Source organism: Eretmochelys imbricata, chromosome 10 (assembly GCF_965152235.1).
Source record: "Eretmochelys imbricata isolate rEreImb1 chromosome 10, rEreImb1.hap1, whole genome shotgun sequence".
Classification (NCBI taxonomy): domain Eukaryota; kingdom Metazoa; phylum Chordata; order Testudines; family Cheloniidae; genus Eretmochelys; species Eretmochelys imbricata.
Genome location: NC_135581.1, coordinates 33,555,877 through 33,844,234, shown reverse-complemented (window position 1 = coordinate 33,844,234; position 288,358 = coordinate 33,555,877). Strand labels below are relative to the sequence as shown.

The 288,358-nt window shown below is 44.9% G+C and overlaps 2 protein-coding genes across 3 annotated transcripts; one reads left to right on the top strand and one right to left on the bottom strand.

The window, feature by feature from the left end:
- Positions 1 to 96,838: 96,838 nt before the first annotated feature.
- ZSCAN32 (zinc finger and SCAN domain containing 32) lies at positions 96,839 to 98,612 on the bottom strand. Its single transcript, XM_077828801.1, has 2 exons — positions 97,929 to 98,612; positions 96,839 to 97,353 (listed from the first exon to the last, which is right to left on the bottom strand). The coding sequence occupies exons 1-2, from the start codon at positions 98,509 to 98,511 to the stop codon at positions 96,839 to 96,841; spliced, it is 1,098 nt and encodes a 365-aa protein (XP_077684927.1). The 5' UTR covers positions 98,512 to 98,612.
- Positions 98,613 to 102,847: 4,235 nt separating this feature from the next.
- ADCY9 (adenylate cyclase 9) lies at positions 102,848 to 277,873 on the top strand. Of its 2 annotated transcripts, none has more exons than XM_077828819.1 (10): positions 102,848 to 105,221; positions 198,270 to 198,442; positions 208,557 to 208,661; positions 219,729 to 219,946; positions 228,104 to 228,206; positions 239,754 to 239,962; positions 262,227 to 262,386; positions 265,796 to 265,944; positions 269,735 to 269,776; positions 275,880 to 277,873. In XM_077828819.1, the coding sequence occupies exons 1-10, from the start codon at positions 103,520 to 103,522 to the stop codon at positions 277,066 to 277,068; spliced, it is 4,050 nt and encodes a 1,349-aa protein (XP_077684945.1). In that variant the 5' UTR covers positions 102,848 to 103,519; the 3' UTR covers positions 277,069 to 277,873. The 2 variants fall into 2 exon arrangements, with proteins under 2 accessions (XP_077684945.1, XP_077684944.1); XM_077828818.1 differs by having other exon boundaries at positions 219,726 to 219,946.
- Positions 277,874 to 288,358: the final 10,485 nt, after the last annotated feature.

Below are 288,358 nucleotides of genomic sequence, written 5' to 3'. Positions count from 1 at the left end.
GCAGCAAATGGACCAGGACACCGTTCCACTGCAATCCGCTCCTAATGCACCAGTGCTTTGCCCTGGCGTAGATGATTACATGGGCCATGAGACAGTAGAGAGCCAGGTCCAAGGAATACAAACACTTCGAAATACTCCACACCTTTCACACAACCTGGCGATTTAAGAGACAACACAAGAGAATTGGATCTAGACTGGGGGAAGTGTCCAGCATACACCAGTTTGCAAAGCTATCAAAATCAAACTAAGGGGAATGAGCTATCCTGGGAATAGCAGGTTAGAACCTGAGCCTTCGCTGGGGAGTCACTCATGATCCCCCTTAGTGATAATCCCTTCCAAAGATATGAATTGCAAGGGAAATCTTAGATAAGTCTTTACACAAGTCCCCAGTTCTTCACAGATTGCATTATTGTTTCAGAAGGTGCTCTCTGAGCAGTGCTGGGATTGTTTTCCCCCGAGCACTAGAAGGGGAAAGGTGGGTAGATGAACTGGGCATTCAGATTAACACCAAATCATGAAAAAAGGAGGCCTAGGTCCTGCTCCTGAAATGTGCAGCTCATGGGCAGAATGCAAACCTGGGCAGAACCCCATTGACTTCAGCAGCGCTTGGCATGGTCACAGCCACCCGCTCTCACGCTACATAGTACAGGATCGGGGCCCTAGATTTTCCCAGGAAGCTGGCAGAAAGCTGGTAAATTTCCAAATTGCACAGACCGCACGCTCCCGTCAGTCACAGGTGAGTTTCTGGGTGAAGAATGAAAAATTATCCGTCCCATGTTTTCTTTGGACCTACTCATGAAATCTGTCACATAAATTATTCAGCGTTTGTCACTGATTAGCTTCCACAATGAGGAGAATTTCCCCCCCCCGCCAACTCCCTTCCCCTCCCCTCACTTAGTGCTGCGCTGTCACATACGGAGCTACTGAGCGGCTGCTGGGGCCCAGATGTAACCAGAGCTGAGTCTCTGTGGCTTTTTTTGGCAAATCCAAAAGCCCTTTCTTTGCATGATGTGTGTGCGCTTCAGTTCAGGTTCTCAGGCTAGTGAGGAGCGTGAGAACAAGAGCTGCCCATGTGGTCAGTGATGGCCCTATTCCCAACAGGATGGGCTGGGAATATGTTTGGTCACAGAGCTGTTTGCAAACCATTCTTGAGCCTAGAGCCCAATCCTGCACTTGCTGCTTTCAGAAGGAGCTTTGCCACGGATGTTAATAGGAGCTGGATAGGGCCACTAATGCATCTATAGAGGTCAACATACCTACAAGGCCAGACAAACCCCCTGTGTGATACATCCTACTGCATACACTTTGAACACTAATATTCATATTGACATTAAATGGAGATATAGATATATAGCCCTATTCTGTTCCAAGCAGTTTGTCTTGTGCTACAGCCCTCTCCCCTAGGCTGATGATGTAGCCTTCAGGGTTATTATTATTACAGTAGCAGCTAGAGGCTCCAACCAAAAGCAGTGCCCCCATTATGCCAGGTGCTGTACAAACACATAGCAAGGGCCAGACCCTTTCCCAATGAGCTGACAGTCTAAATGGCAAGACAGACAAACGGTAGGGGAAAGGAAAGATTATTCTCCCCAGTCCCCATTTGAGAGATGGGGAAACTGAGGCCCAATGAGGTGAAGTGACTTGTCCGAGGTCACCCACGGATTCTGTGGCACAGCTGGGAGTTGAACCTGGGCGTGGCAAGCGGCAGGCCAGGGCCATCCAGCAGGCCCAGGTTGCCTCACCCAGTGTCCTCTGTCGTCAATATCAGCACTTTTCATTTTCACTTTTGGTTTGTAAAGCGTGGAAGTGGGAGGCATTTAACTCTTCTGCAGATAGATGGCTGGGTGGAGAGGCAGAGGGGATAGCTAGACTAAAACTGGGCGTTAGCACTATTGCTATTAAAGAGTTGTAGTTAGGGTCTGAACAGCTACAGGTGAAGACATATTGAAATCTTTCTGCCCATATCAGTGCCAGGCCAGGGACTGCTATCCAGCAAGCTGGCATGTGCAAGTTGATCAGCTGAACATATTGCTTAATGGTTTTCTTTATTATCAAGCATCCCTTTCAGATGAATATTTTGCATTCATAGTATTGATGTCAAGCGCTTATTTCTTAGTTTGCCCAGGGCCATGGTCATCATTGGACATTTTTATATCAAGATTGGATGGTTTTTAAAGATGTGCTGTAGTTCGGAGGGAGTTATTCTGGGAAAGTTCTATGGGCGCTTGTGATACAGACAAGATGATCAGAATGGTCCTTTCTGGCCTTGGAATCTATGAATCTGTGACTTTCCAAATTATGAGGAACATGCCAACAGCACAAAGTGGGTCAGTCGCAGGTTTCTCTCCAGAACCAAATAGAAAGATCACCACATTGCAAAGCCGTAATCACAATTGGCACCAACAGACACCTCTCTTGGGAGCCTCAGCAAAGTTTTGTGAGGGCGGGGGAGAAGTGTCTGCAATAAAAACAGAGTGGTGAGCCAAACCCATTAATGACTTAGCGGTTCAAAGATTCTTCCCTGGCCAGGGGGTTAAAAATGCTTCTCAGCCCCCGCTGTGGCCAGGGAGTCACTCACCATGTCATGCTGTGGTTTGCATGCTCTTCCTAGTCTTGATTTCAGACATGGCTAACATGCTGTTTTCCTTTTTCTCCAGAAGAGACAGAAGATGTTGGAGAGACTGCCAAGAGGGACCGTTCCCATATAGAGAGCACCCTTAAACTGAGTGAGGCTAAACCTGCAGATGACTACTCAGGTAGGAGTGTGGCAACGGGTGTGCGAAAAGGGGGCGGGGTAGGAAATACACTCAGGAAGCAAGTAGGTGGTTGGGTGCAATGGGGGACCCACTCTATTTCAGACATAGAGACTGGGATTTGGCGAGATTCTGTGGCTTCTGGGGCCAGGCCATGGGAGATGGCCATTTATTCAGTAGCCTCTAAGTGCAGACTTGTCTCCCACCTCCGAAAGACAGAATCATGTAGTTAAACAAAAAGCACAAGTGGCAATGTCTTATTTTTTAGTCTTAAATTTTGTTTCTTACAAAGCTAGTAACTTTTCACGTTCTCCTTCGGTTTCTTGCCTCGTAAATGCGTACCTTTCCCCTGGATTTCCATAGTTCCGATAGTTCTAAGACATACACGTGGTGTGCATAAGAGGGAAGTTCAGATAAGAGTCTGGAGAGCCACAAAAATAAGAACAGACATAAGCTCCCCTCAAAGCCAGCCCAATACAGCCCAGCCCTGAACATTTATTGAGGAGCAAAAAAGTTTTGAGCAGCTTTTAAAGAAGTTTTATTTTTCATTTTTGAAACGTATCGTTTGCTGCTGCTCTCCCCAGTGTCCGCTGGGACAAGATGAAGAAGCACCAAAATACTGCGGGAAGAGCTGTTCCTGCCACTCTTCTGGCCTGCAGAAATGAAGATGTACTGGGCATGTCATGAGAAAGCCTGTTCTCACTAGCACCCAGACACCACAATGAAGGGCCCTTTAGGAATTTGTGGATCAAATATTAAATAGTAATGAATCATGGGTTTTCTTACCCAATGTACTGATACGTGTGCAAGTTTGGAGAAGGTTGGGGAAAGCATCTGGAGTGAAATCCTGGCCATAATGATGCCAATGAGACTTTTGCCAAAGAGATTAATGGGGCCAGGATTTCACCCCTGAACTTTGGGGTACTTATTTGAACGAACCCTTTAAACCCAATGAATTTCTCCCATCACGAATGGAAAATTAGCGAAAGTTCTAAGGCTTGAGAGGGCCTTGGCAGAGGAGGAGATCTGTGAGGTGGGAGTGGAGTTCGTGCCAGAACCACAGGATTGCTTCCTCTGTGTCTTTTATGGGCGATTCCACAGAAACAAATCAAAACTGAACAATGGCTACAGCCAGGCAGCAGCTACATCCCAGTGAACAGAGGTTAATGCCACAGGAACAGCTCCTGGGACAGGCCTGGAATCTGCATCCCTTCTCTAACTACAGCGCTTAATCCAGAGCATCTCAAAGGGTTTTATTCTGTGGTACTTTATTTTCTAAAGATGGGAACATAGGATTGTAGGGCACCTCCCCGGTCATTGACTCAAGTCCGTTGCTATCATGAGATTTCATGCCCATTCTTAATATCTGTCCCGACCAGAAATCTCTACCCACAACAAGAGGCCTCCTATTCCAACAGCCAAATGGAGATTTGTTTGCTTGTTTATCTGCACTGCCTCTGTGTGCGTACACGAAAGAGAGCCAGGGAGGTAAAGAAGATGATCAGGACACCAGAGGCATCTGGGAATAGCTTTGAGTTTGATTTGTTCCTATTTTATCACCCCTTGAATCTGTAGCAACACTGCAGCGGTTGAGGAAGATCTACCACTCCTCCATCAAACCCCTGGAGCAGTCCTACAGATACAACGAGCTCAGGCAGCATGAGATCACAGGTAAAGCTGGGGGGCAGTAGGGATGCATCGGGCACAGTCAGAGTGTTCTGCTCTGCGTAGGTTCAGAGTACAGACACTGGATCCGTGGAAGACCTCAAATGTTAAGTCTTCCTTTGCAGCAGACAAAGAGATCCAGACAGTGTTGTTACCTGGGTCCCAATGGGTTTCAGTGTGTGGGAATTCAGTGTATGCACGTTGGCTTTTTAGGTCCTTGCATAACGTCACCTCAATCAGAAGGAAAAACTTCTCCTTTTCCCTGGCAGAGCGCGTCAGTGCACCGAGCTGAGGAGCCTCAAGGGCCTGGCTCTCCACTGCCGGCACCGTGTGCAGTCAGGGGCACCTGTGCGATGTGCATGTGAAACGCTGCCAGATTAGAACCCTCCACTCACCCCGACGGAGGTGCTTTCTGCCCAGGCCGCACGGGTGTGAATGACTGCACGAGGCCCAGAGAACCAGCCCTCAAGAAGGCATAAGACAGCTGGCTCACAAGGAGGCTTAGGAACCTACTGAGCTCCCTCATGGGTGTCTGAAGCCTCTAAGGAGTAATAGTTCTGTAACACTCCATCCTGTTAAGTACCAGACACGGATGGGTGAACTGCTTCTCCTGAGGTGGTCTTCTGGGTGCAAGATTTTGGCCTAACTTCTCTTTCCAGGGAGTGGATGACTCGGGGGTGTGACGGAACATGGAGCTTTTCAGCTCCAAGTCATTAGCAATGGGAATTCAGCCTAGGCCAGTCGTGATCAAAGATCGGTCCCTCGATGGCTGTGCCAGGGCCCGCTAGTAATTGCTAAGCCCTAATGATGCACTTGTTCCACTCCAAAGGAGGTAAGAATGGCCGCTGCTCCAAGGAGCTTGCAGACTACATGAGGCCCTTGCAATCTGCGTGACACGGCAGCCGCATGGCCTCGTTTCTAATGCATTAGTATCAACATCACAAAATCCTGTTGGCAGCCTCGGCAGAGCAGCCAAGGTCTGAGGTCCCAGTTCAACAGGAAAACTCAGGTGCTCAAAGTTAGACACGTGTACCTTGCTGAACTGGGGCCTGGATGGAACCACGGAGACGAAATGCTCCTCTCTGCTCTAGAGCCAGCCATACTAAACTGGGGTGAGGCACATCAGTCGGGGTGGGCCGGTGATGCTTGCCCTGCTGCTGCCCATGCTACACCTGCCCTCTGGGCTTTTTACTCATGCTACAGAAAAGATAATTAGCCCCTGGGAATGGGGGGGTTACTCCATAGTAGAGTCCTGGAGTTTATCCTTATTGCAAGGGGCTAATCTATAGCTTACACCCTCCCTGCCTTCCCATCTCTGCTCCCCACAGTTCCACTCATGCACACCCTCAATCCCACTCAAGATGCAAATTCCATTCACCACATTGCAGGTCCCCACATTACTATAGTACATCTGCCCCTCCTCCTGGTGCTACCCTCCCCTCACCTGGGTCAGCATTACTCTGTATCCCACACACATCTGCCATTGCAGCTGTTCTCAGTTGAGCTACTATAGCCCAGCAATTTAACTAGCCCATGATCCATATTTTGCCTTTAAAGATCCAATCAGACATGCCGGTTCCCTCAGAAGCTACAGCTTTACTGGCCTGGTAGGACTCTACACCAAGCTCAACACCTCATATCTGCAACATTATTTTTGTATAACTCTATTTTGCGAAGCGATGAAAAGGGTCATCATCCAGCAGGTCCTTCCGGAGCTCCTGCCTCCAAACGGGGCCATGTCTCCTGGTCAGGATCGTCCGTGGCTCACGTAGGTTCTGACTCCCATCCTATTTGTTTGGGTGGCTGGCTGGCTTGTAGGGGACTATGGCAAGCATTCAGTTCCCCATATTTAACCACACACATATACACACACCCTCGGCAGCATCTCCGTTTTATGCTCTCTGAGGTAGTCTCAGTTGGATCTTTGATATTTCAAAACCGCCAGTGCAAAACAGACCAACAACAAAACACTTCAGTGCATACTCAGTGCTCCGTGGGCTGTAGCAGAAAGACACACCCATCACATGCTAGGAACTCCCTGCATCCATGCCCCATTCCTCCTCCACTCCTACCCCTGAAGCATGGTGGCTCCATTTCAGCTCCTCCAAAGCTGCTTCCTTTTGCAAGTGCTGCATAAGCCAGTGCTTGTGCTCAGCTCTGATTAATATTTGGGCACTGCAGACGGTTTGCTCTGAGATCGCTTGAAGTTTAATAATTCCCAGCCTTTGTTCTCTGATTTTTCACCTCGCCTCTGTGTGCGTGCTTGTGAGTGCTGCGATCTTGTGCATGCCAGTCCTTAGATTCATAGATATCAAGGTCAGAAGGAACCATTATGATCATCTAGTCCGATCTCCTGCACAACGCAGGCCACAGAATCTCACCCACCCACTCCTGTGAAAAACCTCTCACCTATGTCTGAGCTATTGAAGTCCTCCAATTGTGGTTTAAAGACTTCAAGGAGCAGAGAATCCTCCAGCAAGTGACCCGTGCCCCATGCTACAGAGGAAGGCGAAAAACCTCCAGGGCCTCTGCCAATCTGCCCTAGAGGAAAATTCCTTCCCAACCCCAAATATGGCGATCAGCTAAACCCTGAGCATATGGGCAAGATTCACCAGCCAGACACCCAGGAAAGAATTTTCTGTAGTAACTCAGATCCCACCCCATCTAACATCCCATCACAGACCATTGGGCCTATTTACCATGAATATTTAGAGATCAGTTAATTGCCACAATCATGTTATCCCATCATACCATCTCCTCCAAGGTGTAGAAAGGCACACCGTACTGCAGGATGCTTGTGACAGCGATGTGATCCTCACTTTGGGATCGCCTGGAGCTGGGGTCCAGGGGAGCGGGAAATGGAATTCCAGTTTAGCAGGTAGAGGAACATGCTCGATTATGCATAGACAAGTCTCTTTGTTATTGACACTACCCAGCTTTCACTTCCAAGCCAGAGAATTTAACACAAATTCCAAAAGAGCCACAAGAACAGCAAAGGTGGGTGTTGTTCAGGGAATGTCTACACAGCTAAGTCGCTGGGCACTGTAGTGTAGACACATGGTGCAGCAACAGAGGGGATTTTTACACCCCCTTGAGACGCAGTAGTTACATCGACAGAAGCATTCTTCCGTCAACCTAGCTGCATCTACAGTGGCGCGGGGGGAAGGGTCACACAGGGTATGGAATTATTCACAGCCCTGAGTCACGTAGCTAGATCAACCTGCATTTTAGGCATAGACTAGGCCTCAGACTCGCCAAACAAGGATTTCGCCCTCCCCCGCCTCCCAAACACAAAGCTAATCCCTCCCCAGGCAGACCCATCGTGTGTGGGGTTCGGCAAGCGAGGGCACAGAAATCCAGCCCTGCCTCTTCTCCTCTCTCTTGCAAGGGGAGTGCTGAGCCCACCACCTGGCTGACCGCAATGCGCATTATCTGTACCAGGGCCTGACCCGGCTGGAGTGGATCGGGGGCTGGCCCCGGGAACATTACCATTTTCCATCCTGTGGGGTTGCTGTCCAGACTATGCCACTGGATAGCGTTCTGGTCTCATGTGCGTGAACCCATGGAATTGATATTGCCAAGGAGAACAGTGAAATGCCCACCCTGCACCTTTCACCAGTCTCTGCAGAGGCCTTTGCCCCCCAGCCATGCCAACACCATGGCAGTGACCCCTACGGCGGTTATTAGCCAGTGTGTGATAGTCCTAGCACGATGGAGCAATGGCACCCGCAGGCACTGACATGGAGGGTGGGGACAGGCGCCACATGGCTTCCCAGGAACCAGCCTGAATGCTCACCTTGGCATCAGGGCATCCCTTCAGGGACTTCTTTGTGGATGATGTAATGTCCTGGGGACAGCCCCTCCAAGTTCCTAGCCTGGACTATAGCACAGCTGAAATGACCAGACACCGCCCCAGGGTTTACACCGACCCCAGTGCATGCTGGGTCAGGGCTCTGGGAGTGTAGCCCATGCTTTTTAGATAGCCAGGCAGGGCAGACACGCTCTGTCAAGATCACAGTTTATCCACCTCACTCGTGGTTCTCGGTGCCGCACTTTCAGGCGCTCTTCCATGGCTAGCCTGGGCCGTAACAGATAGCTGGTGCCTTGTGCACACACTTCCCATTTTCAGGGGGGCTTGGAACTGAAGATGCAGCATCTCGGTGTTCCGTCTGGCACCACTGTCTCCCGAGTCACGTGTCCGTAGCCACACCCCGCTCCATTTGGAAACCAGCGTCTCCACCATTGCCTTTTCTACGGCACATGGTAAAGGGCCAATTCTGTAGCTGCTTTGCAGTCACTCCTGGGGGTCCAGTGCTGTCACCTGCTACCACTTCTCAGACCACTGGCCCTCTCCCACGTCTGACTCAGCAATGCCAGCACTTAAACCAATACACCTGATGCCAAATGCTCCTTCTGCCATGCACCTCCACGCTCCTGGACTGGGCAGAATGGGGGACATTTGCCTGGAATACCTGAAGCAAAGGCATCTCCCCTGCATGCCCACTGAGAGTAAATAGAGCAATCTGTAGTTAGAGGGGTGGTGATGACTGTGTAGCCTAGCAAGGAGTTTGCACCATGTGTCAGGGAGCCCCCGTGACTCAACAGCCCAGGTGAGCACACTGCAGTGTTGAGTGAGTGGTCACACCTGCCTCCCACTTCCTTTGGCTTCACTGCCAGAGTTTCTCTGCATGGCAAGCTGCTGCTGCTGTGGCTGTGGACAGTACAGGCTGCATTGACTGGTTCCATTTCCTTCTGCCACATTAATAAGCTGACGGTGACATCCCTGAGCAGGGAAGGTCTGAATGTGTCCCAGGTGTGTCCTGAATGCCATCACGGCTCTTCTCTAGAGAGGGGATGGGGAGGATATGTGAAGTTGTCTCTGACCCCCCTGGTGGCCGTTAGCTCAATAGCAGGCCCAGGCTGGGCCCCAGGCTGACAGGACTCATGATGGATCATACAAGTTAGGGAAAATGTGGAACAGGAGTGTCAAGAAACAGGGGTTATGTTCCAAGGGTCAAACCAATATTCCATGGTAAGTTCTCTTTCTGTTCCTAGCTATCCGCTTCTTTCCCTCTCCATTATACAGCAGCCCTCCGAGGGTTTTGTAACCATGGGACCAGTTCTGCCCTCAGTTACATGGCTGCAGCTTGCGCCCATCTACAGTGGTAGCAGAGCTGAGCAGCATTGCTGTGCCTAGCACCAGTGCTCGGGTAATTTGGGTATTGTAGGATTATTAGCGCTCTCTGCTGTAGCTCACCAGGATCCTAGATCACTCAGCAACTCCTGGCTGATCATCAGCAACATAGCAGATTTTATTTACAACTGGCCAGGCTTGGAGTCTCTTTCTAAAAAGTCTGGAGGCTGTGTTCAACTTCTCTGGAATGTGTTTGCAGATAGAAACCCTCTTTTTAAAGTGTGCTCATGTGTCAGTCTGAGCTGTGCCTTCTCTTTCCATGCTGGACACCTCTCTGGTGTGTACACTAAGACACTGTGTTTACACATCCCGTATAGAGGCGTGCAGGCTGCAGAGCAATGGATGTCTCCATGCATGTGAGTGTGTCTATGTCCATGGTATACGTATGCACTCTCTCTAAGTTAGGGGTGCCAGTTTTCTCTCTAGCATGCTGGGATTGTTCTCCTGGTTCCATCCTCAGAAGAACTTCTGCCTGGTTGGGGAATGTCCTGGTCCAACAACAGGGGCCTGAAGAGATGTCACACCAAATTGCGGTACATGCTGGCAACCCTAAACCATGTATGTGTACATGCAGACTAACATGCCTGCACCAGGGACTGCCTTGCTCCTAACCAAAGTATCTTCCACAATCTGCATCATAGGAGGGGAAACAGGTAACCATAGCCCGATGGAAAGGGTGTGGGACGTTGCGTTTGTGACTGTTCCTGCAGTTCAGCTGAACAGACCTAATTGTGGCTTGTTACAGACAATTCAGCCGACTCATTTGCTCTGTAGGAGCAAGCAATTCCTTAGTGTGAAGTTGTTACTATTCAATGGGGCTCCCAGCTGGCCCTCACTGGACCTGCTGCTGGAGCCGAATTCCAGTATCCTGGGGGCACAGAGGGTATCTCAGAAGGATGTCAGTGAAGGAGGAAACCTGTCCTTGGGCCACTCCCAAAAGACTGGTCAAGACCTCGCGTCCAATCCAGGTCCACAATCTCGGAGACCAACGAATGGGTTTTTTATTCTAATCCCAGTAATTATAACTCTCTTAGTGCATGTGCCCTCCGTTCCTGCAGGTCATTCATTATGTCATTCTTCCTGGAGTGTTTGCATTGCTCATTGGTTCTGCTCTCTGCCTAGGAGAAGGCTGAACCGACCATCAGCTCTCTCGCTCTCTCTGTGGGTCCTACCAGACCAATCACCTCCTTTCCTTCCTTCTACTCATGTTGCCTTTTCTCTCTCCCCCTGGCCTCTCCCTGCTAACAGCTTACCACGGACGTACCCTGGGCTCCTCAGCCACAGGTTGGTATTGCTGCCTGCAGCCTGCATGCTACTAGCAGCCAGGTAACCTCTTCACTGCCTCTCAACTGTCATTGGTCAAAGGCACTGTAAATCCCAGCCTTCTTCATCTTTCCAGATAGCCACTAGCCAGAACCATTTGACCAGTGCCCCCTGGGCACTAGCCAGAGCCACATGCCCAGTCCCCGCATGCACTAGCCACAGCCATACATCCAGTGCCCCCGTACACTAGTCAGAGCCATACGCCCAGTGCCCCTGTGCACTAGCCAGAGCCATACACTCAGGGCCCCTGGGCACTAGTCAGAGCCATACGCCCAGTGCCCCCCCATGCACTAGCCACAGCCATACGCCCAGTGCCTCCTGTGCACTAGCCAGAGCCTTAAACCCAATGCCCCCTGTGCACTAGCCACAGCCATATGCCCAGTGCCCCTGTGCACTAGCCAAAGTCATACACCCTATGCACCCCGTGCACTAGCCACAGCCATATGTCCAGTGCCCCTGTGCGGTAGCAAGAGCCATATGCCCAGTGCCCCCATACACTAGCTAGAGCCGTATGCCCAGTGCCCCCTCTGCTCTAGCCAGAGCCATATGCCCAATGCTCCCTGTGCACTAGCCCCAGCCATACGTCCAGTGCCCCCTATACACTAGCCACAGCCATGTGCCCAGTGCTCCCAGTGCACTAGCCAGAGCCACACACCCAGTGTCCCCTTTGCACTAACCACAGCCATACGCCCAGTGCCCATGTGCACTAGCCACAGCCATATGCCCAGGGCCCCCCGTGCACTAGCCAGTACTAGTTATATACATAGGTGTCTTTATTATTTTGCAGTGGCTGGCTTTGTCCAGCAGGCCACACATTCATGGCATCCTTAGATAAACACTAGTCTACGGGTACATCGTCACTGCAAGTGAAGGTGAGGCTGCAGCATGAGTAGGCATTTCTCTGCTGGGTTCAATCTAGCTAGGATCGGTAACAGCTACCACTCCATACCCAAGGTCCCCAGTTGGTTTGTACTCAGGCACTAGCCCAAGGACTAGCCTGGGCCACCACGTCGTCACTGCTGTTGGTACCTGTGCTAGGTTAGAGCTAGCCTACCCACACTACAATCACAGCACCACTTTGCAGCAAAGGCATAGCCTGTGTGACAAGAGAACTGGTCCCGGTCAGTGTCAGATGTCTGCAGTCCCCCACTCTGCACAGGCCTGCAGAGTGAACATTGCAAGCCTGCCCGCTTGGATGAAATCTGACAGTGCACCAGTGCATGTGACGGTAGCTACAATTCCACCCCCTTTGATGGGGACGGGTGGGTATTGTGCCCTCCAGTGCCCAGCAGCACCCTCCCAGGAACACAGCGTGCCCTTGGCCCCTTCAGGAGGCAGAACTGGCTCTAGCCCTAATGTAGTCTGCTTAGAATGGTATTGCCAGGGTATCTGTGTCACTCCCATGAGGACCATATTTGGGTGATGGGAGTTAAATTGAAATAGGGCCCCTCTAGGATGGTGCCCCAGGGAAAGGTAAGGAGGTGGCTACCCAGTACCGCACACTCCCAGTTGGGTTGGCAGGAAATCCTGGTGCTTGGAGGTTCCTGAGTCTCTCCCAGCCGGTCAGCCATATAGGTACAGCTGAGAGAGCCATACAGGTAACAGCAGTGGTGGCTGGGTTGGTGCCATTGGCAAGGACACAGCCACATGATCAGCCAGCAGAATGCTAAGAAATTGCCGCCATTCCTTTAAACCCATCCCTCGCAACACACTCAAAGCACGGGGCCTGCTGCTAGAAGAGCAGCCGTCCTTCCAGAGTTGCTGGTTCCTGACTGCGCAATGACATCATAGCGCCAGAGCGCTGAGCACCTCAACCCCCCCTTACACTAGCATGCCTGCCAGACACACTCTGGCTTTCCTACTGAATTTTATTTAACCCTCCAGAGACTTTGGAGATATCTGTATACATATGCAGATAGAGTTACCTATAGCTACATGTATCTATCTATAAATACAGCCCATATAGATATAGATATATACATACACATCTGTATAAATGTGTATGTTTACAGATCTAGGTCTATAAACATATGTATAAATTATGTATATATAACACAAATGTGTGTATGTATGCATATACAGTGCATATAGCTATAGATATGCAATGTATGTAATTATATAACAGCCTAAGGATTCATTTAGGTGGTGAATGAACAGGCCAGAACTCTAAGGGTTAAATGAGTTTGGCGCACCTGCAGTATGGAGACGATTGCATAATTCTCAGGATATGTATTTACCTGTTGTCCATGGCTGGTGTGTTGTAGGGTTGACAGTGGTAAAGCACTATAGACTTAAAGCTCAGTATTGCCCACAGCAGCGAACCTTCAGGATTGCCCAAGTGGGAGATTGGTTCATTCTGTGGTTCCTAGGGAGCAAGGCCCCCCTGCGAGAGATGACAGTGTCAGTGTGACAGGGTGGACAGATCCGGAGGTCCCCTTCTGGAGGCCTTGCAGCCATGCCACACCCCACCCCAGAAAAGGGCAATAAAGAGGTCCTCCAAGCTGCCTAGAGTGGCTGCATGGGAAGCAGCCAATTGGGGCCCAGCAGGCTAGTATAAGAAATGCTGCAGGGCTAGATAGAGTGAGATCAGTTTCTTGCTAGATCTGGAGGAGAGTGGATGGTGTGCCTGGCTGGCTGAGGGAGCTGCAGGACCTCACACAGGGCAGTGCTGCCAGAAGCCTGGGAGAGCAAGAAGGAGCTTCAGGCTGGCTGCTGGGACGTCACAAGGACAAGACCCTGAGGTGAGGGTGAAGAATGTGCTGGAGCACATGGGGAAGTGGCCCAGGGAATTAGAGCAGCAATGCAGCTTAGATAAAGGGATGTGGCATGGCTGCTATCTATAGGGTCTCTGGGCTGAGAGCTCAAGTAGAGGGTGTGGGTCTGGGTCCCCCCACCAGCCACTGGGAAAGTGGCTTGGACTTTGAGGCGTCCCAGAAGGGGAACTTACCTGTAGTGGCCCAGCTGGTGAGCTGTGGCCAGAAGGGCCCTGAGAGGGCAAAGACATTGCCCCCAGGGAGGGAGCCCTGGGGCATCACTTTATACCAGAGCAGGGACAGCTTGTGAGAGATACAGGGGGCCCTGAGAGAGGCCCCTGTTGGATTTATACCCTAAAGCGTTTGCTTTGTTTTTATTTCCCATACTGACTGTGTGTGACTCAGCCACAGGGCTGAGTCACCAGGACCCACCATGAACAGAGAGAGAGAACAGGCATATGCACTGAGACAGGGGTCACTTGCATGAGGTGAGTGCACCCCATTACAGTCAGTCTGTTAGCTGTGCTGTTACCCCCACTCCTTGGGTTGTAATATGTGTCTGGGAGACAGTCACCTCTTGAATTCAAACACGGAATGAAGAAATTCTTCTCTCAAATGAATGGAGACCAAGCGGCTCTTCTTCTGTAAACAGAGACCGGCTGTGGAGCAGGCCTGGCATGTACCATATACACCATGGACCTAACCACAAACCTCTCTACCCAATGGCTAGAGCGAGCTCCAGAAATAAGCAACCTCTAAGGATTGCTTTTCATTTAGAAGCAAAATGGCACCTCCCATGTTAACCCACTGCAACAAGGGCACCTCTCTGGGTGAGCATGCCCATTAATATACCCTTAGAATCCTGCCACATGGCAATGGTCCAGTTGCAGGCTGAGACCTTGTTTCCAAACTACAGCCTAAGTGTGCTCCACAGCGTGACAGCGTAAGATATTTTTCAGCTTGCTGCCCCTTTTGATGGGTGTATGTATAAGTCCCACAATGCAAACAAACGTACTTCGGGAGGCAGTGTGGCCTAGTGGTTAGGGCACTGAACTAGCACTCCGGAAACCTGGGGTCTATTCCCAGATCTGCTGTTGGCCTGCTGGATGACCTTGGGCAAGTTACTTCCCCTCTCTGTACCTCAGTTTCCTCATCTGTGAAATGAGCTTATACTGACTTCCTTTAAGTCCTTTGAGACCAACAAGCGCCCTATATAATCAAATTAGAATAAAACAACTGACCACTTCGCATTCAAAACTGCTAAAAGCAAATGGGGGAGGGGTCATACACGCACCCTGGGGAAAGGAGAGAGGAAGGCAATATGCACACAGCCAGCAGTACTCAGGATGGAAAACACCCGGGCAACTGTTTTCAAAGTGAGCAGAGATGAGACCCGATGGGTTGCTGGGTTGAGCCAGCCCCACAGCAGGATGGACTGCCTGGAAGGACCTAGGTACCCATCAGGATGAGGCTTGGGGAGGAGGTCTTAAATTGCCATAGTCTGCACACCCAAACCAAGATGCCCACCTACTACTGCTCCCTGCACAAGCGGCCAGTGACAGAGCTGCCTTGATGTGTAGATGACAGTGATGGTGCCTGATATGGACTGGTGGGACTAGGCCAGCATAGGGCAAGCAAGCTTGCATATGAGAGCACGTTTTCATACCACATAAATCTCTGGACCAAGAGAAGACAAAGTAGGAGAGAGACTCCTGATTTCCCAGGGTTGAGAACAGACAGTTCTGACCCATCTGCTGGCAGTGTCTCCCCAGCATCCCTGCATGGGGTGAGGCGGGAGCGTGCTGCTGCTTTAAATCTGTAGCAAGAAGCCAAGCCGGGGGGACCAGAAGAAGGTTCTAGCCAGACCTCTGCTCTGGGGATGGAGGGACTGTAGGACTAGCCCAGCTTCCCTGCCTAGAGAAAAGTCTCTGGAGTGGGGTTAGAAGAAAGTGACTCTCTCTGTGAGGTGCTGCCGCTGTCACATGGCCTTGGGTGTGGACACATTCTGAGCCCACAGAAATAAGAGGCAAAGAAAGTGCCAGAGTGCAGCCTTTCAGCTTGCTGAGGTGTGGGGGTGGCGAGTGGAAGGACCTCCTCCCCGGATGCTGAACAGCAATGAACCATCACACAGCCAGCCGCGAAGCACAGGTCAGCACAGTCCTGCAGTGGGAAGCAAAGCTGAAAACCTTTATAAATCATTTGCCTTTGCGGAGGAAGCAGATAACTGGGTGTCTGAGGAGTGTTTCAATGCAAACAGGGATGTAATGTGCATGGGCGTGCTGTTGCCAAAGGGCCACACTCCACCATCCTTATTCATGCTGTGTAGTGCCTTACCCCACACATGGGCTACACCAGAGTAAGGTACTGCTGGGTGATCGCTTCATCCCTGGAACACGAGGGGCAAGCACCACAGTGAGCCTATGAAAATGGAAATCACCCAGCAAGGAAGCTGGAGCAAGAACCAGTAAAGGAGTTCCCATGCAGAACCAGGACGCCCCATTAAAATCCCTCTTAGGAGCCTGGAGTTCTCTGGGCAGAAATGGGCCCTACTCATCTGCCACTACCAAATTCACGGTCCACTTTGGTCAATTTCATGGCCATAGGATTTTAAAAATAATAAATGTAATTATTTAAGCTATTTAAATCTGAAATTTCATGGTGTTGTAAATGTAGGGGGCCTGACCCAAATGGGAGCTGTGGGGTGGTTGCATGGTTAATGCAGGGGGGTTATGGTTCTGCTACCCTTACTTCTGTGCTGCTGCTGGCAATGGCGCTGCCTTCAGAGCTGGGCAGCCAGAGAGCGGCAGCTGCTGGCTGGGAACTCCGCTCTGAAGTCAGAGCCCCCACCAGCAGCTGCGCAGAAGTAAGGATGGGATGGTATGGTATTGCCATCCTTATTTCTCTGCTGCTGCCTGCAGAACTGGACCCTCAGTCAGCAGCCACCACTCTCCAGCCACCCAGATCTGAAGGCAGCGCAGAAGTAAGGATGGCAATACTGCAACACCCCAAAATAACCTTGTGGCCCCCCTGCAACTCCCTTTTGGGTCAGGACCCCCAATTTGAGAAACATTGGTCCCCTCTGTGAAATCTGTATAGTATAGGGTAAAAGCACACAAGACCTGATTTCACGGGAGGAGACAGGACTTCATGGTCCATGATGTGCTTTTTTTCATGGCCATGAATTTGGTAGGGTCCTACAGATGCAGCATAGGAGAACACAGGGCAGCTGAGGTCTGCTGGGTCTGGAAACCCATGCAGGAAATGTAAGGAGGAAGGATGTTGGGGGCAGGTCTGTGATAGCCCCAGGGCTCAAGGGAGAGCCAAGCAGTGTTAGCCACAACTGTGGGGTACTGATCTCAGCATTGGCAATACAGTCGGATTCAGACTGGGGTCAGAGGTGACTGCAGTTTGTAAAGAGGCTTTTAAGGAGACAAGCCCTCACCCGAAGCTAGAGAAGCCCAGGATAGTGCTCAGTAGCCCTGCAGGGCCAGGTAGATTACCTGGTGAATGCATAGCTTGCACTGGCTACAGAGGCAAGGACTGTGTGCATGGGGCCTCCTGGCTGGAGTCACAATCAGTGAGATGGGCCCTCCTGAAACACCCAAGGGAAGCAAAACAGCCTGGTTAATGAAGAACCAGTGAGGGTCCTGCTGCCCTTGGTGCTCAGTACCAGCCCCAAGGTGCCAGTCCTGCTGCTCCCCAGAGCGAGGTAAGAGCTAGACAGCAGAGAGACTGGAGTAGCAGAACATACTCTGGACCCAATGAGAAGGGCTCCCCTTGAAAACTGGGGGCAGTGACTGTCTGCAGAGACCCTGAAGCTGGGAGCAAGGAAATGCAAACTCTCCCCACTGTCACATGACACAGGTCAGAGACTGTAACTGGAGGTAAATATGGCCCTTGTCATACTGACAAAATTCCAAAGCGCTTTATGAACTCTAGATCTACATGGATCACTTTGGGCCCTATTATTAAATGGCCACTTCTGGAGAAGAACATGTTACTGTGCATTAATACACTGACACTACTCATTAGTTTAGGACACGTTTCAGAGTGGTAGCCGTGTTAGTCTGTATCAGCAAAAAGAACGAGGAGTCCTTGTGGCACCTTAGAGACTAACACATTTGTCTAAGTAAGCTTTCGTGGGCTAAAACCCACTTCATCAGGTGCATGTCTCCTGCTGATAATAGCTCACTTTAATTGATCACTCTCATTATAGTGTGTATGGCAACACCCATTTTTTTCATTTTCTGTGTGTGTATGTATGTATAATATATATATACACACACACCATCTCCTACTGTATTTTCCACAGCTTGCATCCGATGAAGTGGGTTTTAGCTCACGAAAGCTTATGCCCAAATAAATTTGTTGGCCTCTAAGGTGCCACAAGTACTCCTTGTTAGTTAGGACAGGAAGTGAAGAAGTAAATTATGGTCTATTGAAACCCCAGGGAGAATTTATGTAGGAAGGACGAAATTACTCTGAGGGCTTTAGGTGCTGCTATTTCAGTTAGAGCTGTCATCTTTGGGAAAGGCTCCTACTGGACAAGAGTCAGTCTTCATTGCACAGCAACTTGGAGACCTTGTCAGGTGGGGTCGTGATGATGCCTGGACATTCAGGCTGTTTGTTTACTAGTTGTGCAGGCCAGAAGAAGGACCCACAAAGTCAGAAGCAAGCCTGGAAAATTGGGTGGCAACCCTGTTCTCACCTTCCACCTAATGAGACTTCTCACTACTGGAAACTCAGGCCTTATCTTCAAGCTCAGAAAGCAGTTATGGTTAGAAAAGAGATTCTCTACCCTTCCGTGTTCATTGTCCCTCTTTAATGTCCAGATCTAATGCACTCAATGTTCAGATTTTTTTTTCTCAATTGCCAGCTCTGCAAGTGGGATCTGAGAGTCAAGCTGCTGATTCTTTCGCCACCCTCATCAATATTCTGGCCTCAAAACTATTGAGTATCTATATGTAGATTCAGTCAAATACTAAATAATTAGAAATAATATTAATACAAAGCCAGATTGAAAGTGAATAGAGAACTAGATGAAGCAGTTGTATGCAGAGCTGATCAAAAACCAGAACGTCTGTCCTGCAGGAAATACCAATGTTTCAATATTTGTTTTTATCCCAACTTGGGATTAAAGTCAAAATATCAAAACTTTTTATGGAACACAACTGGCTGGGCTACATCTTCTATTAGGCACTGTGGCAGGTCACCCACAAGGAGAGATTGTCAAATGCAGTTTAGGGCCCACAGGAGAGAATGGAGTTGTAGTTGGGGTTTCTCCACAATCCCCCATGAGGCATTATGGTGGCTCAGGCAGATGATGAAGAGAGCAATGTCAACCCCATTCAAAATGAAACATTTCATTTTTATTTTCTTGATGGAAAATACACCAAAATCCATATTTTCCCCTGGGAAATTTACACAACCATATTTTCCAATGGGAAAACGTTTTGTTTGAAATTTTCCAACCAACTCTATTTGCATGTAGTATATGTGATCATTTATTGCTATGAATAAGAACAAATACCCTTGGCTAAGCAAACTCTTAGCCCCACAAAACCAGAACATGTTAGAACAGAACACTCTTCAGATTATGTTTTAATAACTTGCTATTGTCATAACCCCTTGTAAAGTTACTATACAGGAATTCCAGCGCTGATCATTTTTAAAGGTGGAGATGTCTCTCTTTCTAGGAAGACATTTTAGCAATCTATCCTGGAAACAATTTTCTCTTATTTTCAAAAGAGATTTAATTTGTTTTAAATAAATGGGACTAATACACTTGTGACCAGTTAAAGACCTTACTGTGAATGCTTCTTGCTTATATTATTGAACTCTCTACCAAGTCAAAGTAATTGTTTTAAAAACATGGGGTCAGATCTGTGACTAGTGTAAATTGGCTAAGCTCCGTTTAAGTCAATGGGGCTGCAGAGTTATACCAGCAGAGGATTTGGCTGAGATTTCACAAGTGAGAAATGAGACAAATGGCTTCCCTTCACAATATAAACTAGCACGGTACAGAAATTTCTCACAAATTGCTTTTTGATGGAAATTTATTTTGACTCTATGAAGTCTTTTATGAGAAGTGTCTGCTTTCCATGGAAAATTTAAATTTTTCATTGAAAAAACTAAACACTTGAAAACCAAAATATTTTAATTTGGAAATGCTCCTGTGGTGGCTCATGGGATTTGTAGTTCAGTTACCTCCTGTCCCCATTCTCCTTTATGGGCCAATCTCCATGCCCAGACTACATCTCCCATGATGCTCTGCCTCCCCTCCCCAAGCAGAAAGTGTAGTGCATCATGAAGGAAATAATCAGACCAAGGAACATAGCCTGTAGAGGAGAATGGGAGCATGAGGTGCCCATACTGCAACTCCTATGAAACACTGCAGCATTTCCAAACTGGTGTGTGGTTTGTTTTGGTTTTTTTGTGGGTCAGTTTTGGCCAAAAAATTTTGAATTTCTGTCCAGTCACCCTTTTCCTGGGGGGGCGCTGGTGTGGTGGTTTTTTTTTTTTTGAACAAGCTCTACAGCCCTTCTCCCCAGCCTTCAAACCAGCATCCTGACAGGGTTTGAGTTCATGGCCAAGGAGGAGGGGATGGAAAGACCAGCAGAGACAGGCTCTGATATAATGAGAGGATAAGAAGCACTCAGTGCTGTAGGAAGCCACCAGAATGCAATGGAACCTCTTCAAACCCTCTGCTTCTCTCCTGTCTGCTGGTCCATTCTGAGCCATGATCAGCATAGGCCTTGAGGATGAGAAGGCTGCAAACTAGCCGTGCTGCAGGTGCCATCATGTGGGAGCTAGTCTCCTTCGAGCTATTTAGCTTCAAGCAGCAACTTAAACAACTATTTGGACAAACCCAAGTATAAGACTTGTGGCTGTAGTTCAGCACTAAATGTCTGTTCAAAGCCAAATTCTCAGCTGAAATTTTTGGCACCGAGCTTCTGATTCTGCTGATGATGCATGGGGCAGAGCAGAAGGGACTACACTTTACCGTCCCACAGCTTTTTTGGCTCTGCAGGGCTGGCAGGAATAAAATTGTATTTTTACCAGTAAGCTCAGTGAATACATCTCCTGGGCTGAGGGAAACAGCAGCAGGCACAGTATCCTCTTGCCACTTTTCAGATCATAACCACATGCTTAAATCCTTTGGAGACGCATCCTGAGATGCTAAGGGTGGAGAGGTTACCCTGGAGATGGCCAAACTCTTGTCACGTGATCTGTGTAGGTGAGAAGACGCTTACAGGACATGAATTTGGATCTCACCCAAGCTCCAGGGATGAACTAGCTACAGAGCTGAGTTACCTTTGGTGAGGGTTATTGTGGGTGTTTGGTCCTGTCTGTGGAAGGGAGCAGTTAGTGACAAATAGTGAACCTACCTCATTTGGGTGGAGTCATTGCAGATAGTTCCCTTAAAAACATCCACTCAATGTGCAGCAACAGTCAAAAAAAAAAAAAAAAAAAAGGCTAAGAATGTTAGCAAGCCTTAGGAAAGAGACAGATAATAAAACAGAAAATATTGTAACCCCTCTATATAAACCCCAGGCGTGCCCACACCTTGAATACTGCATGCAGTTCTGGTCACCCCATTTCAAAAAAAATATGAGAATTGGAAAAAGTACAGAGAAGGGAAACAAAAATGATGAGGGGGATGGAACATCTCTCCAGCTGAGGAGAGATTAAAAAGACGGGGACTGTTGGATTTAGAAAAGAGATGACTAAGGGAGAAGTGGGGGAGATTATGACAGAGGTCTGTGAAATCATGACTGGGGTGGAGAAAGTAAATAGGGAAGTGTTATTTACCCTTCACATAACACAAGAACTATAAGTCACCTGATTAATTTAATAGGCAGCAGGTTTAAAACAAACAAAAGGAAGTACTTGTTCACACAATACACCCTGTGGAACTCATTGGCAGGGGATATGGGCTCAAAAAATAATTAACTGAGTTCATGGTGGATAGATCCATCAATGGCTATTAGCCCAGATGGTCCGTGATGCAACCCTATGCTCTGGGTGTCCCTAAACCGCCAGTTGCTAGAAGCTGGGAGTGGACAACTAGGGACAATCACTCAAAATTGCCCCGTTCTATACGCTCCCCCTGAAGTTTCAGTCACTGGCCACTGTCAGAAGACAAGATACTGGGCTAGATGAACCCACTACAGCTGTGCTTATCTTCTTATGTGCCTCGTCTTTAAAATTCCCATTTCAAGGTTCTAATCCAAGGGCCAAATTCTGACCTCAGATGAGCATGTGGGAGGATCCTAGAACTTGGCCTGTGTATTTAAACACTTATCTCAGATGGACTGGGAGACCCTGTGGCCTAGACCCCGACTGTTAACCTGGATCTCTTAGGTAAGGAAAGACACCAAGCTAGGGAGGCTGTGAGGAAAGCAGTGAGCTGGACTATCTGGCTGCCATCCTACAATCATGTTCCCCTCCACTTGTATGATCTCTCCTTCCCACATCTTAGAACATCGCATAGAATGCTGCTGTTGAAGATGCTTCTGCAGCACTCGTTTCACCCCCTTCTCCATGCAAACATCACAGGTACTAAAACAACACACATCACACCATGCACTTGCTTGTCCCTTTAAGCCTCGGTCCACCCTGCCCCCTGGCAAGGTGTGAGGGCAGTGAACAGGTCTCTGGGCCTGTACTGTGCAGTTGCTCATGAATGCTGCTTCAGTCTGGAATGAACCTTTTCTCTCATAAGATGCAACATCCCTCTTGTTGGCAAAGACTCAGCCTCCAAAGTTCAGTGCCCACCAATCAGTCGCCCAGGCATGCAATATAGGTCATCTGTGGCCAGCCGGCCCTGCCCCCTCCCACGAATTGTTATCTGCTGGGAACCATAGCACTCCAATGTCTAAGCCATTGAGCTGAAGCTCCCATGGCACAAGCCAACACAGAGACTAGTTGGAGGGTCACACATTTACAGCACTGAGAACTAAATGAAACACCAGGAGACTCCTGATTGGTGATGCTGCACTTTTGAAAAGGATTTTCAGTTGAATTGAAAACTCTTATTGCTCTGCTGGGGAGAAAGAGGTAACTTTTGCTGTCTGCTTCCCTGCTGTTCCTGCTTCTGGCTGGATAGGATTAGTTTCTTTTGCTCGCTGACATCGGACCTGTAACTGGAGAGGCTCTGAATCCCACTGTTTGTATTCTTTAGGTTTAGTTATGCTAAATCTTGGCAAGAGAAGAGAAAATAGCAACGCTCTAGCACCCTGTTCATCTTGTGAAAAACTCTAGCTTTGGTAGGCCCACAGAACAAAAACATGGCAATAGAGAAGAAATGCCAGACCCCAAGCAATGGTCTGAACTCTAAATGGTGATCAGCAGAGAACCAGCTTGGGGGGCTTGTAAAATGAAAATGTTCTTTGTTTTACCAGCTGTGTTTAGTGAAGAGTAAAAATCCCCACGTTCTAGGACTTCACAGCATTCGAGTAGAGGATTCCGAATATTTGAGTGACACTGGCTGTTTCTCTCACTTCCTCATGTCTCCGCTGCAGGCAGGGTGTGAATGGCCACTCGTGCAGACATACCCGCACTAGCTGTGGTCTAGCTAGCTCACTAAACCTAGCAGTGACAAGGCAGCCGGGCGGGCTTCAGCATGGGTTTCACAAGCCCACCTGACCCTCCTGGTATGTTCTACAGCCAAGGCTGATGCTAGCACTGCAGTGTCCTCACTGTTCTTTGTCATGAGCTAGCTGGAGTGCAGGAATGTCTATATGAGCTGCAAATCACACCCCGGGCTGCAGTGTAGACATCCCCTGGGAAAGGGAAAGAGATCAGTGAGCGAGAGAGAGCGGGGGAAGGTGCTGAGCTAGGACATGGAGAAGGGAGTGAAGAAAGATAAGACAGGGAAGCAGGAGAGTTTTACTGCCTGATGTTCTGTGGCACCCATGCCTTCAGATGGAGCTGCGGGTACTCAGCACTTCTGAAAACCAAGCCTAAAGGTCTGTCCAGCTGCAATCCCCTGGTGCCATGGAAGGCCCAGGGGGGAACTGCTGTGCTAATTGCAGGTGGGTGGTAGCAGGTCCGGAGTGCCAGCTGAGCACTCCCACACGTGTCCTGGCTGGGCACCTTAGCACGAGAAATGTTGATTCCTGGTAACCCAGTGGCAATGGGTTAAGGACAAGATCCCTTCGTTGGTGCTAGAGCCCCAGATCTGCTGTTTATAGGTTCCTTGTTGTCACATGGGCATTGTCTGCACATCAGTCACTAAATGACTGGAGAATAGCTAATGTGATGCCAATTTTTAAAAAGGGCTCCAGAGGTGATCCCAGAAATTACAGGCCAGTAAGCCTGACTTCAGTACCGGGTAAACTTGTTGAAACAAAATTGTCAGACCCTTAGATGTTGAGGAAGAGCCAACATGGTTTTTGTAAAGGGAAATCCTGCCTCACCACTCTACTAGAATTCTTTGTGGGGGTCAAAAAGCATGTGGACAAAGGCGATCCGGTGGATATAGTGTACTTAGATTTTCAGAAAGCCTTTGACAAGGCCCCTCACTAAAGGTTCTTCAGCAAAGTAAGCTGTCATGGGATAAGAGGGAAGGTCCTCTCATGGACCGGTAACTGGTTAAAAGATAGAAAACAAAGGGTAGGAATAAATGGTCAGTTTTCAGAAGGAGAGAGGTAAATAGTGGTGTCCCCAGGGGTCTGCACTGGACCCAGTCCTATTCAATGTATTCATAAATGATCTGGAAAAAGGAGAAAAACAGTGAAGTGGCAAAATTTGCAGATAATACAAAATTGCTCAAGATAGTTAAGTCCTAGGAAGACTGCGAAGAGCTACAAAAGGATCTCTCAAAACTGGGTGATTGGGCAACAAAATGTGATGGGGGTCTAAATTAGCTGTTACCACTCAAGAAAGAGATCTTGGAGTCATTAAGGATAGTTCTCTGAAAACATTCACTCAATGTGCAGCAGCAGTCAAAAAAGCAAACAAAATGTTGGGAATCATTAAGGAAGGGATAGATAATAAGACGACATATCATATTGCCTCTATATAAATCCTTGGTACACCAATATCTTGAATACTGCATGCAGATGTGGTCTCCCCCATCTCAAAAAAGATATATTGGAACTGGAAAAGATTCAGAAATAGGCAACAAAAATGATTAGATGTATGGAACAGCTGCCATATGAGGAGAGAGTAATAAAACTAGGACTTTTCAGCTTGGAAAAGAGATGACTAAGGGGGATATGATAGAAGTCTATAAAATCATGACAGGTGTGGAGAAAGTAAATAAGGAAGTGTTATTTACTCATTCTCGTATCACAAAAACTAGGAATCATCAAATGAAATTAATAGGCAGCAAGTTTAAAACAAGCAAAAGGAAGTATTTTTTTCACACAACGCACAGTCAACCTGTGGAACTCCATGCCAGAGGATGTTGTGAAGGCCAAGACTATAACAGGATTTAAAAAAGAACTAATTAAGTTCATGGAGGATAGGTCCCGCAATGGCTGTTAGCCAGGATGGGCAGGGATGGTGTCCCTAGCCCAGCGGTCTCCAACCTTTTTTTACACCCAAGATCACTTTTTGAATTTAAGATCAACCCAGGATCTACCCTGTCCCTTCCCCGAGGCCCTGCTGCTTCCCTGGGGACCCTCCCCAATCACTCATGGGGCTGAGAGGAGCAAGGAATGGGCGGGAGGAGCCAGTGGGCTGGCAAAATCTCAAGGCGCAGTGCAAGCAGAGCAGGCCGGGGCCCCTTCTGAGCATGGGCCTGGCTCCATGGTGCCACTCGTGCCATTGTAAACCCAGTACTGGAGAATGGGGTGAGGGCTCTGGGAGGGAGTTTGGTTCAGGAGGTGGCTCTGGGCTGGTGCAGAGGACTAGGGTGCAGGAGGAGGTGAGGGGTCTGGGAGAAAGTTTGGGTGCAGGAGGTGGCTCTGGACTGGGGCAGGGGGTTGGGGTGTGGGAGGAGGGCGGGTGAACTGGAGGCTCCAACCAGGAGGTGCTTACCACAGGTGGTTCCCTGCCTGTCCTGGCCCCACGCTGCTCCTGGAAGCAGCTGGCTGCTGACATGTTTCTGTGTCCCCTGGGGAGAATGGGGGTACCAGTTGTCCATCTGCTGCCCACAAACGCTGCCCCCACAGCTCCCATGGGCCGGTTCCTGACCAATGGGAGCTGCAGGGATGGTGCTGGGGGTAGGGGCAGCATGCGGAGACACCTCACACACACACACACACCCCCAAGGGGCCGCAGAGATGTGCCAGCAGCCAGCTGCTACCGGGAGTGGTGTGGGGCCAGGGCAGGCAGGCAACCTGCCTGAGACCTGCTGTGTCGCTGGACTTTTAGCAGCCTGGAGATCGCGATCGACTGGCAGAGGCTCCAGGATCAGTCCAAGTTGGCGACCACTGCCCTAGCCTCTGTTTGCCAGAAGCTGGGAATGGGCGACAGGAGTGGATCACTTGAGGATTACCTGTTCTGTTCATTCCCTCTGGGGCACTTGGCATTGGCCACTGTTGGCAGACAGGATACTGGGCTCGATGGATCTTTGGTCTGACTCGGTATAGCCGTTCTTATGTTCTCTGTCACCAGCGCGGTTTTCTTCCCTCATTGACAACCCCAGGAGAGAAAAGCGCCACTCCAAATTAAAGCTCTTGTCTGAGCTTCCATGCAGGGAGAAGTGAGGGTTTGAGGTCAGAGAAGGAAGCCCAGGGACAAAGCTGAAGACTGACAGCTTGCCCCTGACGATTGGTGACAACATGCCATTTCTGACCTCTCACTCCCTGAGCTGGGACCACTGTGCAGGCAGAGAGCTCAGCCTCAGGGCTGGAGGGAGAGAACGGAGTTCCTCATTTCGCTCACCAGCATCCCTTCCACCTGACTTCAAGGAACACCGCTAGACTCAACATCACAGTCCTCGGTGAATGCTGCATGGGGGGTGCTAGGAATCTGAGCTCCATGGCTAAGTGTCTGAAGTTGCACCAATGACTAATTCACAGGTTGTGCAAAAGGGGGTGAAGGCCACGTAAGGTGAAATCCTGGCCCCACTGAAATCAAGGGCAAAGCTCCCATTGAATTCAGTGGGGCATGATTTCACCTCTGGAGTTCAGAAAAGGGTGAGCAGCTGGAAAGGGGGATGGGGTCAAAAGAGGAAATATCAGGGGGAAGTCTCTGAGGCAATTCAGGGGTGGTGCCCAGAGACAAAACGTGACTCTGGCAGGGATATGATGTAAAGCTGCCTCTCTCACCATGGCAGAAATCCCTGTGGCTCTTGGCAGCACACACAAAGCCCCCCCCAGACCCTCCTCCCCATTGCTGTCAAACACCATTTCCCCATGTAAAGTATGTTTGAAATATTACCCAATTGGCACCATTTTATACAATATTGAGCTAGCTTGTACAGACTGAAGCCATAGTAATTCTCTGCTCAGAGTGGGGGTAAGGCCAGGGGTTGGGAGCTGGTTGATCTGGATTGCCTTCCTGAATCTGCTTCAGAGTCTCTGGGTAACCTTGTGCCATTCTCGTACCCTCTGTGTACCTCAGTTTCCCCATCTATAACATTAGAAGAAGAATACTTCCCTACCTCACAAGGGTCCTACCCAGGAAATTACTGAAGCACCTGCTTAAATCCCACTAGCGCTGATCAGGAATTCCTTGGTAACTGTTTTCTTGTTGAAAATGTTGATTAATCAAAATCAAAACAGGAAAGGATAAGTTTGGCCAAAATTCTCAACTCAAAGAAATGTTGAAAAGCAAGTTTTGAAATTGTCAAAATGTCCCGTTTTGACATTTTTTTAAACCAAAAATTCTGGTTTCCCGGTTTGAAACAAATTTTAGTTTCAAAATTTGAGCTCATTATAGTAAAAAAAAACCCAATTTTAAAATTAAAAATTGAAATTAAAGCAAAATGTTTGTTGATCCAAACCATTTTTTTTTTAAATCTCAAATATCTTCCTAGAATGGGAAAATCACATCCTGCCCAGCTCTAAACCCCATTGATTAAGCAGATGTGTAAGTGGTGCCCTAAATTGGAGCCAGAGAGATTGCAGGGATTAATTCATTCTTATTTGTAAAGCATTTTGAGACCCAAGTGCAAAAGTATAACCCGTTTTGCATTATATATGGATAATACATTATTTGTAGATAGAATAATATATTATTTCCAGATGAACATATTGCCTGTATTATATATATTTGTACCAATTATACATTTTACTTTGTTTCTATAATGACATTATACAGCATATGATATAGGATTGAAGTTACTCAGTGTAAAGCGATAGGTATAATAAATTATTCAGAGTAAATGCGATAAAATACATGGCTGTTTTCAGCATATTCCCGCCCTTTCCCATCATATGCAATGGTTTCAGTTTTAGAACATGGAAACAGTTCTTTAAATGTTAGTGTTACATTGCACCCCTGAGCAGCTCATCAGGAGCCAGGACTGAACCTTTTTGGGTAGCTCTCAAAACATGAGCCTTTACTGCCCGAACTAATATAAGAACAGCCATATTGGGCCAGGCCAATGGTCCAACTAGTCCAGTCTCCTGTTTTCTGACAGTGGCGGTGCCAGATGCTTGAGAGAGAATGAACAGCACAGGGCAATCATCCAATGATCCATCTCCTTTTGTTCAGTCCCAGCTTCTGGCAGTCAAGACACAGCAATGAGGAACCAGGCTGTAGCAGGCTCATCAACCTTTGTGTTTCTGTGGCCCAGCCACTGTGCCACTGGAGGGTGACAGAGCACTGCACTGAGTGGGTTACACTGGCAGTGTGCCTGATCGCTTGTGCGGAAATGTTTCCCACACATCTTTCCCTCACAGTGGTTGTCCTGAGGCCTAGACTCTCCAGGTGTCTCTTCATGGGCTCTTTGTGCAGCATCCTCTGCAGCTGGGAGGGTTGCTTGTCTCTAAGTGCCAGGTGGATCAGGCCTGAATCCAGGGAATCCCAGGATTCAGGCCTGATCCACCTGGCACATGCTGAACAACAACTCCCTTGGCCTCTTGGTGATATCAGTTGTCCATGCTTCTCAGCAGATGGATCCAGGTTTGATCCTGCAGAACCTCACCTCAGTAATTTTTGCCATTGACTTCAGGAGGGCTAGTTACATGAGTAGCCTCACTTGAAGTATTCCTCACTTGAGTAAGGGGCTTCAGGATCAGGCCCTTATGCCCTGATCCCATGAAAGTCCACTGCAAAACTCCCGTTGATTGTAATGGTGCAAGATCAGGCCCTTGATGAGTTTCCTACTGGTCCCTACCAGCTGGGGCATGTAATGTTCCCCTGCTGCCAGCCCAATTGTGCCAGTCTGCCCAGTCTCTGAACCTGGCCTTGCACCTCTCAGCTTGCCCATGTATATCATGGGGATCATGGCAAAATCTCCAATTGATTTGTGTTCTAAAAGAAGTTGTAAAAGGGGAATCTGCAAAAATGCATGCACGTCTATTCCACATGCAAAAACTTGCCCATGTCCACACAAATTGCCACTTTGCTTGCACAAAAGCAAAAGAAATAACTGCAGTCACAATGGCCTGCTTGAAGTGCGTGAGGGCATGTTTTTGTGGAGGCATACACATTTTTGGGGAAACACTACTGCCTGTGAAAAGATGCCTGGAAAATCTAACTCAAAATTCACTAAGCAAATATGTCTTCAAAATGGAGTAGAAAAACATTCCTTTCAAGACCTTGCATAATTTGGGTAGGGTCAGTCTGAGGGGACTTTTATGTAATAATCCAAGATGACCAGGAAGGGTGGAATCAGTTAAATACTTATGGCTTTGTGGTGCTTTGAATATGAGGTACTAGGAGATCCTGGAATTACCCCGAATTTGTCCATCACCACTTAATAGAATTCTAAAGCACAATATCCACTGGGACATGTGTGGTCATCCGGGTGTGAAGCTCCCACAGAACCACTGTTCAGTGAGGTCTGCCCCAGCTCCTACTGTAGTCAATGGGCGTCTTTCTGTTGACTTCGGTGGAAGTTGGATCAGGACTTTAACCCTATTGTGCGCCACAAGCAATGCACATTTGGTGGGGTGGCCCACTGCACTATGTGGACAGAGGTCCAGCCATAGGGCCGTACATAATCAGGCAGCTAAAGGGTGAGGCTCGTTCCACTCTGGGTATAGTCAGGAGGGCGGCAATCAAGTACGTATAATTTCTTCCATCTCACAGATGATGATCCAACTGAGGGAGTCTCCTGCCTGTCTAGCACCAACTCAGACTTAGCTAACATTGGGCACCTGGGTCAGTCACAGACCGGACTGTTTTGTTCCACATATTCAGTACCAGGGGTTCTGAAGGCTAAGCACAACCCTAGCAGCATAAGTAGCATGTGTGCACCCGCATATCCATGACCCTGGCCCTGCGCGATTCTGTCGCTTTGCCCTGCTCTTGCAAACGGCTGAAGGAACGTTGGAAAGTTTCCCTGAGCTCGGAACATTTAGCTAATTGTGTGGGACAGGGCAGCTCTTGTTCACTCTTCAGCTGGGACATTAGTTACAGCGGGGAGCTCAAATTCTAGTGCTTGTTCACTTCCTTTTGTTATTTCCCCTCTCTGCAGATGGGGAGATTACGTCCAAGCCAATGGTGCTGTTCTTGGGACCGTGGAGTGTTGGCAAATCCACCATGATAAACTACCTCCTAGGGCTGGACGACACGCCCTACCAGCTGTACACAGGTAATGTGTGCTCCGGCTCGCCCATTGTTTCTGCTTAATGTGCTGTGCAAAGGGTACAAGCAGGCACTGTCACTCGTACATTCACTTCTCAAGTCAACTTCAGCCAGAGCTTGGCTGGTAAACATTGTCCCCAGCTGCTCTTTGAACCTCTTTTTTTACTCACTGCAACCTCCCAGGCTGTTAAGCCATCACTCTGGTCAGGGAGCACCTGAATCCTTGCAACCCTGCTCCTGTAAGAGTCAGAGGAATTGGTGCAGAGAAAGACAGATGAGATTCCTCTTCACCCCCCGGGATCAAGCTGTGCATCTGCCGAAGCAGCATTCCTACTTCCTGCAGTCCAGAGGCTCAGGACTGAGATCTTCCATCCTGATAGGGCATTGCACTGCAGGTCACTTTCCAGGCCAGCAGAGTAACAATCTTCTAACAAGGGGAACTTGCCCTTTTCCTTCTATCCTTCCCCTCCGTGCGTGGAGCCAATTAATTTACTTTAACAACAGGCATGACATTTCCCATCTCCTCTTCTCAGCTCCCACTCCCTTTTATCCCTGAACACCGCTGAGCGTAGCATTGCTGAATTAAAACCTGTACTGAGCTCTGGGCATAGGGAGAATCAAAGCACTAGAAAGCAGAGCAGGAGCTGGTCCTTTATTATGCTTTTCACACTCACGATATCTCAGTGTAGATTAACCACTGCAGGAAAAAACTGCACTCATGCATCCATGGAATAGCTACAACCTGGTCTACACTACAGAGTTTAGGTCGACATAGGCTGCCTTATGTCAACCTAACTCTGTAAGCGTCTACACTAAAATGTAGCTGCCACCGGTGTAATCCACCCACTACACCAATTTAACAACTCCACCTCCACGAGAGGCGTAGCCTGTAGGTTGATGTAGTTAGGTCAATGCAGTGTCAGTGTAGACACTATGTCACTTACATTGACACTTGCTGCCTTTTGGATGCAGTCCCACGATGCTCCACACTGACAGTCCTGGTGAGGACACGCACCGCTGACACAAGGAGTGTAGTGTGGACATGCAAAGCAATTTAATTACTGTGGTGGCTGTACAAATTAACTTAGGTTGACTTAATTTTATAGTATAGACTTGCCCTATGTTTCCTCAAGACATTCTACAAGGCATGAGGTACGTGATATTGCAAGATGCTCTCTGACCATACCTGTTGCTTTGAATCACCCTCTGTATATTCATGAGTAAGCAGTATCCTCCCCAGATAGTCTCAGACACCGAGTCTGACTCATTTCCAGCAGGAGAGCTTAGATTTTAGAGCTCACCTTCTCTGCTTCTCTTGTTACTGGACAGGGGCTGAACCCACCACCTCTGAGTTCACAGTCATCATGCACGGCCCGAAGCTGAAGACCATCGAGGGCATTGTGATGGCTGCTGACAGTGCACGCTCCTTCTCTCCCCTCGAAAAGTTTGGGCAGAACTTCCTGGAGAAGCTGATCGGGATAGAGGTGCCTCATAAGCTTTTAGAGCGGGTCACCTTTGTAGACACACCGGGCATCATTGAAAACCGCAAGCAACAGGAACGAGGTAGTAACCTGCTTTGTTCATTGTAAGAAAGACCAGAAAAGAAGGAGCAATATAAATGTGAGATAACAACAGTCCCTTGCTCTTCTACAATGCTGTTCATCAGTAGATCTCAAAGCGCTGTAGTATTTTCCCTGTTTTACAGGTGAGAGGAAAAAAGTGACAGTGGCTGATCCAGGAAGAGAACCAAGGTCTCCTGAGGCCCAGTTGAGGCTGTATTCATTAGGTCACACACAACAAAGGGCCAGTGAGGAGGTGTTGCTGGGCGTTTATTTTTAGATTGCAGAAGCATCAAAATTTTGCCCGCCTGTGTTTGTAATGGCCACCTGACACAGGCCTCAGGGACACACCCAATATTCATAAAATAGAGCAGATAGAGCATACTTCCTCTTTAATATGGAGGGGCAATGTTCAGAGACTTAAGCAAGAAGGGGGTGTTTGTGGCCTTTGGGCTGTATTTAGCCTATGGGCTGCACTTTGCCAATTATTTTCTATCATATTCTTAAACCTTTGATCCAGGCCCCTGCCAAAACCTCTGTGTTAGAGCAGGACACGATGGAATGCTGGAACACCACAATTTCCAGGATAACGTATCTCACAACTGGGGTAGCACTGCTGGGGTTTGTCACCCCATAGACTACATACATTAGGCAGCATTGGAGTGGCCAAAGCATGGCCTCAGAAAACAATCAGAGCACAGATAATCAACAGCAGGCTGCAGAGAAAAGGAAAGTTTGGAAGTGACTTGGAAGGAATTTAATTCCAGAAGAAGCAAAACACACCCCCAACCACTAGGAGGCAGCAGTGTGTACATCAGAGTGGGCCCAGAGGTGAAAGGCAGTACCACCATATTAATAAAATGTTTGAATGGTCTACTAAAATCTGTTATTTACCTATATGCTCATCAGTGCATTAATTACACGGCATCCCCACCTCCTTTCTCTCAATATCTACCTTAAATCCAGGGGGAAATCCTGTCCTAATGGCAAAACTCCCATTGACTTTACTGGGGCCAGAATTTTATCAGAGAATGCCAGCTAAGGCACCAGTGCTAAGTGAATATAGGCTGATTGTGGATATTGGCGCCAAGCTGTTCTGCAATGGTTTTAGTAGCTGAGAAACAAGATTTCCCACTGCATGAGGTCTAAGTCTGAAGGGGTCTGAGACATGGTAGGCCTGTGTCGTATCTATGCTGGTGACTGAATGGATTGGTCCTGTATTAGATGTGGGGAGCTGGACATTTCTGGTTGATTTTTCTCTCTCCTTTCCCAAAGGTTACCCATTCAATGACGTGTGCCAGTGGTTCATCGACAGAGCCGACCTCATCTTTGTCGTCTTTGACCCTACAAAGCTGGATGTGGGTCTGGAGCTGGAGATGCTGTTTCGTCAGCTGAAGGGCCGGGAGTCTCAGATAAGAATAATCTTGAACAAAGCGGACAGTCTCGCCACCCAGGAGCTTATGAGAGTCTATGGCGCCTTGTTCTGGAGCTTGGCTCCACTGATCAATGTCACTGAACCTCCCAGGGTCTATGTCAGTTCCTTCTGGCCCCCAGAATATCACCCTGAAACCCACAAGGATCTGTTCCTTAAAGAAGAGATCTCGCTCCTAGAAGACCTTAACCAGGTGATTGAAAACAGGCTGGAGAATAAGATTGCCTTCATCCGCCAACATGCCATCCGGGTTCGCATCCACGCCCTCCTGGTCGACCGCTATCTGCAAACCTACAAGGACAAAATGACCTTCTTCAGTGATGGGGAGCTGGTATTCAAGGACATTGTAGAAGACCCTGACAAGTTCTACATCTTCAAGTCTATCCTGGCAAAGACCAATGTCAGCAAGTTTGATCTCCCCAACCGCGAGGCTTATAAGGACTTCTTCGGCATCAATCCCATCAGCAGCTTCAAGCTGCTAGCTCAGCAGTGTTCCTACATGGGAGGATGTTACCTGGAGAAGATCGAAAGGGCCATTACTCATGAGCTTCCTGATCTCTTGGGGAGTATTGGCTTGGGGAAGAAGCCCAGTGTTCTCTCCTGTGACACAACTGGCTGTGGTGAAACCCCAAGGAACCGCTATAGGAAACCATAACATGCTATGTACTAACATAACTATTCATGTTTTCCTGTTGGTGAATGAGCTTATGTCTTATCTGTCCAAGAAGCCATGGTTTATTAACCCTTTGAGTGCCACACTGGCAAGAGCTACGGTACAACGAGGACTTTGAGTCATTGACATTAATGGCAGAGGAAGCGGGGTGGGCATAGAAAAGAGAATAAAGAACTGTGAATTCCTGACATTATCTTTGTTATTTTAAATAGAAAGCAATGTTTAAGCTGTAAGTAAAAGCAACAAATGGTGAACTAATGCTTTAGCTGCTTTTTCGCTGGTACTGAAGTTCATGAGTGTGGAACAAGAAGTTCAACCTTTGCATACACTAAGCAGACAGGGAGTAGGAAAGCAGACTCTGGAATGATAACCTGGAGGAAGGCTCCGACACCTTGACCTGGAGAACTGGAGAGGGTCATCGCTGGGGAGAGAGCGATCCAGCAGAGTAAATGTCAGCTTTTGGTGGCTGTATATAGGCATGAGGACCACAGAAATGCCTATACGTAAATAATCTGTTTATTTTCTTTCCAAGACTTGTAGGCCATCAAGTTCAGTTCTTTGTGAGCTCTGTTTGGATGACAGTTGAGCTATAACTCAATCTTTAGCATTCACCCAGGTATTAGCCCTCTCCTATCCCCGGGGTAGGGAAAGAAAGACCCCATGTCCATGTTTAGACTGGATTCAGTCCAATCTCTGGAAACATATGGCATTGTTAGCACCAAATGCATGTCCCACGTGGGATTTGGAAGTCTGGCTCAGAAGGAGAAATGGACTAGAGCTGAAAGAGCAATGGCACTTGAGTTACATTTGAAAGACAGTGGCTGTAACTCAAGAAAGTTCAGAAGAAAGCCTTTGAAAGCACCGGTCTGTCCCTGTGCCTGAGAAGAGGCAGAGAGCTTAGTGTATGCATTTGCCGTTAGCGTCATGCAGTTGTTGGCAAGTCAAGCACAAACCTTGGTAGGGCTCAGAGGGTTAATCGATTTGCATTTTGACCTTGTTTATGCCAGTGTTGCATGTTTTCTCCAAGTCAGATCCCTGTGTTGTTGTTCGGTTTGGAGGAAGACAGGTACACCCTCCGTTTCACAGCTGTTGCCTGTTTTCTCTTCCAAACTTTTTGCTGTAGGTTAGGCAGTCAAAGGTGTCTGGGCCCTATCTTATTTGGGCTGAGCCAAGCAGTCATATTTATTTGTTGGCGTTGCCATGTTGTTCACCTGCCCCAATACACCAACACCCAAAATTGTGAGTTGCAGGAAATGATGCTATCAGAACCAGTTCTAGCCTCTTTGTGGACATAGTTCATTGTAGATGGCAACTAAGGCACAGGGGAAGTGTGGGAGCCCTCTTCACCAAGCAGGTATTGTTTGGTTGCAATGACCCAGCATGGCTGGTGGTTGAGCTAAGCACTAACTGAAGAAAAAGGTGGATGTTGCCCTGAACGGTGAATGGTGTACGAGACCTGGTAAATAGCCTTTCCTCATTATTCTCCCTGTCAAATGGACCAGAGGCTGGTCTTCAGAGAACCTTCTGAGTGGAAGTACTCACTGTAACATGCCTATGGGCCTTATCTGCTCAGGGTCAAGAATGCAATGAAATGCCAAGCAAAGCAAGGCAAAGATAGAAAGACAATAGGAAAAAGAGCCATATGTTGGCTTTTTAAAGAAGAAACTTGAGCAGATGAGAAAGCGGAAGGTGCTGACCAGAGCCTGTTGGGAGCTTGGCATGGGGTCCGAAAGGCAGCACCTCTCTGATTCACATGTGAGAATAGAGATGGAGCTGTCGCTACAGGAGAACCAAACATATCTAGCACTGGTCTGGAATTCAGCTTCCTTGCTGCTGAAACCTTGAGTTTAAAAGAAATGGTCTTTTAAAGCAATCCAGGTGAGTTCTAGTGGACACTGTGCTTGACTTGATCCAAATGTGTCACCCTGGAGGACACATCCGATGGGTAATGCGTCCCCAAAGGCTGGGTGCTGGAGAAGAAACAAGCACATTGATGAGTACTGCAAGAGGGCAGGTTACATGCTGAGGGATTTTGTGCACAGCACTGAAAGGAACCGGGGCAGCTAATGAAGGCAAAAAGAGGCGTCAGAGAAACTGGCATCAAAAATAGCACAAAGAGAAGTGACATGTTGGTGAGTCAATATATAGTGAGGTCTCAGACTGCCTTGGAGCTGCTTCCTCCATTCACTTCTATTCTTCTTTTACTCACTTCCTTTTACGTTACCCCATTGCTCCTCCTCCTCCTTCTTTGTCTTGGTCACCCACTCTTTCTCACGTCTCATTGTTGTCCATTAAGCTTACCGGCTGCTCCTGTCACTTGGCCTAGTTTTGCATGGTTTTCTTAGGAGCGAATGAAAAAGAAACTGTCAAAACTGTGCTAATTTTGCCACTGCTTCTGCCATCACATTATGTTTTATTGTCACCATAAGCAAATAAGTCTGTTAAACTTTTCTAATTCTCTGTGCCTTATTCTTCCTGCTTGTTCTTTGCCTTTTTGTTTCTCTTTGCTGTGCTGTCATCTTCTTTTTGTCTTCCCCTTTTCTTCAGTCTTTCTCCTGCCGTTTCTTGCCATCCTCTTTTCACTATACCCAGGTCCTTCCTTCCTAGTTCCCTTTAGGTCACTAGCATCCTGCCGGTCATAAAGCTACTGCTCTCCTTTTGGGTGTTGGTGTAGGTGAGGATTATGGTGTGGCTGGTGTTACCAACACGATATAGACGGAGGAATGCTAGCAGCATTGAGGAGGATGTAAAGCATGGTTGTCTACAGGTACTGGGCCTGTTGGTTGACGTCCTGTTGGGTAAGCATTCATTGACAATGAAGATCTCTGCATATACTCAAAAAAATTTCCTATAATTGGATGAGTTCACCTTTTCACATGCGACTGACACAAGCACAGTACTGGCTCAAAAGCCCAGCATAGAGGCTCATGCACTGATCGTAACCACCTTCCCATCTGAAAATTTACACTAGGATTCTCTTCTTAAAAGCACTCCTGGCGCTCCAACTTTAACCCCCCTGTGGCCTGACATAAGGTGACCCTTAAGAAACAATGGACCTAAGAAGTTGAAGAGATATTTTTGTGCATTTGTTTGTTAACTGCACATCTAGCTGGGCCCACTCTCAGCTCTTGTTGGCTGCCACAGCCCTTGTTGGGAATCTGACACATTTCTGATGGCCTTTCTTCCCAAGCCCCTTGACACTTGAAATGACTTGCATGGCCACAGCAAGTGATAGTTAGTCTAAGGAGGTCTGTAGTTCAAAGCCCACCTCACCTGGCCCAGTCTGATTACAAAGCAGGCTCCTACCATCAATCTGACTGTCTCTGTTCTATGAAACAAAATTAACTTGATTAGAAACAAAATATAAAGCATGACATGAGTGATGTGTCTCTGAGTTACAGGAAATGCATCAGGAATGAAAACAGGGAGCCTGAAGACTTTTTTAAAATTTTGCTAAAAAACCCAACATCCCTAAACCCACTGTTGTGTGCTTCTTTTTTAACAGGAATCTGGACAGACACATTATAAGGAATTACATGCTGTAATATATTCCCAATTAGGTGTTCATGATAATGTGCATTTGGATAAAATTGTTGGTCCTGTAAATCATCCCGTTTAATAAAATCAGTATTTTTCAAACACATTCCACGGCTATATTTGCTTTCTTTGCTGTCCACAGAGGTGCTGGAACCATGGACTTGCTTCTGTTGAAGTCAATGGGAGTTTTATAATTGGCCTCAAAGGGAGCAGGATTGTGCCCCATGCAGTAGAGCGGTGCTTATACAAAACGAGGGGACGAAAGGACAGAATCCCAGATTGCGCCTCTGAGTTCCAAAGGGAAATGAAATGTTGCCCTCAGATGCACACAGGTGGCTCTGATTGATGTTCATGCTGCTAACAGAAAGCATAGAGCAGTACCCAAACTGGACGGGGAGACGATGGTGGAATAGGGAAGCATCAGAACACCCAGCTTTCAGCCTTTGCCATACCGCAATCCCATGTTACAAAAGAAGGATGTTTTGGGACCCACACCCTCTCAGTGAGCCATAGAGAAGGGGAGAGCTCTCTTCATAGCTCCCCACACATGGCATAGTGGATCATCTTAGCTTTAGGGGCGAGGCACTCCTCCAAACTCAGCTTCTACTGCCTCACCTCTCCTGCAACCATTTCAGGATGTGCTAAAAGGGGCACCTCACCTAACCACAATCCAGCTGGCACAGTGCTCCATGCTCACCAGAGGAGAGCTCCCCCATCATCTTCTTGCTCTCCCTCACCCAAGAACCCACTGCCAGGCCTCCTCTCCCTTTCGGGGCCTCACAGAAAAAATGGCTCTCATAGGACATGGCTCACCTGGTACCACTCCAGTACAGGAGCATCGGTTAGGAATAAGAGGCATTCTTTAAGGACACATTCAACCCACACTTTCCCAGTTAAGGTTTGCGCTGGACACTGCTGGGAGCTGTAGAGTCTTCAGAGGAAGGGCCATGGGCACCACTGGAGGCAGTTCAATGAAACTTCTGCTCAGCGTGCAGCTGCGATCAAAGCAGCTAACAGTATCAGGATGCATAAGGAATGGGATGGAAAATAACATAGAGAATGCCTTCAATCAGTGATGTGGCTTTGTGCAGCACTGGTCACCCTATCTCTCACACGACAGGGCAGAACTAAAGGGGTTCAGAGCAGGGTGATGAGAATGACCAGGGGCCTGGAAAAACTCTCATGAAGAGATACTGGAAAGGCTGGGATTATTACCTTAGTAAAGGGACAAATCATCATAAACATCTATGAAACAATGAATGGGCTAGACAAGGGCAATGAGGACTTCTGTTCTCCCTGTCCTCTAACATAAGAGCAAGGGGACAGTCAGGAGATTAAAAGGTGGGAAATTCAAACTCCAGAAAAGGAAACACTTTGCCCACACATGTGATTACACTGTAACACTCGCTGCCGCAGGAAGTCACTCAGACCAAGAATTTAACAAGATTGTAAAGGGGACTGGGTATTTATATGGAGACTATGAATATCCAGTTATTGTAATTAATGACGACAAATTCTGGAAGGGGTATTAAACCTCACAGCGCAGGGTTTAGGCCAATCGCTAACTAGCAGAGACCAGGTTGAGACACAGCTGGGGTAGGTCACAGATTATCTCACATCTACTACTGTGGGGCTCTTGCACCTTCTGATGCTGGCCGTGGTAGGAGAGAGGCTCCTGGTGTGGATGGCCCTCAGGTCTGATACAGCCTAGCTGGTCCTACATTGCTCTAAAGATTTAGCTGCCAAGTTGTCCTCTTGCTTATCCCAATTTTACGTGGATTCTTCCTAATCTACTCCAGCTACATCTACACTGGGCGCAAGGGGTGTGATTCCCATCTTGTATAGACATATTCACACTAGCTCACATTGAACTAGGGTGCTAAAAATAGTAGGTGTAGTCACGGTTGCATAGGCAGTAGTGAGTGGCAGTACAGGCTAGCTGCCTGCATATGTATTGTAGTGAAGCAGAGTGACCTCCCTCCGAGCCTGAGCCCAAGGGACCATTACACTCTCTTGGTGGGTGGAGCTGAGCCAGTCCGGCCCCCCGTGCCGGGAGCACAGGGGCAGGGCAGGAAGTATAAAGAGAGGGCCCTGCAACTCCGTTGAGCGGGAACCAGATGTCTCCATTGCTGCAGAACCCCGCCCCCAGAGGAGAACAACCCTGGAGAGGAGCTGCTGGGACTGCTGTCCACAGTGTACCCCAAGAAAAGGAGGACTCTTGGACTTCGGAACCCTCAGCCTGGACTGTGGTAGAAGGTAGCCCTTGGAAAGCAGACTTTAGTCCGATTTTGTTACCAGTGTGTTTTGGAGGGATCCCCACTGACCCAGTGGTGAAATCATCTGCCACTGTTAGAGCCCTGGGCTGGGACCCTACCTGCTGCCACCAACCCCACCTCGGGGGGGGGGGGGGCGGCCTATGACCCCTAGGGCAGAAGGCCTGTGCTTTGTTTGTGGCTTGCCCCAGCCAAGAGACTGTGGGCCCAGACTGTGTGTTTGTGGGCTGCCTTAGTCAGGAGGCTTAGGCCAAATCTGCTCCCTGCTCTGTCTGCCAGGGGGATAGACCGCTAATTGGCTGTTTGTTGCCTGACACTTTGACACACAGATTGGCCTCCATCTGAGCCTGAACCCCAGGAACCCTGCACTACCCACAGGGTTCAGATAGGTTTGTACTCAAAGCAGCTGCTGGCCCATACCACTGCTGTCTGTGCTACCACAGGTACACTAGTATTTTTAGCACATTAGCTCCATGAGAACTTGTGTGACTCTGTCTTTATGAGCTGGGACTCACCCCTGCCCCCACCTCCAACTGCAGACATACCCGCTGTGTAAGAGGAGGATCACGCCCTGCACGAAAAGGAGAGGCACCTAGTCTGTGAATACATCTGTGCCTCAAATCAGACTTGCCTGTGCCTCTGAGCTCTCTTGTAGGTTGCGGGGGCTGGAGGGGGGGAGGGGAGAAAGAGGTCTGACCATGCTTGGGGATGTGGTTAGCGCACAAAAAGCAGGCCACGCTGCAGTTGTTTTCCACTCACCGCTGTGATACTGAGCAGGTTCAGGTGCTCATCACAAGTAGAGTATGGGCTGCTGCAGACCCAGAAATCTGCCTTTGCAAAAAGGAAGGGCTGGTCCCCCATCCATTTGGTCCTAAAAGAGCACGCTAAGGTAATTGCAGGCATGCCGTGGCGACCCAGCAAGCCCCTTTGTCATGAGGACTGTGGCACTGGCCTGGACATAGGAAACGTGACACAGGGTGCATCTATCAGAGGCACCCTTTCTGCCTGACCAGGTGAGACTGGCCCCCACCGACATGTAGGTGAATGGCCCTTTGGCTCGTTACTACAGTCCGCCTTGTGAGAAATCTCAGGTAGTGATCCTAGAAAGGGCCTGCAATGGTCACACAGGTAGAGAAAGGTTAAGGGAGGCCTCAAAGGCCAATTAAACCCACTGGTTACACCCAAGCCTGGTGGAGGAGGAGAGAGGTGGTGCTATAGGAGTCTGGCACAGAAGGAGGTGGCAGGGAGAGGAAAGGACTCCGCTCTCGGTACTAGAGGGTGAAGTGTGAGGGAGGAAGCCCAGGGCAGAGTTGGCCTTGGGATCCTCACCTGGGTAGAGGAGTCTGGGGAGGAGGCCAGGAGAGACATGAAGCTGCTCCTAGGCTGGAGCAAGCTCAAGTGGTGAGGAGCCCTGATAAAAGGGCAGGGTCTGGACTTCCAGGGAGAGAGAGCCCGGTGTGGGGGAAAGGCGGAGGGCTCCACTGAGAAACCACGTGAGGCCCACCTCAGAGGGTGGAAGGTCAGCTCTAAAGAGGGCAGCAGAAGGGGACAGTTTGTACTTTCGATTTGGGATTGTGTTGGGGGCACCGGGGCAGGCAGCATATCCTGGCCCCGAAGGAAGGGTGAACGTAGAGAAACTGTGGGGAGAAGGCCTGAAAAAAAGGCTGTGGTGGGAAGAAGTCCAGGCAGGTAGCAGCAAGGTGTCTGACAGAGCAGACCATGGCTGCTGGCTGTAGAGTCCCTGGCCTGGCGCCTGACGTAGGGGGAGGGCCTGGGGTCCTTACAAGCCATGGGGGAAGAGGGCGTGAGGCCCTGAGAAGGGGACAAAGGTGACTGGAAGCCCTGAGACCAGAGGGTGCAGGGACACAGGGCCCAGAGTTGCGACCGAAGACCTGACGTAAAGCCGTGAGCAATTGCTGTGAGCCTAATAGTATCTCAGGGTCTAAGCAGGATTAGATGCATCACAGCTGTGACTCTTGGGCACATGTGCAGGATTAAACTGGTAACCAGATTAGGAGGCAGGAAGGATTCCCCCTTCCCCCAGGGCAGATTGTCAAACCTCCTGGGATTTCCCCCTCCCTTAGAGCAGGAATCCCTATCATGATGAGGGTGGGGGAATCTCAAAGACAAATGCCCCACAATTGCCCAGAGCCTAGGGCTTTGTGGACGTTGTTACTTCCCATCGTCTCCATTTCCATGTATGAGTGGATTTGCACTATTCTGTTCATGGATGGCAGAGCCATTCTGAGGACGGCAAGACCGGCTCACTGCTGCCATGGCGCACGGCTTTTGCAAGTGCCACCCGCACCAGTTCTGTCAGAAGTCACCATGGGAATGTAGGTTTCCATAGCACCTTTCAGCCCAAAAGGCAACCTTGGTATAGGTCCCTACGGTAGCACTTAAATCCAGCGTCATGGGGAACTTTTCTCTCCAAGCTCAGAAGCAATTTTTCTTGACAGAAACGCTACACACGCCCAAGTGCTGTCTAGGTCATTCAGTACAGTAGATGTCGGAGGAAAGCAGCCAGCCAGCCAGCCACACTTCTGGAGCCCTGCCTGGCTTTTGTCCAGTGCCACCAGCTTGCCGGCCTCTTCTCTAGCTTCCCAGCCATCCCTGCAGAGGCTCTGATGTTTGGCCAGCTGCCAGTGGGGGTGAGGCAGGTTGCTCACATTACTCCCACCTCCTTTTCTGCTAGCAAATCATGCTGGCTCCCTGCCCTCACTTCCTTCCCTCTCCACCAAAGAGACAACCAGCAGGGGAGGTGGAAAACTGAGGGGAAGGTAGAGGTGAGGGAACTGGTGCATTTGTGTAGGAATAATTACTAGATCTGGGGAGGAATGATGGTTGCATGGTATGGAGTTTGCTGTAAATTTTGTATGAAATTTGCTTATATAAATGTAATGCAAATTTTCCTTGGGCTTTTTGCTGGCCTGGTGGAAGCAGATCAGCCCTGCAGTTGTGCCTGGATCCTTAGAACAACAGCATCATTAGTTCAGTAACGCTAGGAACAATGCACGCACATCAGAATTCAGTTATCCGGCACTCCCCACTTCCAGCAGCATGCCAGCACGCTGTGACAGGAATAGACCACTTCACATGCCCCTCCCACCAAAATGCAGCTACCTCTGGGATGGAAGGCAACAACTCTTTAACAGTGCATGGGAACAGTACACAACCTTTTAGGACAGGAAGTTAAGAATACAGAATCCAATAGAAGCTACAGGGGAAATTTTAAGGAGGTAGAATGTAATTACCCATGCTAGAGTTTGGCTAGGACACGTGGGTTAACTTCCGACTCTTGCTAAAAGTATCCTGAGACCTAAAGTGCCCTCAAGCCACCAGGACTTCAGTTTTACATCTCTTCTGAAAGTCCTCCCCGTCAGTACTTCAGTACTGACTCAGCAGGAAGAGCACCACCTACGGAGATGCTAGCACCATTTCCTTCACCAGCTGAGTTTTCTCCCATCCAATACGGGGTGGGCAAGACCTTGCTTAGGGCGCAGTCTCACCCTTACTTAGCACAGGTAGCTGTATGAACACACATGCCTCAGTAATTCCCTGGAAGCCCAACAGAACCACAATATGTGGTAACAGTGACCAATGATAGCTAGTTCCCTGAGTGTCACAGCCTCAGTTGGGGCTGTTGATCACAAAGCCTGTCCAGATGCTAAACACAAGCCATAGGATATAAAGCTGGGAGCTTCCTTTACGAGCAGATGGGGAATGCAAGGTTTCTTGGATTCATTTCTAATCAAGTGGCCTCTTGGCTCCTTTCATTCTGCAGCCTCCACCTCTACCCAAGAGGGTGTGTTAGCTCTCTGGAGCAAGGCCTGCCTGTCTGGCCTGTGTTTGTACAGCACCTGGCACAATGAGGTCCAGGCCCATAACGAGGGCTCCAAGGCACTACAGTAACACAACAAAATAAAATTAAAAGTGGGAATCCATTCTGCAGAGTCACACAGTTCAGGCCTACCCCCAGCAGGGGGCAGCAGTTCTATGTACAGTACTTACTGTCAGGAAAAAATGCGTGGGAAGAAAAATCCCGCAGGAGCTGCCCAGCAAAATCCCTCCCAGGCATACCCAAGTCTCTAGGGCAGCAAGTCACTGTTTTCACTATTTACTTTAAGCCCATCTGGTGCATTAGTTAGGATACAGAGAGGATTCCCCTTCCCTAGACCGGGACAAGATGGCCAATGTTTGTATGGTGGGTTCTGCACTTTTCTGGAGGGGGCAAGACGCCACCCTTTGCCCCTGCTCTTGGGTGCCAAAGGCCCCGCTAGTAGCCTGGGAAGGTGGTAGAGGAGGGAAGCGGGGGAGGGGTCTGGGTTTGCTCCTCACTCTGAGTCCCAGCCCCTCTCAACCCCTGTAGGTTTTCTCCCCTCTTCCCCTTGGGTGGGGTTTACCCTCAGTCCTTAGACACAGGGGGTGTCTCCCTTACTTCAGTTCTCTGGTCTTTCAGCTCTCTCTCCTTTTCCCCTGACTGCCTGGAGCAGGGGATTTTATGAGGTTCCTAACAGGGCTTAATTGACTACAGGTGCTCCAATTAACCTGTAGTAACCCTCTGTAGTCTACAGGGAACCACGCCTTAATTAGCCTAGAGTTTATATATTTCCCCTGGACCACTCTATCACTGCTCCCTGGCCCTCCTGTATCACAAGAGAGAAAGATGAAGATGCTCCCTCTGGCCCTTGGGGGTTCCAGCACGAGCCATGGATGATTCAGATCCCCCCACCAAGGTAATACATTCCAGGGAAAAGCACAGGTGGTTGCTAATGTCAGCCAGACCCAGCCATCTCACTAGAGCTGAGTCATCGCTAGAGGCCCACAGATTCTTCTGCAGGAAGCACAACAGCCTGTCATGACTCAGAGTCTCTGCAGAGAGTGGCGGGGCTGGTTAGATCAATCAACAGCAGAATGGGATTTTGCTTTGGTTACCCAGATTGGGGCTGAGAGATTTGCTCTTTCCCTCCCTCCCCTCCCCCACTTTTAAATCTCCGTTTCTCCCGCCTCCTAATCAGACCTGGTGGCCTCAGTAGTCATTCAGCCAGTTTACCCTGTGCCATGTGCTCTGCTATGTGACCTCATGCAAGTGGCTTTGAACCAGATTGTACCTGGCCCTGCATCGCTGCTGAAGAGGGCAGCGGATGTGAGCGTTCTAGCCAGTGCATGCCTCCCATTAGCAGCTGGGCACGGTCTCGGACATCTCCCGAGTGCAGCGATGGTGCATTCTGACAGCCTGAGGGAGATGGGTGCCTCTGAAAAACAAGACCATTAGTGCCTCTGAGATGGGGCCAGAGGGGATGTGCACAGGGTAGGCCAACAGCCCCTCCCCTGTGCACTGGCTTTGCACAGAGAGAGGATGTGTGGCACCACTAGGGTGCCACCTGGCCAGTTTTCACCCAGACAGTCCAGATTTTGGCTTATGTGCCCAGGTGCCATTTGACAAGCCCTGATGTCTGTTTTTTTTAATCTGAGGGGGAAGAGGTAGAGCTGCCATAAGTACAGGGATGGGTAACCCCCTTTCTGTATACAGTGCTAAAAAATCCCTCCTGGCCAGAGGCAACATCCTGTTACCTGTAAAGGGTTAAGAAGCTCAGCTAACCTGGCTGGCACCTGACCCAAAGGACCAATAAGGGAACAAGATACTTTCAAATCTTGGCGGGGGGAAGGCTTTTGTTTGTGCTCTTTGTTTACGTGGTTGTTCTCTCTTGGGACTGAGAGAGGCCAGACAGAAATCCATCTTCTCCAATCCATCCTAATCCAAGTCTCCAATATTGCAACCAGTATAGGTAAGCCAGGCAAGGCGGATTAGTTTATCTTTTGTTTTATGTGAATTTTCCCTGTGTTAAGAGGGAGGTTTATTCCTGTTTTCTGTAACTTTAAGGTTTTGCCCAGAGGAGGATCCTCTGTGTGTTGAATCTGAATACCCTGTAAAGTATTTTCCATCCTGATTTTACAGAGGTGATTCTTTTACCTTTTCTTTAATTAAAATTCTTTCTTTTAAGAACCTGATTTTTCATTGTTCTTAAGAGTCAAGGGTTTGGGTCTGTGTTCACCTGTACAAATTGGTGAGGATTATTATCAAGCCTTCTTCAGGAAAGGGGGTATAGGGCTTGGGGGGATATTTTGGGGGAAGACATCTCCAAGTGGTCTCTTTCCCTGTTCTTTGTTTAAAATGCTTGGTGGTGGCAGCATACTGTTCAAGGACAAGGCAAAGTTTGTACCTTTGGGAAGTTTTTAACCTAAGCTGGTAAGAATAAGCTTAGGGGGTCTTTCATGCAGGTCCCCACATCTGTACCCTAGAGTTCAGAGTGGGGAAGGAACCCTGACAAGAGCAGAGATGAGATCTTAGGGGAAGAGGCAGAGCAGGGGGCAGGGCCTTGGGAAAAAGCGGTGGGGTATGGGGCAAGGCTTCAGGGGTCTGGTTACCAGCCATTAGAAGGATAGCAACTCTAGTGCAGCACTACCCTAAGGGAGAGGCCAGCAGATGCTGTTGTCCTGAGTGTCTGAAAGCTCTGGAAGGTTTCTGCAGCTCCACACCACCTCCAAGGCAGGGCTGGGCCTCTGGGGATATAACTGAGCACACCTCATGGGAAAGCTACATATTGGGCCTTAGCCAAGAACTTCTGGTGAGCACCCCACAGGCCAAGAGTTAGCACTGACCTCAATGGGTGAATGATTTCAAATATGAAATAAATTCAAGAAAACTGTGAACTGTTCAGGACAGAAGTATTGACTGCTCAGCTCTGTGTGTGATAACTGTCCTGGCAGCCTCCGCTGCCCAACCTATGCTGAGAGCTCATCATACCCCAAGCTCAGCAGCAGCAGACTTGGTCATTCCTTAGATGGGAAATCGCCATGGAAGACCTGGGTGGTACAAGCAATGGAGCTAGTAATTCAATAGGTCGCATTCATTCCTCTGAGTCATTACTGAACGAGTGCCCCCACTTAGTGACAATGGTGCTGTGCAGCTGAGAGTGCCATATTTCCGAAGAAACATGACACTGACGGGCTGACCCTTTGTGGTCATTAAAGATGCCCTGGCACTTTTCATTGGAGGTTAACAATGCTTGCGTCTTGGCCAGGTTCTAACTAGTTACAACCTTGAGATCGAGTGAGATCTCACCCTGAAGTATTATATAGCTGCGGATTAGAGAAGAGGAATAATTCCATGTTAGGTTTTATCCTCATGTTGCTCAACACTGGAAAGTCTCAGCTTTCTTCCACCCAGAGCAAAGGGGTTACAAATGCTGGTAACCCCGCTGGGCATGGAACAGACCGTTATGGCTGGTGGTGTTTCTAGCAGCACCTTCACTGCAGCAGGCACTTTCAAGCATAATAGCAGCCAGGGTCCTTGCCCCAAACAGTTTGCAGTCCTAAGTGGGAAGAAGTCTGTGGATTGCAGGAAATACCCCTTTATGGAATACATCCTGTGTTATGGGCTTTGTGTTGAACTGCTTTGCTGAGCCCTGATTCTAATATGCAATGAGGTTAGAGTCTCTTGTGAAACTGGGATAAGTAGGAGTTAGGGTTTCACCCAGTTAAAGACAAGCTGTTTTTATTACACCTGTTAAAATAGGTCATACCTGTAGCCTTACCCTTCTTGTCAATGTCTCTAATGTTTAGGGGCACAAATATCCCAGCAGCTCGTTTTGAAGCTCTACATAGAATTCCAACTCGGCTACGGGCTGCCAAGGAAGGTGCTGCAGGGCACAGGACGAGGAGGGAGAATGTGAAAGTGGATTATTAATTTTTTTTTTCTCACTGGAACATCAGGTTAATGTTTCCTGATGAAAGATACATTCTCTACCTCAAGTTATACTGGTATAAAAACCATGTGCTTTCATCAGTGAAAACAGCAGGTGAATAACATATGCATGTTGTTCATCGCAAAAGTGCCTACAACACTTTATAAATTAAACACTAGAGTCACTTCATTCACAGCAAAATCACAGCTTTTTTGGGGGTCAGCTGCAGAAGCCAATGTCCATGTGCAGCCACACTAAACAGAGACCTGATCCTGCAATATCTTCCCCAGGCAACAGATCCTAGGGAAGCCAGTAAAAAGAAAAGGAGTACTTGTGGCACCTTAGAGACTAACCAATTTAGCACAAAAACCCTCCAAAAACCACACACACAAACTCACTCTCCTGCTGGTAATAGCTTATCCAAAGTGACCACTCTCCCTACAATGTGCATGATAATCAAGGTGGGCCATTTCCAGCACAAATCCAGGTTTTCTCACCCCCACCCCCAAACTCACTCTCCTGCTGGTAATACTGCTGGTAATAATAATTGTGTGTGTGTGGGGGGGGTGAGAACCTGGATTTGTGCTGGAAATGGTCCACCTTGATTATCATGCACATTGTAGGGAGAGTGGTCACTTTGGATGAGCTATTACCAGCAGGAGAATGAGTTTGTGTGTGTATGGGGGTGGGGAGGTGAGAAAACCTGGATTTGTGCTGGAAATGGCCCACCTTGATTATCATACACATTGTAAGGAGAGTGATCACTTTAGATAAGCTATTACCAGCAGGAGAGTGGGATGGGAGGAGGTATTGTTTCATGGTCTCTGTGTACATAATGTCTTCTGCAGTTTCCACAGTATGCATCCGATGAAGTGAGCTGTACCTCACGAAAGCTTATGCTCAAATAAATTGGTTAGTCTCTAAGGTGCCACAAGTACTCCTTTTCTTTTTGCGAATACAGACTAACACGGCTGTTACTCTGAAACCTGTCATTAGGGAAGCCAGTGGAATTGTGCTAAAGAGGGCTGCTTGTTAAAGAGCTCATTTACATGAGCAATGACTGACAGCAGCAAGCCCCAAGTCAGGACAGGCAGCGATGGAAAATCCTAGAGCCAGTTGAAACAGGGGAAATGTAGGGAAGCAGATTAGCAAAGAAATGAGCCTGATACGTAAATTTGCCATTCATTTTCCAGGTTACACCTTAGAGTCTCTGCACTTCCTAGAACTATTTTGCAGGGCAAGCAAGAGGGAGAGACATGGAGAAAGTGGGAGGGACATAGGGAAGTCCCAGAGAGGTCAGAATGAGACCCCCCACTAAGTACCCCCAGGGAGAACTAACCATGCTAACACCCTGCAGGCTCTTCATTCCATTCTGGACCGATCAGGTCCTGCTGCCTTTATTTCATGCATGGAGCCAATGCTACAATGTAATGCAATCCACTGGCCTTTCACTTATGCTCTGTACACAACTGGGTATACAAAATAAAAATCCAAACCATATATGCCTAGATCCAGCCCTGGGGTAACTCCAGAGAGGGGCTGCAGAGTTACCCCACTTACACCAGGGCTTGATTTGGCCCATTGGGTATTTTAAAATCGTTTTCAGTTGTCCATATTACTCTAGTTTAAAACAATAACGCTATTTTCCTTTGTGGAATAACTCACAGGAGGTAGAGCAATTGCCACAGGATAACAGCAGGTTATCCCTTACATAACACTCTCCAAGGTGTGTTGTTTTCACATAATCCCAACACACCCCAAATGTGAGTTGAAAAGGGAAAGTGACAGAATTGTGTCACGTGAGCTGCAGCCTTTGCTGTGACTCATTAATTACATCCCAAATAACCTACAAGAGACCTAGTTATAGCACACCTTGCTGCCAAGCAGGAAAACCTGGGTTTGGTTCCTACTGTTGGCTGGTCACTCGTTCACAGCCTTGGCTGGAGCATGTGCTGGTGCAGTAGGTGTTTAATCCCAGGGGAGAGAAGGCATCATCGCTTCTTAAATATAGAGGTGGATGGGGGCAGAGGGAAACCTGGATGGAAAGCCCTGAGCAGAGTGGAGCTAGCAGAGGAGAGGAAGTGGGAGGCGGAGGAAGCTGGTGATACACCAGAGTGGGTGGGGAAGAGGGACAAAGAAAGGTACCCTATCCTCCGAGCCATCTTCAGTTGTGCCACCCCCAGGCATCCCAAGATCAGGAGACTGGCTTCAAAACTCCTAAGACTTAAACACATGTTGTGACTTCTAGTTTCCAAGCCTTTAGGTTACACTCAGGTCACTTTTCAGGCTATGCTCTACAACTACAAGGGCTGGCAATGGCTAAATACAGACTCAAGCATCTGACCATAGGCACCCATGTTTGGAAATATTGGCTCCATGCCTCTCCATCAGTAACTAGAGGTTGATAGTAATACTGTCTGGGTGCTGTACTTTGGGGGTGTTTGCATGCCATGATGGAAATGCAATATTTTTGATTATTGAATATTGTAATTAATCATATGTACCATCAACCCGAGACACATTCCTTTGCCTCTTATTCCCTCCTGGGGTGCACTTTCTCCATTTCTTTGGGATTTATTTCTTGTGTTCATTGCATTTCCTGAGCAGTGGGCAGCCTGCTTTCTCTGCCAGAGGGTGGCATTCCTCCTTATGCAGAAAGCCAGCACAAGTCTTGTGTCTCACTTAAGAGACCTTGTGCCAGCCCCCTGCACAGTGCGGGATTTCATGAAAAGCACATTACTTCATCACAAGGATTATCAATATGGGTCTGGAAGGGTCAGTCTGAAACACGGAATGGCAGGGGCAGGCAGGGCTGCCCTGATGGAGGCTTTTTTTACAATATACTCTGGACGCAAACATGATAGGCTCACTGTTTATAATTGAAAGGTCATTTGGTTTCTAATTTGTTAGTGCCCTATTCAATAACCCAGTAGATAATAAATAAAAACACTTAATGATACATGGCACTGTACGCTTACCGGGCAGCCTAGGTTCAATCCTGCAATGTGCTGAATGCTAGAGTGCTTGCTCTGCATCTATGTATCTCGTTAGTTAATAGACGAGGTGCCAGTAGAGGGCAGCCACGAACATGCAGCAGAGTTCCTGGGGGTTTTCAGGGCAAATAGATCTTGTTGATGTAACCGGAACCCACTCAGTGCTCTGTCCCCTTCTGAGGGGTGGCTAAGACACAGTGCTCAATGAGCCTGTTACAGCCTTGGCTAACAGAGCTGGGTCTTTCTGCTCAAGGCCGTAGAGACTGACGCTTTAGGATCAAGAGGTCAGAGGTTCAATCCCTGCTCCTGATGACTCAATGCTGTGCACTGCAGATGACTTCCTCTGGCTGCTCTTTACATCAGCTCTTAACTATGAGCTCTCTCCTGCGAAGTGCTAAGTATCCTTACTTCCCACTGAAGTCAGTGGGAGTTGAGGCGCTCAGCTCCACACAGAAGTAAGTGTTCAGCATCTTGCAGGATAATACCCTCTATGTACACTGACTACTGGATCATAGCAGCTCTCCCCATGCAGCCAGGGATAATCCACCCTCTCTCTGATGGGGGAAGCACGCCTCTGTCCCAAAAGTCTCTGCTACACAGCAGCATTCTGCAGTGTTAGCGGTAGATCCTGCATTCCAAGAGCAAAGCCAACATTGTGAAAATGACCACAGACTGCAAGGGTCATCGTGACTAGTATGGGAGTTAGACCCATGCAGGCTTCCACACTGAGCTGCTGACACTCACTGTATGATACCCTCAGCTATTGGGTTTCAGATCAGACACACACACAATTTTTATTAGAAGTCAAAGTGCATTTGTGCATGTTCTACCCATGTGACTTCTTTGTCTCAGGCCTGGTTTACACTACAGAATTAGATCGACGTAAGGCAGCTTACGTTTACCTAACTCTGTAAGCGTCTACACTAAAATGTAGCTCCCACCCCTGTAACTCACCCACTACACCGACTTAATAACTCCACCTCCGCGAGAGGCGTAGCGCTTAGGTTGATGTAGTTAGGTTGACGTACTGTCAGTGTAGACACTGCGCTGCTCACCTCGACTGTTGCTGCTTTTCACAATGCCCCACACTGGCCGTAAAACCAGTTCAAGCGCTCCTGGTGAGGACGTGCACCGCTGACACAAGGAGCACAGTGTGGACATGGCTTGTATGGTAACATAACTTAAGTCAACTTAATTTTTTAGTATAGACTTGCCCTCAGGGCCAGTGCTTCCTGTTCCCCAGCTGCGGACAGGCAGCACCTCTCATCCAGAGTCACTTTCTAAATCCAGGGCAATAGATTTTCACAGCCAGAGTCTCATATTTGACAGATCAGGACAGCTGCACTGCTCACAGCATGAGTGCACAGGGTGGCAGGCAGAATTTGGGGAGCCTACAAGAAGGGTGGGAGTACAGTGGGGATGTGGCCAATGGACCTACCAGTGTGCAGCGCCTCAACCTCTGTGGAGGTGAGCACAGAAAGCAGAAAGCTGAGGACTGTAAGCTCTGATGCCTTTCTGCTGCCTTTGGCCTCTGCAGGGCCCCAGAGTAGAGGGCAAGTTTTAAACAGCACTACAGGCAGAGTTCTTTGGTCAGGGGCAGAGGGGGTGAGGCTTGTGACTCTTTCTTGTTCACCCAAACTAGCCAAAGAGGAAGACCCCGAATGCAGCAGGCAGCTGGGCAATAGACTCTTCACAAAGATTTTTTTGTTGGGAGCAAGGGGGGAATATTAAAGTACAAGTTATACACAGCGGGAGGGAAAGGGGATCACCTTTCTGTGTAGTCTTGCTAGCTGGCCTCCCCTGGGGCAGGAGCAGAAAGAGGATTGCTGCTGGAGGACTGCCTGAGGAAGGATGCCTGTAAATGATTCCTTGGAACACCCAGCAAAACCCACCTCCATGCCCGCCCCCACAACAAGCCGTTGCCTTGACATCAAGGACAGAAGGAAATTGCAGGAATGAAACACGGTGGTTCCGGCAGTTCTAGTCCACAATTCATAATCTCTCGGGGCTGCTCCAGCATGGGCGGCCTTACCCTTCTTTCAACTAAGCCATCAAGCCCCAATGACAGTGTTAAATTCCCAAGTGACATCCTGGCCCCATGGGGTTTTACCTTTGTCATTGACTTCTGTGGAGCTGGGATTTCACCCCCGAGCTCGGTCTACACCAGCGCTTTCACGATTGCTGCCACCCAGTGGGGCCTGCACCAGGGTGATCTCAGATCTTAGTTTCCTTAGTGAAGACAATGCTATAGAGTAAGGGAGAGTGTTCAAAAGCAGCAAGAACTCTGGCTCTCTTCTTCAGAATCTGCTGAAGTTACATGAAAATTACAACTGTCTATTGACTAGAATCAGAGGAGCTGTCAGACAACCCACACCACACAAACTCCTTTATGGCTTTGTTTTACCCTAGGGCAGGGGTGGCCAGCCTGTGGCTCCGGAGCCACATGCGGGTCTTCAGAAGTTAATATGCGGCTCCTTGTATAGGCACCGACTCCAGGGCTGGAGCTACGGGTGCCAACTTTCCAGTGTGCCAGGGGGTGCTCACTACTCAACCCCTGATTCTGGCACAGCAGTGAATTTTTAGATTATAATCACATGTGTGCACATTGTGAACCTGACTCCAAAGAGGTACGCTCTTCTGATCAGGACAAAACCATGCATGTAATCGATGTGTCCAACCAAAATATTAATTCTTCAAACAGCTCAGGAACATACTTGGGAGTAAGAATGATCTGCAAAATTTAGTCAGCTAATAGCTTAGATAAGTGTCTTTGAGAAAATTCCAATCTGAGGATAAGCCACAATGAGAGAATTAAATGAAATAATCTGATGAATTATTCGCCTCGTTTTACTTATTTTCTTTTATAGCTATTAGGACACGTTGCAAACATTTTTGCATAGTCAGCCCTGTTTGTTTTATCTGCATGTTTAGGCCCCAATCCTGCAAACAGTTATCTGCACTGAGTAATCTGAGCTCAATAGGACCATTAATATGCATAAGGGGATGTGATCAATGATGTGACGTACATGTGCTTACAAGGCTCCATAGACAGGAAGTTAAATTTACCACAGAAAGATCCTGGGATTTAGCAGCAAGCTGCTGTTCAGATTCTCCTCTAATTATGAGCAATTTGGAACATTCTGTGCACATGTGGCTGAGGCAAGCCCTTTTGCAGCAGAGGCCTGAAGGCACAGACTGTTGACAGTTCTCAGAGCATGCTCGCCCTTACTGCAGCTCCTCTCCTGCCTCAGCAGGCAGCTTTGCACACACACCTGCTACAGTACACCTAGAATTTCACAACCTCCACCTTGATCTCAGCAGAGTCAGCATCCATCCCCCTGGCGAAAGCTGCAGGAAGTCTTTGATCTTGGCCAGCTTCTCTGCAAAGCATGTTGGGATCCTTGGACTGCTGAGGGCTTGGGATTGGTTTTCGGCTGCTTGTTGAGAGAAGGCTGACACCCATTGCCCTCCCTATTACAAACACACCTGCTCTCAAACACATGTGGGCGTGGCTAGAGATGTCTCAGCACTGGTTAGGTGCACTTGCTTGTTACTGTTTAGACAGCAAAGGTGATTCAGGCCTGCTTCTCTGAACAGAATGGACTGTGTTTGCATTACAGGAGGCAACAATCATTGCGGAGTGCAAAGAAAACAGTTGGTCTTTGCTGAGGTCCCATGGCTTATTTGTGTTGCTTATGCAGACAAGGTTTATGTGTGCCAAAGTGAACAAAGTGCAAGACCTTCTGTTCTGAGTTGGGGCTATCTAGGCTTCTGCTGCCCTGAAGGCTACTGGCAGGTGTGCTGGGAAGCCACGCCCTGTCCTGGGACTGTCACTTGTCTAAGAGACCGTGAACCACACAATCCACCCAGTTTCAGCTTCCATGGTTATTATTAGTCTATATTTGTGTACAGTGCTGTAGGCTCCCTTTACTGTGCTGGGGCCTCTGAACTTAATTGGAAGTGTTCCAATTGGAAAGATCCTGAGCATTGCAATCCAGCCTTGGAGACTACAACTCCCAGAATGCCTTGGGGAAGAAGTGCGACTTCCTCTCCTGGGGAGAGCGTGCTGTGGGCTCCATTTTGAAGAGGAGCTGAGATTGCTTGTGTGAAGCTTTGTCCATACCAGAAGCTGCTGCTGCAAGCCTGCTGGGGCTTTGATCAGGGAGCCTCAAAGGTGCTTGGTGGCTTCCCTGGAACCAGGGCAGAGGCTGTTGCTGTGCCTAGAGCTGATGGGGTAGGCCTGCAAGGAAGGCAGAATGCGTAACCAACCCCCTTGTTTGGGAAAGTGCTCGCAAGAGAAGCGGGGCAGTGAAGAGACTTTAAGGGATTGTCTGAGAAGAGGCAGAGTTGTCTTCTCAATGAACCAGAGCCCAGGGCTGCTGACATCTGGTTAAAACAACTCCAGTCTTCAGATGGGTTGTACCGCTTGGGATGATCCCAAATTAAAATTGTTCTGTCTCTTCTTGCCATAGCTGGATGAATTTACTGGACCAACAGAGTGCTGTCCCCAGCTTCTAGCACGCCCATGCAAGCAAGTGTTTAGAACCATGAAATCCAGAGGAGTTAGTCCCCACTCTCGGGTGGCCTAATTGGCAGGAGTGTGGAACAGAGCGCCACTCCCAGCAAGCAGGGGGTCACATATTCCCGTCAGGGCAGGGAAGTGCATCCAGAACTTTAGAGACTTCCCAGTTGAATTGCTTGTAATCTCCATACCAGCCACCATTTGTAACGCCAACCCACACATGGGCATCGGCAGCGGGGATCAAACCTGGGACCTCGGGAGCTAAATGCATGTGGCAGAAAACACGTCAATTAGCCAAGACTGTAGCAGGCTCATCATTCTGTAGGTGGCCTAGCCGCCACGAGAGGACAATGCACCACGCCAAGTAAGCAGGGCTTGCAGGGCCTTACATATTAGGGCCAGACAGGACCAGTAGATCTAGTCTAACCTGCGCAGCACAGACTAGAGAATTTCATCCAGTTACTCCTGTAGTGAGCCGAATAACTTGTGGTTGGCTAAAGCAGTGTGCATGACAGTGTACATAGTAAGTAAAGACACGATCCCTTCCCAAAAGAGCTTATAATATACACTGACCACCACAGGCGCAGACTTTCCAAAGTGCCGGGGGGGGGCGCTCGACCCCAAGCTCTGCCGCCAGCTCCACCTCCACTCTACCCCTTCCCCCAAGGCCCTAGCCCCCCCCTTCCTGCGCTCGCTCCAGTCCCTGCCCCAAGCACGCCATGTCCTTGCTCCTCCCCCCAGAGCTTCCTGAATGCCGCAAAACAGCTGATTGCAGTGGGCGGGAGGCATGGGAGGAAGGGGGAGGCACTGATCCATGGGGCCGGCCAGTGGACGAGAGGCACTGGGGGGGGGGTGGGAAGGAGCTTATGGGGGGCTGCCGGTGGGTGCTCAGTACCGACCATTTTTTTCCCCATGGTGCTCCAGCCCCAGAGTACCCATGGAGTCGGTGCCTTTGCTGACCACAACACAGACTTTGTGGGAGATCACAAAAGGGACAGGCAAAAGGCAAGGCCACACAGTAAGGTTGTGAGGTTGCTTGGAGCAGGAGGTACAGCACCAATAATTTCTGTTCCTAGTTTGTGGTTTGGGTTTGTTTACAATTACTTTAAAATATATGTAAAGGTTGTTAAATGAGAAGACCAGTGAGGGATTGTGGGAAGATTTCAGGAGGGATTTAAAGCAGGGAATGGAGTCACGTTCCACGTGGCGAGAGCAGCAAGAGAGAAGAGGTGCTCACAGTAGGAGACAGAGCTGGCTTTGAGCCATGGAGGCCCAGGGAGAAAAGAGAATTGAGGGGACACTGCTGGCTGCCCTGCCCACACAGTGGAAAGCAGAGGGCTGGAGAAGAAACCCTTAGTTTTGGCCAAGAAGAGGTCATATTGTGCTCATTTCACTTTCATGCACTGAAGAAGCTGCCTGCAGCCTATTGACTGAAGATTTAGGCAGTGACGGTCACTGGGTAGCTAGCCTCTTTATGGGTGACAGGCCCAGACTCACCTGGGACACACCTAGCTTATCTTTTTAGGTGGTGAGAAGCAGCAAGGTCCCAGGTCTTCCTAGGACTCTTAGGGAAAGATAAGAGATCCTAGAGGTGTGTTCTCTCTCTCTCTCACTTGCTTGCTGGCAGTCGCTGCTCAGCAGAAGAGCAGGGAGCGACTCAAAGGAGCCCGGTAGGGAAGAGACTGAAAAGAATCTGGGAAGGGCTAGACTTTCTGAAGACTGTGTGAAACAGACAGACCTCTGGATGGAAGGGCTGGGCCCACTTTGAGCCAGGTGTGAAGACTTTGGGCTTTAATTTGTCTCGTTCGGATTGGTATATCCTGGAAGGGGTGGACTTTTGTTAAATGACTTTGCTGGAGGACCAAGTCACTGAAGCAGCCAAACCAGGCCGTAGAAGCCCTGAGAAAGGGAAACTGAGGCAGGGAGCTGCAGAGCGACCCCAAACCATGAGGGGGTGCTCAGGAGACAGCAACACAATTATAGTTCTATTTAGAGTACTCCACACAGGACAAGATATAAGATATTTTGCAGGAGCTTGGTGACACTGACTTAATATACTGTACTGTCCTCTAACCTCTAGGCACTATATTGGCATGATCTTTAAAACCACTGTACAGTTGTAACCTGCTAGTAGAATCAGACACTGTACAAGCTGTTATTTCAGCTCTGCCAATAAAACAGTATTCTGCCTTTTCACACATCTCTCTGCCTGGATTTGCTTCTTACAAGACAGAACGAAAACCCAGGTTCTCATATTCTAACGTGGTTGAATTAAAAAGACCACACCTGCCGTTTTCTATGTGATGTCCCTCCATAGCTGATCAAAAATTGGACCTTACACCCTATGGGAAATTCTGATATTCTGATGCTTATTTTTGTCCCAAATTGGGAAGAAATGCAAAATATCTAAATTTTTTGAACAACAAAAATTCTGAAACATTTTGATTCAGAAATGTCAATATATTTGCTTTTGGGTTGACTCACCTTTAATCTCTGCATCTGCTTGAGCTGTTGTGATGCTTTATGGGAGTTGTAATTTGGGTACCTCATCCCCCATTCTCCTCTATGGGCCAGGTGCCCTGGCTGTACTACATCTCCCAGGATGCACTGCAGCAGTTAAATCAGTGCAGAGACCGTGGTGCATCAAGGGAGACATTATCCAGTTTATAACCCCAGGCCTAGGAGACCAGGTTTGCCCCATGTTGGTGTAATCTATAAAGAAAAGAGGGAGTTGAATTAAAATTGTCACCTTCCAGTGTTTGTCTCTCCCATGACTCCAGCATTAGGAAGTCAGCATACCAGGTGGTAACAATCTGTCACAATACCACATCACACCAAAACATTATCCCACAATGACATAACATAATGGCTTTGCATCAACATCATCATGGTATGTCAAAACAGCATCATAAGGCAACACAACCTGTCAAAGATTAATTCGTTTGAATTTCCAGCAAGTGGTAAGACACAAGATTGCCCCAAGGAAATCAAGACTTTCCTACAAAATCCTGGATCGATGGGGATCCTAGGTTGGACAGTCCTTTCTCCATGGACTGGTTTTAATTTGGGCTCTCCTTGGTGCTTCTGATAGGGCAGAGTAGAAGAGCGTGAAAGACAAGGAGAACAGGGAGCAGGGAAAGGGTAGAGAGGGCAAGGAGACCATAAAAAACAGGAGAGGAGAGGCAAAGGTAGGACAAACATGAAAGCCAAATGGAGGGGGATGAAGGGTCCCACAAATATCTTTCATTCCCACACTCTGACTCCCATTACCTTCATTAGGGACTCTGGTGAGTTGCACCCATCAAAGTCCTTTCAAAGCTCTGCCTGTTGTGATAACGGTGCAACACATCGGAATGCTGGTATGTGATTGGTCTTCTTGCCTAGCCCTGGCCACATGACACAAATCAGGGTTACAAAAGTTTACACACCTTTGACATGGGTGGGGGTCAGTATCCTTCAACTCTGCTGGCTGATGTTACACGTGATATGATAGTGATGCAGAATCTAGCAGAGATGCTTTCAGGAGTGCACTGTCTGAAAGAAGAGCCTGTACAAGATACAAGGTCTCATGAGTGATTCACCCAGGATATGTATGTCTCACAGAAAAACAGCAGGATAAGTGTGAGGAAGTGTACACCACTCTTTAAATTAGCAGCAGGCCGCCCAGCAGGATGCGGGGTAGGGTATGCTCTTGGCAGAGAGCAAAAGAGAGAGAGAGACTTGGAAATTATACCAGTTACCTTATTTTTATGGAGTTCCTGGTTCAGTTTTAGAAGATAGTAACCCTCTCTGATTTGTTACCATTGTCACATGACAGTGGAAAAAGTAGTACTGGGAGAAAAAGGACTTAGGAGGAAGAGATAGGAGGGAAGGGGAGGAAAAAAATAAAATTAACTTTAGAGTAAATAAGATTCTGGTTACAAGATTTGTGTTTAACACACTGGCCCTGTGGTGATGCAGGTCCTGTGACAAGTGCACTGAGTTAGGACGGGAGTCTGTCTCAGAACTCCAATAGCAGGGGGGGCTGCAGGTCAGGATTGAGGGGCCTGTGCAGAACTGTGAGAGTGCAAATGCACAGAATTACAAGGGTGCAGTAGGTCAGTCTAGGTATATGACAATAGTTTCTGCCTGCATTATGCCTGGGTTCTAGCCAATATATAGAACCCTGTGCAGGTACAAAATTTGTACCCACAGCTGATCTGCAATCTGCAAACATGGTCCACGGATAGCTGCAGATTTTCAAGCTAGTACAGTAAGCCTGTGCTGCAGGAGACCATCGCTAGTTTCACCCAAAAGTAATGAAGAAGAAACTAAAGAGAGCTGAGCTTTCCCTCCCTCCCCCCATTACTAGCAAACCTCGCTTTGTATATAAACGTGAAATGCCAAGATATGAGTCATCTTAATGGCAGTGTGGCTAGTACATAAAAACAAGCTGATAAATGTTTGTTAAAACGAGAGTTGATTTATTACAGTTTCAAAATCTCCCCACATGTTGTTTCATGGCAGTTAGAATGTTTTTCTGTGACATAATGGTCATGAACAGTTGCTTTCTACTAGCGAACAAAATTTCTCAGCTTGAATCAGTCTGTTTGTATTAAGGGCTCATGCTGGACACCATACTTCAGAATGGAAAGAAACCCTGAAAGCGTCTTCCCATGAACAGTAGTTTCAAGCTATTTTAAGGTGGTTTTTAATATCTGCTGAATAAGTATGTTCTCTTGTACAAAACCTGGGATCACGTAACAAAAGATCCTATTCACACATGAGGGCAGATTAAAGATTGCTTTAGGAACCTTTATGCCTTAATTTCTTGGTTTGTTCTAAATTTAAAGAATCTCAAAATTAATGTTCCATTTATAGAGATCTTGGCACAAGAGCATTTTCTTGGTAGCAAATGCTATGGTGAAAGCACCATTCCTGTAAACACTTATGCCTTTACTTAACTTTACATGTGTGGATAATCCCATTCAATTCAGCGCGTGTGAAAGTGTTTGCAGGAGTAGGCCAAAGATTGCAAAACAATTTAAATTATAATCCCCTGTTTTCACTAGTTCCTAACTTTCTGCAAAAAATCTCCTTTGGGTTTGAAATTGTCCATGCTTTTTGTCTCAGCCAAAGGTGATGTTTTTTGCTGGAAGTTTAAGCAAAATCCCTCCAACTGTTTTTGAGTTATGTCAAGCTAACAAAAAATACACTCTTTTCGCTAAAAAATACACTCCTCTCGCTGGAAGAAAGTGCTGCTTTTTTTTTTTTTAACAGTCAGTCACTTTGAAACCTATAATATAATTATCAATCATATATAATATATAAATATAAAATATAACTATATATCCTCTGACAGATGGATGGAGCAGAAGCAACATGAAGCCCCCCCTCTGTCAGAGGAAAGGCGAGTCATTCATTACCGATGATTAACTATTGCTATTCTACATTGCCCTGTATGAGAAAATCACTGGCACAGAGCTATTGGGAGGTCCATCCCGTTGTTTCACTAGAGGCTGTGTCTGACTGTTTATGTACGATTAATGATGCTCTCTCCCTTTTAAATAGGAGGAGGGGAGAGGTTGGTCATGGGAGTTTTCAGAGTTGAGTGTTCAGGCTACAATCAGGAAGCTGCTAGTCTCTGCCAAGGCCCTGCCAAGATTTCTTGCTTCAAATAAAGACTGTTTGCATTTACACACAAGGGACGAATGTTTTTATTATGCATGCAACAGATCTACCCACTGAAAAATAACACACTGAGGTTGCACCTGTTGGTTGCACCTAGGTGCGTGCGCTCTCGTTCTCTCCACACACACACACACACACACACACACACAGAGAGAGAAAGTCCTGTAAGAGATGGGACATGTGATGGTATGAAGCCTGATGGGTCATTCAGAAAAACAAATAAACAAAAACCAAGATGGAGCAAACTTTAAGCCATATTGCAAGTTCCCAGGGTTTGACCAGAGCTATAGATCAAAATGAAGCAAAAGACTCAGTAAGTACAAATCCTTGATTGTGATACAGAATAGAAATTGGTTCAGGCTATGATGTTAGGTGGCCTCTGGCCTTCCTGTTTATGCTGCTTTGCTGGTATGTTTCTCACATGTATTCTCCAGCCATAGTCATCTGTTCTGTCTTGGAATTCCTTATTACTTAACATGCAACATAAAAAGATTAAAACCAAAAACTGGAGGAGGTGATGACCTGAGGAGAGGGGGGGAGCTTGAGGTGCTCCCCAGGGAATAGCCTTGTGGCCAGTCCCAGTTCTCCCTGAACTCCAGTCATAGGTCACTGCTGGACTGTGTCCCACTGGAGCCTGTCGAGAGTGTTTCAGAGACAGAATTCCTGAAAAACTGGCAGGCACCATAGGATTCACAGTGGCAAATATGCAAAGGATTTTTAGTTCTATGGACTGGGATATAAGTGGAAGCACAATTGCTTCCTAATCCTTCCCACCTCCTCTTCTCCCCAGTGGTCAGATCAGGGCAGGATGTTGTATGCCCAGTGTGTATCCAACAAAAGAAAGGGTACATTGAAAAACTATATAGCATAGACCTCATGTGTTTTGGGCTTAATAAAAGCAATATGTGTCCATTACACCTGGCAGCTGAGAGGTATAGATCATGTTCAATACTTGTCCATAGAGCCCAAAATCTAGAAAGGAAGAACTGCAAATAATATAAGGGAGAGAAATTGCTAGACAGGAAAAGGCCACTTAGCCCGGTAAAGCTGTTCCTCTCTGGGATTAGCTCAATGTCCACTTTCCCGCTTTATCCCGGTATCCTGGAGCCATCTCTCTCTTGAGAAGTGTGTCTGGCTCCTAAAACCATTATACTGCTTCACTGGAGTGTCCTTAGCGTAGGACCCAGCAATCTGTTTTGGAAACAGAGTCCTCAAGGGACGCATGAACACACAGGCCAGCAGTTAACACTGTATATTTGGTACACATAAGTATGATGGCAAATCTTGACTGTCACATGAGTGTCCTGTAATTTATTTATGGAGTTACTTGGGAAGAGATTGAGACTGTTATTGCTGCCCAGCAGAAATGGCCAGGAGCCCTGTTCTGTAAGATGCTGAAATTATTTGTTGAATATTTTCTACTAATCATTTTTGGTCTACAGCTTGTTTGTGAGCAGGTTCCCCCAGTCTCCCAGAACCAGATATTTAAAGTCAGAGGTGTGCTGGCTGGACACAAGTTGCATCATTTGTTTTTGTGGGTTTTTTGCGTTTAAAAATGTATTGAGTGAGTTTCAGCACATGCATACGTGTCTTACTTTCAGTACATTCAGAGGAGACACATTCCTAGACAAAATATTACAGAAACTGTATGGAATGGTTTTATGTCTGTCATGACAGACAGTCCCATCTAGTAACACAGCAATAATTTACGGCCTGTGCCAGCCTTTCCTTAGGAAATATCCTTTTATAACCCCATTGTAAAAGCATACTGCAGTGTTATATTTCCATGAGTCTCACAATCACAAATAAGGACGGGGGAATCACCATGTTGGAACAGAGTAGGGGCCATGTAATCCAGTATCCTGTGTGTTACACTGGCCAGCACCAGGTCAAGTACTTCAGAGAAAACCAATAATTGACAATTAGGAATAATCTACAGTGGGATAGTTTTCTTCCTCATCCTATTTGTGTTCTGAAGCATGAAACCCCTAATTTATTTCAATTTATCCTACTGAATGTGACTATAGATATTCTCAGTACCCCTACAAGCCTCAGTTCAGGAACACTTCCCTTTTCAGGAGAGCACTGAAGTCCCATTGCTTAAGACATGCTTAAAGTTAAGTATGTGCTGAAATGCTTTCCTGAATCAGGACCTAAATCACTTGTAATGGCCCCAAAGGAAATCTGTCAGAAATTGCCTGGAATGCCCGATTTATCTTCCCCATACCTTTCATTATTTGATACACCTATATTGTTGCCACCTATTCATCTCTTCTCTAAACTAAACCGTTCCAGTTCTTTCAGTAAAACCTCATACATGGACTGCGTGATGGTCTAGGGAGACGGGCAAATGGGGCAGACTATCAGCATGGTGCCCGTTCTACCGGTGCCGTACACCCCGTCTCAGACCTTGGCACGGGATGAGGTGGCAGAGGGAGGACAGCAGCCCCTAAGGGATTAGGAGAAGGGAACACAAAAGCTGCCTCTTTCTAAGGGCTGTCCAATGGAAGGGGAAATGAGACAACCCTGGGGTAGCAACAGCACGGGAGGTGGAGGGACGGGAGGTGGAGGGACGGGAGGCAGAGACCGTATCAGGAATGGGATCAGTGGCAGAACCGGGAACCCCAGCAGCCAGGATACTGGGGTGTGGCATCTCTCGACTGGGCACAGGAGTTGAGGGAGCAGGAAGGGGCAGTGGGAAGCAGGGCAGACTCAGTGCCCACAACCACAGCATCATGAGGGAGGGAGTTCTCAATGGTCGGGCCCCCAACCGGATGGGGTAGCAGCTGCCCTGCATCAACAGGGGATGCTCCCAATGGCTTGGAGCCTGGCCGCTCAGCACCAGCCGTCACCTCAGCAGGCTCGGCGGCTACAATCAAGGTGCCATCTGTGGCTGGGCAGATGGAGGAGACGGGACACCTCAGGAGTAAGAGCAGGGACAGCAGTCAAAGGGAGGGGAGAGAGGAGAAGATAGGGTAGTGTGATGGAACCACTGCCCAGGTCGAGGCCTGCTGGCAAAGGGTTGTCTTCCCCCTGGGTAACGGGGGTCAGATCCAGGACTGTGCTCTCTGCAAAGATGGAGCAAAACTCCCCATCTGCTAGCGACTCTCTGCCAGCGACTGAGGCGACACTTGTCTTGGTGCTGATGGGGGGCACACAGATGACAAGCGGGGGTGGGGGGGAGGTTCCACCTGAGGCCCCCACAGGGAGGGATTCCAGAATGGGAGCGCTACTTCTCCCCATTGCTGCCACGACTGCTCCAGCCTGCTCTACTTGTTGGGCCCCCTCAGGGGGCAGGACGCAAGGTTTGGCAACACCAGCCCCCTTTCTAGTTTTTTCTCCACACTGAGGGGGGGAGGGTTGAGATTGTGCCTTCTGCTTCCCCTGGATGAGAACTCAGCCCTCTAAGGTGTTAGTGGCGGGCTGGTCAGCAGGGGCGGGGTCAGAGGGCAAGGGCAATGGTATCTAGGGTTGGTGAGGCAGCGAGGGGATGGGAAAAATCCCGCTGAGGTGGGCCCTCTTCCTCAACTGGCAGAGACTCCACTGCCCTCTCCTTCATGGGCTCTGCCAAACCACACACGACGGTTGCGGGGCCCACTCGCTCATCAGGGCACACAAGGGGACTGCCCCCAGGGCCCAAGCGAGGGGGGATGGCAGACTGGGAAGGAGGAGCAGCGACCGCAGGGGCTGGGCAATCAGGGTCACCAATGAGAACAGGGCCAGTATCTTGCCAGGTCTCGGTGGTCCCAGGTGTCCCTCCTTGCCAGGCCAGCAGGCAGTCCCTCCGGACGTGCCTAAGGGTAGAAGGTTTAACCCGATAGGGGTTTCCCCAGGGTGGGAAGGAAAGGCAGGAGGCCAGCATTGGGAAGGAAAGGTGGGACAGAGGTGAAAAACAGCCGTACGCCCAGGTCCTCCAGGGGCTTGAGCGAGACACACACCCCACACCGCCAGGCCCTTCTCCACCACCTCCTGGACAGCAGCCTGTGACACCAGTAAGATGATGACCTTCCCGTACATCTGAGAGGCTGCCACCACAGCCGTGCACCCCACCACCCTCGCCAATGCCCACACGTAGGTCTCCACATGGGGCAAGGTGGGCACCAGGAGGCAGCGGACGCCGGGCTTCCTGGTTAGAGTGGGAAAGGGACCCCGGCCGCTAGGGATGGAACTGGAGGCGATGGCTGGGAGCGATGACAAGGTAGCAGGTGGAGGGGCTGCAGCTCTGGGGGTTGAGGGAGGGATTCCCCCAGAGCTGGTGGAAGGGAGGGCAAGGGAAGTGGGGGGCAGCGGCCAGTGGGAGGGCCGCAGCACAGGGGAGAGCCCCTACCACGGAGGGCTTAGCCACCTTGGCAGGGACTTTGCCCTTCTTATTCCCCTAGCCTTTCCTACCAGCCAGGGGGGCTCTCCCTGAACTGGATGAAGCAGACTACATGGCAACAGGGTCCGCACCTATGCTCACTGCTGGTCCAGTAGCAGCAGTCAAGAGGATAGCTGCAGGAACAGATGAGGGGGTGGCAGCAGCATCAACCCAGGGAGGAGGTCACCCACCATTTCCCCCACCATACTCAGAGGGGACAGGGACAAGCAGCAAAAGGTGCAGGGCCAGGGGGAAGAGAAGGGGAGAGACCAGCCACTCCTCCTCACTAGGCTGCGGGCAAGAGAGGAGGGCACTAATGTGGGGTAGGGGGCACTGAGACGCCTTAATCAGTCAGGGAAGTAGGGGATGCAACAACTGACCCAGCTGCACTGGGAAGGGGAGGGCTACAATATCGTAAGGGGTGCAGTGAATAAAGGGGGGTTAACATAAAGGGGGAAGGAGATCAAGTGCATGGTGCAGAGGACATGGGCTCACAGAATGAGGGGGGTGGACAAAGGTAGGGGATCAGTGGAAGGCAGGCTGGAAAAACGGTCCAGGGCTAAGGCAGGAAGCTCGGGGGACTAACTGCAAGGGTTGGGGTGGGGCAGAAAGACCAGCAAACACCCAGGAGCCAGGCAAACCAACAAACTGCTGGGGACTGGGGTGGGGCAGGCAAACAGCCAGGGGCCTGGGCAGAGCAGGCAACAAGGGCAAGGGGAGGGGGCAAAAAACTGCTGCAGGAAGACTGAAGACTGGTAGGTAAAACTGAGGGTGGGGAAGACCACTAGCCAAAAAACAGCAGGGGAGCGGTGGGTCAGTCCAAGGGGAAGGCACATGTACCCGCGCACTCAGTTTTATGGTGGCTGATGTAATAGTCCCCGATGGTGGCACGGCAAGCAGCTAAGTCCAGGAGCGGAGGCAGATGGTAGGTGGGGGTGGTGGAGGAAGCATCAGTGATGGTGGTGAGATGAGGGGGACAGATGGACTAGGGGGAGGGCTCCCCACCACCCCTATCCCCCATGTCCCCACAACAACAGCAATTACCCCCATTACAAGAGGAAGATTGTAAACAGTCACTCAGGGCAGCAGTAAGCCCCCTCCACAGTGTCCTGCAGCAGGGTTTCTGCACACTTCCCTAGCAGCAGCAAAGGTCCTCCTCAAGGCAGCAGCAGGCTTCCAGGTAGTTGTAACAGCAGCAACCAGCAGGCTGGAGGGACAGGTGGTAGTAACAGCAGTAGAGGTGAGGTCCCTCTCTCCCCCTCTGAGGAGCAGGCCAGCAGGGTCCCCCAGGGGTCAGCAATAGCAGCAAGCGGGGGGGCAAACCAGCCAGCAAGGGAGCAGGAGAGGTGGGCCTAGCGCAGAGAGAAGCTAGATCAAGCTTAGCAGTGCCAAGCTGGCACTCTGCTCATAGCAGCTCCACATCTGCCAAAGAAGACAGGTAAGCCAGTCTTGCAGCAGTTGGGGGATATGTGATGCAGTACAGCCAGGGAGCAGTCCTAGAGGGGAGATATATAAGCCCTGGGCTAATTAAGGCATAATTCCCTGTAGACTAGGGATGGTTACTACAGGGGAATTGGAGCACCTGTAGCCAATTAGGCCCTGTCAGGAACCCTGCTTCATGCAGATAGAGTGTGGAAAGAGAGAGGACTGGAGTTTGAAGGTGTGTTGCTATGAACTGAAAGACTAGAGAACCGGAGGAAGGGAGACCCTCCCCTAGCAGAGTAGGGAGACTCCCTCTCCTAGTGTCAAGGACTGAGGGTAATCCTACCCAAGGGGGAAGAAGGTAGGAAACCCACAGGAATTGAGAGGGACTGGGGCTCAGACCCAGCCCTCTTCTATCATCTTCCTGGGCCACTAGCGAGGCCCTCTGTGCCCTTGGGGTAAGGGGTGGTATCCTAGGGCCCCCCGCTGCCAAGAAAAGCACGGGACCCACCATACCAACATGGGCCACTTTGTCACAGACTGCTACCACACTAAAAAACCATTTGACATCCCAGTTCGCTGAGGGGTGGCCCAGACTGGTTGAGCCCAGGTCTAGAGGACTGCCTGTTGGTGCTAAATTTTGGGAAGGAAAGTTCTTTTATTATACATCTAAAAATGAGTTGAATATGTACTATATTTTTATGAAAGGCCACAACTGTCTATACTCACTAGAGAGACAAGGTGGGTGAGATAATATCTTCTGTTGGACCAATTTTCTGTTAGTGAGAGAAACAAGCTACATGGAGCTCTTCCTCAGGTCTGGGAAAGGTACTCAGAGTGTCCCAGCTAAATACAAGATCAAACAGATAGCTTAGTATATGTGCTAGCTACTTATTCTAACTAAGAGACCATTCAAGGTGGAGTGGCCCATCAACACCCCTGTAGTCCTAGGACAAAAAGTGGAGGCTGTGGGTTACAGATTGTTGTAATAACCTACAAATCCAGTGTGTCTGTTCAGTCCATGATTGTTAGTGTCAAGTAAAGTTATAAATGTAAGGTCCCAGGCTCATTTTCTGAAAGCGTTGTGCAGGTTTCCTTTGCAGAGGAGGACTGAGAGTTCAGATATAAAGTGATCACTTTGTGAAAAGAATTCACTCCCAAGGGTGATGTGGTATTTTTGTCTTTTATCTCTTTCTTGTGTGAGTTCATCTGAGAGCCTAGTGATTGTCTGGTTTCACCCACAGAGTTGTTATTGGAGCATCTAGTGCACTTTCAAAAGATGAACCTGGGAGCTTAAATTCATAACTTTGCTAAATCATGGTCTGATAAAGACACTGGACTTATGGCTTATTATAACCATCTGTAACCCAATAAGCCCCCTTCTTGTCCTATTTACAGGGTGTTAACGGGCCACTTCACCTGGAATGATCCCTTACAATATGTGCTAACTAATTATGCTAAACTATCTGTTCGATCTTGTATTTAGCTGTGTTTCAGAGTAGCAGCCGTGTTAGTCTGTATCCGCAAAAAGAAAAGGAGTACTTGTGGCACCTTAGAGGCTAACAAATTTATTTGAGCATAAGCTTTCGTGAGCTACAGCTCACTTCATCGGATGCAATGAAGTGAACTGTAGCTCACGAAAGCTTATGCTCAGATAAATTTGTTAGCCTCTAAGGTGCCACAAGTACTCCTTGTATTTAGCTGTGGCACACTGAGTACGTTTCCCAGACCTGAGGAAGAGCTCTGTGCAGCTCAAAAGCTTGTCTCTCTCACCAACAGAAATTGGTCCAATAGAAGATATTAGCTCACCCACTCTGTCTCTCCAGTATCCTGGGACCGACATGGCTACAACACCATTGTATACTCACCAGAGCAATAATGCATATAAAAATGACTGGTAGGAAGAATTACAAAGATCATTGTCAAAATTCTATGCAGTAGCGATTCAAAGATGTTTTCCTCCTTCTTGGGTATATAACCTGGAAGTAGAACTAGGCAAACGCTGGGACAAAAAATCAGTGAATTCATGTTTAAACAAAATTGCTTTGACTGTGTTCCTTCGCCATCAGTGCCCTGGCAAATCCTCTGACTGTCATGAATGTTCATGGAAGGAACAAATGATAAGAAAATATTCCACAAACATTTGTTGAAAGTGAATTATGAATTTATGATTTAAGTATTTGTTCTAGAAATTTTATTTTAAGAGTTATCCTCATCTAGTAAGAAATCAGAAACATACCCGGTAATCTATGTATCCAGCCAAAGCAGCTTAGATTTTGAATATAAAATATTTGCAACAATCTGCCCACAAACAAGCTTCAAGAATTATTGGCAGAAATTATTTGGCAAATTAACAAATACATTTTGCAACATTCATAGGGGTTTGTAGACTATTCAGGAATAGAAAAAAGGCAAAATTAGTTTAATTGTTTACTATGAATCATTTGCCAATTTTCTACCCTGAAGCAGCCTCCAATACCATGGCATAGAAGGAAACTGATGCAGTAATGTGCCAGAGAGTCCTAGAGCAGTGTCTTCAACAAGACATGAATGAAACAGCTGCTTGAAAGCAATTTGTTTTGTTGGATGAGTGGCTGTTCTACCTACTGTATATTGTAGAGGAATTACGTAATGAAGTCCTCTAGTGGCTCTCAAAATCTTCTATGATTCAGAAGCCACCAGAATCCTGCCAGAGTAGCTGCCTGTGTATGTAGCTAAGCCTTGCCTGTTGTCTATAGTAGGTCAACTTGGTTATTTAGATCCCACTGTGCCCTTGTGGTTCCTTCGTATATATATTACCTATGCTGTGTACAGAGCAGAAGACACAACACTACCCCTTACTTGGTCGCTCCTATTCTCTGCGTGTGGCACATAATGGTTTAGTCTCCTATGGGACAGAATACTTTAGTCTCATAGGTGCTGACTCTGTACGTGCTCTGTGGCTGGAGCACCCAGGGGGAAAAAATGGTGTGTGCTGAGCACCCACTGGCAATCTCCCTATCAGTGCCTTCCCCCTCCATCCCAGTACCTCCTGCCCACCGTGATCAGCTGTTTCACAGCATGCAAGAGGCTCTGGGGGGAGGAGTGAGGATGCGGTGCACTTGGGGGAGGGAGTGGAATGGGGCAGGAAGAGGTGGGGCGGGGTCTTGGGGGAATGGGTGGAGTGGGGGTATGGTCTGGGGCAGAGCTGGGGGTCGAGCACCCTCTGGCACATTGGAAAGTGTGCGCCAGTGTTTGGTCTAGTTTCACTTGTTGGGTTTAGTGTGCAGATGCTGGGTAGAGTTGGTGGCCTGTGACATACAGGAGGTCAGACTAGATGGTTGGTTGGTTCCTTCTGGCCTTTAACTGTGATTCTGTGCCTTACAATGTGTTAAAGTGGGCATTGGGAGATTGTGGCTATTAGCCAGGATGGGCAGCGATGGTGTCCCTAGCCTCCGTTTGCCAGAAGCTGGGAATGAGCTACAAGGGATGGATCACTTGATGTATACCTGTTCTGTTCATTCCTCTGGGGCACCTGGCATTGAGCTCTGTCTGAAGACAGGATACTGGGCTAGATGGACCTTTGGTCTGACCCAGTATGGCTGCTCTTATGTGTGGAAGGAGCAGAGATGGGAGAGGGGTCCTGAAGAATGTGCTTCTTCTATTGGGCGTGGATTTGTTTGAGATAGGGGATTGTGGGGAGGGATAGCTCAGTGGTTTGAGCATTGGCCTGCTAAACCCAGGGTTGAGAGTTCAATCCTTGAGGGGGCCATTTGGGATCTGGGGCAAAAATTGGGGATTGGTCCTGCTTTGAGCAGGGGATTGGACTAGATGACCTCCTGAGGTCCCTTCCAACCGTGGTATTCTATGATTCTATATGGTACGGGGCATATATGGATCCTGAGACAGAGTCAGAAATGGGTGTTCCTGGAAAGAGTATAACAGAAAGGAGAGGATTTGATAGTAATTTTTGTAACATTTCATATATGAGTCCATGAATTGAACATATGTGTTCATTTGAAGTAATGAAGTTGACCTTGTGCAAAAATTCCACTTATGGTGCCTCACTTGTGATTTTTGAGGAGAGGCCTTGCCACTGTGACAATCAGTCATCACCATGGATCTTGGGAATAGTAGGGTTTACATTTAAAGTATTAAGAACCCATTTGCATTTTTAGAATTAAAGCATATTTTAATTTTTCTCCTCTCAGGTTAACCATGGAGAGTCATAGAATCATAGAGTTGTAAGACTGGAAGGGACTTTGAGAGGTCATCCAGTCCAGTCTTCCGCTCTCATAGTGTGACTAAGTTCTAGATCAGCCCTGATAGGTGTTTGTCTAACCTGCTCTTAAAAACCTCCAATGATGGAGATTCTACGCCCTCCCTAGGCTATTTATTCCAGTGCTTAACCACCCTGACAGCTAGGAAGTATTTTCTAATGTTCAACCTAAACCGCCTTTGCTACAATTTAAGCCCATTGCTTCTTGTCATATCCTCAGAGGTTAACGAGAACAATTTTTCTCCCTCCCCCTTGTAACAACCTTTTATGTACTTGAAAGCTGGTATCATGTCTCTCTCAGTCTTCTCTTCTCCAGACTAAACAAAGCTAGTTCTTCCAATCTTTCCTCATAGGTCATGTTTTCTAGACCTTTAATCATTTTTGTTGCTCTTCTCTGGACTTTCTCCAATTTGCCCACATCTTTTCTGAAATGTGGCACCCACAACTGGATATAATACTCCAACTAAAGCCGTATCAGCACGGAGTAGAGCGGAAGAATTACTTCTCGTGTCTTGCTTACAAACACTCCTGCTAATACATCCCAGAACGATGTTTGCATTTTTTTGCAACAGTGTTACACTGTTGACGCATATTTAGCTTGTGATCCACTATGGATTCCTTTCCGCAGTTCTCCTTCCTAGGCAATCATTTCACATTTTGTATGTGTGCAATTGATTGTTCCTTCCTAAATGGAGTACTTTGTATTTGAGCATAAGCTTTCATGGGTGAATACCCACTTCGTCAGATGCATGTAGTGGAAATTTCCAGAGGCAGGTATAAATATGCAAGCAAGAATCAGGCTAGGGATAACAAGGTTAGTTCAATCACGGAGGGTGAGGCCCTCATCTAGCAGTTGAGGTGTGAACACCAAGGGAGGAGAAACTGCTTTTGTAGTTGGCTAGCCATTCACAGTCTTTGTTTAATCCTGAGCTGATAGTGTCAGATTTGCAAATGAACTGAAGCTCCAATACGTCTGTTAGTCTATAAGGTGCCACAGGACTCTTTGTCTCTTTTACAGATCCAGAGTAACACAGCTACCCCTCTGATACTTTGTATTTGTCATAATTGAATTTCATCCTGTTTATTTCAGACCATTTCTCCCGTTTGTCCAGATCATTTTGAATTATAATCCTATCCTCCAAAGCACTTGCAACCCCTCTCAGTTTGGTATTGTCTGCAAACTTTATAAGTGTACTCTCTGCACCGTTATCTAAATCATTGATGAAGATATTGAACAGAACCAGACCCAGGACAGATCCCTGCGGGATCCCACTCAATATGCCCTTCCAGCTTGACTGTGAACCACTGATAGATCCTCTCTGGGACTGGTTTTCCAACCAGTTATGCACACACCTAATAGTAGCTCCATCTAGGTCAGGGGTCAGCAACCTTCCGCACGCAGCCCATCAGGGTAATCTGCTGGCGGGCCGTGAGACATTTTGTTTACATTGACCACCCGCTGGCACGGCCCCCCACAGCTCCCAGTGGCGGTTCTCCATTCCTGGCCAATGGGAGCTGTGGGAAGCGGTGTAGGCCACAGGAACATGCTGGCCACCACTTCCCGCAGCTCCCATTGGCCAGGAACAGCATATCGCAGCCACTGGGAGTTGCAGGGTGCCGTGCCTGTGGGTGGTCAATGTAAACAAAATGTCTCGCGGCCCGCCAGTGGATTACCATGATGGGCTGCCTGCCAAAGGTTGTTGACTCCTGATCTAGGTTGTATTTCCTTAGTTTGTTTATGAGAAGATCATGTGAGACAATATCAAAAGCCTTACTAAAGTCAAGATATACCACATCTACCACTTCCCCCTAACCACATGACTACTCCAAGAAGCAAAAAGCTTCAAATGATTGATGGATTCACACAGATTCTGTGCCAGAGGATTTGTAGCAATTCAGCTCAACAGAAACAGAGATGATATTGCAAAGAATACATGCCTTGGAAATTCTCTCCCAAGGAGTTTAATTCAGCAGCAAGAGAGCATGTCAAATCTGAATGGCATGAAGATTCTCATGAACATGCAGCCAAGTTCTTCAACATCCTGACCAAGATGAAAGCAAGTATTGAGGCACAAGCAAATAACTTCCAGTGGTATAACAGTGAAGAAAACCATCAAAAGCTGCATCCAACTGTAACTGTGTCTCCCATCATGGCTTGAACAAGGCAAGACATTGGTGTTTGGCAAGTCTAGCACCAGAAGGAATGTGCAGTTTCTGCAGTCAGGCACAAGACAAAGTATGAAGGACGCATTTTAAAGTGGCTCCACTTATGGCACGGTACCTGTCAGCCCAAACCCAAGTGAACTGTCTGAAATATGAAGTCAAATAGTGAGACATTAAATTGTAGACACAGCAAATGCATCAGCAAGATTTCCCTAGGCTAGGAGAAAGCCAGTGTAGGGAGCATGTCAAGGCAGGCCAGGGTGGGGCTGTTCTAAGTGATGGCAGGAGCTGTTTTGGCCCAAAGTCAGGCCAAGGGTTGGACGAAACATAAAAGTGGCTTAAAGCCACCTTTCCCCCTCCCCCATTCCAAGTTGTGTCCAGCATGAGCTCAGTGCAGCTCAGGATGAGCTCTCTGATCTTTTAATACAAATGCCACAGCCAGCCAAGCTTTAAAGAACAGACACAGTCACAAGACTCTCAGGAAAACATGCATATGTTCTGCACTTCCTTTCCCATCGATGGCTGCTTTTGTATTTCCCGTCTGTATGTGCGACACCATCATTTTGCACCATGAAACTAGTGTGATGTCACAAAGTATGGATTGTGGAACCAAAGCAAGAACTGGACATAACAGACAGGCTGGTAATGAAGGAGAGAGCTTCTGTTGCCAGAGATGCCACCTTTAGACCAGTGGTGGTCACAGTGCATTCTCTGTGACTTAGACCACAGGGAGAGCTAGCCTTCAGGAGAAAACGGGTCTCTTATAAAAGCTGCAATAAAATGCAACTCACAGCAAGTTGCTCTAGACTGCCCCATGGAGCTACAGGCATGTTTCCCATTGCACTGACAGACTTGGCAGGATTTCTCCATCTTGGGAAAAATGTAGTGTTAAGAGATCTTTGACCTCCTTCTCGTCTTTCCCCTTCCCAGCACACACCTATGAGTCTCATTCAGAACATTTTTCTGTACAGCAAGAGTTAGCTACATGAAACTCAAAATCTCATAAAGCTGGGCTCACTGCACAAGGCAATTTTTAAAATACCAGTGTGACGCCTGGCTAGAAAGGGTTAAACATCCTGCAAAATAAACAACCCTCAAAAAACATGTGGGGAGATAATTGTGTATTTGTGTATTTACATATGTACAATAGGGTCACAATGTAATCAACAGTCCCTGTCTATGCTATATTCTGATAATTCAGAGATCAAAAGAACATCCTAGCATTTAAATGAATTGTAAACATGGGATATCTCAGTATTCATCTCTCTTTGAAATGTACTGTGAATGGTGGAGGAACAAGCAAATTGCCTTATGTTAATTCTATAGCTAAGTACTGGTGATGGACCTCCTTCAAAGTCATGCTAATTACCTTTTGAACTCCAACTTGTCAAAAGACATGAAATTGTATAAAAGATCCTTGGGTCCTGATTCTGTCATCTCAGATCTGCTTAGGATTCATCGGGAAAGTTTGAGTCGCAAGACTGAGGTGCCAGTTATGCTGGTATGCCCTGAATATGATATTTGAACATTGGACTATAACCTATGAACTATTTCTGAAAGAACTCTTTGCAACTACAAAGCTCACCAACTCTGCTATGCATCTGCAACTCAATGAATTGAACTCATGTCTGTATATATATTGAGCTTTTAAACATACTCTCTCTTTATTGAGAAACAAAAGTTTAGATTAGTTAATAAGAACTGGCTGTAGCATGTATGTGGGTAAGATCTGGAATATTCAATAACCTGGGAGATAATGTGTCTGGTCCTTTGGGATTGGTAGAACCTTTTCTTTTATATGATGTAATAAGATTTATAGAAATTTTCATCATATTTGATGTGGGTACCAGGACGGAGGCCTGAGGCTGGATGATTTTAAGGGAACTGTGTTGTTTGGACTTCTGAGTAAGGTAATAAGGTAATAAATAAGCTGTTTATGCTGTCTTGGTAAATCTAAGTATTGGAATATCCACCAGCTTTATGGGAATTGTCGGCCCCATTCTTTGCAGTTCACCCTAACTGAGTGACCACAGCTGGCTCCCCACTAGGACGACAGTCACAATCGGACTGGGACTATCTTAAGAAATAAAAGGAAAATATTAATTATTCGACTCACCCAAATTTCAATTCTTCTGCTTCACTCAGAAAAGGTGTGAAAATCAGTGGTTGTGCTGTTCTTATGCCTATTCTTTTACAGAATGGTGGCATAATTATGATGGCATTTAGTATATGATTCCTCTGCTTAATAATAACATCAAACTGATCTGGGAAGGCATGGATGTGTAGTAGTCTCTCCCAAATATGAGAGTAGTAATGTTTTCTAATGTCTAATCACTGATTTATGAACAGGAATCTGAACAAACATTTTCTTATTAATCACACCAAGTGTTTTTACTGAGGGTTTGCAGTTTAGATTTGAAAGAAGGTTCAGATTGAGAGCAAGACCAGTCAGAAAGTGACATCCTGCTGTCTCTCAACGGATAGAACGAGGGAATGGAACATCAATAATGTCTTCCCACAATCCTGCTGTCTTTGGACTGTATAAATAGGTTGCCAGCACTTTTCCCCCTTATAATCCTGCTGTCTCCAGAGCAATAGGGCATGGGTCACTACTAGCAATCTCTGTGCAAAATGCCATATCTTCTTCCAGGTTATAATTATCTTAATTATGTATTAGTAAAAGAGAATTCATAAAGCTCTGAGTGGCATTTCCTCTGCCCAATTATATTACCTGTCCCGACACTACAGCATGCCTTTATTATTCTAGCCCGTTGAACTAAGCAGATCTGATGGTATATACTTTAAATACAGAAGTTCTGCTTCATAGATGGATTCTGTGAATTCTGACACAAAGAGCACCCTAGCTCCATCACTTTTTACAACAAATCCGAATAATTTAATTCCATCAGGTGAAGTGTGATGTATAAATGCTAAAAAATAAATAAATACATAAAAATTGGAAGAGCTGACAAAATAAGTTACACACCCAAAAATGAAAATAAGACCAAATCCTCAGCAGGCATAAATCAGTCTTGGCCTAAAGACTCAGAAAAGTGTATATTGAGGTCGCATGAATTTAAAATATACATTAAAATTAAATTTGGATTCCTTTGAAATATCACACTGAAGTTTTGCCTCACATAACTCCGTCACTGAAAGACAATAACTGTAGGAGATTTTGGAGGGGCAGCCAGAATTCTCAGTGAAAAATAAAGGACATCCATTTAACTCAGATAGATGAGAGACTGAAATTGACACAGGGCTCAGAATCAATACGGAGATGCAACCTGAGGTGGTATCAAGATGAGCTGGCCGTGCCTGCCAAGAAAGTTGTCAAAAGAGACATTTTCTTTAAAAGATGCTACAGACTTTATCCATTCAAAACAGCTGTGTGGATGATCAAAACTCTAGCTGTATTATGTTCCAAAACATAAGGGTAAACATGTTTATGTTATAAAAGTCCAGCTGGAAATGAACCAGACTGCAGAGGGAAAAATAACAAATATGACCGTGAACCATTTTTTTGCCCATTAAGATAAACTTTACCCAAACAGTTGAAATGAACTGGCATTTCTTGATTACTGCTGACTAACATATGCTTAACTGTTTCTCAAACAAACTTGATAAAGAATAATTTTCATAATAAAAGCAGAGTGAAAGAATATTGCAGATGACACAAGAACCAATCTTAAATATGCAAAATCTTTGAAGGATGCAGCACTAGGCTTTTCCCATGAAGTCCAGAGCTAACATAAATAAATACAAGATATGTACCCTCACTTTGCTGACATAGTTAATGTTTCCATTATAAATAGAACTTGATAATGACAAAGGAGCTGGAGAATGGTTGCGCTGGTGGCCTGTGACACTACAGTGCCCTGCAGTAACTTAGTTCTTAGAAGCTGGTCTTTCACTCCTTAAGTTCTGGGCTTAAGGGTGATGAAACAGCATAGTCCGTCTCACCAAGAAGATGGAAGAGGAGGCTAGTGGGAGTCTTGTACAGAAAGGAATCATGATGGCAGCCTCCAGATGGGAGGAAGGGTACTGAACAATCTGATAATTATAATCGGAAGCTTGTCAAAGTGGGGTTCTGCCACAGACAGGAGAACATGTTCCAAAGGTAGGGGCCTTCCACTGAGAGTCCTGCTGCCAACCCCAGAGAGACAAATACTAGGCACTGACAGCTGAGAGAACTCTATAAGACCCTGATTGGGGCCTCTTGGCATTACTAGAATATAAATAATTATAATTTTAGCTCGTCTGTTTTCAATTGTTGCATGTGTTTGTAATTTGTATACACAAATATGCCTATTTCACATAGTTCTTTTAGTTTTTTTTTAAGGAATGGAGGTTATAGTTGCTCTTTGCTACACTGTACTCTTGTATTTATCAATTTTATAACTCTGGGCCAGATCCTCAGCTGGTGTACACCAGTGTACCTCCATTGACTTCAGTGGGATTATGCCAATGTATACCAGCTGAAGACCTGGCCCTCTGTATTTACTGTGTACATCAGAGGATCACTCTGTTCCCCTTTGTGCCCTGGTGGATTTCAGATTGATTTATGATGTATTTATTTATTTAGCTGTATATAGTAAAAATACCTATCCACCGCTCTAGCCACCCTTTCAGTCCATCCTGCAGCATAACAGAACTCACATGCATGAAAATAGATAAGGGAAGCAGAGGGACACAAGGATAAATCTATAGCCAGCAGAGTTAATGACAATATGGAGGAGTTTTTAAAATATATTAGGAACAAAAAGAACCTTAACAATGGCATTGGTCCATTACTAGATTAAAATGGTAAAATTATCAATAATAATAATGCAGAAAAGTGTTCAATAAATATTTCTGTTCTGTATTTGGGGAAAAAATAGATGATGTAGTCAGTCATACAATGATGAGAATACTCTTTCCATTCCATTAGTGTCTCAGGAGAATTTTAAACAGCAGCTACTGAAGTTAAACACTTTTCAATCAGCAGGTCCAGATAACTTGCTTCCAAGAGTTTTAAAAGAGCTGGCTGAGAAGCTCACTGGACCATTAATGTTGATTTTCAATAAATGTTGGAATACTGGAAAAGTTCCAGAACACTGAAAAAAAGCTAATGTTGTACCAATATTTTAAAAGGGTAAATGGGATGACAGAGTCTGACATCAGTCCCAGGCAAGATAATGGAGCAACTGATATGGGAAGGAGAATTAAAGAACAGTAATCTAATGCCAGTTGTGACCCAGGTGTGACACTAAGCATAGCTGTATTCACACCTTGCACACTGTTGTGATATTTATTGAAAATATGCCTTGTGAGGTATCATTTGAAAGCTAACTCACTGATCATTAATAATCATATGTCATGTATGAACATGGTGGGTATTAAGAGTTAGGTATGTATGCTGGAATAATAACTAAAATGTGCTCAAACCAGGTATGTCAGGAGGAATGGTTAAACAGGTCTATCCTAAACAAAGGAGTATGTGTTTACCTCAGTTTACATATAAGCAGTAAGCAGACCCATTAAGCTAACAAGGAGTAGAGGCCAACCTCACACTAACAAGTGGGGAATAAGACAGCATGGTGTCTGCACCATGAAGAGAGAAATTCAGTCTGAGTTTTATTTGTCAGAAGAATCAATTTCAACGGTTTACTGGTCAATAAAGGGAGGGGGTCTGAACCTCATGTGCTAAGCAATTGAATCAACTGATGGTATAAAATATTACTGTATTATAAGAGTGAGGTCTTTTCTTAAAGCCTATGACACTGGTGATTAATGTTATTGTGAAATGTATACATTAAAGCTGAAGCCCAAGCCCAAGCCCAGCCGCACGGGGCTGAAGCCTGAGTTTTTAAGTGAGTTGAAACTTGGAGGTGCGCAAGGCAAAGCAGACTCCTGAAAGGGTGACAATAGTCTGGAAAGGTTGAGAACCACTGCACACATGCATCCGATGAAGTGAGCTGTAGCTCACGAAAGCTTATGCTCAAATAAATTTGTTAGTCTCTAAGGTGCCACAAGTCCTCCTGTTCTTACTGCACACAGATACTCAAAATGTGCAGGCTGGGAGCTACAACAGCAAAGCATTGTGAGGCATCCAAGGTTACAGGGCAGGCAATGACACAATCCCTCACTGGTCTGGATTGCACCCCAGAACATGACACCAGGGACCTTTTGATGCCACGGGCAGAGGGCACGGGGTGCATATGCAACCCACATGCCTAATAGGAAAACATCATTTTAAGAGCTAGAGCAGGATAGGGAGGGAGGAACAAGTTGGTCTGGGTTATTGTTGTTAGGCAGCTATATAATTAACACTCTACACCCAGAAGTTTCTGGAACTGGGTGTGGTAGTTTTGGGCATGCTCAATAGATTCCCTGTTGCTGGACTCAGACTCCATTGAGGGCAAGTAGTCAGGGCAGCTTCTTTAGAAAAAGACATGCAGCTTATCTGGGTTGGGAGAAGCTGAGTCAGAGGAGTCGAATGCAGGCTGTTTTCTCCTAACTTGGAAGCATTTTGCAGCAGGCTAATACTGTTATTCTTCCAGTAGGGAAGCCCTGGCAGTGTTAGTTACAGAAAGGGAAAATTGGAAGGGAAAACTAATTTCTTTCATTTTAATGGTATACTTTGTTTGTTTTTAGCCAAATTGTTTTAGTTAAATTGTCTCAACCAGTCTGGACCACCAGCTCTTTTCTTATTTAAATGTGCAGATGGGGAAAGAATCATTTATATTTTGCTATTCTCAGTTTTGTATTTTTCTTGTAAGAGGGTTTTTGTTTTAGATCAGAGGTGGGCAAACTACGGCCCACGGGCCACATCCGGCCCGCGGGACCGTCCTGCCCGGCCCCTGAGCTTCTGGCCTGGGAGGCTAGCCCCCTCCCCTGCAGCCACACCGCCGTGCGGACAGTGCTCTGGGTGGCAGAGCTGCCCGCTCATACAGGGCAGCGTGGCAGCGTGTCTGGCTCCAGCTGGGCAGTGCGGCAGCCAGACATGCTGCTCTGAGCGGCATGGTAAGGGGGCCGGGACTGGGGGGTTGGATAAGGGGCAGGGAGTCCCGGGGGACAGTCAGGGACAGGGAGCAGGGGGCAATTGGATGGGGCGGAGGTTCTGGGGCAGGGCGCGTTTGGATAGGGCAGAGGTTCTGGGGGGGCAGTCAGGGGCCAGGGAGTGGGGGGGTTAGATGGGGGTGGGATGCCGGGGGGTGGTGGGGGCGGGGGTCCCAGGAGGGGGTGGTCAGGGGACAAGGAGCAGGGGGAGGTTGGATGGGTGGGGGGTTCTGAGAGGGGCAGTAAACGGCTGGGAAGTGGGAGGGGACGGATATGGGGTGGGGGCCAGGCTGTTTGGGGAGGCACAGCCTTCCCTACCCGGCCCTCCGTACAGTTTTGCACCTCGATGTGGCCCTCTGGCCAAAAAGTTTCCCCACCCCTGTTGTAGATAGTTAATCTGAGGGGCTGATCAATTAGCTGACTAGCTAACTGAGGCCTTGTCTACACTGGCAAGTTTCTGCGCTGTAAAAAACCCACCCCAATGAGAGGCGTAGAGCTTTCTGCGCTGGGGCTACAATGCTGCGCTGCTAGTGTAGACACTATGGTCGATTACAGCGCTGCAATTGGCCTCTGGGAGGTGTCCCACAATGCCTGTTCTCACCTCTCTGGCTATCAGTTTGAACTCTACTGCCCTGCCCCCAGGTGACCAACCATCATCCCCACCCCGTACATTCCTTTGCAAATTTGAAAGTCCCTTTCCCGTTTACTCGGTGATGCATGTAGTGGTCTCAGCGCATCTTTCCAGGTGGCCATGCCTGTTCCACGCACTAGGCGTTCCCCCACTTGGAGCAATGCCAAGCTGCTGGACCTCATTGGCATTTTGGGATGGAGGCTGTGCAGTATCAGCTGCGCTCCATCTGTAGGAATTATGATACCTACGGACAGATTTCATGATGCATGATAGAAAGGGACTATGACCGGGACACATTGCAACGTAGGGTAAAAGTGAAGGAGCTGCCGAACGCCTACCAGAAGGCACGGGAGGCAAACCTCTGCTCCGGTGCTGCGCCCACGAGCTGCCGGTTCTGCAAAGAACTGGACGTGATACTCAGTGGCGACCCCACCTCCACTGCAAAGGACCCTGTGGATACTTCATTGGCTTGCTTGCCAGTTGAGAATGGACTGAGCCAGGAGAAGGAAATCTTGGACGAAGAGGGGGAGGGGGACCCAGAGGCAGAGGATGACTCGGAGGTCAGAGATGCACATAGTCAGGAGCTCTTTTCTACCCCGGAGGAGCCTAACCAGTCACAGCAGACAGATCTTGGTGAAGCAAAAACAGGAGAGGAGGCCCTTGGTAAGTGGATCTGATTTTGGGAATTGCTGAAGCGAGTTGTTGGGAGCAGGAGGGTTGCAGAAAGCAGACTTGTCTCCCACTGCATGCCTATTCTGAGCAGTGGAACAGGCTGTTGATAGACTCCCCCACTTCACGGGAATCTCCCCAGATCTCCAGGAAACTCTCGTGGAGATACTGGGCAATCTGCTTCTGCAGGTTCCTCGGCAGAGCTGCTTTGTTTTTTGCCCCATTGACGGTAACTTTACCATGCCACTTTGCTGTCATGGGCTGTGGCGGGGGGGGGGGGGGGACACCATTGCTGCACACAGTGTAGCCACATAGGGGCCAGGTGGAAGCCACAGGCTTGGAGAAGACCCGCCCTTGATTCCTGCTCACCCTTAGCAGCAAGATATCTTCCATAATGATCACCTCTTGTGGAAAATGTGGGGACAGGAATGATTTTCAGGCTGTCCCTACAGTGCTGGTTCTCCCCAAGAGCCATATGCCCAGTGTACAGCAGGGTCCGGGAAGAGTGATTTACCCGCCCCTGCAGCTACTCACCATTTTGGGGGTCCTATGGCTCATGTGTGCTTTCCTGGGGTCAGCCAGTTAGTGACAGGTGTGTGAGTACTGGCTGTGTTTTAAAGCATTGAATCAGTGTTGTCTGTGTTGCAAACAATACTGCTTCTTTTAAATGTTGCATTTAAACTTCACAGAGATGACCTTGGGAGCAAGCCTCCCTCTTTGTTATTGGCGGCAGAACGGCTGCGCAGAATTAGAAAGCGGCCAAGAAGAACGAAGGAGGACTTTCTCCTTGAGGTTATGATGCATTCCGCCACTGAGAAACAGGAATTGAAGGAGTGGTGGGACAGCGAGAAGAGGGACCGAAAGGAGGATGGGGCACACCAGAAAGAAGCCACAGAGCAGCTCTTAAATATTATGGAGCGCCAAGTGGATACGCTCCAGGCAATATGAGCTCTTCAAACCGAGCAGCTCCGTGCCCGCCCTCCCCTGCAGCCGGTGTCACAAAACTCTTTCCCATGCACCCCACACACATTGCCAACACACTCTTATCAACCTCCTGGCTCCACTCTCTACCTGCAGCATTCCACTCCTCCCTCCTCACAGTCCAGCACTGTGAACTCCCACTACACTCAACACCCATCCCTCTGCAGTTTGTACTGCTGCATTGTACTTCAAAGGAGAAGGTTGAGTGTCATCCCTGGACATACACAAATCTGTAGTTGTCCTGGGACCCCTCCTCCTCTTGAGACCTTCCCTTCCCCCATCCCCCTCCCTGCTGATGATTTTTTTCATTTGATTCTCTACTCCGGTTGTTGTCTTTTAATAAAAGAATTATTTGAAAGCGATCTTTATTCTATTATGTGAAAGCAAAAAGAGCACTTCAAAGCAACATACAATTATGTTAAGGCCCTTTTCTTGCATCGTGTGCAGCAATCACCTCCTGGCATTACAAGCTCTTCAATCCCAAGCATAGCAACAAATAAGAAAAGGAGTACTTGTGGCACCTTAGAGACTAACCAATTTATTTGAGCATGAGCTTTCGTGAGCTCACGAAAGCTCATGCTCAAATAAATTGGTTAGTCTCTAAGGTGCCACAAGTACTCCTTTTCTTTTTGCGAATACAGACTAACACGGCTGTTACTCTGAAACATAGCAACAAATAGTGGCTTCCAGCTTCAAATTGCTGCCTCAAGGGATCCCTGATCCTTATGGCCCCATGCTGTGCCCCTCTAATAGCCCTGGTCTCTGGCTGTTCAAACTCAGCCTCCAAGCATTGAGCCTCTGTGGTCCAGCCCTGAGTGAAGCTTTCACCCTTCCCTTTACAAATATTATGGAGCACACAGCACACGGCTATAAGCATAGGCATATTGTCATCGGCCATGTCCAGCTTCTGATACAGCGGGGTTTTAAATGGCCAAATGCACACTCAACAGTCATTCCACTTGCTCAGACTGTTGTTGAACTGCTCCTTGCTGCTGTCAAGTTGCCCCGTGTATGGCTTCATAAGCCATGGCATTAAGAAGTGGGTGGGGTCTCCCAGGATCACAATGGGCATTTCGACTTCCCCTGCAGTGATCTTCTGGTCCAGGAAGAAAGTCCCTGCTTGCAGCTTCTTGAACAGGCCAGTGCTCCGAAAGATACGTGCGTCATGCACCTTTCTGGACCAGCCTGTGTTAATGTCTGTGAAATGCCCATGGTGATCCACAAGCACCTGGAGAACCATTGAGAAATACCCCTTGCGATTAATGTACTCTGTGGCTAGGTGGTCTGGTGCCAGAATTGGAATGTGTGTGCCATCTATCACCCCTCTGCAGTTAGGAAAGCCCATTTGTGCAAAGCCATTCACAATGTCACGCGCGTTGCCCAGAGTCATGGTCTTTTGGAGCAGGATGCAATTAAAGGCCCTGCACGTTTCCATCAACATGACTCCAACGTTCGACTTTCCCACTCCGAACGGATTAGCAACCGATTGGTAGCAGTCTGAAGTAGCCAGCTTCCACAGTGCTATTGCCACATACTTCTCCAGCGACAGGGCAGCTCTCATTCTTGTGTCCTTGTGCCGCAGGGCTGGGGTGAGTTCATCCAACAGTCCTATGAATGTGGCTTTCCTCATGTGAAAGTTCTGCAGCCACTGCTCGTCATCCCAGACGTGCATTACAATGTGATCCCACCACTCGGTGCCTGTTTCCCGAGCCCAAAAGCGGCGTTCCACAGTAGTCAGCACCTCCGTGAATGCCACAAGCAATCATGTGTCGTAGTTACTATGCATGGCGAGATCGATGTCACACTTCTCTTGCCTTTTTAGTTTAAGGTATAACTCCACTGCCACTCATGACGTGTTGGTCAGAGCAAGCAGCATACTGGTCAGCAGTTCGGGATCCATTCCTGCAGACCGAAAGAGGCAGGGCACGCAGTACACAAACCGTTGAAAGATGGTGCCAAATGCGGATCGAAGCACAGGGATTGCTGGGATGTGAAGCAATGCATCACGGGGCTTTGGGATTGGACCCAGGATGGCCTGCGACCCCCTTCACCTTCCCACAAATCTTAGGGGCAAAAGAGAAAGAGGTGCTCTCTGGGATAGTCGCCCTGAGTGCACCACTCTGAATAGCGCTGCAAGTGCCACAAGTGTGAACATGCTATTGTGCAGGCAGCTGTCAGTGTGAACACACAACAGTGGTTTTCTTTCTGTGCTCTCTGAACTGTAACTGCTGGCGCTGTAACTTTGCCAGCATAGACCTGCCCTGAGTGATTTCAGCAGAGGAGGAGAAAGAGTCTGCATGGACTTCAGTTGGAGATGTCTGCAAGCAAGAGGAGGGAAGATATTATTGAAGTGCTTGTCACCAGACTGTGTACATCTGGCAATCAAAGACTCTGAGACTCAGGTGAACTCAACCTAAGCTTTTGGGAGCTCTGAGTTACTTCTCACTATGTTTCTGTGGGGACTGACCTGTTTAGATTGAATTTGTTTTCTTTTATTGATGTTTCTGTGTCATAAAAATGAGGGGAAGGGTAACCACCTGTCTGTATACAGTGCTATAAAATCCCTCCTGGCCAGAGGCAAAGTCCTTTCACCTGTAAAGGGTTAAGAAGCTAAGATAACCTCGCTGGCACCTGACCAAAATGACCAATGAGGAGAAAAGATACTTTCAAAGCTGGGGGGGAGGAACAAAGGGTCTGTCTGTCTGTGTGATGCTTTTGCTGGGAACAGATCAGGAATACAGTCTCAGAAACTCTGTTAAGTTAGTAAGTAATCTAGCTAGAAATGCATTTGATTTCCTTTTGTTTAATGGCTGGTAAAATATGCTCAGCTGAATGGAATGTATATTCCTGTTTTTGTGTCTTTTTGTAACTTAAGGTTTTGCCTAGAGGGATTCTCTATGTTTTGAATTCGATTACACTGTAAGGTATTTACCACCCTGATTTTACAGAGGTGATTCTTTTACCTTTTCTTTAATTAAAATTCTTCTTTTAAGAACCTGATTGTTTTTTCATTGTTCTGAAGATCCAAGGGTTTGGGTCTGTGTTCACCTGTACAAATTGGTGAAGATTTTTATCAAGCCTTCCCCAGGAAAGGGGGTCTAGGGCTTGGGGAGATATTTTGGGGGACGTCTCCAAGTGGGCTCTTTCCCTGTTCTTTGTTTAACACGCTTGGTGGTGGCAGCATAGGGTTCAAGGACAAGGCAAAGTTTGTACCTTGGGGAAGTTTTTAACCTAAGCTGGTAAAAAAAGGCTTAGGGGGTCTTTCATGCAGGTCCCCACATCTGTACCCTAGAGTTCAGAGTGGGGAAGGAACCTTGACATTCTGTATAAATGAAGGTAATGTATGTGGATTATAAAGCAGCCATGTTATGCTGTTGAAATTAAGTTATGTTTCTTTATCATCATAAGATTTTATAAAATTGGTACTTAAGAATTAAGTTAATTCCCTTTTGTTCTTTTTGGACTTGATTGTAGGGAAGGTTGACCCTGTGCAATCCTTGCTAAAAAGAATGACTGAATTCTGGGTCTCCATATGCTTTTCTATGGGAGTTGTTTTTAGGCACTAGGAGAAGGGTAGTGAAGTAAACTCTAGCCCACCCAAAGGTTATAGTTCCAGAGACCCCATGGGTCTGGTATCTACATGCTAGTTCACCAGAGTGTCATGCAAAGTCTATTACAAGCCTGTGTCACACTTGTCTTCATAATCTTTATGAAATGTATGTGCAGATAATAGGTAAGTTGATATGCATGTATCTATAGGAAATTGTTTTTAAAGCCTTGACGTTAAAGGCAGGTGACCCAGGTTCCATCAGACAACAGGTAAGAGACACTTATCTCCCTGGCTGACCACTGTATATTGTGTATCTTTCGATGGAAGTCTATTTGCATACTTAGTTAAGTCCTAAGGAAGATATTCTGGGGACATCAGAAGAAATTAACAGGAAGAGGTAAACAGAGGGACAGGGGACCCTGTTCACAGGTGAAGAACAAAGGACTGGTCTAATATATCTCGCAGTGCAGAGAGATGCGTAGGAATCCTTCATCTGGGGGCATAAGCAGCCAGTGGGTTTGGTCTCAAAAAAGGTGAGTCTCAGCCATCCTTGTTGAAAAACGCTGTGAGAAGGACTTTGGCTAACCAGTACCTCATTAGACAAGAGGGCATCTTGATAAGTAAGTTAAGCTATAGAATGCATGTTATGATTTTGTTTTATATGTAACCCATTTGTTTTCAATATTTCTGCTTGCTATCATTTGAATCTCTGTTCTTTGTTAAATAAACGTATACTTGCTTTCTATATAGGAAACAAATCTAGTGCTGTGTGTCAAGCAGAGCTGTGTTCTCTGCTGTAACTAGTAAGCTGTCATCTACTGTTCCTTTGGGTACAGAGGATCTGGGAATTCTGTTAGCATGCAATGAATCAGGGGCTGGACTCTGCAGGCGGCTCCTTGGAGGGCACATGGGTTGGAGTGTGTCTGTTGCTAGTGACAGTGGAGCCTGTGTAGGCTGAGAGGGGAGTGATTGTGTTGCCAGGAGCTGGTGGAATCAGGAAGCTGACCCCTGGCAGGTACAGACAAGTCTTCAGAGGCATGCGTACGGGGTGTGCTGGGTGTGCCCAGGCACACCCTAATGCAGAGGTGGGCAAACTATGGCCTGCGGGCCACATCTGGCCCATGGGACCATCCTGCCCAGCCCTTGAGTTCCCAGCCGGGGAAGCTAGCCCCCGGCCCCTCCCCTACTTTCCCCACTCCCCTGCAGCCTCAGCTTGCCATGCCACCAGCGCTCCGAGTGGTGTGACTGGCTCCGGCTGGCGGCACGGCTCAGGGGCGGATTTACCAGTAAACACAGGGTGCCCTCGCATGGGGCCTCCCAACAACAGGGGTCCCCAGGGCAGCTCAGCACCGGCGCACCCCCGTGGGGGTGGGCCTGCACTGCGGGGGCAGGGGAGAGCAGGGAGGGAGGCTCACCTGCAGCCTCAGGGGAGCAGGCAGGAGGTGCAGGTGGCGGGAGCGCTGCGAACGCTGGCCAGAGGACTCAGGAGGAGCACAGGGCGGCTGCGCAGCCGGCCAGAGAGAAGCGGCAATTTGAAGGGGAAACCGCCACTTCTCTCCAACTGCATGGCTGCCCCTGCTCCTTCTGAGTCCTCCACGCATGTTTGCAGGGCTGCATTCTGAAAGGGGCTTTAGAGGGGACAAGGAACGGGGGGGTTGGATGGGTCAGGGGTTCTGAGGGGGGCAGGAAGTGGGAGGGGGTAAATAGGGGGTGGGGGCCAGGCTATTTGGGGAGGCACAGCCTTCCCTACCCAGCCCTCCATAGTTTTGGAACCCCGATGTGGCCCTTGGGCCAAAACCTTTGCCCACCCCTGCCCTAATGTCTCAAAAAAAGTGGCTTTTTGTTTTAATTTAATCGCATGATACGCTCTTTTAGTTTTAAAGTATGGATTGTTGTATTATGCAATAAGCGCCGAATTGCATAATATAGATGTTGTAGAAATGTATAGAAAGCCTGCGTTCGCTCGCAGCATGCGTCCCACTATGTGGCTCCGCATTACCATTGGTCCTCCCCTCCCCCTCTGACTACTATTCTAGAAAATTCTTTGACCTATATAAGCTGCCGAGTCAGGCTTGCCTAGTGCAGTGTCTACAGTGTTTGTAATCTTAGTCATGTGTATTCTACTGAAATAGCATAACAAGCCTGTGGTTTGTTTTAATTCAATCGTATGATACCCCCTTTTAATTTTAAAATATGGATCGGTTCGTTGTTAAGAAAAGGAGCAGACAAACTGAATTATAATGAATGTGCTGATAGTAGTGCAAATACCTCGGACTCCTCGCTTAAGAACTTACATGAAGATAATGCCTCCACCAGTTCCAGTGCATGCAATAAACTTATTATGACCAACAGAAACAGACTTTGTCTCTTAGTTCAGGTCAGTGTAGTTCCTATTCAAAGCCATCAAACATTCCATCTGATGACCCGGTCTCTGATATTCCAAAAAATAGATTAGAACGCTGGTCTCGATTATCTAGAGGTCCCTATCAGCCTAGATTGAGCACGTTTCCTAGAAGTAAAATAGGGAATAAACAAAAAAGTTTTCAGTCCGATTGGTATGAAAAGTATAGGTGGTTAGAATATAGCCCATCAAAGGTCGCAGCATTTTGCTTTTACTGCCGTTTCTTCTCCTCTAATGATGCAGCAAACAAAGGTCACACTGATCCAGCATTTATTGATAAGGGATTCAGAAACTGGCATAGGGCTAATGAATGTTTTAAAAACCACCAACTGTCAAAATCTCATGTGTTGAGCTGTTCTTCATGGTCAAGTTTTAATGAAGGGAAACCTATTGATGTATTGTTGGATGAGGGCAAGCAGGCTTATCTGTCTAAACAAGAAGAACGGTGCCATAACCGAAGTGTAATGGAGAGACTGCTTGACATTGTTCTGTGTTTGGCCAAAGGTGGGAGACTATTCAGGGGTCACAATGAAAAAGCTGACACTTTTGAGAAAGGTTTATTTCTAAATCTTGTCAACATGCTCCAAATATATGATCTCGTAATGGCAAAGCATGTGCAACAATCTCCTCGAAACGCTACCTATCTGAGTAAACGCATCCAAAATGATTTAATTGTGGCCTTGCACAACATTGTGCAACAAAAGATTGTGTCTTCACTCAAATGGTCTCAATAATTGCCAACGACACTACTGACTGTGGACGCCATGAACAGATGTCCATTGTGGTGCAGTATTTTGACAATGAAAAACATAGTCCAGTTGAACATTTTGTGTCTGTTCAGAAACTATTAACAGTTGATATTCAGTCTATTTTTGACCAGTTAAATGACATCCTTGGCATTCTTAAAATTGACTGGTCATCAGTGATGTCTGTTTTGATGGTGCATCTACTATGTCTGGATGTACTGTGGGAGTTCAAATGAAATGTAAAGAAAGAAACAGTGAAATACTCTATGTACACTGCTATGCACATTGTTTGAACCTCATCCTAGTAGATGCATGCACTTCAAGTAAACAAAACAGAACTGTCCTTGATTTTTTTTTATGTTATTCAGACTCTTTATGCCTTCATGGAGGGGAGTCCTGTGTGACATGCAGTAATGGAGAAGATTTCACAAGAAGTAGGATCCCAGTTGAATACTTTGAAGTCACTATCAAACACAAGATGGGGATGCAGAGCAGAAGCAGTGGCTGCTGTAAAACAAAACTACTCCATCATTTTACAAGCTTTACAAGAGATTATTGAAACAACTCGCCTTGCTGACACTAAAATAAAAGCCAGGGGCCTTATCCACGAACTAAATTCACTCAAGTTCATCTTTGCCCTTCACATGATGCACCCTATTCTCCAGATGGTGGTAAAAGTGAGTAAGGCTCTTGAAGCTCCAGATCTCAACTTACTTACTGCAATGACAGGGGTGAAAAGCTTGTGTAACTCTTTGGCTGCGATGAGAAGTGGCCCAGAATATTTTCAATCTATTTTCAATGACAGTGTGAAAATGTGTGTAGAGAATGATATATCGATTCCCCCAGGTAAGAAGAGAAAACCGTCCACTCGTATTGATGACACATTTGAGTCCCAGCATCACTTTGATGCAAAAGAGGAACAGGAGAGAATAACTTCATTTTACCCACTCCTAGACTCAATGATTACTGGCACTGACCAGCGATTTGAACAGGAGACTTGTAAAATTGTGACTGCAATGGGAAAACTGCTGAGCTTAGACATTGGCAGGGACGATATGAGAATCATTGCCAACAAATTTAAAGTGTCCTTGGATAAGTTGGAAACTGAAGTCAGATTGCTTTGGGGTTATGATGGATCTATTCCTAAAGGTAGCACTACGAACACCACCAGAGAGTGGCTTGATTGGCTAAAGGAATCAGATTGGTCTTCCATGTTCCAGGCCTTTTACAAATCTATTCAATGCTTTGCGGTCTTACCTGTTACAAGCAGTTCATGTGAAAGAGCCTTTTCGAAACTAGCACATGTAAAAAACAAACTAAGAAGTACAATGTCCCAACAGTGCCTTGACTCACTCATGATTTTGTACATTGAACAAGAATTGGCTTCATCAGTTAATTACAATGATGTGATTGAGGAATTTAGGTCCATAACACCTGGTGAGCGATGTCTAATTCCCTAGGACAGGAAGATGAAGAAACCTTAATCTGTTTTGGTCAATTTGGGTTAGCTCATTATCTGGTTAAAGATAAAGACCATGAAAATTGACTGTATCTTTGTATAAACCTGGTTATCACTACAGCAAAAATTGGTATTTTGTGTGTCATTTTTTAAGTTTGTATTTTTTAAGTAAAGTTGAGTTAATTTAAAAAAAAATTAAGTTTAGTTAAGTTTTAGTTTCTTTAGTTTGTTTGATGAATAAAAATAATGTCCTTTATGATTGAGTATTCAATAAATGTTCGCCTTTAAAAAAAAAATAAAATCCCTGGGTGCACACCCTAATGAAATGTGCTGCGCACGCCTATGCACGTCTTCCTTATGTTAAGGGCAGATGGTAGCGAGGTGACCCCTGGGCAACCTCAGGAAGCATCACACCAACATGGAATATTGATCCTGTCAAACTGACTTGACATTTATGAGATCTCAAGTTTGCTTGATTAAAGGTAATGTTGGTATAATATACTTGGACTTCTGTAAGGTGTTTGACTTGGTACCACACAACATTCTGATTAAAAAATTAGAACAATATAAAATTAATATGGCACACATTAAATGAATTAAAAGCTGGCAACCTGATAGGTCTCAAAGTGTAACTGTAAACAGAGATTCATCATTGCGTGGGTATGTTTCCAGTAAGGTTCCACAGAGATTAGTTCTTGGCCTTACACTATTTAACCTTTTTTCAAAGGCCTAGAAGAAAACAACATAAAATCATCAGCAATAAAGTTTGCAGACTAAAATCAGGGGAGTAGTAAATAATGAATAGGACAGGTCACTGGTAGTGTGATCTGGATTGCTTGGTAAGCGTGGCCCAATCAAACAATATGTGTTTTTAAATGACTACATGTAAATGTATATATCTGGTCTACATTCTTTTTTCCTATACTTACAGGATGTGTGACTCTATCCTGGGAAGCAGTGACTCTGAAAAAGACTTGGGAGTCCTGGTGGATAATCAGCTGAACATGAGTTCCCAGGATGATGCTGTGGCCAAAAGGGTTGTGATCCTTGGAGGCAGAAACAGTAGAATCTTAAATAGGAGCAGAGGTGTTATTTTACCTCTGTTTGTTATTGGTGCAACTACTGCTGGAATACTGTGTCTAAATGTGGTGCCCACAAGTCAAGGAGGATGTTGATAAATTGGAGAGGGTTCAGGGAAGAGCCACGAGAATGATTAAAGGATTAGAAAACCTGCCCTATATGAAACATGAAAGGAGCTCCATCTATTTAGCTTAACAAATAAAAGGTTAAGCAGTGACGATCACAATTTATAAGTACCTACATGGAGAAACAAATATTTGATTACAGACTCTTCAATCTAGCACAGAAAGGTATAAAAGGATTTAATGGCAGAAAGTTGAAGCTAGACAATTTCAGACTGAAAATATGGGATATATTTTTAATAGTGAGAGTAATTAACCTTTGGAACAATTTCCCAAGAGTCGTGGTGGATTCTCCGGCACTGGAAATTTTTAAATCAATATTGGATATTTTTCTAAAATACATGCTCTAGGGATTTATTCTGGGAAAGTGCTGTATGGCTCGTGTTAGAGAGAAGGTCAGAATAGATGATTACAATGGTCCCTTCTGGCCTTAGAATCTCTGAACCTATAAAAATTAAATTATTTTAACCAACTAGTAATTCAAATCAGCAAAACATATATCATACCATTCATACCCAAGAGCCTTCCCCAAAAGCCAAAACAAACAGATGAACTTTTTAGTATGCCAATAAGGTCAACAGATTTGGGGTATTTCAGAACAAATGAGGGTCTTCAGTCTCCTTTCATTTGCGGCAGGTCATCTTTAAACTAGTGTGCCAAGGCTGGGGAACAGGAAGCCTCGGGACTACCGTACTGATGGAGATCAATAGAATAATATTACCAAAATCTCAAGAAAACGGGCTTTATCGGAACAACGTTCTCTCTGAAAGCCCTCTGAAAATCCTCCGGTTGCATTAGCCTCCGAGGACAGATCAACACAAATCTCTTGTCCCAACAGGACAGATGTGCCCTAGCTCAGGAGGTAATAGTTGGTCCCTGATACAGGTATAGCGTCCAATACTCTGCAAAAACAACGAGGAGTCTGGTGGCACCTTAAAGACTAACAGATTTATTTGGGTATAAGCTTTTGTGGGTAAAAAACCCACTTCTTCAGATGCATGGAGTGAAAATTGCAGATACAGGCATAAATATACAGGCACATGAAGAGAAGGGAGTTACCTTACAAGTGGAGAACCAATGTTGACAAGGCCAATTCAGTCATGGTGGATGTGGTCCACTCCCAATAATTGACGAGGTGTCAATACCAAGAGAGGGAAAATGGCTTTTGTAGTGAGCCAGCCACTCCCAGTCCCTATTCAAGCCCAAATTAATGGTGTTAAATTTGCAAATGAATTGTAGCTCTGAAGTTTCTCTTTGAAGACTGTTTTTGAAGTTTTTTTGTTGAAGGATGGCTACTTTTAAATCTGTCATTGAATGTCCAGGGAGATTGAAGTGTTCTCCTACTGGCTTTTGTACATTATCATTCCTGATGTCTGATTTGTGTCCATTTATTCTTTTACGTAGAGACTGTCCGGTTTGGCCAATGTACATGGCAGAGGGACACTGCTGGCACATGATGGCATATATCACATTAGTAGATGTGCAGGTGAATGAGACCCTGATGGTCTGGCTGATGGGGTTGGATCCTGTGATGGTGTCGCTAGAGTAGATATGGGGACAGAGTAGGCAACGTGGTTTGTTACAGGGATTGGTTCCTGGGTTAGTGTTTCTGTGGTGTGGTGTGTCAGGTTGGGGGGCTGTCTGTAAGCGAGGACTGGCCTGCCTCCCAAGGTCTGTGAGAGTGAGGGATCGTTTTCCAGGATAGATTGTAGATCGTTGATGATGTGCTGGAGAGGCTTTAGCTGGGGGCTGGAAGTGATGGCCAGTGGTTTTGTGTTATTTTCCTTGTTGCGCCTGTCCTGTAGTAGGCGACTTCTGGGTACCCGTCTCGCTCTGTCAATCTGTTTCCTCACTTCCCCAGGTGGGTATTGTAGTTTTAAGAATGCTTGATAAAGATCTTGTAGGTGTTTGTCTCTGTCTGAGGGATTGGAGAAAATGCAGTTGTATTTTAGGGCTTGAGTCTACAACTACCTGGGAAAATTCGGTGGTTGTCATGGTGGACAGGAAATCCAGACCTGTCTCAGAATATCATCTCCATGAAAAATTAAGGTCACTGAGTACAATTAACCTTTGTGACGTCACTGCAGCACAACTGAAGAATGTAATCAGCTCACCCAGGCACTTTGGTGGATACTTGGTAAACTAAAACAAGTCCCATCCTAACCCCCAGCCCAGGACTCACACAGAAGACAGAAGGGCTCTCTCAGTTCTAGATATGGGCTGGGAGACCTCTTACACTTATGGCTGGATTCAGCCAGTAAGGGCACACTGCGTCCTTTCTAGGTCCCTTTGGTTCATGGGGCACTGAATACCCAGCTGTAGATAACTGCACCATGATTAGTCCAACAGTGTCATCCAAACAAGTTTTAAGTAATACACACAAAATCAAAATCAGAGTCCTCATCCTTTACTACATCAGGAATGACCAGCATTTTATTTATCACCAACTGTTTCTTAGGGTATGTCTACACTACGAAATCAGGTCAAATTTATAGAAGTCGTTTTTTTAGAAATCGGTTTTATATATTCGAGTGTGTGTGTCCCCACAGAAAGTGCTCTAAGTGCATTAAGTGCAGTAACTCGGCGGAGTGCTTCCACAGTACTGAGACTAGCGTCGACTTCCGGAGTGTTGCACTGTGGGTGGCTATCCCACAGTTCCCGCAGTCTCCCCTGCCCATTGGAATTCTGGGTTGAGATCCCAATGCCTGATGGGGCTAAAACATTGTCGCGGGTGGTTCTGGGTACATATCGTCAGGCCCCCGTTCCCTCCCTCCCTCCGTGAAAACAAGGGCAGACAATCGTTTCGCGCCTTTTTTCCTGAGTTACCTGTGCAGACGCCATACCACGGCAAGCATGGAGCCCGCTCAGGTAACCGTCACCCTATGTCTCCTGGGTGCTGGAAGACGCGGTACTGCATTGCTACACAGCAGTCTGGTGCAATATGACTGGTAGCCGTCATCGTCATGTCCGAGGTGCTCCTGGCCGCGTCGGCCGGGAGCGCCTGGACAGACATGGGTGCAGGGACTAAGTTTGGAGTGACTTGACCAGGTCATTCTCTTTAGTCCTGCAGTCAGTCCTATTGAACCGTCTTATGGTGAGCAGGCAGGCAATACGGTTTGACAGCAGTCGTACTGTACCATCTTCTGCAGGGCAGGCAAGAGATGAGGATGGCTAGCAGTCGTATTGCACCGTCTTCTGCCGAGCAGCCATGAGATGTGGATGGCTTGCAGTCCTTCTCCACCGTCTGCTGCCAGCCAAAGATGTAAAAGATAGATGGAGTGGATCAAAACAAGAAATAGACCAGATTTGTTTTGTACTCATTTGCTTCCCCCCCTCCCCTGTCTAGGGGACTCATTCCTCTAGGTCATACTGCAGTCACTCAAAAGAAGGTGCAGCAAGGTAAATCTAGCCATGTATCAATCAGAGGCCAGACTAACCTCATTGTTCCAATAAGAACAATAACTTAGGTGCACCATTTCTTATTGGAACCCTCTGTGAAGTCCTGCCTGAAATACTCCTTGATGTAAAGCCACCCCCTTTGTTGATTTTAGCTCCCTAAAGCCAACCCTGTAAGCCATGTTGTCAGTCTCCCCTCCCTCCGTCAGAGCAACGGCAGACAATCGTTCCATGCCTTTTTTCTGTGCGGACGCCATACCAAGGCAAGCATGGAGGCCGCTCAGCTCACTTTGGCAATTAGGAGCACATTAAACACCACACGCATTATCCAGCAGTATATGCAGCACCAGAACCTGGCAGAGCGATACCGGGCGAGGAGGCGACGTCAGCACGGTCACATGAGTGATCAGGACATGGACACAGATTTCTCTGAAAGCATGGGCCCTGCCAATGCATGCATTATGGTGCTAATGGGGCAGGTTCATGCTGTGGAACGCTGATTCTGGGCTCGGGAAACAAGCACAGACTGGTGGGACCGCATAGTGTTGCAGGTCTGGGACGATTCCCAGTGGCTGCGAAACTTTCGCATGCGTAGGGGCACTTTCATGGAACTTTGTGACTTGCTGTCCCCTGCCCTGAAGCGCATGAATACCAAGATGAGAGCAGCCCTCACAGTTGAGAAGCGAGTGGCGATAGCCCTGTGGAAGCTTGCAACGCCAGACAGCTACCGGTCAGTTGGGAATCAATTTGGAGTGGGCAAATCTACTGTTGGAGCTGCTGTGATGCAAGTAGCCCACGCAATCAAAGATCTGCTGATATCAAGGGAGTGACCCTGGGAAATGTGCAGGTCATAGTGGATGGCTTTGCTGCAATGGGATTCCCTAACTGTGGTGGGGCCATAGACGGAACCCATATCCCTATCTTGGCACTGGAGCACCAAGCCGGCGAGTACATAAACCGCAAGGGGTACTTTTCAATAGTGCTGCAAGCTCTGGTGGTTCACAAGGGACGTTTCACCAACATCAACGTGGGATGGCCGGGAAAGGTACATGACGCTCGCATCTTCAGGAACTCTGGTCTGCTTCAAAAGCTGCAGGAAGGGACTTTATTCCCAGACCAGAAAATAACTGTTGGGGATGTTGAAATGCCTATATGTATCCTTGGGGACCCAGCCTACCCCTTAACCCCATGGCTCATGAAGCCATACACAGGCAGCCTGGACAGTAGTCAGGAGCTGTTCAACTACAGGCTGAGCAAGTGCAGAATGATGGTAGAATGTGCATTTGGACGTTTAAAGGCGCGCTGGCGCAGTTTACTGACTCGCTTAGACCTCAGCGAAACCAATATTCCCACTGTTATTACCGCTTGCTGTGTGCTCCACAATATCTGTGAGAGTAAGGGGGAGACATCTATGGCAGGGTGGGAGGTCGAGGCAAATCGCCTCGCTGCTGGTTACGCGCAGCCAGACACTAGGGCGGTTAGAAGAGCACAGGAGGGCACGGTACGCATCAGAGAAGCTTTGAAAACCAGTTTCATGACTGGCCAGGCTACAGTGAGAAAGTTCTCTTTGTTTCTCCTTGATGGAAACCCCCCACCCCTTGGTTTACTCTACTTCCCTGCAAGCTAACCACCCTCCCCTCCTCCCTTTAATCATTGCTTGCAGAGGCAATAAAGTCATTGTTGCTTCACATTCATGCATTCTTTATTCATTCATCACACAAATAGGGGGATGACTACCAAGGTAGCCCAGGAGGGGTGGTGAAGGAGGGAAGAAAAATGCCACACAGCACTTTAAAAGTTCACAACTTAAAAATTTATTGAATGCCAGCCTTCTTTTTTATTGGGCAATCCTCTTTGGCAGAGTGTCTGGTTGGCCGGTGGCCCCCCCACTGCGTTCTTGGGCGTCTGGGTGTGGAGGCTATGGAACTTGGGGAGGAGGGCGGTTGGTTACATAGGGGCTGTAGTGGCAGTCTGTGCTCCAGCTGCCTTTGCTGCAGCTCAACCATACACTGGAGCATACTGGTTTGGTCCTCCAGCAGCCTCATCATTGAATCCTGCCTCCTCTCATCATGCTGCCGCCACATTTGAGCTTCAGCCCTGTCTTCAGCCCGCCACTTACTCTCTTCAGCCCGCCACCTCTCCTCCCGGTCATTTTGTGCTTTCCTGCACTCTGACATTATTTGCCTCCACGCATTTGTCTGTGCTCTGTCAGTGTGGGAGGACAGCATGAGCTCAGAGAACATTTCATCACGAGTGCGTTGTTTTTTCTTTCTAATCTTCACTAGCCTCTGGGAAGGAGAAGATCCTGTGATCATTGAAACACATGCAGCTGGTGGAGGAAAAAAAAAAAGGGACAGCGGTATTTAAAAAGACACATTTTATAGAACAGTGGCTACAGTCTTTCAGGGTAAACCTTGCTGTTAACATTACATACATAGCACATGTGCTTTTGTTACAAGGTCGCATTTTGCCTCCCCCCACCGCGTGGCTACCCCCTCCCCCCCCTCCCCCGGGGAACATTTCTGTTCAGCCACAGGTAAGCAGCCCAGCAGGAACGGGCTCCTCTGAGTGTCCCCTGAAGAAAAGCACCCTATTTCAACCAGGTGATCATGAATGATATCTCACTCTCCTGAGGATAACACAGAGAGATAAAGAACGGATGTTGTTTGAATGCCAGCAAACATACACTGCAATGCTTTGTTGTACAATGATTCCCGAGTACGTGTTACTGGCCTGGAGTGGTAAAGTGTCCTACCATGAAGGACGCAATAAGGCTGCCCTCCCCAGAAACCTTTTGCAAAGGCTTTGGGAGTACATCCAGGAGAGCCGCGAATGCCAGGGCAAAGTAATCCTTTCACATGCTTGCTTTTAAACCATGTATAGTATTTTAAAAGGTACACTCACCGGAGGTCCCTTCTCCGCCTGCCGGGTCCAGGAAGCAGCCTTGGGTGGGTTCGGGGGGTACTGGCTCCAGGTCCAGGGTGAGAAACAGTTCCTGGCTGTCGGGAAAACCGGTTTCTCCGCTTGCTTGCTGTGAGCTATCTACAACCTCATCATCATCATCATCTTCTTCGTCCCCAAAACCTGCTTCCGTGTTGCCTCCATCTCCATTGAAGGAGTCAAACAACATGGCTGGGGTAGTGGTGGCTGAACCCCCTAAAATGGCATGCAGCTCATCATAGAAGCGGCATGTTTGGGGCTCTGACCCGGAGCGGCCGTTCGCCTCTCCAGTTTTCTGGTAGGCTTGCCTCAGCTCCTTAAGTTTCACGCGGCACTGCTTCCGGTCCCTGTTATGGCCTCTGTCCTTCATGCCCTGGGAGATTTTGACAAAGGTTTTGGCATTTCGAAAACTGGAACGGAGTTCTGATAGCACGGATTCCTCTCCCCATACAGCGATCAGATCCCGTACCTCCCGTTCAGTCCATGCTGGAACTCTTTTGCGATTCTGGGACTCCCTCATGGTCACCTCTGCTGCTGAACTCTGCATGGTCACCTGCAGCTTGCCACGCTGGCCAAACAGGAAATGAGATTAAAAAGTTCGCGGTTCTTTTCCTGTCTACCTGGCCAGTGCATCTGAGTTGAGAGTGCTGTCCAGAGCGGTCACAATGGAGCACTCTGGGATAGCTCCCGGAGGCCAATACCTTCAAATTGTGTCCACAATACCCCAAATTCGACCCGGCAAGGCCGATTTAAGCGCTAATCCACTTGTCAGGGGTGGAGTAACGAAATCGATTTTAAGAGCCCTTTAAGTCGAAATAAAGGGCTTCATCATGTGGACGGGTGCAGGTTTACATCGATTTAACACTGCTAAATTCGACCTAAAGTCCTAGTGTAGACCAGGGCTTTATCAATGAACTAAAGAAAGTGTATGAAATTCTGACCCCATCAAAATCACCTTCCTTTCCCCCCTTTTCTCCCGACCTGCCACAACTATACCCGAACTTGGCTGAGTTGTCCCACCATGTTTGGTTGAAAGTAGCTATTTGGCAATTAAATAAGGATCTACAGGGCAGACTGGAAAAGTTATCACGAAATGTGAACCCCTCCCAAAGCATAGCCCCTTGCCACTAACAAAGTGTTTCAATTTCAGGATGTCTTCCATCCCAAAGTTCTAATCGCCTAATCTCTCCAACAACGTAAATCTTATAGTATTTTTAAAATAATTCAGTTTCTATTCCCATCCAATGGAGCTGTTTTCCATCAGATCCTGTAGGAAATTAGACATTTTATATTTAAACCCCTATGTCACTAGTTTCTGAACCTTTTCGGGGGGGGGGAGCTTTACCCCAAGTTTCTGCATTAGCTTTTAATTTCATGATTTCTCCATGGCTTGAGAGTTCCATGATAAATGGTATTTACCTTCATGTGTGAGGTAAAGATGTGAACACAAACAATTCTAAAGGTAGCACATGGGTTTGAGTAAATATACCAATTAACAGTTAAACTCTGAAAGCCACATTGTTCCCTTGCATCCTGAGCTGAGGGATTTCTTTCTTGATAACTTGGCTTATATAAGAGTGATACTCCCAGTCTTCATTATAAGACATTGATCACGGAAGCTATTATCTATAATAATAGGGTCAGTTATAATAGTAATAATCATTTCATCTTAATTGCTCATTGTGGACTGTCATGGTATATAAGTGCCTCAGAAAGGGCAGTTTTTTTTAGCAAACTGTATTTTAGTATTGTGACATCCTTTTATTGCACAATTGCTAAACAAGTTAAAAGGAAATAGATAAAACTCACTGTCTTCATCTTCAAAGACTTCATTATAATTAACGCACATGGAGAGCGATTCTTTGCTACTAAAACAATGAGGAGAATGTTTTGTTTGATATCCTTGTAACAGCAACAGGGACAGAATATTGGGACAAGGAGATTCCATTAGGGCTTGACAGATGGAATTGGCCATTTGGGAAGGGGACAGCTGGGGAATGGTCAGTAGGAAATTGACAACTGTGAGGAACAGATGGATGCTAGGCAGCTGCAAATGACAGTTGTGAATGTTAAATATATGGGAACAACAGTTAGGAACTGGGCAGCTTGAGAGCGGGAAATGGGAACTGAGAAGTTAGGCATGACAGTAGGATGGTTGGAAGTGACAGTTGGGAATGGCAGGTGGGGCTGGGCATTTTGGGAGTGAGATTTGAGAGTGATAGTTGGGACTAGCAGATGGAAAATGGACAGTTGGAAAGAAAAGGAAAAAAATGAAGAAAATGCAGTGACAACAGCAGAGAAGCCAGTGGGGAGGGAAAAATGTGAACCATCAGGAAGGAAGAGATAACAGAATTCATGGTAGAGTGTGTGTGAGGAGGACACTGTCAGTTACATTCTAAAGAGCTGAAGAAAGGGAAAGGGCAAATGAAAAAAGTTAATTTCTAGTTAATTCTCTCACTGTGCTGAGGAAATGGAAAAGTGAAATTGTTTGCTGTTGTACACTTCATTTAACTATGCAAATACAATCTCTTTCCCTGTCAAAAAATTATCTGTAAGGTAGTAAATTCTATTGAGAGTGAAACAAGTTCAGGTACAAATACAGCTAATAAAGTAGTTATTTATATAACATAGTATGATGACTTGGGGTTCCAGCTACGATTAACAGGATAGGATCATTATTTTCAGTGGTGTCCCATTAGTAGTAGAAGGGATGGAATCTTGGTACTAGAAAATTCCATAGCTGTAGGAATCTGAGCAGCTAGACAGTGAAAATGGGGGTTGTGAAAAAAGTGGGGCAGGGTCCCTTTGAAAAGAGAAAGGGAACAGATCATTAGGAAGGAATCAGGGAAAAGGGTGAGAGGGGAGTAGTGTCATAGACATGAAAGTGAACGAAAGGAAAAGAGTTGGTGGAGGATGTAGAGGAGGCTTTGCCTGGTCTGATTTGAGTCAGATATATCTTTGTCTGCTGAGCTGCCTTTGTGCATCAAATTTTCCTTCCCATTTTCATATTTCACTAGCCTCCACTGAAGAGAGAGGAGGAAAAAAGAAAGAAAGAAAGAAAAACAACAGAAAACATGACAGGGAAAACATGGTTAAGGCAAGAAAAATGACAGAGAAACCCACCTAAAAAAATGAGTGAGATCCTGGTTATTATCTCTGACTGTTCTAAGAGTGAATTTCTGCCTGACCATTTTTAAAAATAGAAAAATAAAATTATTTTCTCTTGTTGAATAAATTATTAGTTCTAAGACAACTATTTTCTCTTTAGTGGGAGAAAATCCGCTAGGAGTACTGAGATATGTATATAAGGTGGCATGAGGATTTGTGGTCGTAGCCCGAGTAACAGAAAAGGGAACTCAGGCTGCAGAATGCCCCCATAATAAATAAAATAGCAATACTTTGCAATGGTGTAACAGTCACCATTTTAGGAAGAGGAGCTTTACAAACATTAATTAATTAATCTCACCATGCTCTTGTGAAGGTAGGTGAGCATTTTATTGTATCAATTTTAATGACAAAGAAACTGAAACACAGCTCCAGAAAGGCATTTAGACTCATAATTTCCATTGAAATTACTGAAAGTTAGGAGCCTAGCCTAGCCACATCTGTGGATCCGGGCCAGGGAGATGACTAGCTTAAGGTCACACAGCAAGTTTAAACCAAGAAGAGAACTCGGGTCTGTGCCTCAGAGATTGATTCTATAGCAAAATGTTACTCTCTAAAAATAGCAGCCTGGATTTCCCGGTGGAGGGTCTGTGACTGGTACTATACCAAACACACTTCCTTTCCAAGGAAATGGCTTTCTAACTGCCCAGCGCACACAGCCTAGAATCTGAGGGTCAAACCGAATTTCTTCCTCCTGGCCTATCCTCACCATCCGGGCTGTGCAGGACCAAGCGCCTCTCCCTGGCACGGGTGGGACCCCAGTGCGTTCACCCGAGCTCCGCGCGCCCCGCCGGACACGGTGGGACTGAGCGGGCGGGAGTTCGCCCAGTCTCTCCGCAGGGCCGGCGGGACCCGCGAGGCTAGGGCGCCCCTCGTTTGCGGCAGGCTGTGCGCACAGGGGGCGGAGGGTCTGGGCCGGGGGCCGCAGCCTAAGCGCTTCGCCAGGAGAGGCAGGCATCCAGCCTGGCTCCCTCCGCCCCAGCCTGGGGGCGCCGCCCGGGCCCAGCGGCCCCCGCCCCGGATGGCGAGGGCGGCGGTGCGCGAGACCCGGGTTGGGGGCGGGCGCGTGCACTAGCGCCAGCACCGCCCGCTGACCGGGCTCGCCCCCCCTTGCTCCGTCTTTGGGGCGCGCGCCCGCCCGCCTTCTAGCCATGGGGGAGGGTGGCACGGGCACGAGCGCCGCCGCGCGAGCCCTCAGCCCGTTCAGTGACAGCCCGCGGCAGAAGACGGTGGCGGCGGCGGCGACCCGCACCCCTTTGGACCCGCGCTCCCTCGGCCGCGCCTGAGCCGGCAGCCTCGGTCCCGGCGCCGCCTGGAGGAGCTCCTTGCCCACGGCGCCTCCCCGCCGGGAGGGTAATTGAATTAGCTCGCCAGCAGGGAGCCGGGGCCGCCAGGGACACGAGCGGAGGCGGCGGCCGCCCCAAGTGGTGAGCCCGGCCGGCGGCGCCTGCGCCTGGCCTTGGTGGAGCCGGGCGGCCGGTAGCTGAGGGGGCTGCCGCTCCGAAGCGGGACTGCGGGGGCCGACCCCCCTTCCCCCGGCCGGTCCCTGCGCGCCGGGAGCCCGTCAGGAGAGAGCGGGGCGGCTCCGAGGCCGAAGGCCCCACCGGTCGGAGTGGAGCCCCCACCCCGGCGAGTGCGAACGGCCGCGCCAGCCCCTGGGGGCGGCAGGGAGCAGCACAGGCCGGCGGCTGCCGCACCACAGCGTGGCGGCTGCGCCTCCTGGGCGTCCCGAGGCTGCCGGCGCGGGGGGAACTTTGGGGACGAGGAAACTAACCCGGCACCAAGCGCTGGACCGCCTCGGCTCTGCCGGAGCAGGGCGGGCTGCGGGCGGGAGCCAGACAGGGCCAAGTCGGGCTTGTTCCTCCGCGTCAGCGTCAGGAGTGGGGATGGTGCGGCCGCGCTGAGAGCCACACGCTGCTAACACGCCTGGCCTCGGGAGGCACGGGGCTTTTCCTCTTCCTTTGCGGTGAGCAGCAAAAAAGATGGGGAAGAGGTCCTTTCCCGAAGGGGGCTGCTTCTCACTCTCCCGACAGTGAGCTGCACTTATTGGAAAGGACCTGGGGAGTGACAGCAAAACTGCAACTAACTTGGAACAAATCGCCCCCAGTTTGTGGACTGGCAGCTGGACATATCTACTACAGCCTTACATTAGAATATGTGGGCCTGTCTAGGTCCCAGTCTCCTGTTTGTCTTGCCCTGTTTGAAGGATGAGTAACTGAAACTTGTGGACCTGCCTGGTGGTTTCTTTAAACAGGCAGTGATTTCTTGAAGAATTTAAAAACAACTGTCCTAGGAAAAGCCCCAAGTCAGAAAGTTAAAGTATCACGCTATTTATTGTTTTTAAAGTCCTAAGGACCCATCTCCTAAAGCGCTTAAGAAAATCTGGCAACATGGCTTCCCCACCCCACGAGCAGTTACTACATCACCACAGCACTGAGGTGAGCTGCGACTCCAGTGGAGACAGTAACAGTGTGATGGTCAGAATCAACCCCAAACAGCACCAGGGTTGTTCCTCTTCCAAGCATTGCAAGTACAGTATCTCCTCCAGCTGTAGCAGCTCTGGGGAGTCCGGAGGTGCCCGCAGAGCAACAGGAGGAGGGGGAAGCAGTGGTGCAGGTTTGCGCAAGAAGAAGCTGCCTCAGCTTTTTGAGAGAGCTTCCTCCAAGTGGTGGAACCCCAAGTTTGACTCCAACAATCTGGAAGAGGCCTGTATGGAGAGATGCTTCCCGCAGACCCAACGTAGGTTTCGGTATGCCCTTTTCTACATAGGTGTGGCCTGTCTCCTCTGGGGTTTATATTTTGGAATCCACATGAGAGAGAAACTGATTGTCTTCATGGTGCCAGCTCTGTGCTTCCTCTTAGTATGTGTAGCATTTTTTCTGTTCACTTTCACTAAGACCTATGCCCAGCATTATGTGTGGACCTCACTGATCCTCACCCTCCTCGTTTTTATTTTGACTCTGGCTCCACAGTTCCAAGGTTTGACACCTATCTCAGGAAGTGATGACACATCCAATCATACTCTCCCTGTGAGAGCGACGGACACTTGCCTTTCTCAAGTAGGCAGTTTTTCTATGTGTGTTGAAGTGCTCTTGTTGCTCTACACAGTAATGCACTTACCTTTGTATTTAAGCTTGTTTCTGGGACTATCCTACTCAGTCCTTTTTGAAACCATTGGTTATCATTTCAGTGATGAAGACTGCTTCGCACCCCTTGGAGCCAGTGTAATTTACTGGGAACTGCTGAGTAAAGCCTTGCTTCACATCTGTATCCATGCTATTGGTATTCATTTATTTATCATGTCTGAAGTCAGATCAAGGAGCACATTCTTGAAAGTGGGGCAATCAATCATGCATGGAAAAGATTTGGAAGTGGAAAAAGCACTGAAAGAGAGGATGATTCATTCTGTGATGCCAAGAATAATAGCTGATGACTTAATGAAACAGGGGGATGATGAAAGTGAGAACTCAGTCAAACGTCATTCCACCTCAAGCCCCAAAAACAGGAAGAAAAAACCCTCCATACAGAAAACCCCCATTATATTCCGTCCTTTTAAAATGCAGCAGATTGAACAAGTGAGTATTTTGTTTGCTGATATTGTTGGCTTTACTAAAATGAGTGCAAACAAATCTGCCCATGCATTGGTGGGGCTGTTGAACGATCTGTTTGGCCGCTTTGACCGTCTGTGTGAGGATACCAAATGTGAGAAGATAAGTACTTTGGGAGACTGTTATTATTGTGTAGCAGGATGCCCAGAGCCCCGAGCGGATCATGCCTATTGCTGCATTGAGATGGGTTTGGGTATGATTAAAGCCATTGAGCAGTTTTGCCAAGAGAAAACAGAAATGGTGAACATGAGAGTTGGAGTTCACACTGGGACAGTCCTTTGTGGCATTTTGGGGATGAGGAGGTTTAAGTTTGATGTGTGGTCCAATGATGTCAACTTGGCCAATCTAATGGAGCAGCTAGGGGTGGCTGGCAAGGTCCATATTTCGGAAGCTACTGCCAAATATTTGGATGACCGTTACGAAATGGAGGATGGAAAGGTGATCGAACGAGTTGGCCAGAGTGTGGTAGCAGACCAGTTAAAAGGTATGTGCTTTATTTTGTAATGAATCTTCAATGAGGCGGAATGTACAAGGTTTCCTGTTAACTGACGTGTGCTTTACTGACCTAGGCAAATTGAGTAAGTTTTACATTTACCAGTAAAAGCTTGAACTCAGCAACATAACAGAAACTGCAGAATGTGACACTTCAAGCAGGGATGACGGGTGTGAAAGAACTTCTAAAGAACTTGCAATATTTGCTGACTTCAAAATTCCTTAAGAACTCCCCTGAGGGAATGTCTCATAAGAGAAAGTAAACTTAAATATCTTCATTATTCAACAAAATGTTCTTGTTTCAATACAGTGTGACATCTTCCTAATTAACTTCATGTGCCATACATAAGGCATGTGTATTTTTGCAGACTTATATATAAAAATTATGAGATTTTGGTACTGAAAGTTGGATTTTAACCACTGTAAAAAAAAAAAAAAAAAAGTGAGTTAACGCTAGTTATTTACTTGAATAGGCATTTTGGTGGGAAATGACATGGATTCATAGAAGAAAACTGAGCAGTGTGTATAGTTTGATAGCAAGTTGTTACAGTTGTGGAATTAAAGCTTGGGGTTGGAAAAAACTACTCAAGGTGGTTAACTGAGCTGATAAATGCTCTGATCTTTGTGGCGCTAAGAAAAGTTCAGGTACATGCAACAAATACAAACTTGCTATTAACAGAGGAAAAATAGATCTCTCCAATATCTTTCATTGTTGATATGGTTGTCTAACATTTACTTTTTCTTTGGTGATCATTTTAGATAGAAAGCCTTATTTTTTTTTTTTTTGTATAAAGAATGCTTGAGAGTTCATGTAGAAATGATTGAAGTATTGTAGATTTAACTGCATCTGTCTTTGAACATATATCTTTTCTGATATCGAAAACTCTGCCCCATTGTGAGTGCATACATCACAAGCATTTTCTGTTTCTACAATGTCATGTGAGTGGTGCAGATGCATTCTTTGCCCTGCAGAGTTTACAGTTGAAATTGGATAATAGATAAAATGAGCAAGGGAGTGGAATGTAGCAGAAAATAAAAAGTATTTGAGATTGTTTAGGTTAAGCATGATTTTTCCAGTTCTTATATTTCTTCATTGTACATAAGAGCTTGTGGAGGACATGAAGGGGCAGAACTTGTGGGAACAATATGGGTGGGCTATGATGGAGAAAGAAAGAAGGTTGATTGTTGGTGGTAACAAAGGTGAGAGGTAAGGTCAGAAGGATCATGGATAGGCCAGTGAATATGGAAGTTAGGAGAGTAGTGCAAAACAATGGGGTAGTAGAGTGAGTGACTGACTGAGTGACAGTGAGTTGGTATAATAGATGAGCAGAGTGGCAAAGTAAAATCACATATGGCAGACAGCTGTTATGGTGAAAATATTACCCATTTTCTTGATGAGAACATTAAGTTATTTGTCCTTACAGATGTGATGCTCAGGTAATGACATGTGAAGTGTAGATGGAAGGAGTGCTAGAGGGAGAAATAAGTGGTAACACAGGTGGTTGGAGGCTCTGAAGGCACAGTTAGAGGCACTGAAGCAGAATGGGGGCTTCTTATTTTACTCAGAGTTTGGGTCAGGGATTTTTTATTTTACTTAGTGCTGGTAAAAAGTGTTGACCCAACTGACAGCTGAGGATACTGAAATCTTTAATCTTCATTTAAAGAGGGATAGGCAATAATATACTTTTAAAAAAGTCAGATATTGGAAAAGCTGTCCCATTACTGACCTGCGTTGACTCTGGCCTTTCTGGTAAAGTTTATTGGAAAGGTTGTGGATAAACAACTCTGTTTCCTTGATTGTTGTCAAACTGTGTACTGAGCTAGGTATGGTTCAAAAGTTGTCCTTGTGTCGATGGATGATGATCTAGTAATGGATGAAGATTAAATCCCCTTGCTGGTCTTATTAGGTTTATCTGCTACCTTCAGAACTACTGATCACAATGTGGTATTCATACACTTGTGCATGACAGTGAAAGTTGATGCTGCTGCTCTTATGTGAATTTGTTATCTTCCGAGGAGATCATAGAATCACAGAATATCAGGATTGGAAGGGACCTCAGGAGGTCATCTAGTCCAACCCCCTGCTCAAAGCAGGACCAATCCCCAATTTTTGCCCCAGATCCCTAAATGGCCCCCTCAAGGATTGAGCTCACAACCCTGGGTTTAGCAGGCCAATGCTCAAACCACTGAGCTATCCCTCCCTCCAAAGTGGAGTATAGAGCAGTTATTGCTCTACCTTGAAGTTGCTGTCCTGTGGTCTTCTTCGAGGTTCCATTTTGCCTTCACACAAGTAGAGAAGGCCATTAGTAGGTTTAGTAAGGAAGCATCTGTTGCATTATTTTCAATATGCTCATTACACTCAGCTATAGATTCCTCTCTCTCTTACAGTACCTTTCACAGTTTCTGGTGGTGACTAGGAGGTTGTGGACAAGGGCAAATTGATTGAGGCTCCATCTAGATAAGACAGAAGTGATGTTATTGGGTTGGGGGAAAAGTAATAAAGAAGAGATGGTAAAAAAAAATTCTGACCCTCTGATTGTGTGTGTGCGTTGTGTATGTCACACACGTTTGCATCATAAGAGTCTGATTAGAATCCCTTTTGTTATCTCTGGAGGATCATTTGTCCATGATAGCCAAGATTTTTTTTTTTCATTTGTGTCTGGCTAGGAGCTAGCAATCTTTTCTTTCCAAAGTGACCATGCCTCTTTAATTCATGCCTTTCTCCCTTCCAGTCTTGATTACTAAAATGTGCTGTGCACAGGGTTGCACATTAAATCCATTCAGAATTGACAGCTAGTGCAATAGCAGCAACCTGTTTGTTAACCAGAATATCCTGCTATGGGCACATTCAACAAGAGCTTCATGGTCTGTACTGGCTGCCTGTGGTTTTCTTTTAAGAGTTTAAGGTATTAATATTGACCTAAAATGGCTTAAGAGTTTTTTGCCTGAAACATTGCCTCTCTGTGCTATATTGCTACTGTTAAATTTTGTGGAGGCACTTAAGCTGGACCCCTCTCAATATAGGAGTTGGATTTAACCTATTTTATACATAGCCTATCAAACAGAGATTAGATGGTAATGGCTTTTAAAGGGATGTTATCAACCTAAATATCACATTTTTCTGATTTTTTTACTTAAACTTATTATAAAAGAATTAGAAGAAAAATGTTGGGTTTTTTTTCAATGTGTGTTGTGCCTTTGACAGTACTACATGTGTAGTCAGTTTCACCTGTCGCAATATGAAAGACTTGCATAAACAGTGAAAGAGAAAAGAAGTAGGTTAAATGAGGAAATGTGACTTTTTTAAAGCACAAAATTTGGCAGGGACTCAAGTAGGCATAGAACCCGCTTTTAATTAAATTTTGAAAATGGACTAGTTTTCAAGTTAAAGTTGTTTGGATTGAAACTAGGATGTAGAGATGAAAGATGGTACCAATCAATAAAATTTTCTCCAGAGCCATTCACTTGTGCCCCCCTCTAACCTGTTCATGGAACAATTACTTTAATGACAAAAATGTGAAATATATAAAGTTTTTTTTCTCCCTTCTCTTGTTATAGATCAGCAACTATCTCACATCTTCTTACTTGCTCTTTACATATATGCAAACATAAATAAAAGTGTGTATGTATGTGGTTTTTAAAACAAAATCATACCTGTATGCACTGGGTGTTGGATATGGTCCCTTTCCCTCATAATAGCGGTGCTGAGAGCTATTATGATGCGTATTTTCTGCAATGTGTTGTCTCCTCATTACCTTTTTTGCAGGGGCAGGGTACCACAGTGTAAGGTGGGCATAAGAACATGAATAAAACAGAATAAAGAAACAGCACGGATACCAGTTTAGCATACCAGCAGTGCTTTGTACAGATATGTGGGGTATCTCAGTCCTGCTTTAGAGAGATTTATTTTTAAGCAGGAGTTCTAAGAGAGTTCTGTAGTAGGAATTGAAGTCTCCAGTAATTGCTTGTTCTCTTCCCTTGTCCTATGTCCAGGACCTTCTCAGTGGCAAGATGGGTGTTTGTGAGGTGATGTGGTAATAGGAAGGTTTCTTTAACCTCATGAGTAGGTCTTCTGTGGGAATGAGTTGATAGCAGACAGAGAGAAAAGGAATATTGTTGAAGTGGTGTAAGCCTAGGTAGGATATTAGCACTCTGCTCTAGCGTGGTAGTGCTAACTGTAACAACAGACATAAGATTTATTTATTCTTCAGTATTTCATTTCTCAATCTCCTCCTCTTCCCCCCGGACGTTCAGGTTAGTTTAAGATTTTCTTAATAATGCAATCCTATTTTGCTTTTTTATATTGCCTCTTTTAATTGTGTGTAGTGCCATAGTGGGAATGGTGGGCTTGTTAAGTTTGATACTAGCTACTTTCTGTTTCTGGAACACATGCTGAGACTGCTTTTTGTAAACTTAAAAAAATTCTCTGGATGTGTCTGATTTAGAAATTTCAAGCAGTCAAGTCTTTCTTTCCCCATTTTTGCTGGAGATCTCCTTGGATGACTAGGAAGCTGGAGTGGGAACTTTTTCAGTCATGTTACTGTGATAAAATGCCATTACACATATAAAATCCTATGAGTTGTCACCACTGGAGACATACAAATGAAAATGAGAGTTCTGTCACCAAAATTGAAGTTAATCAGACAAGGTGTTTTGTGAATGTAAATGTTTTTTAAAAAAATTTCTTCTTGATCCTAGTTTGCAAGTGGAAAGTAGAAGACAGTTGAAGTTAATTGGATTAATCTAATGCCGGACAGAGGAGCACGTCCCTCCTCTGCTGCATTCCCCCTCCCCATCCATCTGTGTATGTGCCTATGCACACGTGCATGCATATACTTTCTCTTCTTCAGAATACCCGAATCCTTAGGAAGAAAGCCTTGCCCCCTGGAAACCTTGAGAGGTCTGGTGCCAGGAGAGGCATTGCAGGGTTTGGCTGGGGAGTGATTGGGGGAAATCTCCTTTGGTGCTCTAGAAGTCAATAGATGGCTCATTGAGCCTCTTCTAAGAGGAAGGCTAGGATTCCAACAAGCCTCTTAGATAGGACTAATGAGCGATTAATAGCCCAAGGCCTGTCGTGAGGAGGCCAGTAGGCCTCCTGAAGCTTCCAGGGAATGAGAGCCCATATTAAACCTCCTAAAAGGCTTGCTAAGGGTTGATACATTTACCTCAGCAATGCCCTACTCCAGGGTATCTGCTAAGATCTGCAGCATTCAGATTCCCCTCCTGAGGATTTTAGGAGTGTGCATTAGAACAACATACCCCCATATCTCAATGTCTGTACTTTGACCCGTTAACCTTTTACCCCCAATCGGGGAGATTGCAGATTATGTATTCCTTAGGCCACCCGTTCCTAAACCGAATTTCGCACCCCTTGATAATCTGTACCTTATTCCCTAATAACCAGAAACTTCTATGCTTAAACTCTGTACCGTTTTCTTTTTACTTCAACATCATCTTAATAAAATTGTTCTCCCGCTGCAGACATCAGACGGGTAGCCTGCACCCTCTCTCCTAAAAAAACCCAGAAAATCCCAAATCCCTTTCCCCTTGCTTCCCAATCCTGTGCGAAGGCTATTAAAAAAGTCAAAGAAAATTCCCTCACAAAACATAACAATTTTAGTTGAATTGAAGTTAAGGTTGCAGGCAGGTATCAGTGCTTTGAGGTTTTATTACTTTCCATATGCAAGTTAAAAAATCTAGGAAATTCAGATTTAAGGTTAAATTTATAAGAAACCCAAACCTTTGACAGTATGGAAATTCACAGTTATAGTAGCCAAGCGCCTTAAACTTTGCTCCCATAAATGATACTCTGAGAAAAATAAAAACTGAGACTATCTTATCTAGCCTTAATTTTCACTATATCAGTGACCCCAAAAATCTAGAATATCTGAATCTTAACCATATGTGTACTACTTTACAGCCTTCTTCAGTCATACTCAGTGTGTGTGAGATCTTCATGAGTACCTGACTAGACACAAAGTATAATGAAAGAAATTATTCCCCACTCTTCATTAAGGGCTTGACTCTGGGAGTTGGTGAGGGAGCTCAGTACTTTGCAGATGGAGTTCAGCATCTCATGGTGTCTGGCCCTGTGATTCCTCATGGCAACCAGTTCTCCAAGTGCCATTACACACACAGCTTGTTTGTCTCCATATGCTAACTTAATACACCCAGATCATAAAATTACAGCACTTGTATGAAAACAGAAAAAGTTAAGATGGTGATAAATTATGACACTTAGTATCAGCAGCGTGTATTTATGATATGCTTGATAAAAGCAGTGTATGTGGCAGGTTTTTTTTTGATATTTTACCTTCAAGGAAGGGAGAGTGGGCTGGCATTTCTAATGGACAAGATGAAAGCATCAGCTATCTTAATTGTGAATTTCTATACTTAAAAAGCTTTGAGGAAGTGTTCCCTGGAAGATTGAGTATGAGGTTAGGAGTCAGAAGATCCTGAGATCTAATCCTGAATTTCACTGATTCACTGTATATAGTCTTTGGGCAAGTTACTTTACCTTTCTGTAGATGGAGATGACAATACTTGCCTCACAAGGGCCTTCAGACAATTAGTTAATGTCTGTACAGAGCTTTGGATATATGAAGTGCTAAAAAAAAATTAAGTAGTAAGTTTGAGTTTCTTGTAAGTTTAACCTTGACTCTGAATTTGGTCCAGTAAGATGTTACCTTACCCACCTTGTCTCTCTGGAAAACCTATGCATTCTTGAAAAGTAATATGCATTAAAACCACTGAAATATGCAACATGCTTGTCTTCACCTTAGTCTAGTTTATCTTGTGTGGAAATTATACTGTATTGTGGATGTTTCGTTGTCCTGCAGAGGCCTCATTTGGGAACAAATTTCTGTAGCGTGTGTCCACTGTCATCTCTGTCTTGTTTGCTAAAATACTGCTGCCTAGTCCCTGCAGTGACAGCAAAATAAAAGAAAATCTATCATTTGCTATATCTGGTACCAATCCAAGTGTTTTGCTTGTGTTCTAATCTGCTTGAAGTTGTACACATTTGGTTAAAGTTAGTTCATTTAGGTATTGTTCTGGGGTAATTAAGTGCCAGTTAGTGATACCCTTATACATGTTGTGGTGTTACTTAAACTACAGGTAGTCCTAGGAAGTAAAAAGGCCCCTCGTGGAGAAAGCTGCTATTCATAAAGAGTATCAGAATCTGGCCTTGTGTGAAGAAAAGGGTTGAAAGCAATGTGATACACAAGACTCAATTCCCTTGCCAAGTTATTCCTGGATTCTTGTTAATTAGCAGTCTCCGAATTGGTTGCAGAACTAGCAGAAAATAGATTTCTTGCTTTTTTTGTAAGGACAAACTGTGTGCGTGTGCGTGTGTGTGTGTGTGTGTGTGTGCATGCGCACGCGGCTTTGAGGAGCAGGTGGTGGGGTGAAAATTACCAATAGGCAGTAGAGGTTGACAACTTTGGTAAATATGGATATGTACTATGGCTGTTCTGACAAATTAAAATGTATATACTTGTATTTAATGACACCGTAACTGAGAGATGTGTGCTATAGGAATAAATTGTGCTTTCAAAAGTTGTTTCATGTTATAAACATACAGAAGGACTGCTATGCCAAAATTTTTATTTAAAACTTCATATGTTCATGATACTAACGAGTAGAAGTGACATTTTACTGTTTGAAAGAAGCATGGTCTTGAAATTTCTTTTTATCTCAGTGCTTTTTCATAGTTTACTAAGTAACTTCTGTTTTCATGATTTTTGTTTATGTAAAGTACTGTATATCAAATGGAGTTCATTGCATTGCTACCATACTGTTAGCTACCAGTAAAAACTAAATTGTTTTATTTAGAAAACTCAACTAGATCAGTTTTTATTAAGTGACCCTGACTTCAAATGTGTCTTTATTGTTGGTAGTTCTGTAAATCAAATCTTTACACGTTTTCTTTCTTTAAAGGACTAATAGGGCCCATCCTGTAAAGTGCTGAGCATCTTCGGCTCCCTTTGACTTTAATGAAAGATAAGAAGGAAATAGCACCTGGCAGGAATAGTTCTGTAGTGAGGAAGTTCAATTTACAATGGTTCTTACAAAATTATCAGTAAATATTTTAAGGCATTATTTTCAAAGAGACCAAACAGTATTGGATCCAACTATTTTTCTGTATTGTGCATTAGGATGTCAGCAAGGATTATCCAATTTCCTAGTAAGTACTGCTAACAAGCAATCTATGTTTCAGAAGTCTGAGGGCATGTCTACACTGCTCAACAGTTTGGACTAGAGGGTGTGAAGAGCAGTGCACTGCAAAGTGTTGCGCAGTAACTCCCCAGGTGGATGCTTCAGGCACAAACTAAAAGGTCCCTTCTTTGCATTAATGTAGTCCAGTTTGAAGAGGGCTAACTTAATGTGAACTAAGAACCTTTTAGTTCATATCTGCAGCATTCCCTGGGGTTATTACAGCACAGCACGTTGGTGTGCCATGCTATTCTGATCCCGGTAGTCTGAACTTGCAGGGCAGTGTAGATGTGTCCTGAGTCTAAGTTTATAGATTTACTGTTAGTACTGGGTAGATAGTAGGGTTGCCAGGCATCCAGTTTTCGACTGGAATGCCCGGTCGAAAAGGGACCCTGGCGGCTCTGGTCAGCACAGCTGACTGGGCCACTAAAAGTCTGGTTGGCTGCAATAGCCAGGTCTGCGTGGCTCCCGGAAGCAGCTGGCATGTCCCTCTGGCTCCTAGGTGCAGGGTGCGGCCAGGGGGGCTCCACTTGCTGCCCCTGCCGTGGCACAGGTGCCACCCCGACCACTGGCTCCACAGTTCCCATTGGCTGGGAAACGCTGTCAATGCAAGCTGTGGGGGCGGTGCCTGTGGACAGGGGCAGTGCGTGGAGCCCCCTGTCCGACTCTCTGCCTAGGAGCCAGAGGGACATGTTGCTGTTTTCCCAGGAGTCTCATGAGGTAAGTGCCACCCAGAGCCCGCACCCCAACTTCTTGCCCCAGCCCTGAGCCCATTCCTACACCCAAAATCCCCAGACCCCACACCCCCTCCTGCACCCCAACTCCCTGCCCCAGACCTGAGCCCCCCTGCATTCTAAACCCCTCATTTCTGGCCCCACCCTAGATCCCGTACCCCTCCCACACCCCAACCTCCTGCCCCAGCCCAGAGCCCTCTCCCACACTCCAAAACCCTCAGCCCCAGCCTGGAGCCCCCTCCTGCACACCAAACCTTTATCCCCGGCCCCACCACAGAGCCTGCATCCCCAGCCAGAGCCTTCACCCCATCCCACACCCCAACTCTCTGCCCAAGCCCGGTGAAATTGAGTGGGGATGGGGGAGAGTGAGCAACGGAGGGAGGGGGCATGGAGTGAGCGGGATGGGGCCTCGGAGAAGGGTGGATCGGGGTGTGGCCTCAGGGAAGGGGCAGCACAACTGTGTTTGGTTTTCTGCAATCAGAAAGTTGGCAACCCTAGTAGCTAGTATTGACATGTTTGAATTTTTTGTTTTAAAATGTCAATTTAAGGTTTAACACCCTCCCCCTAAAAGAAAAATAAGTCAGACATCATGGGTCATGTTATTCTGTTGAGTTCAATTGAGTTGTGCCAGTGGAGGATAGTATTTAGTTCCATGACTTTTATAACCTTTTCTCATATTTTGCAGCTTCTTTAATCTGGTTCTCAATGGATTTAATGGAAATTTTTACTTGGCTTTTTTTTTCTTGTCTCACTCTCTTCCTATGACTTACCTTTCCGTTATAATAACTACATTTGCCTACTTATATAGTATTTACAGTGGTGTTGTAGCTGTGTTGGTCCCTAGATATTAGCAAGACAATGTGGTTGAGGTAATACCTTTTACTGGACCAGCCCAAACCTGAAGAAGAGCTCTGTGTATGCTTGAAAGCTTGTCCCTTTCACCAGCAAAAATTGTCTTAATAAAAGACATTACCTCAACCACCTTGTCTCTCTCTCTAATATTTAGGTAATTGAAAATATGATGGAAATAACTTTTTTAAATGTTTTTCTTGCTGCTTGACAAAGCATTTTACACTAGAAGCAGGAAGTTCTGTTACATGGAAATACTGTAAGAGAAAGTGGTCTATTGGCTATCTCAGAGTGCTGGTGAAGAGCCTGAGGGAAAATAACAAATCAAACAAGAATTTCTGGGACCCTTAGTAATCAGTAATTCAATTTCTTCCACTGAGAATGCTCAGTTGAATAGGTCATCGTCCGTTATGAAATGTTACTGCTGCTGGAAATTCCTCAGGGATCAGAATTGTAAACAGCAGGGCCCGTGGTGTTTACTGAAGTAATGTTTTCCTACCTTGATTGGAAACTTTGTTATTAAATTGGTACCTAATGGTAGTCTTTTTGTAAAGGTTTATAAAAACTATTTTTTACATAAAAATATATTGTCAGCTACTTGCTGTTTGCTCATATAATATTAGTTTTGTGTGTGTGTATTGCATTCCAGTAAATATGTATACTCTTAATTTTTTTGTTAAATTTATCAAATTGTAAAATAAATCCAATAACCTAAACACACATGCAACCCCGAATTTCAGTCCTAAACTAAACTAATTGGGACATACTATTTGTGTGTGTATTAGCTTTCCACTAATAGCTCCAGTAAGTTTTCAGTTTCTCTGGTTATCTGATAATTGATAATCTCTGTCTGTCTCTTTCTATCTGGGTTTGTGTTTTATATTGCTGCCCATCACTGTAGTATCTGAGTGTCAGATTAAAATCAATAGCTAAGTTCCTGCGGTGCTTCATGGAGTTTCTGGTTCTCCTCCCTTTTGAGAATAACATCTCTGCTTGGGGATGTGTGTGTGTAATTTGTTTGAGTGATTTTGTTTGTTTATTGATTTATTTGTGTTAATAGGGTTGGGTTTTTTATTTTAATTTGCAGGTCTTTGGGTAATTGGAGGTGTCTGTGTTGTGAGTGTCATTTTTGCTATGGGGGAGAAAGCTTTTTTGAAGAGGAAAGTTTTATGGCATTTCCTAAAGACGGTCAGGTTCTGAATTAACCTAATCTCCTTTAAAAAGAAAAGGAGTACTTGTGGCACCTTAGAGACTAATAAATTTATTTGAGCATAAGCTTGCGTGACCTACAGCTCACCTCATCAGATGCATGCAGTGGAAAATACAGTGGGGAGATTTTATATACACAGAGAACATGAAACAGTGGGTGTTACCATACACACTGTAATGACAGTGATCAGATAAGGTGAGCTATTATCAACTGGAGAGAAAAAAAACCTTTTGTAGTGATAATGAAGGTGGGCCATTTCCAGCAGTTGACAAGAACGTGTGAGGAACAGTGGGGGCGGGGGGGAATAAATATTGGGAAATAGTTTTACTTTGTGTAATGACACATCCACTCCCAGTCTTTATTCAAGCCTAAGTTAATGGTGTCCAGTTTGCAAATTAATTCCAATTCAGCAGTCTCTTGCTGGAATCTATTTTTGAAGGTTTTTTTGTTGAAGAATTGCAACTTTTAGGTTTGTAATTGAGTGTCCAGGGAGGTTGAAGTGTTCTCCGACTGGTTTTTGAATGTTATAATTCTTGATGTCTGATCTGTGTCCATTTATTCTTTTACATAGAGACTGTCTGGTTTCGCCAATGCACGTGGTAGAGGGACATTGCTGGCACATGATGGCATGTATCACATTGGTAGATGTGCAGGTGAATGAGCCTCTGATGGTGTGGCTGATGTGATTAGGCCCTATGATGGTGTCCTCTGAATAGATATGTGTACAGAATTGGCAATGGGCTTTGTTGCAAGGATAGATTCCTGGGTTAGTGTTTTTGGTGTGTGGTTGCTGGTGAGTATTTGCTTCAGGTTCGGGCGCTGTCTGTAAGCAAGGACTGGCCTGTCTCCCAAGATCTGTGAGAGTGATGGGTCATCCTTCAGGATAGGTTGTAGATCCTTGATGATGTGTTGGAGAGGTTTTTGTTGTGGACTGAAGGTGACGGCTAGTGGCGTTCTGTTGTTTTCTTTGTTGGGCCTGTCCTGTAGTGGGTAACTCCTGGGTACTCTTCTGGCGCTGTCAATCTGTTTCTTCACTTCAGCAGGTGGGTATTGTAGTTGTAAGAATGCTTGATAGAGATCTTGTAGGTGTTTATGTCTGTCTGAGGGGTTGGAGCAAATGCGGTTGTATCTTAGAGCTTGGCTGTAGACAGTGGATCGTGTGGTGTGGTCTGGATGAAATCTGGAGGCATGTAGGTAAGTATAGCGGTCAGTAGGTTTCTGGTATAGGGTGGTGTTTATGTGACCATTGCTTATTAGCACTGTAGTGTCCAGGAAGTGGATCTCTTGTGTGGACGGTCCAGGCTGAGGTTGATGGTGGATGGAAATTGTTGAAATCATGGTGGAATTCCTCAAGGGCTTCTTTTCCTGTGATCCAGATGATGATGATGTCATCAATGTAGCGCAAATAGAGTAGGGGCATTAGGGGACAAGAGCTGAGGAAGCATTGTTCTAAGTCCGCCATAAAAATGTTGGCATACTGTGGGGCCATGCGGGTACCCATAGCAGTGCCGCTGATTTGAAGGTATACGTTGTCCCCAAATGTGAAATAGTTATGGGTGACGACAAAGTCACAAAGTTCAGCCACCAGGTTTGCCGTGACATTATTGGGGATACTGTTCCTGATGGCTTGTAGTTCATCTTTGTGTGGAATGTTGGTATAGAGGGCTTCTACATCCATAGTGGACAGGATGGTGTTTTCAGGAAGATCATCCATGGATTGTAGTTTCCTCAGGAAGTCAGTGGTGTCTCAAAAACAGCTGGGAGTGCTGGTAGCATAGGGCTTGAGGAGGGAGTCTACATAGCCAGACAATCCTGCTGTCAGGATGCCAATGCCTGAGATAATGGGGCGTCCAGGATTTCTAGGTTTAAGGATCTTGGGTAGCAGATAGAGTACCCCTGGTCAGGGTTCTACGGGTGTGTCAAGGTTCCTCCCCCACTCTGAACTCTAGGGTACAGATGTGGGGACCTGCATGAAAAACCTCCTAAGCTTATCTTTACCAGCTTAGGTCAAAACTTCCCCAAGGTACAAAATATTCCACCCGTCGTCCTTGGATTGGCCGCTACCACCACCAAACAAATACTGGTTACTGGGGAAGAGCTGTTTGGACGCGTCTTTCCCCCCAAAATACTTCCCAAAACCTTGCACCCCACTTCCTGGACAAGGTTTGGTAAAAAGCCTCACCAATTTGCCTAGGTGACTACAGACCCAGACCCTCGGATCTTAAGAACAATGAACAATCCTCCCAACACTTGCACCCCCCCTTTCCTGGGAAATGTTGGATAAAAAGCCTCACCAATTTGCATAGGTGACCACAGACCCAAACCCTTGGATCTGAGAACAATGAAAAGGCATTCAGTTTTCTTACAAGAAGACTTTTAATAAAAATAGAAGTAAATAGAAATAAAGAAATCCCCCCTGTAAAATAAGGATGGTAGATATCTTACAGGGTAATTAGATTCAAAATCATAGAGAACCCCTCTAGGCAAAACCTTTAAGTTACAAAAAAGATACACAGACAGAAATAGTTATTCTATTCAGCACAATTCTTTTCTCAGCCATTTAAAGAAATCATAATCTAACACATACCTAACTAGCAAAAAGAAAAGGAGTCCTTGTGGCACCTTAGAGACTAACCAATTTATTTGAGCATGAGCTTTCGTGAGCTACAGCTCACTTCATCAGATGCATACCGTGGAAACTGCAGCAGACTTTATATATACTCAGAGAATATGAAACAATACCTCCTCCCACCCCACTGTCCTGCTGGTAATAGCTTATCTAAAGTGAGCATCAGGTTAGGCCATTTCCAGCACAAATCCAGGTTTTCTCACCCTCCACCCCCCCCACACAAATTCACTCTCCTGCTGGTGATAGCCCATCCAAAGTGACAACTCTTTACACAATGTGCATGATAATGAAGTTAGGCCATTTCCTGCACAAATCCAGGTTCTCTCACTCCCTCACCCCCCTCCAAAAACCCACCCCCATACACACACAGACTCACTCTCCCTGCTGGTAATAGCTCATCCAAACTGACCACTCTCCAAGTTTAAAACCAAGTTAAACCAGAACATCTGGGGGGGGGGGGTAGGAAAAAACAAGAGGAAATAGGCTACCTTGCATAATGACTTAGCCACTCCCAGTCTCTATTTAAGCCTAAATTAATAGTATCCAATTTGCAAATGAATTCCAATTCAGCAGTTTCTCGCTGGACTCTGGATTTGAAGTTTCTTTGTTTTAAGATAGCGACCTTCATGTCTGTGATTGCGTGACCAGAGAGATTGAAGTGTTCTCCGACTGGTTTATGAATGTTATAATTCTTGACATCTGATTTGTGTCCATTTATTCTTTTACGTAGAGACTGTCCAGTTTGACCAATGTACATGGCAGAGGGGCATTGCTGGCACATGATGGCATAAATCACATTGGTGGATGTGCAGGTGAACGAGCCTCTGATAGTGTGGCTGATGTTATTAGGCCCTGTGATGGTGTCCCCTGAATAGATATGTGGGCACAATTGGCAACGGGCTTTGTTGCAAGGATAAGTTCCTGGGTTAGTGGTTCTGTTGTGTGGTATGTGGTTGTTGGTGAGTATTTGCTTCAGGTTGCGGGGCTGTCTGTAGGCAAGGACTGGCCTGTCTCCCAAGATTTGTGAGAGTGTTGGGTCATCCTTTAGGATAGGTTGTAGATCCTTAATAATGCGTTGGAGGGGTTTTAGTTGGGGGCTGAAGGTGACGGCTAGTGGCGTTCTGTTATTTTCTTTGTTAGGCCTGTCCTGTAGTAGGTAACTTCTGGGAACTCTTCTGGCTCTATCAATCTGTTTCTTTACTTCCGCAGGTGGGTATTGTAGTTGTAAGAAAGCTTGACAGAGATCTTGTAGGTGTTTGTCTCTGTCTGAGGGGTTGGAGCAAATGCGGTTGTATCGCAGAGCTTGGCTGTAGACGATGGATCGTGTGGTGTGGTCAGGGTGAAAGCTGGAGGCATGCAGGTAGGAATAGCGGTCAGTAGGTTTCCGGTATAGGGTGGTGTTTATGTGACCATTGTTTATTAGCACTGTAGTGTCCAGGAAGTGGATCTCTTGTGTGGACTGGACCAGGCTGAGGTTGGTGGTGGGATGGAAATTGTTAAAATCATGGTGGAATTCTTCAAGGGCTTCTTTTCCATGGGTCCAGATGATGAAGATGTCATCAATATAGCGCAAGTAGAGTAGGGGCTTTAGGGGACGAGAGCTGAGGAAGCGTTGTTCTAAATCATCCACTAGATTACTTACTAAAAGTTCTAAGACTCCATTCCTGGTCTATCCCCGGCAGAAACCAGCATATAGACAGACACACAGACCGTTTGTTTCTCTCCCTCCTCCCAGCTTTTGAAAGTATCTTGTCTCCTCATTGGTCATTTTGGTCAGGTGCCAGCGAGGTTACCTTTAGCTTCTTAACCCTTTACAGGTGAGAGGAGCTTTCCCCTGGCCAGGAGGGATTTCAAAGGGGTTTACCCTTCCCTTTATATTTATGACAGGATGTGTCTATGCGGATTTGTTTTTGTGCTTTTTCAGGGAGTTTCTTGAGCAGATGGTGTAGTTTCTTTGGTAACCCTCAGTAGGATCAGAGGGTAATGGCTTGTAGAATATGGTGTTGGAGGCTGCCTAGCAGCCTCTTGTTCATATTCTGACCTATTCATGATGACGACAGCACCTCCTTTGTCAGCCTTTTTGATTATGATGTCAGAGTTGTTTCTGAGGCTGTGGATGGCATTGTGTTCTGCACGGCTGAGGTTATGGGGCAAATGATGCTGCTTTTTCACTATTTCAGCCCGTGCATGTCGGCGGAAGCACTCTGCGGAGAAGTCCAGTCTGTTGTTTCGACCTTTAGAGAATCCATCTTTTTATAGTGTTGGTAGGAAGGTCTCTGTGGGTTAGTATGTTGTTCAGAGGTGTGTTGGAAATATTCCTTGAGTTGGAGACGTTGAAAATAGGATTCTAGGTCACCACAGAACTGTATCATGTTCGTGGGGGTAGAGTGGCAGAAGGAGAGGCCCTGAGATAGGACAGATTCTTCTGCTGGGCTAAGAGTATAGCTGGATAGATTAACAATATTGCTGGGTGGGTTAAGGGAAGCACTGTCATGGCCCCTTGTGGCATGTAGTAGTTTAGATAGTTTAGTGTCCTTTTTCTTTTGTAGAGAAGCAAAGTGTGTGTTGTAAATTGCTTGTCTAGTTTTTGTAATGTCCAGCCATGCGGAAGTTTGTGTGGAAGGTTGGTTTTTTTATGAGAGTATCCAGTTTTGAGAGCTCATTCTTAATCTTTCCCTGTTTGCTGTATAGGATGTTGATCAGGTGATTCCGCAGTTTCTTTGAGAGTGTGTGGCACAATCTGTCAGCATAGTCTGTGTGGTATGTACAGTGTAATGGATTTTTTACCTTCAGTCCTTTCGGTATGATGCCCATCTGTTTGCGTTTGGAAAGTAAGATGATGTCTGTCTGTATCTGTACGAGTTTTTTCATGAAGTTGATAGATTTCCACTCCATACGGCTAAATGCAGTGCCTTGCATAATGACAGGTTTCAGAGTAGCAGCTGTGTTAGCCTGTATCCGCAAAAAGAAAAGGAGTACTTGTGGCACCTTAGAGACTAACAAATTTATTTGAGCATAAGCTTTCGTGAGCTACAGCTCACTTTCATCGGATGCATGCCGTGGAAAATACAGTGGGGAGATTTTATATACACAGAGAGCACGAAACAATGGGTGTTTCCATACACACTGTAATGAGAGTGATCAGGTAAGGTGAGCTATTACCCGCAGGAGAGAAAAAAAACCTTTTGTAGTGATAATCAAGGTGGGCCATTTCCAGCAGTTGACAAGAATGTGTGAGGAACAGTAGAGGGGGAAAATAAACATGGGGAAATAGTTTTACTTTGTGTAATGACACATCCACTCCCAGTCTTTATTCAAGCCTAAGTTAATGGTGTCCAGTTTGCAAATTAATTCCAATTCAGCAGTCTCTTGTTGGAGTCTGTTTCTGAAGTTTTTTTGTTGAATTGCCACTTTTAGGTTTGTAATTGAGTGACCAGAGAGATTGAAGTGTTCTCCGATTGGTTTTTGGAAGTTTTGTTCCTTAGCTGGATCTCCTCAAGCAAGAATGCTTTGTCCCCAGCTCTCACATGTTTTGTGATGTGTTGTTCCAATGCAACTGTCTTTGTAGTTCATAGATTGAAATTCAGCATTTAATATAGTTGAGACTTGATCCTTTAACTGCTTTAAAGATTGAGACTGAGGCCTCAAACAGGAATCTGAAACTGACTGTGAGCCAGTGGATGAACTTGAGCACCGGGCCTCATGCTCATGGTGGCCTAGGCCTTGGAGGAGGTGGGCAGACGCATTCTGTACCAGACAGAGCCAGAGCACTGTCTTGACATTCAGCTTCAGATACATGAATTATAGTACTCCTTAACCTGGAAGGGAAGGTTGAAGTTTTCTAGTGAGCTGGAGGTGAAAGAAGTAGGGCCATCAATTAATCGCAGTTAACTCATGCAATAAACTTAAAAAAAAAGTAAATCACAATTAAAAAATGAATTGTGATTAATCACAAGATTAATTGCACTGTTAAACAATAAAATACCAATTGAAATTTATTAAATATTTTTGGATGTTCTTCTACATTTTCAAATATATTGATTTCAGTTGCCACACAGAATACAAAGTGTACAGTGCTCACTTTATATTATTATTTTCATTACAAATGTTTTCACTGTAAAATGATAAACGATAGAAATAGTATTTTTCAATTCACCTCATACAAGTACTGTAGTGCAATCTCTTTATTGTGAAAGTGCAATTTACAAATATAGTTTTTTTTATTACATAACTGCACTCAAAAACAAAACAATGTAAAACTTTAGCACCTATAAGTCCACTCAGTCCCACTTCTTGTTGAGCCAATTGCTAAGACAAACAAGTTTGTTTATATTTATGGGAGATAATGCTGCCCGCCTCTTATTTACAATGTCACCTGAAAGTAAGAACAGGTGTTCGTATGGCACCATTTTAGCCAGCATTATAAGGTATTTATGTGCCAGGTATGCTGAACAATATCAGTGGTATCTGACAATTGATGATCTCCTTATGCAAGGAGTCTCTGCTGATGTTAGGAGTGTAATTAATTTCATTGGGAATATTTGTGTCAGTGAGGATATTTCAAATGAGGAGGAGTGTTTAGGATTGGGTCTCTAATGAACTGCACACCTGCAAATTAAGGACTGCTAGAAGACATAGAATGGCTAAAAGACAGTTTGTTCCAGGTGGAGGAGGGATAACTCAGTGGTTTGAGCATTGGCCTGCTTAAACCCAGGGTTGTGAGTTCAATCCTTGAGGGGGCCATTTAGGGCTCTGGGGTAAAAATTGGGGATTGGTCCTGCTTTGAGCAGGGGGTTGGACTAGATGACCTCCTGAGGTCCCTTCCAAACGTGATATTCTATGATTCTATGACACTCACTATCTCAGGTGATGGTGGCATATACATTAGATTCCAGCCTTTTGGCCATGACTCAGTCAAATAATGAAGTCCAGGTCCCTTTCCTGAGATGATACAATTCATTTAGAACCTTGTAAAGTGTATGAGCACTTTATACTTTTGTGTATGCTTGGCTTTCTTTTCCTGTTGTGACTGCCATGCCTTGAGAGTTAAGAACGCTCCCTTCCTAGTCATTCTAGACCTCTTCCAAGAAATCTTAAAATAAGTCTATTATGGGTTGGTTATTCCAGGTGCAAGCTGCTGACCTTACCAGCCTCGATGATGGTTACTCTTTCTTTTCTTACTCTATAATATCTAGTATTGACTAGCAAAGTCACACAAAAATTTACATTACTCTTACCAGGATTCCTTTATGGACATGGTACTCGGATTGGGAAGGTCAATCTGTATGAAACAGTGCTTAGTGTGGTAGACTAACTCTTCGTTCTTCATCCATGGATAATCTGGTCTGTGGTTAGAATCATCAGAGGAGGAGGTGCTGAGTGTGAAAAGTCTGATCTAGATTTCCTGCTATCAGGCTGTTCACAGGCAAACAAACATGCTTATCATCTACATTGGTTTAGCCAACTCCTGGAAGGTAAGTGGCAGATTAAAAAAAAAGAAATCTAAAAGTATTAAGAAAATGCTTAGAAATTATATTTGCTTTTCAGAAGTGTCCATAAAATAACCTCTGGGAGGAGGCGATAACTGCTTTGGTTTAAACTTATTTTCATTTATAACTGTAGCTAGAAAGTTCAGCTTTCCTGTTTACAGTGCTTTCCAGTCAGAGTTACAAAGCTACTGGTCTTGTTTATTTCAGCTTCCCATTTCATAAACTTTAAGTATTGCTGGCATACCATATTATGTAAAAGAGAGTTACAGGAGTGAACTATAAAATATCACATCTGATAGACAAGTGTTTGCTCAGTATAGCTAGAATTGGTATACAGTCTCACATATCCCCCCAAGTGACACAAAAAAAAATCCTATAAAATAACAGTAAAAATTGTCTGTCAGTTATTCATTAATGTTCATTCTAAGAAGTGATCTGTGATAGGCAAAGTTGAGCAATAATATAATGGTGAGCTCATGTCATTGAACTTGTTTTGTGTGCTTAATAAGCAACAGTATTAAACCTATATCAAAAGTGATCTTCCAAATACTTTATATGTAAAGTTTAGATAGAAGACTCTAGAAACTTTTAGTGTAAATGAATTCAAATAGACTAAATGTAGAGTATTAAAATTAGAACACTGCTTTGGTTTCCATGGGATATGGATAATGTGCTTGCTTGATTATCCCTTTCAGGACACTATTTGCTTGTAAGTTCTCCTTAAAACCCTGAAACGTGGATGTTTTCCCATAGCCAGTTTTGTTCCCACAAGTTTCCTTAATATAGCATCATATTTTCCCCAGTGAAATTGAGGGAAGGGGGAACCTGGGTAGTTATATTTTCCTTTTTTGTATTGCTTAAGGCTTTAATCAGTGTAAAGTTGCTGTTTTGTCTAATATAAAATTTGAGACAAATATGGTGCTTTTTTCTTTTCTGCTACTTCTATATCAGAGTGTTTTATAAGGTAAAATGTATACCTGACTAAAACTAATTTTAAAACTACTTGAAAATATTTTATAGTTTTACAGTTGTTGGGAGGAACTTAAGTCTGAACCAAATATCAGATAGATAAAAAGAGAACACAAATGACTAGTTTTCAGTCAAGCACACATCATGCCTTTCAGCGTCAGTATTAAGTTTAAAAATTTTGGTTTAAAACTGTGGTAGCTAATGTTCACAGGTAGAACTAGAATAACTATTTTCACACTCTCCCCTGAGTGTGTACCCATTGTTCAGTACAGTATCAACATTTTTTCCCTTTTCCTGTGCTTTGGTGGCCGAGATTATTCTGAAACATTTTTTGACTGGTTTGTTAGCTACTCTTCATACTTTTGAGTTATTGCACTCATATTTGGAGTCTAGTTTTCTGCCTCAGTACGAGAAGGCAAAAGTTTCTTGTGAGCTCTCCCTGTGGGCTCTACTTTGTTTCCAGACAAGATTTAGAATTATTTTTCTCCCCCAGCCTAACAACATTTCTGATAGGTTTCTGATAGGGAGATGATTGTATTCTGAAGGAGTTGTGGAGGGATAGAGATTTTCCCTACTCTTAGGTTTCTCCCATCCCAAGGGACCTCAGGAGGTCATCTAGTCCAACGCTCTGCTCAAAGCAGGACCAATCCCCAATTTTTGCTCCAGATCCCTAAATGGCCCCCTCAAGGATTGAGCTCACAACCCTGGGTTTAGCAGGCCAATGCTCAAACCACTGAGCTATCCCCCCGTGGTGCAGTGGCTTCAGGGGCCTTAGCACTAAGAGCAATCTCATCTCCCATGTGCCTGTCTTTCTGCAGCAGCATGAAGAAGAGTGGGTTAAGTTGTTTTTTGTTTGTTTTTTTTTTAAGCATTTTGGGGCCTTTCCAGAGATGGGATCTGATTTCTTGACTTTTCACACTACTTCAGCTACCCAGATAATTCCTTTTCAGCTAATGAAGGATGAGGTTAGTCAGAGAGAAAAGAAAATGTGGAGACCTTCTATACAACTTCAGTGGCAGGTTTTTTGTTGCAAGTGCTCCAGGGAGGAAGGCCCTAGCACTAATGTCAGTTCCCTGTCTCACTCTGCTTCTTGATACTTCCAGACTACTTCGGATTACTCCCTTTGGTAATTAACAGAGATTTCCAGTCCAGGGACTGCTCTTAATTCCACTCTGCCCTGAAACTTCAAGTCTTCCACTACCTACATAGTTTTTTCTTTTTATCTTGGAGAATAGGTACCCCCTCATTCTCTCTGGTAAACTGCTTAGGGTTTCTGGTCCTCAGAGGAGACTGAGACTTTACTCTTTCTGTCTCTTCTTCTGTGGCACCCTGAGAGTCCAAGGTGTGCAACCATCCATAGTCCCACAGATTTTATGGAACAGGTCACTCTCAGATTTGTTCTGTGCATAGAAAACCTTGCAATCACAGCCCTCTTTCACTTCTGGTCAGGTCACGCACACCAAGAAAAAGTGAGTGGTTTATAAGGAAGCTACAACAGGCACCATTGTTATAAATAGGGTGACCAGATGTCCCGTTTTTAAAGGGACAGTCCCGTATTTAAGGCGTCCTGCAAGTGTCCCAACTTTTTCTTTAAAATGGGCAAATTGTCCCGTATTTTCTGTCTCCCCCCCATCAGTACTGACTGCTGGCTAGATCCCTGCTCGCCAGCCGCCCGCCCACCAGCAGTGAGTGGAAGGGTCCAGTTGCCAACGATGGGGATGGGTATGCAAGGCTGGTGGCGTGGTGAAGATGCAGCGTGCAGGGCTGGCCACTGCCGCACCAGTCCGTCAGTGCAGCCCCCACTGCATGCCGGCTCTTGGCCAGCAGGGCCCCATCCCATTTCTGGCCAGCATTGGCTGTGCACTGTGAGCTGTGGTAGCTGGTGAGTGTGGGCAGGTGCCAGGTGGCAGCTGGTTATGTGTCACCTCCACTGCCTACCCATTGGCCCTTACCTGCTACCCCTTTCACTGTCCTCTGTGCTTTGCTCCTTTGTCCCCCCTTTAGCCCCGCTGCTCCTCCATATCCCTCCCGTGGGGCGCGTTCCGTTCCCAGCGCTGTGTTCTCAGCTCACCAACAGCTTGGCTGGCAGGCTCCTTCCTTCCCCCACTGCCTCTGGCTGGGCTGGCACCCCAGGAAAGCCCCAAACCCTCTGGCCTGGGGTGCTGGCCAGGAGAAGCCAGAGCCCCGCACAGCACTGGCACAGAGAAGCCTCTCTGCCCCTCAGCTAAGCAGTGGAGTGGTGGGGGAAGGAAGCAATTTCCAGGCTGTTCATGGCGCGAACCTGCAGGCTCCACAGCAGACCCTAGGGTAGGGACTTAGCATCCTCTTCACCCGTGGCCGCCCCGCACACCCCCACTGGGTCCTGCCTCCAGGGAGTGCTGGGCTGCCCCATCCCCAAGGCACTCTCCCCTGCTGAGCCATTTCTTTGGCCAGGTTTGGTGAAGCCCCTGCAGTCAGGTTCTCTGGGCCCTGGTGCATCATGCATCCTGAAGGCTTAATGCCTTCCTGGGTCCACTGTAGCCAGGGGACAGGAGGTGGCTGGGTTATGTCAGTGGCCAGCAGCAGCCTGGAGGTGATAGCTCCTTTGGCAGGAAGGGACAAGCTGCTTCTGGCCACATGGCTTCGGGGGAAGCATACAAGTATGGATGACTGCACAACAGTGTTTATAGTACCAGGATAGATTAACCAGATGTCTAAAAGAAACAAGGGTTTTCCCCTACTTTCATGGTGTAAATCTACAGGGTAGATTTAAGATAGTTTGAGTACCATGATTGTGTTTTTCCGTACTTTAACTTCTTCTAACTTTATTAGATGGTTGAGGAGAATTCCAATGGCCCTGTAATTTTTTTACTATTGTATTACAGATATATACTCGACCTTTAACACCATTGTAAGTTATTTTGGGGAAGTTCTGTGGTCTAACAGGAAGTCAGACTAGCTGATCATAAAGGTTCCTCCTGGCCTTGGAATCTATGAATCAGATGCCATCCTCTTATGGAGATACATGCCTAAGTCTGGACTGGAGGGAGGTGTCTATCTGTGCTTGAGCTCCACAGCTGTGAACCCTTTTCTGGAGGGCAGGTGTCTATGCCTAAGCCATTTCTTGCGAGAGCAGTGGTGGCGCACACGTAACTGCAGAAAAAACATCAGGGAAGGGGAGGAAGCGGAGGCAGCGGCAGTGGTGACCTCCTTTATAATCTTTAGTCTACTGGTTAGGGAACTCACCCAGAATGTGGCAGACCCCAGTTCAGTTTATCTGTCTGCCCGATGAGGAGAAGGGGTTTGAACAGGGGTTTCTCACCTCTCAGGTGAATGCCCTAAGTGCTGGATTATAGAGTCATTCTCACTCTGTCTCTGGTCCAGTGCATATTTAACTATTTATACAGAATGAAACATCTTCAACAGGAGAAATTGAGAGAGACCCACATCTCAATATCCCATAGTCCAGTGGCTAGGGTATTCTGGAAATTTAAAGGAGTACTTGTGACACCTTAGAGACTAACCAATTTATTTGAGCATAAGCTTTCGTGAGCTACAGCTTACTTCATCGGATGCATACTGTGGAAAGTATAGAAGATCTTTTATACACACAAAGCATGAAAAAATGGGTGTTTATCACTACAAAAGGTTTTCTCTCCCCCCACCCCACTCTCTTGCTGGTAATAGCTTATCTAAAGTGATCACTCTCCTTACAATGTGTATGATAATCAAGGTGGGCCACTTCCAGCACAAATCCAGGGTTTAACAAGAACGTCTGAGGAGGGGAGGGGGGTAGGAAAAAACAAGGGGAAATAGGTTACCTTGCATAATGACTTAGCCATTCCCAGTCTCTATTCAAGCCTAAGTTAATTGTATCCAATTTGCAAATGAATTCCAATTCAACAGTCTCTCGCTGGAGTCTGGTTTTGAAGTTTTTTTGTTGTAATATCGCAACTTTCATGTCTGTAATCGCGTGACCAGAGAGATTGAAGTGTTCTCCGACTGGCTTATGAATGTTATAATTCTTAACATCTGATTTGTGTCCATTTATTCTTTTACGTAGAGACTGTCCAGTTTGACCAATGTACATGGCAGAGGGACATTGTGGCCCACCTTGATTATCATACACATTGTAAGGAGAGTGATCACTTTAGATAAGCTATTACCAACAGGAGAGTGGGTTTGTGTGGGGGGGAAAGAAAACCTCGATGGTGCTGGAAATGGCCCAATTTGATTATCATAGACATTGTAAGGAGAGTCATCACTTTAGATAAGCTATTACCAGCAGGAGAGTGGGGTGGGGGGAGAGAAAACCTTTTGTAGTGGTAAACACCCATTTTTTCACTCTTTGTGTGTATAAAACATCTTCTATACTTTCCACAGTAGGCATCCGATGAAGTGAGCTGTAGCTCACGAAAGCTTATGCTCAAATAAATTGGTTAGTCTCTAAGGTGCCACAAGTACTCCTTTTCTTTTTGTGAATACAGACTAACACAGCTGTTACTCTGAAATCTGGAAATTTAGGCACTTAATGATTTTAAGGTTCTCCATCACTACAGGGTTAGGCAGCGGCTGAGTGCAGGTTTTGCTGATCGCACTAGCACCTAAATCTGGGCTTTAGGCACCTAGTCGGCATATGGATCTGGGCCTCAATCTCTCTCTGCTTCAGCTCCCCATCTGTAAAATGGAGATGATAAAAATTCCCCCAGCTCACAGGTGTGTTATGAAGACAGATACTTTAAAGCTTCTGAGGGACTCATACTCTGTGGTGATGGGGGGCCATTTAAGTACCTACAATAGATAGTTATTTAACATAGCCTTTTATTAGAGCTATGTGGAGACCATCAATTCTGTTGTTTTGTTACTTTCCTGTGGGGAGGAATAGGACCTCTTGGGCTATTGACTTTTGGTTCAGAAGAAAGGCTTCCTTACAGTCATATTTCAAAGTATCTTCTAAGGGGAGGGAAAACAGTGAGGGAATGCTGGATTTGAAAAGTACTGGGGTCTAGAGGTGGGGAATCATTCATCCTACAATAAGAACATATTTGCGACAATCTGATCTTGGAGCTGTATCGTTTTGACCTCATCTTGGCTTTGTTTTGTCGTGATTGTTTTGGGAATTATTTTATTTGCACAGGTCTGATGGTATCTTGTTTTCTTCAGAAGCTGAAGATGCAAATACAACCAAAAGTTAAGTGTTGCTGTGTTTGTTCAGAAATACTAGTTACTTGATTCTTCCTGAATGCTCCTTTACGTTTCTGTATATAGTGCTCAGATGTCCGCAAAAGAATAGCTCCTTCAGAAAAACATGGGATACAAGCCATGACTTGTGCACATCTGCAAAAAAATCATATTCACTGGTAGAGCAACCCTCCTTCTCCCTCCCCTCTCCCGCAAAAAAAAAAAAAAAGAAAAAAAAAAGGTATGCCAGCTGTTTTAATAAGTTATTTTCAGGCTGGAATCTGAAGCTTGGAGGAGAACCAGAACCTTGTATAAACAAACTTTGTACTTTTTTCTCCATTAAAAATAATGACTCTATTTATGCTTTCATTTATGACTTACTACTAGATGATCACATAAATACTGTAGTTTAACTATTTCCTTTTTTGTTTACTTTATTATTACATATTTGTCTATATATTTGTTGTTCAACTGATAATGTAAACAATTTGATGTAGTAATTGAGTGTTGTGAGTTAAAATGATGATCTCATTGTAATGTTCTTTGGAATATGTTATGAATTAACAGTTTGAAAGATAGGATTGAAAGACAGGAATTGAAATTTTTAAAAGCTCTTCCTGTCTCCTCTGACCCAGCAGTCTCCATTCCTAGCACTGAACAGCATAAAGTTAATTTTGTAAAAGCCACGGGTATTCTGCTACAAGATTGCTAGATGTAGCAGCACTATGCTAGATATTCTCAAAGTGCTGTGGCATTGGCAGGTAAATTTTAAAAATTGATATTTTTCATAATCTCCTATTCTTCCTAATGACAGTGAACCTACAGAGCTTCCATTAGCAAAATGCCCTTTTAAAATGGTCACCGCCTTCTAATGGGAGTGAAGCCAAGCTGCTTCAGGGAAAATGTTGTTCCTTAACATTTTTAAAAAAAACTATCCATTATACCAGAGTTACTCAACAGGGAAGGCAAGAGGGGGGGAATGTTTGAGGATGGTATGCAGGAAAGTTTGGGAAACGCTGGGAAAGGGAACTCAAGAGTGAGTCATGTGAAGGAATGTCGGGGGCAAGGAGGGAGGATGGTACCACATATAAAAAACATGGTAATGTTCTCTTTGGGGTTTGTTGTTCAGTGTACATATATGGGTTTTTTTTTTAATTTAAAAAACATCAAGAAAATTATTAAATAACTCTTGCAATGGTGTTAAAGGTCGAGTATATATCTGTAATATAATAGTAAAAAAATTACAGGGCCATTGGAATTATCCTCAACCATCTAATAAAGTTAGAAGAAGTTAAAGTACGGAAAAACACAGATTTACACCATGAAAGTAGGGGAAAACTCTTATTTCTTAGACATCTGGTTAATCTATCCTGGTACTATAAACACTGTTGTGCAGTCATCCATACTTGTATGCTTATTGCATGGCATTGTTACAGGCTGGAGTGAAGGTTTGTTTCTGTAAATTTGCTTTTTCATATGTAAACATGTTTGGATTTCTTTTAAGTTTCATTCTAAATTTCCTCAGTTTAGTAATGCTTGATTTTGGGTAGGGCGCATTGATTTAAATCAAAGCGGTTTAATGTGAAATATAGCCTTCACATTACATTTGGTGCTTTATTTGTTTGTTTGTTTTGCTAACCAGGAGGATACAACATATCTATACGTATTTATTTAAGCAATTGTATATCTTAATGTTGAAGTAGATGATTAATTTTTTACTTGCTACTTATGTCAAGGTCTATTTGGATGGAAATTCTAATTCAATTAAAAATGTACAAAAACAGCATTTTAATGTTTTATTAAATAAAACTACCTTAAATGTACTGGATACATTAGAAAAAATTAATATATCAAAACATGTTTTCTATTTTAAAATTAATGTATTAAACTGGAGAAGCACTATCTGGGTGAATTGAGCTGTTTCTGGTCACCGTGTCTTTCCTGCTTGATGCGGATGCTGAGAATGGTTTGCCTAAGAAAGCCCCTCTGGTCATTGCTGTTTTCCCCCAGAGAAGATCATCAAAAGGATGGCACTGATCCCTTTCTCCACTGCTGAGGAAAAAGCATAAGCGATCTGGTGAGCACATCCTGACAGGAGATTGAGATACCTAGTGCCATCTACCAGCAGAGCAGTAGATAAGGCAGGTAGGTGATGCTCCCCAGTACTGGCCTCTGCTTTGTTCTGGCTCAAGTTGTTGGCTTCAGCGCTGGCTTCGTAGCCATCAAGGCCAACTCTTACTGCAGTGCTGACAATACTTGAGGCTTATGTAGCAGAAAGAGCCTTGCTTTGTCTCTCAGTGTGGATTCTACAGTTGTGCAGGAGGCAGATATATTAGTATTGGTCCTTCTGCAGGCTCTGGCACACTCGTTGTCAGTAGAAGAGTCCCATGCTACTTCAAGGCAAGAACAGCAGATCACAGTACCGTTGACAGTCAAGGCCTAAGAACATCCAACTCTTTCTCGCCTGTCCAGTTGAGGGGTAAACCCAGTATGTTGTTCCTCGGACCAGTGTCATCCAGTCAGGTGTTCTCCATCTCTAACATCAAGGAGCGCAGCACAACTGTGGCCTGTAAACGACTTCAGTTCCTCTTCAGAGTCTGAGGTTGGCTCCTTGGCACCATCTTCCTGGGATAAAAGGCTTTGACAGACATCATCATCCCTGGGAAGATCCTGGTCCTGGAATTGTCTGATTTTGGAAGATGTTCCAGATACCAAGACCCATGGGGCAGTTATGGCTAGAGTTCCATGACATAGCACTGGCCTTTTTGGAACTCTTGGGGCATGCCTCCCATTCAGGGTCGCCTCCCATTCCTTCTGCTGCAAAGTCACCTAGCAGACTCTGAGCCAAATCCCGTGAACACATTAAGGCTCCTGCGTTTAACATTGATATCAGTATCAAGTAAGAAACACAGGCTCCTCCAGAAGTCTTATCATTATAGAAGGTTTAAACTCAATCCTCTTTGAACTCATCCTTCTCATCACTGGATTAGCTCACAATGTCTGGGGATTCCTCTCTTGTCCATGACAACTTCAAGACATTTCAAGAAATGTTAAAGAAAGTACCTAGCTCTCTTGACATTCAAGTTGAGGTGATTCAGGAGAGCTTCCATAGACTAGTGGATATTCTAAGTTCAGCAGTGTTTTTCAGATGAGTGAGTCTACCTCATGAGGCCATTCTGGAGCCTTCAAAAGAACTTGTGGCAAACACTGGTGCTTTTCTACCCCCAACAGCTGAGTGAACTGTGATAAGTGGTATCGTGTCCCTTTTCAAGGATATGAACATTTTTACACTCACCCTTTGCCAGGTTCCTTAGTGGTATTAGCATGGAATGAAGAATCACATTTTTGTTTCTTTGTCCTTTGGGGTAGAAGAACGAACACATCTGGGCTTCAGTATCATATCTCCACTCTGCAGACTTTATTGACTAGATACAATTTCTCAATGTGGGACAACATTCCAAAGTTCTTGGACAAGTTGTCAGAGGAGAGTAGGCATAATTTTCAGGCCAGAATAGAGGATAAACTAGTGGCTAGAACCTCTCTGCAAGCAGCTTTGAATGGAGCTGACTTGGTGTCTAGAGTCAAGATGTCCACACTAACTATGTGCAGATGTTGGCAGTCGTTCAGCCAGTCATTCAGCAGACAATCCAGGATCTTCCCTTTTAAGGTCCTACCATCTTCTCTCAAAAGACTGATGAGGCCTTAGATAGTCTCAAGGATTCCAGAGCCACGTTGAAATTCTTGGGTATTTAGACACCTCTTCCTAAAAGGAAGCAGTTTTGCCCTCAGCCTCTTCAGAGGTACCCATCCTACCCGCTTAAGCTCCTGGATTAGTTTGGAAAATGGGCCAAGATACACAGGAGAATAGCAACACCATCTCTTCCTCTTTTTTCTAATGTGTGTTCCTTGAGACAGGCTGCAGTATCTAAGCAGGCTGTTCAAATGTTTTGTTGAGGACAGGGTACCAGCTGACCATATTACAAGTTCTCCTGTCCCTATTTTTTCCAGCAGTTTGTTAATTGCCACATGCTTGGTCCCTCATTAGGACAGATTGAACTGGGATACATCCTGCAGTTTATATCTATCCCTCCCTCCCAACCCTCTCCTAGTCCTCGTTAGGGGTAATTCTATGAGTCTGTTCTTCTCCAAGAAGTACAGTCTTCTTTCCAAGTGGGAGCCACAGAAGAGGTGCCTCGTCTCCATCGGGGAAGGATTGCTATTCCAGCTGTCTTCTGATTCCAATGGCAAAAGGAGGTCTTTGACACATTCTGGACCTGAGAGATTCAAACAAATACAGAAGGATGACAAAATTTCACATCAAAAGTCCCCTGGCTTCCAGTATCCCCTTCGACTTGAGGGATTCGTATTTTCATGTGGCTGTCCACCAGAGTGACAGGAAGTTCCAAAGATTTGTTGTCCACAGCACTCATCAGTTTGCAGTCTGGCTCTTTAGCCTGTTAGCAGCTCCCACAAGTTTTTAAATGAAATGCCTGGTAGCAGCATTTCTAAGGAAAATATGGGTGCAGGTATTTCCCTACCTGGATGGCAGACTGGTTTGCGATAATTCCAAACATCAAATGGAAGTCAGTCTTACGAAGATCCAGTCTCTTTTCCAGTATCTGGGCCCATTGATTAATGAGGACAAATCTTTTCCCCCCTCTAGTATAGTGGAAACAATTATAGGGACAATCCTCAACTCTACAGTGGCTGGGCATTCTTGCCACAAGCCAGGTTCCAGACAATACGGTGTATTTGTGCGAATCTCAAAGTCCATCTGTTCACAACAGTAAGAAGCTGTCTAAGGCTTCTGGAACACATGGCTTCCTGCATGTATGTGACTAAGCATGCCAGATTTCGTTTTAGAAAGTTGCAGGGCTGGTTGAAGTCTCTTTACTCTCCATCTTGTCATACTTTAGACATGCTACCTGCAAGAGTCTTTGCCTCTCGACACGGGTGGATGGATCTTATCATGTGTATGGGAATTCCCTTTGCTCCTCCTCTGCCCACTGTGACTGTAGTTATGGACACTTCCTTGCTGGGTTGGGGAGCTCATCTAAGGAGCTTACAGATCAAGGTCTGTGGATGAATTAAGATCTCGTCCTACGTGTTGATGTACAAGAGTTGCAGGCTATTCACCTGGCATGTCAGGTTTTCCTCCCTCATACCAATGGAGCTACCTTACAAATCCTAACAGACAACACTGTGGGGATGTTCTACATGAACAGACAAGAAGGGGCCAGATCAGATCATCTGTCAAGAAGCAATAGATCTTTGGGACTTTTGTATCAGTAATGCAATGTATCTCATAGCCTCCCACTTTCCCGGAATTTAGAACAGCTTGGCAGATCATCTAAATCAGCCGTTCTCAAACTGTGGGTTGCGACCCCATTTTAATGGGGTTGCCAAGGCTGGCGTTATACTTGCTGGGGCCTGGGGCTGAAGCAAAAGCTTGAGCCCCACTGCCTGGAGCCAGCGCCAAAGCCCGAGGGTGTCAGCCCGGGGTGGTGGGGCTCAGGTTCCAGGCCCCCCACCTGGGGCTGAAGCCCTTGGGCTTTGGCCCCTCTGCCTGGGGGCAGTGGGACTCAGGTTTTCGCCCCACTTGCCCAAGGTGGCGCGGCTCAGGCAAGTTCAGGCTTCAGCACCCCCCCTGGGGTCATGTAGTAATTTTTGATGTCAGAAAGGGTTTGCGGTGCAATGAAGTTTGAGAACAGCTGATCTAAACTGAGCATTCAGCCAAAATCATGAATAATCTTTCAAACCACATACTGTGAAATTCATCCTTCAGTCTTGGGGGGTGGGTCCCCAGAGAGAGTCCTATTCACTACTCGTCTGAATAGAAAATGCCTCCTGTTTTGTTCTAGGACACAGTAGAGTCTGGACTCCTTGGCAGATGCTTACATTAAATTGTTTTTGTTTTGAAGTGAAAAGGCAGTCAGGGAAAGCTGAAGCTACTGTTGGAAAGCTGTTACTACTGCAGAAAAAGGCAAATCTGCTTTTTGGGACTGCTTTAGCCACTGCTGCTGCTAGCCACTCCCCGGAACCCCGTCAGTTGGCCCTGCCATTGTAGCTCTAACATTGTATGCTCTTTGCATTTTTTCATCTCAGGGAAGCAGTACAGGGTGGTGATACAATCTTTGTATTGATGCAACTCAGTGTCTCCCCAAAGAGCCAGGTGGAGTAGAATACCTTAATACTTCTAGTAGCAGGCCTCTCTAATGGTATGTTTCTCCTGCTCTGCAATACCACTCATTGGGATTGGAACCTTTAGGCTAGTCCTCAAATTTGGTCTGAAAGGTAATTGCTAAAAGGTAATTCATGCATCAGCCTTTGACAACCTTCCAGTTAAGTAAATAGGATCTTTTTGCCTAGGTGGCCCAGTCCATTTGATTTCCCAATCCAGAAGTCAAATAGGCAAGTTTCTTCTCTTCCGTCCCTCCCCCAGGATTCCCCTGGGCTGAAGGCTATTAGCATAGGACAATAGAATTGCTGTCAAGATACTCCCTCAGCTGCCACTGATGATGGCCACACCTCAGTGGTCTCTTCAGGATTTTCTCTTTCAGCGTTCTTTTGTTTCCCCCTGTCAATATAGCCTGTATTTGGCACCAAAGCAGCACCCGTGAGAATTTGCCTAGAGTTTTGGATCTAAGAATCTGCAATATCATCTTTTTTCCCTTAGAGATTGCTTTACCTGCTCTGTCTGCGTGTTGCCCTGTGGGTTTGTATCAAACTAGGAAATGAACTGTGGGCTCCACTGAGACATTAGTCTGGTTGGCAGTCTCTGGAGCCAAAAAACACGGTTTAGGAAAATTGACTGGCACCTGAGTGGTAGCGAGAGAGCAAAAGGAAGTAAAATATGCCATCTTAGTGAAAATATCAATGGATACAAGGATGACAGTACTCCCAGTGTTGGGAACAGGGTAGCTCTACAATGAAGCCCAACAAGAACGTGGATGAGTATTGAAGTGAGGTGGGCAGGGGTGGAGTAGACGGAACAGTTTAGCATATGGGCACTTTCTCTGACAACACAGGTCAGAAGAGCCAACATATTTTTTCATGTCAGTACTTACAAAGTTTCTGTTGGCCATGGTATCACCAAGTCCTAAGTATTACTGAGGCCAAAATGGCTGGCAACGAGCATGTGATAGCACATTCTTACCACCTTGAGCCTGGGCTGAGCTTCCAGAATGTAAAAACATTTCTCAAAATACAGTAGACCATCATGCAAATGGAAATCTGAGCTGAATGGGTGTCAGAGGTATCAGTGTCTGACAGATTTTGTCCACCTGTGTTTTTTGGGAATAGAGTCCAAATAAGGGACAGCAAATCCTGGGCTGTAGTTCCACAAATACAATTTTGGGGTGCCATGTTTGGTTTGTGTATTTGTCCTGGTGAAAAAGAGCAGCTGTTTTCCCTTTTCATGATCCAGAGTGGCACTGGTAGGCAATGATGAAATCAAACCTGGGAAAGAAAAATGACCAATGGGTCTGGATGCACAAGAATGGGAGCTGATGTGAAGGCTTTCTTAGCTGGTCAAAGGCAGACTGTACCTCCATCGAACAGACAAAATGAACCCATTTTTGGAGAAGTGCAGTTATCAGTTATGCTAGCTGGGAGAATCTTTTAATGAAGGGCCGATAATTGGTAAATCTGAGAAACTGTGGAACCTTCTTTACATCCTTTGGGCGCTCTACTCCGTGATGGCAGATACTTCCGTGGGTCCATTGGTAGGACCTCAGATGGAAACGGTATAACTGAGGAACTCGATAGTGTCCTTGTCGAATTTGCATTTTTCCGGTTTGACATAAAGGCAATTCTGGCAAAGTTGGTCAAGGACAAGGACATGTGTTACTTATCTATCTTTTGGTTTTCAGAGAAGACAAGAGTATCATCCAAATAAATAACAACAAATTGGTCTAGCATGTTCCGGAAAACGTCATTCACAAAATGCTGAAGCATAGCTGGAGCATTACATAACCCAAATGCCATAACTAAATACTCAAAATGCTTATATCAAATGTGGAGCGCCGTCTTTCACTCATTGCATTCTCTGGTACGATACAGATTGTAGACTCTGTAGAGGTTCAGTTTAGAAAAAACCCTGGCCAAGCAAAGTCTTTCAAGAAGTTCATTAATAAGCGGCAACAGAATTCTCGTTCAGAGTCCAATACTCAATACGGGTGTGGGGAATCGTCCTTTTTTTTGCCATGAAAAGGATTGGGTACATCGTCAGAGAGTTAAAAGGACAAATAAACGCCCTCTCTAAATTTCTCATGGAGTTATTCCCAGAGCATCCGGAGTTCCGGTTCTGAGAGGAAGTAAATACATCCTGCCAGGATGTCATAACCGACAGCTCATTGGTTGACTATGGCCAGGGTACCGGTTCACAAAAGGGGCTTTCCTGACCGGGACAGTCTAACCAGGGCACCCTTGGTTGTAGTGCCCAGTTTCATGGACTGTAGGCACAAGTTTAAGACTCGTTGCTGGCTCCTTTCTGCATCATTAAGGCAGAGTTGAATCTGGTCGTTGTGTGGGGGTTGAAAACTGGACTCCCTTTCTAGTTGGCGTTCAGCCAGGTGATTGTTTATGCTAATGCACAGCTTGATCAGAGCATCTAGGATGGATGGTGGCTCTACTTGCACTAGCTTGTCCTTGATTTCTTCATTCAAGCCATGCTGGAAATGGTAGTGCTGTACTGCCTTGTTCCATCTACTGTTGACCGCTAAGCCCAGGAATTCCACGGTGAACCTGGCTGTTGGTCTAGTGCCCTGCCATAGGTTCTGAAGTACACTCTTGGCAGAGTGGGTTCAATTCAGGTCATCGAAAACAATTGCCATGGCTTGGATGAATTCTTCAAGATGCCCTAGCGAGGGACTGGAAGTCTCCAGGAGAGTGTATTGGGCCTAATGGTCAGAGCCATGGCGGTGACCAGGTGTGGAGATTAGAGCAGAGCCGAGCTAGAATAAAGAATAAGAACCACAGGATACCCGGGAGTATAATCGAGAGCAGAGCTGAGGGTCAGAACCAGAGATCAGAAGCCGAAAGCCAGAGCCAATGGGTGAGCTGAACACATGGTCAGGAAGCAGAGCCAGGGTGTCGAGAATGGAGAAGGGCAGGAACTGAAGCGGGCACAAGAGCAGGCTAGGCAGGAAGCAGGACCTAGTGCAGCTATGGACATGGAAAATGTTGAGCAGCCAGCAAGCCATGACTGTTGCTTGGTCAAGTAGTATCTAACTCTGCTCCCCCACAAATCAGGGAATGTAGGATCAGCTGTGTCCATTGTGTTGCTGGAAGGCTGACCCTGCCGCAGCTCGCTCTCTGACACCCTGCTCCAAAGCCAGAGTTTCTCAACGAAAGGGTTGCAAGAATTTTTTAACCTGGATAAAACAATATATTTTCCCCTAATCTATGTTTTTCAAATTTGAGTAGCAATCCGTAATACTATGAATTCAGATTTGTGGCTCTAAGCCCTGGTCTACACTAGGACTTTAGGTCGAATTTGGCAGCGTTAAATCGATGTAAACCTGCACCCGTCCACACGATGAAGCCCTTTAGTTCGACTTAAAGGGGTCTTAAAATCGATTTCCGTACTCCACCCCTGACAAGTGGATTAGCGCTTAAATCGGCCTTGCTGGGTCGAATTTGGGGTACTGTGGACACAATTCGACCGTATTGCCCTCCGGGAGCTATCCCAGAGTGCTCCATTGTGACCGCTCTGGACAGCACTCTCAACTCAGATGCACTGGCCAGGTAGACAGGAAAAGAACTGCGAACTTTTGAATCTCATTTCCTGTTTGGCCAGCGTGGCAAGCTGCAGGTGACCATGATGGAGTCCCAGAATCGCAAAAGAGCTCCAGCATGGACTGAACGGGAGGTACGGGATCTGATCGCTGTATGGGGAGAGGAATCCGTGCTATCAGAACTCCGTTCCAGTTTTCGAAATGCCAAAACCTTTGTCAAAATCTCCTAGGGCATGAAGGACAGAGGCCATAACAGGGATCCGAAGCAGTGCTGCATGAAACTTAAGGAGCTGAGGCAAGCCTACCAGAAAACCAGAGGGGCGAATGGCCACTCCGGGTCAGAGCCCCAAACATGCCGCTTCTATGATGAGCTGCATGCCATTTTAGGGGGTTCAGCCACCACTACCCCAGCCATGTTGTTTGACTCCTTCAATGGAGATGGAGGCAACACGGAAGCAGGTTTTGGGGACGAAGAAGATGATGATGATGATGATGAGGTTGTAGATAGCTCACAGCAAGCAAGCGGAGAAACCGGTTTTCCCGACAGCCAGGAACTGTTTCTCACCCTGGACCTGGAACCAGTACCCCCCGAACCCACCCAAGGCTGCTTCCTGGACCCGGCAGGCGGAGAAGGGACCTCCGGTGAGTGTACCTTTTAAAATACTATACATGGTTTAAAAGCAAGCATGTGAAAGGATTACTTTGCCCTGGCATTCGCGGCTCTCCTGGATGTACTCCCAAAGCCTTTGCAAAAGGTTTCTGGGGAGGGCAGCCTTATTGCGTCCTTCATGGTAGGACACTTTACCACTCCAGGCCAGTAACACGTACTCGGCAATCATTGTAGAACAAAGCATTGCAGTGTATGTTTGCTGGCATTCAAACAACATCCGTTCTTTATCTCTCTGTTTTATCCTCAGGAGAGTGAGATATCATTCATGGTCTCCTGGTTGAAATAGGGTGCTTTTCTTCAGGGGACATTCAGAGGAGCCCGTTCCTGCTGAGCTGTTTGCCTGTGGCTGAACAGAAATGTTCCCTGCTGTTAGCCACGGGGAGGGTTGAGGGGGTAGCCACGCGGTGGGGGGAGGCAAAATGCAACCTTGTAACAAAAGCACATGTGCTATGTATGTAATGTTAACAGCAAGGTTTACCCTGAAAGACTGTAGCCACTGTTTTATAAAATGTGTCTTTTTAAATACCGCTGTCCCTTTTTTTTTTTCCTCCACCAGCTGCATGTGTTTCAATGATCACAGGATCTTCTCCTTCCCAGAGGCTAGTGAAGATTAGAAAAAAAATAAAAACGCACTCATGATGAAATGTTCTCTGAGCTCATGCTGTCTTCCCACGCTGACAGAGTACAGACGAATGTGTGGAGGCAAATAATGTCAGAGTGCAGGAAAGCACAAAATGTCCGGGAGGAGAGGTGGCGGGCTGAAGAGAGTAAGTGGCGGGCTGAAGACAGGGCTGAAGCTCAAATGTGGCGGCAGCATGATGAGAGGAGGCGGGATTCAATGATGAGGCTGCTGGAGGACCAAACCAGTATGCTCCAGTGTATGTTTGAGCTGCAGCAAAGGCAGCTGGAGCACAGACTGCCACTACAGCCCCTGTGTAACCAACCGCCCTCCTTCCTAAGTTCTATAGCCTCCACACCCAGACGCCCAAGAACACAGTGGGGGGGCCACCGGCCAACCAGCCACTCCACCACAGAGGATTGCCCCAAAAAAAGAAGGCTGGCATTCAATAAATTTTAAAGTTGTAAACTTTTAAAGTGCTGTGTGGCATTTTCCTTCCCTCCTCCACCACCCCTCCTGGGCTACCTTGGTAGTCATCCCCCTATTTGTGTGATGAATGAATAAAGAATGCATGAATGTGAAGCAACAATGACTTTATTGCCTCTGCAAGCAATGATTAAAGGGAGGAGGGGAGGGTGGTTAGCTTGCAGGGAAGTAGAATGAACCAAGGGGCGGCGGGTGTCATCAAGGAGAAACAAAGAGAACTTTCACATCGTAGCCTGGCCAGTCATGAAACTGGTTTTCAAAGCTTCTCTGATGCGTACCGCGCCCTCCTGTGCTCTTCTAACTGCCCTGGTGTCTGGCTGCGCGTAACCAGCAGCCAGGCGATTTGCCTCAACCTCCCACCCCACCATAAACGTCTCCCCCTTACTCTCACAGATATTGTGGAGCACACAGCAAGCGGTAATAACAGTGGGAATATTGGTTTCGCTGAGGTCTAAGCGAGTCAGTAAACTGCGTCAGCGCACCTTTAAACTTCCAAATGCACATTCTACCACCATTCTGCACTTGCTCAGCCTGTAGTTGAACAGCTCCTGACTACTGTCCAGGCTGCCTGTGTACAGCTTCATGAGCCATGGCATTAAGGGGTAGGCTGGGTCCCCAAGGATACATATAGGCATTTCAATGTCCCCAACAGTTATTTTCTGGTCTGGGAATAAAGTCCCTTCCTGCAGCTTTTGAAACAGACCAGAGTTCCTGAAGATGCGAGCGTCCTGTACCTTTCCCGGCCATTCCACGTTGATGTTGGTGAAACGTCCCTTGTGATCCACCAGGGCTTGCAGCACTATTGAAAAGTACCCCTTGCGGTTTATGTACTCGCCGGCTTGGTGCTCCGGTGCCAAGATAGGGATATGGGTTCCGTCTATGGCCCCACCACAGTTAGGGAATCCCATTGCAGCAAAGCCATCCACTATGACCTGCACATTTCCCAGGGTCACTACCCTTGATATCAGCAGATCTTTGATTGCGTGGGCTATTTTGCATCACAGCAGCCCCAACAGTAGACTTGCCCACTCCAAATTGATTCCCAACTGACCGGTAGCTGTCTGGCGTTGCAAGCTTCCACAGGGCTATCGCCACTCGCTTCTCAACTGTGAGGGCTGCTCTCATCTTGGTATTCATGCGCTTCAGGGCAGGGGAAAGCAAATCACAAAGTTCCATGAAAGTGCCCTTACGCATGCGAAAGTTTCGCAGCCACTGGGAATTGTCCGAGACCTGCAACACTATGCGGTCCCACCAGTCTGTGCTTGTTTCCCGAGCCCAGAATCAGTGTTCCACAGCATGAACCTGCCCCATTAGCACCATGATGCATGCATTGGCAGGGCCCATGCTTTCAGAGAAATCTGTGTCCATGTCCTGATCACTCACGTGACCGCGCTGACGTCGCCTCCTCGCCCGGTATCGCTCTGCCAGGTTCTGGTGCTGCATATACTGCTGGATAATGCGTGTGGTGTTTAATGTGCTCCTAATTGCCAAAGTGAGCTGAGTGACCTCCATGGTTGCCTTGGTATGGCGTCCGCACAGAAAAAAGGCGTGGAACGATTGTCTGCCGTTGCTCTGACGGAGGGAGGGGAGACTGACAACATGGCTTACAGGGTTGGCTTCAGGGAGCTAAAATCAAGAAAGGGGGTGTCTTTACATCAAGGAGTATTTCAGGCAGGACTTCACGGAGGGTTCCAATAAGAAATGGTGCACCTAAGTTATTGTTCTAATTGGAACAAGGAGGTTAGTCTGGCCTCTGATTGATACATGGCTAGATTTACCTTGCTGCACCTTCTCTGTGAGTGACTGCAGTGTGACCTAGAGGAATGAGTCCCCTAGACGGGGGGGGGGGGGGGGGGAAAGCAAATGAGTACAAAACAAATCTGGTCTATTTCTTGTTTTGATCCACTCCATCTATCTTTTACCTCTTTGGCTGGCAGCAGACGGTGCAGAAGGACTGCATGCCATCCACATCTCATGGCTGCCCGGCAGAAGATGGTGCAATACGACTGCTAGCCATCCTCATCTCTTGCTTGCCCGGCAGAAGATGGTACAGTATGACTGCTGGCAATCCGTATCGCCTGCCTGCTCACCATAAGACGGTTCAATAGGACTGACTGCAGGACTAAAGAGAATGACCTGGTCAAGTCACTCCAAATTTAGTCCCTGCGCCCATGTCTGCCCAGGCGCTCCTGGCCGACATGGCCAGGAGCACCTCGGACATGACAATGACGGCTACCAGTCATATTGCACCGTCTGCTGCCAGAAGGCAATGGGTTGCTGCTACTGTGTAGCAATGCAGTACCGCGTGTGCCAGCACCCAGGAGACATAGGGTGATGGTTACCTGAGCGGGCTCCATGCTTGCCGTGGTATGGTGTCTGCACAGGTAACTCAGGAAAAAAGGCACGAAACAATTGTCTGCCCTTGCTTTCACGGAGGGAGGGAGGGAACGGGGGCCTGACGATATGTACCCAGAACCACCCGCGACAATGTTTTAGCCCCATCAGGCATTGGGATCTCAACCCAGAATTCCAATGGGCAGCAGAGACTGCGGGAACTGTGGGATAGCTACCCACAGTGCAACACTCCGGAAGTCGACGCTTGCCTCGGTACTGTGGAAGCACTCTGCCAAGTTACTGCACTTAATGCACTTAGAGCATTTTCTGTGGGAACACACACACTCGAATATATAAAACCGATTTCTAAAAAAACGACTTCTATAAATTCGACCTTATTCCGTAGTGTAGACATACCCTTAGAGAATTGTAGTCACTCTCTGGTTGATTTGTAGAGACTGTATTTGCAGTGACCCTCTCTGCTTCTCACTCTCCAGTGCTATCTGTTTCCATTGATGTTTCTGATTGACTGAGCACAGCACAGAAAGTTATACCAAGTTAACTGGTGTTGCTTCAACTCTGACTGGCTCTGGAGTGATAGGGTTTAAAACAGGAGAAACTTCGTAAGCTAATATATCACCTATTTGGTGCATCTGTTTCATGCTTTGATTACTTCGTGATGAGGTCATTACCTGATTTATTTTTTACGAAGAATCTATTTTTCATTTTTTTTTCAGTAACAGCAAAGAATACATCAGGATTGCTATGTGAAGATGGTTTAGTTTTTGCCGGAGAGACTAGCCATGCCTTAACATGCAACATCGATTGTTTCTGTATTCTCCTCCAATTTCCACTGTCGTTGACACTGTGGTCCATAAAAGGAAACAATTTTTTTAACAAGACTGTAGCTGCCCAAGCCCATTTACTTGTTGGGAAAAATAACCCATGGCTTGTTGGTGCAGCCTTGTGATGCTGTACAGATTAAAAAAGTAAACATTTACTTATACTAACTCACATTGTTAGTTTTTCAGAAGCCTGGGGGGGGGGGAAGTAATTTGTTGTGCCAGCTCATAAATGACCACAGTGTAGCAACTTGAAATCTAGAGGTAAGGGTGGAGGGAAAAAATAGGCTAGACTTTTTATTGTGATGAATACAGGAAACAGTCACAAACATCTTACTTTCCAGAATTAGGTAATTTTGCAGTTAAAATTGACTCTAGTTTTTAAGGTCTCTAGCCTGGGTTTTTTTTCTTTTTTCCTCACCTCAATTACAAAGATTGATTTAACTATGTGTTAACGTATTACATACCTTTTGCATCCACCTCTTCCCTCATTGGTTTTGATTCATTTTTTGTGCTTGCAGAAGTTTCTCTTTAAAACATGCTACTTTGCATTTTGTTGGCATATTATGTAAGCTAAACGTTTAAAAACACATTATGGTTAAGATATTAAGTTATAAAAAGTAGCTATAGTGCAAGAATTACTGTGTAAAAATTTCCAGTGTTCTCTTAGTGTGCAACATTGCTTGTTGATTGTACACCATATTTTTTAAAGCTAAGTTAATATTTCAGAAATAAGCCAGTTGTTATAGTTTGAGCTACTGTCAATCAAATAATCAGCAAATTGTTCTAAGTGTTAATTAGTAAGGCTGTACTCTATCTCAGACTGCTTTAAAAGACTAGTCACTGTGATAAGTTCTGATCTGTTACAGTCTCCTGTGCCAGTGACCCACAGAGAATTGGGCACAGAGAGATTTTTGAATCATACCATTCAATCCATACTCTGATCTAGGGATTCTCTGAGTCTTGGCCTGCCTCAAGTGATATCTGATTCCTGAGAAATGGAAATTGTCAAAGTTCATGGAAGTGGCTCATTGGAAAAGCCATACTGATTACATTTAAAATCCTATTAGGGTCAGTACTCCTTGAGTTTTAATGGTGTTTCATATCCATTTGTAATAAGAAGGCTTTTCCCATAACGTCTGTATAATAAGATTCCAGGATTGTCACACTATATGTCATTCTGAAGCCTAGAATGTTGAGTCAGTCTGAAATGATGGAAACACAAGCATGGTTTAAACTAGAGCTCTTTTTGTTCACAATATCACAAGGTTCAATCATCACTGCGATTTGCGGTCTGTTACCATCCAGTTTTTAAATTCATAGCCATTTTGACTTTTTAGATTAACCCCTGTATGACAGCAAGGCATGTATTTATGCCATGCCAAGAGTCCTAGACCATTGTGATATCAGAGATAACTCAATCAATTACCACCACCCTTATTCTACAGCTAATTTGCATGCAACAGTTTTTTCGAAGTATAAGGGAGATTGTACAGATGGTAGAGGGATTACCATAGTGGTTTAACTGCCACAGTTCTTCAAAATTACCCAAACAACACAACCAGCACACACAATAATCCCAAACACACACAATCCTTCCTGGCAGTACCCACCCCTCATTTGCCACTTTCCCAAATCCACACAAATCTCTCAGCACAACACAAACCTCTCACAAATCAACTCTCCCAGCACAACACACACACATTCACCCACCCTCACACATATTTACCATAAAAGCATACATTTAAGTGGCAAATCCGCAGGCCCATTGCTACTAGAAAATAATATGCATATAATTGAAGCAGTGTATCATTCTCTTTTGTTGTTGTTTGTAATTCCTCTTAATATGAGTTAATGTTTTTCAGCTTAGTCATCACAGTGAAAAAGTGTAGTTAACTTTTCTCACTTTCTTTGGAATGTGCACTATAGCTCCTGTGTGTTGCAAGAGTCTGAGAGAAGTATGATAAATTTACACAGTGTCTTGAAGCATTTGGGCACATGGCACAAATTAAGGGTGGAATAAGAGAAATCTGAATTTCCTGCCTTTGTGGATTTAAGTAAGATCTTAAATGTTATTTTAACATAATTCTTGAGTTTAGTAGTACTTACAAAAGTTTTATTGCAGCATATCTAAATTGTCAAAACTGGCCGTCTTCCATTTGGGCATGAAATCAGTGGAACGGAAGCTTTCAGTATACTTTGACATTGCATAACAGCTGTGCACCACTTAAAGCTAGTTTAGCTCAGGCTGAATCAGTCTGACCTTTGAACTTAATGTTTAATTTTTTTCCCTGTAGAAATAATATTGTAAGGACACACACCTATGCCGTTCAAGAGTTTATTACAATGGCATCTGGTAGCACTAGTATAGCTTAGCATCTGTTGTGTTTACAATGAAATCTTAGTTTTGAAAAGTTTATATTTTAGATTAAAACTTGGTTTGGGCTGAAATTTAGCATGAAAGGGTTTAGTTTGAGAGATTTTTTTAAAAATACATTTCTAAAACTTGGGTTTTCTTCCCAGACTTATAACTAAGGTTAAGATTTTAGTAAAAATCACAGACAGGTCACAGACTTCCGTGAATTTTTGTTTACTGCCTGTGACCTGTCCGTGACTTTTACTAAAAATAACTGGGGTGGCGTGGGGGTGGGGAAGGAGGGAGGCTGAAGCCCAAGCTACATGGGGGAGGGACTGACCCCTTCAGGATGTAGTGGCTGACAGCTTCAGGGTCCCCTTCTGCCCCAAGGTGTGTGGCTGAAGCCGAAGTTGTCATGGAGGTCTCTTAAAATCACAAAATCTGTGACCTCTGTAACAAAATTGTATCCTTAATTATAACATTTTGATTAAAAATTCAGAATATCAGCAGTTTTGAACTTCACTGCAAAATATGAATGTTAGTCTTTTTTGAAAACTCTTTTTCTTAATGTTCTCAAATATAATCTTCATAGAATGTATTAATATAATATCAGGGTCATCCCATACTGCTGACATGATGTATTTTGTAGATATAAACTTCTGTGACTTTAATTGTTGCCCTCATAGACTATTAGGAGGGGCTGTTATTTATACAATATCAGCTCATGCTTTCTTATATTTTATTTTCCTAGTATGTACTACTTCTGTTACTACTACTACTAGCGAGTCCTATTTTTTAGTCTTTGGCTTAGAAGCCATTCTGCAGTTTTTCCCTTCTAGAACTCAGTAACTGTCTGCAGGAGAAGTGCTGCACTGCATAACTGTAACCCTCATTGGTGGTTCACTATTCTGTGTCAGCAACTCTTGTCCAGCCTGCCATACTCACTACATCTAACACACAGTTGTCATGATATATACCCAACAGGTGGCATGCAATATCATTGGAAAAATAACTCACTGATCATTAATATTCTTGTGTGATATATGTATGAGATGTGTGCAGAAAGTTATGAATATGTGCTAGAATTATGTTCTTAAAATGTTTTTGACAAGCAATGTATAAGCAGTCTTCTTTAGACAAAGGAATATGTATTTCTCTGACTGGCCTGATCAACGAATAGAGACAATGAAGGTGCATTTACGTGAAAGATAAACAAAGCAATCATGCTAAGTAGGGAAGGAGGTAATGATTCATCTATTTCCAGGGGAAGCGGAACCAGCATGAACCACCAGACCACATGTCGTCTCTTCCAGAAGGAGAAAAGGAAGTTTATCTGAAAATACATTTTGGTGGTTTACTGGGTTATAAAGAAGGGGTTCTGAACCTCAAATGAGAAGTCATTGAATTAACTGTACACAGTATTACTGTACGATAAAAGTATAGTATATCAAGTAAAGTCGTTTATGAAAGCTAATGACACAGGTGATTAATGCAGTTGTGAAATGTATGTATTAACACTATATGAGGAATTATGAATATTCAGATATTTTGCTTTACAGTCTGTGACCAAACAGGGGAAAAAAGGTTTTCTCCCTGACAGGAAGGAAGACATCTATCTAACTATCTCCAGTGAAGTTAAGCCAGGTGTGACCAAAAACAATGGAAGCCCCATTTCCATACAGGTCACAAGGGGAATGAGAAGTCCACAGGAAGGGAAGAACAGCATGAGGTCATCCTGAGTCAGGACAAATAAGGAGAGAGAAGAAGCCATCCTGACATCTATTACTGGACAAACACAAGGGGCCAGAGATTTTGCAAGCTGAGAAAGGTGGGCCCTTCAGCCAAAGGGGTTGACATCTCTGGGAACTGAATATAGGTGAGAAACCTGCTTAAGCAAAGATCTTTCACTTAAGAAGACAAAGGAACCAAGCACTTTGGACTTTATAGGAGATCTTGACCAAAGGGGTGGTCAGCCATCTTGCTAGAAGGAAATGTGGTCAGAATCTTACCTTAAACTGAGACTGTAGTTTTGATAAATTACTAGAAAGCATTTTCACTTGTATGTGTGGGTAATCATTTCTGATTTTATCCCTTATACTGGAATTCACTTAAAAGCTGCCTCTTTTATTAATAAACTTTTTACTTCTAATCTAAATCAACCCAATGCTGTGTTTGAATAGAAGTGAGTGTTAACTCCAGTTAAGGCAACAAGTTGCTGTGTCTTTTTAAAGGCGCAACGGGCCTTATTGCTCCTCTGAATGTTCCAGGAGAGTGCTGGACATTTCAGGGCAGATGATTTGGGGAAAACTCGGGACTGGGAGTGTGTTGGGGTCACTTGGCTAGTAGTAACTATGATTGGTAGAGACCAATGTGTGCCTGTGGTGTAACAAGCAGGCTGCTGGAGTCAGAGTTGCTGAACCAGGGCTGCTCAACACATAGAAACACAGTGCATACTTGTATGCTGGCTTGGAGCATCCAAAAATGGAGCTGCAGTAACAGAGCATTTTATGGCACTCAGGGTTACAGGACAAGCGGTGACACAATCTCTCACTGGTCTGAATTGCACCCAGAATGTCACAATAATAATCCCCAGGAACAGCCTCTGGCTGTGAGGTAATAACTCTCCTCAGTTTTTTCCTGCAGAGCCTTCTCCCTTCTCTCAGGAAAACATCCTCCTCCTCTTCATCTTTTCCTAGGAATCTTTAATTAGGCACCTTTCAGAGCAGCCTGGGTACCTTGCCAGTTTTAAAATTCCAAGGGCTGCCTTTTCAGCAACACCCACTCCCGAAGTCTCTCTCCTTCTTTGAGTAGGTCCCTATGGGTGCTCCACTGTAGGTGTATGAGCGCCCTGTGCCTCTAATTGGCGATTTTTGGTAGCAGTGTCAGTTGAGCCCACGCATGTGACCTCCCTCCCTCGTGGTCTGCCTCGAGGCTATTTAGCACTGCACGGGCGAACCCTCCTCACTTCATAGAATCATAGAATATCAGGGTTGGAAGGGACCTCAGGAGGACATCTAGTCCAACCCCCTGCTCAAAGCAGGACCAATCCCCAATTAAATCATCCCAGCCAGGGCTTTGTCAAGCCTGACCTTAAAAACTTCTAAGGAAGGAGATTCTACCACCTCCCTAGGTAACGCATTCCAGTGTTTCACCACCCTCCTAGTGAAAAAGTTTTTCCTAATATCCAACCTAAACCTCCCCCACTGCAACTTGAGACCATTACTCCTTGTCCTGTCCTCTTCTACCACTGAGAATAGTCTAGAACCATCCTCTCTGGAACCACCTCTCAGGTAGTTGAAAGCATCTATCAAATCCCCCCTCATTCTTCTCTTCCGTAGACTAAACATCTCCAGTTCCCTCAGCCTCTCCTCATAAGTCATGTGTTCCAGACCCCTAATCATTTTTGTTGCCCTTCACTTCCTTCTCTACCACCTTTGGCCTCAAACAGAATGAGCAATCGTCTCTTCCTCATCTGTGTTTGTGGGTTTTTTTGGCTACACTTCTCTAGATTGCCCAAAGAGCTACAGACTTCCAGTTTGAAGGAGAAGACAGATTTTCTCTCCACATCCTGAAGGATTCTCGGACCACGTTACACTCCTTAGGAATCTAGACTGTGGGACAGAAGAGAAGATATACCTTTCAACCACACCACAGGTCACAATCTTCTCGATACCCACCATCTCAGTGCTGTTATGAGCCACAGTGTAAGAGGACCGGGGCTCAAAAGTGGGAACAGTCTGCACCCCAGTCCATGACCTCTCAAACTGCCTCTTATAAGCACTTTTGATGAGCTGGTAGAGGGCCTGAACAATGATACCTTACAACACCAGCTGCCATCTATACACCTGTCACGCCACTCAGAAGTCACCTTGCCCTACTTCACAGCAGTTAGGACCAGCTCTAGAGCAAGGAGATTAATTTCTAGCCCTGAACCTACAGATTGCCTACTTCCATATCTCAATACAACCATCATACAGGAGATTTCCTACTGCTTACCTGTGAGGCAGGATCATTATCAGTGCAGACTACTCCACGCAGGATATTCTCCAAGGTTCTCTTCATTGTAGTGGCATACTAACCCTGGTACGGTGACTGGACTTTATCAGTACCAACCATGATGCAGTACAAGTGAGAGCATTCCTCCCGCTATCCACATTCAACACCCTGATCCACGTTTCCCTAATATGCTGGGGAGCTCACCCACACAACCACAAGGTTCAGGACAAATGGCCTTCCACAGAAATGACTTTCCATATCACTTTTTTGGGGCTAAGGGCTGTCAGGAGTGCCTGTGCACAATTTTCTGCCTTTCATCAAAAACAACACGGAAAGGTCATGATGGACTTAATATGACCTGTATGTTTTGTATAAACCACCAAGTGGCTGCCAGATCTCCCTCCCTCTACAAGACAGCACTCAAACTTTGGAATTGATGTACCCATCACAATGTGCTCATCTCAGCTGTCTATCTACCAGGGGTACAGAACGTGACAGCTGACAGTCTCAGTTGGAATTTTGTCACAACAATGAGTGTGCACTGAATTCAGAGGTGCTTCAAGATATGTCCACCCTTTGGGGAACACTGACTGTGGATCTCTAAACAGAACAAGAAAGATCCTTGTTACTGCTTGTTCTCAGAGCTTTGACTAGAACTCCCTCTGAGTCCAGGGCAACTTGTTCTCTCTTATCTTGTCCATGAAGACAGCATTTCTAATTGCCATCACCTCAGCTAGGCACATAGGAGAAATAGCAGCCCTTATGGCACACCCACCATTTGCGGCCTTTTTGTAAAGACAAAGTAACTCTCTAAGGCCATATCCCAAATTTCTCCCTACTTGCTTTGCACTTTCCATATGAATCAACAGATCCATCTCCCTGTTTTTTCCCAAAACCACATTGTGACAACTGGCAGACAATTGTGCATATGCTGGATATTAGAAGGATATTAGCATTCTGCTTGGACAGGACTAAGGACTTCAGGAAATCCCCTAAACTCTTCCTTTTGTCCACAGAAAGATCCAAAAGCTCTCTGATATCTGCTCAGAGACTATCCAAATGGGTCTCTAGTTGCATTAATCACTTATCAAGGGTGCAACTTGCTTCCGTCCAGAGTCCATACGCACTCCACGAGGTCAGTTTCTACCTCAATCACATTCCATAGGGATACCCCTATCTCAGCAATCTAGAGAGCAATGACTTGGGCCTCTACCCATACTTTCGCAGAACATTATTTGATCTCTGAAGATTTGGCCACTGACACCATCTTCAACTCCACAGTAGTCTGTAGTAAAAGACTCCACTCCAAAGTCCCAGCCTCCGGTCTTCAAGGTCCATTGTCCGTTAAGTATTTTTTGTTTGGGCATTTAACTTGGATATTCCTTTCTCAAGAAGCTGACCAAATGCTTACCAAGGCTACTTAAAAATCAAACCAGTACACACCCAATATTCATAACTTCGAACCACAAAAAATGATACATGGATACAAATAGGATTAATAGATTTAGTATAGCGTAATCTTTACATAGATATGTTACATGGCATATGTAGCATAAAACATATTCCAGTTATGTCATACATATATATTCATAAGCATATTTTCCTAAAGCCTTATGGGGGGCACCGTCACAGTCCCTTGTCACTTCTCCCCATCACCTTCTTCCTTAATCTTTACTTTCCATCTGTATTCTTCTGTTCAGAATGCAAGCAAGTGATGACTGTCCCTGTCCTCAAAAAAATGGGGACTTCACTGAAAATGCCAAAATCAGGGCAGGCTGCAAAAGGGAGAGCAGATTCTCCCAAAGACTGGTGATCAGTATTTCCTCTAATTTTTCCTATGAATGAGCAGAATTAATTTTATGTGCACCAATATGGACGTGATTTGTGATCGGGGTGGGGCTGAGGGTTCGGAGTGTGTGGGGGGCTCAGAGCTGTGGCAGAGGGTTGGGGTGCAGAGGGGTGAGGGCTCTGGCTGAGTGTGCGGGCTCTGGGGTGGGGCCAGGGATGAGGGGTTCAGTGTGCACGAGGGGGCTCAGGGCTGGGGCAGAGGGTTGGAGTGCAGTGGTGGGGTGAGGGCTCTGGCTGGGGGTCCAGGCTCTGGCTGGGGCCAGGGATGAGGGGTTCAGGGTGTGGGAGGGGGCTCAGGGCTGGGGCAGAGGGTTGGAGTGCAGGGTGGGGGTGAGGTCTTCATCTTGGGATGCAGGCTCTGGGGTGGGGCTGGGGATGAGCAGTTCAGGGTGTGGGGTGGGGCTCCAGGGCTGGGGCAGAGCCGCCTCTCCCTGGCTGTGGCAACTCCGGGGCTTGGGGAGAGCCTTCTCTCCCTGCCTTTCTCCGTCTGCGGCAGCTCCAGAACTAGTGCCAGGAGAGAGGCATCTCTCCCCGCTTCAGCCCTGAGCGCCTGCACGACTCTTGATAGGCTGCTGCACAGCTGTGCAGCTTAGAGGGAACTTAGCTGCTGGTTAACGCTGAAGTTAAGCTCTTCAGCCAGTCAGAAACCGCTTTTGATCCCCACATTGGTTATCAAGAAGCGAAAAAAATCACTCAGCCCCCTTTATTGCATTCCCGTTCTCTGGCTCCCAATCAGCACCTAGGCCCAGTACCATGAGAAGTTATTTAGAAAACTCTGCTCGCATATACAAAGTGTCCTTCTGACTCCAAAGGGTCAGTCATGTTACAAGGTCAGTATAGGTTTGGCTCTTACCCAAAATACCATGCTGCCAGCCAATCCTTTAGCACAGCAGTTCTCAAACTGTGGGCCAGGACTCCAAATTGGGTCACGACCCCATTTTAATGGGGTTGTCAGGAATGGTTTAGACCTGCTGGGGTCAGGGGCTGAAGCCAAAGCCTGAGCCCCACTGTCTGGGGCTGAAGTCTGAGGGCTTCAGTCTTGGATAGTGGGGTTGAGATTACAGGGCCCCTCCATGGGGCTGAAGCCCTTGGGTTTCGGCTTTGCTACCTAACCCCTGGGACGGTTCGGTTTTGACCCCCTCCACCCGGGGTGGCAGGGATCAGGCGGGCTCAGGCTTCGGTCCCCCTTCCTGGGGTTGTGTAGTAATTTCTTTTGTCAGAAGGGGGTCACGGTACAATAAAGTTTGAGATCCCCTGCTTCTTCTTTGAGTACTTGTTCATGTCAGTTCCAATCAAGTGTGTGCATGTGCCATGTGCATGACAGCCAGAAGATTTTTGCCATAGCCGCATCCATTGGGTCAGCCTGGGCACCCCTTTGAGTCGTGCCTTCATGGTGCTCAATATAGAGCCCTGCCAGTCTCCAGTTCCTTCTTACCTCCAGTGCCAGTTAGCTGGAACATCCCATAGCTCTTGACTTGGCAAGTGCTGTCCTCAGTGTCCATTGTATATAGTTCTTCATACTGTTAGTTAGTGTTACTTTTAGTACTTGTAGTGTAGTTATATTAAATGGTTAGGTTTTCTTTGGGGGTTCCCCCCCAAAACGCACCTGGCACTGTGGTATGCTGCGGTCCCCGGGCTTTAAAACTTGTGAGGCCTTTGATAAGCACATGCCTAAACTGACCCGCACTCTTCATGCTTAAGGTGCCTTGGGGAGAGTCACCAGAAAGACCGGTTCAGGAGTCATCGTGGTAGTTCTCTGAAGGCATCCACGCAGTGTGCGGCGGCAGTCAAAAAAGCAAACGGGATGTTAGGAATCATTAAAAACTGCCTCGCCCAGTCCTTGACTCCCTCCTGTGGTGGCTCGACCTGCAGGTAGTGTGTGCAGAGGTCCCCTTCACCAGTCCTCAGCTGTCCCTCTCACTAGTGACGGATGTGTCAGCCTTGGGTTGGGGAGCAGATCTGAGAGATCTCAGGACGCAAGGCCTCTGGTCTCAGGTGGAACTCGCTCTCCACATCAATGTCAGAGAGCTGAGAGCAGTCCGCCTAGCATGCCAGACTTTCTGAGCTCACTTGGCAGGGAGATGTTTATCAGTTATGACAGACAACACCATGGCAATGTTTTATATTCACAGATGGGGCCGCTCCTCTCCCCTGTGTCAGGAAGCCCTCAGGCTGTGGGATTTTTGTGTAGAGCATTCGATACACCTGCAAGCATTGTACCTCCCTGGAGTACAGAACAAGTTGGTGGACTATCTCAGCAGGTCATTCCACAGCTATGAGTAGTCCCTACGCCCAGATGTCACAAACTTGGGGCTTTCCCCAGACAGACCTGTTTGTCATGCGACACAATTTTGCTCCTTCCTGAATCACAGTCCAGGCTCCATCGCGGACGTGTTCCTCCTCCAATGGGGATGCCATCTCCTTTGTGCATTCCCACCCATCCCTCTCATTCACAAGGTGCTCCTCAAGATGTGGAGGAAAGAAGCTTCAGTGATATTGATAGCTCCAGCCTGGCCCTGCCAACATCTCCCCTGGAGATGTCCGTGGAAGCCCCAGACACCTTGCCATTCTTCCCGGACTTAATAACTCAGGATCATGGCCATCTCCAGCACCTGAACCCCTCGAATTGTCGCACCTCATGGTTTGGAAGCTCCATGGCTGAACCTGAGGGAGCTCTCCTGCTTGGACCCGGTTAGACAAGTTGTCCTTGGCGGTAGGAAACCTTCCACGAGGGCTACCTACCTGGCCAAATGGGAGAGATTTTCTATCTGGTTGGCACAACACTGTTCGTCTCCGATGCTCGCCTCTATACCACTCATACTGGACTTCCTCTTAAGCAGCAGGGGCTGTCCATGTCATCAATAAAGGTTCACTTGGTTGCCATTTCTGCCTTCCATCCAGGTGCAGAAGGCCGCTCAGTCTTTGCCAACCCTATGGTTAGCCGTTTCCTGAAAGGTCTTCACAGGCTATATCCACATGTCCAACAAATGGTCCCAGTCTGGGACATAATCTGGTCCTTTCCAAACTGATGGGGCTGCCATTCGAACTGCTGGTGACTTGCTCCCTGCTCTACCTCTCATACAAGGTGGCATTTCTGGTAGCGATAACCTCAGCCAGGAGGGTGTCTGAGCTCAAGGCCCTGACATCAGAGCCTCCTTACACAGTGTTCTATAAGGACAAGGTTCAGCTCAGGCCACATCCAGCTTTCTTCCTGAAGGTTATCTCTCAATTTCACATCAACCAGGACATCTTCCTCCCAGTGTTCTATCCTAAGCCGCACTTAAGTAGCAGGGAGCAGAGGCTTCACTCATTGGACGTCCACAGAGTGTTCGCCTTTCACATCGAAAGAACAAAACTGTTCCAGAAGTCCATTCAACTGTTTATGGCCTTGGCAGACAGGATAAAAAATCTTCCAGTCTCCTCTCAATGAATTTCGTCGTGGATCACGTCCTGCATCCGAGAGTGCTACAATCTAGCAGAGGTGCCTGTCCGTCTGCTCAAAGCGCACTCCACCAGGGCGCAGGCTTCTTCAGCAGTGTTCCTGGCGCACGTTCCCACCCAGGAAATATGCAGAGCAGTGACATGGTCCTCAATACATACCTTTACATCCTGTTATGCGTCACCCAGTGGGCCAGAGACAACGCAGCCTTTGTAGAGAAGTGCTCCAATCAGTGGACATCTGAACTCTAACCCCGCCTCCGGAACTTGGGCTTGGGAGTCACCTGATTGGAATTGACATGAACAAGCACTCGAAGAAGAAAGAACGGTTACTCACCTTCCTGTAACTGTTGTTCTTCGAGATGTGTTGTTCATCGAGATGCGTTGTTCATGTCCATTTCAATACCCGCCCTCCTACCCCTCTGTCGGAGTAGCCAGCAAGAAGGAACTGAAGGGGTGGGGGTCAGCAGGGCTGTATATTGAGCGCTATGAAGACGTGACTCCAGGGGGCACCCAGGCCAACCAGATGAATGCTGCTATGCATATGTGCGCACACACACCTGATTGGAATGGATATGAACAACAATAATGATCTGGAAGATGGCATGGACTGCACCCTCAGCAAGTTTGCAGATGACACTAAACTGGGAGGAGTGGTAGATACGCTGGAGGGTAGGGATAGGATACAGAGGGACCTAGACAAATTAGAAGATTGGACCAAAAGAAATCTGATGAGGTTCAACAAGGACAAGTATAGAGTCCTGCACTTAGAATGGAAGAATCTCTTGCACCGCTACAGACTAGGGACCGAATGGCTAGGCAGCAGTTCTGCAGAAAAGGACCTAGGGGTTACAGTGGACGAGAAGCTGGATGTGAGTCAACAGTGTGCCCTTGTTGCCAAGAAGGCTAACGGCATTTTGGGCTGTATAAGTAGGAGCATTGCCATCAGATCAAGGGACGTGATCGTTCCCCTCTATTCGACATTGGTGAGGCCTCATCTGGAGTACGGTGTCCAGTTTTGGGCCCCACGCTACAAGAAGGATGTGGAAAAATTGGAAAGTGTCCAGTGGAGGGCAACAAAAATGATTAGGGGACTGGAACACATGAGTTATGAGGAGAGGCTGAGGGAACTGGAGATGTTTAGTCTACGGAAGAGAAGAATGAGGAGGGATTTGATAGGTGCTTTCAACTACCTGAGAGGTGGTTCCAGAGAGGATGGCTCTAGACTGTTCTCAGAGGTAGCAGATGACAGAACAAGGAGTAATGGTCTCAAGTTGCAGTGGGGGAGATTTAGGTTGGATATTGGGAAAAACTTTTTCACTAGGAGGGTGGTGAAACACTGGAATGCGTTACCTAGGGAGGTGGTGGAATCTCCTTCCTTAGAAGTTTTTAAGGTCAGGCTTGACAAAGCCCTGGCTGGGATGATTTAATTGGGGATCGGTCCTGCTTTGAGCAGGGGGTTGGATTAGATGACCTCCTGAGGTCCCTTCCAATCCTGATATTCTATGATTCTATGATAAAGTCACAGAATTTGTGACTGCCATGACCTCCGTGACTAAATTGTATCCTTAATCATAGGTCCTTTTCACTTAAAATGCCAGGGTAGTATATTTTGCAACAAAATTTTCAGGACAAATAGTGCATAATCAAAGCAACATGCACTGCACTGTTCCAGCACGAATGTGTAACAGACATTGCCTTAATTCAAGAGTTCTGAAAAAACAGATTGGACAAGGTTTCATATTCACGTCTGAGAAATTTTAACCTTCGTAACTGTTTATATACTTGGTAGCTTTGTGATTTTTTATTTGACTTTTATAAATACATGTTTCTATTTCTTTTTTAGTAATGTTAACACTTGTCTATTATACCTTTTGAATACATTTAAAAAATCTTCAATACCCACTGGTTGTACAACTACTACTTAGTTATAGCACATATCTTATATCTTATCTTGCAAAGGATATCTTGAGCAAATATTTGATTTTTATTTCCTGAGGAACAGTTCATGTGATTTTACAATAATGTGGTATTTAGTTTGAATGGGCCATCTAGTGTAGCAGTTCTGTATGTGTTTCACTTGCAGTGCCTGCTTTGTGTACAAAGGTTCATTGGAACTAGTTTTATTGACATGTTTTTGAGATAGGTATAATAGTTTACATCCATTTCCACAATTCAGTTGGTATTTACAGTGTTGCTATGTAGTTGACCCTGTTGGCTTCATCCCAGCCCTCTATACCCGATGTAAACCATAGCTTTTGGAATTGGTACTTATGTCATCCAAAAATATTTTGTCATCCAAAAATATTGTCTCTCTTCCTGGTGACAATTTTTGTTGTTGTTTTAAATCTCCAAAAAAAGGGAAAGATCAAAGCATAGTCTGTTCTTTCCTGCCCTTCTAGATATACAAAACAGCTGCACAGCACAATCAACTATTGTAGTGATGAGCCCAAGTTCTATAAATAGAGTTACAGGTTCAAACTTAAACTGTTCTGCTAGAAAGGCCAGGAGATTTTGGCCTTTCAAATTACAAAACATTTACATCCACGGACATATTTCTTTTAAAACTATAATTTCTTCGGCAGCAATATTTGCATCACTACATTTAAATTTAAGGTTGTTTTTTCCATGAAGGTATTTAAATATATTTTTAATGTTTTCAGTTCTCCCACCCTGGTATTTTTCAACATTAATTTTGAATCAGATACATAAACAATTTGTGACTTTCTGAAGAAAATTACAATTGCATTGCATATATCTGAAGGACTCAGCATGTTTTTGCAAGGATGTGATTTCACTGTGGTACATCACCCTTTAGTCTCTAAATCTGCTGGGCAGAAATTGATAGAATAATTAAATGTTCTTTTGAACTGGAAAATCTGCAGCTTCGTCAAGTAAATTCAAAACTGGCAGTTCTTAGTTAAACATGAAAATAAATAATACAGTTATACTGCATCTCTTGGACTGTTTTATTTTGAGTTTATCCCAGACTTTCAGTTTTCAATGTGCTGCACAATTTTATTTATTCACAGTGTAAAACTGCATTGGAAAAGTTGGGGATGTGGGAGCTGGATGTTTTGTTAAATGATGAGGGGGGACAATTAGGGAATTTGGTACTAAGAAGACTATGGAGATGATTTGAGATTTTAGTATCCACAAGGTGGGTGAGGCTTTTGTCACTTGGCCAAGTGGATGCTTTTCCTCTCTTCCTCGTGGGCAAGAGTAGAGGTGATTTGTAATGTTTTTTGGGGTTCAACTGTTGATTCCCCACTACCCTTCATCCCAATATACTGCACTTCCTACAAGATTGGTGTATAGCCATATTAGCTGGATGTCTCTGATGAGCATTGAGCCATCTTTTGACTTCAGCATTAATGCTGTGTTGAATTGAAAGGGCCACTTTACACTTCTCAGGTATTTTTTTTCATGCTATCAGTTTGCAGATTCCTGAAGACTGCACTTTGAACTTAATTTGCCACTGCCATATCAGGGGTCAAAGAGAGGACAACAATTCCTGTGGAAGGAGGAAGAGCTGTCAAAGAGCCTCTTCACCGAAGAAAGTGAGGTATCTCTGAAAAGATCCTTCAAGGCTTCAAGCCCATCAGTATAACTTTCAGTTTAGGCAGCACGCACCTCCCAAGGGATGGTGAAGTGGCTACAGGCACTAGCAGGTCTCCAAAGATGATGATTCTGAGCTGGCCAAGGGTCTCTAATTTCTTGGCTCTTGTTCCTATGTGACATAAAATCCAAGTGACTTCAGGAGCCATGCTCACCTTGGAGGCAGGCAAGAGAGCGCTGTGGTTAAAACATTTGGCAGCCAGTTTTTCCTCATTGGTCTTGCTTTGACCGGCCTTTCAAAGGCAGACTTCTTTTCAGGGAAGACTTGGAGAAGATCCAACAAACCTTAGCTGCTCAAAGGACGGAGGCCTAAACCAGGATAGGTCGAGATGGGAACGATAGGATTGTAGTCCAACCAAAAGCAGATCCAAGAAGACTAGGGTCTGCTTTCCAGGAAAAAAGAACCAAAGACAATTCAAGAAGATGGCATGCTTCAACTGAATTAACTTTTCATTTCCAAAGAAGAGGTACAAAACAACAGGAAGTCCTTTCTGATTTTAAATAGTCAGCCTGAAGATTCAAGGTCCGAGTCAGGAGTTCCTGCATCAGGGAAAGGCTGATGAACATCTTAATCACCTATGCCCAAACAATGTTTGACTAATAATTACATGGTAGGATATGGTTATGCAGTACAGTTCAGTTTACACTGAAGAGAGACTGTCTCAGTCTATTCATTCTTTGTCGGGATTTAAAGCTCAAGTGGCCTCTGAGTCCACCATTTCTAAATGGATTAGGGAACTGTTCAGAGGGGCTTATGTTGCAGTGGAAAAGGAAGCATCACACTCTTTTAAAGCTAGCTTTACCTGTTCAGTAGAACCTTCATCCTCAGAAAGAGGAAAAGCTTTTTTAGTAGAGATTTTGCAAGGCTGCCTCCTGGTCTTTTACTTGCACCTTTGTCATATATTATTATAAAATAGTCTTGCAGTCATAGCCTTATCAGAAAGGTGTTGTAGGAGGTAGTCAAATGATGATCTCACCCATTCTAAAGTGATTGATTAATTTGGGAGATCCCAATAATCCGGACTAGTATAGATCATAGAAGAGGAAATTTTTCTTATCTTGTATCTTTTTTTCTTTAAAACCTTCCATACCTGTCCAGATGCCCTCCCTGTATGATTTATGTGCCTGTCACAGGGTGGCTGTCCCTTTATGGAGAATTGGGCTTTTGCCCCATCTCTGACTAATCATTTGTCTCTTGGCAAAGGTGACGACTTGAAGATCAGCTGATCTTCATAAAAGCCAGCAAGTGTTCAGTAGCTGGGAGAGCTACAGAGGGAGTAGGTAGGCTTCTGTAGGAATCCCTAGGTCATGAGAGAGAGCGCAGTGTGTATGCAACTCCTAGGCATATGGCCTGTGGAGTGCAGGTAGCAGGCTAGTAAGGAGCATATGAGCTTCAGGGAGTAGATACATCTTCTGCAAGAGCCTATCAGTGTGGGGTGGGGGAAGGCGATTGGTATATTGAGCTTGTATTTGCAAAAAGAACAGGAGTACTTGTGGCACCTTAGAGACTAACAAATTTATTTGAGCTTGTATTAAGAGTTGTTTTTGAAAAAAATCAAATGAAAGCCCTGAAGAAAAGACTGAAATCCTGTGGCTGGAGAGTGTCCTTTGGTGGGCAGGCTAATTTATAGTGCCTTTCACACTGGTCAGAGTTTAAGAGCAGAGTCAGTGATATTTTCAGAATACTACTGTTATTAAAGACATTTGTTCAAGGTTATTAAAAAGTGCCAGCCTGAATTTTTTACTCCTTTCAAAGTTTTCATCTGAAAGGCAGGAGATGGCTAGGCCCTTCTTTGAGAAGATTATGATTTCCACCAGATTCTTAGGGTGGGATTTTTCAATATAGTTACAGTTAAGTATTACCCATGTACACATCTTGCAATGATTATGAGTATCATAAAGTTACAAGCTTTCAATAGAGACCTCACATGTTACCGTCCCTGGATAAATGCCATGAAAGTGGTGTATAAGGTGTAGTGAGTTTGTCAGGTCTGAAACAGGAGTTGCTTATATAGAATAGTGAACCCTTTGCCCATTATAACCAATGGGCATCTTTGTGACACCTCCCACGACAGTGATGCAGTAGGGCTAGCCACTGGCTATTCTGTGGTTGTCATTTCTGGGCTCTCTTACCTAGACAAAGCATCTGTTATCATATTTACTTTCCCTTTGATGAGCACAATCTCCATCTCACATTCCTGTAGCACTGTGCTCCAGCGCAGCAGCCTAGAGTTGTTTCCTGTGGTTCTGTGCAGTGGGGTGTTTCTTGTTACTTTCTCCGGCTTTCATTAAAACTGTCCCCAGTCTGGAATTGGACAAATCTGTACATAGCTCAAACACTTTTTTAAAATTAGGACTCGCCAGTACTGGCTTTCCTGACAGAACCTCTTTTACTTTATTAAAGCCCCCTTGACTAGTCTCAGTCCAAACAACTTTGTCCAGTTTATTCTTTTTACAAAGGTCTGTGTTGGCTGATAAAATATCACTAAAAGCCCTCTGTGTCTTCAGTCCTTGGCATAGGGTAAGGATCAGTTAGTGTGACAGCATTCTATTTTCTGTAATCAGTGCAGAACCTTATGTTTTCATCCTTTTTGTGACTCATAACAACTGGGGAAGCCCAGGGACTGTTAGGCCCAGTGATTACACCTAATTCCAGCAAGCTCTTTATTTCTGCCTGAACTTGTCCCCTCATGTTATCCTTTGCGCATTGTCACCAATGGGCCTCACTATCACACACCTCAGCCTTCTTTATATAATTAGTTATTAGCTCTCCTTCCCTGCCAAGTAGAGGATTTACACTTCCCTTCATCTTTCTCTTGCTCCTAATGTATTTAAAGAATCTCTTCTTACTGCCTTTTATGTCCCTTGTTAGGTGTAACTCATTCTGTATCTTAGCCTTTCTGATTTTGCCCCTATGTGCTTGCACTGTTCTCTTGTACTGCTCCTTAGCAGTTCATCACTGTTTCCACTTTTTGCAGGATTCCTTTTCAATTTGATGGATAGGTTTTTTTAATATGAATAAGCTAAGCCAGTTCTGCTCTGAACAATAAAAAACGGAACTCTGTAGAAAGTGGGTAGAATCAGGAAGCAAGAAAGGAAACCAAATGTTATGAATGAGTGTCTGGACTATTGAAATAAAATTAGAAATATTTTGTGGAAATAAATATGTATAGTAGCTACAAGTTGTCGGTTATTTAGAAATATGGGTCTTACCAAATGGCCTTAGAGTTAATAAAATCAAACTAGTGTTCTGTATTTGCAAAAGAAGCTCAGAACACTTTCTCAAAACATTAGTTATATTGCAACACTCTAAGTTTATTAAACTGTCCTAACCATCTTCGCCTCTCAGTGGATCAGTTTCTTGGAGTGTTGCCAGTGGTATACATCACTGGGTAGTAGATTTTAAATGCCATTTTAATGCAGAAGTTATATTTCTATTATTTAGTAGTGGTACAATTTATGTCAGCAGTATCTTTCAAAAAGTAGCCAGGTTAGTTTTCAAAAGGTTTCCTTTTCTGTTTGAGATGGAAAGTACAGCACAAATCCAGACAGGAGTGATTGTGCAGAAAAGGGTGAGTTGGAAGAGATATCATGCTATGTCACAACCTGTTACCAAATCAGGAATGGATAGTGATGACAAGTAGTAACAGGGAATAATCTCCTAAACACACTGTGTGCTGTATTCTGGGCAGACATTTGGTATATTGTACCTACCTCTATCAGAGACCAGGGTTTTTGTCTCTTACGGACTTTGACAGCTCCCTTGTAAAGCTTGTACTGCTAAAAAAAGAATTTTTATTTTGAATTGCCTTCACACTCAATCCTCAATAACAGCTATGCAGCCCCATTATTTTTAATGGGTGTTATGAAAGGTAGAATTTGGCACTGCAGTTGGGCCTTGATTAACAATTCTGTGGCTAATGTATGAGCAATAATAATGTCCACCTGTCTTTCTTGCACAGCTCTGTGTTCATTGCAGTGCTAACAGGTGGAAAAAGTAGTAACTTTTGTTATTAAAGTTGAGCAGATTAGATGTGAACACACAAAGCTCTTTACGTGAGGTATTGTTTGGTTTATGTCTGTTCAGTGCCTACCAGCCTCTAGGTGGTGCTGCAATAAAAATAGTAATACAAAAGGAACAGCTCTCTTAAGGAAACATTTTATGTAATCATTTTTCTGAGTAGAGTTGCACTTCTAGGATTCCAGTTATGCAGCATATATCCTCAGCAACATCAGCTACTGCGTGCACTACTCCTGGTGGAATTCTGTGCCAAAAAATTAAAAATTCTGCACACAGTATTTTAAAATTCTGCAAAATCTGCATATTTTATTTGTTAAAATAACACAATATAATCACACCAGTTTCAATTATTTTTTGTCATTTATTTCAAAATACTTGTCAGCAAGTATGTCTGTAACAATACGGACAACAAAAAAGATTAAGGAAATGTTTTTTTGACAAGTAGATTCCTTACTAGGCATATTAAAACAGAACTCTGAGTAATAATTCATTTAAACTACAATACAGAACCGTATTTCCCACACCTCTCAGAAGCAGTGCAAAGGTTTGGGGGAGTCAGGGGTAACAGTGGGAAGTAAATTGCTGGGAAGAAGGGAAAAGTATGAATCAAGGTTTTTTAGGGGGGAGGGGGCAGTGGGGAGGGATTGTTAGGGAGCTTCCCCCATGCAGACCTTGGCTGACCCCTAGCTTCTCCCATTCAGTCAGGTATATCTGCCCCTGTCCCCATGTGTCTCTGTGCCCTCACCCAGCCACTCCCCTGTCCCTATGTAGCTCTGCACCCCTCCCCCATCACCACATGTCTCTGTGCTGTCACCCAGCCACTCCCCTGTCCCTGTGTAGCTTTGCACCCACTTCCCCTACCCCCATGTGTCTTTGCATCTCTCTCCCACCATGGCCCTGTGCCTCCACTCTCATTCAGCCCCTGCTCCAGTCTGTCCTCCCCCACTAGCCCTTATGAGCCCTGTCTGACCCCAGCACCTTACAGCCTGACCTGGCCTGACAAGAGCTGCGAAAGCAGGTCTCTCTTTTCCCTCGCTGGCAGGAAGCTGCAACTTTGTTCTATCACCACAGTGCCCCCAGGGGGGAGGCGGAAAGGGGAAGGCAGAACTACAGCAACATTTTGGCAGAAGCTTTTTTCTGCGCAAAAACTTAGAAATCTGCATGGCTCATTAAATATGCACACATGCAGTGGCGCAGAATTCCCCCAGGAGTAATGTGCATCAAACCTGTCCTCCCTTCTCTGTGCTGGCTTCCCATAGACTACGGGGTCTCATGCTTTGTTGCTTCTGTAGATTGAGCTCATTGTACACATTGCATCCCTCCCTGTGTGATATACTCCATCCCCCTCTGTTTCAGGGACTTGCTGCAAACCCCCTCCCCCATCCCTCATGTCTGTGGCCCAACCAAATGGACAATCCATTTTTGTAAATTTCACAGTCATAGCATTTTAAAAATCTTGAATTTCACGGTTTCAGATATTTAAATCTTAAATTTCATGGTGTTATGACAAAGCATGAATATGTATTTTAAAACAGCAAAATATAAACACGTAAAGCCCTTACGTCAGCATTTCTCAAAGTGGTGGTTGCAAAGCTATTGTGTGTGGGGAGGGGGGAAGAGGGAGAGTATCGCAGTATTGCCACCCTTGCTTCTGCGCTACCTTCAGAGCTGGGCGGCCGGAGAGTAGCTGTCTGGATGCCCAGCTCTGAAGGCAGTGCCATCACCAGCAGCAGTAGAGAAGTAAGGTTGGAAATACACCATACCAGGCCACACTTACTTCTGCACTGCTGCTGGTGGTGGTGTTGCCTTCAGAGCTGGGCAACTGGAGCGCGGTGGCTGCTGGCCAGGCACCCAGCTCTGGAGGCAGTGCAGAAGTAAGGGTGGCAATACTGTGACACCTCCCTACAGTAGCCTTGGTCTACACTAGAAAGGTTTTTGCCAATATAGCTGTACCTTTTGGGTCACGACCCCCAGTTTGCAAAACACTGTATACTTTCATAGGGTAAAAGACAAGGTTTCATGGGGGAGACCAGATTTCATGGTTCGTGATGCGTTTTTCACGGCCTTGAATTTGGTAGGGCCCTACTCATGCCAGTGGCTCTTTGTGCCCACATTTCCCCTTCTGACACATGGCAGGAGCTCTGTGTCCTCCATTATCCCCAATGCCCTCTTTTCCCTCAGAACAAGGTCCATTGTTTTCCCCCCACTGAAGTGCTGTGCCCCCTTGCTCCCCGGGAGAGGGGGGGAGGGTGTTGTGTGCCGTGGGGTCCGTGTGAATGTCTCTACTCCTATACCAGGGTTCTTCATTTTTTACTATGTTATTAAAAAAGAGGATATTGCATTCCTGCAGTGTTAAGCTCTGAACAGTTGTGTGTAATTATTTACTTTCAACTAAACTTGCAAAAGAAAAAGTTAAAAAGGAAAAAAAAAACTAGGTGAGGAGTAGAGATCATTTGTGGGTTTTTGGTTTGGTTTTGTTTTTTAATTATTACTTGGAAATACTTTGTGTTTCATTGATAAAATATTCCTGGATTTGAGTTAGTTTAATAAAAATCATGGTATAAATCACTCTGAAATATGAAGTTTCTGATCATTACAGTAATTTATCAACAGATTATTCAGGGTTGTTGTATATTTAAAATGTGATGATGTTTATGTAGATAAAGTGATATCAAAGATCTCTTAAATAGCAGTTGGGCCACATTGAAAGCAGAAAGAAAAGGAGTACTTGTGGCACCTTGGAGACTAACGATGAAGTGAGCTGTAGCTCACGAAAGCTTATGCTCAAATAAATTTGTTAGTCTCTAAAGTGCCACAAGTACTCCTTTTTTTTTGCGGATACAGACTAACACGGCTGCTACTCTGAAACCTGTCATTATTGAAAGCAGAGTTTCCTCTTTACAGTTGAAAACACAAAGTACTCTTACACCCACAAAGTTAACCATGTGATTGACATAATCTGTGTATTGACAGAATGGAAGTCTCTGCTAGTGTAAAGTGGCTTTCAGTAGAACTGTGCGTATCTATACCAGCAGAGAATTTGGCCCACCGATTTTCACATAAATTGCTTTTGCATACCAAATACATTCCTGGGCTCATTAGTAATAGCTTTCTGCCTTCAGGAAGTTTGAAATTTAACCAACTAGTTATTATCAGCAAGTCTGAAAATGTGTTTGCAAAGAATGAACAAATCAGATATGGAACATGAACAGACTGAAGAGCTAGCTGTCTTCTTGAGTTGGACTTTCGTTTGGTATGAACCAGACTGACTGAACTGCCAGGTATATATAGAATGCAGAGAATAACATGGTATGACTTGTCGAATAACTGAACCTTGGAGCAGCAAAAGTATTTCTCATACCCATCTCAATTGTATGCCACTTGAGGGATTTCTACTTTTTTGGCTGACAGCTATCTTAGTATCTTCTTTGGACTAAAAAATGGATTTGAGTATCAGCACTAGAGCCATGTTGCTCCTGTTGTGGGGACTGCTCTGGGGATTAATGCGTCTTCATATACAGTAGCAAGCCAAAGTAACTTGACAAATATCATGTATTCAATGAATGAGTAGTTAATCATATTTGATGTAACCTTCATGCTAGGTAAGTTCAATGACGTTACATAATGTCAGTCAAGCCACTTTAAGTGACAAGTGACAATTTGAGATTTAAGAATTTTTTTAGTATGCAAATTGCTATTTTGCTTCATGAAAGGACTAATTAGGTGAGTATTATGAATACATTTAATGGGTATGTTTTGTTTAAGTAAAAATGAAAATTAGTTTGTCAGGTGTATGACTGTAGTGACTGACAAGTTATTAAGATGGATTTTGATAGAGGGCTTTAAATTCAATGCACAATCTTAGGCTCACAGAGTTTTAAAACTTTGACTCTCTGGATAGGGGTCACCTGAGAGTTTGCTTTATTCAACCTTGATTCAGTTTGCCAGCTGTCTGCCTGGAGTTCTTAAGGATGGGCTAGAGATCTTGGCCCTGCTCAAAATCTAGTTATGTGATCTTCCTTCGCTCTTCATGGAGACAAGTGGACTCTATCTTTCTTTCCACCCTTTTCACTTTTACAAGGAATAAGCTTTCCCTTTCCCTTAGGGCTTCGTACTGGACAGATCCCTTTAGCAGTGATTATAGTACAGTAGAACCTCAGAGTTACAAATGTGTTGAGAATAGAGGTTGTTCGTAACTCTGAACAAAATGTTATGGTTGCTCTTTCAAAAGTTTACAACTGAGCTTAATACAGCTTTGAAACTTTACTATGCAGAAGAAATATGCTGCTTTTAACCATCCTAATTTGAATGAAACAAGCACAGAAACAGTTTTCTTACCTTGTCTAATCTTTTTTAAACTTTCCTTTTATTTTTTTAGTAGTTTACATTTAACAGAGTACTGTACTGTATTTGCTTTTTCTTTTTCTCTTTCTCTCTTTTTTTTTCTTTCTTTCTTTTGTGTCTCTGCGACTTCCTGATTGAATACTTCTAGTTCCAAATGAGGTGCGTGGTTGACTGGTCAGTTCGTAACTCTGGTGTTCATAACTCTGAGGTTCTACTGTAATAGGGATGAGAGACATTAATATTAGATGGGAGGAAGAAAGAATCAGAGCTGGAAGTAGTATAAGTGGTAAGCAGACTTGCAGGGAAAAAAGACAGCTTTCTCCCTAAGGCCTTGTCTAGGCAGGAACTAGGTCTACACTAGAAAGATTTTTGCCTGTACAGCTATACCAGCAAACCCTCCTAGTGTAGACAGCTTTTGCTTTTGCCCATATATATAATTTATACCAATTCCATTAGCAAAATAAACTAACTTGGCAAAAGCACTTGTATGCAGTTTAGAAATGTCATAAAAAATCCCATAGGCCTAACTGACATTACTATACAGTAGAACCTCAAAGATACAAACACCAGAGTTACGGACTCACCAGTCAACCGGACAGCATGTGGAACCAGCAGTAAGCAATCAGGCAGCAGTAGAGAAAAAAAAAACCCAAAAAACCAAAAACAAACACCAAACCAACAGATACTGTACTGTGCCTTTATTGCATCTTAAAGGTAGGCATATCTGGGCTGCCTGTCCCCACCCCTTGCCCCCTGCTCGCCACATGGGGGGCAGCCACTTACAGGTAGGAGGTGAAGATGTTGAGTTTCACAGGGACAGCTGTGAGCTCCCAAGCAGGCAGAGCGGGAGCAGTGCTAGGGTCTGCAGCTTTCCTGTAAGCCAGGGGTACAGTTCTCTTCCCCCATCCCCTTCCGGGAAAGAAACTTCCTGAGCTCCTGCTGGAACCTGGCCTGGAGTGTTTGCTGCTGGGACCCAAGCTCTTACCTGCAATCTGCACTCTGGAGGAGCAGCTCAGCTTTAAAGGGCCACAGACTGCACTGTGCTAGGGTACCCCAGGGTGCCTCACTCATCACCCTTGCAGTCATGGGGCTAGAACCAGCTGCCTGTGCATACCCCCACTCGCCAGGCAGCCACATACAGGTAGGAGGTGAAGACGCTGAAGTTCGCAGGCAGAGCTGTGAGCCCTCGCTCTGAGCAGTTCTGCCCTGAGGAGCATCTCATAATGTCTTGTTCAGAGTTATGAACATTTCAGAGTTACAAACAACCTCCATTCCCTAGGTGTCTAACTCTGAGCTTCTACTATACCAACAAAAAGTTTCTAGTGTAGAGCTAGCTAGGAAAAAGGCAGGTTTTTCCCCCTCCCCAAATGTGTTAGCTGATACATTTTGAGTATGTTTAAAAACATGCTAGCACCTAGAATAGACAGTTTTTAACAACTTCAAAAATGTGGGAGCTGGTCATGATCAACCCTAAATGGAAATATAGAATAGAAATATAGGGCTGGGAGGAACCTCAGATCATCAATTCCCACCCCTTGGGCTGAGTCAGGACCAAGTAAACCTAGATCATTCCTGATAGGTGTATGTCCAACCTGTTCTGAGAAAACTCCAACGATGGGGATTCTACAACATCTCTTGGAAGTCTGTTCCAAAGCTTAATATCTAACCTAAATATCCCTTGCTGCAAATTAAGCCCATTACTACTTGCCATACCTTCAGTGGACGGTGAGAACAATGGGTCACTGTTCTCTTTATAACAGCCCTTAACATATTTGAAGAGTGTTTTCAGGTCCATCCTCAGTTTTCTTTTCTCAAGACTCAACATGTCCAGTTTTTTAAACCTTCCCTCATAGGTTGAGCACAACTAGTGAACATTTTAAAGTTGTTACAACGGGTCTACAAACCTTGATAACATTTTAAAACAGCACTTAACTAAATCATGTTAGCTAACACATTTTTTAAAAAACACCTTTTCTCGTAATCTAGACAAGGCACAAAAGGCTGCCCCTGAAACACACAGATTAAACGCAGGGGAAGGGAATAATGGAGCTAGGGAAGAAATGGGTTTGGGAACTGAGGATGGGAGGGAGAGGACAAGGTATCGAGAAATGCAAGTAGGGACCATGAGGTGGGAGAAGACGATGGTAAGGGGGAAGGGGAAAGGGTGGGTATATTTAAAACTTTTACATTCTCCACATCTGTAAGAGACAGGAAAAGCTCCCCTTTTAAAAAAAAAAATAAAAAATGAAAGCCTGTGGAAGTGCACAACTACTTTGGTGAATGACAAATTTCAGTTGAGAAATATTTTTGGTAGGTGCTGCATGTAAATTTGGTGAGATATTAAATGTATGTGTTTAGAAAGATGAGCTCTCCTGATCAGAACTTCAAAAGTAGCGAACACCTGCAGCTCCTGTTGACTTCAGTGAGACTTGTGAGGTTCTGGGCACTCACAAAATCAGGCCATAAGTGAATTTAGTGCATTTTGAAGAAAATGTTCTCTATCTTTTACATACTATGTGCAATGTGTATTGGCAATATTAAACCTTCCTCTCCTTTAAGCTTAAGCATGCCTTGAAAAATCCATTTGTCCAATCCTTTGTGGTGAGTGAAAAGTTTTCTCTGGCAAGTGTGAGGGACTAAACCATCCGTTTCTACATAATTTTAGCTTTCATTTAAAAAAAAAAATTCCAGTCCTTATAGTTGCAACAGTAACTTTCCAAAGGTGAACCCAGGTTTCAACCAGTACAGCCTAGTGTTTCTGAGTGTGTAGAGCTACAGTTCAGTACTTCTTTTACTACTCATAGTTTTCCCAGCTCCATTATGAAAACAACAAGCATCTGGTCAGTTTCACATTTGGTACTCAGAATCCCATGGGAGCAGTGATACCCTCAAGAATATTGTCCATTTCATGCTCCTGCTGCTGCAGTTTGAAAAAGTTCTGAGTAGCAGCAGAGGCAGGGATTATTCACAGGGGAGGAGAACTTGAAGACTAGTCTGATAGATACAGTAACAGACATCTTACTCAGCAACCATAACTAACTAGAAGGTGGGAGATGTACATACAGATAGGATCCCCTCTTCATTCACCATTTACTGGAGAACTGGATGATTCAGGGCACTGCTGTTGCTATTCTCTACTATGTTTACACCACACTCATCACTATAGTTTGAGTGCCACTTTGAGACTTATGTGCATTAATGTTATTTTGTGTACAGAATCTGAGTTAGTATAGTGGTTGTACAAAACAACAAACAATGGTCAGACAAGTATTATCTATATATTACTTGAAAATATTATCGATAGCATACATAGCACTATAAATGTCCATGGGGCTTTACAAAATGCAATACATGATATTGATATATAATACAACACTGCAACATCAATTCTACTTAACTACTCTTTTGCATCCCAGTTTAATGGAATAAACATGTTCATGCCACTTATACAATTACTACAGTGAAGAAGATACAGAAACTAGTATTGCTGTATTAATATATTCTGTCTGATTAGACAATGAGATTATGAGCAACATCTTTACAATTTTGCTGGAGTGTGCACTTGTCCATAAACCAGCTATTAAGTCCTGACTAGCTATAGAGTAACAGAGCCAGGATAACAACAAGGAGTCCAATTGCACCTTCAAGACTAACAGATTTATTTGGGCATAAGCTTTCATGGGCTAGAAGCCACTTTGTGGGATGATCTGATGAAGTGGGTTCTAGCCCATGAAAGCTTATGGCCAAATAAATCTGTTAGTCTTGAAGGTGCCACCGGACTCCTTGTTGTGTTTGTGGATACGGACTAACACGGCTCCCCCCTGATACTTGAGAGCCAGGATAGCATTCCAAGCACATTTATTTGGGAGTGTGGCCGAGGGTGAGTAGCTTCTCCTTATTAACTGATTTAATAAGACGTGTTCAAATAAATTAGAGTACTTGATCAATACAGTAAGTGTTCAAACAGTGCTCAGATGTGCTGTTGATGGGTGAGAAAACAGTGACCTTGTTCTCTACTTTGGAAACTGATATGTTAAAAATAAAGGAGCCGTATGCGAATATGGGAATGGCCTCTGTCTTGAAAATGACTGCTTTTGGTTTGATCAGCTTTGTGGGCTTTTTGTTTTCATTTAGCGTGAATGCTTATAAACCTTGTTAAGGCTATTCTTTCAGTTAATGAAGTTTTACTCAAACTAATGTGAATAAGTGGAAAGCAGTTAAATGTCAAGAAACTTTCATATTGTCGAGAATCTGACACTGTTCCAAAGAACTATTTTTAGGCCCCTTGCAGAATGCAAAGGTCAGTAAGCATGTCCAAGAAGCTCTGGTGGCACAGCATGGGGAGGAGGTGGCCAGTCCTCTGTGGAGAAAGAAGTGGTTCAGGACTATTTAGAAAAGCTGGACGTGCACAAGTCCTTGGGGCTGGATGCGTTGCATCCGAGAGTGCTAAAGGAGTTGGCGGATGTGATTGCGGAGCCATTGTCCATTATCTTTGAAAACTCATGGCGATCCGGGGAAGTCCCGGATGACTGGAAAAAGGCTAATGTAGTGCCCATCTTTAAAAAAGGGAAGGAAGAGGGTTCTGAGAACTACAGGCCAGTCAGCCTCACCTCAGTCCCTGGAAAAATCATGGAGCAGGTCCTCAAGGAATCAATTCTGAAGCACTTAGAGGAGAGGAAAGTGATCAGGCACAGTCAGCATGGCTTCACCAAGGGCAAGTCATGCCTGACTAATCTAATTGCCTTCTATGATGAGATAACTGGTTCTGTGGATGAAGGGAAAGCAGTGGATGTGTTGTTTCTTGACTTTAGCAAAGCTTTTGACACGGTCTCCCACAGCATTCTTGTCAGCAAGTTAAAGAAGTATGGGCTGGATGAATGCACTATAAGGTGGGTAGAAAGTTGGCTAGATTGTCGGGCTCAACGGGTAGTGATCAATGGCTCCATGTCTAGTTGGCAGCCAGTATCAAGCGGAGTGCCCCAAGGGTCAGTCCTGGGGCCGGTTTTGTTCAATATCTTCGTAAATGATCTGGAGGATGGTGTGGATTGCACCCTCAGCAAGTTTGCTGATGACACTAAACTGGGAGGACTGGTAGATACGCTGGAGGGTAGGGATAGGATACAGAGGGACCTAGACAAATTGGAGGATTGGGCCAAAAGAAATCTGATGATGTTCAACAGGGACAAGTGCAGAGTCCTGCACTTAGGATGGAAGAATCCAATGCACCGCTACAGACTAGGGACCAAATGGCTCGGCAGCAGTTCTGCAGAAAAGGACCTAGGGGTTACAGTGGACGAGAATCTGCATATGAGTCAACAGTGTGCCCTTGTTGCCAAGAAGGCCAATGGCATTTTGGGATGTATAAGTAGGGGCATTGCCCTCAGATCGAGGGACGTGATCGTTCCCCTCTATTCGACATTGGTGAGGCCTCATCTGGAGTACTGTGTCCAGTTTTGGGCCCCGCACTACAAGAAGGATGTGGAAAAATTGAAAAGAGTCCAGTGGAGGGCAACAAAAATGATTAGGGGACTGGAACACATGAGTTATGAGGGAACTGGCGATGTTTAGTCTACGGAAGAGAAGAATGAGGAGGGATTTGATAGGTGCTTTCAACTACCTGAAAGGGGGTTCCAAAGAGGATGGCTCTAGACTCAGGGGTAGCAGATGACAGAACAAGGAGTAATGGTCTCAAGTTGCAGTGGGGGAGATTTAGGTTGGATATTAGGAAAAACTTTTTCACTAGGAGGGTGGTGAAACACTGGAATGCGTTACCTAGGGTGGTGGTGGAATCTTCTTCCTTAGAAGTTTTTAAGGTCAGGCTTGACAAAGCCCTGGCTGGGATGATTTAATTGGGCATCAGTCCTGCTTTGAGCAGGGGGTTGGACTAGATGTCCTCCTGAGGTCCCTTCCAACCCTGATATTCTGTGATTCTATGAAATGTTTATGGCAAAAAGCTGACTTATGTATTGCAGTGAACATTACATATAATATGAAATGTGGATGATAATTAGAAATGTACACTAGCAGCTTTGCCAAAGTACTTCCATACCTTTCCAAACAATATCTTTATCTCACTATGGGTTCTTGTAGTACAAAAGTGACAGGTTAACACAAACATTTAATATGCAAACAATTATCCACTACTGAGATAAGGTTTGAATGTACAGGTGTAGTTTTAGCAGTTGTTTATGCATGTCTAGAAATTGCTACAGAAGGGGCAGAGATTTCTTGCATGTAATAAGTGAAGACAGCCAGATATTTTGAGAATGTCACTTACGACCTATGTGAAAATTTTGGCTTTTATTGTATGTGTTCATTATTGTTGTTTGGTGGGTTACATAAAATACAGTTCTACTGTAAAAAGTAACTATGTAAAAATGGCACCCTCTTACTTAGCAGATTGTCTTCCTTTGCATATTCAGTCGGCGTTGCAGATATTACCATTTAAAACAAATTTACAGCTTTTTACTCGTTCGTTATATGTGCAAAGCCAACATAGCTAATAATGAGTGAACTTTGGAGTCTGTTCCAGAATTGTTTATTAAACTCCCAGTCAATTACTCCTGTGCAAGGCCACTGAAAGCAGTGAAGTTGCATAGGTGTCACTCAGGGCATAATTGGAAGGCAATGGTGTAACTTGAAAGGTTGATTTGGCATGCAGGATTTTCATTACCAGTGATCCATATGATGGAAAGAATTCAGCTTTACTGTGGCGCTGTCAACACACAGAAATTGCACAATTTAAGTAAATAGATTACTAAATTGATTTAGTTAAATTGGTGCATCCCTATTCTGTGGATACACTTTAAATCAGTTTGTGTGCCTAAAATTGAGTTAATTCAGTTTACCAAATGTCTAAGCATGCCTGCAGAACATCAAATTATGAAACATACTTTCATCATTCATGCATGCTTACTGTTTTTATTGCCACCATAATTCTTGCCGTTAGCTTCATACATTATCTACAACAGTATACAGTAACTTTTTTGGAGAAGGAAGTCAAGAAAGTTACTAAGATTAGAACAGTTTGTAAAAAATTTATTTTACTCATTTTTTGTTGCTCTCTATGTTCATTTCAGAATTTGGGGCTATTTCAGAATTAAAATAGGGTTCGGAGAAGGGCAATAGAAATGATTAGGGAACTGGAAAACTCTGAGATAAAGTGACTGAAAAGTTTGGGACAGTTTGTTTTTGAAAGAGATGAATAAGAGGGGACATGATAAAAGTGTACATAATAGTGGAAACTACAAAGAAGATAGATCAGGAGCGTCTTTTTTTTTTTTTTTTCCCTGTCTCATAACACACGAACTGGGGGGACACAGAATGAACCTGAAAGGTGGCAAATTTAAAACTGTTAAAATGTTGTTTCCCACAGAGAGACTAACTCTCTGGTTTTGCAGGATCTGTAGTCCTCCTTTTGAGATTATGAAGGACCTCTTTTTGTGTTTTTAATCATTAATTGTTTCTAACAGTAATAATGTCTGCTTTCCAGGCTTCTGAGGCAGCAATTTTTTCTTACAAATCCATTATTAATTTTACATAATAAAAAAGTTGTCCTGTGTATTTCAGGACACTTATTCATGCTGTGTTTCAGCAGAATCAGGATATTTTAGTTACTTCATTTTTGCTATTCTCCTTACAGTGAGCCTGAGATCTGTCTACTCATCCTAAATGACAGAAGGACAATGATATTCTTTCAAAATAGATCATAAGACTTCCGATTTGAGAGTTTGTTCATTTACTGTGAGGGACTGAAGAAAGGGCACAGGCCCATACAAACATGCTGTCAAAATGGATTAGCATATATACTGTCCTGAAACATATGCCTCTTGAGTTAATCATATCATCTCCCTTGAAAAATAATTGCACCTTTTGAGCAGAGAGTGAGGCAACATTTCCGTAGAATAGATCCTCTAATCTTTTCCTTGAGAAGCAGTCCCAACCTAATATTACACTGAGAGTAGTGGTGACCACTGTACTTAAGGTTGCATAAACAGTCCCTTCTCCCTCCCCTGCACTTATAATTTAACAAAGAGTTCATTCCTTGGATGGAAATTTTCTAGGCTGGATCTTTGCAGAAATATGGCTTATTTTTTGTAATATTGAAGCAAAAACACATCAGCCATTTTGCAGTATGAGAGAAGAGAGTGTCTTCCTTATTATAATATTCTTGTGCTTAAACAGCTCTAGTGCTGAAATATCTGGAGGTAAAAAACTGAAATATAGCATTGCAATAACATGGAAGAGTAATTTGGGGTGTGAACATTTGGTTTGATTTGTCCAAGTTGTGTGCTCTTGGAAAGTGCACTTTGTCCACTTTTCTCCTTTTTGTTTGTGATAGGTGGGCAGGAAGAGAGATGCTTCCTGTGGCTCTCCTCAGTTGCACAAGACAAAGCATTCTGATGCTGTTCAGTCAAACAGTTTCATATTTTGCTTTTTCTTTAAAAGTAAAAAATGCCCTTAAATACTAGCTATGTTAAGAAATGTAACATTTCATAAATCAGGAAATGAGAAAATTAATGTAAAACTAGCAACTCTAACTCTGTCCCTTTGTGCTTATGTGTTATAATACAGTCTTTAATTATGTGGTACCATAACTTCTTGACTAGTATAATAAAATACAAGGATTTTGTTTCTACCTCCTTGGATACGCATGTTGAAAAACTGGTAGTACTGTGTATGTGAGACATACTGCTTTAAAGTCATTTGTATAAAATATGTACACAGTAAGCCATTCTCACACAGAGCACTACTGTGACATTACGCAGGATACAATCTGGGCTGTTGAACAGCTGTGTCCCCCCAGTTATCCAACCTGTGGTGTCTCTTATACTGCTTTACTGTGAGAACAGCCACTCCTGACCAGCCATACTAGGAATGTAAAATGTTAACCAGCTAACCGATAAGCAGTAGTCTTATCGGTTAACCTGCCTTATCCGTTAATTCCTGGACTGGCCAGCTGGCCAGCCCCAGCAGCTCCATACCGGCTGGATGGCCTGCCGACCCCAGCAGCGTCGTGCCACCCAGAGCAGCCTTAGCTGTGCTGCCCGGCTGGAGCGGGCCTGGCCTCATCACTTGGCCAGAACAGCGCCACCGGCCAGAACAGCACCACCTAGCCGGAGCAGACCCAGCCGCGCCGCCTGGTTGGAGCGGCCCCAGCGCCGCCTGGCTGGCGTGGCTCCAGCCATTCCAGCACTGGCCAGAGCAGCCCCAGCCACACTGGCCAGCAGGAATGGCCCCAGCCGCTGAATTGATTAACCATTTAAACTAAATTTTTTAAAATCATTTAAGCGGTTGACTTTTTAAACGGTATTTACATCGCTAGTTAACGCACAGTCTCCAGCGTGTAAATTGCTTCCAGTTACACAGTATTGAGTGCTACTAGCTAGCGACTTAAACTGCAGAGCAACACCAGCAAGTTGTCTAGACCCAGATTTACTCCTAAAAATGTGCCTTATACTGTCCAGCACAGCTGAACAATGCAAGCTCTTTTAAAGTCCATCATTTCATCAATGGAAAATGATATGCACCAGCTTTGTTATCCCAAATGGAGTTTCCCACCTACTTTAGTCCAAACAAGCTGGTTAAGATAGAACAATAAGATAAGTTTATTAACTACAGAAAGAAAAGAAAGATTTTAAGTCACTACAAGTAATGATGCATAAAAGTCAGGATTGATTAGAAAAGAAATAAAAGATAAAGTGCAACTGACATTCAATTTAACAAACTAAAATGGATTCAGAGCAAATATGTCTCTTTCACCTATATGCTATAACAGGCTGGATTTTCTTTCCAGCCAGGACTCCCCAATGCAGTTTGTATGCCTTTCTTTGTTGTTCAGATGTTGATGATGTCATCAGCAGAGGTAAAGGGAGGAGTGGTTTTTACCCTTCTTTTATATCTCAGTCCTTTGTGCTAGAAAGATCTTCAATTTTCAGTTGAGTCCTTTGGTGACAGCCTGTCTCTTCTGGACGTGAACTTCCAACCATCCCTTAGATGAAATGTAAATTTCTTGTTCACACCTTTCTGTTGCTGGAGAATGGCTGCTTAAGCAGGTGATAGCCCTTTAACAGCTGGCTGGGGTGCCCATGCATCTTTGTCTCTGAAAAACTGGTCGGGGCCTGCTTTTTTTAATGTTGCAGAATGTTATAACAGTGTTATACAGTAGAATCTTGTAACTTTACATCCAGTGTTGCCATACATATTATACCAAGACAATAATGTTCAGCATATTATGTGTTTTCAAATGATACCTCACAAGGCATACCTTGTACAGAATTTATCAGAGTCTTGTAAAAGTGATGGACATAATAATATACATTGTCACAACTACATATTAAGTATATAGCCTAGGGAACAATGAAAAATTTACCAGTAAGCCAGTAGATAGGTTGTCTAAATTAGCTTCATCATTAAATATCTCTTTCGCTGAATTACACATAAGGAAGTCTGTGCTGCTGGCTGAAAAGAAACTGCTCAGGAAGGACCCGATTCAGCAGTGTGGTGCAGAGACAAAGGTGAGGGACCTGTGTAATAACACCCTCGACCATGGTGTTCTGTAAGGACTGAACCCAGGACCTCTAGCTCTAAAGACATGAACCTTCACAGCTTAAGCTAAAGGATCAGGTGTATGAGTTAAAATGCAGTAGTCAAAGCTTGGTATGTGGTCTAGCCACTAGAGGGGGACAGAGAGCCACACTGTGTTAACCTGGTTTATACCCGTGCAGCTGAGGGAAGTAAAAATGTACTGTACTGTAGGCATGTTTCCTAACAGAGTGGAATAAATGCTGCTACTCTTTAAGTTATGGAACCAGCTCCACATCTCCTGGGTGAAATTTTTAGTGTGTATCTCCATGCATTTGGGGAAAAGGGTGAGATTATGCAGGAAAGTAAGCATGGCCATCTTGAGAGCTGTTCAATATTTAGGGTCATACCAAATTCACGACCATGAAAAACATGTCACGGACTGTCAAATCTGGTCTTGTATTTACTTTTAACCTATACTATAAAAGTACCCAATACTATAGGGTACAAGTATACAGTGTTTCTCAAACTGGGGGGTCCTGACCCAAAAGGCTATTGTAGGAGGTCACGGTATTGCCACCCTTACTTCTACACTGCTGCTAGTGGCCTTGCTGCCTTCAGAACTGGGCACCCAGCCAGCAGCTCTAAAGGCAGTGCAGAAGTAAGGGTGGTAATGCCATGACCCCCCACCCCAATAGCCTTGCGACCCCCTTTTGAGTCGGGACCCCCAAGTTGAGAAACGCTGAGTCTTAAGGTCTTTACACGTTTATATTTTGCTGTTTTCAAATACATATTCATGTTTGTTATAACACCATGAAATTTAAGATTTTTAGTATGCTATGGATGTGAAATTTACGAAAATGGACCATAAATTTGCTAGGGCCCTATTAAAATTTAATATCAGGCAAAAGATGTACATAGTGGGAGCAGTATGAGACAACAATTACAATGCAACCTCAGCGCTGGAGTAACAGATTAAATGCAGAGGTGGAGTAGCAGATTATATCCTTTGGACCTTCAACCTGTTCTCAAAGAATGAGAGAAAATTGCAGTCTTTAGATTTTATGTTGAAAATATTAGTTAACTAGGACTATGGGTAGTTTCTTCAGGAAATCAGATAAAAACTTGCTTTTGCACAGCAAATAAGGGCCAGCTGGCAGGCTTGTCTAGAAGATTGTTTCAGCTGTATGAGTGTCCTGTAAACTTGCTGGAAAAGCCCCTCCTCCTTCAATTAAAGATCATTCTAATAGCGCTGTATCCTGGGCATGATGCCTTGGTGTAGGAAATTTGTAAGCTAGGACTTGGACTTTCTGTACACTCTTTTGTTAAAAGTTACCCAACCGGATGTTTGATTGTCTGCCCATGTCTCTTTTGGGAGGAAGGTACTGCAAGGAATTGTTGTGTCACTATCCCACTCTGTAAATTTTCGGCACTAGTTAGTCCCAGTAGTCAAGAGCTGATACAAAGAATGAATTAGAAACTGAATTTTACTATCAGAAAAAATTGTTCCCTGTGAGTACCTTTCTGGGTGATGACAGGTTTCAGAGTAACAGCCGTGTTAGTCTGTATTCGCAAAAAGAAAAGGAGTGCTTGTGGCACCTTAGAGACTAACCAATTTATTTGAGCATGAGCTTTCGTGAGCTACAGCTCACTTCATCGGATGCATACCGTGGAAACTGCAGCAGACTTTATATATACACAGAGAATATGAAACAATACCTCCTCCCACCCCACTGTCCTGCTGGTAATAGCTTATCTAAAGTGATCATCAGGTTAGGCCATTTCCAGCACAAATCCAGGTTTTCTCACCCTCCACCCCCCCACACAAATTCACTCTCCTGCTGGTGATAGCCCATCCAAAGTGACAACTCTTTACACAATGTGCATGATAATCAAGTTAGGCCATTTCCTGCACAAATCCAGGTTCTCTCACTCCCTCACCCCCCTCCAAAAACCCACCCCCATACACACACAAACTCACTCTCCTGCTGGTAATAGCTCATCCAAACTGACCACTCTCCAAGTTTAAATCCAAGTTAAACCAGAACATCTGGGGGGGGGGGGGGTAGGAAAAAACAAGAGGAAATAGGCTACCTTGCATAATGACTTAGCCACTCCCAGTCTCTATTTAAGCCTAAATTAATAGTATCCAATTTGCAAATGAATTCCAATTCAGCAGTTTCTCGCTGGAGTCTGGATTTAAAGTTTTTTTGTTTTAAGATAGCGACCTTCATGTCTGTGATTGCGTGACCAGAGAGATTGAAGTGTTCTCCGACTGGTTTATGAATGTTATAATTCTTGACATCTGATTTGTGTCCATTTATTCTTTTACGTAGAGACTGTCCAGTTTACTTTAGATAAGCTATTACCAGCAGGACAGTGGGGTGGGAGGAGGTATTGTTTCATATTCTCTGTGTATATATAAAGTCTGCTGCAGTTTCCACGGTATGCATCCGATGAAGTGAGCTGTAGCTCACGAAAGCTCATGCTCAAATAAATTGGTTAGTCTCTAAGGTGCCACAAGTACTCCTTTTCTTTCTGGGTGATGTAATTTAAAGTAAGACAATTTATATCACTGATTTAGATCGCTTGAAACTTAAAAAAAAAAATGTATTCAGGTTTTTTTAGAGCTAATTAGAAAATTTGTACTGTTCTATCCCTAGGTTAAAATGTATAATGAGCTGAATTACATTTTTTTAACATGTCACAGCTGGTGTTAAGGTAACTTTTTGAATATTACAAAACTGCTATAGGCAAAAAAACAAAATATTGAAAGTCAAGGCTCTGATCCTGCAAACACCTAAGCAGATGTGTAACTTAACTCACATCAGTAGTTCTGTTTACTTCAGTGGTACTCATGTGTTTAGAGTTAAGCATGTACATAATTGTTTATACTATCAGGGGCTAAAATTGTATTTTTATTAAAAACTCAGTGTGAAAACTTTTGTCACAGTGTCAACAATGAAAAGATATTTAGACTTTCAATACATTAAAAAAGTTATGGTGAACTTTTAAAATATGAGCAGATTAAATTTTTCAAAAATAGGAGCTTAAATTTGTGCTTCTAAATCCTATTGACTTCAGACTGGAAACTCTGACAAAGGAGTATAGCCTGATTGAAGCAATTCAGCATTTTTTACTTGTGGCAGTTTGTTATATTGGAAGGTAATGCTGGTTGCAAATATATCATGGGCTTTTTGTATATCCATTTTGTGTTATCACAGTAGGGATATTAAACAGGTCCAGGGCTTACCTCTTCCACAGGGGATGAGCATCTCTGAAGTAGATTAAATCTCTGAAAAGTCTGAAACTCTTCGTACAGTTAAGAAACTAATTAAAGAAACAAGTGCAAAACTTCCCCTTTAGCAACTTAATACTATAAAAATGGGAAGAAAGTAAATAACAAGAAACATGTAACTATCAAACCTAGTTTAAATATATATATTTTAAATATGATGTTTATTCACCTGTTACCTGGGTACCCTCCAGTTGTTTAGGCTGATTTTCCAGTCATTGAGTTAGGAGGATTTTTTTTGTTTGTTCATGTACTTAATTTTTCAAAATTGGAACATTCTGTTGCTCTAGAATAAAAAGTGAGTTTGAATTCAGAGGTTTTTTGCGGTGATGAGATTTTGTTGTTCTTTGAGTGCTTGTTCACGTCTTTTCCGATCAGGTGTGCACGAATCATCAGAAAGTTTTCCCTTAGCAGCACCCATCAGGTCAGCCGTGCCCTGGAGTGGCGCCTTTATGGTGCTCAATATATCCCTACCGACCCGGCCCTCCCCCCCTTCAGTTCCTTCTTACTGCCTGTGACGGTCATTGAAACAGCGTTTGTTTGCCTCGAAAGTGCTTCCCTTAGCTTGTTCATTAGGTTCAGTTTAGGTTTCTGTTCTTAGTTCAGCATAGTTTAGCGTTACAGTTTTGGTTAGGGACCGGGGTTCCACCCTTTCCCTTTCCTTCCCTCGCCTCCGGGGCATGGCTCAGGATCAAGGGTTTAAACCGTGTGGGACTTGCAGTAAGCCCATGCCAATGGGCATCCCCCCGACGCGTGCCTGAAGGTACTGGGAGAAGAGCACCAAACAGGTGAAAAATCTGCATGTCCTTTCGACCCAGGACGAGAAAAGAGCAAGACTTCCATCTCAAACAGCTTTTGATGGAGTCTGCTCTCTGTCCTCAACCCGCCTCGGAGCGTGGGGTCCTGGCACCGAGCAAATAGGTGCACTGCGCTTCTGCCTCAGTGCGCAATACGGCACCAAGGAAAGAGTCCAGAGACCCTCGACACCACTCCCCAGCACCGCAGACTATCCGGCACCGTTCCCACTCGCTGGTACCACACAAGCAGAAGAAAATGGACAGAGGCTGCTCACCGATGCCGAAGGTGTCTCAGCCTCCGGGTGCATCAGCAGTGCGTCCCAAGGAGCACTCGGCGCCCAAGGGTCAGGAGTCAGCACCTTTGACTTCAGTTCCCCGGGGGGGACTGTTGAGTCCAACTCCCAGGCAGTGCCAGATGGAGGAATTGGAGCTCCCCTCCACCCCAGACACTTTCGAAGCTGCCAGGGAGTTGATAGAACTTATGGCAGCACAACCCTTGGCAGTCAGGGACTGCCTGTGCCTCCGCGCCTGGTGCCATCTAGAGGAGAGCTGGCTATGATGCGGCGTTCTCTTTCTTCTACACGGCACCCTTCTCCTTGGCACCGCTCCTGCTTGCAATCGCCCAGGCACTGGCAGTTATCTTGGGACCCCTTACACTTATCCCCGGCGTTGGCCAGGCAATCCAGATCTCTGGCACCATCGGAGTGGCACCGATCGGAGCACCCAGCTCTCAGCACTGATCCCCGGTGAGGGAGCATCGGCACCTATCCCCTGCAGAGTACCAGTCGGGGCCACCATGGTCATTCCAGTCCACACTGGGGTCATCGGACTCAGATGCGGAATCCTTCTACTCCTGCCACAGTGGGCACCGTTCCCACAGATACAGGAGTGAGGCATCTGTAACTTGGCCTCCACGCTGGCAGCCTCAGCCGCAATGGCCCTTTTGGACCTCCACCAATAGACCATAGGGCACATCAGGACCACAACGTGGGGTTGTAGACAGAGGAGGTTATCGAACCTGAGGACCTATGGTCGATATCTTAACACCAGAGGGCCTGTCCAGTATCGCTCTGCCCCAATTAAAACTATACAGAGCAAAGTAAAAAAGCCCTGGCAGACCCCGGCGTCCATCCCACCCCCTTGCAAGGGGTGTCGAACATAAGTACTTTGTCCCGTCCATGTGATATGAGTATTTGTTTTCTCATCCGCAGCTGTGTTCCCTGGTGATTGCTGTGGTTAATGAGAAAGAAAGACAGGGGCCGACTCCGAAGTAAAAGGAGTCAAAATGGTTGGACCTATTTGGCAGGAAGGACTATTCAACTGGAGGCCTACAGCTAAGGATAGCTAATCAACAAGCTATCCTTAGCAGATATAACTTCAACTTGCGGGCCTCGATGTTGACGTATAAGGAGTTTATACCATCAGACTGTTGTTGAAGAAGGGAAGTTGGTGGTGAGGACCTCCCTTCAGGCTTCCCTGGATGCAGTGGACTCTGCAACCCTCACACTTTCGTCTGGCCTACCTGTGAGAAGGGGTGCATGGCTGCAGCCATCCAACCTTTCTCCAGAAGTGCAGCAAACCCTGCAGGACTTCACGTTTGAGGGCTCAGGGTTATTCTCAGACCAGACTGATTCTAAGCTGCACAGCCTAAAAGACTCTTGGGCAACAATGAAATCGCTGAGGATGCATACCCCAGCGAAAACATTTCAAGCCTCAGCCACAAGAGCAACGGTCCTACCCTCCTCGCCCTAGACAAGACTTTTTTAGATGGCAGCCTAGAAATTCTAGATGCAAACCACCCACTCCCAGTCAGGACAAGGCCAGGGCCCGACCAAACCATCGTCTGGCTCAAAGCAGGCATTTTGAAGGGTCGCCTGAGGATAGCGTACTCTCCATGACATTGGATCCTCCCCCTCTCTTTTTGAATCGCTTATCCTACTTTTACTGTGCGTGGTCCCAAATAACATTGGACGGCTGGGTTCTTCACATGGTAGAGGTGGGATATTCTCTCCAGTTCTGCTCCTCCCCTTCCTCCCACCCCCCTTCCCTGTCCCTCTTCAGGGACCCTTCTCACGAGCATCTCCTTATCGAGGAGGTGCAATCGCACCTAGATGTAGGGGCAGTGGAGGAGGTTCCTCAGGAGCAAAGGGTCAAGGGATTCTACTCCCATTATTTCCTCATCCCCAAGGCAAAGGGGCAGGGGGGTCTCAGACCCATTTTGGACCTGCGTGTACTCAACAGATTCATGGTAAAGTTGAAATTCCGCATGGTCTCCCTGAGCACAATTATCCCTTCCCTGGATCCAGGCAACTGGTCATTGCCCTAGACATGAAAGAAGTGTACTTTCACATAGCCATTCGACCTCAGCACAGATGTTTTCTGCAGTTTGTGGTCAGCCACAAACATTACCAGTTCACAGTCCTCACATTCGGCCTATCGACTGCACCTGAGTATTCACCAAGCGCGTGTCAGTAGTAGTAGCCTTCCTCTGCAGGAGGCAGTATAGGTGTAGCCTTACCTAGATGACTGGCTGCTGTGGGGCTGTTCCAGGGAGCAGGTGGATTCTCACGTCTGACTAGTCAAATCCACATTTCAGAGACTAGGACTCCTCCTCAACGTGAACAAGTCAACCCTATCACCGACCCAGAGAATAGAATTCATCGGGGCAGTACTGGACTCAGTACAAGCGAAAGCATGCCTACCAGAGACATGATTTCAAGCCATAGGGGGCATCATTCAGAGCCTCATGCAGTACCCCACCACTATGAGTTGCGGTTGCCTGGCCCTCCTCAGCCACATGGCAGCCTGCAGTTACGTGGTCAGGCACGCCCAGACTCAGGCTCAGGCCGCTCCAAGCGTGGCTTGCTTCTGTATATCGCCTGTGGCGTGACTGGCTGTACTCAGTACTTATGTTGCCACAACAAGTACTCCAGTCCCTCCAGTGGTGGCTCAACCCCCCCGTACAGTGTGTGAGGGAGTTCCTTTCAACAGCCCACAGCCCACCTTGACCCTAGTAATGGACGCTTCATCGTTCGGTTGGGGGACACTGGGGGACTGCCAAACACAAGGGCTGTGGTCGCAAGATGAGCTCTCTCTTCACATCAATATCAGGGAGCTAAGAGCAGTACGATTGGCCTGCCAAGTGTTCCTGTCCATACTGCAAGACCAGTCTGTGGCAAGGATGACAGACAACACTACTGCCATGTTTTACATCGACAAGCAGGGGGGAGTGCATTCCTCTCCCCTCTATCAAGAAGCCCTTCAACTTTGGGAATTCTGCGTAGCCCACTCCATTCACATGGAGGCATCCTATCTCCCAGGGGTGCAGAATGAACTAGCGGACCACCTCAGCAGATCATTCCACAATCATGAGTGGTCCATCTGACTGGATGTCATTCAGTCCATCTTGCAAAAGTGGGGATTTCCCCAGGTTGACCTGTTTGCCACCAGGAACAACAGCAAATGCCCAATATTTTGCTCCTTTCAGAACCACAGCCCGGGCTCCCTCTCGGATGCTTTCCTATTACCCTGGGGAGACTACCTCATGTTTGCCTTCCCACCTGTCCCGCTGTCATGCACCTGGTACTGCTCAAGATCCGCAGAGACAAGGTGAAGGTAATCCTTCTTGCTCTAGCACAGCCCTCTCAGCATTGGTATGCCACACTTTTGGAGCTGTCAGTGGACTGCCCGATAGCTCTACCACTTTGCCCCGACCTAATCACACAGGAGCACAGTCACCTTCACCACCCAGACCTTCAGTCCCTCCATCTCACCTCCTGGAAGCTTCATGGTTAAATCCGACAGAGCTCCCGTGCTCGAGTCCTGTGAGGAATGTCCTTCTCGACAGCAGGAAACCATCCACCAGGGCCACTTACTTAGCCAAGTGGAAAAGGTTCACATGCTGGTGTGAGGAGCATCATACACCTCCCTTACAGGCAACAGTTCCACTCATCTTAGATTACCTCCTACACCTAAAACAACAAGGCCTTGTACCATCCTCTATTAAGGTACACCTCGCAGCCATCTTGGCCTTCCACTCAGGAGCACCCAGCCGTTCCGTATTCACCAATCTCATGGTGGGGCGTTTGTTGAAGGGGCTGGAAAGGTTATAACCATGTGTTCATCAGCCAGTACCAGTGTGGGATCTTAACCTGGTATTATCCAGGTTTATGCCCCTCCCCCCCGCCCTTTGAGCCACGGGCAACTTGCTCTTTGCTCTATTTGTCCTGGAAGGTGGCCTTCCTAGTCGCTATTACATCAGCTAGAAGGGTGTCCGAGCTGAAAGCACAAACCTCTGATCTACCTTGCATGGTCTTCCACAAGGACAAGATGCAACTCCAGCCTCACCCGGCTTTTCTGCCCAAGGCGGTGTCTCATTTTCATACAACCCAAAATATCTTCCTGCCCGTGTTTTATCCCCAAAATATCTTCCTGCCCATGTTTTATCCCAAGCCTCACATCGGTGCCCGTGAACAACGGCTTCATTCATTGGATGTCCAGAAGGCATTGGCATTCTACATTGAGCATACTAAGCTTTTCAGAAAATCGAACCAACTATCTGTGGCACTGGCAGATCGGATGAAAGGACTCCCAATCGCCTCTGTGTATTTCGTCTTGGATCACAGACTATATCTTCACATTCTATGGGCTGGTCAAGACCCCGGCTCCGCCTATTACGGCTCACTCCACAAGAGCCCAAGCCTCTTCAGCGTCATTTCTGGCCCAAGTCCCAGTACAGGAGATCTGCAGAGCAGCTACTTGGTCATTGGTGCATATGTTCACCTCTCACTATGCTATCAACCATCATTCCAGAGATGATGCAGCCTTCGGCAGAGCGGTGCTCCAATCAGTAGTTCCTTGACTCTGAGCCCTCCTCCAGGGTACAGCTTGGGAGTCACCTGATTGGAATTGACGTGAACAAGCACTCGAAGAAGAAAAAAACAGTTACTCACCTTCTCGTAACTGTTGTTCTTCTAGTTCTTCTAAGGTGCCACAAGTACTCCTTTTCTTTTTGCGAATACAGACTAACATGGCCGCTACTCTGAAACCTGTCTTCTAGACGTGTTGTTCATGTCCATTCCAGTAGCCATTCTCCTTCCCCTCTGTCAGAGGAGCCGGCAAGAAGGAACTAAAGGGGGTTGGGTCAGCAGGGTCATATATTGAGCTCCATAAAGGCGCCACTCCACGGGGCTCCACAGCTGACCTGATGGGTACCGCTTAGGGAAAACTTTCCGACGATGGTACATACGGCATGCACACACCTGATTGGAATGGATGTGAACACCACATCTCAAAGAACAGTTACAAGAAGGTAATCATTGTTTTCTGTCTCTGCCTGTTGATCAGAAGGTTAATTGTGTAGTCCCAGAAAAATCCAGAAATATCCTGAGAACTATTTTACAGGAAGTAAAAGTTCTTCTCTCGCATCTTCTAGTCATTGCAGATTCAAGCAAGATTCTGCGCTGTGGGTTTATAGAGCTTCTTTTGGATGTGTTTCTTCATGGGTTTGTGTTTATTGCCTGCAAGTGTCACTTGTCACTAGAAAAAGTAGTATCTGTCTTTTTTGATGGCACTATGGTTTCTGTAAAGCCAATACTCTATGTCCACTTCACTTTAACTAGTTAATGTATTTAAATGATGACTGACTGGCTAATTGGGCACTTCATATCTTTTTTCCCTGAATAGTAAGCTTTCTAAAATATTGATATGTGTCCATTATAATCAGAAGAATATGTACTGCTGAATTACCACTAATCTGTCTGATAGAAAGGATTCCAGTACTCTTTGGAGTACGGGTACATTACACTAGGGGGACACTTCAAGTAAATTTGAAGAGATTTAGCAGCTATTGGATTTTGAGGCTCAGACAGAGCTGATAATCTTCTCAGACACAGCAGGAACAGTAAGAAAGATTTAAATATCAAAATCCAAAGGACACACAAATTAATGGAAGTGATAGCAGGCATAATATTGTTCATTACAAACATCTGTAATTGTTACTGAAAAAACCTGAAAATATTCAGGTTTAAAAAGAAAAACTTAAATAAACCTGGATTGGCCGGTAAAAGAGAGACCTTCGATACCAATGGAAAACAAATAGTTTCATTAATTAATGATAGGAGTAGTTGTGTCCTGAAGGTAATTTTTTGCCACTGTTTTCCATCTCATATTTATGTCCAAAAATGTCTGTACATTAGAGACCTTAAAGAGCAACTCCAGACTGCTCCAGAGAGGTCTGATGGCAACATATTTCGTTACATGGGGGAATCAAAATTTGGGTTCTAGTTTTCTTGTTCCCTGAACTGGGGTTATAAAACAATTGTTTGTTATTCTTTGATGATTGGCAGACTGAAGGAATGATATACGGATACTTTAGAGTAGTGATTTTCTAAAGGGGTCTGCACTTCCATTTGAGATTTTTTAGGGGTCCGCAAATGAAAAAAGGTTAAAACTACTGCTTTAGAGGTAGCAGTAAATGATCTAGGATGTTTTGTTTTGAAAGAAAAATAAAAGATTGTGGAGAAACTTCATCCCCAAAACAAAACCCTAGAGTGCCTCCAACCCAGTCTCCGAACCAAGAATCACGAGAAATTCTGAACTGTAATCCCTTTCTTGTGAGCATATTATGCTACTGCTAGACAGTTGTGAGCCTTTAAAGTTTCTCTCTCTTTCTAAATTTAATATCTGGGCTCTTTACAAAAGTAGTAACGTCCTACAAAAATCAGATAGTAAATTACCCAAAAAGAATAGCCTGAAATTCATGATAATTAGTGCTACCAGGAAACACCTGCAGCCCAATTGCTCTTTCATGATCAAGTTGTTTTAATCAAAAGTCTGACCAAATCATCAAGTTTATTTCATGCCCTGAAGACTGCAGCAGGTCATCGTTTGGAATTAGTTCCACAAGTGAAGTGCCATCTAGTCTTGAAATGTTCACACCTATGAGCTGACAGCAAAAATGTCTCAGTCATTATTAATGGATTTTTCAAGGGGTACAGGGGAGAAGCTTCAGAGTAGCAGCCGTGTTAGTCTGTATCAGCAAAAAGAACAGCAGTACTTGTGGCACCTTAGAGACTGACAAATTTATTTGAGCATAAGCTTTTGTGGACTACAGGAGAAGCTGTTACTCTTCACTACACTTTCAAACTCTTATAACTTGAAGATAAGCAGGGGTGATGGAACACTTTGTATAGCGGGAGTTCTGAGAGCCATTGAACCAAACTGTAAACCCTATATATGATGGAAACCACTTCAAGCAGGGGGTACGGCAGCCCCCTAGTTCCAGCCCCTATGAAGACAAGTGAAGGAAACGCCTTGTATATTTCAAAGATAGTAGCTGAAGGTACCCCTTTCTTCAGAGGATAAAATAATATGTAAATTAGAGCAGGGTGTTCTTTCAGTTAGATGTGCAATATCTGATATAGAGATGAACAGATTTCCAAATATTTGACATCCCAGAGAGGTCTCTATGAAATAATATTCCTCTCTTAATACAGAAGTAAAATAAGCTGCTGGACAAGGCTTGGTAATGTAGATTTTCACTGTAAAACCACATTAAATGGCATTGTTTTAAACCATGGATCGGCAACCTTTGGCACGCGGCCTGCCAGGTTCTGCTGACTCCAGCTCCCATTGGCCGCGGTTCACCACTCCAGGCCAATGGGAGCTGCGGGAAGTGGCAGCCAGCACATCCCTTGGCTCACGCCGCTTCCCACAGCCCCTGTTGGCCTGGAGTGGCAAACTGTGGCCAGTGGGAGCTTCGATTGGCCGAACCTGCGGACACGGCAGGTAAACAAACCGGCCTGGCCCATCAGGGTGCTTACCCTGGTGTGCCGCATGCCAAAGGTTGCCAATCCCTGTTTTAAACAGTGAATTGGAATACATCTGGTAGAGAAGAAATGAACAGAGTAAATTAGAGAGGAGACATTTTTTAATAAAAATGATTGAGGTTTCTTTTATGAATGTAATAATGCTAGCATATCGTAGAATTTGCTTTACTGTGATGGACTGATTCATATATGCTGTGTTGGGCAGCAAGATATACAAATACTGCACCAAATGCTTGCTGTGTTATACATAAAATAGCAGGCTTGCCCCCTATTGGTAGCAGACTAATTTAATACTGCTACAGTACTTAACTGATTAAGCCTGCTGTGGGTTGTTTGGTCTGAATATTTTAGATATTCTATCCTTTTTTTTCTTCAGTGTGACAAAATAAAATGTTGATTGTAGTTACTTGCTAGAATTGGGGGAAAAAAGGAGAAAATGATGCCATTTTATAATGGGTTTGAGAGAGTTTAATCAATTTATCAATCATAAGAAATAATAACTAACAAGCTTTACAAAATGAACAAGCATTGTTTGTCAGTGTTTATGTAAAAAAATCTTTAATTAGATTGACTGCAGAAGCTCTCTTGCTAAGCACTTTAATTGGAATCACTGGCAAAATAGAGCCAAGTACGTATCGTTATGCTAGGGTAATAGAAATTTAATAACAAAAACAATAAAAATAAATATGTGGAAAAGGTGAACTAGGAAAGTACTATGATGATTAAAGATTTTTAAACATTTTTGTTAATTTTCAAATAATTACAAGAATTCCATCTAATTTGCTTCCTTAAGGCTTAATCCTGCAAACACACATGCTTCACTTTAAGCATATGAGTAGTACCATTAATTTTGATTTGCAGAATGGTGGTGTTAGTGTGTCTATTGAATCAAACATTTTGGTTTATGCTTCATGTTTAGTGTGTGTGATGTGGGTTAGGAGGACAGAGAAGGTGATAAGTGGTGTTTTTTTATAGGTTTCAGAGTAACAGCCGTGTTAGTCTGTATTCGCAAAAAGAAAAGGAGTACTTGTGGCATCTTAGAGACTAACCAATTTATTTGAGCATAAGCTGAAGTAAGCTGTAGCTCACGAAAGCTTATGCTCAAATAAATTGGTTAGTCTCTAAGGTGCCACAAGTACTCCTTTTTTTTTATAGGTTAGGTTCCCCTTCTTAGGGCCAATAATCAGCTATTTTAACAAACTTAGACCCTAGAACTAAAACATAAGGGACAAAGCCATATATGTGAGAATACTTCTTGGTGCCAAATGCTACAAAAACTTCTTTTGGTTAGTAGGGTTTGCCACTTATAGGAAGTATGAAGGGTGGAATGGTGATGGAGGAATCACAATCCATTGTAGTTAAAGGTTGTGGAGCATTGAGAAGCTGCTTTTCCAAACAAGTTTTCAATTACTTCAGTACAGGCTTTTCACTTTTTCGTTGGATGCGGAACTCAAACTAGAGATGATTTTATTTACATAACACACATACAAAAATATTGTCAAAGAGCTCAAATGCTATACAACAGAACAGAAACAAATACAATGTGTGATACAGCATGGCCAGAGGGCAGCAGGAGAGTGTTTGTTTGTTTGTTTGTTTTTTGGACATGCATCAGTGGTTTAATACAACAGTGGCTGTACGTCGTCATAACTTGCGCTGACAAAACTCTCTAATGTAGACAAGGCCTTAGTTTCCCTATTGCTGCTATTTTATTTACTCTTGATACTCTAATCTGTCTAAGCAGTCACTTCTAGTTTTACTCGGTGCTGTATAAACAAGATTTGCCTCTACCGATAGCCTGAGCTAATGAAGGAGCTATTCCACTATTTTTTTTCTAATAGAATATGATACCCTACTAAATCATATTATTTTTTTGGAATGTATACCTGTCTGCACAGCAGTATCTTTCCGAGGAGAGGTTACGGTTTTTATATCTTGATGCATCTTACTTCTCACTTCATCAGAACAATGATCATGATTTACATTTGAAAGGCCACATATTTTATCACTGCTGCCGCCACCACCACCACCAAGATTCTTCTGCAGTTTTGAAATGTCATGTCCTTTTCGAGCCAACTCTCGAATACGTTGTTCCTGTTTTAATTTCTGTGCCTGTTCTTGTGCTCTCTGCATTGTCTGATAGAGCTCATTTGTTTTAAGAGTCATGATTTCTTCCTTTTGTTTCTGTTTGAGCGTATCCTCTTCAAACTGTTCTTGCATCAGTTCTCGTTCTCGTGCTAAGCGGTGTTCTTCTTCTTGTTCTTCCAATTTCTTTGCCCTTCCTCCAGCTGCTTCTTCCTTCGCTTTAGCAGGATAGTGTTAGAAGGGAGCCTTGTTCCCTGTAGAGGGAAGAAAGTTTGCTATACAGTAATTAAAGCATCTGAAGCCAATTAAAGCACCTGAAGCCAGTCACATGATAAAAAAAGACCTCTGCTTCAATCAGAAAAGAGGGGGAGTTGAAGCAGAGTGGATTGGTGTTGGAGCAGAGAGCAGTTTGGAGGGAAGCAGAGGAGTGTTTGGAGAAGTGCTGCGGTGGGCTAAGAAGACCAAGACCCTAGGTAAAGGGACACCTGGTTTGTGCAGAGGGAGGGCAGGAAGCCCCACAAGCTGAAGGGCAGGAGAGGGAAGTTGCCCAGGGGAAGGAACCTCTAGTTCTAGTGTTGTACTGCTATCCCTAGGGCCCCTGGGCTGGGACCCGGAGTAGAGGGTGGGCCCAGGTCCCTCCCTCTCCACTCCCCTCCTCTAGGACAGTAGTGGGGCAGTTAATATCCCAGTTCAGGGGCAAAAACCAGTGTCCTGAATCTCCCCCCCGCCCCGCCAAGTAGAGAAAGCGCGAGGCCCATCATAGTAGTGCCAGCAATTTGCCACAAATGTTATAAAAACAGAATAAAATACTGCCTTAACATACAAAACAAAGAGGGGGCAGCAAATTTTTAAAAAGGGAAAGAAAAACATTGGACAGAAAGATAATAAATGGTCCCAGCAACTTTAAGGAGACTTATAAAAATGGGGGAGAAAACAAATTTCAGTGGATAGTGAGTTCCTGCTGCAAAGCCCCCATAATAAAAGTGTAATTGCTGACTGATTATTGTGATGGGTTCCTTAAAACAGCTGCATGTAAGTGCACTCCCATCAGTACAAGGCTCAAGGAGCTGGTGTCAGATATACGGTAGCCAGCCCAAGCCAAACATAGGTAACGGATTGAAGAAGGACTTTAAAGTCCTACATTTTTATCAACTTGCAGGTAACAGAACAGCCCTCCCCACAGTCAAATAAGCATGGAGTTATAATAATTAAATCATTATCAAAAGCAGATATATTGATAGTGTAAAACTGTCATGAAATAAATAAAAGTGCAACTGATTTGAATGGCATGATAGAAGAAAAAAACCATAACACTTTTCTACCACATCAGATTCATGATTTTCCATTTGAAAGGCATGGTCCAAAATTGCTAAAATTAACCTAATTCTCTGTATCTGAAGAAAATCTGCCCAACAAGTGAGGACATGAAGGGGAGTGAGCCTTCTTATAAGACAGATTTTATCCAAAAGTAAGATTCCTGTCTTCCTATGGTTGAGAATAAGCCAGCCCCAGTGCATCTAGCTGGCAGTATTCTTGAAGCATTCTTCCAGAGTAGAGAAACAGTTGCAGGATCCTCAGGGAAAGAGAAATACAATGCTGTTTGTCAACAAAATGATACTTTAGCTCAGGTTTCAGAAAATGATCTCATTAAGAGCCTTTATCTATTTGACCAAAAAGTAAAATAAGACAGACCCTTTAGTGACACCACATTTCTCAGTGAGTATGCACAATTGCAGATTAATTTCTATCTTCTAGGAATAATTAGAACCACTGGTAGACAATTCCAGACGCACCAGTAATGTTTCTCAATTGCTGAAGCAATAGCCTGTGGTCAGTCATATTAGAAGTTGCTCAGCGGTCCACTATGACCAAAATGGCTAGCTGACCCTGTTGTAAAACCGGAAGGAGATCATTCACAGTCGTCATGAGCACAGTTTGAAGGCCAAGTCGAGTCTGGAACTTACCTAGGATATCATTGCAGTCCCAAGTGATCCTGGAATTGAATAGCTATCATTCTTCCCTTCGAACGGGCGATGTTTGCAACTGGGAAATCGTGGACAAGCATTCCACTGTCAAGTGATGGTTTCTTGAGGAGAAAGGTGACCCTCAGTATTCAGGGATGGTTAGTGCCCTCCCTCATTAAGTGAGACATTCATAATGCCTGTCAATAATGGAATTAAAGCTAATTCACTTGTGTTAAGCATCCAAGCTAGACAGAGGTCAAAGACCAGAGTGGTGATGTGCTTTAGCCATTTCCTTTCCAGTCTATGGGTTAGCTATTGCAACTGTCAGAGCTCACTATTAAACCACAGTGACTTATGGGGAATCAATGACAACACATTACAGTGCGGGGCCATGCAGATGAGCCCCCTCTAAAGGCATAATTGTCTGTGAGCTGATGAACCACCTGACTGGAGAGGGAGGGGAGACAAGTTCTGCCTCAGAATCCATAGATAGGGTACAGAAATCCATAGGATTTTTAAGTAGCTGAGGGTACGATAAAACAATCGGGTCCTCACAGAATATGGATATCAAATAGTCTTTGTAATGAAATGCATGAAGTGCTGGTTAATAGGCAGAAGGTTTAAAACAAACAAAAGGAAGTATTTTTTCCACACAACGCACGGTCAGTCTGTGGAACTGTTTGCCAGAGGATGTTGTGAAGGGTTCAAAAAAAACTAGATAAGTTCATGGAGGATAGGCTGTTAGCGAGGATGGGCAGGGATTGTGTCCCTAGCTTCTGTTTGCCAGAAGCTGGAAATGGGTGACAGGGGATGGATCATTTGATGATTACCTGTTCTGTTCATTCCCTCTGGGGCACCTGGCATTGGCCACTGTCAGAAGACAGGATACTGGGCTAGATGGACCTTTAGTCTGACCCAGTATGGCCATTCTTATGTTCTTAGACACCAAATGGAGTGACTATTAAGCCTCTCTTACTTATTTTTAAAATAGTTTTTGGACAAACTATATAAATGCATGTACCACATACAATTCTTTAAAAATATATACATCTCCAAACACCCAACACTAGAATGGCAAAAACATCAATTGCCAGTGCATCTCTGCCAATTCTCAGCTTATAAATTAGGGTATGTCTACACTGCAATCAGAGGTATGATTGCATCTTAAGTAGGCATACCTGCACTAGCTTTAATCTAGTTAGCATGGCTAGTGAATATGTGGCAGCATAAACCCCATCCTATACTGAAGCCCATGATGTCATGTCTTCACTGCTGTTTTTGGCCTTGCTAGTTAGATTTAAGATAGCATAGGTATGCTGCAATCACACTTTCATTTGCAGTGTAGACATACCCCTAGTTAAATCAGTGTAGCTATTGGATGTGGGAGGGAGTTAAGCACCCATGTGTGACCCTAAGAACACTACAGAATTAGGTTAACGCAAGGCAGCTTAGGTCAACTTTATTCTGTAAATGTCTACACTGAAATTTCACTCCTGCTGAGGTAACACGCCCGTTACACCAACTTAATAACTCCACCTCCACGAGCGGTGTAGAATCAATGTCCATGTAATTAGATCAATGCAGTGTCAGTGTAGATGGTGTGTTGCTTACATGAACTGTTACTGGCTTTCAGAAGCTGTCTCACAAAGCCCCACACTGACAGTGAGGACATACGCTGCCAACACAAGAAGCAAAGTGTAGACATGCACAAGCGATGTAATTACTGCAGTGGCTATATGCTGATGTAAATTAGAGCAATTTAATTTTGTAGTGTAGATATGTCCTCAGTATCTATGAAAAGGAGGCCATAAATATTTTGCCAAAGCCCATTGAAGGAGTCAGTTACGGAGCTTGGATTAGAATGATGAAGTTCTTGATTTCTAGTCCCATGCATAGGCCATAGCTTTGCATAAATGAGTACAAGAGGGAGAGCAGAATAAAGTATGCATCCTTCAAACCATCTCTACAGTTGTTGCAATTTGTTAGGATTTCCTAGGATCATGTATTTCCAGATACAATAGAAAAATGTAACTCCCAGGGGTGAAAGTAAGTTAGGACATTTACTGGTACGGGGCCGAGGCGGCTGTGGCCCCCAGAAGGGGCGGGGCCTCAGGCAGAAGGAGCGGGGCTGCGGGGGTCAGCATCCCCCAGCCAGCCCTTCCAGGCCACCTGGCCTGCACCGCCCGGAGCTCCTGTGTTGATTTAAAGGGCCTGGGGCTCCTTTTAAATCGCCAGCCCCAGGGCAGCTGCTCCCTTTGGCCCCCACCCTTCTGTCGGCAGCCAGGAGGGAGCAAAATGGGCAGGGACATTAAAGTGCTGCAGGGTCCTTGGCCGCGGCAGCGCTTTAATGTTGCTGTGCCCCCCATGGGGCAACGTTAAAGCACTGCCGCAGCAAAGGATGGTCCTTAAAGTGCTGCCGCAGTAGTGCTTTAATGTCCCTGCCCCTTTTTCCTGCCCTGTAGGCAGCCCTGCTGGTACAGACCCTACCAGCAGGGCAGCTGACGGGGGGAAGAAGCAGCGATGTTAAAGCGCTGCCGCAGCACTGCTTTAAGGACAGTCCTTTGCCGTGGCAGTGCTTTAACGTTGCTGCCCCTTCCCCCCCACCCCACCCCATGTCGGCAGCCCTGCCGGTATGGACCCTACCAGCAGGGCCGCTGACAGGGGAGGCAAAAGGGGCAGGGACATTAAAGCGCTGGGTATGGGACGGTGGCTGGGTATGGGCTGCTGCGGTTCTTACTGGTACGCCGTACCGGCCAGTACCGGCTCACTTTCACCGCTGGTAACTCCCAATACCTTAAAGCTGATATTATCCAAACTTTTGAGGTTTGGGTGCAAATGATAGTTATTTCTACTGTATCACTGAGTCTTGATATTCATCAGGTGTGGAAATCTATTATCCATATTGTATATCTAAGAAATCAAAGAATGAAAAACTAAGAATTGCTTCCATAAGTGACTTTTTAATTGTGTAATTTTTCCATAGGTTTGAAGACTTACCTGATATCTGGTCAGAAAGTGAAGGAGTCCCATTGCAGCTGTTCACAGGCATTGGTTCCTGGTCTGGAGGCAGGAGATGGAACCAAGATACAGGGAGCATCATCAGCTGAGAATATTGGTGACGTGGCAAAGACTCTCAAACACTCAGAGAAACCCAAGGTTAGGGTTGTTGGTTTTTGTTGTTGTTGTTGGGGTTATTTGTTTTGTTTTTTTAATTCAGGCAAAGTATGTTTAGAACCCTAGAGGTATGAAACAAGTATGGGCATAGGCATAAGAGAGGCAGTGATGGGGTTCACTTACTACAGTGGTGCCTCTTGCTGGCCTTCCTGGGGATTAGCTCTGCCAGTTGGTGCACCCTCTTCAGGTGGTGCCTTTCCTGTCTTCCTCTCACCCTGTGGACCCATCTCACTCCAGGAACTGCTGCCTCCTCTTCATGACTCAGCCTCCATATTTTCCCCTTCTGGGGTTACCCAGAGTCCTTCTATGCAGACAGTCCCAAGCAGTCTTCTCCTTTGCTGCCCTTATGGTGCCACTTCCCCAGTGACCAGTAGAGGAACCCAGGCTCATTCGCTACATTGGGTTCCAGTACAGGGAACCTCAGCTCTGTAGTTCTGGGCTCTGCCCTCTTAACCCTCACTGATCCTTTGAGAATTGCTTTCTACTCCTCCTGGTTCCCCCGCCGCCCCCCTTTCTCTGGGAGTACCAGCTTCAAACCCGTTCTCTCTTCCCAGGGAGAGACTTCAAACTATCTCCATGCGGCCCCCAAACACTCCTCCTTCCCAGGGAGTCACTGCCCTTTCCCCAAAGCCCTGTCAGGTCTCAGCCCCTGGGCTTTATAGTCCCAGCCTATTCCTACCCAGCTGAGCCTCCTTTAATCAACCCCCTGCTCCCTGGCTACTACTCCATGTGTAGCCTGGGCAGTTAATTTAACCTCTTTTAATCCTGTGTGAGAGGCACACCCCATCACAGAGACCTTCTGTTGCTTGCTTGCTTGCTTACGTGCTTTGTTTATTTTTTATTCAAAACATCAGTTTGGCCTATGAGTAAAGAAAAAAAAATGCAAAGAGATTTATCTAAGCACCTGACAAATCAGCCTTGAAGTAACATGGTTAATTTTCAGATTGCTGCTAAACAAATAATTTTTAAAATATCTGTAGTTCAGAATAGACAAATTAACAAATTCCTCTTTCAACAGTCTCAACTGAATGTTAAAAGAAAATATATCTGTGCTTGCTATAGGTACTTTGGCACACTCCATTAGCTCATTTCTAACTCCTGGGCTACTACTTTTCTATTCTCTGTTGTGGGATCGGAATACCACTACTCATGCTTCAGACTTGACACCCTCAAATTCTCTCCTTTCTCAGCTGACACTGGCTCCCTCTCCTGTTTCTTCCTCTTTCTCTCTCTCTCCCACAAGAGCCTTCAAATTATGTGCAATCTAGTAATCTAGCATTCTGCTCATGAATATGCAATAGACATCAGGAAATCCAGGGCAGACAATACTCCCTGTGCAGCCAATGATTGCAGTGTTGGCCTGCGTGAATTGCTCTCGGTGTCAGTTGCTGTAAAATAGATAAATGTGCTCTGGTAGGCTATGACATTATATTTTACTTAGCTGCTTGCTTTAAAAACTCAGTTCAAATTATCTAGAGCTAAGGGCAGTAGTTCGTATGGATTAATTTCTGAGTATTGAAAATGACAAACATTCTTAAGAAGAAAGAAAAGGTAGCCTGGGAAATGTGGAAATTCTGTTTATTGTTACTCTGTATTCTTTCATCTCAAAACTAAACTGATAGAGAACAAATTATTATTCTCTCCTTTCACGTGTGTTGTGGTTCCTCCTAGCCAGCTGTGGTTCCTTCTAGCCAGCTTATGGAGTTAGACCATTAATGACCAGATCTTCCAGAGTGTTATGGCCACTTGGGCTGCACTGCCAGCAGATTGCAGTCATACATAAAACCATAAATTTGTTAGTCTCTGAGGTGCGACAAATACTCCTTTTCTTTTTGCGAATACAGACTAACACGGCTGCTACTCTGAAACCTGTCATAAAACCAGTGTATCTAGCCCTGAGAGCAGCTCCTCAATGCAAAATGCATTCTCCGGTGGAGTAGAGTTGACAGAAAAGCCTTTATGCCACCCCCCATTTAGCTGCTACTGTAAAGGGGGGGGGGGAGGTGTCACCAGAGCAAGGAGGGCATAGCTGAGGCACCTCTATATCATCTGTATTCCTGGTTATAGCTCTGGCCCCTCAGGTGGCCTAGCTGCCTGCAAAATTTAGAGCAGCCCTCAGGCTATCCTCACCTACACCTAGGAGACCACGCCTTCACACAGAGGCCCCAGGATTAAGGCAGTGCAGAGATGAGTTTAGCATATTTCTCTTCCAAACCTGTGTACAGTTTGGTTTATCCCAAGTCTTTTAGTGACATAAAACCCCTCTTTCTATATATTATTTATATACCCATTCACATAACACTAGAAGCAGGGATCACTCAATGAAATTAATAGGCAGCAGCTTTAAAAGACACAAAAAGAAATACTTCTTCACACAACACACAGTTGACCTTCGGAACGTGTTGCCAGAGGATGTTTTGAAGGACAAAACTATAACTGGGTTTAAAAAAGAATTAGATAAGTTAATGGAGGATAGGTCCATTAATGGCCCAAGATGGTCAGCGATGTAACCCCATGCACGAGGTTGTCCATTAACTTCTGACTGCTAGAACCTGGGACTGGATGGCAAGGAAAGGATCACTCAGTAATTGCTCTGTTCTGTTCATTCTCTCTAAAGCATCTGGCACTGGCTACTGTTGGAAGACAGGATATGAGCTAGATGGCCCATTAGTCTGACCCAGTATGGCCATTCTAACTTCGTTATTCTCTCTCTCTCTCTCTCTCTCTCACTCTCATATAGTCTGCCTAGCCAGACTTAAGAAGTTTTTGTCTCCTACTGTATCTCAGTCTAAGTTGTAGCAGCCAGGCTAGGAAAATCATATTGACTAAAAACCAAGGACAATAAAACAGAGCAAGTATTAGGTTTTCATACAATGACAGTGAGACAGAGGGACCACTGAGTGTTATCCATCTCAGCAGTTTTGTGCTAACAGCTGGAAGGGACAGAATCTAGAGGAGACTAATGAGAGAGGTTCAAAAAATGGAGCTGTTTCAGGCATGAGAGGAGGAGAAAGAACTAAGAGCAAAAGAACTGAACTGCCAATGAGAGCAGAGTAGGGGGGGAAAAAGAAGGGACTAAGCGGAGCAATAGAACTGAGCCGCCAAACTGAGGGGACGAATTTGGGCCTGGCTGACTTTGGCACAGAAGTAAAGCCTTAACAGGGAGGAGAATGAAATCATGGAGAGTGCACTACTGAGTGTGCCTGAGATGTAGCTTTGAATGTGTTGTCTGTTAGTGCTCTCATCAGAGGTTTTTTCGTGACTGGAGATACAGTGACTGGAGATACAGTCAGGTGGTTCAGTCAGTTATTTTTACCAGAAAAGTGATTGCTTAATTTGCCAAGCAGGTCAGAGTAGGCTTTATAGTAAAATAAACTACAATTTAATTACTTGCTACTGCTGCAAACATGATTTGATTTTAGCAGGGAGATGGCTTCTCTCCCATGTGTGTTTATAGTCTTTCAGGGCCTGGCAATGTAATTTGTAAATCAATCCAACTCTTACTATTTTAAATGCAAAGTGGGCAACATTGGCCGTATGGGACGAGCTGGTAGAAAAATTTTCTTCAGAATGATTTTCTGACTAAAAATGCCTTTTCACTTTCACTTTTAAGTGAAATTGACACAAATTTTCTCAGAAGGCTGCCAAACTGAGATCCCTGGCCTCTCTGCCTTCCCATCTACCTCCCCAGATGTAGGAGCCTGAGAAGCAGAATGCCCCGGCCCACTGGAGCTGGGAGTAAGGCATGGGGGCTGAGAACGCAAGTCTCTTTGCTTCTCTGGCAGCGGGGCTGGAAGGCTCTTCTCAGTTTCACCTGAGAATGGGAAAAGATACCTTGCAGTATGTAAGTTGTTACAACATTTCAATAGCATCTTACTCGCCTCCCCTCAATAATAAATACGCTGTAGTTCAAATGCAAAACCTCACAGTGCAGCTAGTTACAGTATAATGTTATAATTCCAGTTCTGTCAGGAAGTGAGACTTGTACAGAGTTAGGATGGTGAAAGAAAGATGCAGAAAAATTTAACTAAATTTACTGTATATTGCTAGAGCCCTGCAAATCTGCAGATATCCTTGGACCATTTATATGGATTGCAGATTGGATGCAGATACACATTTTGTATCCATGCAGGGCTCTACATAGCAATTACTGAGTCAAGCAGATGACTCTTTTGTATAAAACATTGTAATCTGCTTACTTATTTTGGTACCAAGTTTTTTATACTGTATTTTGTTAAGTTTCATATTTTACTATGATTAGAAATCATAAACTACTGTAAAATATATTAGTATCACTTCTTTAACACAAAATTTGGATGTGGTTTTACTTGCACTGGTATTAATTGAAAGTTCATTAATCTACTATTCAGAATGTCTAGGACACACACTCACTAAGTATTTATAAATGTTTACAGTTATTAATGAAGTTGATGATGCTGACTTGCCCACATAGGGGCAGTTCAAATAAACTGCTGTCTGTTTTCAAAAGGTTTGTGCTTCCCTTTTGAGATTTTCTCTTATGATCTAACCCCAGGAACCAGCCATTTGTGGTGATCTCAGTGGCTTATTAGCAAGATTAAACGTGGAATAATAGTTATTTGAATCTCAGTGTTAACTAACTTTCGCAATGGATAAAGATATTGTCTAATAATCTGGGAGTGCACAGGGCTTGTTGATCGGTTCGTAATAATCACTTTTCAAAGCCTTTTTGCATTGCATCAATGAAAGTGATGTAAAGACATTCATGATACTTAAACATAGACCATAACAATCAGGAACTTTCTGGAAACAATTAAGACAGACAGGCTGATTAGAACACCTGCAGCCAGTCAAGAAGCTGCTAGAATCAATTAAGGCAGGCTAATCAGGGCACTTGGGTTTTAAAAAGGAGCTCACTCCAGTTTGTGGTGTGCATGCAAGGAGCTGGGAGCAAGAGGCGCAAGAAGCTGAGAGTGAGAAGGCGTACTACTGGAAGACCGAGAAGTACAAGCATTATCAGACATCAGGAGGAAGGTCCTGTGGTGAAAATAAAGCGGGTGTTGGGAGGAGGCCATGGGGAAATAGCCCAGGGAGTTGTAGCTGTCACGCAGCTGTTACAGGAGCCACTGTAGACAGCTGCAATCCACAGGGCCCTGGGCTGGAACCCGGAGTAGAGGGCGGGTCCGGGTTTCCTCCATCCCCCCAACTCCCTACTTGATACCATAGGAGCTGAACTGGACTGTGGGTTCCACCAGAGGGGAAGGTCTCTGGCCTGTTCCCCGATCCACTAGGTGGATCAGCAGAGACTGCGGGGAATTGTTCTTCTTCCTTTTCCCCATGCTGGCCAGTGATGAGGCTAAGTAAGTGAACGGCAGATTTGAGCCACGAAAGTGGCCAAACTGCGGGCTGCCGTGAACCTCTGAGGCGAGCAAATCCGCCAATAAGAGCGGGACCCACCAAGGCAGAGGAGGAACTTTGTCACACCATATAAATATCCAATCCTTCCTGGAACCTTGTTAAATTTATGACCTCAATGGCATCCTGTGGCAATGAATTCCATAGTCTAATTGCAAAGAATTGTAGAAATATGGGGCTGGAAAGGACCTTGAGAGATCATCTAGTCCAGCCTCCTGCACTGAGGCAGGACAATGTATACCTAAGCCATCCCTGACAGGTGTTTGTCTGTAGTGTTCTTAAAAACCTGAAATGACAAGGATTCCATAACCTCCCTTGGAAGCCTATGCGAGTGTGTAACTATCCTTATTGTTAGAAAGTTGTTCTTAATATCTAATCTAAAACTCCCTTGCTTCAGATTAAGCCAATTATTTTTTGTCCTATCTTCAATGGACATGAAGAAAAAGTAATCGTTCTCTTTTTTTAAGGCCCTTAACATATTTAAAGAGTGTTATCAGGTCTCCCCACTGTCTTCAAGACTAAACATGCTCCGGTTTTTTAACCTTTCCTCATAGATCAAATTTTCTAAACCTTTTATTGTTTTTGTTGCTCTCCTCTGGACGCTCTCCAATTTATCGTTATGTTTGTTAAAGTATGAATACCCAGAACTTGATAGAGTACTTCAACTGAGGCCTTACCAGTGCTGAGTAGAACAGGACGATTACCTCCCATGTCTTACGTACAAAGTTCCTGTTAGTAAACCCTAGAATGATACTAGTTTTTTTTTGCAATTGGATCACACTGTTGGCTTGTATTCTCTTTGTGAGCCACTATAATACCGAGGTCTTTTTCAGCAGTACTATCACCTAGACAGTTATTCTCAATTTTGTACTTGTGCGTTTGATTTATTTTCCCCCCTAAGTGTGGTACTTTGCTCTTGTCTTTATTGAATTTAAACTTGTTGATTTCAGACCACTTCTGCAATTTGTCAAGTTTGGTGGCTAGGATTAGAATTTAAAAGTGCTTGCAACCTCTCCCACTTGGTATCATCCACAAATTTTATAAACCTACTCTCCACTACATTATCCAAGTCATTAATTAAAATATTGAATAGTACTAGTCCATGGACTGACCCTTTTCGGATTCTGCTATGTATGTCCACTCAATTTGACAGTGAAGCATTGATAATAGCTCTTTGAGTATGGTGTCTCAACCAGTTTTGCACCCATCTTATAGTAATTTCATCTAGATCACATTTCCCTGATTTGCTTATGAGAATATCATGTGGGCCTGTGTCAAAAGCCTTACTAAAATCAAGATATGTCATGTCTACAGCTTCCACCTATCTGCAAGGCCAGTAACCAAAATGAATGATCTATTCCTTGTTGTTTTCCTTTTTTAAAGATAGGTACTATGTTTGCCTTTCTCCTGTCCTCTGGGACCTCACTCATCCTTCATGAGTTCTCAAAGATAATCACTAATGATTCCGAGATTGTTTCAACTTAAGTACTTGGGGTGCATTTCATCAGAACTTGCTGACTTGAATACAGCTAACTTGCCTAAATATTCTTTAACATGTTCTTTCCCTATTTTGGCTTGTTTTCCTTCCCCTTTATTAATATTAATTGGGTTGAGTATTCTGAAGCAAAAATAAGAATTAAACACCTCAGCCTTCTTGATATCATAACTAATTAGCTCTCTTTCCCGGCTAAATAGAGGACCTACGCTTTCCTTCATCTTTCTCCTGCTCTTAATGTATTTATAAAAAGAAAAGGAGTACTTGTGGCACCTTAGAGACTAACCAATTTATTTGAGCATAAGCTTTCGTGAGCTACAGCTCACTTCATCACTTCAGCTGTAGCTCATGAAAGCTTATGCTCAAATAAATTGGTTAGTCTCTAAGGTGCCACAAGTACTCCTTTTCTTTTTGCGAATACAGACTAACACGGCTGTTACTCTGAACAATGTATTTATAGAACATCATCTTATTGCCTTTTTTTGTCCCTTGCTAGGAGTAACTCATTTTGTGCCTTAGCATCTCTGATTTTGTTCCTACCTACTTGTGCAATTCTTTTGTACTCCTCCTTAGCAATTTATCATGTTTCCACTTTCTGTGGGCATCCTTTTTTATTTCCATCTCCTGACGGAGCTATATTGGCTTCTTACAATTCTTCCTGTCTTTCCTTGTCATCAGGATAGTTTGATGTTGTGCCTTTAATATTGCATATTGTGTGAAAAAGTATTTCCTTTCATCAGTTTTGAATTATCTGCTTTTAAGTTTTGTTGAATGCCCCCTTGTTCTTGTGTTGGGATAGATAAGACTTCTAATCTCATATCTCCTCTCTACTTTTCATTATTTTGTATCCTTTTATCATGTTCTCCCTCCCCTCATTTATCTCCTCTCTTGAGGTAAACAATCCTTTTTTTTTTTTTTTTTCAAATCTACACATTAAGGTAGTGGTGGGAAACCTGTGGCCCATCAGGGTAATCTGATTGCGGGCCGCGAGACATTTTGGTGACTTTGACCGTCCGCAGGCACGGCCCCTCGCAGCTCCCAGTGGCCACAGTTTGCTGTTATCGGCCAGTGAGGGCTGCGGGGGGCCGTGCCTGCGGACGGTCAACGTCAGCAAAATGTCTCCTGACCTGTAATCAGATTAACCTGATGGGCGCATGCGGCCCGCGGGCTGCAGGTTGCCCAGCACTACATTAAGGCCGTGAGCTGTTCATAATGATGCCCAGATCCTTTACCTATGCAGATACAGTTATTTAGAACCCTGGAAGGTGTACGTGTAGTTCAGAATTTTATCATACAAATGTGTATTGCTTTGCATTTATCAACATTGATCTAAATCTGTCATCCTGTTATCCATTCACCTAGTTTGGTTAGGTCTCTCTGAAGTTCCTCACAGTCTTTTCTGGACTTTACTAACCTAAATAACTTTGTGTCATCTGCAAATGTTTCTGCCTCACTGGTCACTCCCTTTTCCATACTGTTGTTAAATATATTAAACAACACTGGACCTAGTGTGAAACAATGGGGGGAGGCACCCCATTGATAACCTTTTGCAATGATGAAAATCGACCATTTGTTTCCTGTCTCTCTTTGGTCCAGGACAGTATTTTGCCTTTCACCTCATGACTGCATTGTTTCTTTAGTAGCCTCTTGTGTGGGACCTTTTCTAAATTCTTTTGAAAGTTTAAATGAATTATGTCAATTGTTTCTCATTTATCTGCTATTTTATTGACCTGTTCAAAACATCTGATACATTAGTGAAACATGATTTTCCTTTGCAGAAACTGAGCTGTTTAGAGCCTATCATATCATGATTTTCCAGATGCTCTTATTCTATTTTTAATTATTGTTTCAATACTGAGTGGGAGGATGAAGCCAGAGAGAGGAGGGAGGCCTTGAGGAAGCGGGGGAGAGGGAATGGAGGGAATGGTGACTAATCAGTATCCCTGTTTATACAGGATTTCAGCATAATCCAGTTGCTTTCCTGTTAAAGCCTTGACTTTTATATTTTCTTATTTTTGTGATTTTTTTAAACTGTATAGTCTTAACATTGCACTAACAGTTATTTGGCATGTAATTCACAGCACAGATGGCAAAAATGCAGTCCAATACAATATTTCTAATATGTTCCATTGGAGAGTATCCTGTTTATTATCTGTATTCTACCTGCAAGTCCCCTGTCATGCTGCTGATCCAGAGTCCACATTAGAGGCAAGGAGTCCTTTAAGAAAAGGCCACTGAGTAGAGAGCCACTTGCACTAACTTATAGGTGACATATTAATACATATTTAACTTTATTTTAGTGTGAAGATGACATACAATACTGTACAGTATATACAGAGTTTTAAATTGTGGACTATGACTTCTACACCAACCAAAACAGGATTTTTAATATGCTTTGGGGCAGTTCTTTGGATGGAGCCAGACTCCACACAGCACGGATTGAGATGGGGGTGAGTGGAGTGCAAAGTTTACCGTTGAACTCTCCCAATCCCAGGGCTGTTGTGTGCAGTCGGTTCCCCAACATAGATTAGAGCAGCCTGAGGGTTGCTTTTACTTATGCTGGCTACAATAACAGCCCTAACGAGCTGAAACTACAACCAAGGATTGTTATGGTTTTAGGTTATCCCAGCCTTGGCCTTTGTACTAGCAGCCCGGGTAGGTGGCAGTGTCTGTTTGTATCATTGCATGAGGTGGTAGGGCTTTCTCCAGAAGCAGGATGTACTAGCACAAAGTAGCTACACCACATTGGAGAATCTGGTTCTGAATGTGCATGGCATGTCTCATTTGTATAAATATGCTACAACCATACATTATAAATTAATTCACAGGGATTAAATACAGTGCATAATAACCTATTATACTCAGTATTTCAGGTAAATATTACCCATAAAACTCTTAAGTAAGAAGAACATCTGGGATTGTTCACTGGCATTCCCCTTTCTGCTCACTGTTTTCAGTTCTGCTGTTTAGTTTTCACTTAACCACACAGCAGTTATTCACAATAGCATTTTGTGGCCTTACGCAGTATCCAGCTAAAGTTGCAGTATGGTTGGACATCCTGTCATGCAATTCTTATTGAAAGGGAATCTTGGAATATGGACAGTTTTGAGAGTCTACTTGTGGCAGTGAAAATGAGTCTGTTGTGAAATACATAATGTTCTGATGATATCTGAATATTTCTGTTTTCAATTTTTTGTCTTCTTGCAGACGTGTCCTTCATGTAGTGTTACATTTGCTCCCAACAGTGATGTCAGTATAGAGGAAGGAGCTATCCAAAATGGCTGTCAGGAGGAACATAAAAACAATACCAAGGTAACTTAAGCTTTCTCACTCCTGACTCCCCTACATCAGTTTTAATAGCCTCATTTTTGTACTGGGTTCCTCCTCGCTTCAATATAACTGGCAAGCAGCAGAGCCAATTTCAGAATTCAGAATTTTTGGGCACCAAATTCTAGTCATTCTGGCCAAGGTTTTCAAAAGTGACTAGTCATTGTGCATGCCTCAATTTTTTAGTGCCCAACTGGACACTTTAGAGGACCTGATTTTCAGAAATTGCTGAGCACCTGACCTCTGAATGTCTGACTCCCTCAAAATATCTCAAGTTGGAAACCCAAAAACTGATGCAGTCAAAATCACTTTTTTATTAAAATATTTCAACCTATGATGTTCTCTTCTTAGTTACACTTTTGCCTCAAATAATAGCTAGGCACAGCAGAAGCACTGTTGTATTTATTTGAATGAAATATATGACCCAAAGTGTTAACATAACCCAGTCACTCTCCAATATTAAACAGTGTTAAATAAGGGCTGGGTTTTGTATACAGAGAACTCATCCTGCTTAGTACCATGGCATACACACGATTAAAAATCCTTTTATCAAAGATAAAGAAAAGAAGGAAGAACAGTTAAAGCATTGAAATGTGAAGTATTAGTTAAGGCTTTCATTTTAACAATATCCCTGGTTCTCTTTCACTTAGCTTGAGAGTTTTAGAAGGAAACCCCTTCTTGCTTGACAGTCTCTTAGATGGTATCAAAGATGGTAATAACAGCTCTGGGTTAGAAGAGAAGAAGGTAGTTGAGATGGGCTATAGCTAGTGTTGCTGCTGCTGCTGCTGCTAAAGTTTGATCTTGTTTCATCTCAGGGATGTTTGATATTCAGCTGAACCTGGTAGGGGTTGGCAATGTCATCTGGATCCCTCTCTGGTCTGGTCTGGTTCAGGTGATCTCTCAGAATCAGAATGATGAAGGCCTGGGGTCCCAGTGTGGGTGGCAGCCATGATGGCAAAGCTCGCCCCAGTAGCCTCCGTCTGTTCTTCCTCTTTTCCCTCTGTCTGTTCTTTTAGGACCCACAGAGGGAATGGTGAGTGGAACAGCCTATTCCACGTTATTTTATCCACCAATTAGGCCTAAGTTCTGATACACCATTAATTTCCAGACACATTTTCTTGCTTACCTCCCATCATCTTAACACAGTCCTTGAATTATGAATCACAGACATCTTTTAAGTTCAGAAAGGGCAGAATATGCAGTGAATGCAGTCTGATTTGAGCCTACTGTGTTGGGTCCATTACGTTTGTACTACAACTCCACCATCGCTCACTCTGAGGGAGTTAGAACAGAGTGGCTACAGGAAATTCCGATTCTTCTTCTAGTGCTCGTTCATTCTTCGAGTGCGTGTCCATGTCAGTTCCAATCAGGTGTGCGCACGTGCACAGTAGCTGGAAGATGTTTCCCTAGCAGCATCTGTCGGGTTGGCCTGGGCGCCCTCTGAAGTTACACCTTCATGGCGCTCAATATAAAGCCCCGCCGACCTGCTGCTCCCTCCGTTCCTTCTTACCACCAGTGATGGTTAGCCAGAACTTCCCCGTGCTGTTATCTTGACAAGCGTATTTAGCAGTTTCTTACATTGTTCTCTATTAGTTTTTCATTGTTCGTTAATAGTTCGTTAGGGTTACATAAGTTTCCTTTGAGGGGAGGAGGGGGAATCCACTCCTACACTCTCCTGATGCTGGGACATGCCGGGGTCTCCAAGCTTCAAAGCCTGCGAAGCCTGTGGCAAGAGTATGCTCAGAAGTGATCCTCACGCCTCGTGTCTAAAGTGTTTAGCAGAGGGCCATCAGAAGGATTGTTGTGTCATTTGTAAGACCTTTTGGTCCAGGACTTTAAAAGATAGAGAGCAGTGCCTGAAGGTCCTGTTGATGGAGGCAGCACTCTGCCCCCAGTCTGACCTGGGGTCAATGGATCCTGCACCGAGTACCTCCTCCTCGGTGCGGAGTGCTCCGGCATGGTCAGCACAGGCACTGGTGCCAGGTAAGGATAAGGACTCACAGCACCGTCCCTGCTCCACTGTGGCTCACATGCCCCATGCAGGCACCGCTCGTAATCACCGGTGCCGCAAAAGATGAAGAGGCTGGAGAGGGGTTGCTCTCCCCCTTCTAGGCCTAAGGAGCCTGCTACTGTTAGACCTGAGTCAGGCCACACGAGTGCTGCTCCACTGGTGACGCTCGTGTTGACTCCTGCCCGCGTAGAAGGGCTGTTGAGTCCAGACCCTCCTCGCTCGCTGAGGTCGAGCCGTGAGCTGCACCTCCCTTTGACACCAGAGGCGTTTGAAGCAGCCCAAGAACTGCTTCACCTCATGGCACCGTTCTCTCCTCCCAAATGGGACAGGGCTCCTTCAAGGGGAAAGCCCGCTATGATGGCCAGCTGATCTCTGACCCTGGTACGCCATCCCCGGCACCGGAGCAGACCCAGCAACCACGCCGATTCCCGAGCCCTTGGCATGAAAGCACAGTCCCTAGAAGTACCGCTCCCCCATGGGCATCATTTTCAGATACCTCGGAGTTGGGGTCGGGGTCGGGCTCCTCTCGGTCCCAGAGGAGTAGGAGCAGACGGTCCATGTCAACTCGGGACTGGCATCCTTACCTGGCACAGTGGCCTGGCCAATGGCAGCCCCCAGTGCAGTAGACTTTTGGACTCCCTGGGCTTTTCATCAAAGCCAAGGTTGCAGCCAAGAGTCTCATTCCAGGGCGACGTCAGTGGCCTCGGCCTTGTTCCCCCCCGCCCCCCCCAACCAGCACTGGCAGAGTTGGGGGTAGGCCTATTATCACCCTGCACTATCATCTTGGTGCCTCCAGGGGGCCCGGCACCAGCAGGGACTCCAGCATCGTCGTCGACTCAGCACCGACAGCAATTCTGGTGCTAATGGCAATTCTGACATTGAGAATGACATCAGCACCGATGGCACTTTCGGCACCAGCGGTGCCTGCTTCAGTGTGTGCAGTCCCTACACTGAGAGCCACGACACCATCTCAAGGGTGTCCCTTCAGGTGGCACTTGACGAAGCAGATGTGGCCACCAGGGTTATGACCACAGGAGCAACTAGGAGAAGGGGCTCATGGCTCCAGGTTTCTGGCCTCCCCTACGAGACAAAAAGTGACAAAAGGCTAAACAGCCTTAAAGACTCCAGTTCTCAGGTCCGTGGGTCTCTATATGCCTTTAACGCAGCGGAGACACTTCCGTCCGCAGCCTCCTCAATGGTTCGGTTATCAGAACCGCCAAGATGACTCCAAAAGGAGAAATTGGAGCTGCAGGAGAAGGCCGCGTCAACCCTCTGGCCAGGTCTCGGAACAATCCAAGCCACCTTCAGGGGGCAAACCGGCCTTTTGATGGTGCAGTTGATGACAGCGCACCAGAGCGAGATCTGGATCCACCCCGCCTTACCTTTTCGTCCCAACTATCCCCTTTCTACCGTGCATGGTCCCGTATTACTTCAGACCACTGGGTGCTCTGCACAGTAGAGAGGGGATACTCCATCCAATTCTGTGCCCTCCCACCCTTCCACCCCGCTTCCTCTTCTGGGACCCCTCATGAACAACTCCTTATACAGGAGGTTCACTCACTCCTATCACTGGGGCAGTGGAAGAGATTCCTAAGGAGCAGAAGGGCAAGGGCTTCTATTCTCGGTATGTCCTAATACTGAAAGCCAAAGGTGGCCTCAGGCCCATCTTGGACTTGCAAGAACTCAAGTTCATTAAGAAACTCAAGTTTTGCATGGTCTCTTTGGCCTCCCCTCGCTGGATCCAGCAGACTGGTATGCCGCCCTCAACTTGAAGGATGCGTATTTTCATATTGCAATTACTCAGCCCCACAGAAAGTACCTCAGGTTTGTGGCAAGCAATACCCACTACCAATTCACAGTCCTTCTGTTCAGCCTGTCAGCAGCACCTCGAGTCTTCACCAAGTGCATGGCAGTCGTCGCCACGTTCCTGCGCAGGCACTAAGTACAGGTGTTTCCGTATCTCGATGACTGGCTGATCAAGGGCCACTCAAGGACCCAAGTGGAAGCTCAAGTCAGATCATCAGAGTCACCTTCAACAACCTGGGTCTCCTTCTAACCGAAGCAAAATCAACTCTGTCCCTTGTCCAGAGATAGTCTATAGAGGCAGTACTGTGGACTCAACCCAAGCCACGTAATACCTACCGGAAGCAAGATTTCAGACCCTGACAGAAATCATTCGAGGCATCAGACAGTTTCCCGCCACCATAGCAAGGAACTGCCTGAAGCTTCTCGGTCACATGGCTGCCTGTACCTACATGGTGCAGCGTGCCAGACTCAGGCTTGACCCCTTCAGTCGTGGCTACATCAGTGTATCACCCAGCCTGGGACAGCTTGGACGGGATTGGGACCTTTTCTTGCCCGGTACTCAACTCCCTCCTGTGTTGGTTCAACCCTCAGGAGGTGTGCTCAGGGGTCCCCTTCATCAGTCCACAGCCATCTCTCTTGCTAGTGACAGACGCATCAGACTTGGGCTGGGGAGCTCATCTGGGAGACTGTAAGCCCCAAGGTCTCTGATTTCACGCAGACCTGGCTCTCCACATCAACATCAGAGAGTTGAAAGTGGTTCTGTGGGACTTCTGTGTGGAACATTCAATACACCTGCAAGCGGGCTGCCCGGTGTTTGCTAACCCTGTGGTCATCCGATTTCTAAAAGGACTTGACAGACTGTACCCTCACGTCTGTCAGCCTGTCCCCTCCTGGGACCTCAACCTGGTCCTCTCTAGGCTCATGGGACCACCCTTTGGACCACTGGCGACATGCTCCCTGCTCTACCTCTCTTACAAGGTGGCGTTCCTTGAGCTCAGACACCCTCCTGGCCAAGGAGGGTGTCTGAGCTCAAGGCCCTAACATCAGACCCTCCCTACACCATGTTCTATAAGGACAAGGTTCAGCTCAGGCCTCCTGCTTTCCTTCCAAAGGTTGTGTCGCAGTTTCACATCAACCAGGACATCTTTCTCCTGGTATTCTACCCTAAGCTGCACTCCACTGGCGGGGGGCAGAGACTTCACTCACTGGATGTCCACAGGGCGCTAGCCTTTTACATTGAGACAATGAAGCCGTTCAGAAAATCGATGCAGTTATTCATGGCAGTGACGGACAGAATGAAAAGTCTGCCTGTGTCATCACAACACATTTTGTCATGGATCATGTCCTGCATTCATGAGTGCTACAACCTGATTGGGGTTACCACACCCCCAATCACTGTGCACTCTACCAGGGTGCAGGCTTCATCAGCAGTATTCCTGGCGCAGGTCCCCACTCAGGAAATCTGCAGAGCAGCGACGTGGTCCTCCATCCACACTTTCACCACGCACTGCGCGATTAACCAGCAGGCCACAGATGATGTGGCCTTTGGACCAGCAGTGCTCCAATCAGTGGAAGACTCCGACTTCACCTCCTGAACTTAGGCTTGTGAGTTACCTGTCTGGAATTGACATGAACAAGCACTTGAAGAAGAAAAAGCTGTTACTCACCTTCTTGTAACTGTTGTCCTTCAAGATGTATTATTCATGTCCATTCCAAGACCCACCCTCCTACTCCTCTGTCGGAGTTGCCAGCAAGAAGGAACTGAAGGGGTGGCAGGTTGGCAGGGCTGTATACTGAGCACCATGAAGGCACGACTCCAGTGGGTGCCCAGGCTGACCCGACGAATGCTGCTAGGGAATAATCTTCCAGCTACCGTGCACATGCGCATTCACACACCTGATTGGAATGGACATGAGCAACACATCTTGAAGAACAACAGTTACGAGAAGGTGAGTAACCGTTTTTTCCAGTGCAGGCCTCAGCACATCAGGAGGCAGTTACATAAAAAGAAAGATGTTGCTGGTCATCCCAAAATGCTGAGGTGGTATGCGTAGGATACTTTTACCCCTTCTGCTTCTGTTTAAGTGTCACCAACCACAAACCACCAGAGACTCTGTAAAGCAAAGTACCTCCACACAGGCTGAATTTTTCTTTGAGATTTACGCCACTGCAGCTCCATCAGTGGCAGCAATGGTTATGATCACTAGTGTGTATTAGTTGTTGACATTTTAACCACAGTTTCATCTGTCCCTGCTTAGAGGAGGTCTGTGGAACACTGGATAAAATGCCAGTAGAATTTTCTACACTCGTGCCACTTTGAGCTGCAACAGTGGATAACTGGAAGAAAAATGCTAGAGTACACAAGTTATATGCAGTGTAGTTGTAGCCATGTTGGTTCCAGGATATTAAAGAGACAAGGTGGGTGAGGTAATATTTTTTACTGGACCAACTTCTGTTGGTGAGAGATCCAAGCGATTGAGCCACACAGTGTTTGGAGACCTGTAGAAGAGCTGTGTGTGGCTCGAAAGCTTGTCTCTCTTTCCAACAGAATTTGATCCAGTAGAAGATATTACCTCACCCTCCTTGACTCTCAGTGTACACAAGGTCAGATGTGCCTCATTTATTCAGTTAAATATTACCAAACAAAGCGAGACTGATATATATGCGCTGCCCAGTGACTCTGGGTTGCCTACTTTAAGTAGAAGCAGATTGAACACAAAAAACTAAAACATGCAGTGGCGCTTGACTCTTCTGGCTCCTAACTTACTGTGGAGTCCTCCTTTCCCAGTGTGCATCTCTCTTTATTAGAGGAAATTGGGGTAGGGTGCATCAGTCAGACTGCCAGTGACCATCAGAAACTACTGTATAGCTAGAGTTAGCAACATTTATTAAATAGGGACTTTCTGCTGCCACACAAGCAATTTTAAAATCTAATCTTCTCGTGTTAAGATTAACAGAGTGGAGATAGCCCAGAAAAACCTTGAGCTGACAGAAGGAAAGATTTTTCTTAGGGATTTGAGCCTCTGCCAGAGAGCTGAAAGAAAAAAAGGCTCAGAGAAGTCACAGAATTTAAGGCCAGAAGGACCATCAGATCATCTAGTCCAGCGGTTCTCACAACTAATTTTTTGGTGACTTCAGAGTGCAGCCCCCTTGCTGACAAATTTTTCCCAGAATACTTAACCTTAGGAAAAACAAATAAATATGCGCATGTACATGTCCAAATCATTGTAATTTATGTATTTAGTAGGAAGTAGGGCTCCCCATTCAGTGTTCCTATTCTTGTGCTTGGAGTGTGTAATGGACCGGGAGCCCCTCACCCTGCTGGGAAGCTGCCAAGTCCTGTAGCAGCTTGGAGCAGTTGAGCTGCTGCAGTAACTACAGCAACTGTAAACAGCAAATGTGGCCCCAGATGGGGAAAGCACCAACCCATCTCTCTGTCCCTGCCTCCCACAGTCCTTCACCAAGAGCCCGTCCTGGGGAAGGTGGGTCGGGAACTCAGTAGTCACCTGTGGAGCCTGAGGCTCTCCATGCCCCAGCTGGGTGGGAGAGGGGGAGCTGCCCAGGGGAGCGCCCCTGCAACCGAACACAGCAGCCACCTCCACTGACAAGAGCCACCTCCGGCGCCATGCACACTTGCACCACGTGTCTCCAGAGGCTCTCCCCAGAGCCCCCAAGGAGGCTACGTGGTACTGTGTGCTGATTCCTGCTGGTGGCGCCAGCACAAACACCAAGGTGGCACATCTCGCTGCCTTGGGTAACAGCTATTCAGGAGCAACAGCTGGGCACTGCACGGAGGGCTGCTGTTCCCCCTCCGTGCTCTCCCCCCCCCCCCCCCCCAAAATCTCCGTCTATGTTTTTCAGGCTGTCACGGTCGCAAAAAAAATCTGCTGGTGGCTGCATTTGAGAAATGTTGATCTAGTCTGACCTCCTATATATCACGGACCATTGACACCATCCAGCACCTGTACACGAAAACTAGACCAAAGTATTACAGCCCCCAGAAGACTAAACCAGTATGCAGCAGGCAGAGAATAGGAGGGACCAAGGTATACTCATGCCTGAAGCGCCTGCGACAGTGTGGAATTAAGTATGGGAAATATACCCAGATAATCCTGGCATCCCTCCATACTTCAAGGAGGGCAAAAAACCCCAAGGACCCTGCCAATCTGACCTGGGGGGAAATTCCTTCCTGACCCCACGTATCGTGATTAGTTAGACCTCAGCAAGTGAGTAACAACCAGCCACCTAAGCATGTGAGAGAGAAAATGCTTGGTGCCACCTCAACACTGGCCCTCCCCGTCCAGTGTGTCAACTCCAGCCATGGCCATCTCCAATGCTTCACAGAAAGGAGACTAAAAACAAATAAAAATACACCCCTTCCTGGACTAGAGGACCATATGTAGCCATATGTAGCCGTGAGCTTTAGGAACAGAGCACATACATTGGAAGGGACTCCCAGCCGTGCCCCCAACCATCACAAGCAGCCCTGTGATACAATTACTCTTCTAATTTCCAGCCTGAATTTCTTCGTGGCCTGTTTATACCCTATTGTTCTTCCATATCAGGCTTCTCCACATCACTCCAAGGAAGCATACATTTTCATCAGTTTCCTTAGATGAGCAGAAAGAATTTTAAAAAAATAGTCTAAAGAGATATCTGTCATATTTTAGCTTCTATATAAACATTTTCTACAGTTAATGTATTTTCAGGCAAAGAAACTTACTAAAGTGTTAATTAAAAGAAAAAAGAACACCTTCAAGTGGGGTGGGAATTACCTGTTCACCATTTCTTGATTTAGTGGATTCCTTATGGAGATGGTCCTGATTTAAATTCCCCTAACCAAGTAATGTTTAAATATAAGTACCCTAGGTACAAGAAAGCTTCAGATGGAAAGAGATCATTCCTCATGAACCCTCCTCTCTTCACTAGCATGTGCAATCCTCATTCCTTCAGCAAGATAGCACATAGTCTCTAAAGCTATATTAGTTAAAAAAAAAAAAAAAAAAAAAAAAAAACCTAATGAGATTCAGAAGATATTATATATAATTTTTTGGCAAGAATCATGTATTCTGTCAGTTTAAATATCTGATATAGTAGTCTTTCTTTGGAGACTATGGTCTGTCTTTGCAGAGGATGACTTATGAGCCAAATTAGTTGGGAGAAAGAATTTAAACAGAAAAATATAAATGATTATTGGAAATTGTTTAAAAGCATTTTATTTGAGAACAAGCTCAAAAAAAAAACAACCCCACAACCAAGAAGGAAGGCTGCACTGGTTAAAAAAGCCAACCAGGATTAGAGGGAAGTGAAGGCAACTGTAAAAACAAAACAATGTATAGCAAATGGAAGAAAGGGAAAGTTGGTAGTATAAATATAAATCAGAAGGTAGGAATTGTAGAAAATTGTTATGGGAGGCAAAACAACACACAGAGAAATCTATGAGCAGAAGAGTTAAGGACAATAAGGAGTTTTTCAAATATATTTAGGAACAAAGGGTATCTTAACAATGGTATTGGTTCCTTACTAGATGAAAATCATGGAATTGTCAATAATAATGCAGACGTGTTCAATAAATATTTCTGTTCCGTATTTGGTGAAAAAAACAGATGGCATATTAGTATCATATGATAACACTTTCCATTCATTGGTAATTATGGAAGGTGTGGAACAGCAGCTACTAAAGATAGTCATTTTTAAATCAGCAGGTTCGGATACCTTGCATTCAAGAGTTTTCAAAGAGCTGACTGAAGAACTCTCTGTATTGTTAATGGTGATTTTCAATAAGTCTTGGAACCCTGGAGAAGTTCCAGAGGATTGGAGGAAAGCTAATCTTGTGCCACTATTGATATCTTTTTTTAAGGAGATTACAATTTGGTTGATAAAAGTAATAGCTTTGATGTAATGTACTTAGACCTCTGGAAGGTATTTGACTTGGTACCACACAATATTTTGATGAATAAACTAGAACAATACAAAATTAGCATGGCACACATTAAATGGATTCAAAACTGGCTAACTGATTGGTCTCAAAATGTAATTGTAAAGGAGAAATCATCATCAAGCAGGTATGTTTCTTGTGGGGTTCCACAGAGATTGGTTCTTCATCCCAGCTATTTAAAATTTACATCAATTACCTATAAGAAAACATAAAATCATCACTGATAAAGTTGGAAGGGGACCCAAAGTTGGGGGCGTGATAAACAATGAAGAGGACAGTTCACTAATACAAAGCAATCTGGATCACTTGGTAACCTGGGCTCAAGCAAACAATATGCATTTTAATGTGACCAAATATGAGGTCATATCTAGGAACAAAAGATTGTGGGCCATACATACAGGATGGAGGACTGTGTCCTGGGAAGCAGTGACTGAAAAAGATTTGGAAGTCATGGTAGATAATCAGCTGAACATGAGCTCCCAGTGCACTGCTGTGGCCAAAAGGGCTAATGCAATCCTGGAATGCGTGAACATGGGAATCTCATGCTGGAGTAGAGAGGTTATTTTATGTCTATATTTGGCACCTGTGCAACCACTGCTGGAATACTGTGTCCAGTTCTGGTGTCCACAATTCAAGAAGGATGTTGATAAATTTGAGAGAATTCTGGGAACAGCCACAAGAATAAATAAAGGATTAGAAAACATGCCTTATAGTGAGAGGAGCTCAATCTAGTTAAACAAAAAGAAAGTTAAGGAATGATTTGATCACAGTCTATAAATACCTACATGGGTAGCATATATTTGATAATAAAGGGCTCTTCAATCTAGTAGACAAAAGTATAGCAATATCCAATGGCTGGAAGTTGAAACAAGGCAAATTCAGACTAGAAATTAACCATCAGAACAACTTACAAAGGGTTATGATGGAGTCTCTATCACTGACAGCTTCTAAATCAAGACTGGATGTTTTTCTAAAAGATATTCTCTAGTTTAAACAGAAATTGATTCAGGGAAGTCTTATGGAGTGTGTTACGCAGGAAGTCAGACTAGAAAATCACAATGGTCCCTTCTGGCCTTATCTATATAATAAAATTCCAGGATTGTCACTCTGTCAGTGAGCCATTCTGAAGTACAGAATGTCTGTTGTATCAGTGTGGAATGGTGCAAACAGCTACAGGCATCGTTGAGAGCTCTTTTATTTTTTTAAGCATATCATCAGGTTCAAACCTCTGTGCTGTTTGTATGTTTTCTCACATATTTAATCCTTCACTCATACATTTCTTCTTGCTATGAAGCAGACTCCTGGACGACGCAGTCCAAAGACCCAGAATGGACTTCTGAGTCCGCCACAGGATGAGAAGCTGAGCAACAGCCAGACATCACTTTATGAGATGTTGCAGGAGAAAGGAAGATGGGTAGGAGTGAGTTTAGACCAGTCAGCACTCCTTCCACTGAGGTTCAAAAACATCAGAGAGAAGACAGATGCTCATTTTGTGGATGTGATTAAAGAAGACAGGTAAGAAGGAACTAGCTACATAATTTTTAAATAGTGTGATAGAAAGAAAGCAAACGTTCCCCATGCCTTTAATCTTTATTCCCCTGCTCTTGTGTGATGTTGGTCATCATACTGTAAGTTTTCTAATTTTAGTCTGCTTGCTATTCTGTAACTACAATAGGAACTCACTATTCTGAGAGTTCTGCTAAGAGGACTACCAATGCAGATTTTTGCTTAACTTTATTAATCTTTCTCTTTGAACAGTTATTTTTACTTTTGAATCTACTTAAAAAATACCCCCCAAAATGACAAAATCTATACTATAAACATGGAGCTACAAAAATTTTATATCTGCTTATAATTATACCTGGTGACATTGAAGTGTTTAGGAAAATATATACTCTTTGTGTCTTGGAAGCTGAACAAATAGAAGGGGACTGTCATGAAAATATTGGTCTGATATTGTCCTAAATATACTTTGTTGTGGTTCTCTCTCAAGCAGTTAGTTGAGTGATGAATAGTTAGCTATTTTCAACTATTCACAGATGAGGGATTAGTGCAGGGGTCGGCAACCTATGTCACGCATGCCAAATACGGCACACAAGCCAATTTTTAATGGCACGCTGCTGCCTGCCGGACCCGGGCAGACAGCAGTGTGCCACTAAAAATCCTGCCCAGCCCAGCCCGCTCTTTTCCATGCCCACCACTCTCTCCTTGCAGGGCAGGCAAGCTTCCCCCTCCCCCCCACCTCTTCCCTCAGCGTGCTGGGTTCCTACTCCTCCTTCTCTCCTTTCCTGCCACCAATCAGCTGACAGCTCTTGCTATGGTGGGGGAGAGGTAAAAGCGGAGTCGCAGCGCGGTCTCTGCTCTGGGGACCTTGGGGAAGGGGGTGGAATCAGGGCATATCCCCTCCAGCCCCCTGCCGTGAGCCGCTCAGGGCAGGGGGCTGGGAGCACCCCCACGACCCCAGCTCACACCCCCAGCCTTCTGCCCTGACCCCTGCACCCCCCCACACACCCCAGCCCCATGCCCTGACCCCTGCACCCTCCTCACACACACCCAGCCCTGACTCTGGCACCTCCCACACATACCCAACCCCCTGCCCTGACCCCTGCACCCCTCCCACAACCCCAGCCCTGACTCTGGCATCCCCTACACATACCCAGCCCCCTGCCCTGGCTCCTGCACCCTCCTCACACACCCCCAGCCCCCTGCCCTGACTCCTGCACCCCCCACACATCCCCAGCCCCCCCATGCCCTGACTCTTACACCCCCCACATCCCCACTTCCACCTTGAGCACCAAATGGGAGCTCCTGCACACACACACCCCATTCCCACCTGCACCCCTCACACCAAATGGGACCTGCCCAGGTAAGCGCTCCACACCCAAACCTCCTGCCCCAACCCTGAGCCCCCTCCCTTATTCTAGTTCCTAGCCAGACCCTGCACCCCAACCCCCAGCCTGCTCCTTCACTCCCAGCCCTGTTCTCAGCACACTCACACATTAGTGTGTGAGACCAATTGCTTACAGAAGACAGTTTAGCAGAATGTAGTGCATTGTTTGTTAAAAACACACCTCACGACAGTAGAACTTGAAATTGCAGAATTATACTCTCTGTCTGTAGCTGAAGATACTCAGCACAGGCTCTGATATTCCTTGAGCTTTCTTCCTCCTTTTACAAAATGGATAGTTCTTTTTCTCTGAGTCAGAGCAAGAGGCAAAGGCTGATTTGACATAACATTCAGAGATTAGGATTTTTTGCTTAATTAAATATCACCATTGTTAGGGGCTTATTCCTTCACCCGCTCACTTCCCTGGTCCTTCTCGCATGAACAGAGAGAGCAAAAATACCCAAAGTCCAAAGGTGCAAACAATTCGATGTTTATTGGGGTGATCTTCCAGCAAGCAATGATTCCAGTTTCCTTCCTTAGTGTCCCCCTTCCCAGTTCTGACACCACTGAACCTTGCCTGTATCCCTGTTCCCATTCCCCCCTTTAGCAAAACATGATTCCAATTCCCCCTTTCCCATTCCCCCCCTTTCTTCCTGATTGACGGCAGACTATATAGTAAAACTTGAGTTCTGTTTAGCTATACCTTAACCAATCATTTTACTGAAATATAACTAAGCAATCCTAACATATTGTAACATGATTATTTAACCAATTATATCCCACCACCTTAATTAGTTTACAAACAGCAAAATTAATTATGCAGCAGACAGAAACAATCACAGAACCAGTCAGAGATTATACAGACAAACAATAGAGAAATGCGGAGACTACAGTGATAGAACAACAAAGAAATGAGGATTTCACATCCCAGCTATTGATAAGTGAATTCTTGCCAGACAGGATGCTATCAAACTAAGTTTCCTTTTACATCTTCTAGGCACTTCCCTTTCTCTGGAGGTGATAGGCACTATCAGGACAGGATTGTATTCCTAACAGCCCAATAGCACCTTATTTCAATGTGACTAGTTTGGAATGTAAGGATATGACCATACGCTTTCCCAGTTTATGGCTGCCTCGGCTGCTTAGCCAGAGGCCTTAGCCAAAGAATAGGGCCTCAGACTGTCACAGTGAGAAAAGGCCTTATACAGTCAGACAGTGATTTTGATTCTTTCTTTTATACCTCTATAACTAGCTAAATGATAAACATATACCTAAATTCTTAAAGTATAGGCCTTTGCAAACAGGCCTGAATATCTATATCCTAACAGCCATCACAAAGGAAACATCCCTTTTCCGTATACATAATGGTAACTTTCTAAAAATTATTTTGCTGATTACATAGCCCTATACAAACTGGCTCAACCAATTGAAAAGTTCATCCATTTTAATATATCTTTATATAAAATTGTATGTACTGATAAGAATTTATCGAGAAACCACCACAGATCCCCCACTGTGTGAAAGGGATATTGTTAGTCTCCATAAAACTGTTATATGAGCAGGATTCTCCTCTATGTCTGAATAGGAATTGTGAATGTGAGTTCTCATATAACAAAAGAATCAAGATGTATTTTGGTTTGTCAGCTTGCAGACACCTGGCTTTTGAAATAATGGCATCAGAACTGTGCTTTGATTTAAATGTTTATGTGAACTCAGCAGTAATGAACTGCTGAAAGATTGTTGGTTTATCTGGGATAGGGTTATAAGAACCCTGTCCTTGTGGTATAATTGCGGTCTTCACTCTGTCACAACAATGCCAGTTCTAACTCTTGTTAATGCATTTGAGACCTTTGTGCTATGAACAGTTCCAATGTTCAAGTTGACAATTGTAGTACCATCTTCTGTGCAGTAAGCAAGACAATAGTATATTTTGTTCATGTAAGAGCTGTATGGTGTCATTTGACACAGATTACTGTATCCTGAGCATTTTTACCAGAGCACAATTACTATGCTCCAATTGAAGCAAGTGACAGTTCTGCATTTTTACAGTAAATGTTGCATTGTTTTATATTGAGCTTTACCAAGAACTGTGTTGTATATTTGGTGAACAATGTACTATTACTTTGAGTTTTAGGTCTAGTTTTACTAATACAGTTACAGAAATGGGGCTCTTCCATGTTTATTTGTACTCTATGTGCAATACTGTGGTTGTTAAAAGAAAGTAAAACTGAATAAACAAGACGGTAGAGTATGAAATGCTTAAGCTTAATTCTTTAAAGACTCACTTTCTTGAGATTTTTACTTCCAGTGTGAGGTCAGCAAGAACTCTCTCAGCTCTTGTAATAAATTAATGGGGGTGGAGGCTCCCTTTTATGGACACCCAGCTAGCCAGTTAGCTATAAAATCCCTGTTAGTAGCTGTTTGAAGTGCCAGAGTGGGGAATCAGCCTTGACAGCTCTTAAAAATGTTAACTCTCTGAGGTACTGGTAACTGTTCCTCATATCCCAGCCATGACAGTATCTATGGTGCACTTCAGTGCATTCTAAGGTCTCTTTTAGCTGTGGCCTGCAGAGGAGCACCCTAATATGCACCCTTCGCAGTTCAGCTCACTTGAAGCTCCTTTCTTCATACCACTTCATCCTTTTAGTGTTGTTTCATTGACTAGATTCTTGTTTAACTACACAGGTAATTTCCTTCAATCTCTATTTTCCTAACACTATTTGATTAATAGAAACCAGAGGCATGCAGGCAGCAGTTAGGGCATTACAACAGGCATATTGCCTTCTATGATGAGATAACTGGTTCTGTGGATGAAGGGAAAGCAGTGGACGTGTTATTCCTTGACTTTAGCAAAGCTTTTGACACGGTCTCCCATAGTATTCTTGTCAGCAAGTTAAAGTAGTATGGGCTGGATGGATGCACTACAAGGTGGGTAGAAAGTTGGCTAGATTGTCGGGCTCAATGGGTAGTGATCAATGGCTCCATGTCTAGTTGGCAGCCGGTATCTAGCGGAGTGCCCCAAGGGTCGGTCCTGGGGCCGGTTTCGTTCAATATCTTCATTAATGATCTGGATGATGGGATGGATTGCACCCTCAGCAAATTTGCTGATGACACTAAACTGGGAGGAGTGGTAGATATGCTGGAGGGTAGGGATAGGATACAGAGGGACCTAGACAAATTGGAGGATTGGGCCAAAAGAAATCTGATGAGGTTCAACAAGGACAAGTGCAGAGTCCTGCACTTAGGATGGAAGAATCCAATGCACCGCTACAGACTAGGGACCGAATGGCTAGGCAGCAGTTCTGCAGAGAAGGACCTAGGGGTGACAGTGGATGAGAAGCTGGATATGAGTCGACAATGTGCCCTTGTTGCCAAGAAGGCCAATGGCATTTTGGGATGTATAAGTAGGGGCATTGCCAGCAGATCGAGGGATGTGATCATTCCCCTCTATTCAACATTGGTGAGGCCTCATCTGGAGTACTGTGTCCAGTTTTGGGCCCCGCACTACAAGAAGGATGTGGAAAAATTGGAGAGAGTCCAGCGAAGGGCAACAAAAATGATTAGGGGTCTGGAACACATGAGTTATGAGGAGAGGCTGAGGGAACTGGGATTGTTTAGTCTACGGAAGAGAAGAATGAGGGGGGATTTGATAGCTGCTTTTAACTACCTGAAAGGTGGATCCAAAGAGGATGGATCTAGACTATTCTCAGTGATAGCAGATGACAGGACAAGGAGTAATGGTCTCAAGTTGCAGTGGGGGAGATTTAGGTTGGATATTAGGAAAAACTTTTTCACTATGAGGGTGGTGAAACACTGGAATGCGTTGCCTAGGGAGGTGGTGGAATCCCCTTCCTTAGAAGTTTTTAAGGTCAGGCTTGACAAAGCCCTGGCTGGGATGATTCAGTTGGGATTGGTCCTGCTCTGGGCAGGGGGTTGGACTAGATGGCCTCCAGAGGTCCCTTCCAACTCTGTTATTCTATGATTCTATGATATCTGAGTCTGTTTCCTGACCTTGTTTAGAGTCAACTGGACTTGGTGCTTCATTCCACTAGACCCTAGTTTTTGGCGCTTTGAGGCCTATTCTCCATTCTGGCTTTTTTGACACTTTGTTTCTTGAAGTGAAATTACGTTCTCTGACTTCTTTTGTTTTTAAGATTTCATGGAGGAAGAAAGTCCAACCACGCAAAAAAGCTCATAATATTCATACATTGGAAATTTGGCCTTAGTGTGCTTTGCCAAAATGTCACCCTGACATATCAGAATGCCAGATGAGTGTCTGAAATCCCTGCTAGCCTCTGCAAGGATGCCCGGGTCTTCATGGACAGCTCAATAAAAATAGCTCTAACAACCCAGGAGGAGGAGATCTGGTCAGAGTGTAACTTGTCATTTTCTTGGTGCCTCCTATAATGCTTTCAGTACATAGCAAGGGCTGAGATAATGAACTAAAATCATCACCATTATTCATGGTTGAAGTCTTCTGGTCTTTCTCTGCAGATCCAGTCAAGGATTGTGGTTTGACATTTGAAAGCTGACCTTAAAAACTTGACACATTAAAAGCACTTTGGTACCAAGTCGTTGGCCAGATATCTGGTATTGATTCGTCCTCCATCTCAATAGAAAAATCTCCTTTCTATTATCTTATGCCATTGACTTTGTGCTTCTGGGGCTTCCAGAACACTTCCTTGTCAGCAGCAGAGGAGTAAGCAACACAAGAGAAAACAGTAGAAGTGGAGATCAGCTCCATGGGATCCTTCAGCATCTTCATCTAGTTGGCATCAGATTTGATAAATGACCCCAAGAGTTCTTTTCTTTTCTTTTCCCCCTACTGTTACTCACACATTCTTGTCAACTGTTTGAAATGGGCCATCCTGATTATCACTACAAAAAGTTTTTTTTCTCCTGCTGATAATATCCCACCTTAATTAATTGGTCTCATTACAGTTGGTATGGCAACACCCATTTTTTCATGTTCTCTATGTGTATATATATCTTCCTACTATATTTCCCACTGCATGCATCCGATGAAGTGGGTTTTAGCCCACGAAAGCTTATGCCCAAATAAATTTGTTAGTCTCTAAGGTGCCACAAGTACTCCTTTTCTTTTTTGCCATAAATCTGTTTACATCCATTGTAACCTCAAAATGTTCCATCTCTTGCTCAGAAAAACCCTTCTACTGAATCAGAATTGAGGCTTCTTGTATGCTTCTCCTCCACCAGGCACTGGGAGGAAAAGGTGAGAGAGTGCACAAATATTCCTTGTATCTGCTGCCAGGCTCATCAGTTCTAGTATGTCATTCTTTTTGTTCATCAGTGCCTTTGGCTCTTCTACCAAAGGTTTTTGGATCTCCTGTCTCAGAAACAAGGCTGAGCTCTCCAGCTCTGTCTCAGATTCCTTTACCTGGTTGCCTGGATTGTCAAGTGCTGCTGTTGTGTGATCCTAGGAAGGTGCAGAGTTATTATTAGTCTCTGAAGGCAGTGACAAGCAAGTACTGTTCCCTGAAATGAAAAATACTTTATTAATAACTTTTTTCAACAATTTATCCATTTTTGATGTTTGATATTCTTCAGTTAAAAAAAGGCTGTGTCTCTTGTATCTGTCAATATCTGGCAGCTATTAATGTATACCGTTTGCTGATCTGGGGACATTTATTTCTTCAGTTCTCCTATGGTTCGAAAGTTTTTGAAAGGCTTTTAATGTCTTCCTGAGGGTTTAAGAGTCTCTCTTGTTTGTTTGTATTTGTTTATTTGTTTGTTTATTGTAGTGAAGTGTTTCCTTTTCTTATAAATGTTTTTTGGGGAATTTTCATCTTTTACTTTAAGAATGCAGAGTGATGCTGTTGGTCAGGGGTGGACAAACTACAGCCCACGGGCCAGATCCGGCCTGCCAGCCATTTTAATCGAGCCCTCGAGCTCCCACTAGGGAGCAGGGTCTGGCGCTCCAACCGGGAAGCAGGGTTGGGGACCACTCCACGTGGCTCCCAGAAGCAGTGGCATGGCCCTCTCCAGCTCCTATGCCTAGGGGCAGCCAGGGCACTCTGCTCTGCATGCTGCCACCCCCCCAAGTATCACCCCCGCAGCTCCCATTGGCTGGGAACCGCGGCCAATGGGAGCTTCAGGGGCAGTGCCTGTGGACGGGGTAGTGTGCAGAGCCGCCTGGCTGCGCCTCCACATAGGGGCCGGAGAAGGGACATGCTGCTGCTTCTGGGAGCCGCTTGAGGTAAGTGCCGCCCTCGAACCCGCACTCCTGAGCCTCCTCCCATGCCCCTCCCCAGCCCTGATCCCTCTCCCACCCTCCAAATCCCTCGATCCCAGCCCAGAGCACCCTCCTGCACCCCAAACCCCTCATCCCCAGCACCACCCCAGAGCCTGCACCCCCAGTCGGAGCCCGCATCCCACCCCCTGCCCCAGCCCAGAGCCCCCTCCCACACTCTGAACTCCTCATTTCTGGCCCCATCCTGGAGCCTGCACCCTCAGCCAGAGCCTGCACCCCCTGCTGAACCCCAGCCCCAATTTTGTGAGCATTCATGGCCCGCCATACAATTTCTATTCCCAGATGTGGCCCTTGGGCCAAACAGTTTGCCCACCCCGCTGTAGGTACTGCAGCTTCTGATGAACAATGAGAAGCTACCAGTACTTCAAAAGATCAAAATTGTTAAGACCACCAGTTTCACACAGGAAGCAGAGACCCAGGAGTGAGAGACCTGTGAAATGGTATCTTTGAAGAAGAATTACAGCTAAGTGAACTCCTTTTAAAACTGTTCACATTGTCTCTCTTTTCTCTTTAGCCTGATGAAAGACTATTTCTTTAAACCACCTATTAACAAGCTGAGCCTGAACTTCTTGGATGGGGACTTGGAGATGGCTTACAGGACCAGCTATCAAGAAGAGGTGCGTTTTCCCCTGAATTGGGTTGGGTGTCAGCAGTCTTTCTGTACAGGTTATAGGAGCCAAAATAATTATCTCACTGTTTTTGCAAATTTTATTGCAATGATGACTGGGATCATGGAGTGTCAAATATGACTTAATATTTAGAACTACTGAGAAATGACCACCTTAGTTTAGTTCACCTGCCGTGATCAGTTTCCAGGATTTGAACATTACATTCTTTCTGGCATTCTATTTTTATTCACCAGTAAAAATGGACCAGAATACATTTCAGCTGTTGACTCTATACTATACAATAGAACCTCAGAGTTATGAACACCAGAGTTACAAACTGACCAGTCAGCCACACACCTCATTTGGAACCAGAAATACGCAATCAGGCAGCAGCAGAAACACACCAAAAAAAAAAAAAAAAAAGCACGCAAATACAGTACCGTACCATGTTAAACATAAATTACTAAAAAAATGAAGAGAAAACAGCATTTTTCTTCCACATAGTAAAGTTTCAAAGCTGTATTAAGTCAGTGTTCAGTTGTGAACTTTTGAAAGAACAACCATAATATTTTGTTCAGAGTTACGAACATTTCAGAGTTACCAACAACTTCCATTCCCAAAGTGTTCGTAACTCTGAGGTTCTACTGTACCTTCATTTTCATATTTAGATTTAGCTTTCACCAAGCCACAATTCTGTAATCAGATAATAGTGGAAGGCAAGTGCTCCTTACTGCCTTTTCAAATATCTTAGCTTACAGAAAGAAAACTCACAAAATTGGATCTTGGCTCTCTAATACTTATTGCAGTCCCAAGTTTATCCCATCCTCATGCAAACGTGCTTTCATCTCGTTGTAAATTACATAAAACTACTGCAGTATGAAATCGGAAGTACAGAAGACTTTAGTTAAAGAACTCCACATCATTTTAAGAATTCTGCACTACCAAATATTAGTGTCCTGAATTTTTTGTCTTTTTATTACATTGTGTCCCACTTTCAGACATGGCAAGTATCTTAGCGTCCTTGACATCAGCTGGTACCCAGGGATTCTTTACTAGTAAATATCAACTTCAGATGTCAGAGTTAAGTCCCCCATCCCGTTCCCCCCAGCCTTCCCTCTATCACTGGTAAGAAAGAAATCCTATGGGGATATTTCTTCCTTAATTCTTGTACCATATGATTGCATTGTCCTTGGGCACAGTCCCTATCTTCTTGTAATTTCAGCCTTAATAAATAAGGGCTTGTCTACACTACTGCCTAAGTCGATGTAAGTTATGTCGCTCATGGGGTGTGAAAAAACCACCCCCCGGAGCAACATAACTTACTTTGTCTTAAAGCAGCATCTACACCGTGCTGTGTCAATGGGAGACTTTCTCCCACTGACATAGCTTCCTTCTCTTGTTGAGGTGGAATAATTACGTCAACAAGAGAGCACTCTCGCATTGACGTAATGTGTCTTCACCAAACACGCTAAATCGGCTCTGCTGCATCAATGCAGCAGTGCCAATTTAGCGTGGTAGTAAAAACAAGCCCTCAGACATCTCTAGTTTACCTTATAATACAGTTAAGCATAAATGTGTTTTTAGTGCATTCTGAAACTCTCACTCTATCTTTGAGTAAAAGCTGTGTCACGATACTAAGGAGAGAATTTACATTTAATTTCTGCTAGTGTGGATGCTTAAATAATAGATGTAAGCTGTTATTTCTCAGATGCTAGTATTGCACCTGCTCTTGTCAATAAATTAGGTGAAACAAGGAAAAAATTCAAGCCTACAAAATTTAACTGGTAGTAAATATTTGCTGCTGTTTATAAACCACGATAGAGCACTGGACATTAATAACATCATGTATTTATGTGTGTGTACATATGTAATAATATTTACACATGCCATATATAGTACACTACATTCAGTACTTTCCAAATGGAAGGAGAAGAGGAAAGAGCAGTAACTACGTTAGAGGTGGGCAAACTATGACCCATGGGCCACATCCGGCCCGTGGGACCCTCCTGCCCAGCCCCTGAGCTCCTGGCCCGGGAGGCTAGCCCCAGGCCCTCCCCTGCTGTTCCCCCGCCCCTGCAGCCTCAGCTCACTGTGCCACCGGCGCAATGCTCTGGGCAGTGCGCTCCTGCCGGGCAGCGCAGCTGCAGAGCTGCGGCCTGAACCGGTGCTCTGTGCCGCGCAGTGGCGTGGCTGGCTCCAGCCAGGTGGCACGGCTGCCTGTCCTGGTGCTGTGGGCAGCGCAGCTGTAGCGCTGCCAGCCACCGGTGCTCCAGGCAGCACGGTAAGGGGGCAGGGAGCGGGGGGGTTGGATAGAGGGCAGGTGAGTTCGGGGTGGTGGTCAGGGGGCAGGGGTGTGGATAGGGGTCAGGGCAGTCAGAGGGTGGGGAACAGGGGGCTTGAATGGGGCAGGGGTCCCGGGGGGGCAGTCAGGAAGGGGGAAGGTTGGATGGAGCAGCAGGGGGCAATCTCGGTGGCAGTCAGGGAGAAGGGGTGGTTGGACGGGGCGGAGGTCCTGGGAGGCAGTCAGGAATGAGAGGAGAGGTTGGATGGGGCAGCGGGGGGCAGTCAGGGGCAGGGGGTCCAGGGGCGGTCAGGTGACCGGGGGGGGCAGTTGGGGCAGGGGCCCCAGGGGGGCCGACAGGGAACAGGGAGGTTTGGATGGGGCAGGAGTCCCGGGCGGGCCGTCAGGGGGCGAGAAGCAGGGGGGCTCGGATAGGGGATGGGGGCCGGGCCACGCCTGGCTGTTTGGGGAGGCACAACCTCCCCTGACCAGCCCTCCATACAATTTCAGAAACCCTATGTGGCCCTGAGGCCAAAAAGTTTGCCCGCCCCTGAGCTACATCTTTGTGTGTTTATCATAATTTTGTGAGGCCCTCAGATTGATAAATTGATGTGGGCATATAAGAACCCTAGACAAATAGCATGCAATAGTGTGTTACAGGGCTAAGGGTTTTTTATCAGTGTGATTTTTAAAATGGGTGCATTACTCAAATGTCAAAACAACATGTGGATTATGCAGATATTCCAAATGAGTGCGGATAATACTGTCACCAACTTCACAGCTTCATATGTTCTTTATATTCCTCACAGGTTGCAGAAAAAGTATTTTCAAAATATTTCATTCCCCTCAAAATTACAAAAGTCTTGGGATATGCAGTGCTGAATCTTTAGTAAATAAAAGGTTTAATGACTGATATCCCATGCCCATATAGATATAATGAGGTTTGTAGACTACTGGCAAAGCAAGAAGCTCAGATTTCCAATGGGACATGTAGCTCTTCCTTCCAGCCAAATAAGATCCCAATTACTTTTAAGGCATGATGTCAGGATATGCTTCTTCGGGCACAATGTTCTGAAGATTCAGAGCAGGCTGCGCAGCGGGGACAGGAGAGCGGTGGAGAAATTTGGCAGCATGTGACCTCCAGAAGAAGAAAGGGCAGAGCGTCCATGTACCAGCAGTGCAGATACAGATAAGCAACCACTTCCATGTTCTCTCCACAGGTACTAATGCGGAGAGTGGACTAGATGATACATCTGAGGGAAGGGAACAGAAGGAGACTCCGCCGATCGGAAGGCATGAGATGCACTGTCCTAGGGATGGGGGGTTCCACGACCACTGCTCCCAAGAGGGGGAGGCGGGTGGTGGTGGTTGGGGACTCTCTCCTCAGGGGGACTGAGTCATCTATCTGCCGCCCCGACCGGGAAAACCGAGAAGTCTGCTGCTTGCCAGGAGCTAGGATTCGCAATGTGACAGAGAGACTGCCGAGACTCATCAAGCCCTCGGATCACTACCCCTTCCTGCTTCTCCACGTGGGCACCAATGATACTGCCAAGAATGACCTTGAGCGGATCACTGCGGACTACGTGGCTCTGGGAAGAAGGATAAAGGAGTCTGAGGCGCAAGTCGGTGTTCTCGTCCATCCTCCCCATGGAAGGAAAAGGCCTGGGTAGAGACCATCGAAGCGTGGAAGTCAACGAATGGCTACGCAGGTGGTGTCGGAGAGAAGGCTTTGGATTCTTTGACCATGGGACGGTGTTCCAAGAAGGAGGAGTGCTAGGCAGAGATGGGCTCCACCTAACAAAGAGGGGGAAGAGTATCTTTGCAAGCTGGCTGGCTAACCTAGTGAGGAGGGCTTTAAACTAGGTTCACCAGGGGAAGGAGACCAAAGCCCTGAGGTAAGTGGGGATGTGGGATACCAGGAGGAAGCACAAGCAGGAGAGCACGAAAGGAGAGGGCTCCTGCCTCATACTAAGAAAGCAGGACAAACAGCAAGTTATCTCAAGTGCCTATACACAAATGCAAGAAGCCTGGGAAACAAGCAGGGAGAACTGGAAGTCCTGGCACAGTCAAGGAATTATGATGTGACTGGAATAACAGAGACTTGGTGGGATAACTCACATGACTGGAGTACTGTCATGGATGGATATAAACTGTTCAGGAAGGACAGGCAGGGCAGAAAAGGTGGGGGAGTTGCACTGTATGTAAGAGAGCAGTATGACTGCTCAGAGCTCCGGTATGAAACTGCCAGAAAAACCTGAGTCTCTGGATTAAGTTTAGAAGTGTGAGCAACAAGGGTGATGTCGTGGTGGGAGTCTGCTATAGACCACCAGACCAGGGGGATGAGGTGGATGAGGCTTTCTTCCGGCAACTAGTGGAAGTTACTAGATTGCAGGCCCTGGTTCTTATGGGAGGCTTCAATCACCCTGATATCTGCTGGGAGAGCAATACAGCGGTGCACAGACAATCCAGGAAGTTTTTGGAAAGTGTAGGGGACAATTTCCTGGTGCAAGTGCTGGAGGAACCAACTAGGGGCCAGAGCTCTTCTTGACCTGCTGCTCACAAATCAGGAAGAATTAGTAGGGGAAGCAAAAGTGGATGGGAACCTGGGAGGCAGTGACCATTAAATGGTCGAGTTCAGGATCCTAACACAAGGAAGAAAGGAGAGCAGCAGAATATGGACTCTGGACTTCAGAAAAGCAGACTTTGACAACCTCAGGGAACTGATGGGCAGGATCCCCTGGGAGAATAACATGAGGGGGAAAGGAGTCCAGGAGAGCTGGCTGTATTTTAAAGAATTCTTATTAGGTTACAGGGACAAACTATCCCGATGTGTAGAAAGAATAGTAAATATGGCAGGCAACCAGCTTGGCTTAACAGTGAAATCCTTGCTGATCTTAAACACAAAAAAGAAGCTTACAAGAAGTGGAAGATTAGACAAATCACCAGGGAGGAGTATAAAAATATTGCTTGGGCATGCAGGAATGAAATCAGGAAGGCCAAATCACACCTGGAGTTACAGCTAGCAAGAGATGTTAAGAGTAACAAGAAGGGTTTCTTCAGGTATGTTAGCAACAAGAAGAAAATCAAGGAAAGAGTGGGCCCCTTGCTGAATGAGGGAGGCAACCTAGTGACAGAGGATGTGGCAAAAGCTAATGTACTCAATGCTTTTTTTGCCTCTGTCTTCACGAACAAGGTCAGCTCCCAGACTGCTGCACTGGGCAGCACAGCATGGGGAGGAGGTGACCAGCCCTCTGTGAAGAAAGAAGTGGTTCGGGACTATTTAGAAAAGCTGGACGAGCACAAGTCCATGGGGCCGGATGCGCTGCATCCAAGAGTGCTAAAGGAGTTGGCAGATGTGATTGCAGAGCCATTGGCCATTATCTCTGAAAACTCATGGCGATCAGGGGAGGTCCCGGATGACTGGAAAAAAGGCTAATGTAATGCCCATCTTTAAACAAGGGAAGAAGGAGGATCCTGGAAACTACGGGCCAGTCAGCCTCACCGCAGTCCCTGGAAAAATCATGGAGCAGGTCCTCAAGGAATCAATTCCAAAGCACTTAGAGGAGAGGAAAGTGATCAGGAACAGTCAGCATGGATTCACCAAGGACAAGTCATGCCTGACTAATCTAATTGCCTTCTATGATGAGATAACTGGCTCTGTGGATGAGGGGAAAGCAGTGGACGTGTTATTCCTTGACTTTAGCAAAGCTTTTGACACGGTCTCCCACAGTATTTTTGCCAGCAAGTTAAAGAAGTATGGGCTGGATGAATGGAGTATAAGCTGGATGGAAAGCTGGCTAGATTGTCATGCTCAACGGGTAGCGATCAATGGCTCGATGTCTAGTTGGCCGCCAGTATCAAGTGGAGTGCCCCAAGGGTCGGTCCTCGGGCCGGTTTTGTTCAATATCTTCATTAATGATCTCGAAGATGGAGTGGATTGCACCCTCAGAAAGTTTGCAGATGACACTAAACTGGAAGGAGAGGTAGATGTGCTAGAGGGTAGGGATAGGATACAGAGGGCCCTAGACAAATTAGAGGATTGGGCCAAAAGAAATCTGATGAGGTTCAACAAGGACGAGTACAGAGTCCTGCACTTAGGACAGAAGAATCCCATGCAAAGCTACAGACTAGGGACCAAATTGCTAGGCAGCAGTTCTGCAGAAAAGGACCTAGGGGTTACAGTGGACGAGAAGCTGGATATGAGTCAACAGTGTGCCCTTGTTGCCAAGAAGGCCAATGGCATTTTGGGATGTATATGTAGGGGCATTGCCAGCAGATCGAGGGACGTGATTGTTCCTCTCTATTCGACATTGATGAGGCCTCATCTGGAGTACTGTGTCCAGTTTTGGGCCCCACACTACAAGAAGGATGTGGAAAAATTGGAAAGTGTCCAGCGGAGGGCAACAAAAATGATTAAGGGACTGGAACACATGAGTTAGGAGGAGAGGCTGAGGGAACTGGGATTGTTTAGTCTGCAGAAGAGAAGAATGAGGGGGGATTTGATAGCTGCTTTCAACTACCTGAAAGGGGGTTCCAAAGAGGATGGATCTAGACTGTTCTCAGTGGTAGCAGATGCCAGAACGAGGAGTAACGGTCTCAAGTTGCAGTGGGGGAGGTTTAGGTTGGGTATTAGGAAAAATTTTTCACTAGGAGGGTGGTGAAACACTGGAATGTGTTATCTAGGGAGGGGTGGAATCTCCTTCCTTAGAAGTTTTTAAGGTCAGGCTTGACAAAGCCCTGGCTGGGATGATTTAGTTGAGGATTGGTCCTGCTTTGAGCAGGGGGTTGGACTAATGACCTCCTGAGGTCCCTTCCTGATATTCTATGATTTAGATATAGAAAAGTGCTTTGATACTACAGTGATGTGTGCTATACAAAACTATAAGATTCATAACTATTTTAGGTCATATTTAAAAATGTTTTAGCTTTGTTTTTTGCCTCTGAGGTTTGTACATTTGGGCTCAGAGTAACTAAGACCCCTGGTTTTACAGGAGGAAGACTAAAATAAAATGGAAAATTTTGTATCTTGATTATTTCATTTCTGGTGCTGTCCTCTGCCAGTTCTACTGTGCTGCTCTTCCAGCAATAACAGAAATAATTTATGCTTGTCCACTTGGTTCCTGGGCTTGGACACAATCTTCCAGAGCTGTATTGGAACACTTATGTCTTATTAGATACATGAAAACTCTTAATAGTGATGCCTTATATAATGTGGTGGAAAATTAACCACGTGTTGTGTTTGAAATCAGAATCGCCTGAGGATCCTTTATTCAAGTATACGTATACAGGGAGAGTCAGCCATAGCTGCTCTGCATCAGCAGAAAATACAGGAGTTTATATAGCTGAAAACCACAATTTGTTAAGCACACTTCCTTTAACAGCATTTTCCCTTATTAGACATATAGTGCAAGCTCTAACAGTAGCTTTCCTTATTTGGGATATAGAAAAACAAGCTTTTCCTGTTATTGACAGGTTGTTCTTTGCGGTTAACAGGTCTTTCCTAATTTCTAGTTGTGGGGTTATGTTTCTTAAGCTGTGCTGTTGTAACTGCCCCACAATGGAATTTTCCTCAGCCTCTCCTTATGCTTTTAAACACACAGTTAGCTTGACCAAAGGTTTTTAGGCCTACTTGGGGAGTTTAGACCTACTGGATTTTTCCTCCGCAATAACTACACTAATCTATAAAGAGGCCATTCTAGAAATACCTGAAAAACCCCACTGTGTTGGGGTGGATTAGAGGAGAAGTCTGTCCCAGAAAGGAAATCATCAGGTAATAATTTTTCTGTTATTGATCTCTCCTCCAGTCTGAGACATTTGACATGTAGTGAACAGTAAGGAAAAATGAAAAAGGAGGGAGAAATAAATATGGAGAGAAAAGTAAAGGACTCCCTCCTCTAAAATTAGTAGTAGTTTTCTATTTTGGGATCACTAGGGCTCCTTTTGAACTAAACATTATTTCCCTCACCAACCTGTCTTTTTCTGAAATTATAGCATATTGAAAGCATGCACCAAATATTCTACTAAAGTAGAAATTTGCAGCTTATTGCTATATTGGAATAGTGTGAAATGAAATATCGTTATCTATTTTAGAATGTAAATTGCTGATCACTTTCCATAAAGGACTTCCCCTCTCTGAAAGCTTACTTTTACCTGTTCTATTATGGAGTTTAATCCACTGCTCATGCTCCTTTTCCTGTCACTGACTCCATGATCAATAATCCAGTTTCTCAAATCTAGACTCAGTCACCTCTAGAATGTTTAATTTAATTTGAAGATATTAATAAATTATGTAAACGTCTACCTTACTATTTAGCCAATATTCCTCAAATTTGTTGAATGAACAAGTATTTGCAAAGGTTTGTGGAGCTTTGTGTATTTCCCTCTACAACTGTTTTATTCATTACGCCATATGTTTAAAAATATTAAGCTGTATGTATTGCTAAGGAAGTTCTGGCATATACATCACTTCACAGAATTTGAGAGCAGTATGTACCCTTGGGGGAAGCACAACAGGACATGAACAGCATTATCCAAGTCCACTGCCAAGTTCTATACAGTGGATCTTACAGATACACTTCCTAAGTCTCAAAGAATTCCAAAAGGAGTCAAGTTAATTTATCTGCTTTGTGAGCTTCCCCTCATATCAGATACTACCATTCATTGATATTTATCTAGGAGCTAGCAGTCAACTCTGTTTGAAACTGGTTCAGAAATGTATGTTAGTTGTTTGCTAATGATGTGGAAAGCCTATGCTCCCTGTTCTAATTTCATTAATTAAAAAGCAGGTCACATTGCTCAGTGAAAAGAAATATCAAAAACTAGCAAAAATACCTGAAACCTGATGTCAAAACATAGTTAGTCATTAGGCTGCACAATTGGATTTGGTGACCCTATGGGACTAGTGAAGACCTTGAATCATTGCTAATTTTGAACTCTGATTTATATGATATGTGTATAAATTAGTAAGCATTAGAGTTTCTGGCAGTGCAAATTAGGCTTTATTCAAATGCTGCATGAACCTGAAAAAAATGTATTCAGGTTTGACCCACTGTTTTGTTTAATCTTCCCTCAAACACAGAAAAGAAGCCACCTTTGATTTTATGCCATTAATTTTAAATAATTTTTCATCCTGGCTTTTCTTACACACAGGCATTCGGTAAAGGATGACAAACTACCAAATATGGCAGGCAAACATTTCATTCTGTCTTTGTGGCACCTTAGTCCTGTACAGATTGAATAAGTGTTTGAGGATTTGACACCATTATGAACTAGTACACTGATGAAGAAGAATGAGCCTTGCATGTTTGTGAGTCAGTGCACATCTGGATACAGCCAACAATTTGTTCCTTCTTTTTCTGTTTCCAGCAGTAAGATATTTGCTATGGAAGCTGCTTCTTGTGATCCAGAATCTAAACTGACTTTAATGGGGACAAGAACTATAAACTCTACTCAGTTTGCTGTTTACCTCAACAGCGCACCTAAACGTTAGTTTTGAGAATTAAGGCTGATAAAAGGAAAGATAAAGGAGTTCACACCTCTGAGTAATTATTTCAAACTGCATGCAGACTCTCACTGAAAAGGTTTTCTCTGTAATCATGATAGCCAGAAGTGGGTTGGTTTTTTTTTTTTTTTGCCAGGGAGGCCAAATAAATCCATCAAGAAGGTTGGATAGAGCCCCTTGGGTCCTGGGATTGATACTCTTGCTCCAACTGCACTCTCCAAGTGATTGATTTGAGAATTAGATTGTGCATTGTGCATATGCATATGGGTTGAGAATTAGATTGTGCATAGCAGTAAGTGATTTTCTATCTTTTTATCCCCTCTTGAGTTCTTGAGAACGTTTTTACCTAGTCTTTACATGCTTTTTGTGTAATTGTGACGTTCCCCTCTGGTGTTATCCGGACCAGTGATCTGCTAGGTCACTCCAGTCCTTGACTCTGGGAGCCAGCCTTACCCTGCTCTGCTGTGAGAACCCCCACTCCTGGGCTGTTAAAGCACAGCCTCTGGCATGTAAGCTGCTCCTTGGATTGTGCAACCAAATGACACTAGCCAATATCTTCAGTCCCAGACACAACCTTAGGAACCTCTGTCTTGCAGTGTCCAGTTATGCCAGCTGGATGCTGCACGCTTATATGAGTTTGTCAATTTAACAAAGAAATTGATATGTACCAGGCTTGTTATCCCAAGGGGAGCCTTTGACACACTTCAAACCAAATGCACTGCTTCAGGTAGAATAAACAAACAGGTTTATTAACTATAAAGATAGATTTTAGGTGATTATAAGTCAAAGCATAACAAGCTGGATTTGGTCAAATGAAATAAAAGCAAAATGCATTATAAGCTGATCTTAATACTTTCAATGCCTTTACAAACTTAGATGTGTCGCACCACAGGCTGGCTAGTTGTCCTTCAGCCAGGCTCTCCCCTTTGATCAGCGCTTCAGTCGCTTGGTGTGATGTCTGTAGATGTAGGTGGAAGAGAGAGAGAGCATGCCAAATGTCATTCCCTTTTATTGTGTCCTTTCCTTCCTCTCGGCTTGGCTTTGCCCCCCTCCCTTCAGAGTCAGGTGAGCATTACCTCATCGCAGTTTCAAACTGACCAAAGTAAGGGTGGTGACTCCCTTGAGAGTCTAACGGATTCTTTTGTTGCTGCCTAGGCCAGCGTCCTTTGTTCCTGTGAGGCTGGGCTGGGTTTGTCCCATACCTGCCCTGATGAGGTGTGAACTGCCTCTCTGCTCTTGGAGAGTTTTTGCCTGGGCTTATTTTAAGCCAAGGACACATTTTCAGCCTCATAACTACATACATGAAATTATAACCTATAACATTGCTATAACAATAATGCTCCATGCATCGTGAGCCTTCCAAAGATACCCAACATGACAAACTTTGCATTGGATACCACACAGTCATTTTACAAGGATGAACATGGGGGTGCTGGTTGTTCCCCTGAGGTACAGTGTCACAGTAATCTTTCCATATTATTAGCATTCTGAAAACGTTCTTTGAGCCCATTAAAAATATGACTGTGAACAAGGGTGCAAATTTTGATGATTTTTTTTGTGATCTGAACTCATCCACCAGGAACTGGACTGAGATTACCAATTCCTTTCACAGTGGTCATCCAGTATTTATGTTGAGGTGCTGAGCTGGCAAAGTGCTATGTATTCTTTCCCTTTGTTTTCAGACATGTTTCTGGTGTGTAGTACAATGTAATCAGAATAGAAAACCTTATTCATGTTTTCTTCCACTTCCTCTCACCCCCCATATTCCAAACAGGTAATAAAGAATGCTCCTGTGAAGACGTTTGCCAGTGCTACCTTCAGTTCACTCCTGGATGTGTTCCTGTCCACAACAGTCTTCCTTATACTCTCTATCACCTGTTTCCTGAAACATGGGATGGTCCTGTCCCCTCCCCCACCTGCAGCAGTTGTGGTGTTCATCATTGCCATCCTGCTAGAGGTGCTGTCTCTTATCGTCTCAATTAGGTAAATAAAGTGAATCAGAGTACGGGAAATGGCTGGGGTCGCAACCCCCAAGATCTAAAATGGTGGCTGGCTTGAAAACGTTAGTTTTAAAACAGCTTCAGGAACTTGCTCTCCCAGTCTGTGGGGTTTGAGGAACAAGGTGGGGTGGAGTGTGGAGAAGAAAGATACTGTTTTGCCTACAACTCAGCAATAAAATAATTTGAGGTATTTTTTTAATTAAAAATAGAATGTTGTACATACTGAATCTTTCACTGCCTGCTGTAGTGCATTATGATTTACCAGGATTTACCATATTGGATCAAATAATTGATCTGCCAAGTCTGGTATCCTGCCTCCAACAGTGGTCTGTACTTGATGCTTGAGGGAGAAGTTAAAATCTTTCTTGATACCCACTCCAAAAGTCATGCTGCACCATGGAAGTGAAGAACAGAATATGACAGGGATGGAGCAATTATTTAAATATGGAGACTCTTATTACACCAACTGACACACACAGTGACATAGAATGTAATCTCCTAAAGATGTGTAGTGGTCAAAGTGTTGTTGGTCTCTCAAGGTCTTCTCCTTAAAAGTCGATATATTTTTTCAGTTACTTGTATGTGTCTGACAGGTTATAGCATCCAGAGGCTTTAGGACAGCATCTTTCCCATAGTGCTGCTTTCTCCAGCATGCAGTGAAGACTTAGAAGAGCCTCTTTATATAAATCTCCTGACCCTCCTGTTATGAGCATGCCATGTTAAAAGCAATTAGTCACTAGGTCTCTCCTCCCTACTCTTTCAGTGGGAAAGCCTGCTCTGCACCACACCCAGAGTCTCACTGTGAACTAGGGACAGACTTCCCAGGGCCTGCTTCCTGCATTTTTCTGAAAGAAAAGTTGAGTACTTTAGGAGAACAAGGGAGCCCTGATCCTTGCTCCTGTTGCTTCAGCCTTGGTCCCCTAACAACCATTGAAGATAACAAGTGAATTTTTTTTAAAAGCATGGACTTTTCTGCCCCCAGGCTCCTTCCTATTCCCCATGGCTGTGTACTCAGTTATGCTGCCCTGATATGTACTTTGCATATTAAGAAAATACTAAATTCATTATGCTGAAATGCTTCTGATGTGTTTCTTAAAAAGATCTAGCTATTGGTTTAATTAAACAATACAAACAATAGAAGATTTCAGCTTGGAAATGGAATCTGCCTCCCTTGACCAGCCCCTTAGTTCAATCCTGCAGCTGACTGAGAACCAAACTGTCCTTTGGTGCAACTTAGAGTAGGTAGAAGCCTCTTTTGAGCCTTTGTAAGACCAACATCAATCCTGCAGTACCTGGTAATCTGCCACAGCTTGTATAAAGTCCTGTGGACTTCAGAAGGTGCAGGAAGCAAACATGAGAGGGGGATCAAGAATCAAAATATGGAACCTGGTGGAGCAGAAAGGCTGGGCAAAAAGGAGTGGTGACTTCAAGAGGCTGGCTGGGGAGACAGGAACCAGTTCCTATTTCTTACATTCACAGTGCCCTGTCAAACTTAGGAACTCCACCAAGGATGCTGCTCCCTGCCTTAGGAACTCCACCAAGGATGCTGCCCCCTGCCCCTCTGTGAATGTCACAGACATTTAAAAAACATAACAAAACAGAAACCCTAAAGAAATTCTCACGCAAAAAAGGCATTAATCTTGTGGCAAGATTGTGCATGTAAAAAAGGTAGTGTGGGGCTAATTATGCCCTCATTGGCATCTGTGAAAACCCATTGGGTTTGCATAGGTGTAACAGCATTGGCTTGTAATTGTAAATCCGCAAACAATTCTGTTGATGATGCAGAAGAATAGAATACAATCCACATTCTTGGTTATATTAGCTTTGCTGGTCCTACAAGAGTAAAAATCAGTAAACATGTATTTGTCACTAAAATAAATGTATACAAATTATGAATACCTACAAGAAAGACATCTGTTGAGTAAGAAGATGCAAGCTTTTACACAGTCATTTTGCAGAGTTAGAAATGCATTTTAAGAATACAGCAGAACCCTGGTTCTTACCTGGGGACTTTTGCAAAATAAATAATATTGTTTTTAAATAACCCTACACAAATATTGTATCTGGCAAGAAACCATCATTTGAAACTCAGGAAGTTCAGCATTAAGATCTAACTTGGAAGAAACTCAAATGCAAGATTTGTTAATTAAGGCACCCAAACAATCTTAACTCCATGCTGTAGAGAGGCCAGTTTCCAAACTTTCTTTTTTCCTTCCAAGCCTGTTTTGTAAGATATGTGAATTTTGCATTAAGGTTTTAAGAAGTCTGATATCTAAAGCTGCAGACATGTTACATGTGGAGAAAATATTAGGCTAATACAGCTTGTGGGTGCAGTGTCAAAAATATTCATCACATGACCTTTTGTTTATTATTTGTTTTGTTCTAATTTTTTCAACACTGAATGTGATTCTTCATCACCACACTAATCTATGCTATTTTCATGCAAGTGCTATAAATTAATGATCTGAGCGTGTATGCTTTATATGTAGACACACACATTCTGAGTTTAGTGATATTCTGGAATTGGTGATGTATGAGATATTAAGGAGAGAGGGGATGATTGCATTCAGTATGCTATTTGTGTAATCAGGAATTGCAATTGGATCGTGCACGACTGCAACAATGACTGGAGACATAATAGACCTGCTGTGCTATTAAAAGAAAAGCAGTCTAGTTTTTGTGGTCACTAATGAGATGAATTTATGTGGACAAATAATGGTGTTATTCTCTCTGAGAATTGCTATTAGGACAAAATTAAATGTTGGATGCCTTGATTGTGCATTTCCATATTATTAAATTATTGGGTTTTTTTTAAGTTTAACCTTAACTCTGAATGTCTTGGGTTTCTAAAAGGGGTTGTTGTTTTTTACATCTACGACATACCTTTAACTTTTTGTTTTGTTTTTGTTTACCCTAAGTTACTGACATAGACTGTTAAATGATGTAGGGGCTTTTGAAAATTTTATTCTATGTCCCATTTTCAAAAGTGATTTAGACACCTACAAGCCTACAGTTAATTGAAAGTCAATGGTACTTAGGTTCCTAAGTGTCTAAATATCTTTTGAAAATAGGACTTGGACTCCTGAGTCACTTTGGCGCTTTCGAAAAATTTACCCCAGCTCTCAAACTTAACTCTAGCTTGGAAAAGAGTTTGTCTAGGTAATCTCTTACATTTGAAAAGGTATCCAGTAAGCAAGCATCCAACCTTGAGATGCATATCTTATGGAGTTCCATCTTTAGAAATCATTGCTGTCTTAGATTTGCAATAAATAATGCACTGGCAATACAAAATGCTACCATTTATCCCATTTATGCTAATAACCATTCACAGAATATTTATCAAGTATCAAGAAACGTAATTTCTGTACAACTGCTATTCCTTTATATAAAGTAATAACCACAACAGATAGCTCACTTTTGTAAATAATTAGTAGATTGTTATGCTTCTAGTTTCTCACTCCAGATATCTTCAGCAAAGTATCTTAGTGTATAGTTCTAATTTTTTATCAAGTCCAGTAATCAAGAGTATTCAGTGCAGCTTTTGTGATCCAGGGCCTAGTCTAGCTGGAATGAAGAGGGGTTGAATGGTGTTGAACAATATGTGCCTATTAAGCTACAAAAAATTAATACTTTCAAGACTTACTGGAACGTTCATGCTAAAGGAGCATCATGTGGAAGGGAAAGGAAATCCCTAAAACACGTAACCTTTTTTTTAACATCGGCATTTATTATAGTCCCGTCCAATAATAACTTGTTTGAATCTCTGTAAGTGAAACATGCAGTTACTATGGAAATTGGTGCTATAAGAATTAAATAAATAAGTAAATAGATTTTTTTTGGTATGAAACGTCTATTTATAAGTGGACAGGAAGTGTCATCTTCAGCTGCATAAATGCAATGCAAATAATGTCCTCCCCTCTCTCTGAAATATGGCTGCTTCAGCCTCCCGGTGCAGTGTAATGAAACTTGGAGTCTGATATTTTATTTTATAAAATGTAATGTGTCTTAGAAAATGGACATGGGGCAGCTACAGCTTTGTAAGCATGAAGTTTCATTTCAACACAATGCTTGCATACAAGTGAAATTGTAGTCACTTTCCTTAGGGGTTGTGGAACTATTGCACAAGAATACTGTTCGTAGAATTCAGCCCATTATGCCTAGGAACTTTCATTATCTAGGTATTTTTGGCAACCTATTCTTGTTCTGAATTAAAGATCAGTATGAATGAGATTGCTGGAGAGAATGCTATATCTGTGACATCCTTATTAACTGGAGTTTCCAGAGGCAACGAGCTGTGGAGCACCTCAACCCCCATTTAAGTCAGTGTGAATTGGGGGTGCATGAAAATCAGACTTGTGAGGAGAGAGAGTTTCTGTTTGTTTCGGTTTGGGTTTTTGTGGGGGTGAGTGCAGTACCCTTCTAAGCTATATACATATTTTAGTGTTAAAAAGTGACAACACATGCAACCTTAGCAGAAAGAAGCAGAAAAATAGTTGTCTTTTGGTTGGCTCTACAAAGTGCTGTGTTTTGTCTGTCTGCTGCCAGAATCTCCTCCTTCATCTTACCTCAGTAATAAAGCAAGAGGTATTGATCATGCACTTAACTGTGTCAAGATAATATAGCTTATAAGGTGGATTTTAAAAAAAATATTCTACTTATTTGAATTGGCTATATGCAAAATGTTTTCTCTGGAGCTAGAGATGAGTGAGCCAGCTCTATTTGCATTATGACTTGTGCAGTACACCGGTGCAAAAGGTGCATTATCTCTGCCTTATTTACATATTTCCTTGATTTTCGTACTTTAGTCAGGATCCCAGCTATGGGGTGTCGGTCAAATCCAGGGCCTGGGTTGCAGGGGATGTGGTCCAAGTTCAATTTAGAGGGTTAAGGCCAAAAGCAGGAGTCACAGAATTTAAGTCCACACAGGTACTCAACAACCGAAATGAGACTAAATAATTACAGTCCACAGGAGACTGGAATATTATGTGCCACTGGCTGAGAATAGTAGGGACTGAGGTGCACCAGTTCCCAAGGTCCCTGCAATGGTAGGGAAATGATTGAGATAGACGCAGATAATCCTGGCAAGTTATCCACACCCACACATTACAGAAGAAGGCACAAAAACAAAAAAACCTAAGGTTACTGCTAGTCTGACCCAAGGGAAAATTCCTTCCTAGCCACACATGTAGTGATCAGTTAGACCCTGAGCATATGTGCAAGAACCAGCCAGCTAAGCACCTGAGAGAGAGAATTCTTGGTGCCATCTCAGATCCTTAGCCCAGTCCCCATACCCCACCTCCCAGTGTCCCATTTCTACCTGTGGTCATCTCCTGATCCTTCAGAGGAAGGAGATTTAGAAAAAAAAAAAAAACCTCCCAGAATACATGGGATAGACAGGAATCCCTTGTTGACCCCTACCAGTGGCAAGTTGAAAACCTTGAATTATAAAGTTTAGGAATACAGGACATTCACCAGAAGTGAGCCCCAGGACCGCTGAGCCCTGCCCCTACCATCACAAGCAACCCTGCCATACAATCACAACTCCTGTTGGGAGGTTGTTCCAGAACCTGGCTTCTCTGGTGGTTGGAAAACTTCTAGTTTCCAGCCTGAATTTGTTCATGGCCAGTTTATATCCATTTGTTCTTGTGGTAAAGTTTCCTTAAGCTTAAATAGCTGTTCACCCTCCCTGGTATTTATTCCTCTAATGTATTTACAGAGAGCAATCATATCCCCTCTGCGCCTTTTTTTTTTAAATAGGGTAAACAAGCCAAGCTCTTCTAGTCCCCTCCCATAAGATGGTCCCTCCATTCCCCTGATCATGCTTGTAGCTCTTCTCTGCACCTGTTCCAGTTGAAATTCATCATTCTAGGCACAGTGTCAAATGCTCTACTGAAGTCCTGCTGTATTTCCCATATCTAAAAAATCAGTTATTTTCTCAAAGAAGGAGATCATCTTAGACTGGCATGATCTACCTTTGGTAATCTTCTCTATTAATTTAATTATTCTTTCTTTCACGATTTGTTATAAAATCTTGCATACTACTGAGGTCAAATTAACAAGTCTGTAATTGCCCTGATCACTTTTCTCCCCCTTTTAAAAATATAAGTATGACGTTATCTATTGTCCAGCCGTATGGTACTACTGCTGAATAGATAAAAATCCTTGTTACTGGATTAGTAATCTCATGTGCCAGTTCTTTCAATATTCTGGGGTGGAAGTTACCCAGTCCCCCTGATTTGAGCCCATTAACGACTTAAATTTTTCTTCCACCTCAGAGGTGGTATTTTCCATTTCTAGACACTCATTTCCATCAGCCATACTGCCTTCATGCACGTGTTCTTTATTATCATCATGATTGAAAACTGAGGCAAACTATTCATCTAGTTTTTGGGCTACAGCTAGATTACCTTTTATCTCCTTCCCATCCATGCTGCATAGCGGCCCAACCCTCATAATTCCTTATTCTCTTTTTATTTATATACCTAAAATCCTCTTTCTTATTGATTTTAATTTCTTTGTCAAGAACGAATTCAGCTGGACTTCTAACAATTCTCACTTTATTCCTACATTTTCTAACCTCCACAATATAGCTTGCTTTGCTGATCACCCCCTTTTCACTTTCCCAGGAGCTCTGCTTATTCCTAATAACCTTTTTCAGGTGATTATTCATCCAGCTGGGTCTGGAGCATTTCCCTACCGGTTTCTTCCCCTTACTTGGGGTGCAAATTTCAGATAGTTTTTATATAGTTGATTTGAAGAAATTCCAAGCCTTCTCTGTATTTAAGTCCTTGAGCTTTTCAGTTCAGATCACTGAATTAATTAATTCCCTTAATTTCCAAAAAAAACTGCCCTTTTGAAATAAAAAAATAATAGTTGATGAGCTGGTTTTGATTATCCTTCCATTTAATTTAAACTGAATCAATTTATGATCACTTGATCCAAAGTTGTTTCCTGTGACCAACTCTTCTGTGATGTCCTCACTACTTAATAAAAGCCAAGTCTAAAATTGCATCACTTTTTGTTGATTCAGAGATGATATGGTTAAGAAAGCTGTTGTTTATCACAGCAGAAATAACTGGGCCCTACCAGTATTAATAGCATTTATTCTTCAAACCAATCCAAGCATTTATTCTCCATTCTATATCAGAGAAGTTCGTCTCCCATTATGATACAATTCCCAAAAGTATTTCTCTCTAATAATATTCAAGAGATTACTATCCATAACAGTCTAAAACAGACCTCTAACACCATCCCAACAGAACCGTTTTTTTACAGACTTTCCCCGAAGTGATTTTGACCCAGGCAGAATATGTTTGTCGTTACTCTGAAATTTGTCCTTATTGTCACTTTGTATTTCTTTATAGGTTACTGCTTTGTTGATGTATGCTACCCCATCACTTTTACCTTTATTCCAATCTCCAGCACATGCCTTTTAATACCTGTATTCCAATCATGAATGCTATTCCACCATGCTTCTCTAATACCCATAATATCTGGTTTAACCTCTTGCACCAGTAGTTCCAGTTCCTCCATTTCATCGCCCAGACTCCTTGTATTTGGGCACAAGCATTTCAGTTTCCCTCAGCTCTTACCCAATTTTCTACCTTTTAGTGTTCTATTATCTCTTAATATATCTTCCTTTAGCTGATTTTCCTGCTCCTGTGTACTGAACCAAGCATGGCGATTGCATGAGTCTCTACCAATCTTCTCCCCTTATCACCTAGTTTAAAGCCCTTCTTATCAATCATGCCAGCCTTTATCCCATAAGATTAGTATCTCAGACCATCAGAAAGTCTTCTTTCTGTAAATGCTTCAGACAGTCTTCTTTCTGTAAATGCCTCACAATGATTGATCATCCCAAAACCTTCCTCGTAGCACCAATCCTTGAGCCATCTGTTGATCTTCACTATTTTGTCATGCCTTCAGTCTCCTTCTCTAGGGACCAGAAGTACTCAGCTGAAAATCACCTGAACTTCCACTTCTTTAAGTGTCTTACCCAGAAAAATGTAGTCATCTTTGGTCCATTCCAGGTGGAATCTAGCAGTGTCATTCATCCTGACATGCAGCACAACCACTGGATGTTTCCACTCTCCCATCAGGATCCTCTTCATCCTCACATTCACATCTCATATCCTTGCTCCTGACAGACAGCACGCTCTTCTGTTCCCTGTATCTGGTCTGTTGACAGGCCATCAGTTCTTTTAATATGAAATCCCTGATCACATAGATCTGTCTCTTCATGGAGTTGTTATGAATCTGTCTTTTGATCTCTCTCTCAGTCCATAGCAGTGCCATGCCATAAAATCAGGTCAGTGTTGATGTTGATGAGCCACACTGGGTTGGAGCCAAGTGAGTCAGTGGAAGCAGGGTTGTTAGTGGAACAGAGGCAATGTGAGTTGTCAGGAGCGGTGAAGGGGAGCAGGAACTAAGGCAGGGTGAAAAGTTAGGAGCAAATCAAGGGACCAGGAACCAGGCCCAGGTATCAAGAGCAGGTCTGGGGTCAGGAAACAGGAGCAAGGCAGGGTATCAGGAGTGTGCTGCAGGGACTGTTTGCAGCAACAAGCCAGGAATCTGCCTAGTTGCAGAGACAGCCTCCAGATGTTTCCCATGAGTCTTAAATATTGTGCCTGGGCCAGTCACAGAAGGTGGTAGGCTCCTGCAGTCAGGATTTCCGTGGGCTGAACATCCAGTGGTGCCTGAACCTGTGGGGCTCATAGGATGCTGTTCCTCACTTTACCAGAGCTGTTGGCTGGTGATGTAGAACCAGGAGCCAGCGGATGGAGGTTCCAGGCCTACAGATCCTCACACCATCCCACCAAGTTACTGCTATGCCAAGTGGTTTTGGATTGAAGCGTAACAATTTGTTGATGACCAGGAATTGGGACTACAACTGATTTTAAACTACTGACAAATACAGAAATGATTGTAACATTCCCCTGTTTCTCTTCTGTTTCCTCCATCAACCATTTGTTGAAATCCCTCATTTGAAATACAGTCTGTAGAAGCATCTTAAATGTTTAACACTTTGGTTCTGCTGCTGTGCCAGACACTGATACTGCATCATTTACCGATACTGCCCCCACAGCCATTAATTTACTGCATCTCCCACTGAAGTCTGGATTCAGTGCAGTGCTTCCTTTTACTGCTTGAAGGGAGGTGCTGCATCTAGCACAGCACAACTTCTTGGCAGCTACTGGACTGAAAAATAGGGTTAAATAAAATTAGCTTTGATACCAAAATATGGAATAGTACAATTGCGATAAATCCTATGCCAAAGGATCAGTGTGAAGATGTAAATATTATTATCAAATGTAGAATTTTGCATTGTTCTGGAAGTCATGGTGGCTTTTTCAAATACTTTGCTTCAATAAAGCAGGGCTCTTCAAACTTTTTGGATCGCGCACCCTCAGGGCCAGCTCTAAGGAAGCAAAAAAAAAAAAAAAAAGCTGCCGCCGGCGTGCCACCGAAGACGGATCAGGGAGAGCCAAGCTGCTGCCGGCGTGCCGCCGAAGATGGATCAGGGAGAGCTGAGCTGCCGCCGGCATGTTGCCGAAGACGGAGCGGGGAGAGCTGAGCTGCCGCCGGCGTGCCGCCGAAGACGGAGTGGGGAGAGCCGAGCTGCCGCTGGCGTGCTGCCGAAGATGGAGCGGGGAGAGCTGAGCTGCTGCTGGTGTGCCGCCGAAGACGGAGCAGGGAGAGCCGAGCTGCCGCCGGCGTGCCGGCGGTGCTCCTTCGGCGGCGCTGCTCCTGCCGTGCACCCCCAGGGATGGTCTTGCGCAACCCCTGGGGTGCACGCACCCCACTTTGGAGACCACTGCAAGAAAGGATCATCATGGGATCAGCTAATCAGGTTTGCTGATAGATTTATCGTAATGGTTGCCAGAAGACTAGCTGGGGTAAAATTTGACCGTCGTGTGGATGTCCAGCATAAGGCCGTCTGCATCACCTAATCTCTGCATGGGGTATGTATGTAGGTTGGCATTGGGGTTTTTTCTTTGCTTTTTTTTGTTTGTTTTTTTGGTGGAGGCGGATCAACTAGCTGACCTGCTAAACAGGGGTGGTTTTGCATACACTGCATGCCATAGAACTGGCCTCCATGCCAGCCTGTGTGAGTATAGGGTGGAAGGTCACTTTGGATCGCGCAAAGGTAGGCTGGAGAGGAGTAGCAGATCTGCATTTATAGACATCCAGTGGCCCTACTGTCCCATGCAACTGGCAGACAACTAAAAAGTGACAAATGTTATAAGTTCTTGTATACAAATGCTAGAAGTCTGAATACTAAGATGGGAGGACTTGAGTGCCTGGTATTATAGGCATCACAATAACTTGGTGGAACGATGATAATCAATGGGATATGGTAATACCAGGGTACAAAATATATAGGAATGACAGAGTAGGTCATGCTGGTGGGGGAGTGGCACTATATGTGGAAGAAAGCATAGAGTCAAATATAGTTAAAATCTAAAATGAATCAAAATGTACCATAGAATCTCTATGGATAGAAATTCCATTCTTGAATAATAAGTGTATAACAGTAGGACTATACTACCAACTACCTGACCAGGAAGTTGATTGTAAAATGATGAGAGAGAGAGAGAGATTAGAGAATAGAAAACTCAATAATAACGGGGGATTTCAACTATCCCAGTATTGACTGGGTACATGTCACCTCAGGATGGGATGCTGCGATAAAGTTTCTAGACACCATTAATGAATGCTTCTTGGAGCAGCTAGTCCTGGAACCCACAAGGGATGAGAGGCAATTCTTGATTTAGTGCTAAATGGAGCATAGAGTCTTGTCTAAGAGGTGAATATAGCTGAACCACTCAGTAATAGTGACCATAATGTAATTAATTTTAACATCCTTGTGGGAGGGAAAATACCAAAGAAGCCCAGCACAGTAGCATTTAACTTCAGAAAAAGAAACTACACAAAAATGAGGAAGCTAGTTAATCAGAATTTAAAGGTACAGTCACAAGAGTGAAATGTCTGCAAGCTGCATTAAAACTATTTAAAAACACCATAATAGAAGTTCAAACTGAATAGTCCCCAAATTTTTTTTAAAAAGTCACCTTGGGTAAACAGAGTAAAAGAAGTGATTAAGGCAAAAAGGCATCCTTTAAAAATTGGAAATCAAATCCTACTGAGGAAAATAGGAGCAGAAACTCTGGCAAGTCAAATGTAAAAGCATAATTAGGCAGGCCAAAAAAGAATTTTAAGAGCAACTAGCAAAAGACGACATAAAAACTAACATCAAAAACTTTTTAAGTATATCAGAAGCAGGAAATGTGCCAAACAATCAGTGGGATCACTAGATGATCGAGGTGCTACAGGAACACTCAAGGAAGAAAAGTCCATGGCGGAGAAGCTAAATGAATTCTTTGTATCAATCTTCACTGCAAAGGATGTTAGGGAGATTCCCACACCTGAACTATTCTTTTTTTATGACAGATCTGAGGAACTGTCCCAGATTGAGGTGTCAATAGAGGAGGTTTTGGAACAAATTGATAGATTAAACAGTAATAAATCACCAGGACCAGATGGTATTTGTCCAAGAGTTCTGAAGGAAGTCAAATATGAAATTGCAGAACTACTAACTGATATGTAATTTATCACTTAAATAACCTTCTGTACCAGGTGACAGGAGGATAGCTAATTTAACACCAATTAGTAAGCCTAATTTAAGTACAAAACAAATTGGATGAAACTACAGTAAAGAACAGAATCATGAGACACCTAAATGAACACATTATTTATTTGGGAAGAGTCAACATGGCTTTTATAAAGGGAAATCATGCCTCACCAATCTATTAGAATTCTTTGAGGGGGTCAACAAACATGGACAAGGGTGATCCAGTGGATATAGTGTACTTGGACTTCAGAAAGCCTCTGACAAGGTCCCTCACCAAAGGCTCTTAAGCAAAGTAAGCAGTCTTGGGATACTGATCCTCTCATGGATCAGTAACTAGTTAAAGGACAGGAGACAAAGGGTATGAATAAATGGTCAGTTCTTCTTCAAGTGATTGCTCATGTGTATTCTACAATAGGTGTGTGTGCTCGCCACGTGCACCAGTGCTGGAAGTTTTTCCCCTAGCATTACCTATGCGGGGGAGCACCTCCCGCGAACCCTGGAGTGGCCCCTGCCTGGCGCAGTATAAGGGGAGGTGTGTGCTCCCCCCACCCTCAATTCCTTCTTGCCGCCAGTGAAGGTGCATCGGAACTACTCTGTTCCAGCTTTGCTCTAGCTTGTCCCCAGAACTGTTCGTTCATTCGTTCAGCGTTATTACCTGTAGTTAGCTGTTTAGTTAGTCAGTGAGCCCGGGCCAGGGCATGCCCTGCGCCCCGGAGTTTAAGTCGTGCAGCTCTTGTAGGCGTTCTGTGCCAAGAAGTGACCCACACGCAGACTGTTTGCGCTGTTTGGAAGAAACCTGTATCAGCGAAAGGTGCAAGATTTGCAAGTCTAAGCCTCAGACCAAAAGAGAAAGGGACATTAGGCTCCTGTCCATCCTGATGGAGTCAGCGCTGACCTCAGCTCCGGCACGCCACTCTGAACCGGTACCCAGCACTGCGGCGTCGATATGTGGCGACCCTCCGGTGCCATCGACCAGTCGCACTGCTCCCCATCCACAGGGCACCCCAAGAGGGCCAGGAAGACTCTTCACAGCGGCACCGAGGGAAGTCTTGGACAGAGGCTAGGCCCATATCGGGCAGTCCTCAATCCCCACTGGGCCCCAGGCCTCTGACTCACGTTGAGCGGAGTAGCCCGGCCCCTTCGGAACAGGCCTCTCCGGTTGTCCAGATACATTCTACGCCTGAAGCCCTCCAGGCGGCCTGGGACGTTATGTCCATGCTGGTGCCTGGAGCGCCACCGATGTCGGCCCCATGCTCCAGAGGCAAGCCACCACTGGGATCTCCACAGTCGCCTCCGTCCCGGTACCGGTCTCGGTCAAGGGAACGTTCCTGATGCCGTTCACCGCCCAGCGACCATTCAGGGCAGAGTCCATGTGGATTGCCCTCGATGCCTACCAGATTGTCTGGCTGAGTTCCGGCCGGCCGGGACTCTAAGTACCGCTTGTCCTCAAGGAGCAAATATCGACAGGACCGCGGCAGGCGTCGCCAGTGGTCCTCGTCTCGGAGGGGGTACCGCAGTCGGTCACAGCACGGTCATCGATGCCATTCCCGCTCGGACTCCCGCTCCAAGTCTTTACCAAGACATTGCAGCCCCAGGCGTTGATCACCAGTGTCTCGCTGTCACGGGTCCACCCGTCGAGGCCGTTCACGGAGCAGCTGTTACCATGGGTACCGGTCCTCCACGTAGAGATCGCAGTCCCGTGGCCGACGTAGATCCTGGCGCTGCCGCTTCTCCCAGTCCAGAAACCACAGCAGATCTTACGCCAGCCCGGCCTCCATTCGTAGCCATCCTTCAATGGGCCAGGCCAGCCAATCTGAACAGCCAGCCCCACCGGTGCCACAGCAGGTGCAGTGGCACCAAGCTTCGTGGCCGGCCCAATGGTACCGGTGGGCTCCGGCGCAGCCCCCGGTGGGAGCTCGCTCGGTGGCCAGAGCTTCGGAAGCACCGTCGGCCTCCCTCTCCAGACCCCCGAGAAAAGGGTCGGTGGGACATACGTCCTCGGCACCATGCCTGGAGTCCGATCAGGTGGTGGACCCTCCAGTGCCAGCTGATACTGAGAGCACCGCACTGGCCTCCTTGCCCCGCCCCCTCCACCCCACAGGAGGATTTCAGGGCCCATCAAGAACTCTTAAAGAGGATGGCAGTAAGCCTCCACCTCCAGGCAGAGGAGATGGAGGGGCTCTCAGCATCCCTGTTTAATGTGCTGTCCCTGTCGGCACTGGGTAGAGTGGCCTTGCCTTTCCGTGAAGAGGTGGCTAAGATTTCAAATGCCCTGTGGCAAACACTGGCCTTGTTGGCCCCCATCTCTAAGAAGGCAGAATGCAAGTACTTTGTACCCACTAAGGGGCATGAGTACTTGTATACCTACCCAGCGCCCAACTCCCTGGCGGTCGAGTCGGTCAACCACAGGGAATGGAAGGTCAGCCAGCCCTGACACCAAAGAACAAAGACTCTCGGAGACTGGACTCTTTCGGAAGGAAAATGTATTTGTCTTCGAGCTTCCAGTTACAAGTGGCAAACCATCAGGCTCTCCTGGGCCGGTATGAATTCAGTCTATGGGGCTCCCTGCCCAAGTTTGAGGACTCCCTCCAGGAGCACGGTAGGAAGGAGTTCAAGGCGCAAGTGGAGGAAGGGGCAGCGGCCACTAGGGCGTCCCTGCAGGCAGCCTCAGATGCTGCGGACACGGCCACACGATCCATGGCCTCCACGGTGTCCATGAGATGGGTGTCATGGCTCCTGCTCTCTGGGCTGTCCAGCGGGGCACAGTCTTCCATGCAGGATCTCCCAATTGACAGGAAAGCTCTGTTTGCAGCAGATACAAGCCTGCATGGCATGAAGGACTCCTGCACGACCTTCCAGACTCTGGGCCTCTGTTTCCTGAACCACTACATGGTGAACCACTACATTCTGCATGGTTTCCCTAGCCTCCATCATCCGTTCCCTGGATCCCGGGCATTGGTACGCTGCCCTCCATCTACAGGACGCGTACTTCCACATCCACATGTTCGAGGGGCACAGGCACTTCCTCCGTTTCCTGGTGGAACAGAATCACTGCCAATTCACAGTCCTCCCGTTTGGTCTGTCCACTGCCCCCAGGATGTTTACAAAATGCATGTCGGTGGTAGCTGCCTACCTCAGAGGGCGAGGGGTCCAGATATTTCCCTATCTGGATGATTGGCTTGTCAAGGGCACATCCTGGTCACAGGTGAGGGATCACGTGGCGCTCCTCCTGTCCATGTGCACTGCCTTGGGCCTGTTGGTAAACAATACCAAGTCCATGTTAGTCCCGGTCCAACGCATAGAGTTTATCGGCATGTTCCTGGACTCAGCATCAGCCGGGGCCTCTCTCCCGCCAGACAAATTCAAGACCCTGAAAGGTCTCATCAACTCAGTCACAAGGTTCCCGGTGACAACAGCCAGGGTTTGCCTGCAGCTCTTGGGTCCCATGTTGGTGTGCATGTACGTGGTCCGTCACGCCAGACTCAGGATGAGGCCCCTCCAGCTCTTGATCTCGAAGTTCTCCCAGGCACGGACAGGATGGACAAGGTCCTCACCATGCTGGACTCTGTGATCACCACCGCACGGTGGTGGTCCACCTTAAACAACATACTCCAAGGGGTCCCGTTCAGGGACAGGCCTCCGTTGTTGGAGCTGGTGTCCAATGCGTCAGCCCTGGGTTGGGAGGCCTACGTGCGGAACTTTCAGACCCAAGGCCTGTGGTTGGCTCAAGACCTGACCCTACATATAAATGTCAAGGAACTCAGGGCCGTGCGACTGGTGTGTATGGCCTTCCGCTTACAGGTGGAGGACAAGGTAGTCAGGGTCCTCACGGACAACACAGCCTCGATGTTCTATATCAACAGGCAAGGCGGGGCCTGATCCTCTGCCATGAAGCCCTCAAACTATGGGACTTCGGTATAGCCCACGACATCCACCTGAAGGCCTTTCACCTACCAGGCTCCTGGAACAAGAGGGCGGATCGCTTGAGCAGGGATTTTTCCTCACAACACGAGTGGTCCCTCCACCCGGAAGTGGCCCACAGGCTCTTCGAAAGGTGGGGAACTCCTCAGGTGGACCTATTCGTGACTCGGCAGGACTGGTGATGCCCCTGGTTCTGCTCCAGTAGGGGCCTGGGAGGGGCGCTATCTCCAATGCCTTTATCCTGTCCTGGTCAGGCCGGTTTCTGTACGCCTTTCCCCCATTCCCTCTAATCAGCAGGGTCCTGGAGAAGATAAAGCCAGACAAGGCCCGGGTCCTCCTGATTGCCCCAGCATGGCCCAGGCAGCATTGGTACGGCACCCTCATGGGCCTGGCGGTAGCTCCGCTGTGGCCGTTGCCACTCTGCCCGGACCTGCTCTCTCAGGACCCGGGCCGCCTTCTCCATCCCAACCTAGCAGCTCTTCACCTCAAGGTGTAGCTGCTCAGTGGTTAGGTGGAGAGGAAAGAACGTGCTCAGAACAGGTTCAGCGCGTCCTCCTCGAAAGTAGACGGCTCTCCACTCGCCGCGCTTATTTGGCAAAGTGGTCCCAGTTTTCTAGGTGGGCAGTGTCCCCCTGTGGCCGCCCCGATCCAGCTTATCCTTGATTATCTCCTCCACCTGAGGGCCCAGGGCCTGGCACCCTCGTCAGTCAAGGTGCACCTGGCCATCATATCAGCCTTCCATCCGCCGGTGCAAGGGCACACGGTATTTTCCCATGCTATGACTGGCCAGTTCCTTAAGGGTTTGGACTGTCTTTTTCCATATTGTAGACCCCTGGTCCCGCAGTGAGACCTAAACCTGGTGTTGGCTCATCTCATGGGGCCCCTGTTCGAACCACTGACCATGTGCTCCTGGTCTCACCTCTCATGGAAGGTGGCCTTCCTGGTTGCAATCACGTTGGCTAGGCGAGTCTCGGAGCTCAGGGCCCTGACCTCTGAGCCGCCATACACGGTCTTTCATAAGGACAAGGTCCACCTCCGCCCACACCCCGCGTTTCTCCCGAAGGTGGTCTCTCCCTACGACATGGGTGAGGACATTTTTCTACCGGTCCTCTGCCCCAAGCCTCATGCATCCAGTGTGGAGCGCCGTCTCCACATATTCGATGTGCAGCGAGTTCTGGCTTTTTACCTCAAGCGGACCAAGCCGTTCAGAAGGTGCTTGCAACAGTTCATCGCCTCGGCTAAGTGTGCAAGGGGCCAGCCGATTTCCACTCAGCGGCTTTCCAATTGGATCACTTAGTACATCCATTCCTGTTATGGGCTGGCGGGTGTCCCCCCCCGCCACCCATCGTGAGGGCACACTCGATTCGAGCACAGGCCTCGTCGGCTGCCTTCGTGGCCCACACCCCCATCCAGATATTTGTAGGGCCGCCACGTGGTCTTCGGTTCACACGTTCACCTCGCATTATGTGATCATCCCCCAAACCAGGGATGACACTGGGTTCAGCAGGGCGGTACTCCATCCTGAGAACTTGTGAACTCCTATCCACCTCCAACAGATATAGCTTGGAATCACCTATTGTGGAATACACATGAGCAATCACTCGAAGACGAAAAGACAGTTACCTTTTCCATAACTGGTGTTCTTCGAGATGTGTTGCTCATGTCTATTCCACATCCCACCCTCCTTCCCCTCTGTCGGAGTTGTCTGGCAAGAAGGAACTGAGTGTGGGGAGAAAGCACAGCTCCCCTTATACCGCGCCAGGCAGGCGCCACTCCAGGGGTTGCAGGGGGCACTCCCCTCCTACGGGTACTGCTAGGGGAAAAACTTCCGGCACTGGTGCACGTGGCAAGCACGCACATCTATTGTGAAATAGACATGAGCAACACATCTCGAAGAACACCAGTTATGGAAAAGGTAACTGTCTTTTTAAAACGGAAAATGTTAAATAACTGTGTCCCCCAGGGATCTGTATTGGGACCAATGCTGTTCAGCAAGTCATAAATGATCTGGAAAAAGGGTGAACAGTGAGATGGCAAGGTTTGCAGGCGATACAAAATTATTCAAGATAGTTATGTTCAAAGCAGCCTCTGGAGAATTATAAGGGGATCTCACAAAACTGGGTGACTGGGCAACAAAATGTCTTACAAAATTCAATGTTGATAAATGTAAAGTAATGCACATTGGAAAATATATTCCCTATTATATATGTAAAATGATGGGGTGTAAATTAGCTGTTACCACTCAAGAAAGAGATCTAGGAGTCACTGGATAGTTCTCTGAAAATTATCTGCTCAGTGTGCAGGAACAGTGAAAAAACACTGACCAATTGTTAGGAACCATTAGGAAAGAGATAGATAATAAGACAGAACATATCAAAATTCCACTACATAAATCCGTGGTACACTCACACCTTGAATACTGCATACAGTTGCAGTCACCGAATCTCATAAAAGATGCTTCAGAATTGGGAAAAGATCAGAGAAGGGCAACAAAAAGTATTAGGGTATGGAACAGCTTCCACATGAGGAGAGATTTTTAAAAGAAACGACTGAGGAGGGGAATATGATAGATAGGGCCCAACTAAATTCATGGTTCATTCTGGTCAATTTCATGGTCATAGGATTTTAAAAATCATAAATTTCATCATTTCAGCTATTTAAATCTGAAATTTCATGGTATTGTAATTGTAGGAGTTCTGACCCAAAAAGGAGCTGTGGGGGGTCCCAAGGTTATTGTAGGGGGGCTTGCGATACTGCTACCCTTACTTCTGTGCTGTTGCTGGTGATGGCGCTGACTTCAGAGTTGGACAGCTGGAGAACAGCGGATGCTGGCCGGGAGCCCAGCTCTGAAGGCAGAGCTGCCGCCAGCAGCAGCGCAGAAGTAAGGATGGCCTGGTATGGTATTGCCACCCTTACTTCTGCACTGATTCCTGCAGAGCTGGGCCCTCAGTCAGCAGCCACCACTCTGGCCACACCACTCTGAAGGCAGCAATGCAGAAGTAAGAGTGGCATGGTACATTATTGCCATCTTTATTTCTGCGCTGCTGCTGGCAGGGTGCTGCCTTCAGAGCTGGGCACCTGGCCAACAGTTGCCGCTTTCCAGCCGCCCAGTTCTGGAGGCAGCGCAGAAGTAAGGGTGACAGTACCACAACCTCCTAAAATAACCTTGTGACCACCCCCGCTGCAACTACCTTTTGGGTTAGGACCCCCAATTTGAGAAACACTGGTCTCCCCTGTGAAGTCTGTATAGGGTAAAAGCACACAAAAGACCAAGTTTCACAGTCCATGATGCATTTGGCTGTGAATTTCGTAGGGCCCTAATAATAGAGCTCTGTAAAATCATGAATGATGTGGAGAAAGTGCATAAGGAAGTGTTATTTACCCCTTCACATAACACAATAAGCAGGAGTCACCCAATAAAATCAATAGGCAGCAGGTTTAAAAACGAACAAAGGAAGTACTTTTTCACACAATGCACAGTCAACCTGTGGAACTCATTGCCGGGGTGGTTGTGAAGGCCAAAGGTATAACTCAGTTCAAAAAAGAATTAAATAAGTTCATGGAGGAGAGATTCATCAATGGCTATTAGCCAAGAGGATCAGGGAGACAACCCTTTGCTCTGGTTGTCCTAAGCTGTAACTGACAGAAGCTCTGAGTGGATGAAAGGGAATGCATCACTCAATAAGTGCCCTGGTCTGTTCATTCCCTCTGAAGCATCTGGCATTGGTCACTGTCAGAAGACAGGATACAGGGCTGGATGGACCATTGGCCTGAACCAGTGTGTCAGTTCTTGTGTTCTTATGTTGTATTGTAACACGTTGGCTGGAGAAGCAGCTGGGAAGGGGAGACAAGTCTAGGCAACCAATGTTGGGGGCTGAATATCATTGCTCCCACCTCTCCATATTCCACTCACATAAACATTTAATATTCATACTTTATGTAGGGAAGTGAATTTCACTTTCAGAGAGGTAAATTTAGGGTGGGATTTTCAAAGGTACTCAGCATTAGCCTAAATCTGCCTCCAGTGAAATCATTGGGTGTTTACCATTAACTCCAGCAGAGCAAAGCTGAGCTAATGCTGTATATAATTTGAGTATTTTGTTTTATTTTGCCTTGTAAATTTTTTCTATTGTCAGACTCTTTGTTGGTAAGTATTTTTCTTTATATGAAGTAAGGTTTTGTAGTTTTTTTTTTTTCTTCAATAAAAACCTGTTAATCTAAACTGGAAAATCCAATTTCCACTGGAGTTTAAAAAGCCTATTAGCTCCCTCCTGTGAGGCACTGAAATATTACAAATTTCTCCCTCCTCATCCTTTTGCTACCCATAACTCTCTCTTTCTCTCTCCGTAGTTCTGAATGCATTCCCAGATGAACAAAAGCTTTATTAAGCTGAAGTAAAAAAAGAAAACCTCGACCCTTAAAAGGATATTGTAGTTTTCTCACAAGAACCACAAAAGTTTACTCCGGAAATTCAAAATTAAAGTTACACTGACAAACAAACAAGACCTCCTCAGAAAGTATGAAAACGAAGTATTAGAGTCCTCCAAAGAACTTTAGTTCTGCCTTTGTTCTCTGCCAGCCCCCCACTCTGCATGTCCATCACATCTGGTATTTAGGTTGAAAACATATTTATAAAGGAAGTTTTGACAAGGGCTATTCATCCTGTTTCAGTGGATCCTAAATCTATTTTATTTGCACTGTTTGCCAGTAGAGTCAAGGAAATCAAGAGTATGTGGCTTTGATGCTCTGCATATACTTCTGTGATACTTAAATGTGAACCTTTGCCCCAGTGATTTGGTTACCTAATTTTTGTTCAGGCTCTAAAATGTGACTAGTCCCAGGTACAGTAACTATGAGTTTATGCTTAGTCTCACAGCATGAAACTTTGTAACAGTTAAAATTCAATATACTTTTGGGACATTTTCCCAAGCCATTGTCCCAAATATGGTCTCTCTTGGTGATAAGCTGTAAAAGTCTTTCTCTCTCTTCTGTAATTGAGCATGGTCTTAAAGAATGCAGGAGTAGTTTGATGTAGCAATATAAAAACAGACACACTTTGGTTTGAATGCTTTAGTAATGTACAATTAGTGTATCAGCAAGAATGCGGTAGTCGAGTTAGATCACTTCAGTTTTCAGAATCACTGATCCTGTGAAGTTATGTGTTGTGTGGAAAGGACTGTTTCCTTATTTTCATTTGCTCTGTGGGCAGCTTGATGCAGGTCCAAAGTTTAGGTAGTTTGGATGACCTTAACTTCATTATGTTACTTTCTAATTTTCTTTTTAATTTTAAACTGAATATCAGCTGTGATTTTCCAGACTAGCTAATATTTGTGGGTTTTGAAAGTTATGTTTCTTTAGGTTTGTTTCTTTAAATAATCGATAGTTTTGTGCAACTTTAGCTCCTGTGTTAACTACATTTTTTCCCCCCCGAGAACTATCTTGGATTTTTTTTTCAATTAAATTCTTCAGTAATAGGAGTCCCATGGTACATGGGGATAAACTTCACTTTTCCCGAGACCAGTGGTTCTCAACCAGGGGTCCAGGGCCCCCTGGGGGGCTGCGAGCAGGATTCAGGGGGGCTGTGAAGCAAGGCCAGCATTATACTAGCTGGGGCCCAGGACAGAAAGCTGAAGCCCAGGGCCCTGAGCCCCGCCACCTGGGGCTGAAGGCAAAGCCTGAGCAATGTAGCTTTGTGGGGGCCCCTGTGGCCCCAGGCAACTGCCCTGCTTGTTACTTCCTCACACCAGCACTGGCTTTTATATGCAGAAAACCAGTTATTGTGGCACAGGTGGGCCATGGAGTTTTTATAGCATGTTGCGCAGGGGGGGTCAGAAAGAAAAAGGTTGAGAACCCCGCCCTAGACTGCTTTCCGCTTCCCCATATGGTTCACTCAGCACTTGAGAGGCTTGGGCCTTTAGCTTGTAAGCAGTTGAGGCAAGGACTGTTTCTTCCCAAAGAGTGCTTTGTGCAGTTCCAGCTACACTGGTGTTTGCCATAACAAATACAAATGGGCTGCTGTAGGAGCATGTGAGCTGCCAGCTGGCCTCCCAAAGTGCTCAGCATGACTTCTTTTTATGCACTGTGGTCTTGCTGATCCAGTCAGTCATGAGCCCACGCTCTCCTCCCATTTCTTGTTGTTAAGAAGGTACTGAGTCTGATACCTTAGAAGAACTTGGGTTGATTTTCAGAGGGCAGCTTCTTTCTCTCAAGCTGTCTGGCATTGGGAGAGCTAGTTCAGAAGACTTTAAAATGCTAGAAAAGCATCTACCCAAACAGTCTTTAAGTCTGAAGCTAACTGATTAACAAAGTTGTTAATTGTCCATACACACTCCCGCTTTTCCAATGTTCTTAATGTTATTTTAAACAACTTTTTTGACGTACAAAAGCATTTACTTCAAAAAACAGTCCAATTTTTTTGTAAACAGGGAAAAACATGCTTTTTTTCCCCACACTCTCATATCTTCCAAGTGATAGAAGAGAAATCTTCAAGCTTTTGTAAAAAAAAATGGTTCATCTTTTACCGAACACTGATTGTTTCAGGAAGTTATAAGCAAGTGATAGCATGGAGTTACGCTCTGATTAGTTATGCAACATTAACTATAGCAACTGGAATGACCATATTATTATAGGTAAATCAGATAAAGTGATGCATTGGGGAAAAAAAAAATTTGGTTTGTGCTTTCATTTGTTCCAGAATGGCATTCTTTCTGGAGGAGGTTATGATTTGTACTAAGCGCCTGCTGGAGGTGATTGCTGGCTGGCTGCCTCGACATTTCATCGGTGCAATCCTAGTTTCCCTCCCGGCTCTTGCAGTTTTTTCACATTTCACCTCTGACTTTGAAACCAACATACATGTAAGTTTTAGGACAATGTATCCTAACTTTCTTTTAGATTTAATGGAGTAGATTGGCTCCCTCCTTGTCTTCTCCCCTTCCCCATTCCCTTCATCCATGTGATCTATATCTCTCAAGAGGATAGGTCTGATTCTGTAAGATGGTATTGCTAGTAGAATGAATCTATTTTTTTTACAAACATTATCTTTAGGCAGAATTTAATGTAAATAAATTTGAACACATCTTAGGAATTTTTCAATATATTAAAGCATAATTTCTGAGCGGGAACTCCTTATCCAATGAGATGCGGAATATCCTTAAGGACTTACATGGCTCATTGCTGAAGTTCAGCAGCAGTAATGGTATTAGCAGTGGATTGTGTCTGTCTGTCATATCAACAGCAGTGCTATGTTTGCACACTGTCAAAATAGGTGGAGTATTTTCAGCAACACAAAAATTATTAGTCCTCTTCTAAATGGCCCTGTAGCTCTTTTTCTCTACGTAATTTGGTAACGTTTCCAGTGTATTAAAGCTATATTTTCTTTAATTTAAAGGTGAATTTTTTCCTTATTGGACTGATTGTAGAACTGTGGGCCTGTAACGAGGTGTGAAGCCCACACCAGCACGAAAAAAGTTAAAGGAGTCTGAGAGGGTTGGTAGTCTCACTGTTTGCACCTGCGGAGGGGATGGATTTAAAAGAGGAGATAGAAGGTTAGTTGGAGAGGAGGAGAGGTAGGACAGAGAATATAATAAATTCCCTCTCTCTGGGAAGGGGCCTCTTAAAGGCTAAGAAGGCTGGAGGGAAGAGAAGCAGACAGTCTGCTCTGGAAATGAGCCTAAGGAACAATCTGGAGACACTGAGGGACAATGGCCTGCCTGAAACCCTGGGAAGGTGGAGAACTGTGCCAATTCTAGACTGTGGTAGGGAGTGGGGCACAGCAGACTGTGTATAGACTGGAAGATCACATATTTGGTGTTAGGAGTCTGATGAGAGCAGACTAGTACCCCTGGAACTGAGTGGAAATATAGAACTGGTATTCCAGAGAATAGACTAGGATCAGATGGTACCAACCATTGTTTCTGAATTATGCAGAGGCAACTGGTTGTGTTCAAGGAGCAGCAACAGGCCGACACCGGTCCTCAAGTTCAAGGGACTGGAAAGGAGTATAGAAGAAATGGCAGGGACTGGTAAACTGATTCACACCCCCAGTCAGTTTTGTGGGACTACAGGAAGATTGGTAAGACAGGCAGTGGAAGTGGTCTGTCCAGCAATGGACACAGTCTGGGGGATGATGATTAAAGTTAAGTTGAGACAAGGAAACCCTGAAATAAAGGGTGGTTCTACTTGCAGAGTTTCAGGATGCTGTAAGAAGGCAGGCCCTGTCAAGAATTGTAGGAAGCTCTGGCTAACTTTGTGTGGATAGTCCTGGGGAATTGGCAGAATTAATTCCCTGAACAGAGTTTTTCAGGAACTCAAAGTCTGCAATTCAGGCAGGGGAACTGAAGACACCTGGGATTACCCTTTTGACTGCGGAGAACAGCCTGTCATATATAAGGTGACAGAACCCAAGCAACACTGGACCTGAACCTGAAAGGTGCTGAACACCTTCAACCCTTTTTGACTTCTGTTTGTCTTATGTAGGCCCGTTCCCTGTAGTACTTGAGCACCTCCTAAATATTTTTAAAATACAGTAACAATAACAATGGAATTTGTGGGTGCTCAGCCCCTCAGTTTCAGGTCGTATGTGCTGAATGCCCCACGTAGTAGCAAGTAAGAATGGAATTCATTACACAGCTGTTCATGCACAACCCTTTTTTTTCCTGTTTCAGATCCCCCAGACTTATTGGGTTGTTGGTTCAATCACCAAGAGATATTCCAGCTGGCCCTGTGCTCGGTGATGTTGCAACAATCATGGAGCTCTGGGGAAAGGGACCAGTCTGTAGAGGGTCGGGTAAGTGCCATATTTTACTATGACATGGTTTTGCAAAGTTTTTTTTTATTAATAGCATTATATACCCTCCCCGGATGTAAAATAATGATAATAATTAAAAAAAAAAAAAAACTTTCCAAAGCCATGCTTACATAGTAAAACACGACACTTACTGACCCTCTAGAGGCTGGCTTCATTCTGGGGCTTCACTTGAAGTCAGAACCATTGCCCTGGCACTTTACGAGACCTGAAATGAGGTTTTTTTAAATTCAGCATAGCTATTTCTTAGTTATTAAAGCCTGGAAAAACTGTGGTCATGGTTTAAAAAATGTAAGTAAGTTATGTAAGTTTTACTAATTTGCCTGTTGTGGATAAACTGTTTTTCTAACTGGAATGTGGCCTTGCTATTTTGTTCAACTGTTGTTGTGCCCCAGACAACATAATAAAGCATTCCAAATTTTCAACTTGTAAAGCAAAGCAGTGGTGTCCCACTCCACTCACAATGAAAGAGATTATAGCCACCAGAAATCATAAAGAGCAGCATAGTTAATGCTAAGGAAAATAAGACCTGCAGTGCAATTTTGTGGAGTTCTCTATTTTAACATTGGATCTTCATTGATTTTCTTAACACAGCCCTACTTTGTACATTACATAAGATGGACTTTAGCATTTGACTATTGCAATATTGCATTCCGGGGAAATTAAGATATTTCTCAGAAAGCACCTGCTTTGCACTTCAATTTACCTATCTACTAAAGACATGAAAAGGGAGGTTTTCTGAGATTCTTGGATTTGAGACTTGGAACAGAAGAAAGGAGAAATGGAGAACTACCCCTTCAGCTTGGCACAAATACCAGTTTCACAGAGCATCAATTAGCATTATGTTAAACTTCTGCTCACTTTTGTTCCTCAAAGGAATAATTATCCATGTTGAGTTCAGCACTTAGTGAAATAATACTATCCTGCAAAATATATTATTAGGGCCAGCCACTTTGACAGAGTTTCTGGGACTCAACACATGTTTTCAACCTGGACGTATAATTTGATATCCAATTTAAAACACAGATGTGATTTAATGAGAAGCCTTCAGAGCATAATTGAGTATATGATGGTAATCTATAAATTCTCAAACTCAATGGCTTGAATAGGAGGAACTGAGTCCTTTACAAAGGTGAGCTGAAGGTGGAATTATGAAAAAGTAAAGCTGTACCTCAGAACTCCAGCTACTGAAAATTGTGACACATTATCTGTGTTAGAAGCTTTCTTGCTTATTGGAAGCAAGAACTTTTCTAGACTTGTAGTGCTGTTTGCTGAAATTCATACAAAGGTATCAGAGTTAATTGAAAAGACAGTTAATGTATGGCTCATTTTTATGTAAGTAGAAATTGTGTTCTCACCATTCAGATCATTGAATGCCTTTATTTAAATTGGTATCTATTTGTGGAAGGGCTCTAATGGGCAAGAAAAGGCTAACTTGTCATTCTTTCTGTTCATTGCAGTATACCATGTTTATGTGTTGTGCGATTCTCATCACCATTATCCAGTACTGTAACTTCTGCCAGCTGAGCTCCTGGATGAGATCATCATTGGCTACTATTGTAGGAGCAGTGCTTCTCATCTTGCTCTACATCTCTTTATGTCCAGACAGGTGAGCATTGCATGTTATCACTGTAGGCAAGGTATCATGAGCTGCATTTTGCCCCAGGATTAACTAGTTCAGCCCCGAAACAGGAAATGTTCATTCCTGTGGAGAGTGGTACAGACAGATGAGTTGGGTCTTGTTCTCTGTTGGTCAGATAGGGAGGTGCCAGTTTGAATGAAGCATATTTGCATGTGGTTCTGTCCCTTTCTCTGGTCCCTGTAAGTGGGTTTTGCAGTTTGTTTCCTGCCTTGCTTCAAGAAGCCCCAAGTGTCTCTGGCTGATGGGCCATCTTGGCTTATATTTTCCTTGCCCTAGCCATTACTCAGAATGGAGAAAGAGTAAGAGAAATGGAAGAAAACAGTCAAAAAAACCAGACTCTGTCCTACTTTGGAAATCATGAGCCCTCCATCATGGGACTAGGTTGCATGTGTGCTCCACCACACTTATATAAGATTTGCTTGTGTTCACCGCCATCAGTTTCTGATGGGAGCCGGTCTGAATCCAGACAGTTTTGCCATGTTTCGGGCTGCCTCCATGGATTTCTCTATCATTGCCATCTTACAGATCCATCTGGGAGGAGATCTGCATGACTTCTAGGAAGATCAGTCTCAACTACTAGAATCCCTTTCCTTTAATCTGTTTGCAAGTGATCCATTATCAGCCAGCTCTTCTCAGTTTCCCTTCTCCCTCCTGATCAGAACTCTCTAATCTCTGAAGAAATTTCCAAGGCATGCTCTGGTTCCTTTTGTCCTCATCCCCTCTTGAATTCTGTCCAAGGATTTATTTTTGGCTTTGGGTGATGAGAGATCCCTGTATCTGACTCTGCAGCTTGTCCTTGAGTAATGGTGGATGGCCTCTCACTCTAGACCATTCTACCTCCCACTGGAGGCAAATATTTTACCTCCTTTTCAGAGACTTTCTGGACCACACAGTGCAGGAAGCAGATGGCAGGCAACATGCTGATCAAAGCAAATCCCCTCAAGAAGCATCTAAGGCATTCTCCACATCTCTGCTGAGGTTCTCAAATCTGGGTCTAGTAAACAAAAGAAAATCTCCTTAACAGACCCTCTTTTGCTCAGAAGTGGACACCAGTGCCATAGGAGGAAAAGTCTGCCCCCTTTGGAAAGAACTCAGAACTGGAGTCAACCATCAAGACAGCATTAAGCAGTCATCTTCTCTTTCTCTCATTCTGCAAGTCACTGGTTGGAATGTGGATAATATGCTAAAATGTGGTTCCTTGGGTATAGTTTTATTATAGGACTTTTCAACAGTTTCTACCGAAAGCCCTCCAGCTAGCATGGGAGAATCTGGAAACATTTCTTCAAGTCCCAATAGCTAGTGGATGGATCAATCAAACACTCCTTCAAGATCTGCCCTTGGTATCATTACAACTGATGCCATTTTCTTGGATTTCAGCAGCTTATTTATCGTTTTTTGTCACTCCAGATGTGGTGGTTGAACTTCATTCCATTTCCTTTCACATCCTCTCCTGGAAAGTGGCTTTTAAGAAGCCATTACCTCAGTTCATTGTGTGGGGATGTGAGTGACCCTTTCCTGTAGTTTGCCCTAACTGGTTTTTTATGAGGGAAAAGTAGTTCTTTGCTTCTGTCCCAGCTTCTTGGCTGAGTTGTAGCTTTTCTCATTAACAAGATCTCTCGTCCAAGTTTCTGACTTCACCACAAGGCGCAGATGAATTTCTTGTACTCTGGTGCAGCCTAGAAAGAAGTCACTCCATTACCTAGTCATCCTGTTCCAGGGTCCCAATAAAGGTCAAAAAGCCTCTAGTTTTACAGTCTCTGGATGGATCTGGCTCTGCAGTACACCTATTCAGCGACAGACTTCTTGTGCTCTCCTTAGATTAGATTGATCAATTGTCTCCCATTCCTGGGCAGAAACAGGGCATATATCCATGGATAAACTGTGCTGTGGTGTTACCTGGGGCTTGGTACACACTTTCCTCAAGCACTGTCCCTTTGGCCCCTCCTCATTACCCAAGCATTTAGTTTCTTCACAGCCTTACTGGAAACAATCCAGTTACTAATTTCTGGTTCCTTCTCGTCTCACCTTTGATCTCATCTCACTCTTGTTCTTTCTTTAGTCCAACTATTGGTTTCTTCCCTCCCAGCAGGTGGGGGTGCTGCAACCCATCTATCTCTGCCAGTGGCACACTCTCCACGAGAAAATCAAGTTTATTACCTGTTAACTTTTTTCTGTAGTACAGTGGCACTATTACAGACCCCTTAGCTTAAGGCCCACCTGGGCTTTGACTTTGGCTGAGAGGTTAATGTTAGGAACACAGGATAGGATAATCTAATTTGTTCATAACTCTAGATGTCATTGCACTGGAGAGTGTGCCTGCAAAAAGCAAAAGAAGTTTCTTAGCCAGGAGTGGAAAATGTTTCATTCTTATTGGCATTTCCTGGGTTATTGACTGGGTCAGGACATACCCCATTTGTCTATACCAGTGACATTTTGCCGCAGGAAAAAAATTAAAAAGTAAGAAACTGGATTTTATGTCTAATTCATTATCTGTAGACTTCTAGAGAAAATTCCAGGGGCAAATAGCTGGTCAGATTGTACCCAAGCACTGCAGAGTTATCAGGTGTGGGGAGGAAGGAAGGTACAGGAAACCTTCTCCTGCTCCCCCTTCATCTCAGCTGAGCATGTGGATTGCACAAGGCTCATGTTGCTAGCCATTCCAAAAGGCTGGGGTGACATCCACCCACATATCAGCCAACACATCCTCTTCAGGGGGTGGGGGGAGGGTGTCCGTGACAGATTCCCCTGGTGTGTTAGGGTGTGACCAGGAAACACCATGTCTCTGGGAGTTTCTGTTGGGATGGGTTGTCTCCAAGCTCCCTCCAGCACAGGCCTATGCCTACAAGGCACAATCAAGCCCAATTATAGTATATTTTGTCCTGTGTTTTGTAAAGCAGTGACCATTAATGAACAAAGTACAGTAACTGCAGAACATTTTGTCACTTTATTTTATAAAGAGAAATTCATATCCAAAATAATACACATCCCTATACAATCCTAGATCTAGCAAAAAATGACTAGAAGCAACAGTGAAAAACAACATGAAGACTAAATCACAGCTGCCAAGAGTTTTCATTTGAAAACCTTAGTAATAGCTAGTTTTCTTGCAATATCTACAGTGTTAATCATGCTTTGTCACCACAGTATTGACAATTCTTCATACGCTATAGACAGACCCATTCTTTCACGTTTTTTTTTTTAAACAGTAACTTGCTGGTAGTCGTTGTTCTTGGCACATGTAACTGAGCACTGTGTGCCTTGCTGTTCTTTATATTAATTGCTGATAGAAGAGCCTGGAATGCAAGTAAATTCAAAGCCTCTTTGAGGAGTTCTTCTTCGGTAATGGCATATTCATAAAGAGGCTGTTTCTCCTCTTTTGTCACTTTTTATGGAGTTGATCCAATAAGCCTGGGAACTAATTACCTTTCAGTGTTCTTAACACACTCCTCCATGTATCTCGGGTTGGAACTGATCTGAAAATGGTTTTTTCCAGCCATTGCCTTGACTACATTACCTCCAGTTACTCTTAGCCTGAGAAACTTGGATCATCATCTCTATGCTTCTGCCACTCCAAAGCAAAAGGTATTGCTAAGTCACATTCAAGAAAAGTTTGTCTGAAATTGAGGTGCAAAACAGATTATTGATCATAGTCCCTTACTTCAAATTAGTTCAGTTGAACTTTTTTGTTTGTATTCTCAGGTTGCTTTGTGTAATGGTCTTGTTTTCTTTCTAATGTTTTAAAACCTTTATTTTTCAGCTCCATTGAAACTTCCCTCCTAGATTCAGTACAGAACTTTAGGTAAGCCTTAAATACAGTGCCCATCTCTACTATCTTATGGAAAACCTCTTGTTGCATTCCTTTTTTCAACATTATCTTTTACAAAAAGTTATGTAAACTAGATAAAGTATAGCTTTAAAATGTTTGTGTCAAAATGTGTTTTCAGTCAAATGTATGTAAAAAAACAAACTTAGGGCGCACAGTAGCATACAGGGATTAAATAATTTGTGTCTGTGCTACGTGAGTACCCAGGAAAGCAAACTAACTATACAAATGCCATAGAAGGAAATCAACAAAGTTGATGCTGAAATGTGAAATGCTCCCTTATTTATATGGTTTTCTAGGAAATGGAGGGTTATTGTGGCAGATAAATTATAGAATTTGTTTTTCTAGTGGTAACCTTTTTTGTTTTGTTTTGTTTTAAAGTACTGTGCGCAGATTATGGGCCAGATTCTCTCCCTCTGTCCTGTCTGCTTTGTGTCACTCAGCAGTGCATAGGGGCTGGAATCTACAGGGGGCGGGGGGGGATCCTTAGCTAGCTCCTACACCAACTGTCCCCAACTCCAGTTTAGAGGATTTGTTGGAGGCAGTGTAGAGCACAGCTGCGGTCTGCCAATTCATAGTTGGCAAGTGGCCCCATGGGCACCACAGCCAGCTGCTGTAATTTAGAGTAGCTCCAAACTCAACACAGTTGACAGCATAGCCCCATGTTTTTAAACAAAGCCTGTGTTATTAATGACCCCTTAGAAAGTGAAAATTTCAAAGATGCAGTTGACTTGTCACTATTTCATTGTGGTCAACTCCCATGATTTTATCGCCAGTTGCTGAATAAAACAACTGCTTTCACTAAAGTTAGTAATTGTGGAAACATTTGTTCTGGGGTTGGGTTTTCTAAAAGTCCGACACTCTCTTTGGTTTAACTAGTGACTATGTAAACATATTATCAAATAGCTCCAGGCAGAAGTGTGTTCTGAAAATCATTGCTCGTCCTTGGAGTATATATTATAGAAAAATTACATTTTTCAATTTCATAGAATCATAGAATATCAGGGTTAGAAGGGACCTCAGGAGGTCATCTAGTCCAACCCCCTGCTCAAAGCAGGACCAATCCCCAATTTTTGCCCCAGATCCCTAAATGGCCCCCTCAAGGATGAACTCACAACCCTGGGTTTAGCAGGCCAATGCTCAAACCACTGAGCTATCTCTCCCCCCCTTCTGTCTCTACCTGAATGCAGTCATAATTTCAAAGAATGTAGGCATTTTTCTGAGGTCTGAGGATGGTAGTTGTGCTTTCCAATTCTAGTATAGGATTAATTTATTATGTCTCATATTGCAGGGATTTTTGAGCATTCTGAATTTGTTTGTCTGTGTGTGTAAGAGAGAAAGAGAGTGTCATTAAATATACCTTTCTTTTTAAACTGGAATTGTAACTGGGACAAGATACAAGCCAAGCTATAACAACAGACTATACATAATTTTAAAACAGAAAATATAAAGGTATTGTGACCAATGAAAAGTAATGTCATAATATTTTCCTCAGCTTGGGTCTTCCTTATTAGTTCATGGAATTAGCCAGGCACTTCTGTAGCTCAAAACTGCCCGTGGCTTCCAGGTAACTATTCATGAGCACTAGAAGACCTAGCTGGCTGTTAATCATTAAAAAATAATTCTGATTTCTGCAATCAAGGGCAAGCATGACTTCATTTTAATGATTGGTCTTATACTTGCAATGGCCCTACAAATAACAAAGCTAATAGCCAGAGAAAATATCCTAGTATGAAAGTATTTTACTTTTGAAATTATAACATTTCACTTTTACTTGATAGACAAAGATATGAACAGATAATAATGCTGAGATTTTCAAAGGAGCCTAATGAAATTAGGCACCCAAACCCCAGTGGAATTCCACAGGAGATGGACACTGAACTCACTTGGGTTCCTTGATAAGTCCCAGCCTAAAGATGTAAATATTGACTGACACGGTGACCAAAATACATGTCACATCTAACACTTGTATGCTATACAATCTCATCAAAGTTCTTACCATGAGGAACTTGTAGTTCAATTTTTTTCCAAATGACCATTACTTTAGTGAAAAATGTAAGTGTGTGCGCACTCGTGCATGTGTGTGTGTCTGTCTGTCTTAGACACATTATGCATGCTTGTGAACATATTTGCTGTCTCTATAACGTGTGTGACACTTTTAGCAGGTGATGCTTGGTTGGCTGTCATCTTAAAGTTAAATATGAAAAACTACATAAATGCAATAGTAAGTTTGCAAAAGTGCAAATTCAGCTGCTCTGAGGACACACAACTGAATAGTGTCACTGAAAATCAGGATAGTTTTTAGGTGTGGTCTGTGGTAAAAATACAGAATTGTGAATTAATTCTATTACCATCTCTGCCACAGATCTGCTGTGCAATCTTACTTGCATTTTCAGCTTTTTTATTTATTTTTTGTTTTGTTTTCTGTTTTCGTTCTAGCATTTTGCATTAATTAGGGCTTCCCCTCTCTCCAGGTGATTAGAGGCTGATGAATCAATAAGAAGCTGAGATCCTGTCCTAGGAGAAGTTATTATTGTCTCCATTCTCACTTGACTGTCAGCACACAGGCTTTTCCTGTGTTCTGCTGGTGGATTTGTAACAAGTGTACCTGGAGGGGGACCTTTCCCCTTTTGCTTTGCTTGACCAAGAATTAAGATCTTTATTAAAGTGGTATCAAAACAGCTACCATCTGTGAAGTCTCAGCGCATAAGCTCTTCTAAGATTTGGTCAACACATAGCTATTTTGCACCCGTGTAGCTAAATCAGTGCATTAGATTTGTCTCATTGCTTTCCAATTGAAGGCACACCATTTCTTCTTGTGCCCCATGCAATCAAAACAAGATGCTGTTAAACAAATGTGTCCTCCCACTAAGAGTCAATGCACTCATTACTCTCCCTGCCTCAAAGCAGGTAGAGTGTATTTTTTTCTGCACTGTTCATAGTTCCCAAATGGAATGATGGATAGGCCTTTTGAGATAGAGACTCAAATCTGCCTTGTGGTTTAGAAAAAACTCATGCCCCTGTTTTTCTTTCCCCACCTTTACACTCCAAATTTTTTTCTAAATGGAGTTCCTATGTTTTGTAGTTGCATCAGGGTATAAAATAGAGTGTTCATACCATCTCTGTCCATCACCCCAGGATGCTTAACATCTCATATGTGTAGCAGCATCCCGTTTACAATATCTCAGATTCTACATGATTCATCAAAAATTCCAATGCTCAGCTCTGTTGGTGTCTTTTTCTCATTGTTCAGCCCTTGTATTCTCTCCAAAGACCTAGTTGTTACGCATCTGCTTTATATATAGAACAATACAATTTGAAACCCAGATTTCTAGCTCCTAGGGCAAGTGTCTTTCCAAGAACCTCTACTATAAGGAGAAAGCCATTATGTTACACAGTTTAGGATTTGTGATCAATCAAAGGAAAGCTTCCTGACTCCATCTAAAGAATTTTCACAAGTGCTGTATTCAGTACCCAGAGGGGATGAAAATTCCAACTAACTTCTCAGGCTTTTGTGCCTGCAAGTATTTAAACTATTTGGTTAAAAGAACAGTCAGCTTGAGTTTTTTAAATTGACCAATTTTTAAAATTCCATTTTCTATTACTACAACCCTTTAAACAGTAAACAGCTTAAATAGCCCTGAATTTTTTTTGTATAAGCTCCTTTAAAAAAAATTGTAAGGCTTTGGTGGGGATTTTCTGTTTCTCAGTTGTTGTTTATAAAGGTAATTTCATTTAATGAATTTTGCTCTTGCTAATTACCCAATCATATTGTATTGTCAAATACACAAACTAAACAAACGGAAAAAAAGAAATATTGTTCCATTAGCTTCTTGCTGCTATAGTTATGCTAGATCAAAGGTGTTAGTTGTAACCATAGTAGGTGCAACATTTTCAAGATGAGGGCATCACTTCAGTAATTTCCTCCTTCAGGTTAGTTCTGTGGGTTTTTGGCATAGCTGATTCTCACTGTAGTCATAGTGGGATCAAAAAATTAGTGATCTGGGAAAGATCTTGTATCCGCTCATTTGAGATATGCAGCTCCCTGCCTTGTGGATGAATTCAGTCATCTTAAGGGAATTCTCTTTTCAGATCATGAGTGAATTGTTGTCATTACAAAAGCGAGGCGAGTATTTAGGGACACCCATATTGGAAACCAAGCTCAACCAAGTAGTTGAGAAAATGGTTGGGGACTAACAGATACCCACTTGTCAGCAAGGTAGAAATGAGAGCAGTAAAGTTCTCTCTTAAAAGTCAGATTGTGCGCTCTACCAGTCTTGGTAGAGATTTCCATCACCCCTTTTCAGGAGGGTAAGTGTTTTCAGGGAGCCACTCGGTATGATGCCTCTGCTCAAGAAACCATCTGTGGACTTGGATAAACTTGCCAACTACCCACTTGTATTGAATCTCTGGCATTGAATAAACTTACTGAAAAACTTGTGATGAAGTGACTCTGTTGGTAATCCCCAGTCAGTCTGAGTTCGGGCCTGGTTTCAGAAAACACACTGGCATTATGTGGATCAGTCATCTTCTCAAAGTGATTTGGGCTATACCCTGACACCACCCAGAAAATTACAGTTGTACAGAATGCAGCCACTTGCTTGTTCAGGAATGTTTCATAGAGGAAGCATATTATACCGGTGCTCCATAATCTGTAGAGGCTGCCAGTGAATTTGTGAATATTGCTCTTGATCTGTACACACCCTAAAAGGTTGATATTGTGTCTAGTTGAGAAAATTGCCTGTATCCCCATAATAAGCTTCAGTGGTCGTAATCCGCAGAGATGCTCAAGCGAGGACCCCATCCTCCCCCGTTTCATAGTAAAGTGGCAGATTGTTCTCCATAAAGTTCCTCAGCTCTGGAGTTCTCTTCCTCCCTGTGTCCTACAGAGCCTAAATGTGTTGATCTTCAAGAAACCTCGCAAGGCTCATCTGTTTTCTTAAGTCTTTGGAGAAGGGGCAGGTTGAGGGATATAGATGGGCTGAGGCAGCAGTTTGTGTTCTGTTATTGGTAGTTAAATTTTTTTTCCAGGCTTGATTTCTGAATCAGGGATGCAAGAAGTCATTATAAATACAAAGATGTTGTGACAAAGTTCCTCCTCTACCTTGGTGGGTCTTTGGTCTTGGTGCACTTATTGGCGGATTTGCTCACCTCGGAGATTCACGGCAGCCCTCAGTTTGGCTGTTTTCATGAACCTCCAGTCCAGGTCAACTTCTGACGAGGAGTTGGGAGGTTTGGGGGGAACCCGGGCCCGCTCTCTACTCCGGGTTCCAGCCCAGGGCCCTGTGGAATGCAGCTGTCTAGAGTGCCTCCTGGAACAGCTGTGCGACAACTACAACTCCCTGGGCTACTTCCCCATGGCCTCCTCCCAACACCTTCTTTATTCTCACCATAGGACCTTCCGCATGTGTCTGATAATGTTTGTACTCCTTAGTCCTCCAACAGTACATGTTCTCACTCTCAGCTCCTAGTGCCTCTTGCTCCCAGCTCCTCACACGTGCACCACAAACTGAAGTGAGCTCCTTTTTAAACCCAGGTGCCCTGATTAGCCTGCCTTAATTGATTCTAGCAGCTTCTTGATTGGCTGCAGGTGTTCTAATGAGCCTGTCTGTCTTAATTGTTTCCAGAAGGTTCCAGATGGTTCTGGAACCTTCCCTGTTACCTTACCCAGGGAAAAGGGACCTACTTAACCTGGGGCTAATGTATCTGCCTTCTATCACTCTCCTGTAGCCATCTGGCCCAACCCTGTCACAATATATATTTATAATTTTAATAAGTCATATTATAAATATATATGGAAAGACAATAAACTCCTCAATAAGAACTTTAAAATTGTCAAACGTGGGCAGTATGTAGGCCAGCAGCTCAACGGGGTCCATTTAATTTAGATCTAGTTAAATTTAGCATGCAAGAGTTCTACAGCATGGGCATATTTAATAGCAAATAAAATTAGAATTTTATAACTACAGTTTGATTTTATTGAGGCATTTTTAACAAGTCAGATTTAGAGATTAAGAAGTAATGAATCTGTATTTTAAAATGCCCATCTTTATTTTTCTTTTCCCCTGCCCTGCCCCAGCTCTAGGAAGAATCCATGCAACAGTTCAGTGCTAAATGATATAAAGAAACCAGCAGACCGGATTGGCCAAGAAGTGATACTGGTTTTCTTTCTCCTACTCCTTTTGGTTTGGTTTCTGAATCGGGAATTTGAAGTCAGTTACCGCCTCCACTACAATGGAGATGTAGAGGCTGATCTTCACCGCACCAAAATTCAGAGCATGAGGGATCAAGCTGACTGGTTGCTGAGGAATATTATTCCATATCATGTGGCAGAGCAGTTGAAGGTTTCCCAGAGCTACTCCAAAAACCATGATAGTGGTGGAGTGATCTTTGCTAGCATTGTGAACTTCAGTGAGTTCTATGAAGAGAATTATGAGGGGGGCAAGGAATGCTATCGAGTCCTAAATGAATTGATTGGGGACTTTGATGAGTTGCTAAGCAAACCACATTACAGCAGCATTGAGAAAATCAAAACAATTGGGGCAACCTACATGGCTGCCTCTGGACTGAACACCGCACAATGTCAGGACAACAACCATCCACATGGACATTTGCAAACCCTTTTTGAATTTGCCAAAGAAATGATGCGAGTGGTGGATGACTTCAACAACAATATGCTGTGGTTTAATTTTAAACTACGCGTTGGCTTTAACCATGGCCCTCTCACTGCTGGGGTCATAGGCACCACCAAGTTATTGTATGACATTTGGGGTGATACCGTGAACATTGCTAGCAGGATGGACACTACTGGAGTGGAGTGCCGGATACAGGTGAGTGAGGAGAGCTACCGTATCCTAAATAAGATGGGATATGACTTTGATTATAGGGGGACGGTCAACGTGAAGGGGAAAGGTCAGATGAAAACCTACCTTTACCCAAAATGCATGGACAATGGGGTTGTGCCACATCACCAGTTATCTATATCTCCAGACATCCGGGTTCAAGTGGATGGCAGCATTGGGCGGTCTCCTACCGATGAGATTGCCAATCTGGTGCCTTCTGTACAGAATTCGGACAAGACATCCCAGGGCTCAGATAACAACTTAGAACCCAAGGATATGCTTCCATACTACAAGAAGCTCCAAAAAGAGTCAGTGAAAGCAGAAGACAGGTGCAGGTTTGGCAAAGCTGTAAAGAATGATTGTGAGGAAGCAGAAACGGAGGAGGTCAATGAACTGACAAAGTTAAATATCTCTAAGAGTGTATGATGCAGTGACAGAGAGCTGCATGATGTGCTCTGTCCATAGAAACACAAAGACATTTGCAATTGTCTGCTTTCTTTTTGAAGAAAAACCTTCTCAACACCTGGGTTGTTTGTTTTCATGTTAGCACCTGATGCTGTGTGGATCACAGTTATTCAGGGCTCATTTTCATCTGTCTCTCTTCTCCATGCCCTTTAGCCCTCTCCAAAACTCCCCAGCTCCCTGTGTAACCCTCTTTCAGCTGAGTGGAGCATATTAAGTGCCTTCAGATATACTCCATTGGACTCCCTGTCTAGGTACAAAGGCCCCAAATAAAATCATAGCTTTGGGTATCTATTAATTTTAAAAGAAAAGCTGTGGTCATGATATCATTTTTATTGTTGTTTCTCACAAAACACTTTTTTTTTGGCTAATGCAACTCCTTGGGTTTTATATATATATACGTGTGTGTGTGTATAATATATTACTGTTATCAGACCTTCTGTATGTAAACACACAGACAGATGTGCGTGTATCTACCATATGAGACTGATATAAAAAGTGCCAGTAATGTACCACTAGGGAATGTCGTGGAGATGATGTAACACAATTTTGCTTTTGTGTTGGGCTGGAGAAGGAGCTGAGTTCTACAGTGGCTCAGCAGTTAGATGGAGCAGGCAGCACAGCTGTTGTAGTTTCATCCTCCTTTGACAGTGTTTTGATCAGACATTTGCCATTGTATGCTTTGGATGCACTGCTTTCCTTACATCCAATGAGTTATTGATATGTGGGGATAGATTTCACCAACTCTCAGGATAGGGTTCCAAAAACAAACCAGTAACCATTAAAGTTTTTACAATCCAGGTCTCAGGTTTTTAAAAAGCAGTTTTCCTTTTACCCCCACCCCAAGGGATTTGTGAAGTTTTGAGTGGAATTGATGCCCCTAAAACTGCTCTGATTTAAGAGAGGAGCAGTTAAATAAATGTTTTGGGGTTATATTGATTTATTATTATTTTAAATATCATGTTTGTGGAGGGTGTTAGGATTCATAGGGGTGGTAATTGGTGTCACTAAAATTAATAAGATGCCCATTAGTGCTTCATCCTTTTCAAACTGCCAAGCACTGTGAGGACATTATCTAGGCAATACTTGTGTCAAATTTGGTGATACCGCCAAAGCCACCAAAATGCAGATTGAGTCTGAAAATCCCAGTTTCCCTCCCATACTGAATTAATGGTGCTGAACAACGTTCTTCAGGCTTTACCCCTATGCTGTGCTTTTGCAGCACAGATTAGAATGACATGCTTCTCGTGTGCCATTTAAAGCAGAAATAGGAAGGTCCTTTGCCATGAGCTGAGAAGCACAACATTTCGGGCCTGAACCTACAATTGACTGTGTGGGCAGACCCCTGTGCCTGCAGAGAGGCTCACTGAAGTCAATGGGACTCTGCACAGGTGCTGGCGTCCGTTTGCATAGAGGCAGTTGCAGGATCAGGGCTTCAGACAACAAACACCTCCTCTAATTTCAATTCCTGGAGAAGATTCTGACTAGTTCTCCCTTTGCATTCTTCCATAATTTTAACCCCTTTTTCACTCAGTTTTTGACCGAGTGGATGACCCACTTTGGATAATATTAAATATTGCAAGGTTCCAATTTAAACAAATATTTCTTGTACCAACAAAATGACTATAATATTTCCACCCAAAATAAATTCATCTGCCAAGGGAAATCGGGTGATTGTGGGGAAATGTAATGCTGTTTTGTCTGCACAGTCATATTTTTTTAGTTATTTCTTTCCATCTTCAGTCCAAAAAAGATAACTTAAAAGTGAAAGCAGAATATAGTCACACTTATTGCTTTAAGAACAGCCATAGTGGGTCAGACCAAAGGTCCATCTAGCCCAATATTCCGTCTTCCGACAGTGGCCAATGCCAGGTTCCCCAGAGGGAATGAACAGAGCAGGCAATCAAGTGATCCATCCCCCTTCTTATGTTCGTATGTCCTGTGTTGTTTACATGCCTTCTAGCATTAAAATATGTGTCCTGAGGTGGTTAACCCTTTTTTTCCCCTCACTTACTCTCTCTGATTTGATGGCCCCCTACAATGCCCAGTGATAAAGTGGCATTTCTTGCAGTTGAGTTTTTTCAGTGTTAGCCACGATCCATCAAAATATGCCCACATCTTTTCTCTGACTTTTAATACTGTACAATTGTTATACTCACCACAATAACCCTTCACCTGTAAGAGGTTCGCACATTGCAACTAAAAGTGAAAAAACGGCATAATCTAGGGATTCCAAGCCAATTTCTTTTGAACAGGAGCCAGGATTGAGAAAACCTTACCTCTAATTATTGCAATAATGCACCATTCAGTACAAAGACAGTCCTTTAGCCTACAAAATTAATAAAGCCATCATGGCTGTTCATGGTCTGTTACTACATGAGTATTGTTAGTCTCTTAGTAGTATCTCATTAGAATACTGAAAAGGGTACCAAATTTAGAAGTATCATGGCCTCTTTTCTGATCTCACTAAGGAAATAAAATGGCTGAGGTCAGAAACATTTCTGGGCTCTGAATTCAAGGGCTGCTGTTTGTTCTTGCAGTGGAGTTGTTCTGTATAGTATTAACACCTTTGTGAGTTGAGTGCAGCCAACATTACATGCATTCAAATTAAATCTGGGTAAATAGTAGCTAATAGTTTAGTCATGAATTGTATCGCTGTTTGCTTATTGCCACCAGAACAATAACCACATTTAACAGCTTCACTTTGACCAGGTGTCGTGGTCCTTACCACAAAGGTCTTGAATCTCTTCTTTAGGGATTCAGAAACAAAGCTATGAATACCCACCCCACAAAACATATGGGGGAGCTTTTCAAAGGCGCAAGGGGCAATGAGACACCCAACTCCCACTGAAAGGCAATGGGAGTTGGACCCCAAACTCCCTTTTGTACCTTTGAAATGCAGTCCCAATACTTGCAAAAAGTAATGAGTCTGTGGTGGTTTTTAATGGTATAATGCTCTCTACTGCATCTCTCTTAGTGTATCAGAGAGTCCAAAGACAGGCCATGTCATACATTTGCATGCCAGTATCAGAGTTTATTTTATAAAATGCCTTTTGTGCTTGTTCTGTTGCTTTCTGCATAATAATTTTAAAGAAACACAAACTTTATAAAAGTAGCATGATTAGCCCTATCCCCTGAAAAGTAGTCTACCAAAAATTGATGCTTTGTTTGCTTGCTCTTTTCTTTTCTTGTATTTTTAGAATTTCTTAATACTGATCATTTCAAGATCACCCACAGTTTAAAAAAATGTAGTTGTTAAATGCTTTTCAAGCCCAGGAGTTCTGCTCCTGTTACCGCTCACCCATGTGAATGATTTTAGGGTTTAGAACGGTGAGGAAGATACTGAGTATTTTCTGCAACATTTCCTTAATCTGCTGCTGACACACAATTGATTATTTTTCCCCACTACTCCTTTAAAATTGAACAGATTGACTTCTCATAAATAAGTAAATAACATTCCAGTGTGTTTGTTTTAATTACTGCAGATTTTTAAGATAGGTACAAATTTGTTATTATCCAGGATTTAAGGTTTTTTAAGAGTGGGGTTAGAGGAAGGCTGTTGGGTTTTGTTTGTTTGTTTAATCTAACAATCAGAATGTAATACTTGCTCTGAGCAGGGTAGATAGTGGTAAGAATGCTAGCTACCAGTCAGCAATTCCTATTATTCACTAAAATTCACTATTATTCACTAAAATTGTTAGTGGAGAGACCACTTTGGCATGTAGTAGGGCTATGAAATGTCATAAGAGGTGAAGGATGATGGAGTCTCAAAAAAAGGCTAAGTAGCCAAACCTTTCACTACCACTTTGCTTAGCACTAGTTGTTTGTGAACATTGGCAGGGATAAACAGAAAAATTCTTTTCTGAATCTGGGTATTGAAACAATTGACAGTTTGAATATGGAGCCAAAGGACATGGTTTTTCAAAGGATATGGAGGTTCAATGAGTAAAGATAAAAGGAATTAACAAAAACAAAGGACTCACAAGCTTTTATCTGAGGAAGTACTGTATCTTGATTAGAGAAACTATCTTTGAGGTTGTCTGTAAACTCTAGTATTTTAAAATTGCTTAATTCTCCTGTTTCTGTAACTTTCTCTGATATTGAAATTTAGAATGATTTATAAAATGTTGGGTTTCTAGTGAATGTCACATGATGTTCATATGTAAAAATATTGAAAGCGAATAATTGTTCTTAACCAGCTGATACCTTATTTTGCAAAGCATGTCCAAATACCAGCATTGAACAATTATTAGTATGAAGTTGATTGTAATCTCATCAACTTTCTCGCTGTCTAGATTTTTTTGCCTGATTTCAAGATTATTTGTTTCCCCTCTCCTTTGTGTTGCACTCTTCTGTATTGTGCATGATGAGATATGTCGAGGGGTGGTTTTCCCCCATCATTGGATTAGATCTTCTGTTTTAACAGCAGTATTTGAATTTCTTTGGTGCCAAATCATGGTTTCATGTCAAAGAACTTTCTCCACGCTGTAAGACTTCCTTCACTACGGTTTGTCTCTGGCTGTATTCTCCAATTTAATGGAGTTTGGATATTTGCCTTGTTCTTTCGTAGTGGTCCATTTGTCCACTCACAACTTTACTACTGTGTACTGTTGGTTTTCTGTCCTTTCTCTTCCTTTTCTTATTGTAAACTGGTTTATTTTAATTTATAGAAGAGAAACACATCAGGATAGTTAAATTGACAGCAATTTATGAAGAGTAAATCTGCCATCACAACAGAAAAACACAAGAGTACGCCATTAAGTCATAGCAGGCTTACATAATAGGAGGAAGTGAAACATAAAATCAAATGAAACTGCTAGCACCATTGAAATCCATTGAAGCAGAGTTCAAATGGGCCCATATTAACAAAAGTTTTCTCAAGGAGTCTGGTAGGCAGATCTACAAAGCAAAGCACATCCACAGAAAAGGCATACTTTATATATTCATATGGATTAAAATTATGTTATGGGGATAGTTTTCCAACCTCCTTTCTAAACAATAAAGTGACTAATGCTGCTTCAGTTTACCATCTGTAGTAGAAAATATAATAAAGCATCAGAAACATATGTCCACTTTCTATAGGTTCTTAAACAGCTGCTTCTGGAGAGCTGGCTGGCAATACGTTGATGGTTCCTTATTTCCAGCAACTAAATTGCATTAAAAGACTGCTAAAAATACATTAAATACTCCTTAATGTCACCTTCCCACATAAGCAACTGCTGTAGATGCTGCAGGGATTTTGTGAGATTGTGAATGGAAGTGGAACATTTGTGAACAGGAGGGGAAGTAAGTGGCCCACATGGTGAAAGATGTGAGAATCCCAGTGCTACAGCATAACAATAGAGTAAAATAGCACTGCTGTCCTGTTACAAATGCATCCAGGAAAACAAACACAAACTGGGCCTCCGAACATTTTGGAAACTGGGCTAAATATAGCTGTGACCGCCAAAATGTGCAGAATATTTGTGCAGGGAACAGTGCATTCTACTCCAGAAATAAAATTTTCCAACTTCCTTCATTGTAGTTCTCTATCTAGGTTGTAGTGGAACCATTTTTGCTTTTCCAGGGACAGTGTCCCAATGACTCTGTTACAATAAATCTGAATTCTAATGCACTATTAATATAAATACACACATAGGCCAATGGCTCCAAAGTTTTGTCTGCTCTGATCAATTTTAAAATTAAAAACGATCAGTTATAAAAACTGTTTTACGAAAACAATAATCATTCATCCAAAACAAATCCCTACCGGCATATTTTAGCTTATGCCTTTAGTTTTATTTAGTGGCCAATTTATGGAAAGTGTCTCAGCTGTACAATCGTGGAGAAGGTTCCTAAGGTTATTAGACTAATGTGTAGTAAGGTAAAGAAAACTTGAGAGAGGGGAGAACTAGCCTTGCATTCACAAAATGGAACAACTAGAGTGGGGATGTGCTAAAAAACTCCCCTCATCATGTATGCAAACAGAGCACAGTGTAATATCTATACCAGAGGTGGGTAAACTATGGCCTGCGGGACCGTCCTGCCCAGCCCCTGAGCTCCTGGCCAGGGAGGCTAGCCCCCAACCCCTCCCCTATTGTCCCCCCTACCCAGCAGCCTCAGCATGCCGCACCGCCAGCTCTCTGGCTCTCTGCTCCTGTTGGGCAGCATAGCTGGCTCCAGCCAGGCAGCAGGGCTGCGAGCTCCTGCTGCTCTGAGCAGCATGGTAAGGGGGCAGGGAGCGAGGGGGTTGGATAAGGGGCAGGGGTCCTGGGGGCAGTCAGGGAGCAGGGGACAGCTGGATAGGCATGGGAGTCCCGGGGGACTGTCGGGGGCAGAGGTATGAATAGGGGTTGGGGCAGTCAAGGGACAGGGAGCGGTGGGGTTGGATAGGGGGTGGTTAGGGGTGGGGGTGTGGATAGGGGTCGGGTCAGTCAGGGGACAGGGAGCCAGGGGGGCGGGGGGTTGGATAAGGCGGGCGGTGCCGGGGGGTGGTTAGGAGTGGGGGTGTGGATAGGGGTTCAGTCAGACAGGGACAGGGGGAGGTTGGGTGGGGCGGAGGTTCTGGGGTGGGGTGTCAGGGTAAAGAGAACGGGGAAGTGGATAGGGGACAGGGAGCAGGGGAGTTGGATGGGGGTGGGGTCCCGGGGGGCGGGGGTTCTGGGAGGGGGCAGTCAGGGGACAAGGAGCAGGGGGAGTTGGATGGGTCGGGGGTTCTGAAGGGGGCAGGAAGTGGGAGGGGGCAGACAGGGGGCAGGGTCCAGGCTGTTTGGGGAGGCACAGCTTTCCTACCCGGCCCTCCATACAGTTTCACAATGCCAAGGTGGCCCTTGGGCCAAAAAGTTTGCCCACCCCTGATCTATACAAATAGAATACATAATCTAAATCAACAGGTATGGAATAAGGACTAGTAGATGTGCCACATTAACAGATTGACCAGATCTGAAAATTTGCCGTACCTGAGAAATCAGCCACCTAACTACTCAGAGCTATCATGCTAAAGTTCTTTCAAATGTTATGCCACCCTTGAAAGAAATGGAATTCCTGTCAGTCTAGAGGTGAAACGTAGTATAAATACACACTACAACACCAGACACCAAGCTCAACAAAACTACTGGGAAATAGAGAAGGGAAATATAAAATTGGATGTCAGGTTGTTTAAAAGGCTGATCCTTGTTTACAAGGTTTTTTGTCTTTGCTTGTGTGAAGGAACAGGGAACTTTAAGGCAGATATGAAATCAGGGGCCTGATTCTTTACTACTGCTTCACACCGCTCTGACAGGGGTAAAGGGACATTAAACTGAGTATACATGTAATATATTTACAACCCCCTTTCAGTCTTAATGAGACTCAGGCCTCAGAAGTTTGATTTCTTTGTTTTTACTAGTGTTGCTTAAAGGAGAACACTGTTGAAATTCTAAAGAGACTCAAACAAAACCTGCAATGTGTATATATGGGTTTTTTAACAGCTGTTCCATGTAGAATGGTGGTGAGGGAAAGGGTTTCAAGATGGTAATACTTTCCTATCTTCAGAGGAAAAAGGATTAAGCTCTGGAAGAAAAAAACATGAAATGAAAGTGTTAGGTAATTTTTTTAGAGTCTTTACCCAGTGGATTAAATCTCTCATATATTATTTCCTTATTGCACAGATGGTTACTAAGTACTTCACTACTTAGATGGTTTGCACACAAATACTAGCTACTTATTATTTGCTGAGGAGAGAGATCTCTGGTTTGAGTTGCTCACTTTGAGCAGAATGGATTAGGGGTTTGTGGGGCCCTGGGCCAGAGCAAGTGGGGGCCCCACCCCACCCCTTCCGCCCACAGTACCCCTCCCCCCACGCTTCTGCTGGGGAAGGGGGTTGGGATGCGGGGGCTTCCCCTGCTCCCCAGCAGGAATGCTGAGTGGAGTGGGTCGGGGCACTGGGGCCCCCCAATTGGCCGGGGACCTGGGCATGGGCCCCGTTGGCCCAGTGGCTAATCTGCCACTGCTTTGAGAAAGAAAGGTATTCTGAAAAATTGATTGTAAAAGATATTTAAGGCTTTCTCCCTGGGTCTTAGTTACATCAGTTAAACATTTCATGTTTGACTAATACAATGGTATTGTCCAAAACCCAGTGAAGTCAACAGGAAATTTTTCTGTTGATTTCAGTGGACTTTGGTTCTAGACCTAGAGGAGGGAAAGAAACAAAGGCAATGCATTTTAAAGCCAGCCATTCCATATGCAACACATTTACTGCCTTTGACAACAGGCAGCTTTACACATAGAGCTCCTAGTTACACATCCATGTAAGGAGAGTTGGTCATTTGAGTTTTGCAATTACTGAAAGATGCCTTAAGACTGCTTTCTCTTTGCAACTTAGCCTTCAGCCATCTTTCTGTGTGTTTTATTTTGTTCTTTCTTTGTTTTTTTGTTTTGCTATAACACTTATTCTAATCCTGTAGAAATGGTAGCATTCAACAAACCTTAACAACTGCAAATAAGGTATTGGCATTGGAAGGGTTATTTTAAATTTTAGCCTTTGGTTATGTATTCTAAGTGGTTTATATTGAGTGTATGGCTACCATGGGCAAATAGGATGATCTAGTCTAACCCATTAAAAGCACTGAGACTGTCTCAAGACCCTTCACTTTTCTCTCATAGTACTTATTTGTAACAAAGATACTGGAGAAATAATTTGCACTTTGGAGGCAGGTTTGAATCTATAATTGTCAAAAGATAAGCTCTAGGGAGAAAAACAAAATGTGCTACAGTGAAAAACAGTTGTCTGACTGAATGTGTCCCTATGCACATGGGGTGAAATTCTGACCCCATTCACCCAGGGTTTTCTCACTGTATAAAAAATTCCATCTTGTCATCACCTAGTGAAAATAGGCAGACCCCAAAAGTGGTGGCCTCTTCTACACCATTGCCCAAAGCAATGCCTTCCGCAGCACCCAGCACCACTGCATTCTTTTTAAGAGCCCTACCAGTGTCAAACATTTGTTCTCTCAACATCCACTAATTCAGCAGTTCACAGCTGCTGGAGGAAACTTCACCCAAACTTTACTTCCTGAATTGCAGTGTTCTAAAGCCATGGTTCTGTATATGCAAAGCCAGGGGCTCTAGTAACACCCTCTGAGATTACAGCTTTAAACTGCGGCAGTAATAAATAGAAATATAAGTAATAATTAAAAAGCCAAGAGCCTTAAGTCCTAACTACTATTTAAAGACAAAGCACAGTTGCAAATTCATTATGAATACTGCATAGAATTTGCATGATAAATGGAGGGTGTCTCTTGTTGATCAGGTAATAATAACCATATCCTATTCTGATAAGCACCGTGTCCAAAATTACTGAGTTAACAGGGAACACCCAGAAGTTAACAACACACCGAAATGTGCTCTTCCCCACTGCTGCACCTCTCAGGAAGGGTATTTTCCACACTCCAATGGCAAATGTGATTTGTTTTATATTGGATTTATTTTAAAAGCTTCCTCTGTCCTGGCAAAGGTTATTTTTACATTCAGCATAAAAAGCTGCAAAAATTGGTGTGGGGGGAGTGGACTCTTCCATGCTCTCTGCCCCCGGTCAGTGCTGCTGAGCTGAAGCTAAAGGGGGAAGGGTAGCTTTTAAAGAAAATATAAACTGAAAGACAAATGACTTGGGAGAGGATTTAGCATTCCTCTAGAGCAAGGAGGACAAGGGGCAGGGGCTAGGAGGACTAGGGGCACACAGGTAGCAGGGTGGGGAAGGCATGATTAGTTGAGGTGTTGTAGTCACCTGTATATGGAGTTCTGAGAGCAGTAGCCAAGCAGAGCAACGATTTGTATGCCATACAGTTATTATGCCAATTGGACACACACATCCCAGCCAATAAGAGTGCAGAGAGCTATAGAGAGAAATAATTGGACAGTTGTGGGTCAGTAATTGTACTGCTTCTGTGCACCGCAGTTGATGGAGACAATTCTGCTTCAGCATAACTATTGTTCATTGAGTTTGTAAAAATGTCTTTTCCCTCTGCATTTTTCTTTAAATTGTTCATCTGAGTAAATTTTGAGCAGGCAGTTGAAATTGCATTTTAAATTCAGACACAGCTACCCTGTTACCAAAGTTCAGTTGTATGTGGGGTTTTGGTTTGTTTTTTGTTTGTTTGTTTCTATATCATGTTGTGTACAGTATTATACAGATGTGACATTATGTAAGCAATTACTGTGCATAGAAAGCTATCGTGGCTGGCTGGAGTGTTACAAGATTACAGAAACCTGCAGTAGGTTCATCTTAAAGGTAGAAATGCAAAATAGATCCTTCCGAGTTGATTTTGGTTTCACAAAAAATTGTAAGTTGGGCAAAGGTGATATTTCTGTTCAAACACCGGCTTAAGATTCCTGCTTGGCAACATGCCTGGAGATAGACATCAACTCCATATCATCATATGCTTCCTTTAAAAGCTGCCTTTAGACCAGTATTAGCCCAAGCGCTCTCGCACTTTGGTATCGCATTTCCTGTCCCTCCACAAATGTGCATGGAAACAGCACAAAAACACTAAGCATTAACTGAAAACAATTTCCAATTCAAAAAACAATTTAAAAAAATCCTAATCTCCTGGAAAGTGTTACTTTAGTGATGTCTTTGGGTTTTTTCCCCATCCCCGTAGACCCCGCAATCACACTACATTGTCCCCTCCTCTTTGCAAACAGACAAAAAAGGCCTGTTTACAAACACTTCCGAGGGGAAGTTTGTGACTTCCACTGAATTATTTGCTGGGGAAGATGCTTCCATTCAGCAGATAAATTGTAAATATTCTGCATATGCTTTGTTGACAACACACAAAATGGAAAAAAGTTGTATCTGTGAAATATTAAGCTATATATGTATATAGATAAAAATACATATCTTTGACTCGTTACTAAAGAGCTGTAATCAACTGTATATTAAACTGTTTTACTGTATTGCAGAACATTTCACGCTATCTTAGATGTAGAAAAGCTGGGAAAGTAATTCACAATACAGTATGTCAACTTAAAATTTGTTTGCTTTTTTATTTTGCTTAGGCACAACTTCAAACAGAATCTGTGCCAGTTGTACATTGTTTCAGAGAATTACAGTTTGGAACACAAATTCTTGGACCTTTTATTTACTGAACATTGACTCCTCACAATAGTTCTTTGTGATTGCTTATGAAACTTCACTCATTTCATTTGTGGTTAGGTAGGATATTTGAGAGGAATTTTAAAAAGTAAAGGGACTTCCCAGGTAGTTTAGGGCTCAGATTAGAATACTCTAATTATTTGG

Coding starts and splice junctions, on each gene's coding strand:
- ADCY9 (XM_077828818.1), top strand. CDS start 103,520: ATGGCTTCCCCACCCCACGAGCAGTTACTACATCACCACAGCACTGAG. Junction 208,662..219,725: donor AACATAAAAACAATACCAAG/GTAACTTAAGCT, acceptor CTTGCTATGAAG/CAGACTCCTGGACGACGCAG. Junction 228,207..239,753: donor GGACCAGCTATCAAGAAGAG/GTGCGTTTTCCC, acceptor TATTCCAAACAG/GTAATAAAGAATGCTCCTGT.
- ZSCAN32 (XM_077828801.1), bottom strand. CDS start 98,511: ATGCAGAGTTCAGCAGCAGAGGTGACCATGAGGGAGTCCCAGAATCGC. Junction 97,354..97,928: donor AGGCGGAGAAGGGACCTCCG/GTGAGTGTACCT, acceptor TTCCTCCACCAG/CTGCATGTGTTTCAATGATC.